Source organism: Pristiophorus japonicus, chromosome 16 (genome assembly GCF_044704955.1).
Source record: "Pristiophorus japonicus isolate sPriJap1 chromosome 16, sPriJap1.hap1, whole genome shotgun sequence".
NCBI lineage: Eukaryota > Metazoa > Chordata > Chondrichthyes > Pristiophoridae > Pristiophorus > Pristiophorus japonicus.
This window is the reverse complement of record NC_091992.1, coordinates 73,988,656-74,218,577: the sequence shown is the minus strand read 5'-3', so window position 1 is coordinate 74,218,577 and position 229,922 is coordinate 73,988,656. Positions and strand designations below refer to the sequence as shown.

The following is a 229,922-nucleotide window of genomic DNA, read 5'->3' as shown; positions in this document are numbered from 1 at the left end:
CCCGTGTGGAATGTATCAATTGTGTATCTGAACCATTTCTTCTGTGAAGACTGTTAACTGATGGATTGGAATCAATTGTAAGTGTTTTTATAATCAATTGTTCCTTGTCCTTTTCATAAACGAGGATGACTTGCTTCCACAAAAGTTCACAGATGTTTCGATGAAGGACCCGATGTTCCAGTCCTGAACTCCAGTTGAGGGGGTGGAAGATGCCTGTGTGAATTTTTTTAAACTTGTGGTGACCTGACCGTTGCACTCCAGCCACCACACGGGCTCGACAGAGCTAGGTCTTGGTCCAGTGGCAAGGCCAAGACGACTGGAGACCTGCTCTGCTGCACAGACCTAGCGCACGCACATATCGCAGTGTGGGCTAGCCTGTACTGCCCCTGGGCCCTCATCTGTCGCACCTCCGCCTTGATCGTCCCACTCCTCTGCACCTGGGCCCTGCCGATGTTCTTGCCCACGCTCCAAAATGGGTGACCAGGGTTTTGATGACATCACCCAGTCGCCCATCTCAAAATTGGCATACTTGGAGCAGTTCGCGCTGGTATTCTAACCCTGATATGATCACTGTTCCCCAAATGCTCCCCACTTCCTCGTTGGCTTGGTCAAGAAAGTTCTCTTGTACACATTTTAGGAATTCCTCTCCCTGTTACTATTCCAGTTTATATTGGGATAATTGAAATCCCCTTTTTACATCATAGGCATTTATTCTTTACTCTAGTGCAATTTGTGTCTCAATCCTCTGCCCTTTGTTTATCCCGTTTCATCCTGGTGCACAACCCCTTGCTGAATTTGTTTGAACTGTCCCCCACAGCACTATTTAACCTTCTCACAAGGACATTAGTCCCAGTTGTTATGGGGCCACAGATCCTTATTACCCCAGAACTGGTCCCAAAGCCAGAGGAAACTGAAATCCTGCACCATTTCTCCGGTCACATTAACCTATCTAATTCTACTATTCCCATCATCTTAATTTCCTCCCAAGCTCCTGACTGCAGGATCTCAACCCTTTTTCCTTCCTATACCATTGGCTCCTAACTTGGGCTATTCTCCCTTCCCCCCATAAAATGTCCTTCATCCTGGCTGGTGCAACCCACCATGCTATGCACAAATTGGTTTCTGCCTTTCCCTTTCGAAGTGACCACACTTCAAAAGCACTTTGTGACATCCTAAGGTTCTGAAAGACATTATATAAATGTTTCAGAAGACATATTCCTGCCAGAATGTTGTGTTATCGCCCAGTTTGCTACACAGGAATTAATTGCAAGCCTTATACAGGGGTTGCCAGTACCTAGTGGATAATCTTATAAATAGCATGGTATTTTCCTTCATTTAGTGTTAGGCAAGCAACCTTTGTATTTAGCAAGGTCGCCAAGAGAAAAATGCAATCGTCTATGTCACTTTCAGCAGAATGATAAATCCCAGAGAAGTACAATTCTAAAGTGCATTTAGAAACAGAAATTTACAGTGCAGAAGGAGGCCATTTCGGCCCATCGTATCTGTGCCGGCCAACAAAAGTGCCACACGGCCCTCGGTCAGCAGCCCCGAAGGTTACATATAAACCTATGAGCAACAAATCAAACTCCGTAATGCTGAGATAGCTGAGCTAAGTGCATGATCCAGAGTCTGCTTCTTCCTGGGATATCCTGTTTGACAAAACCTCAACCAGTTCGTAATCATTGGGGCAACAACAGCATCGGCAACTGGATGTCAGCTTCACTTGCAGAATATTTATTTGATGTTCCAGGTAGATACACCATTTGGCTGCTTTGATTCAGAATCTCAGCCGGTATTTTATGTGCCCTCGTTCAGTAATTCCCACTTCTGCTTTAAGGAGCTGTAAATTCTTCAGAATCTCTGGTCACTTAATCTGAAGAACATTTGATTTGCTGTCCACGAGTACAGATTACAAGACACCATTGCAGGTACAGCACTTTGGGACATTGAGGTCATGAAAAGTGCTGTGAATGCAAGTTTTTCCTTACCTTTCCTCAAATCAAGTTCATTGCCATTCTGCAGCGTTGTCTCTTGCATCTGAGTTACCAAACTAAATATGGTAGTCAAGGTGTAATCTGACCAGAGGTATCATCTCAATCCCCTCAGGCTGCTACTCATTTGGTAATAATTCCACACCCACATTCTGTTCATTAAAAATGAACGAAATAAAAATAACCAGAAGCAGGTTGGACAGAAACATTTAGTTGAAATACTTAAGTCATTGAACCAAATGATCCTCAGAAATGACAGCCCCAGGGATTGTGAAATCAGACAATGATGCACGACCTGTGTCCAAATACACATGGGTGATATCCAGTGACAATCCTGGATATCGGCTGATCAGGGCAATGTTTTTCACCGTCGATAATAAACAGACAACTGTATGGCTGTAGGTGTTAGCAACAAGGCTCAATGTGAGGTGTCTCACCTTCAGTGAAGACTGTACTGAACCCATAGCCTACATATGCCCAATGTATCAGTATAAGTAACTGCACATCCGGATACTGGACACTGAGCACCGAGTAGCCACCTATGCTTTATACAGGGTTTGCATTTCACTGCATTTGAAAATACAGTAGTTTGTAAGAACAATGACAGTACAATACTACAGCAAGTCAAGTGGTTGTGGTTTTCATGTACTTTAATGCAGTATTTTTACAATTTTACACCAGCTCCTGTACTGAGTGCAGTATAAGCATGTGATCCTTTTGCCAGTGGGCCCTTTCCTGACTTATTCAGATGAACACATCCCAATGTCATTAACAAGACACCAAAAGCCCTGCAAGGAGACTGCCTGCACCAATAGCTTCAGTAACACCATGCCGAGAGCCATCGCACGGAACACTGTACAGAATGGAGTTAAGATTCCAATCAAGCTACTGCATTCCTCCAATGAAAGCTGAAAACAAATAGATCTTTTCCTTTGCTTTGTGGAGGATGGGATAACTGCGTAACATTCGCTTGCCTTCTGTTACTGAGCAGGAAGAGGGGCAAAAGCAGTGAATGCCACAGCAATCAACATCCATCAGTTCAGCCCAGGACAACAAATGCAGCAGCTCACAAACATCTTCCTGACCAAGTTATGAGTAGCAGTACACTACAACTCCAGCTTTTTGTCAAAGCCATCCTAGAGAGCCAATGGTCCAAATAGGGATCAATGTAGCATTACTATATCCTTCCTTGGAAGAGACCCCTCAGGGATAAAACTTGCAACATGGGAGCTTGTCAATCTCTAGCAAACTAAATGAGAACCCCAATACTAGCTACATGGCCTCCCCGATATCACCAAGGTGAAAAAAGTCCCTTAAGAGGTAGAGAAACAGCATCGCTGCCGCAGTTGCAATGTCAGGAGGGCTGAATAACACACCAACCTTGCAGTGCTGGACTTAGTCCTTTGGAACTATTCTGGGAAAAGCCTCAAATCTATTGGCAAATACTCATTGTCGCTACTTGGCTACTATGGTCCCTCCCATCAAAGGGAATTTCAGCAACCAAGTGTAGTTAAATCTGATGGCATCAAATCCACACTACTGCAACCCACCTGTGAGAGATTCTGTGGCAGGAATACAAAGGTTGTAGCACCCAAACCAAGGCCCATGGGAAAGCACCATAAAGAACTCATGCAATACAATCCCCATATGTACAGCTAGCTTGGGCAGGAAATACCCACATCACAAAGGAGCAGCACTTCACTGTCTTCAACGATGAATGCCATTCAGCAAGCTAACAGCTAAACATTCAGTTATGAGAACTGCAGCTACCTACTCAATCCAGAATTCAAACTAGCCCCTATCTGCATTATCCCAATGGAAAACCACTTGTTTGCACGAGAACAAAAAGCAACACGCGTGAGTCCATAAACAATTTAATAGATGAATAACTTCCCCCCCTCCCCAAAAAACAGATCAATAACGTGAAAAACAATGCATAAATAGGTACATAGCTGCCAAGCTGTACACTCCAGCTTGATGTACAAAATATCAATGCAATTTACTTGGTGTAAGACTGCATCAATTCCTCCTGAGTTACCAACGGAATGACACAATATTAGGAAGCATTTTTCCCAGTACATTCCTTTCAGTTGACTAGTACAAAATGCTCTAGGAAATAGTCTAATAGAAAACCCAAGTATAATACAAAACAAAAACTTAACTCAAGTGCTCGAGGAGCAATGGGTATTTCCCACTTGCACCTCATGCGAATGACAAGTGGACACGGATCGGTTCCAATTTAACTACAGTTTAGATTTATTTTCCCGATAACAGTAAGGGCTCCCCTCCCAGTTTAACCACCCACCCTATTAAACTTTAGAAAATTGAATAAAAACAGTGAATACCACATATTCCATTTGCACATTTTCACTTCTTAAAAGTCCGTATCCTGACAATTCCATCTGTAAAATCCTGCAATATTAAAAAAAGGTCCTGCTGTCCATTGCTGATAGAACGAGCATGCTCCAATTAAGCTCTTTCGCCACGTATCCTGCGAGCCAGCTGAATATCCTTTGGCATGATGGTTACTCGCTTGGCATGGATGGCGCACAGGTTTGTATCTTCAAAGAGACCGACCAGGTATGCCTCACTAGCCTCCTATTAAACAAAGGCACACATTTCAAAACAGGGGAATGAGCTTCAAATGTAACTTTTGCCTGTGTTGAATTTTTTGACATATTCCTGTAGTGTTAGTTAGTCCTTCACATGCTGAATCTATCAAAGTTATAAGAACATAAGAATTAGGAGTAGGCCATTCAGTAAGCCTGCTCCGCCATTCAATAAGATCATGGCTGATCTTCTACCTCAACTCCACTTTCCTGTCCGATCCCCATATCCCTTAATATTCAAAAATATATCCATCTCTGTCTTGAAGACTGAGCCTCCACAGAACTCTGGGTAGAGAATTTCAAAGATTCATCACCCTCTGAGTGAAACTTCCTCCCTGCATCTACCCTGTCAAGCCCTCAAGAATGGTGTATGTTTCAAATGAAATCACACCTCATTCTTCTAAACTCTAAAAGAAAATATAGGTATGTCTACCCAATCTCTCATTAGGACAATCCCTCCACCCCAGGAATCAGTCTGGTGAACCTTCGTTGCACTCCCTCAATGGCAAGTGTATCCTTCCTTAGGTAAGGAGACCAAAACTGTACACAATACTCCAGATGCCGTCTCACCAGGTCTCTATATAATTGCAATAAGACGTCTTTACTCTTATACTCAAATCCTCTTGTAATAAAGGCCAAAATACAATTTGCTTTCTTAATTGCTTGCTGTACCTGCATGTTAACTTTCAGTGATTCGTGTACAAGGACCCCCAGGTCCCTCTGAACACCAACATTCCCAATCTCTCACCATTTAAAAAATACTGTTTTTCTATTTTTCCTACCTAAGTGGATAACTTCACATTTCTCCGCATTATATTCCAGTTGCCGTGTTTTTGCCCACTCATGTAGCCTGTCTATATCCTCGTTGCATCCTATTCACAACCCGAAAATGACCCGTTTATTCCTACTGTTTTTTGCCTGTTAACCAATCCTTAGTCCGTGCTAGTATATTACCCCCAATCCCATGGGCACTAAATTTGTTTGGGCACTAAATTTGTTTAATAACCTTGTGCGGCACCTTATTGAATGCCTTCTGAAAATCCAAATACCACATCCACTGGTTCCTCCTTACCTATTCTATTTCCCTTTCATAAATCCGTGTTGACTCTGCCCAATCCTATTATTTTCTAAGTGCCCTGTTATCACGTCCTTAATAATTGAGTATAGCATTTTTCCTACTACTGTACACAGTATTTGTAAGTTTAATCTGACCACACCATTGTGGTTTGAACTGTTGATTAGTGTATTATGCTTGGTGAGTGGGGGGGGTGCTTGCCCATCCCATGTAACCTACAATGGCTCCCAGAAACTAATTTAAAATTCTTAAGTATGTATTGACCTTCCCACATGGACTCACCCCTAGCTGGCAACTTTGTTCAGCCCCACAACCTCCCCAAATTCCCAGCTTTTCACCTGGTGCATCCCCCTCCCTCCCCACCCCATTCATCTCACTACTTGTTCCCATGCTTTCAGAAGCCTTGGGATTCACACTCAAATCACTCCACCATAAAACACAGCTCTTTGACCAAGCTTTTGTTTACTCTCCTATTCTATCTTACTTTAATGTCAATTTTCCCTTGTGCCCCTAAAGTGTTTTCTACATAGAGGCATAGACCAGCTGAGCTGAACAGCCTGTTTCTGTGCTGTAAATTCAACATATTTAATTGCAAGTAGCAGATGTTCAGCTCCTATGTAAAAAAGCTATTATTGGTTCAAAATGGATGTAAATTCACTAACGTTTATCTAGCTCACTGCCGTGTAATACTTCCAGTCGTGCTTGCGGAGTAAAAGTCCAGTGTTACAATCTCTGGGTTATTTGAATACTGAGAAGAAAGGATGTACTCGATACAGTGAGACGCGAGCTCCACTTACAGGAGTAACTAGTGACTTTAAAATTAAAATACTCAAGACCATAAAATATTTAACATATGGTACAGTATCAAGTAAAATATGCGGCTCACTGTACAACCCATAAACTAAGTTATTTTGAAGCCACCTGCGCGCAACCCATCGTTGTATTATCACCACGCCTTTACCCTGTGCTGCAGAAGCAATTACACTGAGTGTACCTGTAGTGCACCAATCGCAGCACTCTGGAATCTCAGATCAGTCTTGAAATCTTGTGCAATCTCACGCACCAAACGCTGGAAGGGCAGCTTGCGAATCAACAATTCTGTGGATTTCTGATATCGTCGAATTTCTCTCAGAGCAACAGTACCAGGCCTGAAGGAAAAGCCAAATAGCTAGATTATCAAATCATTCAAACAATAGTGCAATTACAAACGTTCACCTATTTGACCCGTTTCCCATATGACCTGTCCGGTGGTCATGAAAGGCGCTATATAAATACTAGTCTTTCTTTTTATAAAATTCTCCAATTTGATGTCAAAAACTAATCCTGCAGATGCTGGAAACAGCAGCTCAGGCAGCATCTGGAGAGAACAAGGTCAGGGTAATGTTCTAAGTCTTATGACTCTTTATTCAGAAGAATGGTCATAAGCCACGGTACATTAACCCTACCATCCTCTCCATAGATGCTGCCTAACTGCTGAGTGATTCTGACATTGTTTCTTTTGCAGATATCAAACAGATCAGCCTACCTACTGAAATCTTTCAAAGTGCACATTTCATAAAATTGGTGGATAGGACCAAAAATGAAATTATAAGGCTAAGCATGAAAGCAAAATCTCGCTGGATCCTGTCAAGAGGTGAACATGAAATACTGCCATCAGCAAGACCATACAGATGAAGGAAGCAAACGATGTACCTCCAACGCAGACATGCTCCTAAAAACAAGAACATTAACATCCCGCTGAGCCTCGAATAGGAGAAAAGGCAAGCAGCATGCTGCCAAATGGAAAAACAGAATAGCATCTGGTGACAACATATCGCCACCTGAGCCCCAATCTACTTCACATCACCTCAATGGGAAAGCAGCACCAGACAACTAGTGCATTGACTGCAAGGTTGACATTACACCCGTCCCAATACCTGTAGCGATGGGGTTTCTTCACTCCACCAGTAGATGGTGCACTCTTCCTTGCAGCTTTTGTAGCCAGCTGTTTCCTGGGTGCTTTGCCTCCTGTGGACTTACGGGCTGTTTGCTTTGTTCGAGCCATCTTGCCTCAAGCTGGCGGTGGGATAGCAAGAAGCATATTAGCACGGCACATTTCATCATCATTCCTTTGTCAGCATAACAAACAGCAGCAAATAAACAGCCCATGTGGTGAAATAAGAAAAGTCCTGCAGCTAGCGCAGTGGGAAGGCTGGGGAAATAGCAGGAGCAGCAGAGGGGTAGCCCAGGAAGACACAAATGGGAGGCTGAGAGATTGGGGGCCGGGGGACCAAGGAGATTCGGGGGGGGGGGGCACGAGGGAAAGAGATTGGGGGCTGACGACGAGGGAAAGAGATTGGGGAACGAATGACGAGGGAAAGAGATGGGGGGGGGGGGAGGACACGACGAGGGAAAGAGATGGGGGGGGGACACACGACGAGGGAAAGAGATGGGGGGGGGACACACGACGAGGGAACGAGATGGGGGGGGGACACACGACGAGGGAAAGAGATGGGGGGGGGACACACGACGAGGGAAAGAGATGGGGGGGGGACACACGACAAGGGAAAGAGATGGGGGGGGGACACACGACGAGGGAAAGAGATGGGGGGGGGGACACACGACGAGGGAAAGAGATGGGGGGGGGACACACGACGAGGGAAAGAGATGGGGGGGGGACACGACGAGGGAAAGAGATGGGAGGACACGACGAGGGAAAGAGATGGGAGGGGACACGACGAGGGAAAGAGATGGGAGGGGACACGACGAGGGGAAGTGGGAGAGATTGGGGGAGGAGAGATTTGGGATGGGGGGGAGGGTGGAGGCGAGATTTGGGATGGGGGGGGGGGGGGAGGCGAGATTTGGGATGGGGGGGGAGGCGAGATTTGGGATGGGGGGGGGGAGGCGAGATTTGGGATGGGGGGGGGAGGCGAGATTTGGGATGGGGGGGGGAGGCGAGATTTGGGATGGGGGGGGGAGGCGAGATTTGGGATGGGGGGGGGAGGCGAGATTTGGGATGGGGGGGGGGGAGGCGAGATTTGGGATGGGGGGGGAGGCGAGATTTGGGATGGTGGGGGGGGGGGGGGAGGCGAGATTTGGGATGGGGGGGGAGGCGAGATTTGGTATGGGGGGGGAGGCGAGATTTGGTATGGGGGGGGGAGGCGAGATTTGGGATGGGAGGGAGGCGAGATTTGGGATGGGGGGAGGCGAGATTTGGGATGGGAGGGAGGCGAGATTTGGGATGGGGGAGGCGAGATTTGGGATGGGGGGGGAGGCGAGATTTGGGATGGGGGGGGGAGGCGAGATTTGGGATGGGGAAAGAGCGGGCGCGAGGGGGAAGTGCGGGGGCGAATGTGTACGGGGGTGTGAGGCGGTTACTCGGATTGTTGTGTGGGAGAAGCGAACACCCGCTCTCCCGCCCCTCTCGGGGTTGCCGTTAACTTTGTCCTGAGCCCTGCCGGACAAAGGCTCAGTCGTCGTCCCCTCCCCCGCCCGCCATTTTATGCCGAGCTGCCATCCCCACTGCGCTGGTCCCGCGGCACAACTGAAGACCGCGGCTCCATTTTGTGAACCCAAAACCGAGGCGATCGACGGCCGCAACGAACCCGATCGGATCGCAGCCACGGAATTAACGTAACCGGATGAAAATCAATCGCCTACTACACGACCCGCCTACTCAATGGCGGCCTGCGTCCCCGTCGCCCGCCCGCCTCCGGACCGATCCCCGAGGCCGCACTCACCTACTGCCAGTAATCGCTCTCCTCGCTCTCAGCCGCTATACTCCGCGAGCCGCGGCCGATCAGCCTATTTATACCCGCGACGTGTCGGCGCGCTGACGTCTTCTTCGCCCACACCACCTCCCCGGGGGACAAACCCTGCTCTGATTGGTTGCAAATCCCGCTTTTGATTGGTCTTTAAACTCGCACGCCGATAGGTCTATTCTGTCAAAACAGACCAATGAACTGTCCGGGGAAACGGCGCGTTCCGATTGGTTTATTTTCACACACATTTCGATCCTCCGGCTGGCACCAAGGTCGGGCAGTCGGAGCGAGAGCGCAGCGCGCGGAGAGCGGGAATGGAGAGGCGCGTGGCCGAGCTGCCCTCCAGACCAAGGTCTGTCGCATTTAATTGATTGTGGGTGAAGGCAACTCGTTTAGGCTTCAAAACACGTCGCAGGGATAGAAAGATAACAAAAAGCAGCTTGCATTTATTCAGCATTTTAACAAACTGTGAGGGAGGCTCCAATTCACTGACATTGAGTTGCTCTCCCCATAGCCCAGCATCAACCCAACATAATCCCCATGGCCCAACATCACCAATATAATCCCCATAGCCCAGCATCAACCCAATATAATCCCCATAGCCCAGCATCAACCCAATATAATCCCCATGGCCCAACATCACCAATATAATTTACATAGCCCAGCATCAACCCAATATAATCCCCATAGCCCAACATCACCAATATAATTTACATAGCCCAGCATCAACCCAACATAATCCCCATAGCCCAACATCACCAATATAATCCCCATAGCCCAGCATCAACCCAATATAATCCCCATAGCCCAACATCACCAATATAATTTACATAGCCCAGCATCAACCCAATATAATCCCCATAGCCCAGCATCACCAATATAATCCCCATAGCCCAACATCACCAATATAATCCCCATAGCCCAGCATCAACCCAATATAATCCCCATAGCCCAACATCACCAATATAATTTACATTGCCCAGCATCAACCCAATATAATCCCCATAGCCCAGCATCACCAATATAATCCCCATGGCCCAACATCACCAATATAATCCCCATAGCCCAGCATCAACCCAATATAATCCCCATAGCCCAGCATCACCAATATAATCCCCATAGCCCAACATCACCAATATAATCCCCATAGCCCAGCATCACCAATATAATCCCCATGGCCCAACATCACCAATATAATCCCCATAGCCCAGCATCAACCCAATATAATCCCCATAGCCCAGCATCACCAATATAATCCCCATAGCCCATCACCAATATAATCCCCATAGCCCAGCATCACCAATATAATCCCCATGGCCCAACATCACCAATATAATCCCCATAGCCCAGCATCAACCCAATATAATCCCCATAGCCCAGCATCAACCCAATATAATCCCCATAGCCCAGCATCACCAATATAATCCCCATAGCCCAGCATCACCAATATAATCCCCATGGCCCAACATCACCAATATAATCCCCATAGCCCAGCATCAACCCAATATAATCCCCATAGCCCAGCATCACCAATATAATCCCCATAGCCCAACATCACCAATATAATCCCCATAGCCCAGCATCACCAATATAATCCCCATGGCCCAACATCACCAATATAATCCCCATAGCCCAGCATCAACCCAATATAATCCCCATAGCCCAGCATCAACCCAATATAATCCCCATAGCCCAGCATCACCAATATAATCCCCATAGCCCAGCATCACCAATATAATCCCCATGGCCCAACATCACCAATATAATCCCCATAGCCCAGCATCAACCCAATATAATCCCCATAGCCCAGCATCACCAATATAATCCCCATAGCCCAACATCACCAATATAATCCCCATAGCCCAGCATCACCAATATAATCCCCATGGCCCAACATCACCAATATAATCCCCATAGCCCAGCATCAACCCAATATAATCCCCATAGCCCAGCATCACCAATATAATCCCCATAGCCCATCACCAATATAATCCCCATAGCCCAGCATCACCAATATGATCCCCATGGCCCAACATCACCAATATAATTTACATAGCCCAGCATCAACCCAATATAATCCCCATAGCCCAGCATCACAATATAATCCCCATAGCCCAACATCACCAATATAATCCCCATAGCCCAGCATCACCAATATAATCCCCATAGCCCAGCATCAACCCAATATAATCCCCATAGCCCAACATCACCAATATAATTTACATAGCCCAGCATCAACCCAATATAATCCCCATAGCCCAACATCACCAATATAATTTACATAGCCCAGCATCAACCCAATATAATCCCCATAGCCCAGCATCAACCCAATATAATCCCCATGGCCCAACATCACCAATATAATTTACATAGCCCAGCATCAACCCAATATAATCCCCATAGCCCAACATCACCAATATAATTTACATAGCCCAGCATCAACCCAATATAATCCCCATAGCCCATCAACCCAATATAATCCCCATGGCCCATCATCAATATAATTTACATAGCCCAGCATCAACCCAATATAATCCCCATAGCCCAGCATCACCAATATAATCCCCATAGCCCAACATCACCAATATAATTTACATAGCCCAGCATCAACCCAATATAATCCCCATAGCCCAACATCACCAATATAATTTACATAGCCCAGCATCAACCCAATATAATCCCCATAGCCCAACATCACCAATATAATTTACATAGCCCAGCATCAACCCAATATAATCCCCATAGCCCAACATCACCAATATAATTTACATAGCCCAGCATCAACCCAATATAATCCCCATAGCCCAGCATCACCAATATAATCCCCATAGCCCAACATCACCAATATAATCCCCATAGCCCAGCATCAACCCAATATAATCCCCATAGCCCAGCATCAACCCAATATAATTTACATAGCCCAGCATCAACCCAATATAATCCCCATAGCCCAGCATCACCAATATAATCCCCATAGCCCAACATCACCAATATAATCCCCATAGCCCAGCATCAACCCAATATAATCCCCATAGCCCAACATCACCAATATAATTTACATAGCCCAGCATCAACCCAATATAATCCCCATAGCCCAGCATCACCAATATAATCCCCATAGCCCAGCATCACCAATATAATCCCCATAGCCCAGCATCAACCCAATATAATCCCCATAGCCCAGCATCAACCCAATATAATCCCCATAGCCCAACATCACCAATATAATTTACATAGCCCAACATCAACCCAATATAATCCCCATAGCCCAGCATCACCAATATAATCCCCATAGCCCAACATCACCAATATAATCCCCATAGCCCAGCATCAACCCAATATAATCCCCATAGCCCAGCATCAACCCAATATAATCCCCATAGCCCAACATCACCAATATAATTTACAAAGCCCAGCATCAACCCAATATAATCCCCATAGCCCAGCATCACCAATATAATCCCCATAGCCCAACATCACCAATATAATCCCCATAGCCCAGCATCAACCCAATATAATCCCCATAGCCCAACATCACCAATATAATTTACATAGCCCAGCATCACCAATATAATCCCCATAGCCCAACATCACCAATATAATCCCCATAGCCCAGCATCACCAATATAATCCCCATAGCCCAACATCACCAATATAATCCCCATAGCCCAGCATCAACCCAATATAATCCCCATGGCCCAACATCACTAATATAATTTACATAGCCCAGCATCAACCCAATATAATCCCCATAGCCCAGCATCAACCCAATATAATCCCCATGGCCCAACATCATCAATATAATTTACATAGCCCAGCATCAACCCAATATAATCCCCATAGCCCAGCATCAACCCAATATAATCCCCATGGCCCAACATCACCAATATAATTTACATAGCCCAGCATCAACCCAATATAATCCCCATAGCCCAACATCACCAATATAATTTACATAGCCCAGCATCACCAATATAATCCCCATAGCCCAACATCACCAATATAATCCCCATAGCCCAGCATCACCAATATAATCCCCATGGCACAACATCACCAATATAATCCCCATAGCCCAGCATCAACCCAATATAATCCCCATAGCCCAGCATCACCAATATAATTTACATAGCCCAGCATCAACCCAATATAATCCCCATAGCCCAACATCACCAATATAATCCCCATAGCCCAGCATCAACCCAATATAATCCCCATAGCCCAACATCACCAATATAATCTCTATAGCCCAATATCACCAATATAATCCCCATAGCCCAACATCACCAATATAATCCCCATAGCCCAGCATCACCAATATAATCCCCATAGCCCAACATCACAATATAATCCCTATAGCCCAACATCACCAATATAATCCCCATAGTCCAACATCACCAATATAATCCCCATAGCCCAGCATCAACCCAATATAATCCCCATAGCCCAGCATCAACCCAATATAATCCCCATAGCACAGCATCAACCCAAGATAATTCCTATAGCCCAACATCACCAATATAATCCTACTGCCCTCCCCATAACCCAATATCAAGCGAATATAATCTCAATACCCCTCTCTCCCCATAGCCCTGTATCAATCCCAAGCTGATCAATCTGCCCTGCCGTCTCCCCATAGCCTAGTATTGAGCAAATATTTATCCAAACTAATCCCTCTTCCCTGCTCTCTCCCCATAGTCCTGTATCAATCCCAAACTAATCCCTCTGCCCTGCTCTCTCCCCATAGTCCTGTATCAATCCCAAACTAATCCCTCTGCCCTGCTCTCTCCCCATAGTCCTGTATCAATCCCAAACTAATCCCTTTTCCCTGCTCTCTCCCCATAGTCCTGTATCAATCCCAAACTAATCCCTCTGCCCCGCTCTCTCCCCATAGTCCTGTATCAATCCCAAACTAATCCCTCTTCCCTGATCTCTCCCCATAGTCCTGTATCAATCCCAAACTAATCCCTCTGCCCCGCTCTCTCCCCATAGTCCTGTATCAATCCCAAACTAATCCCTCTTCCCTTCTCTCTCCCCATAGTCCTGTATCAATCCCAAACTAATCCCTCTTCCCTGCTCTCTCCCCATAGTCCTGTATCAATCCCAAACTAATCCCTCTGCCCCGCTCTCTCCCCATAGTCCTGTATCAATCCCAAACTAATCCCTCTTCCCTGATCTCTCCCCATAATCCTGTATCAATCCCAAACTAATCCCTCTGCCCTGCTGTCTCCCCATAACCCTGTATCAAGCAAACATTTATCCCATTTCCAATCATACGAACACTAATGGACAGATGAAGACATGCTTCCATTAAGCTGTGCGGCTGCGCAGTGCCTCAGGGAACCCCGCAGCCGGCTTTTCAATGTAAACACCGCGCATGCACAGTATTTTGAATAGTCTGCACAGCCCCTTAAAGGGGCCGGGTAGGGCCAAACAGAATTACAGGGAACATTGGTGAAGACCCTCTGGTCCATCGTGCCTGTCCCACACAATTATGATACCGTGTATATCACAATTTATACATTCCAGCTCACCCGAAACCATGTGATCGCCTGGGAGAGGCAAACAAACTGATTAAAAACATCAGGCCAATTTGGGGGTGGGGGATTTGGGAAATTCCTCTCTGGCCCATCTCGGCGACCAAAACTAGTCCAGGTGGTCACTCTGGCCCTGAGTTCCCTGCAGTACCTACCTTCTGTAAGTGGTGATGTCTGACCCAGCCAGAAACGGGTCCAGCTCTCGCTCGAAGGAATTCAGCCAATCAGCATCCACCGTATGAGACGGCAACCTGTTCCAGAGGCCCAGTGTGCTCTGGGAAAAGAACCACCTCCTGACATCCAGTCTCGATCTGGCCTTACACAACTTCACATTGTGACCCCTGGTCCTGCCTAACCTATTTGACTGGAACAAACTGTCAACTGGAACTCAATCCAGTCCCTTCATCATCTTATAAACAATCAGATCAGCCCTAATCTAGCTTTTCATAGAAATTTTACAGCATGGAAGGAGGCCATTCAGCCCATCGTGTCCGTGCCGACAAAGAGCTATCCAGCCGAATCCCACTTTCCAGCTCTCGGTCCGTAGCCCTGTAGGTTACGGCACTTCAAGTGCACATCCAAGTACTTTTTAAATGTGCTGAGGGTTTCTGCCTCTACCACCCTTTCACTCAGTGAGTTCCAGACCCCCACTCCCCACACCCTTTAATATCCCTCACAGTCTAATCCCACTTTCCCGCTCACACCTCATACCCGGGTCGGTAAGGACTCACCGGTCGGCGTGGAGGAGCTGCCATTTTGTGAATTGCCCTCCTTTATTTTTGGAGCGGTGTATGGGGCCGCCCCGCCCGTTTTCCTGCCGCGTCATGCATGCGCCGACCCCATACCGACAGGCAGCGACCCCCTTTCTGATCCCCGCTGGAAATTGCCCCGTGCAGAATTAGTTTTTCCCAGTGGGAACCTTCTTGTGGCTGGGCGGCGCGGCCGCCCTAAAAGGGGAGGGAGCACTGCCGTGACACCATTTTATTTTAATTATTGTCCGACTGCCAGGTCGGCCTGACATTGGTGGCCACGGGTTCGGCCGGGCCACCAACCGGCAGCGCCGCACCCCCTCTTGGGTACTGGCTCGCTGGGCCAGCCGAAACCCTTTCTGGTGGCCCAGTGTTTGCCACTAAAGTGGCTGCAGATCTCGTCGCAGCCCTCCCCTTTAACTGAAGGGGAAGGACATTGCGCTGACGCGTCATTTGCGCGGAGCCAACGACTCGGAGCGACGGCCGTTCAGACCTGCACGCACTTCCGCCCCGATTCAAAACAAAATTCAAAGAGCCGACTCTCTCTGGATTGTCCGTCCGCCCCATGCATTAGGGCGGACGGAATCCTTAAAAATCGGTAGGTGCACCCCATTTCGGGCGGAGGGCAACTTTGGCAACATGTGGTGTACAAAATCCAGCAAGTTATGCTAAACCCTATATTAAACACTAGTTTGGCCCCAGCTGGAGTATTGTGTCCAATTGTGGGCACCGCACTTTTGGAAGGATGTGAAGGCTTTGGAGAGGGTACAGAAGAGATTTACTAGAATAGTTCCAGGGATGAGGGGATACAGTTATGTGGATAGACCAGAGAAGCTGGGATTGTTCTCCTTGGAGCAGGGAAGGCTAAGAGGAGATTTGATAGAAGTGTTTAAAATCATTAAGGATTTAGACAGAGTAAATAAAGAGGAACTGTTTCCAATGGTTGAAAGGGTCGATAACGAGAGGACACAGATTTAAAAAGAACCAAAGGCGACCTGAGGAAAAACTTTTTCACGGAACGAGTGGTTAGGATTTGGAACGCACGGCTTGATGGGGCGGTGGTCACAGATTCAATAGTAGCCTTCAAAAGGGAATTGGAAAAAACTGCAGGGATATGGGGAAGGAGTGGGGGAGTGGGACTAACTGGATTGCTCTTCAAACGATCCGGTGCAGACTCGATGGGCCGAATGGCCTCCTTCAGTGCTGTATTATTCTATGATTCTATTACCTGCAAATTTAGAGATCGTGCCCCCAACACCTACATCCAGATCGTTAATAAAAAATAGTGAGGAACGGTCCCAACACTGATCCCTGCGGGCCACCACTGGTGAGCAGTCTCCAAACAGTTCCAAATCCATCTATTACTACTCTCTGCCAACGGCCTTGCAGCCAGTTCCCAATCCAGCTCAATATATAATTAGATTTGTAAGACATGACCTCCTTTTTATGAAGCCCTGTTGGGTGTCCCTAATATGTCCCTCTCTATCCAAATAATCATTTGCTGCATTTCTAATGATTCCATCAAGCATCTTTCTTCTTACTGATGTTAAACTGATGGGCCTATAGTTACCTCGGTCCATCTTGTCACCTGTTTTAAAGATGGAGATTACGTTAACCTCCTTCCAGTCTATGGGAACCATCCCAGAGTGCAGTGAGCAATTAAACTTACAGCACGTGTCCCATCTCTCTGAGGACACTTGAGTGGCTATCATCCGGCCAGGCTGCTCGGTCAAATTTCAAGTTCTTTATTCTAGCCTAAACAATATGTTCATCTATATTAATATTACTAGTTTTATTATTAAGGTCATTCAATTCTAGTGGTCGAGCATCACCTTTGAGAGAAGACGGATGCAAAGTACTCATTTAATAGTTCTGCCATACCCAGTGAGGTCTTTGTAATTTCCAGTGGTCTTTGCCTGAACCACAGCCTTTGGCAAAGCATTCCATCCTCCAACAACGCTCTGCAAACAAAGGTTTCTCCTCACCTCTCTCTGAGCGACAGGGTGAATTGGCATCCTGGCCTCATTCCTGGTAACCCATTTAAGGGAAAGGGGTAAGAAACCAAGCGAGACAGCAGGAGGCAGATATAAAAGGTGGGAGGTGGGAAGGAATTACTTCTTCAGGCGGTAGATGGCGGGAAGCAGGGGAAATAGCCAAGGGGCATGAATCGGGGAGGGATATGGGCAGTGATGTGTACCAGTGGGTTATCGGTGGTGTTTGGGGCACTGGTGGAGAAAGGGATCTAAGACACAAGTGGTCTAGTCTGGTGACACATGTTGGGTGCTGGTCAGGAGGGGTGTGGGAGGACGAGGGGCAGGAAGGCATGGTGGAGCAGGGTGAAAGGGCATTGGGGAAAGCCCTTGGGGAGGGAAGGTCGAGGGACAGGGCAGCTGTTTAATTCTCTCCCAGCCTTAGGGTCTTGTTATTTGAAGTGTTTACATTTTAAATAACAGGAGCATCCCCAAGATACATAAAATAATCAAAATGCTGGACTGCGTGCGTAGTGATTATTCCAGCTCGGTAGGTTGGAGAGGACCACGAGGCATGAATTTAAACTGAGCAGGCATAGGAATAGGCTAAATATTTGGCGGTTCTTTTCCCAGAGAGCAGTGAGCGGTTGCAATGTGCTGCGGCTGGTGTGGTGAGTGCTGTCTCTCCCGAAGCCTTCGAGAGAGAGCTGGACCAATTCTTGGCTGGGCAGCGATCACATCGTATAGAAGGTGAGTGGATTAACAGTTAACGTACACACGGCCCTTGTGATCTCCTGGACTGCTCTCAATCGCCCGAGGGGGTCGGAGAGAACTTCTCCAGATTTCCCCCCCCCCCCCCTTTATTGGCCCTGGCTTAATGTTCTCTCTTATTTGCCCCTCCCAGGAGATGACATGGCTGTGGGGGCATGTCTGATCATGGTGCTCCGCCCATCATGAGCTGTGGGGCAGGCTTGATCGAGCAGCTGGTCTTTTCTTGCCCGTCATTTTCATCGGTCATTGACAAGCCCTTAAGGGAATTCCCCTCCCTCTACTTCCCTTCCTCCACTAAAGAATCACATCAAGTTACATCACAGAAAGAGGTCATTCGGACCATCACACCGCTGCTAACGCGCTGACGGAACTTAATCCCTTTTCCAAATTCAGCCCATCCCACCTGTGCTGACCAACTGAAAGATCTATCCCTTTAGTCTCCATTTTCCTTTTCTCAAATATTTATCCACTGCTATTTTAAAAGCCATTACAACAACAACTTGCATTTATATAGTGCCTTTAACGTAAAATGTCCCAAGGCGCTTCGCAGGAGCAGTATCAAATAAAATTGGACACCGAGCCACATAACGAAATAAAGAGGACAAATGGTCAAAGAGGTAGCTTTTAAGGAGCGTCTTAAAGGAGAGAGAGGTGGAGAGGTCTAGGGAGGAAATTCCAGAGCTTAGCCCCAGGCAGCTGAGGGCACAGCCGCCAATGGTGGAGCGATTAAAATAGGGGCTGGGTAAGAAGCCAGAATGGAGGAGCGCGGAGATCTCGGGGGTTGTAGGGCTAGAGGATTCTGCATCATGTTTTCACCATTGCTATAGCACAGGATCTATAGAGTAATGCTCCTTCTACACTGTCCCAGCAAACACTCCCAGGGCAGGTACAGCATGGGGTTAGATACAGAGTAATGCTCCTTCTACATTGTCCCATCAAACACTCGTAGGGCAAGTACACATGGGTTAGATACAGAGTAAAGTTCCTTCTACACTGTTCTAACATACACTCCCAGGGCAGGTACAGAATGGGTTAGGTACAGAGTAAAGTTCCCTCTACACTATCCCATCAAACACTCCCAGGGCAGGTACAGCACGGGTTAGGTACAGAGTAAAACTCCCCCTACACTGTCCCAAGAAGTTGCAGCAGACCAAAACTCAGAAGTACATTCCCTTCTGTTGCAGTGTTACATTTTCCAACCATCCTGTGGCCTGTTTGCTAAACTTAGCAAAAAGGTGGTCATGAGTATAAATCTGTGTTACCCAATCTCTTTTCATGTGTATCATTACAGTTTGAGGACATTCCTCCTATCAATCTGATCAGTTGGAATGGGAGGAGACTCATGTGGAGCAAACACTGGCATTGGCGTGCTGGGCCAAATGGCCTGTTTCTGTGCTATCATTTCGATCTAATTGTAGTCTGGGCTGGAACGAAAAGTCAGTGTCTACCCCACTGCATCATCCAGTTTTCTGCTCCTATTCTAATATATCAGATGGCGAGATTTCATCAGCTGGAAAATAATCGCAAGCTGCTCTTTTGGGTGGAGTGAGAATAAATACAACAGAAAGCACTGAGGTAATGAAAGTGCAAATATTTAATGGCTAAAAATTCAGTTTTACTGAATATTTGTGGTTGGCAAAAGAGAGATTTTAACAGGTATGTGTCTTATTTGAGAAGTAAAATCCTTTTGCAAACATTAATATAAAATCATCCCTAATCACCTGGACAAAACAGGCTGTTGAGGCCTGTCCATTTATCAGCTGCCTTTATAGGGCCAATGTTAAGAATGTAGAGTCCCACTAGGGAGCTCACCCAATGGGAACATCTGTTGAGAAATCATAGTGTATTCCCCACAATTTCCTAATGTGCATTCCTGGTGGGCATGGGCCCCTCGGGGAGCACACATTCATAAGATCGGCCCTTATACATAAATAGAACTCCCACACAATAAGGAGTGTACATTTACAGAGCCTTCTCACAACTCTCAGAATTGTCCCAAAATAGTTCCTATAAAATATTGTGCACAGCAAGATCCCACAGACAGCAATGAGATATAGATCGACTTGCATTTATATAACACCTTTCATGACCCAGGGTGTCCCAAATGCTCTACAGCCAATGAAGCACATTTGAAGTGCAGTCACTGTTGTAATGTAGGAAACGCGGCAGCCAATTTGCGCACAGCAAGCTCCCGCAACCAGATCATCTGTTTTTATGTGTTGGCTGAGGGATAAATATTGAAGACGACACGGGGGAGAACTCCCCTGCTAGTGCTTGGGATTTTTAACATTTCATCCAAAGGATAGCACCTCTGGCCTTCCTCAGCACCACACTGAAGTGGCAGGCTAAGCTATACACTGAAGTCTTCAAGTGTGGTTTGGAGCTCTCAAGGCCAAGTTGGCACTGTGCAAAGTCTGATGCAGGTGGCTGTTGCAAAACAGAAAAGCTGGACACAAACAGAAATCTTGCCTTAAATAAAATGATAAAAACACGCACTAAACATGGTCTGACTGTGGTGTCTCCACCGCTGTACAATTAGTCGCTGTTAAAGACTTTAAAACATCCAAAACATATTTTTAAAACTACCACATGATCTATCAAAAGGGAAGGAGCACTGCTGTGGAATCCACTGAAAGTCCTGAGGTGAAACAAGATGAGTCTGAGAATCAAAGGAATCAAACAGTTCAAGTCAGGTGAAAGTGAGCTTTCTGAAGGGCAAGCATAGCCCGAGGCCCCGGGAACAATCAGAGACTCCCACAGCAGCAGCTGCCTTCAGGAACACGCTACGGCCGAGGGAGGGGAGGGGCACGGCCGAGGGGGGCGGGGGGGGGGGGGGAAGGGGCACGGTCGAGGGGGAGGAGTGGCTCACCCGGCCGAGGGAGGGGAGGGGCTCACCTGGCCGAGGGGGGAGAGGGGCTCACCCGGCCGAGGGGGGGGAGGGGCATGGCCACAGTAGGCGGGCGGGGTTATGTCAATAGTCCACACTTGTGCGTCTGGGTGAAAGAGACGAGACGTCGGAAAGTCCTTTGTTTTTGATTCCAGTGTTGGTGCTTCTCCCTGAGGTTGCGGCAACATTTATGTTTCCATTGACTTTCTTTCCCGTTGCCTTCGTATTTTGATGAATGCCTGAGCATCTCGGTCTCCTTTTCGTGCTTCTAATAACTTCAGTATATTGTCTTCTGCCAATAAAATAAGAGTCAGTGACTAAGTCTTGCACAGTTAAGACATAGTTAAGTTTGATCACAATTGCAGAATGCATTCTTTTTCCTCACAGATTTCGCCCCTCCTTCCCTGAAAGAGCTGACAGCTGCTGGGGCACAGTTTCCTCCAGCCTCACACCAGGTGGCCCTGTTTCATGTGTCATCCTCAACCTGCCCTGGGAGTGTCTGATGGGACAGTGTAGAGGGAGCTTTACTCTGTATCTAACCCGTGCTGTACCTGTCCTGGGAGTGTCTGATGGGACAGTGTAGAGGGAGCTTTACTCTGTATCTAACCCGTGCTGTATCTGCCCTGGAGTGTTTGATGGGACAGTGTAGAGGGAGCTTTACTCTGTATCTAACCCGTGCTGTAACTGTCCTGGGAGTGTCTGATGGGACAGTGTAGAGGGAGCTTTACTCTGTATCTAACCCGTGCTGTACCTGCCCTGGGTGTGTCTGGTGGGACAGTGTAGAGGGAGCTTTACTCTGTATCTAACCCGTGCTGTACCTGCCCTGGGAGTGTCTGATGGGACAGTGTAGAGGGAGCTTTACTCTGTATCTAACCCGTGCTGTACCTGTCCTGGGAGTGTCTGATGGGACAGTGTAGAGGGAGCTTTACTCTGTATCTAACCCGTGCTGTATCTGCCCTGGAGTGTTTGATGGGACAGTGTAGAGGGAGCTTTACTCTGTATCTAACCCGTGCTGTAACTGTCCTGGGAGTGTCTGATGGGACAGTGTAGAGGGAGCTTTACTCTGTATCTAACCCGTGCTGTACCTGCCCTGGGTGTGTCTGGTGGGACAGTGTAGAGGGAGCTTTACTCTGTATCTAACCCGTGCTGTACCTGCCCTGGGAGTGTCTGATGGGACAGTGTAGAGGGAGCTTTACTCTGTATCTAACCCGTGCTGTACCTGCCCTGGGTGTGTCTGGTGGGACAGTGTAGAGGGAGCTTTACTCTGTATCTAACCCGTGCTGTACCTGCCCTGGGAGTGTTTGATGGGACAGTGTAGAGGGAGCTATACTCTGTATCTAACCCGTGCTGTACCTGCCCTGGGAGTGTCTGATGGGACAGTGTAGAGGGAGCTTTACTCTGTATCTAACCCGTGCTGTACCTGTCCTGGGTGTGTCTGGTGGGACAGTGTAGAGGGAGCTTTAATCTGTATCTAACCTGTGCTGAACCTGCCCTGGGAGTGTTTGAAACCAACACTGGGTGCCTAAGCTGTTAAAGTGTTTAATTGCACAACATTGCCATCCCTCACCTTGATGAGCACAGAACTCACACAAAAACATATTGGATGTGGTGGAGGGCACAGGAGGGGCTCTCTTATGATGGAATGGTGCAGCAAGGGTATGTTATTGTGTATGCCCAGAAAATGTGGATGATGAAGAAAGTAGCCGGTTCTTACCTTTTGGTTTGGGATGGCCGAGAGTCAATCGGCTCTGGGGAACCTTGCTGACGTTGAGTGCTTCCTCAGTGCTGTCCAGTCCAGGGATGTCTTGCAGAGAGAAGTATGCCTCCCCTTCCAGATCATCACTGCCCAGTGTATCATGATCAAATACAGTGAGGAGTAGGCAGGCCCCCACACTCCGACATTGCTCCGGAGTAACATTACTGAAGACAAATCACACAAAAATCAATTATTATTCCCGAGAGAAAAATGCAACTTTTCACACGCGACATGTAACGTTTTTAGCTGTAAGCTTTGCAAGTCTAGGATTCTGCAAATGTTCTGATTTAGACCATGAACCGAAAGAATAGCTTGCAACTGCATCAAACTATCTCCACCATGTGCGTGCAATCAAAGGTTCTGTGCTACAGCACTGACAGTCCAATCTCTCACCCACACATCCAGTAAATTGCACCTTTTGTGCAGCCCATCAAATGGGAGCTTGGCCTCTTGGATCTCAGAGGGTTGTAGGGATGGAGAAGGTTACAGAGATAACTTGATTGAGTATTTTGATGAGGTAACAGAGAAGGTGGGTGAGGGCCGTGCAGTTGATGTGTATATGGACTTTCAAAGGCGTTTGATAAAATACCACATACTAAGTTTGTTCACAAAATTGAAGCCCGTGGGATAAAAGGGACAGCAGCAGCATGGATACAAAATTGGCTAAAGGAGAGAACACAGAGTTGTGGTGAACGGCCTCCTTCTGCTCTGTACTATTCTAAATTCTATGATGGGGGCAATTCCATGGAGGGATTTGAAAACGGATGAAAACGGATGAGGTGTTGCCAGACTGGGAGCTAATGTAGGTCAGCGAGCACAGGGGTAATGGGTGAACGGGACTTGGGGTGAGTTAGGATACAGGCAGCAGAGTTTTGGATGAGTTCAAGTTGAAAGGTGTAAGGTGGGAGGCCGGCCAGGAGAGCATTTGAATATTCGAGTCTAGAGGTAACATGATCATCATCATAGGCAGTCCCTCAGAATCGAAGACTTGCTTCCACTCTTAAAATGAGTTCTTAGGTGGCTGTACAGTCCAATATGAGAGCCACAGTCCCTGTCACAGGTGGGACAGACAGTCATTGAGGGAAGGGGTGGGTGGGACAAGTTTGCTGGACGCTCCTTCCGCTGCCTGCGCTTGATTTCTGCATGCTCTCGGCGATGAGACTCGAGGTGCTCAGTGCCCTCCCGGATGCACTTCCTCCACTTAGGGTGGTCTTTGGCCAAGGACTCCAGGTGTCAGTGGAGATCAGGGAGGCTTTGAGGGTGTCCTTGTAATGTTTCCTCTGCCCACCTTTGGCTATTTTGCCGTGAAGTAGTTCCAAGTAGAGTGCTTGCTTTGAGAGTCTCGTGTCTGGCATGCGAACGATGTGGCCTGTCCATTGACGGCGAGATTCAACACCGCCTCCAGTGCAGCCTTCGGCCGCCTTCGGAAAAGAGTGTTTGAAGACCAGGCCCTCAAAACTGCCACCAAGCTCATGGACTACAGGGCTGTAGTAATACCTGCCCTCCTGTATGGCTCAGACACATGGACCATGTACAGTAGACACCTCAAGTCGCTGGAAAAATATCACCAATGATGTCTCTGCAAGATCCTACAAATCCCCAGGAAGGACATACACACCAACATTAGCGTTCTCGACCAGGCCAGCATCCCCAGCATTGAAGAGGTAACAAAGGCATGGATGAGGGACAAGTACTAACATAACTTGTTCTGTACCTGAACTCGAAGACCTCATCGAAGAGCGGGTTGAGATCATTATCCTTGCGTTGAGTTGTTTTGCTATCTGCCAGTGGGAAGATGTGTTTGGGTTCCAGAGTCAGCTGCACAAAAGGATCACTGGTACCTGCACAGGGAGTTACAATGGGAATGAGGAAAGGATTCAGACAGTGTAAAAACACGGGCAACCTATCTCCACAGCCAGAAACCCCACCACCTTTCTTACCATTGGAATCCAGTGGGATGAGGTTCACTGCATTTAGGATTTCAACATGGAGCTGTTTTACTTGATTGTTGTAAAACACTTTTATAGTCACTGCACCGTACTTGGAATTTTCATCAGCAGTCTTTAAAAAAAAAAGAGAAAGAACCATTGGAGGGAAATGAGATAATATAATATTTTAGTTCTTCAAGGTAAGGAATATTGAAGAAGGAAGAAAGAATTTGTATTTACATAGCGCCTTTCAATTCCTCAGGATGACCCAAAGAGCTTTACAACAAATTAATTATTTTTGAATGCAGTCACTGTTATATAGGCAAGCATGGCAGCCAATTTGCGCAAAGCATGGTCCCACAAACAGCAATAGATACAGAGTTACGATCCCTCTACACTGTCTCATGAAACACTCCCAGGGCAGGTACAGCATGGGGTTAGATACAGAGTAAAGCTCCCTCTGCACTGTCCCATCAAACACTCCCAGGGCAGGTACAGCACGGGGTTAGATACAGAGTAAAGATCTCTCTACACTGTCCCATCAAACACTCCCAGGGCAGGTACAGCACGGGGTTAGATACAGAGTAAAGCTCCCTCTGCACTGTCCCATCAAACACTCCCAGGGCAAGTGTTGTGTATCTGTAAAGCATGCACTCCCATGTTCCGCCACAAGGGAGTGCATCCCCTGAAGTCCCAAGGGATCCCAACATCCCTTAGGAGCACTGTATATAAGCCGGCCCCTAAGGCCTGTTCCTCACTCTGCAGTGGCTTAATAAAGACTGAGGTCAATGTTACTTTAAACTCCCTGTATGCATTCTCATCTGTGTTACGAACTCAACAACTGCCGAAGAGTACACGAATCCAACGCAAAGATGCAGCAAACTGTGGGCATCCTGGAGAAGTTCTCGGAGGGTGAGGACTGGGATGCCTAAGTCGAACGGTTAGACCAGTACTTTGTAGCCAACGAGCTGGACGGAGAAGGAAGCGCTGCAAAAAGGAGAGCGATCCTCCTCACGGTCTGCAGGGCACCGACCTACAGCCTCATGAAGAATCTTCTGGCCCCGGTGAAACTCACAGATAAGTCATATGAGGAGCTGTGTACACTGGTTCGGGAGCAGCTTAACCTGAGGGAGAGCGTGCTGATGGCGAGATATCGGTTCTATACGTACCAGCGATCTGAAGGTCAGGAAGTGGCGAGCTACGTCGCCGAGCTAAGGAGACTTGCAGTACAATGAAAGTTTGATGGCTACCTGGAGCAAATGCTCAGAGACTTTTTTGTACTGGGCATTGGCCACGAGACCATCCTACGAATACTTTTGACTAGAGACACCGACCCTCAGTAAGGCCATTGCGATAGCACAGGCGCTTATGTCCACCAGTGATAACACCAAACAAATCTCTCCGCACACAAGTGCGAGTAATGTTCATAAATTAATTGGAACTGTGTTTGCGAGCAGAAATGTACAGGGCAGAAACCACGAGTCTGCAACTGCCAGCAGGCCTTAGGTGACCCAGATGACTCAGAGTCCGCAACAAAGGATGAATGCAAGGCAATTCACACCTTGTTGGCGTTGTGGAGGTTTCCGTTCAGCCTATTCATGCCGCTTCAAAGGGTATGTTTGCAAGAGCTGTGGAACAATGGGGCACCTCCAACGAGCTTGCAGCCAAAACCTGCTAACCACCACGTGGCAGAGGAAGATCGGTCCATGGTGGACTAAAGCAATTTCGAGCCTTAGCGAGAGGAGGCAGCTGCTGAAGAACACGGGTCGCACACATTTGCGACGAAATGTCCACCTACAATGCTAAACGTAAAATTGAATGGCCATGGAACTGGACATTGGCGCTAACCAATCCATCATGAGTAAAAAGATGTTTGAGAGACTGTGGTGCAACAAGGCACTCAGACCAGCCCTGAGCCCCATCCACACGAAACTGAGAACGTACACCAAAGAGCTTATCACTGTCCTGGGCAGCGCCTGTGTCAAGGTCCCCTACGAGGGCACGGTGCACGAACTGCCATTCTGGATTGTCCCAGGCGATGGCCCCACACTGCTTGGAAGGAGCTGGCTGGGCAAAATCCGCTGGAACTGGGATGACCTCCGAGCGCTATCACATGTCGATGAGGCCTCATGTACCCAGGTTCTTAACAAATTTCCTTCCCTTTTTGAGCCAGGACCAATACCCGCTACCTAAGGCAGACGACCTATTTGTGATGCTGGCAGGAGGCAAGACGTTCACCAAGCTCGACTTGACTTCGGCCTACATGACGCAGGAGCTGGAGGAGTCTTCGAAGGGCCTCACCTGCATCAACACGCACAAGGGACTACAACAGATGCCTGTTTTGAATTCAGTCGGCTGCAGCGATCTTCCAGAGAAACACGGAGAGCCTACTCAAGTCAGTACCACACATGGTGCTCTTTCAGGACGACATATTGGTCACGGGTCGGGACACCGCCGAGCATCTACAAAACCTGGAGGAGGTCCTCCAGCGACTGGATCGCGTAGGGCTGTGGCTGAAGAGGTCGAAATGCATCTTCATGGCAACAGAAGTGGAGGTTTTGGGGAGAAAGATCGCGGCGGACAGCATTCGGCCCACAGACGCCAAGACAGAGGCTGTCAGGAACGCGCCCAGGCCACAGAACGTCACGGAGCTGCGGTTGTTCCTGGGACTCCTCAACTATTTTGGTAACTTCCTATTGGGGTTCAGCACCCTTTTAGAGCCCCTACATGTGTTATTACGCAAAGGTGAGAACTGGGTATGGGGAAAAAAACAAGTAATTGCTTTTGAGAAAGCCAGAAACATTTTATGCTCCAACAAGCTGCTTGCATTGTATAACCCGTGTAGAAGACTTGTGCTAGCATGTGACGCGTCGTCGTACGGAGTCGGGTGTGTATTACAACAAGCTAACGTTGCGGGGAAGTTGCAACCTGTCACCTATGCTTCTAGGTGCTCGTCTAAGGCCAAGAGGGCCTACAGCATGATTGAGAAAGAGGCATTAGCGGTGTGTTCGGGGTAAAGAAAATGCATCAGTACCTGTTTGGTCTCAAATTTGAGCTGGAAACCGATCACAGGCCCCTCACATCCCTGTTCGCTGAAAATAATGGGATAAATACTAATGCGTCAGCCCACATACAAAGGTGGGCACTCGCGCTATCAGCGTATAACTATACCATCTGCCACAGGCCAAGCACAGAGAACTGTGCGGATGCTCTCAGTCGGCTACCATTGCCCACCACGGGAGTGGAAATGGCGCAGCCTGCAAACTTGTTGATGGTGGCGCAGCCCGCAGACTTGTTGATGGTCATGGAAGCGTTTGAAAATGATAAATCACCTGTCACGGCCCGCCAGATTAGGACTTGGACCAGCCAAGATCCTCTGCTGTCCCTAGTAAAAAAAACTGTGTACTGCATGGGAGCTGGGCCAGCATCCCCGTTGAAATGCAAGAGCTAATCAAGCCGTTCCAGCGGCGAAAGGACGAGCTGTCCATTCAGGCTGACTGCCTGTTGTGGGGTAACAGCGTAGTGCTATCCAAAAAGGGCAGGGAGACGTTCATCTCTGATCTCCACAGCACACACCCGGGTATAGTAATGATGAAAGTGATAGCCAGATCCGACGTGTGGTGGCCCGGTATCGACTCTGACTGAGAGTCCTGTGTACGGCAATGCAGCGTGTGTGCTCAGTTGAGCAACGCGCCCAGAGAGGCACCACTAAGTTTGTGGTCCTGGCCCTCCAGACCATGGTCGAGGATCCATGTTGACTATGCGGGCCCGTTTCTCGGTAAAATGTTCCTGGTGGTGGTGGATGCTTTTTCAAAATGGATTGAATGTGAAATAATCTCAGGAAGCACTGCCACCGCCACCACTGAAAGCCTGAGGGCCATGTTTGCCACCCACGGCCTGCCTGACATACTGGTCAGTGACAACGGGCCATGTTTCACCAGTGCCGAATTTAAAGAATTCATGACCCGCAATGGGATGAAACATGTCACCTTGGCCCCGTTTAAACCAGCCTCCAATGGGCAGGCAGAGCGGGCAATAAAAACAATCAAACAGAGCCTCAAACGAGTCACAGAAGGCTCACTCCAAACCCGCCTGTCCCGAGTACTGCTCAGCTACCGCACAAGACCCCACTTGCTAACAGGTGTGCCCCGGCTGAGCTACTCATGAAAAGGACACTTAAAACCAGACTCTCGCTGGTTCACCCCAACCTGCATGATCAGGTAGAGTGCGGGCGGCAGCAACAAAGTGTAAACGATGGTCGCGCCACTGTGTCATGGGAAATTGATCTGAATGACCGTGTATGTGCTAAACTATGGACATGGTCCCGAGTGGATCGCGGGCACGGTGATAGCTAAAGAAGGGAGTAGGGTGTTTGTAGTCAAACTAGGCAATGGACAAATTTGCAGAAAGCACCTGGACCAAACGAGGCTGCGGTTCACAGACTGCCCTGAACAACCCACAGCAGACATCACCTTTTTCGAGCCCACAACACACACCCAAAGGATCAACGACACCACGCCCGGACCAGGAAATCGAACCCATCACGCCCAACAGCCCAGCAAGGCCAGGCACACCCAGCAGCCCTGCAGGACCAACAACACGCCAGCCCAGAGAGGGCACAGCCAACACACCAGAACAGACATTTGTACCGAGGCGGTCCACCAGGGAAAGAAAGGCTCCCGACCGCCTCACCTTGTAAATAGTTTTCACTTTGACTTTGTTGGGGGAGTGATGTTGTGTATCTGTAAAGCATGCACTCCCATGTTCCGCCACCAGGGACGCATCCCCTGAAGTCCCAAGGGATCCCAGCATCCCTTGGGAGCACTGTATATAAGCCGGCCCCTAAGGCCTGTTACTCACTCTGGAGTGTCTTAATAAAGACTGAGGTCACTGTTACTTTAACCTCCCTGTGTGCAGTCTCATCTGTGTTAGGAACTCAACAGCAGGTACAGCACGGGGTTAGATACAGAGTAAAGCTCCCTCTACAGTGTCCCATCAAACACTCCCAGGGCAGATACAGCAGGGATTAGATACAGAGTAAAGCTCCCTTTACACTGTCCCATCAATGTGACTGAGCTGCATTATCGGAAGTTTTCTCCCTGCTGCACCATTGTGACCTTTCTATTTCCTCCCCTTCCATCGTCTAACCCCTTTGAATGAGAATCCCAGTTGGTACTAAATGTTTTATTGTGGATCCCTCTCCACTCAGAGCTGGGTTGAGACACCCTAAACTCATTTTATATTGGATCCATTTTGCCAACTGACAGAAGAGTTTGTTGTGTTCAAAAGCAGGATAGTGTGGTGCTCTATTCATAGAATCATATACCACAGAAGGACGCCATTCGGTGCCGGCTCTTTGAAGGAGCTATCCAATTAGTCCTACTCCTCTTTGCTCTTAGCCCTGAAAATGTATCCAATTCTCTTTTGAAAGTTACCATTCTGCAAACCAGTCCCATAAAAATGAATATCTTTGCATGAAGTCAATTTTGATCATTCACAGAGACTGTAAAATGATAGCAGGGATTATGTTCACATCTATTATATCTGCTGGTGTGCTAAATGCAAATGTAATTTGAAAATAAATTGGACAATGCATGCTGCTGCAGGCAAATTGTTCACTGGTAAAGGGTTCAGATTGAGGAGTCACAGGTTAAAAACAATGTCATTCAGACTAAGCGGGGAGTCAGGGACAGTTTTTTCATCCATCAGGTAATAGGGAATGACATTGAAGTGAACATTGTAAATGGAGTCAAGAGACAATTGGATATGTTTATAAAGAAAGGGATATGGCGGGTAAGGTCTGAGAGATATGGTCAGAATGGACTGAAGGATATGGTGAGAAGGGACTGGGATATTGTGAAAACAGACTGAGGGATATGGCGGGAATGGACTGGGATATGGTGGGAAGGAGCTGGGATATGGTGGGAAGGAGCTGGGATATGGTGGGAATGGACTGGGATATGGTGGGAATGGACTGGGATATGGTGGGAAGAGATTGAAGGGGTGTGGTGAAAATAGGCCCAGATTAATCAACTCCGATATGCTTAAATCCCTCCATGAACTGGCACCTCCCTATCTTTATAACCTCTTCCAGCTCAACACCACTCCCCCAAACTCTCCGTTCTCTGACTTTTCCCTCTGGTGCATACCTCCTGCCCTTCGTCTCACCTTGGAACATTTAAGTTGCTATATAAATTGTTGCTGAGATAGATGATTTTATGTCAGTCAATGTCAGGAGATATAAACATATAAATAAATCACAAAGCACATTGCTGGAACCTAGACTAGGAGCTTACATATTCCCTTCAGGTTAATAATAGCATTATGTTTGATTACTAATCCTTTGATATATTTAAAACTATCTTTGCTTTCACCCAGAGTTCATGATACCTCTGCTATATCTGTTGGACTTTCACACCTCAATTAGTATTGGATTAGATGACAGTCTACACTGCAGACCTGTTGTTGTATTTTCTTTGCACAAAACTTCTGGATCAGCAGGTGAGTGCTCGCTGCATTCAGAGTCAAATGAGTTTCAAGAGCCTGAAATAAAAAAGCAGATTTACAATAAAGTGTAGCATCAAGTGAGAAAGCTACATCTACATAGTCAGCAGGCAACCAAATCTGAAAGATCACAAGTTAAAAATGAGAAAGTTAGGAGTAAGAAGGGGAGTCATCACCATAGGCAGTCCCTCGGAATTGAGGAAGGCTTGCTTCCACTCTAAAAGTGAGTTCTCAGGTGGCTGAACAGTCCAATACGGGAATTACAGTCTCTGTCACAGGTGGGACAGACAGTGGTTGAGGGAAGGGGTGGGTGGGGCTGGTTTGTCGCACGCTCCTTCTGCTGCCTGCGCTTGGTTTCTGCATGCTCTTGGCGATGAGACTCGAGGTGCTCAGTGCCCTCCCGGATGCTCTTCCTCCACTTAGGGAGGTCTTTGGCCAGAGACTCCCAGCTGTCGGTGGGGATGTTGCATTTTATCAGGGAGGCTTTGAGGGTGTCCTTGAAATGTTTCCGCTGTTCACCTTTGGCTCATTTGTCGTGAAGGAGTTCAGAGTAGAGCGCTTGCTTTGGGAGTCTTGTGTCAGGCTTGCAGACAATATGGCCCGCCCAACGAAGCTGATCGAGTGTGGTCAGTGCTTCAATGCTAGGGATGTTGGCCTGGTCGAGGACGCTAACGTTGGTGCGTCTGTCCTCCCAGGGGATTTGTAGGAAGGGGCGTATGGGAAGGCTTATTCACCTAGAGTTATAGAGATATGGAATAAGTTACTGGGGAAGGACAAGGGAGAGTAGAAATGGTGTCAAGGAACGATTGAATATGTTTCTGGATAGAGGGGATTAGGGGATCAGGCGAGTGGGGGCGGGGGGAGGTATGGTGAGAAGGGACAGTGATATGGTGTGATGTGATGGATGTGGCAAGTGGGAGTCATCGATATGGTGGGAAGGGAGTCGGGTATAGTGAGTGTGATTGAGGGATACGGTGGGAGCGATTGAGGGGTACGGTGAAATGGTGAAGTGACTGAGGGGTACGGTGAAACGATGGGATTGATTGAGGGCTACGGTGGGGGCGACTGAGGGCTACGGTGGGGGCGACTGAGGGCTACGGTGGGGGCGACTGAGGGCTACGGTGGGGGCGACTGAGGGCTACGGTGGGGGCGACTGAGGGCTACGGTGGGGGCGACTGAGGGCTACGGTGGGGGCGACTGAGGGCTACGGTGGGGGCGACTGAGGGGTATGGGTAGCAGTTGGCTAGGTGCAGTTGATCTTACCTCTGTTCATAAAAAAAACCTCATGTTATTTGAAATGAGACTTTAGACCGAGGCCCTTTCTCAGATGGATGTAAAAGATGCCGTGGCATTATTTGAAGAACCAGTATTGCTAGAACCAGTTTGTTTGATCTTATTTTGATGTTTGTGTGATGTTGCTGTGCGCAGATTGGTTACCGCATTTCCTACATTACAACAGTGACTACACTTCGAAAGTAAATAATTGGCGGTAAAGCGCTTTGGACATCCTGAGGCTACGAAGAGCATGATATAAATGGTTGTAGGGTTGAGAGATTAGAGTTGCATGGGTAGACTGGGGAAGCTGGGGGTGGAGCAGAGAGCACTGGGAGGAGATTTGATGGAAGTGTTTGGGATTTTGAAGGGTTTAAGATAGACTGATTGGAGAGAAGCTTTTTCCAGTGGCTGAGGGGTTGGTGGTCAGGGGCACGGATTTGAGATGATTGGCGGGGGAGCCAGAGGCAACATGAGGAAAAACTTTCTTACGCAATGAGTGGTTAGGATTTGAAAGGGTGGTGGAAACAAATTCAATAGTAGCCTTCAAAAGGGAATTGGATAAACACGTGAAGGAGAAAAAATTGCAGGGATATGGGGAAAGAGCGGGGAGTGGGACTGACTGGGTTGCTCTTCAAAAGAGTCGGCACAGACTCGATGGGCCGAATGGCCTCCTTCTGTGCTCTACTGTTCTATTATTCTATGTGAATGGTTGGACTCAGAAATATAGAAACACAGACATTTACAGCGCAGAAGGAGGCCATTCGGCCCATCGAGTCTGTGCCGGTCGACAAAGAGCCGCACGGCCCTCGGTCAGCAGCCCTAAAGGTTACATATAAACCTCTGAACAATAACGGAAAGGTAAAGAGCATCTAACCCAACCAGTCCGCCCCACACCACTGCAACACCCCTTATTACTAAAAACATCTACACTCCACTCCAACTGGAGCCATGTGATCTCCTGAGAGAACCAAATAAAAACCCAGGCCAATTTAGGGAGAAAAAATCTGGGAAAATTCCTCTCCGACCTATCCAGGCGATCGAAACTAGTCCAGGAGATCACCCTGGCTGTATTCTATTCCCTGCAGTACTTACCATTATATCTACGCCGACCAACATGCTGAAATAGCTGGTTTCAGCTGGAAAGGGAAGGAATGGTACAATTGGTCATAGTGCCCCAGGCCAGGGAAGGGAAATATCAGCCAGGGTGTTTTGCTCCTGATCACTGTCCAGTGACTTCTGCTGGAAAGTGTTGGATATGTATGTAGCCATGATTGAAGTGGGCTGTGGTGCTGCATTTGGTCAAAAAGCCTGTTGACACAGACTGTCGAGGTTCAACATGAAAAATGGCCAGTTGGGCAAGGTGCTAAAGAGTAATCATGTGTGTTTACATACCTATTAATCTGCTTGTCTATATATCTGTCCATATGTATGTGTCTGTGTATATATGTATATGCTTGTGCGTATATCTATATTTATGTATAAATATAGTTGTATCAATGTGTGTTTATGTTTTATGGATCTGGCAAACAAGGGTTGTAAACCTGTGACCTTACCTCAAAGCTGGTGGTCTGTAGTTCATCCAATGACAAACCATTACCCTCAGCATGGAAACAGTGCAGCAGGTGCTGAAACAAAGCAACTCAGACAGCGTCAATAACGGAGTATGGGTCCCTGAGCTGAGATGATACCAGAGTAATGCAGTCCGACACCCCTACCTCCCATCCCCTGAGTCAAATCAACTCCCAAGTGTCGGTTTCCAAGCTTTGGAACATATAACATTCCATTGAAAGCTTGTAAAACAAGTTACTGGTTAATGGTTACATACTCCCAGATAGCCAGCATATTAAAATGGCGCAGATATACCAAGGGAATTGATAGCTGTTCCTGTAGACAACTTGTTCATCGAGATGGTTGCTAGGTAACAAGGCCTGGGAATTGAGCAAATTCCATAATATTTAACAAATGGGGCAAGCTACTTTACATTGCTCATTATTTAGTAAATCAATGGTTAATGCATTAAGCTAAAATGTTGCTTATTTTTCAGAATTGGATTGTTTTAGATCTTTCAATAAAATATTTGAGCTGGATCATCAGGCACTAAGAAAAGATACTGCGCTGAAGCCAGCAGCTTTAGGGTTAAGGAAAGCTCCGGTCGAAGTAACATCATTGAACTTTATAACATTATGGAGGAGGATTTACATAGCTGATCCAGGCAAATTAGGGGGTGAAGGATTCAAATCCCACAGGCCACAAGTTCAAATTAGGAAAGTTAGGAGCAAGAGGGGAAGTTGGAGAATGTTATCACCCAGAGGGTAATAAAGTTGTGGGATGAGTCAGTCACCTTCAGAAACAGGAAAACAATGGGGGAGGAACCTTTTAAAACTACACGAGGTAACTGCAAAATCTCATTCCCAGCAGGGGAGCCTTGCCGACCGGGAGCATGTGTTGGGATTTGGATATTAAGGGAATCAAAGGATACAAGGATAGTGCAGGAAAGTGGAGTTGAGGTAGAAGATCAGCCATGATCTTATTGAATGACAGAGCAGGCTCGAGGGGCTGAATGGTCTACTCCTGCTCCTAATTTTTATGTTCTTATGTTCCCTCCGACCTTTTACAAGGGTAATGTGTTCCGAAGTTCCTGACGTGTGCTCCCAGTGGGCAAGCCTCCCCATCTCAGAAAATTACACCTGTAGTCTTTAAACCCGTGGTGGAATTACTTATGGAATAAAATGCAGCGACATCGCACACCGTCTGTCCCATCTATATGGAGAAGAACTTTCCAGCACCGAACACCGTTCCTCACATTGTGCCTGCTCCAAATCAATCACACAAACTCACCTGCAAAGTGTAGTTTAGTTTTGTATAAAACTCCTGAGAAACACCACCCCGATGTGAAGTTTTGTGGATGACGTCAATTATGTGTGTCCAGAGGAAACCTAGAAGGCTGTGAGAAAAGTGTTAGAAAGTCAGGTGCCATATATGCCTTTCAAATCTTGGATTTGGGCTTGGATCCAACCAGGAATAATAGGTGAGATTGGTTAAGGTAGTTGGAATCTGGATCTCTCTCCCGCAAAAAACTAATGAGGCTAGGTCAATTGAAAATGTCAAAACTGAGATTGTTAGATTTTTAGGGTATTATAGGTTACGGAACTAAGGCGGATGGATGGAGTTGATATACAGATCAGCCATGATCTAATTGAACGGCGGAACAGGCTCGAGAAGCTAAATGGCCTCATGTTCCTAGAGTCCTATGTGAAATGTGCTGGGCAGTCTCATCCATAGAGGCCACAAGGGTGGTTGGTGTGGGAACTAGAACATATACTGGTGTGGGTAGGAGGTGCTCTTCTGAATTAGGACTGAGCAGTGCTGTTTGAGTAGACTAGAGAGGAAAAAGAGGCCACATAATCGATCGAGAAGATAAATTAAATCGACATTGAGAGAAAAAGAGCAAGTAAGGAATAACATCACGTTCAGTGTTCTGATTAATGTTTCTGCCCGTGAGCATGTCATCTCCTACATGCAGTAAAGCCTCGGCCTAGATTGGGGGAGAGCACCAGACAGTCTGGGGCCCTCTTTCCCCCCTCTCCAATCCTCCCAGCACTCAAACCACCTCCATTGACAAGACCTAGACTACTAAAGGAGGGTGAAATTAGCCGATAGCAGCTCACTATCAACAGTAACAACTTGCATTTATATAACATCGTAAATATCCCAAGGCACTTCACGGGAGCGTTAGCAAACAAAATTTGACACTGAGCCACATAACGAGATATTAGAGCAGCTCACCAAAAGCTTGGTCAAAGAGGTATGTTTTAAAGCATCTTAAAGGAGGAGAGAAGGGTTTAGGGAGGGAACGCCAGAGCCGAGGGCCCAGGCAGCTAAAGGCACAGCAATCAATGGTAGGGTGATGGAAATTGGGGATGCGCAAGAGCCCAGAGTTAGAGGAGAGCAGAGATCTCGGAGGGTTGTAGGGCTGGAGGAGTTTGCAGAGATAGGGAGGGGCGAAGCCATGGAAGGATTTGAAAACAAGAATTAGCAGGCACCAAACCCAACCATTAGGACCAGCAGTGAATGCAGACATTAACTAATGGGCCTTCTGATTGAGATTGGAGCTGGGTAATGAGCAGGCACCAATTCCGCCTAATCAATACCTATTGATTACCCTATAAAAACCCAATGAACAGCCTGCCCCCTTCATCCATAATCACCATGTAAGCAAAATGTGCAGTGGCTTCCCAAAATACATATATTTGGGTTGGGTTAGTCAACTGCATGCTGTTTTGACACTAGTTTTCAGCACCCCACACAATTTGTCCGTTCGCTAACATTAATGGATGGTAAATCACACTGGGTGCACGGACCCCTGCTCCTGAAACCCCGATGTGTTAAAGGCAGGTTATTGATGTTTTAGGGTGCGATCAATGTTTCCCATTACTGTGAGACCACTTCCAGGGAACACTGGATGTGACCCTTCACCAGAACTGAAGACTGAGATGAACTGTCACTCTCCAGCTCTATTGAAGTTACATACCTGAGAGAACCAGTATTTTCTCTTTCCGGATACTGATTGACCTGTGTATTTCCAGCACTTTCTGTGTTTATTTCAGATTTGCGAATGGTTAATTTTTACTTTATGATTTACTGAGTGTGTGACTTACCTCTGAAAATTCTCTTGTACCAGGTTGGTATCCATGTATGCAAACTCGGTCTCCAGAAAGCTCATTAAAGGAACAATCATCTAAAGTAATAGAAACAAAAATGTTTAAGTTATCATAACAGTTCGGAGATGGAAGAGATTCACATTTTAAGGCTAATTTACCCTTAAACATGTCAGATATATTTTTCATACTTCCCTCATCCGTCCAGGAGGTAGGATAGTACAGACTAGACAAACGATCAGCCACACTGGGTAACATGGATTGCAAGTTCCAATGTGGTCCTCATAGATGGCATTGCTTTTAACTAACTTGAGATGTGCCAGGTTCTCAGAGTTCTTCCTTCTTTTTGCAATGGAGCCTTATGCACTCCATTAATCTCACTAAAACTGAGTGTCAAAATACAGGCAACTCTCGATTATCCGCACAGATCCAACAGAAAACCATTGTAACGGGATTTAAAATTCTGTTGTGAACAAGTGAAAAGACAGCCCCAAATAATTTGGAAAAATCTCCTTCCAAACACTGTGCTCATTTGTATTTGCTCATTTTCTCTCTCACACACTCTCTCTCACTCACCATAAAAATCACCCTCCTCTGCCCTTGCCTTACTGGTGTGTGTGCGCGCAGCCGCTGTCTCTCGTGGCCGCCGCTGATGTTTGGAACGGGGGTAGTGCCGGCACAGAGTTCCAGGCACAGAACCTGTACATGCAGGAGAGTTGCCTGTAGTAGGCTAGAATAATGGATGAAACTTTCTGTTGGCTGACTGTTGTCTCCTGTCGTTTGCCCATCCATCCTTCTGTACTCCTTTCATAAGAACATAAGAATTAGGAGCAGGAGTAGGGCATTTGGCCCCTCAAGCCTGCTCCATCATTCAACAAGATCATGGCTGATCTTCTACATCAACTCCAGCTTCTCGCACTATCCCCATATCCCTTGGTTCCCAAAAATTTATCGACCTCTGTCTTGAATATACTCAACGACTGAGCATCCACAGCCCTCTGGGGTAGAGGATTCCAAAAATCCACAACCCTTAGAGTGAAGAAATTTCTCCTTACCTCAGTCCCAAATAACCGACCCCTTATTCTGAGACTGTGACCCCGTGTTCTAGATTCCTCAGCCAGGGGAAACATTTTCTCAGAATTAACCCGGTCAAGCCCCTTAAGAATTTTATATGCTTCAATTCGATCACCTCTCATTCTTCTAAACTCGAGAGAATGTAGGCCTAGTCTACTCAATCTCTCCTCATAGGGCAATCTCCTCATCCCAGGAACCAGTCTAGTGAACTTTTGTTATACTCTCTTTAAGGCAAGTATATCTTTCCTTAGGTAAGGAGACCAGAACTGTACAAAGTACACCAGCTGTGGCCTCACCAATGCCCTGTATAATTGTAATAAGACTTCTTTACTCTTATAGTCTAATCCCTTTGTAACAAACATACCATTTGCTTTCCTAATTGCTTGCTGTACCTGCAGGTTAACTTTCTGTGACTCAGGTACAAGGACACCCAGGTCCCTCTGAATGCAAACATTTCCCAGCCTCTCACCATTCAAAAAATATTCTGCTTTTTTGTTTTTCCTGCCAAAGTGGATAACTACGCACTTCCCCACAATGTATTCCATTTGCCATGTTCTTGCCCACTCAGCCAAACTGTCTATATCTCTCTGCAGCCTCTTTGCGTCCTCCTCACAGCTTATTTTTTCCACCTAACTTTGTATCATCAGCAAATTTGGATACGTTACACTCAGTCCCTTCATCTAAGTCATTAATATAGATTATAAATAGCTGAGGCCCCAGCACTGATCCTTGTGGTACCCTGCAAGTTACAGCCTGATAAACCAAAAAAGTCCTGTTTATTCCCACTCTCTGTTTTCTGTCCATTAACCAATCCTCAATCCATGCTAATATATTATCCCCAATCCCATGAGTCCTAATTTTGTGTAATAACCTCTTGTGTGACACCTTATCGAATGCTTTTTGAAAATCCAAATACACTACATCCACTGGTTCCCCCTTATTCATCCTGCTAATTACATCCTCAAAAAACACTAACAGATTTGTCAAACATGATTTCCCTTTCATAAAACCTTGCTGACTCTGCCTAATCATATTACAATTTTTGAAGTATCCTGTTACCACGTCCCTAATAATAGATTCTAGTATTTTGCCGCCTACTGATGTCAGGCTAATTGGCCTAAAGCTCCCTGTTTTTTCTCTTCCTCCTTGCTTAAATAGTGAGGTTATGTTTGCTACCTTCCAATCCTTGGGGACTGTTCCAGAAGCTAGGGAATTCTGGATAATTCATACCAGTGCATCCACTATCTCTGCAGCTACCTCTTTTAAAACCTGAGGATGCAGGTCGTCGGGTCCAGGGGATTTGTCGCCACTTAGTCCCATTAATTTCTCCAGTATGTCTTTACTTATACTGATTTCTTTAAGTTCGTCATTCCCTCTAGACCCTTGGTTCCCCATTATTTCCAGAATGTTTTTGTACCTTCTACCGTGAAGATAGATACAAAGTATTTGTTTAATGTCTCTGCCATGTCCTTATTACCCATTATCATTTCTCCTGTCTCTGCCTCTAATGGGCCCACGTTTACTTTCACTAATTGCTTCCTATTTACATTCCTATAGAAACGTTTACAATCAGTTTTTGTGTCTCTGGCTAATTTATTCTCATATTCTTTTTTCTCTTTCCTTATCAATATTTTGGTCCTCCTTTGCTGAACTCTAAAATCCTCCCAATCCTCAGGCTTACTGCTCTTTTTGGCAACATTATACGCCTCTTCCTTTGATCTAATACTATCTTTAACTTCTCTTGTTAGCCACAGTTGGACCACTTTTCCTGTGAGATTTTTGTGCCTTAAATGAATGTATATTTTTTGTAAATTATGTATTCTTTAAATACTAGCCGTTGCTTGTCTACCATCATACCTTTTAATGTAGTTTCCCAATCTATCTTAGGCAACTCGCCCTCATACCTACATAATTTGCTTTGTTTAGATTTAAGACCCGAGGGGCCAAGTTTCGGCCTGAGTTGCTCCTGTTTTTTTGGCGCAACTGGTTTAGAATGGAGTATCTTAGAAATTGCAATTCTCGGCATTTAGTGTGCTCCAGTTCTAGTCAGTTAGAACAGATTTTTTTTTCAAAAGGGGGTGTGTCCGGCCACTTACGCCCGTTTTGAAAGTTTAGGCAGTGAAAACATACTCCAAACTAACTTAGAATGGAGTAAGTGTAGATTTTTGTATGCTCAGAAAAACCTTGTCTACACTTAGAAAATCAGGCGTAGGTTACAAATCAGGCGTAGGTTACAAATCAGGCGTAGGGAATGGGGGGGTTTAAAAGGGAAGTTTACAAACATTAAACACTTCAGTTTTACAAATAAAGAGCCATCATCAATAATAAATGATAAATACATCAATACATCCACCAAAAAAATTAATCAAAAATAAAAATTTTTTTAAAAAAAATCAAATAAATAAAACATTTTCTACTTACGGACTGCAGCACCGGGAGTCCTCCAACAGCGTGCTGGGACGCCCCCCCCCCCTCCCCTCCCCCAGTGTGTCTCTATCTCTCTGTCTGTCTGTGTGTGTGTCTCTCACTCTCTGTCGGTCAGTGTCTGTGTTTCTGACAGCGAGGGGAGGGGGTGAAGGGGGAAGGAGGGGGGGGGGGCAGGGAGAAGGGAGGGGGAGAGAGAGGGGGAGGGGGGAGGAGAGGGGAGGAGAGGAGAGAGTGGGGAGGGGGGAGAGGGGAGGGAGAGGAGAGGGGAGAGGGGAGAGAAGGGGAGAGGGGAGAGAAGGGGAGAGGGGAGAGAAGGGAGGGGGGGGAGGGAGAGAAGGGAGGGGGGGGAGGGAGAGAAGGGAGGGAGGGGATGGAGGGGGACAAGGGAGGGAGGGGATGGAGGGGGACAAGGGAGGGAGGGAGGGAGGGAGGGAGAGGAAGAAGGGAGAAAGGAGAGGGAGGCTGAACGGGCCGGGCCCAAGACTTCGGGCTGGGCCCGTTTTTAGCACCGGATTTACAGGTAGGTGGCCGGGGTCCGGGGGGGGGGGGGGGGGGCGGTGCGGTGGGGGGTGGTCGGGAGCGCGGGTCAAATCGGGGGGTGGGGGGAGAGCAGAGGTCGGGTGGAGGGTGGGAGAGCGGAGGTCGGGTTGGGGGGGGGGGGGGGGTGGGTGGGGTGGAGCGGAGGTCGGGTCGGGGGAGGGGGCGGGAGAGGAGCGGAGGTCTGGGGGGACGGGGGAGGAGCGGAGGTCGGGGGGAGAAGGTTGGGTCCGGTCCGGGGGGGGGGGGGGGGGGGGGCGGGAGTCGGGTCGGGTCCGGTCAGGAGGAAGCAGGAGCTGGGCGTGGGAGGCAGCCTTATCCACACAACCCCAGTGAGGCCATTCGGTCAGGGTTAGGGGCTGCGTGCTTCGGGCCCCTCCCACACAGTTTTGGGCGCCTGGAGCTACTGCACACGTGCGCCCACTGTAGCGCGCCTGTGCAGAGGTCCTGGCACTGCTTTCAGCGCAGGGACCTGGCTCTGCCCCCCACAGCTCGTGCTGCGCCACGCCAAGCTCCAGAGGACCTGCAGGGAGCCGGAGAATAGGTACGTTTTTTTTAGGCGTACTTTGTGGCGCGAAAAACAGGCGTCCAGGTCGGGGCTGCGCCGTTCTCGGCGCGGCCTGAAACTTGGGCCCCTAGTTTGAGGCTTAACTAAATCACTCTCAAACTCAATATAAAATTCTATCATTTTATGGTAATTCTTCTCTAAAGGCCCCTTTACTACAAGGTTATTAATTAACCCTTTTTCATTACACAATATTAGATCTAAAATAGGTTGTTCCCTAGTTGGTTCCTCAATATACTGATCCAGAAAACAATCTTGTATACATTCCATGAACTCGTCCTCCACATTATTACTGCAAATTAGGTTTGCCCAGTCTATATGTAGATTAAAGTCCCCCATGATTACTGCATTACCCTTGTTACACACACCCTCCATTGTTGCCCTACATTACAACTACTGTTTGGGGGTCTATAAACATCTCCCACCAATGTTTTCTGCCCCTTGCTGTTTCTTTGCTCCACCCAAACTGATTCTACTTCTTGATTTTTCAAGCCAATAGCCTTTGTTTCTACTGTTTTTCTCCCATCCTTTATTATCAGGGCTACCCCACCTGCTTTTCCAATTTACTGTCTCTTCAAAAAGTTAAGTATGCTGGAATATTTAGTTCCCAGCCTTGGTCACTTTGCAACCACGTCTCCGTAATGGCTAATAGATCAAACCTATTCATTTCTATTTGCATTATTAATTCATCGACTTTGTTGCGAATGCTTCGCATATTCAGATATAGTGGGGCCAAAATTCAGCCTCCTGAAAATGCCTCTTACCGCTGGAAAGTGGCGGCCATGTGACAGAGTCAAATGGCCACCACTTGCAAAATTCTCCTAAGTGCTTTTTGCGGCGGTCCCCACTGCTGACCCCTCCTAAGTGCATCATTAAAGCGCGCACCGCCGATCTTCCACACCTCAACCTAACTTCAGGGGGGAAAATCTTCGGGCTGCCGAGCGATGCCCCCGACAGTTTTTTCTGTTGGTGCACCGTGTTCGCTGTGTATGCGACATGACTGTGCGGTGGTCATTCAAGGGGAGGGCGCATTGCTGCAGCCGCCATTTTATTTTTTTTGTCGGACGACTGTCGAGTCAGCCCAACAATTATGCCCCCGGGTTCGGCCAGGCCGCCAACAGGCAGCCTGGCTCCCCCTCTTGGGTGCCAGGCTGCTGGCCCGGCCGAAACCCTCCCTGCTGGCCCAGTGGACCTAACTAAAAGAGTCGCAGAGTTCACAGCGGCTCTCCCCTTTAAGTGAAGAGGAGAGACGTGGTTACGCAGACGCGTCATGACATCATCAGCGCTACACTACACTGATGACTGACAGTGGCAGAGACTCCATCCCGCCTCCACTTCTGCCCCTTTAGTGTGCTCACCGCCGCACTACCACCCCCATTATGACCGACTTCCAGTCTGCTCAAAATAAAATGACAGCTGAATTTTGCAAAAGAGGTCACCTCATCCATAGCTGCGGTGAAAACACATCAATGGGTGCGACCTGTTTCAGGCGGCACTGAATTTCTACCCCAGTGCCTTTAGCTTTGACTTTTTTCTATTTTTCCCTGATGACTCCTTAGACAGTGATGCCCTATGACCTTTGTTACTCTCTCTGTCCCTTCCTGACCCACTCTGCTTCTTTTTATCCAAAACTCTGCTCTGCTCTAGAGTCTTGATATGTCCCTTGCTGCTTTTAAATTTACTCTTTCCTGAATCCTCTCCCCCCCACCCATTCATTAGTTTAAAGCCCTGTCTACTGCCCCAGTTATTCGATTCACCAGGACACTGGTTCCAGCCCGGTTTAAGTGGAGCCTGTCCTAACGCAACAGCTCCCTCTTTCTCGGTACTGATGCCAGTGGCCATGAAGTGAAACCTCCGCTTCCCACACTACTCTTTGAGCCACGCATTTAACCTTCTAATCTGCTTCTCCTTCTGCCAATTGGCGTGTGGCTCAGGTAATAATCCAGGAGATTATTATATTTGAGGTTCTGCTTTTTAATTTGGACCTCAACTTCTCAAACTCGTTCAGTCCTAGTTCTACCTATGTCATTGGTTGCTATGTGGACCACGACAACTGGATCCTCCCCTTCCCACTCCAAGTTCTTCTCCAGCTACAAGGAGATGTATTTAATCTTGGCAACAGACATGCAACACAACCTTTGGTATTCCCTGTCCTGGCTGTAGAGAACAGTATCCTCCTGACTATACCTCACTCCTTCCTTCCTTCCTTTCATCCACCCTTCCTTCTTGCGTCCTTCCCTCCAACCTCCCTCCTTTATTCCTTCCATCCACTCTCCCTCCTTTCCTCTACTTCCTTCCCTCTCTTCCTAATTACGCAAACATGTGCATCCAATTCCAATGAACGAAATCATCTATCTAATAATTAAACTAATCACTTCCATCTGAGCAAGCTGCTAATGCAGGTCAATGAATGAACAGATACCGAGTGCATGGTCCATGTCATCTCCTGGAAAGGGTTTTGATCACCTGAGGGGGTCGGGGAGGAATTTTCCAGAGTATTTTTTCCCTTATCAGCCCTGGATTTTTCTCTTTTTTTTGGCTCCCCCAGGAGATTACGTGGCTATGGTAGGTGAGGAGTGAGGCAGCTTGGGGATGGGAAGAGTCTAGTCAGGAAACTTGGAACATCATAGGTGTGGGGCAGGCTTGATGGACCAGATTGCCCGTCATTTTTGTATGTTCGTAAATTCAATCCAGTGAGTTACTAGGAGCTGCTGGTTGGCTGAGAGATATTGTTGCACGGCAGTGAGACAGCTGATAAAATGGAATAAGGGAATGAAAGGGTTAGGCAGTGACATGGCGAATGTTATGATGAAAGTAAGGGTCACGATTCCCTGTAATAAAGTGTCTTTGTATTCAGCATGACCATGGGGTGTACAGAAGGCAGGAAGTCAACACTACTCAATATCCACCCTCCCACCCATACATAGTTACTGAAATTGGTTTCTTCTTTATTCCAAGGCCAAGATCGCTGACTGTAATCTCGAGATGGAGATCAGATTTAGGAAGTTTAGTCTCATCAAAGTCTGGAGATGAACAATTTTTTTTAGGACGGGACCATTTTACAGGTTCCTGGATCCAAGCAGCCCACATCAACCGCTCTGCCTCACACCACACGACCACAACATTCTGGGGTGCACTGTAGAGCAGGATATCAGTCAGTCAGTCCGGCACCAGGATCAGGCAGGATCTCACGGGCCCCGACAAACAGTGAAGCGGATTGGGAACTATTGGGATTTTGGTAATGGACCAGACCTTCTTAACAATCCAGAGAATGTTAGAAAGACTTTTGAATGCTCTACAAATTCTCCAACAGTTACGACACTCAAATGATATCTTCTCTCTCCACAGATTTCTTTCACAGCAAACAGTTTTAAATGTATTCTATTACATTGGCTTGGAGGTAGGAAGCAAAGGGTGATGGTTGATGGGTGTTTTTGTGACTGGAAGGATGTTTCCAGTGGGGTTCCGCAGGGCTCAGTGCTGGGTCCCTTGCTTTTTGTGGTATATATCAACGATTTAGATTTGAATATAGGGAGTATGATTAAGAAGTTTGCAGACGGCACTAAAATTGGCTGTGTGGTTAATAATGAAGAGGAAAGTCATGGACTGCAGGAGGATATCAATCTACTGGTCAGGTGGGCAGAGCAGTGGCAAATGGAATTTAATTCAGAGAAGTAAGTCTTTCTAACATTCTCTGGATTGTTAAGAAGGGCTGGTCCATTACCAAAATCCCAATAGTGAGGTGAAGCACTTTGGGAGGGCTAATAAGGAAAGGGTATACACATTAAGCGGTAGGCCACTTAATAGTGTAGATGAACAAAGGGACCTTGGAGTGCTTGTCCACAGATCCCTGAAAGTAGCAGGCCAGGTGGATAAGGTGGTTAAGAAGGCATACGGAATGCTTGCCTTTATTGGCCGGGGCATAGAATATAAGAGCAGAGAGGTTATGCTTAAATTGTATAATACTTTGGTTAGGCCACAGCTGGAGTACTGCGTGCAGTTCTGGTCGCCGTATTATAGGAAGGACGTGATTGCACTAGAGAGGGTGCAGAGGAGATTTACGAGGATGCTGTCTGGAATGGAGAATCTTAGTTATGAGGACAGATTGGATAGGCTGGGTTTGTTCTCATTGGAACAAAGGAGTTTGAGAGGAGACCTCATTGAGGTGTACAAAATATTGAGGGGCCTGGACATAGTGGATAATAAGGGTCTATTTCCATTGGTGGAGAGGTCTATTTCGAGGGGGCGTGGTTTTAAGGTGGTTGGTGGAAGATTTAGAGGGGATTTGAGGGGCTGCTTGTTTACGCAGAGGGTTATGGGGATCTGGAACTCGCTGCCTGGAAGAGTGATGGATGCAGAAACCCTCACCACTTTTAAGAGATGGTTGGATGGGCACTTAAAGTGCCGTAACCCGCAGGGTTACGGACCTAGAGCTGGTAAGTGGGATTAGACTGGATGACCTTTTGTTGGACGCCGCAGATATAATGGTAAGTACTGCAGGGAATAGAATATGGCCAGGGTGATCTCCTGGACTAGTTTCGAGCGCCTGGATGGGTCGGAGAGGAATTTTCCTAGATTTTTTCTCCCTAAATTGGCCTGGGTTTTTAAATCTGGTTTTTGCCTCTCCCAGGAGATCACATGGCTCCGTTTGGGGTGGAGTGTAGAATGTTTCAGTATAAGGGATGTTGCAGTTGTGGTGAGGCGGACTGGTTGGGCTGGGTGCTCTTTGCCTTTCCGTCATTGTTCAGAGGTTTATATGTAACCTTCAGGGCTGCTGACCGAGGGCCGTGCGGCTCTTTGTCGGCAGGCACGGACACGATGGACCGGAATGGCCTGCTCCTGCGCTGTAAATTTCTATGTTTCTATTTAATTTACTCATATTTCTCCCTAATATTTTAACACTTTTTTCTCTCCCAGTTCACTCCCCTCTTTTCCCAAAGGCTCTGACTCTCACGGATGGAGGGTTCCATACTCACTGAGCTCGTCTGTGGGCCGAGACAACGAATAGCAGCGGGTTATTCGACTGTGGAACCATCCTTGCCAAGCCTGATCCACATACACTGTCCAGCAGGATTCACTGCATATCAATCAGGTACCTTGATTTCTTTCTTTATTACATAGGGGCATGTAAGTTCATTGTATTTTCCAAGTAAAGAAATAAAGTAAGTGTTGCATTTCTATATTGCCTTTAATGACCACAGGACATCCTAAAGCACTTTACAGCCAATGAAGTACTTTTCAAGTGTAGTGACTGTTTTAATATAGGAAACCCGACAGCCAATTTGTGCACAGCCAGCTCCGACAAACAGTAATGAGATAATAACCAGATAATCTGTTTCAGTATTGTTGGCTGAGGGATAAATATTGGTCAGGACATCGGAGATAACTCCCCAGTTCATTTAAAAATGGTGCTCCGGAATCTACCTGAGAGAGCAGAGTTTCAACTTCTCATTCGAAAGACAGCACCTCCGACAGTGCAGCATTCCCTCTGTACTGCACTGGAGTCACAAGCGTGGAACTTGAACCCACGACCTTCTGACTCAGAGGTGAGAGTGCTACATACTGAGTCACAGCTGACACCTGAACTACAACTCATTGTAAACCAAGAATCAAAACTGGGATCTTCCAGTTTGTTCACTTAGTTTAAAAACTGAGCTATTAGGACGCTACTTTTAAAGACATTCTAGCTCCCTTACAGAGATTTTCCTGGTAAAACAATCCAAGTTTTGGATTTCTGTTACTGTGACGTCTTTGGATGGTGTTAATGATACGGTACTTACATCATCCAATGGAACAGCGTGGCTGGATGTTGACAGGCTGTGTATGTGTTTCTTTATGTCGGCTTGCAGCTGATAAACACAAGACAGGAATAGATTTATATTTTGTAAGTATGTTAATCATTGAATTGTATCAGTCAGAGACCTACAGCCTTTAATAACCTCAGGTTTCACAAATTCCAAATCTCAGGCTAACATGGCGACATTAAAGTAACTGCTACAGCAAGGTAGCTGGGGAACCAATCATAACTAGACCAACCGGACAAACCAGGAACTGTGTCCCAGTAACCAGGCAAACCAGGAACTGTGTCCCAGTAACCGGGCAAACCAAGAACTGTGTCCCAGTAACCGGGCAAACCAGGAACCGTGTCCCAGTAATGGGGCAAACCAGGAACTGCTCAGTTATGAGAGGCATATCAGAGAACATGACCATGACTACTGCCGGTTTGTCATTAAAAACCTAAATGCTTCACCAATGTTCTTCACTGGAGGGAACCTGCCATCTTTATGCGGTTTAGCCTAAACTTGGCTCCACTCCATGGCTGACTCTATGTGCTCTCCTGATGTGGCGTAGCGAGTCTCTCAGTTATACAAACAATCGCCACTCAAGAAGACCTACCACCACCTTCTCCGGGTAATCAGGATTGCTCCAAGAACAAATTAAAAAAAGAGAGCATCTGGTCTTTTTTTTTACTATGGTAAGTACCCTCTCGTTCAATGTACTATTCCCAGTAAGTTCAGCCTCTGGTCATTTATTGTTCAGTAGTTACCTGCTCCTGGCATCAAATGGATCATCACTCAACAACATTCCACTTAATAGCTTCTTAAAGATTAAGGGCCTGAAATTGCTGCCTGGACAAGGTGCTGGGGACAGAAAAACAGGTGCACCTAGATTGTAACCGAATTCAGAGCCATTTTTTAGCTCTAGTTGTTTTCCATTTGGTTGGGTGTGGGGGGAGAGGTCATGGGCAAATGTTCCATCCACCTGCCTCCTGCATTAAAGCAACGTGTCAGGGAGTTCTCGGGACATTCTGGCCTTTATGCGCATAAAAGGCCTCAGTTGAACTCGCGTCTCCTGAGGGTTGGCATGAATCCTGCTGAAAACCCAGATCTTGCCAGGTAATTGATCCCAGAGAGATCGGTTACCTTACTACCACAGTTCTGGCTCCCATTGGAGCATACAGTTCCTCGGAGCCACCTTTTCTTTGAATGAAAGGAAGAAAGACTTGGATTTTTATAGCGCCTTTCATGACCACCGGATGTCCCAAAGCACTTTACAGCCAATGAAGTACTTTTGGAGTGCTAGGAAACGCGGCTGCCAATTTGCGCACAAGCAAGTTTCCACAAACAGGAACGTGATAATGACCAGATAATGTGTCTTTGTTATGTTGAATGAGGGATAAATATTGTCCAGAACACCAGGGATAACTCCCCTGCTCTTCTTCGAAAGAGTGCCATGGGATCTTTTACGTCCACTTGAGAGAGCAGACGGGGCCTTGGTTTAACGTCTCATCCAAAAGACGGCATCTCCGACAATGCAGTGCTCCCTCAGCACTGCCCCTCCGACAGTGCAGCACTCCCTCAGTATTGCACTGGAGTATCAGCCTAGTTTTTTTTTGTGCTCAAGTCCCTGGAGTGGGACTTGAACCCACAACCTTCTGACTCAGAGGCGAGTGTGCTATCCACTGGGCCATGGCTGACTCTATTGGCCTGGGAATGGCCTCTGGGTGCCCCTGGGCTTTTAGCTGTGTGCCGCTCCCCATTCCTGCCAAGCAGAGCAGAGCGAGCACAGTTAATGCGCATACCCCATATGCTGGTGACCCTCGTTCCTGGGATTTGCGACAGTGTCAGCGTCCGTGGCTGCAAGTGGCCAGGAGTCTCACTCCGTTGCTTGTCCAGCGATGAAGCAGGCACCCCAGGATTTCAGACCCCCAAACCTTCCTCTAATGTGTAAAATCTGGTTATATTGAAGTGTCTTCCATACCTTCTGTGCAAGGGTTTGGACCACACCCTGGATCTTCTTGTTGATTGAGCTGTTGACCGTTTCAAGTTGGGTGTGCAGTGTGTTCTGGATCTGGTCCACTGTAATCATATTGGCCGTGTCTTCCTTCAGACCTTGCCAGTCGAGATCTTCCGGCAGGTTGGAAATGACCTCCAGCAGCCGCTTCATGTTATTGAGAACCACACAACATTGCAGTGACCTCACTCCGTTCACATCTGACTAGGGATGAAAATATTGTGAATACAAGTCACTGGATAGTTTCTAGCCATTTCATCAGCCTCCATAAATAAGTTTTTTTAAATTGAGAAACTACGGTAAAGGGCCAAGGCCCACCAAGATTGATACGAGTAAAGAATACGACACGTCGCTTGGTATCACCACCACCAACTCCCCCACCCCGTCACTTCCAGTAGGAGTTGAGTGGGGTTTGAAGCTCTAGGGTTCATTTTCCTCCAAGTCACACACCATTCTTACTTGAACATATATAATCCTGGAATTCCCAATCTAACACCAGCGTGGGACCACGATCACCACATGGACTGCAGCGATTCAAGGAGATAGCCCACCACCACCTTCTCAGGGCAACTAGGGATAGGCAATAAACACCAGCCTTGCCAGCGACGCCCACCTCTGAGAATAAATATTTTTTTTAATGACTTGTGCATCCAATTCTCTCTATCACCAACTACCTGGGCTGGGCATCGATATCCTTCTGTTCATGTGAATTCTTAATAAGGTGCAGATCAGTGTCTACTATTGTCGGCACGAGATGTAAATCTTTTGAATCTTTAATGAAATGCAGATTAGTTTAATCAGGTGTGGATCAGGTGAGTTACGGTCAGCACTCACATCGCTTGAGTTCACTCGATAGCCCTTGACTGACAGCTCCTCCGCCCTCTCTTCAATTAGTCGGCAATACAGTAATGCAATCTTGCACATGTCCTGTAACAGAAAGAGTCCATGAGGATTGGCAGTAGTACAGACACACATACGATCAAACAGAATGTGCATGGCTTCAAAGTTTTTAGAGTGACGGCCACACGGTCTCGAGTTGCTGCTGATCAGATTACCTCCACCTACTGCTGAATGGTCACCTTCTCGCGCTGATATTCATTGGGTATTGAAGAGTGCCATTTGATGGTCACTATTTTGCAGGAGATATTCTATAATGATTGATGGGACAGCGGGGAGGGTGTATTGAATTCATTCTCATCGATGTTCTGCATGAACCACAGGCGTGTTTTTATTTTATCAACAATAACTTTTGATTTAGTTCTTTCTCCTCGAATTTGTTCAAATCTTGTGGCTTCAAAAATCCCTTGGGGGGGGGGGGGATGGAGGGGGGCAGAGGGAGTGCATCTTGGTGTAACCGCCGAGATGTAACCCCCTCCTTGACCTCTGATACTGACCCCCAAGCTAACTTTCTCTAAAGGGCATTGAGGGCACCCACGTCACTGGGGGATACCTGGGGAAGCCACGTTCTGAGCCTGATCTGGGTAGGTGGGGGAACCTGCCATGTGCCCCCTATAAAGAGAAATATGTAGCTCCCTCACCCTTCTTTGTAAGGCAGCCAAGGATACAGAAAACAAATTGCACCTTTCAAAATCTTCAGGGGCCCCTAGACCCTCAGGCGACCCGCTTCCTCCGTAGAGGTGCCCGGCGTATCTGCTTTCAACCACATGTACCACCAAGGATGATCTGGGTCCCTTTGAAGATCACGGTCCTGTGAATTCCGATCTCTCCCTTCCCCATTATGATGATGGCCTTGTTTAGGGTGGGCAGAGCCTCTGCCTCCAGAAGACCATTGGGAAACTGGAGTGCAAGACCAGGACCCAGCTCTTTCAGTCGGCAGTCTAGTTTCCAGCCATTCCGGTAGACATCAGGTTGCAACGGGGAGTACGCTTGAACTGTCACGGATTTTCAACCTCTTCACACCACTGTTATTGGTGACGATAATACAATGTACACTCCTATATCTGACTGCTGTTACACTCACAGATGTGGCACAGTGTATGAAAGAACAAAAGACTTGGGGCCAGAAATTGATGAAAGCCCCCGCCCACCAAAGGACCGCCGAGGTACCGGATGGTTCTTTGGCGGAATATTCATCACCAAGGTCCCTCCACGGTCGGTGGGCGGAAAATGAGGGACTTACGCCACCAATCTGGGTGGCAGCCGGTGGGAGCTCCCATTCTCGGTGGCATCAATTTCGGGCCCCAGTTGGATTTATATTGCGCTTTTCATTACCACCGGACATCTCAAAGTGCTTTACAGCCAATGAAGTACTTTTGGAGCGTAATCACTGTTGTAATGTGGGAAACGTGGCAGCCAACTTGTGCACAGCAAGCTTCCACAAACAGCAATGTGATAATGACCAGATAATCTGTTTTTGTTATGTTGATTGAGGGAGACATATTGGCCAGGACACCGGGGATAACTCCCCTGCTCTTCTTCAAAATAGTGCAATTGGATCTTTTACATCCACCTGAGAGAGGAGATGGGGCCTCGGTTTAATGTCTCATCTGAACAACGGCACCTCAGACAGTGCAGCACTCCCTCAGCACTGCACTGGAGTATCAGCCTAGATTTATGTGCTCAAGTCCCTGGAGTGGGATTTGAACCCACAACCTTCTGACTCAAAGGCAAAAGTGCTACCCACTGAGCCACAGCTGACACTGTCCAATGCCAATGTATGCTGTATAATGCACAGACATGGTAGATTACTTAAACCAAACTCTAACCTCCGAGCCCTGATTTTGTGGTATCAGGAATGTCTTGGGATCCTGCATGCCTGCCCGGTGGGAAATCACCTGAAGGAGAGCACCATGCCCTTGACCAGCAAAGCTCTTGACCATTCGAAGGGAATCGCAGAACCTACAAACTGCTTTAAAAGTTAACATGGGGAATAATTGGAGCCAGCAGTGGATCCGTTGATAAGGATCACGGCCTGCATGTCATCGTGGAGCAGGCGGAGGATGGTGACGAACTTTTGGGGGCATCCGAAACGGAGGAGGACGCTCCATAGACCCTCGCGGTTGACCGTGTCAAAGGCCTTTGTAAGGTCTTGTAAGAAGGCCATGTATAGGGGCTGGCGCTGCTCCCTGCATTTTTCCTGCAGCTGTCGCAATGCAAAAATCATGTCCGTTGTGCCCCGTAGGGGACAAAATCCGCACTGCGACTCGGGGAGGAGCTCCTCAGCCACAGGGAGAAGACGGTTGAGGAGGACTCTAGCGACGACTTTCCCAGTGGCTGATAACAGGGAGATTCCTCTGTAGTTGCTGCAGTCGGACTTGTCCCCTTTATTAAAGCCAGCCAGTAGTCTCACATCGAAGACAGTCAAGCCCAAGATCTTTCTAATGACAGAGAAGAAAGTCTTGCAATGAAAAGCCCAACAATGAGAATAGCGTGTGTACAATGACCCTTATCAGCCATGTCAGAAGACTCGGACTCACCTCGGTAAGCTTGACCATGATGACAAAAGCTTCCTCAGGGTCTGGCCAGCTCAGCTCTGTCCACGTCTGCTTGATCTTGGTGAAGCAGGTTGCAATATCCACAGCAGAGGTACTGTGCTTAGTCTTCTCCCCCATAGCTTCCAACTGTGGAAACAGTACGTGGAGAGGTAAAATTCAAACACAAACTTCTGAAAGGAGTGTACTTCAAAAGTGCATGTTTAATATTATTGTAATGCTGCCTCAGAGCAGGACCTGTATGGTGTGTGATATATGTCTCTGAATTTAGGCCACAGGTTCACAAGGCTGAAACATAAACAATGGGACACCAAAGAACTGCGTCAGATCACAAGGACTGCCTGAGAATCTGTTCACACAAAAGATGAACTCATTAATGTTAGTGCTGGTGTGCTACCAAATGAAGATCAGGCAAAAGAAAATTAAACATTAAAATGTGGACCTGTAAAAGATATTGGTCCCCACTGACAGGTTTCTGCCTATTGAAATTAGGCTCCCAGTTAAGCAACGCCTCGATTTCAAAATTCACATCCTGGTTTACAAATCCCTCCATGGCCTCACCCCTCCCTATCTCTGTAATCGCCTTCATTCTCATAGCCCCCCCTCCACTCCGAGATGTCTGCACTCCTCAAATTCTGCCCTCTTGAGCATCCCTGATTATAATCGCTCAACCATTGGTGGACGTGCCTTCAGCTGCCTGGACGCCAAGCTCTGGAATTCCCTCACTAAACCTCTCTGCCTCTCTACCTCTCTTTCCTCCTTTAAGACGCTCCTTAAAACCTACCTCTGACCAAGCTTTTGGTCACCTGCTGTAATTTCTTATGTGGCTCGGTGTCAAATTTATTTGCTTTGTCTTAAAACACTCCCGTGAAGCGCCTTGGGATGTTTTACCACACTAAAGACGCTATATAAATGCAAGTTGTTGTTGAAATTAATTGATTGAAATATTGTGAGTGGTGCACCCATGATTTCCCAATACATTACACCCATTTCTGGTGACAGCTCTCTTGCTAAAGTAAAACGTGATGAAGAAAATACAACAGTGGAAGTGCTCCAGAAAGTAATCAGTATCCTGCAGAGCCCACATCCTACCAGTGATTGAAGTCTGTAGCCTTGTTTTGTCAGGCAGCATAGAGGAGGTTCTGATGAAAGGTCACCGACCTGAAATGTTAACTCTGTTTTGCCCCGCCATAGAAGAGTGACCTGGACCAACCTTCATTTCAAAGGCTATTTTGTGCATAGACTTTGAAATGAGGGCAGCCAAAGAATAGAGGGATGACATATGTAAGGGAGAAGGGAACAGAGGAATATGGGGGCAAGGTTAGGATAGATAATTAGGCCGGAATTTTGCCAGTGCTCAGAGGGCGGGTTTGGAGGTGGGTCTGTTGTCAAAATATAAAAAATTGACAGCGAGTCAGGATCCTCCATGTCAGTTTCCCAAGTACCAGGTCTGTCTGCGCTTTACAGACCCGTCTCCAAGCAGCAGGCGAGCCAATTGACATAGTTAAGAGCTAGTTAAAAGGTACGTAAAAAGCATTTTACCTTGTACTTACCATTTTTCCAGCTTTTTGACAAGGTTCACGTCAGGTAAGTAGGTTGGGTTTTCAATGACTCTCCATTCCTCTAAATAGATGACAGCTGCAAAAGTGTTATAAAAGCTACCATTTCATAGCTGTTCATTTTCCAATGTTAGAAGCTGGAACCTTCAGGATTTGGAATACACTTTTCAGCTTTAGGAAGGTTGGAAGTGTTTGGAGTAAACTCTCTATCCACTGTTACCTCCTTGGAGCAACCTCTCTCACCATTGACATATCGCTTCTGACATCTCAACTTCAGCTGCCATCTATTCCAGCAGCATCGGTGCCCTTGAAAAAAATCTCATCTTGGTCCTCAGAATCACACCACGATCAGCCCCAACACCAACATCTCCAGGCACACCAGCAGCACCAACAACAACATCAACCTTTTCTGCAATCAACTGATGCTGCACAGGGCATCAGCACCCGATCACATTGCTGCCGTGAAGCATCCCTGTAATACCCAAGTCATTCCTTTCACACTCATCACCATTGTGGGGGGTACCATTATGTCCATAGATTTACAACCCTCTGAGAAGAAATGTCTCCTCATCTCAGTTTTAAATGGGCGGCCCCTTATTCTAAGGCTATGTCCCCTAGTTTTAGTTTCCCCAATGAGTGGGAATATCCTCTCTGCATACACCTTGTCGAGCCCCCTCATTATCTTATCTGTTTCAATAGATCACCGCTCATTCTTCTGAACTCCAATATGTATAGGCCCAAACTACTCAACCCATCCTCATAAGTCAACCCCCTCATCTCCGAAATCAACCTAGTCAACCTTCTCTGAACAGCCTCCAATGCAAGTACATCCCTCCTTAAATACGGAGACCAAAACTGTACACAGTACTCTAGGTGTGGCCTCATCAATACCCTGTACAGTTGTAGCAGGACTTCTCTGCTTTTATACCCTATCCCCCTTGCAATAAAGGCCAACATTCCATTTGCCTCCTGATTACTTGCTGTACCTGCATACTAACTTTTTGTGTTTCATGCACAAGGACCCCCAGGTCTCTATGTACTGCAGCACTTTATAATTTAAATGGAGAAAAATTGCAATTTGCTTTTCTATTATTTCTGCCAAAGTGGATAACATCACACTTTCCCACATTATACTCCATCTGCCGACTTTTTGCCCACTCACTTAGCCTGTCTATATCCCTTTGCAGATTTTGTGTGTCCTCCTCACAATTTGCTTTCCCACCCATCTTTGTATCATCAGCAAACTTGGCTACATTACACTCGGTCCCTTCATCCAAGTCATTAATATAAATTGTAAATTGTTGAGGCCCCAGCACCGATCCCTGCGGCACCCCACTAGTTACTGTTTGCCATCCGGAAAATGACCCATTTATCCCGACTCTCTGTTTTCTGTTAGTTAGCCAATCCTCTATCCATGCTAATATATTACTCCCCAACCCCATCAACTTTTATCTTATGCAGTAACCTTTTATGTGGCACCTTATCGAATGCCTTTGGAAATCCAAATACACCACATCCACTGGTTCCCCCTTATCCACCCTGCTAGTTACATCCCCAAAGAACTCCAGAAAATTTGTCAAACATGATTTCCATCAAATGACATCATCAGACCCCTTTCCTTTTAATTGGATGGGAACCTCGCTGGGGGGGCGCTTAACAAGCCCCATCAACAGAAGATTCTTCTCACAGAACGGGATGGAGCCGGAAGCGGGGTCGCAGTCCGTCACCTACCTGGTCCGCACTGGGCCCGCCTCGGTCGGTGAAATCGCGGCCTTAGAGTGGGAGACCTCTTGTGGAGAATAAACATCAGCAAGACCAGTTGTTCCAAATGGCCTGTTTGTGTGCTGTAGATTCTATATATGTACTTCTATGGGCCAGAGCCCACAAGGAGACTTACCATTCCCATCTCACACAAAGCCCTTATAGCCAGCAAGCACAGCAGACTTGCTTCGCATGTGAGTCAAACTCAGTTCTCAAAGCTGAAAGCTCACTAGCCCACCAGTCCACGATGGTGTACTATCCTCTCCCCATGTTCTTAGTTGTTTTTCTGAAGTAAACAACACTGAGTGATGCTAACTGGATGGTCCCCGCATGCACGCACCCACATACACAAAGCAATAACCAAGTTATTTACTTCAGTGTTGTAATACCTGGTCTTTCTTCACAGCCCGCTGGACCATCTCCACCGTACTGTTGTACACCATCTGTAACCACTTGGGTAAAGGTTCACTGAACCATTTGTGGAAGTCATTCAATGGAAGAGGGCAGTCTCTGAAAAATACAGGGAGTCAACTTTCAACGTGATGTTTATACACAGTGGGCTGAAGCACAGCGATGCCAGAAATAGCAGTTTTGGTCACTAATTGGGAGGTTTGATAGGTTTTGGATGGGATGGTCAATGGACAACTTCACAGTGGTAGAGATGACAGTGACAATCCAGGGACTATTGTCCATGTTGCTAACAGTGCCCCAGAGTAGCTGAGTTTTTTTATTACACATTCTTGGGATGTGGGCATTGCTGGCAAGGCCAGCATGTATTGCCCATCCCAAGTTGCCCTGAAGTGGCTTGCTCGGTCCCTTCAGAGGACAGTTCCACATTGGTGTGAACAGGTAAGAATGGCAGCTTTTCTTCCCTAAACGGATTTTAAGACAATCTGACAACTTCATGGACACTTTCACTGATACTAGCAGATTATTTCCAGATTCATAAATGTCACGGTGGGATTTGAACTCTCGTTCTACTCTCGATTACCAGTCCAGTAACATAACCATTACACTGCTGTATGAACAAAAACAGTGTATCGCCCTTGTACAAGAATGTATTTGAGCACAGTACCTGTGTATTGGCAGCACGTTGTGCAAGTACAGGACAAATGTCAGATGTACACTGTGAGCAAATGCATGTCAATGATGCACTGTCAGTATAGGATAAGTGTGTCAGAGGTATAGTGATGTATATGTGTTGGAAGTACACTGAGTATACATACATTTGTTGGAGGTAGACTACGTGAGCACATGTATATCAGAGGTACACTGCATTAAGAGGAGGAGCATGCCACTTCAAGATACAGCGCGAGCCGTTCTAGGAGGGCGACGGCTTCGAGGAGGGCGACTGGGTGACATCACCAAAATCCAGGTCACCGATTGAAGCGTGGGCAGGAACTTCGGCGTGCCCAGGTACAGCAGAGGTGTGGCGAATGATTGGGGCAGAGGAGCGGAGGGAGATCGGGGCCCACGAGTGACGTATTCAGGACCCAGGAGAGGCGAGAGTTTGGGGCCCAGAAGAGGCGAGAGCCCAGGGGCAGCACGGGCCAGCCCACACTGCGATATGTGTGCGCTCTAGGTCCGTGCAGCAGAGCTGGTCTCCAGTTGTCTTGGTTAACCCTTGCCACTGGACCAAGACCTAGCTCTGTCAAGCCCGTGTGGTGGCTGTTGTGCAACGATCACCACACGTTAAAAAAAATCCACGCACAAGCATCTTCCTCCCTTCAACATGTAGTTCAGGACCTGGAATATCACTTCCTCATCGAAACACCTGTGAACTCATCCCTTTTTGGTGTGGAAGTGGGTCATCCGCGATACGAGGGACCGCCCAAGAAGAAGCATGAGTGCATGTGTATTATCGGCACACTGAATAAATATTTGTTGCTGGTACACTTTTTGTGACTACAGATGTGTTGGAAGTGCACAGTGTGACTACATGTGAATTGGTACATTGCATGAGTACATGTGTACCAGAGGTACACTACATAAATAGATAGATCTGAATTGCTGGAACACCACAGGAGTATATGTGAGTCACTTCTAGTGCCCTTTGTGCGTATACATGTGTCAGGGGTGCATTGCTGTACTTACTCCGATGATAAGTAAATTCGTTGATGCATTAGCTGTTTGAGATTCTGGTAGAGCTGGAACAGACCCTCAATAGTTGCCTTGGACTTGCCACCTCCAATACTTATCACTTGCTCTCGGAGATCCTCAGCAATCTGGAGATAAGCGGATAATATTACAGGACCCATTAAGGTGAGGCACAGCTTAATTTTTTGTGCCAATTCTCTTCCCTTTTGTCCTCTCTTCTCCTGAAGTACTGACTCTTGCTGAGGGTCAATTGTATGGACACAAGCAGCCTCTGAAACGGCCTCTAAAGTGGCCATTGCTCACTAATGAGCTTAGTCAAAATGTCAGCGGTATTAAACCGTGGGTCATAACAGACCGGCCCATTCCCATCTTCACTCAACAGCCACAAATCCAGGATGCAACAGAGAGTGATCAGAAGCGGGCACCCTGTCTGATCTTGTTACTTCTCCCTAGCCCGGGCTCCTGAGGTCAGTAGCTACTCAATTACTGCTTCATCTGAGACCAGCCAACTCAGCTCAGACCTGAACTAAAACTTGAATCCTTCGGTCTGTATGGCTCAGTGCAACACCAGCAGTGTTTTTGTCCGAGGAACAGAAGGAGACCATTCAGCCCCTCAATTAGATCATGGCTGGTCAATATCTCAACTCCATTTACCCACCTTGGTTCTGTATCCCTTAATACACTTACCTACAAAAATCTATCAATCTCACTTTCAAAATTTTCAGTTGAACCCCAGCAGCTTTTTAAGGAGAGTTCCAGATTTCCACGGCCCTTTGAGTGAAGAAGTGCTTCCTGACATTACCACTGAACGGCCTGGCTCTAATTTGAAGGTTAAGCCTCCTTGTTCTGGACTCCTTTACCAGTGGAAATAATTTCTCTCTACCATATTAACTCCTTTAATCATCTTAAACATCTCCCTTTAAGCTTCTATACTCAAGGGGATAGGCACCAGGATGTAGCATTAGAAAAGTAAAACAAGGATTGGGAAAGACTGGGATCAGACTAAGAGAATACAAGAAGGTCTAAGATAGGTTTACAGTGCATGTGTGTAAACGCACGAAGCATTGTAAATAAGGTTGGTGAGCTTATGATGGGGCAATAACTGAGACCTGGCCCATAAAAGGCAGGATTGAGTACTAAATATTCCTGGATATAAGGTGTTCAGGAAAGATAAAGAAAGAAAGGAGGTGGGTGGCAGTATTGAATAAGAAAAATATTACAGTGCTGGAGAGAGAGGAGGTCCTGGAGGGCTCGAGGACAGAATCTATTTGGTTAGAGTTAAGAAACAATAGAGGTGCCATTACACTACTAGGTGTATTCTATAGGCCACCAAGTATTGGGAAGGATATAGAGGAGCAAATTTGCAGGGAAATTACAGAGCGGTGCAAGAACTATATATAGTGATAATGGGGGACTTCAATTATCCTATTATAGACTGGGATAGTAAAAGTGTAAAGGGCAGAGAGGGGGAAGAATTTCTGAAGTGCTCGAGAACTTTCTTGATCACTATGTTTTCGGCCCAATGAGGAAGGAGGCATTGCTGGTTCTGGGAAATGAGGTAGGTCAAGTGGAGCAAGTGTCAGTAGGGGAACATTTAGGGAACAGTGATCATTGTTACATATGTAAAAAGACAGAGCAATCTAGAATAAAAATACTTAACTGGAGGAGGGCCAATTTCAGTGGGTTGAGAATGGATCTGACCTGGGTAAATTGGAATCAAAGATTGGCACAGAAAACTGTAATCGAACAATGGGCAGCCTTCAAAGAGATCGTTCGGGTACAGTCGAGGTACATTCCCACAAGGGGGTAAGTAGGGCAACCAAAATCAGAGCTCCCTGAATGATGAAAGAGATAGAAAATAAGATGAAGCAGAAAAAGGGGGCGTACGACAGATGTGAGGTTGAGAATACAAGTGAGAACCAGGCTGAATATAGAAAGTTCGGTGGGGAAGTGAAAAAGGAATTAAGAGGAGCAAAGAGAGAGTACGAGAATAGATTGGCAGCTAACATAAAAGGGAATCCAAAAGTCTTCTATAGGCATATAAATAATGAACGGGTGGGACTGATTAGGGACCAAAAAGGAGACATACATGGAGGCTGAGGTTATGGCTGGGGTACTAAATGAGTACTCTGCATCTGTCGTTACCAAGGAAGAAGATTCTGCCAAAGTCATAGTGAAAGAGGAGATAGTTGAGATACTGGATGGGATAAAATTTGATAAAAAAAGAGGAGGCACTGGGAAGGCTGGCTGTACTTTAAAGTAGAGGGAGGTAAAGGTGGAAATGGCGGAGGTACTGGCCACAATCTTCCAGTCCTCCTTAGATACAGGGGTGGTACCAGAGGACTGGAGAATTGTAAATGTTACAGCCTTGTTCAAAAAAGAGTGTAAGGATAAACTCAGCAACTACAGGCCAGTCAGTTTAACCTCGGTAGTGGGGAAGACTTTAGAAATGATAATCTGGGACAAAATTAACAGTCACTTGAACAAATCTGGATTAATTAAGGAAAGCCAGCATGGATTTATTAAAGGCAAATCGTGTTTAACTAACTTGATTGAGTTTTTTGATGAGGTAACAGAGAGGATTGATGAGGGCAATGTGGTTGATGTGGTGTACATGGACTTCCAAAAGGCATTTGACAAAGTGCCACATAATGGCAGCAAAGTTGAAGCCCATGGAATAAAAGGGACAGTGGCAGCATGGATATGGAATTGGCTCAGTGACAGGAAACAGAGAGTGAACGGTTGTTTATCAGACTGGAGGAAGGTATACAGTGGTGTTCCCCAGGGGTCGGTTCTGGGACCATTGCATTTCTTGATATATATCTATAATAACTTGAATATGTGTGTACAGGGCAAAATGTCATAGTTTGCAGATGACACAAAACTTGAAAGTATAGTGAACAGTGAGGAGGATAGTGATAGATTTCAACAGGCCACAGACAGGCTGGTGGAATGGACAGACATGTGGCAGATTAAATTTTATACATTTTGGTAGGAAGAACGAGGAGAGGCAATATAAACTAAAGGGTACAATTCTAAAGGGGGTGCGTGAACAGAGAGACCTGGAGGTATATGTGCACAAATCGCTGAAGGTGGCAGGTTGAGGAAACAGTTAAAAAATATACGGGATCCTGGGCTTCATGAATAGAGGTATAGAGTACAAAAGCAAGGAATTTATAATGAACCTGTATAAAACACTGGTTCGGCCCCAACTGGAGTATTGTGTCCAATTCTGGGCACCGCACTTTAGGAAGGATGTGAAGGCCTTAGAGAGGGTGCAGAAAAGATTTACAAGAATGGTTCCAGGGATGAGGAACTTCAGTTATGTGGATAGACTGGAGAAGCTGGGGTTGTTCTCCTTAGAGCAGAGAAGGTTGAGAGGAGATTTGATCGAAGTGTTCAAAATCATGAGGGCAGAGGACAGAGTAGATAGATAGAAACTGTTCCCATTGGGGAAAGGGTCGAGAACCAGAGAACATAGATTTAAGGTGATTGGCAAAAGTACCAAAGGCGACATGAGGAAACACGTTTTTACGCAGCGAGTGGTTATGATCTGGAACGCACTACCTGAGAGGCAGATTCACTCGTGGCTTTCAAAAGGGAATTGGATAAGTACCCGAAGGAAGAAAATGTGCAGGACTACAAGGAAAAGACGGGGGAGTGGGACTAGCTGAAGTGCTCTTGCAGAGAGCCAGCACGGACTCGACAGGCTGAATGGCCTCCTGTGCTGTAACCAATGAGTACAAGCCTAGTCTATTCAACCTGTCCTCATAATTGAACCCTTTAGCTTCAGTATCATTCTGATGCATCTGCGAATCCGTGGACCATTGGGGAACTGGTATCATCGCATACAGGGGATAATGCTACAGAAACACTGGCTCCATTAATAAACAGTACTTAAAAATACTGCAAAATTACTTTAACTGTTTGTTAATGAACTTTGGTGATTGGAAGTTCTACCCTCGTGTTTCTAGCTAAAAATAACTTTTGTAATGAATGTGATGAATCTGAGTTCTGGCACTCCTGGGGAAGTGCCATTCCCTGAGAGCCATGTGCTGGGAAATCATGAGGGTAGCACTGCCCCTGAGCGCTGATTCCCGCTGATCGCTGGATCATAGTCTCACCACTCTTGTGCCCTTACTGAGGAGAAAGGATCGGATCGTTTCAGAAGTAAACTTTTCTGAACCGTCACAGTTCTCTCAGCGCTGAAGGTGACGCGCCATTTAAATTTTGAAATGTAGAAACTCCACAACTAACCCCTCACGTCGTCTGTCTAAGAGAGTCACTGACTCACAATCTTACAGTATGTGTTCACATCTCCTCCAGCAGCACGGACCTGGATGCAGAACCTTAAGACCCCCTTACTACAGTTTAACAGGGTGATACCATTAAACCCAGGTGTCAGCTGTGGCTCAGCGGGTAGCACGCTCGCCTCTGAGTCAGAAGATTTAGAATTCAAGTCGCAGGAATTTAAGCACAAGGTCCAGCTGACACTTCGGTGTACTACTGAGAAGATGCTGGAGTTGCCGTTCTTTGGATGAATCGTTAAACCTCTAAGGTGGGTTTAAAAGATCCCACGGCACTATTGGAAGTCGGATAGGGGAATTCTTCCTGATGTCCTGGACAATATTTATCTCTTAACCAATATTGTTAAAACAGATTATCTGGTCATTGCCATGTTGATGTTTGTGGGAGCTTGCTTTGCACAAATTGGTTGCTACATTTCCTACATTACAACAGTAACTACATTTCAAAAAGTACTTAATTGGCTGTAAAGTTGTTTGAGGTCATGAAAGGCCTAATTATATAAATGTAAGTTCTTTCTGTTTTCCTTTAACATCCGATGCCACCCAAGAGTTGCTCGTCTTCACCTAATTCACTGAATCTTGTCGCAAGAGAAACTTGCGCATGATTTCTGAGAGCATTAAGGGATCAGAGCGGGAATCCCTGACTTTAGGGAGTTCACCCCCGACGAGGTGCAGGCGTGGGGTTCCTCGGGAGACACTCTGGTATAGCAGTGGGAGATGGGGAGGTTGGTGGCACCGTGCCAACACCAGGTTAATGATGCCCTCAGTCACCATGGCATCCCTGTGGAGTAGCATTGAGCTAGAAGCTGCCACTCTCTCTGCCTCCTCGCTACCAAGGAGGTTATGCTCCCCAATTGTTAGCTTTCCTGCAAATCCATCACAGCAACAGAGGGCAGACGAGGAGGAAAGCTCGAGGAACAGCATCTCATCTTTCGTTTAGGCACTTTACAGCCTTCTGGACTCAACATCGAGTTCAACAATTTCACACCATAACCTCTGGCCCTATTTTATTCCCTTTCCTCCCTTTTTTTTTAAAACAAACCCCCCACTTTTATTTTTATTTTTTTCTCTTTCCCAGGGCAGCTGGGATAATTCCACCATTCACTCCCTATCTAGACTCATCTTTTGTTTTCCAACTTGTGCCATTACCATCTCAATTCAGCCCATCATCCCTTTTGTCTCTCTAATCTCTCCTGCCTTCCACCCTATCACAGACCTTCCCTTTTGTTCTTCCCTCCCCTCTCCCTTTCACTGCCTCTTGTACTTCCTTAAGAATCTGTTCCATTTTGAACTTTTGCTAGTTTTGACAAAGGATCACAGACCCGAAACGTTAACTCTGTTTCTCTCTCCACAGATGCTGCCTGACCCGCTGAGATTTCCAGCATTCTCTGTTTTTATTTCAGATTCCAGCCTCTGCGGTATTTTGCTTTTGAATGAATCTGAACTGGGTGATGTAAGAATGTTCATCTGAGCAAATTTAGGAATCATTCTTTCTTATACACAGATTGAGTGGTAAACCCAAAACGGTTCTTTGATGAGTTAAGTGAGGAGTCAAGGATTCATCTACTGCCTTTGATAAATAGTCTTGTTAGGGTACCGATCCCAGTGTTCCCATATTCTCTCATGGCTCCTGAAAAAGACCATTATCACGGATGCAAACGGTCTTATTCACTACCTGGGATGGGTGGGCAGGTGTTGGCTTGACTGAATTCATTCTTACCAATTCCTGGAGCTGCAGGTAGGTGACGTTGAAGAGATTCACTTTCACAATGCTATAAATAGACAGAAAGAACAGTCAGTAGAATTTAAGCATACCTGCGGGGCGGACTGTGGTCACAAGAAAATCCATTTAATTTCTATTCACAATTCCAACTTTTTCTGCCTGGGATTTCTTAGGTTTCATAGAGAGCACTATCGAGTTAATTACATGGGAGCACTATCTGGTTAATTACACGGGAGCACTATCGAGTTAATTAAAGATGAAATAGCAGCGCATTTGGAAAGCAGTGACAGGAACGGTCCAAGTCAGCATGGATTTATGAAAGGGAAATCATGCTTGACAAATCTTCTGGAATTTTTTGAGGATGTAACTAGTAGAGTGGAGAAGGGAGAACCAGTGGATGTGGTGTATTTGGACTTTCAAAAGACGTTTGACAGGTCCCACACAAGAGATTGGTGTGCAACATCAAAGCACATGGTATTGGGGGTAATGTACTGACGTGGATAGAGAATTGGTTGGCAGACAGGAAGCAGAGAGTAGGGATAAACGGGTCCTTTTCAGAATGGCAGGCAGTGACTAGTGGAGTGCCGCAGGGCTCAGTGCTGGAACCCCAGCTCTTTACAATATACATTAACGATTTAGATGAAGGAATTGAGTGTAATATCTCCACTCGGATGACACTAAACTGGGTGGTGGTGTGAGCTGTGAGGAGGACGTTAAGAGGCTGCAGGGTGACTTGGACAGGTTAGGTGAGTGGGCAAATGCATGGCAGATGCAGTATAATGTGGATAAATGTGAGGTTATCCACTTTTGTGGCAAAAACATGAAGGCAGAATATTATCTGAATGGCGGCAGATTAGAAAAAGGGGAGGTGCAACGAGACCTGGGTGTCATGGTACATCAGTCATTGAAGGTTGGCATGCAGGTACAGCAGGCGGTGAAGGCGGCAAATGGCATGTTGGTCTTCATAGCTAGGGGATTTGAGTATAGGAGCAGGGAGGTCTTGCTGCAGCTGTACCAGGACCTTGGTGAGGCCTCACCTGGAATATTGTGTTCAATTTTGGTCTCCTAATCTGAGGAAGGATGTTCTTGCTATTGAGGGAGTACAGCGAAGGTTCACCAGACCGATTCCCAGGATGACGTATGAGGACATACTGGATCGACTGGGCCTGTATTCACTGGAGTTTAGAAGAATGAGAGGGGATCTCATAGAAACATATAAACTTGTGATGGGACTGGACAGGTTAGATGCAGGAAGGATGTTCCCGATGTTGGAGAAGTCCAGAACCAGGGGACATAGTCTAAGGATATGGGTTAGGCCATTTAGAACTGAGATGAGGAGAAACTTCTTCACTCAGAGTTGTTAACCTGTGGAATTCTCTTCTGCAGAGAGTTGTTGATGCCAGTTCGTTAGATATATTCAAGAGGAAGCTGGATATGGCCCTTACGACTTAAGGGATCAAGGGGTATGGAGAGAAAGCAGAGGAAAGGAGTACTGAGGTGAATGATCAGCCATGATCTTATTGAATGGTGGTGCAGGCTCGAAGGGCCGAATGGCCTACTCCTGCACCTATTTTCTATGTTTCTACACAAGAGCACTATCGAGTTAATTACACAGGAGCACTATCGAATGAATTACACGGCAGCACCAACAAGTTAATTTCACGAGAGCACTAACGAGTTAATTACACAAGAGCACTAATAAGTTAACTACACGAGACGGCACTGAGAGCACTAACGAGTTAATTACACGGCAGCACTGAGTTAATTACACAAGAGCACTATCGAGTTAATTACACGGGAGCACTCGAGTTAATTACACGGGAGCACTATCGAGTTAATTACACGGGAGTACTATCGTGTTAATTACATGGGAGTACTATCGTGTTAATCACAGAGCACAAATAAGTTAATTACACGGGAGCACTAACGAGTTAATTACACAAGAGCACTATCGAGTTAATTACATGGGAGCACTAACGAGTTAATTACACGGGAGCACGAACAAGTTAATTACACGAGACGGCACTGAGAGCACTAAAGAGTTAATTACACGAGAGCACAAATGAGTTAATTACACAAGAGCACTATCGAGTTAATTACACGGGAGCACTATTGTGTTAATTACACGGGAGCACTATCAAGTTAATTACACGGGAGCACTATCAAGTTAATTACACGGGAGTACTATCGAGTTAATTACACGGGAGCACTATCGAGTTAATTACATGGGAGCACTAACGAGTTAATTACACGGGAGTACTATCGTGTTAATTACACAAGAGCACTATCGAGTTAATTACATGGGAGCACTAACGAGTTAATTACACGGGAGCACGAACAAGTTAATTACACGACGGCACTGAGAGCACTAAAGAGTTAATTACACGAGAGCACTAATGAGTTAATTACACGGGAGCACTATCGTGTTAATTACACGAGAGCACAAACGAATTAATTACGCGGGAGCACTATCGCGTTAATTATACGGGAGCACTAACGAGTTAATTACATGAGAGCACTATCATGTTAATTACACGAGTTACGCGGGAGCACTAACGAGTTAATTACACAAGAGCACAAATGAGTTAATTACATGAGAGCACTATCATGTTAATTACACGAGTTACACAGGAGCACTAACGAGTTACTTACACGAGAGCACTAATGAGTTAATTACATGAGAACACATCGTGTTAATTACAGGGAGCACTAACGAGTTAATTACACGTGAGCACTAATGAGTTAATTACACTGGATCACTAACGGGTTAATTACACAAGACGGTATTGAGAGCACTAACGAGTTAATTACACGGAAGCACTGACAGTACGTGAGGATTTTTGCTGTAACACTACAGCCCCAATTCTTTACCCAACACTCGCCTCCAGCGAGGGTCCTTGTCAGCGGTGGACCCTCACGGGCCTGCCCTCTCAAGGATAATTGGAGTTAGACAGTGAGGTACTTTATATTCACCCTGTATGATTGTGAGTGCACAGTGTATCGGGCCCTACCCTGTGAAAATCTTCATCCGGTTTTTCCGGTCGTTCGTCAGGTCGTTCGTCAACTGGTTGATGAATATCACCAGGGATTTCACAATCTCTTCTTCAATCTGGGAAGAGAGAAAATAATTAAGTTCAAATTTTGAGTGCAATATACAGAGAACGATCATTCTTGCCACACTTGGATAGAACCAATTTTAGGTGAAAAGAAAGAATACGAGGTGTACATCATCAATGACATACTGGTAAAGATGGAATGTGACGGAGCTACAGACCAAGTCTGCGCTGAGGCAGCTGATCGCAACTGGGATGATGGTATGAGATCATCAATATCAGTGCCCCGGGTTACAAAAACAAAAAAAAAGCAGCCAAAAGGCCTGCTCTCGATCATGATCTAATGATCCCTGCTGGAAAATATGCGTGTGAGGCGTCGTGCACAGTTCAATAGCCTGCTGACACTCACTATTTAGCCTCACACATGAAGAATGGCCATTTGAGTGAGGTGCCAATGGGTAATTGGCATTCAAAGACCCATACCTGAGGTCCAACTCCATCAGGAGAGGAGTGGCGGCATCTGCTGGCTGGGAAGTCTAGAACAAGGGGTCACAGTCTCAGGATACGGGGTAGGAAATTTAGCACCGAGATGAGAAATGTTTTCACTCAGAGGGTGGTGAATCTGTGGAATTCTCTACCACAGAAGGCTGTGGAGGCCAAGTCACTGAATATATTTAAGAGGGAGATAGATAGATTTCTAGAAACAAAAGGCATCAAGGGGTATGGGGAAAAAGTGGGAATATGGTGTTGAGATGGAGGATCAGCCATGATCATATTGAATGGCGGTGCAGACTCGAAGGGCCAAATGGCCTACTCCTGCTCCTATTTTCTATGTTTCATCTGTAGGTTTCATACTGGCACGTGAGTAATCTGACCCATTTCATGTGGGTCCATGTGATCTGACCCATTTCATGTGGGTTTATGCGATCTGAAACACAGGCTTTTGGAAAACTGGCCATTTTCCATTCATTTTGGACTTGGCAATAGCCAGTGACCCTAGGTAGGGAGGAATGTGACAGTCTGTGGGGATCTGAGGAGGTATGAGTTGACACACCATCACAGTAGGAGGGGTGTGACAGTCTCAGGAGGTGTGAGTGTACACACCTGTGACAGTGAGTGGGACTGTCACGAACTCAGAAGGTGTGAGTGTACCATAGAGGGAGCTTTAGTCTGTATTTAACCCCATGCTGTACCTGTCCTGGGAGTGTTTGATGGGACAGTGTAGAGGGAGCTTTACTCTGTATTTAACCCGTGCTGTATCTGCCCTGGGAGTGTTTGATGGGACAGTGTAGAGGGAACTTTACTCTGCATCTACCCTATCCCGTGGCACTATTTCGAAGAAGAGCAGGGGAGATCTCCCTGGTGCCATGGCCAATATTTACCCCTCAATCAACATAACAAACAAACAGATTATCTTGTCATTATCACATTGCTGTTTGTGGGGGCTTGCTGTGCGCAAATTGGCTGCCGCGTTTCCTACATTACAACAGTGACTACACTCCAAAAGTATTTAATTGGCTGTAAAGCGCTTTGAGACATCCGGTGGTCATGAAAGGCGCTTTTCCACCCCAGCACAAAATGTTCAGAAACCACTGTACCTTTACCATGGGCTCCAACAGCTGTTTCTGGGTTTGATACCAGTCAATGGTGCCAGTCTGTAATGGAGAAAGAAGAATATTCACAATGCAATCCTCAGCCCATTCACTACACAATCCAATTTTTAGGCTGTAGCTTTGTACCCACTGGAAAAGATTTTAACAATACCCTGAAGTGAACACTCTTTTTACACTAATAAATGTCACTGTGTCATGATCAAAAGTCAAGTGATTGTCTTTGAGATGAACTATACCTTAATAGCATCAACAAGTCTGTCATGGAGATCAGGAACTGAAGGACAAAGTTTCTGAAAAGCCTTCATTTTACAGATCTGTACCAGCACCCTGTGATAGAAGGACAACATTCAGTGAATGAGATTCAGAGGGGCATAACACAGTAACAGGAACATCAGGCAGCAGACAAGAAATATCATTCCTGTCAGTCTCATTCCTCCCACAACCCATCACACATATACCGTACACAACCTGTTTAATCTCCCACAGCCCATGCACAATCTGTATCATGGACTCTACCTAATGCATTTAATCTATAGAAATACATAGAAGTTACAGTATAGAAACAGACCATTCAGCTCAACTAGTTTGTGTCGGTGTTAATAGTCATAGTCACAGTTACCACAGTGTTCCCTTATCCCTTCAAAGGAAAAGGAGGTGGGTAGCTCTGTTAATAAGGGATGAGATCAGTGCAGAAATGATACTGGCTCAGAAGATCAAGATATCAAATCAGTTTGGTTGGAGATAAGAAATAAGGGAAAGAAGCCACTGGTGGGAGTGGTCAACAGGCCCCCTAACAGTAGCTACACTGTGGGACAGAGTATAAATCAAGAAATAATGGAGGCTTGTAAGAAAGGTACAGCAATAATCATGGGCGATTTTAATCTTCATATTGATTGGACAAATCAGATTGGCTAAGGTAGCCATGAGGAAAAGTTCATAGTGTATGCAGGGTGCTTTCTTGGAACAATACGTTGTGGAATCAACCAGGGAGCAGACTATTTTAGATCTGGTAATGTGTAACGAGTCCGGACTAATTAATGATCTTGTCGTGAAGGATCCTCTTGGGAAGAGTGATCATAGCATGGTAGAATTTCAAATTCAGTTTGAGAAAGCTAGGTCTCAAACTAGTATCCTGAACTTAAATAAAAGTAATTACAAAGGTATGAAGGAAGAGTTGGTTAAAGTGGACGGGGAAAATATATTAAAGGGTAAAAGCAGTGGCAAACATTTAAGGAGATATTTCATAACTCAGCAAAGATATATTCCAGTGAGAAACAAAGGCTGTAAGAGAAGGATGAACCATCCGTGGCTAACTAAGGAAGTAAAGGATGGTATCAAATTGAAATCAAAGGCATATGATGTTACGAAGGACAGTGGAAGACCAGAGGATTGGGAAATTTTTAGAAACCAGCAAAGGACGACTAAAAAAAATGATAAAGACAGAAGATAGCATATGAGAGTAAACTAGCAAGAAATATAGAAACAGACATTAAGAGCTTCTACAGGTATATAAAAAGGAAGCGAGTAGCTAAAGTAAACGTTGGTCCCTTAGAGGATGAGACTGGAGAATTAATAATAGGAAATGGAAATGGCAGAGACTTTGAACAAATATTTTGTATCTGTCTTCACGGTAGAAGACACTAAAAACATCCCAATAATTGCTAATCAAGGAGCTATTGGCAGGCGGGGGGGGGACTTAAAACTATCACCAGAGATAAAGTACTCGGCAAACTAATGGGACTAAAGATGGACAAGTCCCCTGGACCTGATGGCCTACATCTTAGGATCTTAAAAGAAGTGGCTGCAGAGATAGTGGATGCATTGGTGGTAATCTACCAAAATTCCCTGGATTCTGGGGAAGTCCCTGCAGACTGGAAAACCGCAAATGTAACAACCCTATTTAAGAAAGGAGGGAGACAGAAAGCAGGAAACTATAGGCCAATTAGCCTAACATCTGTCATTGGAAAAATGCAGGAGTCCATTATTAAGGAAGTACTAGCATGCCATTTAGAATATCATAATACTGTGAAGCGGAGTCAGCATGGTTTTATGAAAGGGAAATATTCTTTGACAAATTTTCTCAAGTTCTTTGAGGATGTAACGAGCAGGGTGGATAAGGGGGAACTAGTAGATGTCATGTATTTGGATTTCCAGAAAGCTTTCGATAAGGTGCCACATAAAAGATTACTACACAAGATAAGAGCTCACGGGGTTGGGGGTAATATATTAGCGTGGCTAACTAACAAAACAGGGAGTTGGGATAAATGGATCATTTTCAGGTTAGCAAACTATAACTAGTGGGTGTCGCAGGGATCAGTGCTGGGGCCTCAACTATTTACAATTGATATTAATGACTTGGATGAAGGGACCGAGTGTAATATAGCCAAATTTGCTGATGATACAAAGATAGGTGGGAAAGCAAGTTGTGAGGAGGGCACAAAGAATCTACAAAGGGTCTAGATAGGCTCAGTGAGTGGACAATATGGTGGCAGATGTACTATAATGTGGGAAAATGTGAGGTTATCCACTTTGGTCGGAAAAATAACAAAGCAAATTATTTAAATGGGGAAAGATTACAAAATGCTGCAGTACAGAGGGATTTGGGGGTTCTTGTACATGAAACACAAAAGGTTAGCATGCAGGTACAGCAAGTAATCAGGAAGGCAAATGGAATGTTGGCCTTTATTGCAAGGAGAATAGAGTATAAAAGTAGGGAAGTCCTACTACACCTGTACAGGGTGTTGGTAAGACCACACCTGGAGTACTGTGTACAGTTTTGGTGGTCTTATTTAACAAAGGATATACTTGCATTGGAGGCAGTTCAGAGAAGGTTCACGAGATTGATTCCTGAGATTAAGGGGTTGTCATAAGAAGAAAGGTTGAGCAGGTTGGGCCTATTATTGGAGTTTAAAAGAATGAGAGGTGATCTTATTGAAACATATAAAATTCTGAGGGGTATTGACGGGGTAGATGCAGAGATGTTTCCACTCGTGGGGGAATCTAGAACCAGGGGGCATAGTTTCAGAATAAGGGGCCGCCCATTTAAAATGGAAATGAGGAGGAATTTCTTCTCTCAGAGGGTCATGAATTTGTGGAATTCTCTACCCGAGAGAGCAGTGGAGGCTGGGTCATTGAATATATTTAAGGTGGTGGTGGACAGTGTTGTGTATGGAGAAAGAGTCAGACTGAACACTGTGAGCTCAAAGTAAAGTGTGACCGTAGTTTTATTCCAGGTCTCCAGAGTGCCTCTCCAACCTGTGAAGCCTTCTTAAATAGCTGTGCTCCCAAGGGATTATGGGATCTCTTGGGACTCCGGGGAATGAGCCTTCTGGTGGTTGTACAGAATAAATACAAGTCCACATATATAACAACATTCTCCCCCCCACCCCCCAAAGCCAATAGTGTAACTATTTACAATGTGAGTCGATCTGGGGCTCTTCTTGCCCTGGTTGATCGTCTCGGTGTGAAAGCTGGTGTTGTTGAATCATTTGTTGGGCCCTCGCTGGGCTGCTGTGCAGCTGGCCTTGCAGGGCTGCCTAGTGTGTTGGGCCCTGCTGGGCTGCTGTGGATGATGGGTTCTGCTTCGTGGTCAACCGTGGTGTCGGTTGTCACTGGTGTGTGTGTGTTGGGGGATCAAAAAAGGGTCCAAGGTGGGTTGCTCAGGGTAGTCCGTGAATCTGAGTTTGATTTGGTCCAAGTGTTTCCAGTGAATGAGTCCATTTGAAAGTTTGACCCGAAACACCCTGCTCCCCTCTTTGGCCACGACAGTGCCGGGAAGCCACCTGGGACCTTGTCCATAATTTAATACAAATACAGGATCATTGACTTCAATCTCGCGTGACACATTTGCTATCATGGTATGCACTTTGTTGAAGCCGCCTGCCCTCTACCTGTTCATGTAGATGAACTAATGAGGGTGAACTAATGAGAGCCTTGTCTTAAGTGCTCTTTTCATGAGCAGTTCAGCAGGTGGGATCCCAGTGAGTGAGTGTGGTCTCATGCGGTAGCTAAGCAGGACTCGGGATAGGCGAGTCTGCAATGAGACTTCAGTTACCCTCTTCAAGCTCTGCTTGATGGTTTGCACTGCTCTCTCTGCCTGACCATTGGGCGCTGGTTTAAACGGGCCAGATGTGACATGTTCGATCCCGTTACGGGTCATGAATTCTTTGAACTCATGGTAAAACATGGCCCATTGTCGCTCACCAGGACATCGGGTAAGCCGTGTGTGGCAAACATGGCTTGCAGGCTTTCAATGGTGGCAGCGGACGTGCTAACCGACATTATCTCACATTCAATCCACTTGGAGTACGCGTCTACAACTACAAGGAACATTTTACCCAAGAACGGGCCTGCAGTCGACGTGTACCCTAGACCACGGTTTGGAGGGCCAAGACCATAAACTTAGCAGCGCCTCCATGGGTACATTGCTTAATTGCAGCATGTATAACATCTCTGAACACAGAGGACTCCAAGTCCGCATCGATACCGGGCTACCACACGTGGGATCTGGCTATCGCTTTCATCATTACGATGCCTGGGTGGGTACTGTGGAGGTCATTGATGAAGGTATCTCTGCCCTTCTTGGGGACCACTACTCAACTGCCCCACAGAAGGCAGTCTGCCTGTATAGACATTTCATCTTTGCGCCGCTGGAACGGCTTTATCTCTTCCTGCATTTCCACTGGGACACTGGACCAGCTCCCGTGAAGCACGCAACTTTTGACTAGAGATAATAAGGGGTCCTGGCTTGTCTTTGATCTGCCGGGCAATGACGGGTGATTGCTCACTCTCAAATGCTTCCATAACCATGGCTAAATCTGCGGGCTGCGCCATTTCCACCCCCATGGTGGGCAATGGCAGCCTACGGAGAGCTTCGGCGCAGTTTTCTGTGGCGGATGGCGTAGTTGTATGCGGACAACGTGAGCGCCCATCTCTGGATGCGGGCCGATGCGTTGGTATTTATCCCTTTACTCTCGAAAAACAGGAATATAAGTGGCTTATGGTCAGTTTCCAATTCGAATTTTAGCCCAAACAGGTATTGATGCATTTTCTTTACCCCATAGACACACACTAACGCTTCTTTCTCAATCATGCTGTAGGCTCTCTCAGCCTTAGACAGACTCCTGGATGCATAAGCAACTGGTTGCAGTTTCCCAAAATCATTAGCTTGTTGCAATACATACCTGACATCACATGCTAGTACCAAACATTTACATGGATCATACAACACAATCAATTTGTTTGAGCATAACAATTTTCTCACTTTTACAAAAGTATTTTCTTGGCTTTTGCCCCAAATCCATTCGCCCCCTTTTTGTAGTAAGACATGTAGTGGTTGTAGCAAGGTGCTGAGACCCGGTAAGAAGTTACCAAAGTAGTTCAAGAGTCCCAGAAACGACCGCAGCTCCATCACGTTCTGTGGCTCGGTGCGTTCTCGATTGCCTCTGTCTTCGCGTTGGTGGGCCTGATGCCGTCTGCCGCAATCATCCTTCCCAGGAACTCCACTTCAGGTGCCAGGAAAATGCACTTCCAGAGTCGACTAAGAAACTCCTTCAGGTTCTGCAAGTGCTCGACTGTGTTCCGACCTGTGACCAAGATGTTGTCCTGGAAGACCACGGTGTGCGGGACCGACTTCAATAAACTTTCCATGTTTCTCTGGAATATCGCCGCCGCTGATTGGATTCCAAATGCGCATCTGTTATAAACAAAAAGACCTTTGTACATGTTGATGCAGGTGAGGGCCTTCGATGATTCCTCCAATTCCTGCGTCATGTAGGCTGAAGTCAGATCCAGCTTCGTGAATGTCTTTTCTTCCGCCAGCATTGCAAAGAGGTCGTCGGCATTTGGTAGTGGGTATTGGTCCTGCAGGGAGAAATGATTGATAGTTACTTTGTAACGCCACAGATTCTGACGGTGCCATCTCTCTTGAGGACTGGGACAATAGGACTGGCCCACTCGCTGAACTCGATCGGTGAAATTATGTCCTCTCGCTGTAGCCGGTCTAGCTTGGTTTCTACCCTTTCTCTCATCATGTACGGTAGTGCTCTCGCCTTGTGATGGATGGGTCGCGCCCCCGGAATTAGGTGGATCTGCACTTTTGCTCCTTGGAATTTCCCGATGCCTGGTTCGAACAGCGAAGGAAATTTGTTTAAGACCTGGGCACACGAAGTGTCATCAGCGGGCAATAGTGCTCGGACTTCGTCCCAGTCCAGCGTATCTTTCCCAGCCAGCTCCTGCCGAGCAGCGTGGGACCATCGCCCGGTACCACCCAGAGTGGTAGCTTGTGCACCGCTCCATCATAGGAGACCTTTACGATAGTACTGCCGATTACAGGAATCAGTTCTTTAGTGTAAGTTCTTAGTCTCGTGCGAACTGGAGTTAAGACTGGCCTTGAGGCCTTGTTGCACCACAACCTTTCGAAAGTCTTTTTGCCCATGATGGACTGGCTCGCGCCCGTGTCCAGCTCCATTGACACCGGGAGTCCATTTAGTTCAACATTCAGCATTATCGGGGGACAATTCGTGGTGAATGTGTGTAGCCCATGTACCTCTGCCTCTTCCACCTAAGGCTCTGGTTCATAGTGATCCTCCGTGGATCTGTCCTCCTCTGCAACATGGTGGTTTGCAGGTTTAACAGGCTTAGCAGCTTGCCTGCACACTCGTTGGAGGTGTCCCATTGTTCCACAGCCCTTGCAAATGTATCCTTTGAATCAGCATGAATGGAAACAATGATCACCCCCGCAGCGCCAACAAGGTGTTAATGGCCTTGCATTCATCACCCTTGATGGTGGACTCAGACATCTGCAGACGTGTAGCTGCAGGTATGTGTGACCTGCCCTGTACGTTACAATTCGAAAACATCATCACTTTGTTCACAGTACTTGTAGCAGCACTTGTGTGCTGAGAGATTTGCTTAGTATTGTCACTGGTGGCAATGAACGCCTGGGCTATCGCTATGGCCTTACTCAATGTTGGGGTCTCTACAGTCAAAAGCTTGCGAAGTATGGTTTTGTGGCCAATGCCAAGTACGAAAAAGTCTCTGAGCATGTGCTCCAAATGTCCATCAAATTCGCAATGTCCTGCAAGGCCTCTCAGCTTGGCGACATAACTCGCCACTTCCTGGCTTTCAGACCTTTTGTAGGTGTAGAACCGGTACTTCGCCATCAGAACGCTTTCCTTTGGGTTCAAATGCTCTCGGACCAGTGTGCACAAATCGTATGATTTCTCTATGGGTTTCACTGGAGTGAGCAGATTCTTCATGAGGCCACACGTTGGTGCCCCACAGACGGTGAGGAGGATCACTCTACGTTTGGAAGCGCTCTCTTCCCCATCTAGCTCGTTGGCCACGAAGTATTGGTTGAGTCGCTCCACAAAAGTTTCCCAATCATCTCCCTCCAAAAATTTCTCCAGGATGCCCACTGTTCTCTGCATCTTTGGGTTCGTTATCTGTATCTCATCGCCAGTTGTTGTGTATGAAGAAAGAGTCAGACTGAACACTGTAAGCTCAAAGTAAAGTGTGACCTTAGTCTTTTATTGCAGGTCTCCAGAGTGCCTCTCCAACCTGTGACGCCTTCTTAAATACCTGTGCTCCCAAGGGATTATGGGATCCCTTGGTACTCAGAGGAATGAGCCCTCTGGTGGTTATACAGTGTAACTACAAGTCCACATATATAACAGACAGATTTTTGAACGATAAGGGAGTCAGGGGTTATGGGGAGTGGATGGGGTAGTGGAGCTGAGGCCAGGATCAGATTAGCCATGATCTTATTGAATGTCAGAGCAGGCTCGAGAGGCCAAATGGCTGACTCCTGCTTTTATTCCTTATGTTCAACCCTGTTTCCTTCATCCACCTCTCCAATCCAATCTAATCTGGAATATTGGCACAGTTTCTGCCTCAATCATGAGCCCTGCCAGTGGTTCCCACAAGTTTTTTCTGCCCTCTGTTCTAAATCTGACATTTAACCTTGTATTTGTGGTCCCTCGGTCCGGGCCCCTCGACTACTGGAAACAGTCTGCCAGTGTCCCATCCTTTCATCATTTTAAACACTCCGATCATATCACCCTGTAATCTATGTTGTTCCAACAAAACAAGCCCTCATTTTTCAAGTCTTTCTTTGCATTTATGTTTCCTCATACCAGGCAGCATGCTAGTGAATCTGTGCTGTACCCTCTCTATAGCCTCAATATCCTTCCTACAGTGTGGATCCCAACACTGCATACAGCACTCTAACCAAGATCTTATTAAGATTTTATTTGGGCTTATCGTTACCTCTTGGCTTTTATATTGTGTACCTTGTGATAAAACCGAGAACACCATTGGCTTTTATTTACAGCCTTTAATGTCCTGGGAACCTGTACCCAGAAATCCCTCTGCTCTTCACCAGCACCAGCCTACTTCCATTCAGAATATAATTATTGCTTTTGTTACATAAATGTATCTCCTCCCACAGCCCATGTACACATTACCCTATTGTGGATTTATCCACCCATTTAAACTCCTCCCACAGCCTATGTACTCTCTACGAAGGTTCACCAGACTGATTCCTGGGATGGGGGGATTGTCCTATGAGGAGAGATTGAGTAGACTAGGCCTATATTCTCTAGAGTTTAGAAGAATCAGAAGTGATCTCATTGAAACATATACAATTCTTACAGGGATTGACAGGGTAGGTGCAGGGAGGATGTTTCTCCTGGCTGGGGAGTCTAGAACCAGGGGGCACAGTCTCAGAATAAGGGGTCGGCCGTTTAGGACTGAGATGAGGCGAAACTTCTTCACTCAGAGGGTGGTGAATCTTTGGAATTCTCTACCCCAGAGGGCTGTGGATGCTCAGTCGTTGAGTATATTCAAGACAGAGATCGATAGATTTTTGAATATTAAGGGAATTAAAGGATATGGGGATCGGGCGGGAAAGTGGAGTTGAGGTAGAAGATCAGCCATGATCTTACGGAAAGGCGGAGCAGCTCAAGGGGCCGAATGGCCTACTCCTGCTCCTATTTCTTATGTACCTTATCGTGGATTTAATCACCCATTTAATCTCCTCCCACAGCCCCTGTACACTCTGGCATATCCTGATTGCTATTACATTTAATTTCCTGAGAGAACATTCTGTGGAAATACTCCCTGATCTGCAAATGTAATTATGAAAAACTTCACAGCATTGGCCCACCATTGCATCGCCGCTAAACATGGTGTAAATTTTCCAAACCTGCTCCCGCTGCAGAGTTTCACTGGAGAATTGGGCAGAGGTCAGCTCGCTCAATTCAGAAGTCCTGAAAAATCGTGAGCGCATGAATCGGGTGTGCAGTTCCACACACCCCATTGCGGGATCCACATGATCCTCAAACAAGCATCAACATCAGAGTCTTGGGAACATTCACCCCAAAGTGCAGTGTGGGGTCATTTGCTTTCAAAATGATACTTAATGAGGGAACTGCATTAGGATCAATTTCTTTATTCAACCGCAGTCGGGTGGAATCTCTTCAGGAAGTTTTTGGAAGCACCGGGGCAAAAAGGGTCAAACACAACCATTGGCCACTGGTACGCACAGAGCGAGACAACCCAAGGGCACTCGGGGCTCATAAACTAAACACGACAGGAGGCAATGGCACACAAGGAGTTAAACAAACATCCATAGACACCGTGGGGTATGAGTTGGTCTTGGGCAGGTCAATCGCCCCGTTCACAACCTGCCTCCTGATCAGCCCTGATCTTATTGAATGGTGGTGCAGGCTCGAATGGCCTACTCCTGCATCTATTTTCTTTGTTTCTATACCCCCTTTACACCCTGCCCCTTTTGCACCCCACACCTATACACCCTGCCCCCTCTACCACCGATGACCTAATGGGTGAAGACATTATTCAGCCATTTCAGTGCAGAGGCTACTATTACACAGTGTGTGTGTGGGGGGGGGAGGGGGGGCACTGTTACATCGTGTGAGAGGGTACTGTTACACAGTGTGCGAAAGGGGTCACTTGCTGTGTGTGAGGTTTGGTGGGGGGGTCACTGTTATAGAGGACAGCACTAATTATAGAAATGGCTAACCTGAGCAGAGATTGCTGGTGTTCTGCAGACTTGGGGTCAGAGGTTGGAAAGACATCTCTGTACTTCTGGGTGAGGGAGATTCCATAATCCACGAATGACATGAAAGACTCGGCCAATTCATCTTGCTGCGAGAAAAATATAGTCCATGAAATTAATTTAAAGATCTCACCAACATTTGCATGACAATGACAATCAACATGCTCAAAGTTCAGTCCTATTAAGACGTTATACAGATGATATTTTTGTTTGTCAGTAATCTAGCAGTCTCTCCAGTGCCTGTGGCTTCCGCAGTGAGGCAACTTTTTTTTTTTCCCCAATTAAATCTTTTAAGTTTTTTGTGATTTATGTTGTGGTGGCGTGAGCAATGTTTTTTTTCGGAATGTTTTTTTTTCTCCCCAGGTGTCTCTCAGAGCGCTCCCGGCCCGGCTCTTTAGCTTGGGAGTTTCCCAGGCTAGCTCCCAAGGGAGGTGTACAACACCTCCCTTAGCACTGTGCCCCCTGATTCAGGGCCCAGATGCCCAAACTTACTGAAGCACAAACTGTTCCTGGGCGCAAACTTTACCGCCCCGCCGCCATTACTGCCCCAAAATCATCAAAGCCGAAAATCCAGACTAGATCTCTACCCCCCTCAATTTATAGTCTGTGTGTGGCCTTCCTAACCCCTGCCCCGCGGTTTACAGCCCATACATACGGCCTGTTGTTGCAGAGTGACCTGTGCCAGTCCCCACTGGTATTCGATGCTGGTGAGATGTTGGAGCAGACAGATGAAGCTGACTTCCACACATCGGTAGAGCTTGCTGTAGGCCAACCACTTCCTGCAATAAACAATCCAGGACACCAGGGTCAAAATTCAAAGGGCAATGAGCGGTGACAACAAAGGCCTGATACACGCGAGAGCAGAGTACCTGGGAGGAAATACCCAGCCACGTTGGGTAAACACTCAGGATAATGTGTCCTCTGTATAATAAAGAAAAAAGATCTGTATTTATAATGCACCTTTCACACCTTCACAGCCAATGAAAAATTTGTTGAAGTGTAGTCACTGTTGTAATGTATAAACGTGGCAGACAATTTGCACACAGCAAGCTCCCACAAACAGCAATGGGATAATGACCAGATCATCTGTTTTAGTGATGTTGGTTGAGGGATAAATATTGGCCAGAACTCCCCAGCTCTTTGAATAGTGCCGTGGGATATTTTGCATCCATCTGAGGGGTCTCAGTTTAACGTCTCATCCGAAAAACAGCAACTTCTGACTCAGATGTGCGTGCTACCACTCAGCCACAACTGACATCTTAAATAATTGGTGCCACATCAAAATGACCAGAAATATTAGATGGCCTCAAGTGTACAGTCTCCACCCAGTGTAGTACTGAGTCATAATGTAAGTTCCTAGTTTGATCCTCACTCTGTGCTGTGGTAGTTTATCTCAGTCAGGATTCCTGCTTATGATCGCTATCCAGAGACATGACAACCCCTTCCCTCCCCTCCCCAACTGGATGTCTGGTGAGGGCAGCGTCAAGGGATCTGTGCGGTCCCCTTTCTAGCCTCAAACTTGAAGAATTGAGCAAGGTACTCGGGGCCAACCAGCACCCAGGGACCTGTACCTCAGCATGGGATGGGAAGAAAACTAGGCGTCAAACAGATTGCCCTCCCAGTCATGGCCGTGTTTCCACCAGTCCCTACCCTGCTCCCGCCTCCTCCTGTTTTGTAGGAATCACAATACTCACGCCAGATCCTGGTGGAAGGGTGAGAGGTCGTTCTGCGTGGCATGCAGGGATAGTATGGTGGTGGCCGGTATGCTGAGCTCCACCTCCCCCTGGACGGCCTCGGCCTGCAGAGTAACCAGAGAACAGTCACACAGAGCCACTCGCTGCACTGAGTTAAATTCTTAGAAATACGATTAATTTTAATGAAACAAAACGGTTTTATACTCGCAGAGTGTATGGTTTGGAAACGGTACACGTTTTCCAGTTTGGCATCCACTGTTCTCATTGAGCAGCCCCAAATAAGGTTTCCGACAGGCGAGATGGCAGTCGCACCCTGTTCTACCCTGCTCCAACATCAGGCCTTTCATCTCCCCCTCAGGAGAGAACCTGTCCCCACTCCCTCTCCCTCCCCCTGAGCAGTATGAAGATTTGCATTTCCCACTGGTCGGGGCCTGTCGGAGTGAGCTGGGTGCCCTCTTCTAGATAGTTTATTGCTCCAGACCTATAAGTGTGTCATTCTGTGTTGGGTATAGGAAGAATTTGCAGGGTCAATTATGCATGTGAAATGTATAAGGAGAGCTGGGGTTGTGTATGGAGAGGGTATTTAGGGGTATCTGTGAAGATATGGACTGTGTGGATGTGTCTACACACAGAATGACAGACTTTCATCCCATCAACCTGATTGGATTTCCAAAGTTATCAGGGCTTGGAGAATCATCAAATCATAGCATCATCGAAAGGTTGAGAAACATGGGATGTTTTTATTAGAAATGGGGGAAACTTTGCCGTGACATATTTCGAAATGATCAGAGGGATTGGTAAGGTTAGACTGTTCACACTGGCGCAAGGTTCAAACACTCGACAACAATTTAAAAATCAGGAAGTTGGGAGAATTGAGGCACGAATTCAAATGTGTGTGTGGACCTCTGTGGGAGGAACATTTTTCCAATACTGGTACCAGTTTTAATAAATATTTAAACTTTCTGTGGGTGAATTTGGGCCCCGTATTTTGGTCGCAGAATGGTGGCACAGTTTCACAGGGCTACCTCCCACATTGAACGGCACCAGAAGTATGTCTGATGCCATATTGGTTCAGGTGATATACAGGCCCCTCTGGTAGCTGCCTGAAAATGGTGTTGGGTCCTTAAAAATGCTAATGAGCAGCTCAACACATGTTTCACGACCCTGATCCAAAGTTGGTCGGGAATGAGGGGGAGTTGCTCCAAGCTTGCTCCACTCCGCTTTTTTGATTTTCCTGCAGCCTCACCAGCGATCATTCTCTGGGATTGGATTTCCATATTGTTCTCTTACAATAGGAGTGGGAAATGGTGTTTATTTGGGGAGGTCCCGTAAATGAAGTGTAACTAATGAGGAAATTAATCTCAATATATTCATCAAAATCATCATAGGCAGTCCCTCGGAATCAATATATTCACACATAAGATAACCATTAATTCATAGAAATCATGCAGAGTTAAAGTTCTGATTGAAACTCAGTCCCTAGATATTGCTCATTCTGACCAAGAGATCTGTGCCCTAACCCCACCACTCAACCGAGTACAGGGTCCAATATTTAACTGACTTTCCGCATTCCATCTCTCTACCCAATCACACCCACTCTGGTAAACTTTTCCCGACCAAATCACAGGCCCTCTGATAACACCTCGCTAGCCAATCACAGACCCGCTGATAACACCTCGCCAGCCAATCACAGACCCTCTGATAACACCTTGCTAGCCAATCACAGACCCTCTGATAACACCTCGCTAGCCAATCACAGACCCTCTGATAACACCTGCTAGCCAATCACAGACCCTTTGATAACACCTCTGGCCAATCGCAGACCCTCTGATAACACCTCTGGCCAATCGCAGACCCTCTGATAACACCTCTGGCCAATCGCAGACCCTCTGATAACACCTCGCTAGCCCATCACAAACCCTCAGATAACACCTCGTTAGCCAATTACAGACCCTCAGATAACAAACACCTCGCTACCCAAACACACTGGGCTGAATTTTCCATGGTGGTAGCGGGCGTGATCGGTGGTGGGTCAGTGGGAAAGTTGGGTTTTTTGACAGTGGGTCGGGAACCTGCTGTCAACTCGTCCCCACAGGTGCATCTGTCAGCGTGGAGCAGACCCGACCTGCAGCGGCAGGAGACCCAATTTAAATCTTTGAGGTACTTTACAGGCTCTTAAGAGCCTCCCCTCCCCCACTCTGTCCCCTACTTTTTAAATTTCTCTGCATGGTCACAGGATTCACACAGTTTGGGAATCACATCTGTCAACCTGAGGCAGGAGTTCTGGCCATTGCTCCAGCTGATTACTTGCCAGCATGGAAAACAAACCAAAATAAAAAATGTTAATTACACCAGCTAACAGATTGATGGGGATTATGTACTACTTGAAAAGCTACTGGTAAATGTTAATTTTTCACTAGCCATTCTCGGCTGTTGCCTTCCAACTCAACAGTAATTGCAGTGAATTGATCAGCACTATAAAAAATTACATATACCATTTCAATAAATTTTTGTGTTGTTTCTGGTCAGGTTTTTCTCCCAGTATACTGTAATTGTCCAGTGACACGTTAAATCAAGTTATCAACCGTGACAATCTCATTCTCATCACTCATTCCACTGGTTCAATTAGCTTTCGGTCCCTGAATATGACAAATGTAATTTTTCAGTCTGAGACTTTAGGGATAAATTTCTGTAGAGGTTCTCTCACTTGTCCATTGTTAACTTCACCGGAAGAGCTGCCGAAATCCCAGAAATACATTGTAAGCACCACATACACTGTTTGTCAGGGATTCCACAGCTATTCTGCTGAACTTGCATAAGATTGTAATTTACAATTACATTTAAAATCAGCTTAATTTTATGTCCTAACTTACCAACACATCTTTTACTTGTACCAGTTACTGATACAAAAGTCTACAGATTTGTGATTAAAGCACCAATAACTTACCAATTAATGTACTTTTAAATTATGTTCTTGATCGTATTTGTAGATGGAGTCATATTACTTAATGATAATTTTATTTAAATATTTCTTTGTCACCCATATATAACTTTTATTATACGATTGTACAGTAAAGATTCAACACCCACAATGTTAGATTGAACTTAAAATATAATGTGGCCAGGGTCCCTTTAAGGTAAGACATGCCAAGGTAAGGAAAATTCTGGCCACTGTCTCTCATAACACATACTTATCCATCATCTACTGTGTAAGATTTCATCTGTCTTCACAAATCTCCCAAATACAGACCACCTTCTAACCCAACCACACTGCTGCTTTTACCCATCTAGCCATCACGCTTTCATCTTCATATTACCCATCTCCCCATCCCACACTCTCCGATATTACCCATCTCCCCATCCCACACTCTGATATTACCCACCCCCATCGTACACTCTCCGATATTACCCCCCCCCCCCACATCCCACACTCTCCGATATTACCCATCCCCCCATCCCACACTCTCCGATATTACCCCCCCCATCCCACATTCTCTGATATTACCCCCCCCCCATCCCACACGCTCCGATATTACGCATCTACCCATCCCACACGCTCCGATATTCCCACCGACTCCTACTCCCTCCATTACCAGTCACCCACATCTGACCCACAATCCCAAATGTCCGTACCCGCCTCTGCAGCCTATCGAACTGCACAAACTGCTGCAGCAGCTCGCGGTGGATTCGAAACACTGGCTCTCGTTTGCTCAGAGTGGTGTCCCTCTGTGAACGGAAACATAATGTGTAAATCCAGCGCATATCACGCCAATTGTTAAACACCATAGCAAATTGCACACTCAGATTGACCCTCACCCTACATTCGAAACCATTACCTTTGGCCCATTACAATAGAGAGAAAACCCAGAGCAGAAAACAGAGAGGCAGGATAAACGTGTCTTTTTCAGGTTGGCAGGCTGTGACTAGTGGGTTGCCGCAAGGATTAGTGCTGGGGCCTCAGCTATTTACAATCTATATTAATTACCTAGATGAATGCGACTGAGTGTAACGTATCCAAGTTTGCTGACGATACAAAGCTAGGTGGGATAGTAAGCTGTGAGGAGGACACAAAGTGAATGCACGGGGGTATAGATAGACTGAGTGAGTGGGCAGTAAGATAGTGGGCAGAGTATAATGTAGGGAAATGTGAGGTTATTCACTTTGATAGGAATACTTTTTAAATGGTGAGAAACTTTTAAATGTTGGTGTTCAGAGAGATTTGGGTGTCTTTGTGCAAGAAACACAGAAAGCGAGCATGCAGGTACAGCAAGCAATGAGGAAGGAAAATGGCATGTTGCAAGGGGGTTGGAGTATAAGAGTAAGGAAGTCTTGCTACAATTGTACAGGGATTTGGTGAGACCACACCTGGAGTATTGAGCACAGTTTTGGTCTCCTTATCTAAGGAAGGATATACTTGACTTGGAGGTGGTACAACGGAGGTTCACTCGATTGATTCCTGGGATAAGAGATTGTGTAGAATGGGGCGATACTCTCTGGAGTTTTGAAGAATGAGAGGTGATCTCATCGAAACATACAAGATTTTGAAGGGGATTGACAAGGTACATGCTGAGAGGTTGTTTCCCCTGGCTGGAGTGTCTAGAACCAGGGGGCACAGACTCAGGATAAGGGGTCGGCCATTTAAGACCGAGATGAGGAGAAATTTCTTCACTCAGAAGAAATCTTTGGAATCTTTGGAATTCTCTGCCCCAGAGGGCTCTGGATGCTGAGTCTCTGAATATATTCAAGGCTGAGATCGATAGATTTTTGGAGTCTAGGAGAATAAAGGGATATGGAGATCGGGCGGGAAAGTGGAGTTGAGGTCGATGATCAGCCATGATCTTATTGAATGGCAGAGCAGGCTCGAGGGGCCGAAGGGCCTACTCCTGCTCCTATGTCTTATGTTCTTATGAACTTGCTCCAATTAGGTCTAATTCTGGCAGCGGCTTCTTTAGAATTTACCAGAGTGCCTCCTTCTACTCAATAGCACACAGTTTGCATATGACATGGTCTGTGCCATCTGTACCTCTTCATGGATAAGTTTCAGCTGTAGGTGACACTTCCCGCGATCCGGATAAGTCTCAGTACAAGGCTCCAAAGAATACCATTCATCTTCAGGAGTATAGGGCAAGTCCTGCAAAATATACAGTGCAACGTAAGAGAGCACGAAGCAAAGACCATTCTATACATCAAAACCACAACCGCCACGCACTCTGTACACCCTACCCTATCGTGCGCTCTGCCCATAACCCGCGTACATTCTACCCCACTCCAGAAACTCAGGCCCATAATCCAGTGCAAGTGCTGAGGGAGTGCTGCACTGTTGGGAGATGCCGACTTTCAAATGAGACGTTAAAACCGAGGCCCCGTCTGCTCTCAGGTGGATGTGAAAGATCCCATGGTACGATTGGAAGAACAAGGGAGTTCTGATGTCCTGGCCGACATTCAACCCTCAACCAACAGCATCAAAAACAGATTAACTGGTGATCACAGATACAGGTGGTGGAACAGGAACCCTTAATATGTTTCAAGAAGGAACTCGACAGGCTCTCACCAACAAATGGGATTCAGGGTTATTGGAAATGCACCAAGGGGTTACTGTGGATAGAGGCTAGATTCACCAAAGATTTCCTGCCCGAAACTGTTGCTCTCATTTCTCATTGAAAGTCATTTTTCTTTACATATAACACATTCTACACACACTGGCGCCTGCAGTACCCCACTGGCTTAAAAGGCAGCACTCTGTGCATACAACAACAACTTGCATTTATATAGTGCCTTTCACATAGTAACATGTCCCAAGGTGCTTCACAGGAGCGTTATAAAGCAAAATTTGACACCAACCCACATAGAGAGAAATTAGGGCAGATGACCAAAAGCTTGGTCAAATTGGTAGGTTTTAAGGAGCATCATGAAGGAGGAGAGAGAAGTAGAGAGGCGGAAACGTTTAGGAAGAGAATTTCAGAGCTTGGGACCTAGGCAACAGAAGGCACAGCCACCAATGGTTAAGCGATTAAAATCAGGGCTGCTTAAGAGGCCAGAATTAGAAGAGCGCAGATATCTAAGGGGGTTGTGGAGCTGGAGATTAGAGAGATAGACCATGGAGGAATTTGAAAAAAAGGATGAGAATTTTAAAATCGAAGCATTGTTTAACCAGGGGCAAATGTAGGTCAGTAAGCACAGGGGATTTGGTGCAAGTTAGGACAACCGAGTTTTGAATGATCTCAAGTTTACATAGGGTAGAACGTATAGAAAATTAACTTGCCTTAATGGGGCCTATTAAGCCCACCCAGTGTATTACCCGGCCCAATGAGATGGAGCGGGTCTGCTGACGTCATTCATGACGTGTTTTCAGCTGGGATCTTTAAAGGGACCATGGCCACATTAAATTTGAAGTTTAATCTATCATGGTGCTGTCAGTGCACTACAGCATTGGAGCGCTGCAAGTACTGACAATGATTGCACAGAGGCACAGGGCTGCACCCAGGTTGTCCGATAACTCCCTCCATAATCAAAGCACGCAGGGAGGTTCTCTTCCATTCTGATGGGTGGACGAGACCTCCCCAGGAGACCAAGAGAATAGGGTTGCAGATTGCAGAGGAGGTCACCAGCAGGGATGTGGTCAGGAGGACCTGGGTGCAGTGCCACAAACCTTTCAATGATCTCATTAGATCAGGAAACGTTGCTGCAAAGCCACACTCAACCTCATCCTGCTGTGCCTCTCATCACATCCCCATCACTCTGCCTTCCCTACCCTACCCCTGCACATCCTTACTCACATCAAGTTACCTTGCACCTCCACCCATCCCTCTCTCTCTATCTACATTATCAAATCCCCGTCTCACTAGCCACCCCTCACACTCACCCTCATCCCAGTGCAATCATACTAACTAACAGCACACAAAGGTAGCTACTTGGGTGTTTTATCCAATGTTTATGTAAAGTTTCTGTTAATGTGGTGTCAAACATTCAACACTTTGCTTTCTTGTACAAATTTGTGTGCATCTTTGGAAGTGGCTTAGTGAGTTGCAGCAAATGGTGAGACATAACAGTACCCCTCGCAATGATGATGAGTATCCAATGAAGTGAGACTGGAGGGAGACTTTGCTGGAAACACTTGCAGCCTGCAGAATCCGTGCTGGAAATGGATTGAGCAACAGCTGCTGCCTGAGGAAAGTGATCATCTGTCAGGTGGGAGCTTTTACTGTACATTCGATGCTGTCAAGTAATCAGCTGGAACAATGGACACAGAGCTCCCGCCTCAGGTTGACAGACATGATTCCTGAGCTGTGTGAATCCTGTGGCCATGCAGGGCAATTTAAAAAGTAAGTAAAAAAAGGCTCAAGTGCCTGTAAACTATCCGATAATTCGATAATTATCTCAATAGGGCCCTCCGCTGCTGTCGGTTGGTTGGGCTCCGCAATGACAGACGTGCCTGGGGGGGAAGGCACGTGGGCGCGAGAGGTCAGCAGGTTTCCTGACCTGCTGTCAAAAATAACAACTTTTTCACCCAACCCACCACTGATCGCGCCCAATACCACCCCACAAAATTCCAGCCAATGGCTTCGGTCATCCCAATATTTAATTGGAGCAAATTTCTGCACATCCAGAACTGGATGCCGGACAAACAGTCTGACAAATTAGAGACCGTGGAGGGTCGAGGGAAGTGGTGGTGAGGTAGAGCTGGGTGTCATCAGCGTATATGTGGAAACTGACACCGTGTTTTCGGATGATGTCGCCAAGGGGCAACATGTAGATGAGAAATAGGAGGGGGCCAGAGGTAACTATGCCGGGGCGGGAAGAGACGCCATTGCAGGAGATTCTCTGGCTATGATTAGATAGATAAGAATGGAACCAGGTGAGTGTAGTCCCTCCCAGCTGGACGATGGTGGAGAGGCGTTGGAGGAGGATGGAGTGGTCAACCGTGTCAAAGGCTGCAGACAGGTAGAGGAGGATAGTTTATGTTTGTCACAAAGGATGTCATTTGTGCCTTTGATGAGAGCTGTTTCGGTACTGTGGCGGGGCGGAAACCGGATTGGAGTTCTGGGAAAGATGAGCATGGATTTGGGATGAAACGTCCACCTAAATCAAGCTGAAACCCCGTACATGTATGTAAATCTGAGTCCTTTAACGTCACCAGGACCCCAATGGACGATTAACTCCAGTGAGAGTGGCTCTGAAGAAAACCTTCGGGATCCACATGGAAAGTCAGCCTCTGATCACCACCCTCTCCTCCCCCCCCCCCCACCAACCCGGCTACACTTTCCCACACGCGGCACCTTGCTGACATCCCTCCCTCAACCCCGCCATTTAATTTCCAGTCAGCCTCCCCCTGCGACACCCCCTCCATCGCTACTTAACATCTGGTCGGTGAGCAGCGACCTGCATTTTTCCACCCGTTTCGGGTGAGCAACTGGCCGACAAGTATAAATGAGGCTCCTGAGGTACAATGACCCGTCTCTCAAATTGATGCCCTCGGGAGGGGACGGATCCAGCACTTGAAAAACCCCCACCCGCTTGAAACCCACTCACAGTTAAAATCATCCCATAATCATCACTGCCCCAGGATATCACTCCAGGAGTTCCTCAGGGCAGTGTTCTAACCTCAACCATCTTCAGCTGCTTCATCAATGACCTTCCCTCCATCATAAGGTCAGAAGTGGGGATGTTCGCTGATGATTGCACAATGTTCAGCTCCATTCGCAACTCCTCAGATACTGAATAGTCCGTGCCCGCATACAGCAAGGACTGGACAACATTCAGGCTTGAGCTGATAAGTGGCAAGTAACATTCGCGTCACACAAATGCCAGGCAATGACTACCTCCAACAAGCGAGAGTCTAACCACCTCCCCTGGACATTCAACGGCATTACCATCGCCGAATCCCCCACCATCAACATCCTGGGGGTCACCATTGACCAGAAATTTAACTGGACCAGCCCCATAAATACTGTGCCTACATGGACAGGTCAGAGGCTGGGTATTCTGCGGCGAGTGACTCGCCTTCTGACTCCCCAAAGCCTTTCCACCATCTACAAGGCACAAGTCAGGAGTGTGATGGCATACTCTCCACTTGCCTGGATGAGTGCAGCTCCAACAACACTCAAGAAACTCGACACCATCCAGGACAAAGCAGCCCGCTTGATTGGCACCCCATCCACCACCTTCAACATTCACTCCCTCCACCACCGGCGCACCGTGGCTGCAGTGTGTACCATCTACAAGATGCATTGCAGCAACTCGCCAAGGCTTCTTCGGCAGCACCTCCCAAACCCACGACCTCTACCACCTAGAAGGACAAGGGCAGCAGGCGCATGGGAACACCACCACCTCCACGTTCCCCTCCAAGTCACACACCATCCTGACTTGGAAATATATCGCCATTCCTTCATGGTCACTGGATCAAACTCCTCGAACTTCTTCCCTAACAGCACTGTGGGAGCACCTTCACCACACTGACTGCAGCGGTTCAAGAAGGTGGCTCACCACCACCTTCTCAAGGGCAATTAGGGATGGGCAATAAATGCTGGCCTTGCCAGCGACACCCACATCCTGTGAATAAATGAATAAATAAATGTTTTTTAAAAATTGTCTCACCTGCAGTTTAATGACCACATTTCCCAGAAAATCATCCTGGTCATGCTTTCGAGCAGCCTTCTTCACATCTTTGAAAATCCTGCAACGTGAATCGCAGTGGGTATCAGGCAACAAGAATCCATCAGACACCGAGCAGGTGGTTACAGGCACATGAAACACCCCAGATCACGGATATTAGACGCAACATCAGCTCTCAGTCTGAATACTGAAGGCAGATATGGTCGAGCGTGTGATGGATAATAGGAGATCCTCCTTGATGGCAGTAAATGGAGGGTGTGTTGGATTGGAGACAGCTAAAGCAAAGGGGATGTCGGGTTGGAGCTGGGGAATGATGAGCTGGAGATGGATGAGAGCGGTGTGTTGGATTGCGATTGGAGGAATATGGGGAGTGTTGGACTAGAACTGGATCAATATAGGGAATGATGAGTTGGAGAGTTTTGAGTAGATTGAGTAGATTGAGGATAGGTGTAATGTACACACCTGTGAGTATGCTCACATGTTTGTAGAGCTATTGAGACATGCTATGGCGCACTATCTTGCCGTCTGGAGGAGGCGGGGGTCCCTGATGGAGTGCACTCTACGCGGGAGTCCTCCCACTATTTATCGGGGACTTGGCCTGGAGGGTGGTGCACGGAGCAGTCCTGTGCAACAAATTTTTAAGCCGGTTCACGGGCTCCCAGGCCGCCTGCAATTTCTGCGGTCTGGAGGAGTCCGTATTCCATGTTTTTATTGAATGTGCAAGGTTGCAGCCCCTGTTCCATTATTTAAAGGGGCTGCTCCTCAATTTCTGGCTGCACTTCAGTCCCACACTCCTGATCTTTGGGCACCCTGTGCGGAGGGGAGCGGGTAGGTCCGAGGGCCTCCTCGTAGGACTGCTCCTGGGCACGGCCAAGGGTGCCATCAGCCGGTCCAGGCAGCGGGCGGTCGAGGGGGTCGTTCAACCTGACTGCCTGCCTCTCTTCCGCGGTTACATCTGGGCCAGGGTGTCCCTAGAGATGGAGCACGCAGTGTCCACCGGTACGCTCGCGGCCTTCCGCGAGAGGTGGGCGCCGGAGGGACTGGAGTGCATCATCACCCCCGGCAACCAAATTTTAATTTGATTTTACATGTTTTAAAGTTTAATGTGTTTTAATTGCCGGGTTTTTTAGTGTCCCCCTCCCCTTTTATAGGGGGCACTTGTAAAATATATAATTTTAATGCCCCCCCAAAAAATCACAAAAAACCCCCCCCAAAAAAAATATAAAAAAAGAGGACAGTTAAAAGCGTCTGGAGTGTCCCCAAGATCGGGGGGGGCACTTGATCTAATGTTTATTTTGTTCCCCCCCCCCAAAAAGAGTTGTAGAGCTATTGAGACATGCCATGGCGCAGCATCTTGCCGTCTAGAGGAGGTGGGGGCCCCTGATGGAGTGCACTCTACGCGGGAGTCCTCCCACTATTTATTGGGGACTTGGCCTGGAGGATGGTGCACGGAGCAGTCCCGTGCAATAAATTTTTAAGCCAGTTCACGGGCTCCCAGGCTGCCTGCAATTTCTGCGGCCTGGAAGAGTCCGTGTTCCATGTTTTTATTGAATGTACGAGGTTGCAGCCCCTGTTCAACTATTTAAAGGGGCTGCTCCTGAAATTCTGGTTGCACTTCAGTCCCACACTCCTGATCTTTGGGCACCCTGTGCAGAGGGGAGCGGGCAGGTCCGAGTGCTTCTGGGCGCCGGAGGGACTGAAGTGCATCATCACCCCCGGCAACCAAATTTTAATTTGATGTTTTGTCTAAAGTTTAATTTGTTTACTGTGCCGGTTTTAGTGCCCCCTCCCTTTTAGCCAGGGGGCACATGTATAATTTGTGTTTTTACTGCCCTAAAAAAACCAAACGGGGGCACTTGAAAAGTGGTTTGGAGTGTTCCCCCCGCCCACCCCCACACACACAGGGGGCACTTGATTTAATGTTTATTTTGTTCACAACAAAATAGTTGTAGAGCTGTTGAGACACGTCATGGCGCACCATCTTGCTGTCCGAAGGAGGCAGGGGACTCTACGTGGGAGTCCTCCCTTTATTTATTGGGGTCTTGGCCTAGAGGGTGTTGCATGGAGCAGTCCCGTGCAATAAGTTTTTAAGTCGGTTCACAGACTCCCAGGCCGCCTGCAATTTCTGTGGTCTGGAAGAGTCCGTGTTCCATGTTTATATTGAATGTACGAGGTTGCAGCCCCTCTTCCAATATTTGAAGGGGCTGCTCCCCAAATTCTGGTTGCACTTCAGTCCCACACTCCTGATCTTTGGGCACCCTGTGCGGAGGGGAGCGGGTAGGTCCGAGGGCCTCCTCGTAGGACTGCTCCTGGGCCTGGCCAAGGTGGCCATCAACCGGTCCAGGCAGCAGGCAGCTGAGGGGGTCGTTCAGCCCGACTGCCTGCCTCTCTTCCGCGGTTACATCCGAGCCAAGGTGTCCCTGGAGATGGAGCTCGCGGTGTCCACTGGTGCATCATCACCCTCGGCAACCAAATTTTATTTTGATCCCTTAAGGTTCCTTTAAAGTTTTATTTGTTAATTTGTAGGTTCTGTGCCTCTTTAATAAGGGGCACTTGATTTAAAGTTTCTACCAAAATCGTTGTAGAGGTGTTGAGTTGTGAGTGGCTTAGCCAGTCACGTGATGTTCACCAGACTCAATAAAACCCCAGCCAGTTGGGTTCAGGTGGGCAGAGCAGTGGCAAATGGAATTTAATCTGGAGAAGTGTGAGGTAATGCATTTGGGGAGGTCTAACAAGGTAAGGGAATACACATTAAATGATCTGCACTTCTCAGTGTCCTAGGAACAGAGGGATCTTGGAGTGCATGTCCACAGATCCCCGAAAGTAGCAGGCCAGGTAGATAAGATGGTTAAGAAGGCATATGGAATGCTTGCCTTTATTGGCCGAGGCATAGAATACAAGAGCAGGGGGTTATGCTTGAACTGTATAAAACACTAGTTCAGCCACAGCTGGAGTACTGCATACAGTTCTGGTCACCACATTACAGGAAGGACGTGATTGCACTGGAGAGGGTACAGAGGAGATTTACAAGGATGTTGCCGGGAGTGGAGAATCTTAGCTATGAGACCAGATTGGATAGGCTGGGGTTGTTTTCCTTGGAACAGAGGAGGCTGAGGGGCATTGTATAAAATTATGAGGGGCCTAGATATAATGGTTAGAAAGAGTATATTTCCCTTAGCAGTGGGCTCAACAACCAGGGGACATAAATTTAAAGTAATTGGTAGAAGGTTTAGAGGGGATTTGTTCACCAAGAGGGTGGTGGGGGTCTGGAACTCACTGCCTGAAAGGGTGATAGAGGCAGAAACCCTCACCACATTTAAACAGTACTTGGATGTGCGCTTGAAGTGCCGTAACCTACAGGGCTACGGACCAAGAGCTGGAAAGTAAGATTAGGCTGGATAGCTCTTTGTTGGCCGGCACGGACATGATGGCTCCCTTCCGTGCTATAAATTTCTATAATTCGGTGATCATAATTTCAGGATAAGGGATCGGCCATTTAGGACTGAGATGAGGAGAAACTTCTTCACTCAGAGGGTTTAATCTTTGGAATTATCTGCCCCAGAGGGCTGAGGATGCTCAATCGTTGAATAAATTCTCGACTGAGATCGATAGATGTTTGGACGCTCGGAGAATCAAGGGATGTGGTAATAGGGCGGGAAAGTGGAGTTGATGCAGAAGTTCAACCATGATCTTTTTCAATAGCGGAGCAGGCTCGAGGGGCCATATGGCCAACTCCTGCTCCTATTTCTAATGTTCTTTTGAAGTAGGTTTATGAAGTTGCTCTCCAGGTAAAGAGCTTTACCTGCTGGTAGAGCCTTTCCGGACGCACGGAGATAAGTAGGTTTTCTTTAATGGACAGAAGATTTTGCCATCTCCCATTCCTCCTCCCACTGCCCCCCCATTCCTCCTCCAGCCCCCCCCCCCCATTCCTCCTCCAGCACCCCCCCCCCATTCCTCCTCCCATTCCTCCCCCCCCGCCACATTCCTGTGCACTTCTGGAGGTGGGGGGAATGTGTTCAGAGAGAAAACTCACAGATCTACCATAAATAAAAACTGAGAATGCTGGAAACACTCAGCAGGTCAGACAGCATCCTGGAGAGAGAAACAGAGTTAACGTTTCGCGTCAGTGACATTTCAGCAGAACTTGACTGTTAGAGATTTATCAATTTATAAGCAAATATAGAGGTAGGGAAAGTGGAGGAGGGGTGGCGGTTGGGGGCAGAGGACAAAAGGGAAGGTCTGTGATCGGGGGGAGAGCAGGAGTGGTTAAATGACAAAAAGGGATGATGGTGCAAGGCAAAAGGGGGTGGCCATGGACAATAAAGAAACTAAATATGGGTCTGGAGGAGGAGGTGCAAATAGTTACAGCAGAACCATTACTAGCAACTGCTGTCTGATAAAATGGTGGTCACAATCTAGAGTTGTTGAACTCAGTTTTGAGGCAGGAAGTCTGCAACGTGCCTCAACATAAGGTGCATCTACCCTCTTGAGTTGGTGATCAATGAAGTCCTCTTATTTTTATGTGTTTGCTCTTAACTGTGCAGCTAAAATAAAGTTCTGTGCCGCTTCCGTCAGTATTTGTCACCATCACCCGAGGCCCTCAACTCACCACAATTCATGCACAAAGCAATGAGTAACTCCCCTCACCTCTTCAGTCCGTTGATCCCATGGATCTCACCCAGTCGGTGTTTCATGGACTCAACATTATCCAGATCCCTGAAAACAATCAAACGCTTAGGCATAAAAGAATATTTCTGGGAGGCCATTAAAGTAAAATTTACAAGAAGAACTTGCATTTATATAGCACCCTTATTGTACATCATCATTTTATGCCCCCTCACAGAAGCATAACCGGACAAAAATTGAAATATTAGGATGAGCAAAAGCTTGGTCAAAGAGGTGGGATTTAAGGAGCGCCTTAAAGGAGGAGTGGGAGATGGAGAGGCGGACAGGCTTAGGGAGGGAATTTCAGAGCTTAGGCAGCTGTTGGCATAGCTACCGATAGTGAGGCAAACCGGGAATGCGCAAGAGGTCAGAGTTGGAGGAACGCAGAGTACTCAGAGGGTTGTAGGCGGTTACAGAGATAAGGAGGGGCGAGGCCATGGAGAGATTTGAACATGAGGCTGTAGCCAATGTAGGTCAGTGAGCACAGGGGTGCTGGGTGAATGGGTCCTGATAGATGCAGCAGGATTAGGGATTGGCTGATGTTTATAGAGGGTGAAGGGTGGGTGGCTCACCAGGAGAGCATTGGAATAGTCAAATCTGGATGTGACAACTACATGGAGGAGGGTTCCAGCAGCAGATCAGATGAGGCTGGGGCAGAGATGGGTAATGTTACACAGGTGAAAGTGGGCGGCATGAGATGGAGAGGAGCCCACACTATATACATCTATATCAGATAATGTGGGTATCTTACATACTTACTGTTTCACATATTTATGAAGTTTTCTGTGAAATACCTTACCTATTGCTGGGGCTGTATGAATTGCTGGATCTTGAGAGTCAGGATATTCTGTGGATGGGGGCAGGAGTGGTTGGGTGACTCCTCTTCTGGGGCCTTGGGCTGGGTGACTGGAGCCATAGTCCCACCCTCCTACGGAGGCTGTGCTGTATTTAGGAGCGCTGTGTATTAGATCTTCTGAAGGTCTCCGGGAAAGGAACCCATGTCCTGTCCCATCGGCAGGACAGACCCACCAGAGGTGGCGACACAGTGGTAGACATAGAGACATAGAAATTTACAGCGCAGAAGGAGGCCATTTCAGCCCATCATGTCCGCGCGACCGTCAAAGAGCCACTTGGCCCTCGGTCAGCAGCCCTGAAGGTTACATATAAACCTATGAACAATGAACAATGGCAGACAGGTAAAGAGCACCCAGCCCAACCAGTCTGCCTCACACAACAGCAACATCCTCTGCACCGAAACATTCTACACTCCACCCCAACTGGAGCCAAGCGATCTCCTGGGAGAGGCAAAAAAACATATAAAAAACCCAGGCCAATTGGGGAAAAAAATCTGGGAAAATTCCTCTCCGACCCATCCAGATGATCGAAGCTAGTCCAGGAGATCACCCTGGCCGTATTCGATTCCCTGCAGTACTTACCATCGTATCTGCACCAACCAACAAGAGGTTATCCAGTTTAATCTCATTTACCTGCTCTAGGTCCGTAACCCTGCAGGTTAAGGCACTTTAAGTGCCCATCCAAGCACCTTTTAAAAGTGGTGAGGGTTTCTGCATCCACCACCTTTCCAGACAGTGAGTTCCAGATCCCCACAACCCTATGTGTGAAGAAGCCTCCCCCTCAAATCCCCTCTGAACCTTCCACTAACCACCTTAAAACTATGCCCCTCATAATTGACCCCTCCAGCAAGGGAAATAGACCCTTGCTATCCACTATATCCAGGTCCCTCAAAATTTTATACACCTCAATGAGGTATCCTCTCAGCCTCCTCTGTTCCAATGAGAACAAACCCAGCTTATCCAATCTGTCCTCATAGCTAAGAGCTCCTATACAGTCAGGAGGGAGTGGCCCTGGGAGTCCTCAACATTGACTCCAGATCCCATAAAGTGTCATGGTTTCAAGTATGGGCAAGGAAACCTGCTGATTACCACCTACCGCCCTCCCTCAGCTGATAATCAGTACTCCGCTTGGAAGAAGCACTGAGAATAGCAAGGGCACAGAATGTACTCTGGGTGGGGGACTTCAGTGCTCATCGCCAAGACTGGCTCGGTAGCACCGCTACTAACCGAGCTGGCCGAGTCCTGAAGGACATAGCGGCCAGACTGGGCCTGCGGCAGGTGGTGAGAACCAACACGAGGAAAAAACCTACTTCACCTCGTCCTCACCAATCTACCTGTCGCAGATGCATCTGTCCATGACAGCATTGGTAGCAGTGACCACCGCACAGTCGTTGTGGAGAGGAAGTCCCATCTTCACACCGAAGATACCCTCCATCGTACTGTGTAGCACTACCACTGTGCTAAATGGGATAGATACAGAACAGATCCAGCATCTCAAAACTGAGCATCCATGAGGTGCTGTGGGCCATCAGCAGCAGCAGAATTGTATTCCACCACAATCTGTAACCTCATGGATCGGCATATCCCTCACTCTACCATTACCATCAAGCCAGGGGATCAAACCTGGTTCAATAAGCTGTGCAGAAGAGCATGCCAGGAGCAGCACCAGGCGTACCTAAAAATGAGGTGCCAAACTGGGGAAGCTGCAACACAGGACTACATGCATGCTAAACAGTGGGAGCAGCATGCTATAGACAGAGCTAAGCGATCCCACAATTAGCGGATCAGATCAAAGCTCTGCAGTCCTCCCACATCCAGTCTTAAATGGTGGTGGACAATTAAACAATGAATGGGAGGAGGCGGCTCCATGAACATCCCCATCCTCAATGATGGCGGAGCCCAGCACATGAATGCAAAAGACTAGGCTGAAGCATTTACAACCATCTTCAGCCAGAAGTGCAGAGTGGATGACCCATATTGCCATCCTCCAGAGGTCCCCACCATCACGGAAGCCAGTCTTCAGTCAATTCGATTCACTCCACATGATTTCAAGAAACGGCTGAGCACACTGGATACAACAAAGGCTATGGGCCCCAACAACATCCCGGCTGTCGTGCTGAAGACTTGTGCTCCAGAACTAGCTACGCCTCTAGCCAATCTGTTCCAGTACAGCTACAAAAGTAGAATCTACCCAACAATGTTGAAAACTGCCCAGGTATGTCCTGTCCACAAAAAGCAGGACAAATCTAATCCGGCCAATTACTACCCCATCAGTCTACTCTCAATCATCAGAAAAGTGATGGAAGGTTTCGTCGACAGTGCTATCAAGTAGCACTTTCTCACCAATAACTTGCTCACCGATGCTCAGTTTGGGTTCTACCAGGACAACTCGGCTCCAGACCTCATTACAGCCTTGGTGCAAACATGGACAAAAGAGCTGAATTCCAGAGCCGAGGTGAGAGTGAGTGCCCTCGACATCAAGGCAGCATTTGACCTAGTATGGCATCAAGGAGCCCCAGTAAAACTGAAGTCAATGGGAATTAATGGGAAACTCTCCACTGGCTGGAGTCATACCTAGTACAATGGAAGATGGTTGTGGTTGTTGGAGGTCAATCATCTCAGCCCCAACCATCAGCTGCTTCATTAATGACCTTCCCTCCATCATCAGGTCAGAAGTGGGAATGTTCACTGGTGACTTCACAGTGTTCAGTGCCATTCGCAACTCTTCAGATAATGCTCACATACAGCAAGACCTAGATGACATTCAGGCTTGGGCTGATAAGTGGCAAGTAATATTTGCGCCATACTAGTGCCAGGCAATGACTATCTCCATAACCACCACCCCTTGACATTCAACGGAATTACCATTACCGAATCCTCCACCATCAACATGCTGGGGGTCACCATTGACCAGAAACTTAACTGGACCAGCCACATAAATACTGATGCAGGTCAGAGGCTGGGTATTCTGCGGCGAGTGTCTCACCTCCTGACTCCTCAAAGCCTTTCCACCATCTACAAGGCACAGGACAGGAGTGTGATGGAATACTCTCCACTTGCCTGGATGAGTCATCATCATAGGCAGTCCCTCGGTGTCGAGAATGACTTGCTTCCACTCTAAGTGAGTTCTCAGGTGACTGAACAGTCCAATGCGGGACCTACAGTCTCTGTCACAGGTGGGGCAGACAGTGGTTGAAGGAAAAGGTGGGTGGGGAGTCTGGTTTACCGCACGCTCCTTCCGTTGCCTGCACTTGGTTTCTGCTTGTTCTCGCCGATGGGACTTGAGGTGCTCAGCGCCCTCTCGGATGCTCTTCCTCCACTTTGGGCGGTTGTGGGCCAGGTATTCCCAGGAGTCGGTGAGGATGTTGCATTTTATCGAGGAGGTATTGAGGATGTCCTTGAAGCCTTTTCTCTGCCCGCTTGCCGTGTCGAAGCTCCGCGTAGATGCTTGCTTTGGGAGTCTCGTGTCGGGCATGCAGACGATACTGGAGCTGGTCGAGTGTGGTCAATGCTGGGGATGTTGGCCTGAGTGAGAACACTGACATTGATGCATCTATCCTGTCAATAGATTTGCAGGATCTTGCGGAGGCAGCGTTGGTGGTACTTTTTCAGCGTTTTGAGGTGTCTACTGTATATAGTCCACGTCTCTGAGCCATATAGAAGGGAGTGTATCACTACTGCCCCGTAGACCATAAGCTTGGTGCCAGATTTGAGGTCCTTTTCTTCAAACACTCTCTTCCTCAGGCGACCGAAGGCTGCGCTGGCACACTAAGTGCAGCTCCAACAACACCCAAGAAGGCCAACACCATTCAGGACAAAGCAGCCCCTTAACTGGCACCCCATCCACCACCTTCAACATTCACTCCCTCCACCACCGGCGCACCGTGGCTGCAGTGTGTACCATCTACAAGATGCACTGCAGCAAACTGGCAAGGCTTCTTCGACAGCACCTCCCAAACCCACGACCTCTACCACCTAGAAGATGCATGGGAGCCCAAACACCTTCAAGTTCCCCTCCAAGTTACACACCATCCTGACTTGGAAGTACATCAACGTTCCTTCATCGTCGCTGGCTCAAAATCCTGGAACTCCCTCCCTAACAGCACTGTGGGAGCAGCTTCACCACACGGACTGCAGCGGTTCAAGAAGGCGGCTCACCACCATCTTCAAGGGACGGGCAATAAATGCTGGCTTTGCCAGTGACGCCCATATCCCAGGAACTAATTTAAAAAAAACACTTAAATAAGCCCCATGCACTTGGCCTATGTAAATGACCGTTCTAAGGATAATGACTTGTCCAAGGCTCTGTATTAATGTTATTTCTAACTGATGTGCAATTTTGGGCACCCCATTAAAGAAGGACATTACAGCCATAGAGAGTGTGCATTCATCAGGATGATGCCAGGGATTCGAAAATATAGGAAAGACCTGAGATACTGGCACTATTTCCACTGGAGTAGATGGAGTGAATCAGGAAAGATTATTTCCTCTGCTTGGAGAGTCACTGACAAGGGGTGATCAATTTAAAATGGTCACTAAGAAAGTGAGACGAGAAGTTAGAGAAATGTCTTTGTGCATTGAGTTGGAGCACAGAATGGTTTATCACAGGCAGTGGTTGAGGCAGAGGCCATCTTTTAAGAGAAGATTGGATAACTATTTGAAGCAGAGGAAGATACATGGCCTATGGGGAGGGAGCGGGGCAGGGGGATTAGTTTGGGATTGATACAGGGCTATGGGGAGAGAGCGGGGCAGTGGGATTAGTTTGGGATTGATATAGGGCTATGGGACAAGTGTGGGGCAATGGGATTAGTTTTGGATTGATACAGGGCAATGGGGAGAGATCAGGGCTGTGGGATTAGTTTGGGGATTGATACTGGGCTATGGGGAGATTGTAGGGCAGTAGGATGAGTTTGGGATTGATACAGGGCTATGGGGAGAGAACGGGGCAGTGGGATTAGTTTGGGGATTGATACAGGGCTATGGGGAGAGAGCGGGGCAGTGGGATTAGTTTGGGATTGATATAGGGCTATGGGACAAGTGTGGGGCAATGGGATTAGTTTTGGATTGATACAGGGCAATGGGGAGAGATCAGGGCTGTGGGATTAGTTTGGGGATTGATACTGGGCTATGGGGAGATTGTCGGGCAGTAGGATGAGTTTGGGATTGATACAGGGCTATGGGGAGAGAACGGGGCAGTGGGATTAGTTTGGGGATTGATACAGGGCTATGGGGAGAGAGCGGGGCAGTGGGATTAGTTTGGGATTGATACAGGGCTATGGGGAGAGAACGGGGCAGTGGGATTAGTTTGGATTGCAAAGACCTGGCTCAGACACGATGAACTGAATGGCCTTCTCTGCTGGGTCAATGTCATTTCAGCCATATTATCCCCAAGGATCTTCTTCTATTAATGTGCTGTCAACTAGCACAGTGGCTCCAGGATTAGAATACTCACCACATGTCCATGTGCAGTTGGGCATGACGGGAATCCTTGACTCTCCTGCAACATAAAAGCAACAGTTATTATCGGTAGCTCTTGGCAACGAGGCCAGTGACAGAGGATCTTCCGGCCAATCCATGGGGAGCCACATGGCCTGCGTGGTCAGTAAGATGGCTCATGTTGCCGGGTTACAGCAAACATTTTACTGCCACGGACATAGATCTTTTGGCTCTTTGCAAAAGATTTAACTTATCCTCTGTCCTTGCCTCAATAACCCAGAGCCCGGAATGATTCTCTTGTCGTTCTCTGCATTCTTCCCACAGCCGCTGTATCTATCTGATCGATGATGGCAATTGGGACTGCCATCTGGCTCACTTTGCTAAACTCGCGAGGGTCCATCCAGCTTCGAGTCCAAGTCTGCGCTGAGGATTGGAAAACCGCAAATGTAACGCCCCTATTTAAAAAAGGAGGCAGACAAATAGCAGGAAGCTATAGACCAGTTAGCCTAACATCTGTCATTGGGAAAGTGCTGGAGTCCATTATTGAGGAAGCAGTAGTGGGACATTTGGAAAAGCATGATTCAATCAAGCAGGTTTTATGAAAGGGAAATCATGTTTGACAAATTCGCTGGAGTTCTTTGAGGATGTAACGAGCAGGGTGGATAAGGGAGAACCAGTGGATGTGGTGTATTTAGATTTCCAGAAGGCATTCAATAAGGTGCCACATAAAAGGTTACTGCACAAGATAAAAGCTCACGGGATAGGGGGTAATATATTATCATGGATAGAGGATTGGCTAACTAACAGAAAACAGAGTCAGGATAAATGGGTCATTTTCCGGTTGGCAAACAGTGGCTAGTGGGGTGCCACAGGGATCGGTACTGGGTCCTCAACTATTTACAATCTATATTAATGACTTGGATGAAGGGACCGAGTGTAATGTAGCCAAGTTTGCTGATGATAAAAAGATGGGTGGGAGAGCAAACTGTGAGGAGGACACAAAAAATCTGCAGAGGGATATAGACAGGCTAAGTGAGTGGGCAAAAATCTGGCAGATGGAGTATAATGTGGGAAAATGTGAGGTTATCCAGTTTGGCAGTAAAAATAGAAAAGCAAATTATAATTTAAATGGAGAAAAATTGCAAAGTGCTGCAGTACTGAGGGACCTTGGGGTCTGTGCATGAAACACAAAAAGTTAGTATGCAGGTACAGCAAGTAATCAGGAAGGCAAATGGAATGTTGGTCTTTATTGCAAATGGGGCGGAGTATAAAAGCAGAGAAATCCTGCTACAACTGTACAGTGTATTGGTGAGGCCACACCTGGAGTACTGCATACAGTTTTGGTCTCCATATTTAAGGAAGGACATACTTGCATTGGAGTCTGTTCAGAGAAGGTTCACTAGGTTGATTCCAGAGTTGAGGGGGTTGACTTATGAAGGTATGTTGAGTAGGTTGGGCCTGTGCCCATTAGAGTTCAGAAGAATGAGAGATGATCTTATCGAAACATATGAGATAATGAGGAGGCTCGACAAGCTGGATGCAGAGAGGATATTTCCACTCATAGGAGAAACTAAAACTAGGGGACATAGTCTTAGAAGAAGGGGCCTCACATTTAAAACTAAGATGAGGAGGAATTTCTTCTCAGAGGGTTGCAAATCTATGGAATTCTCTGCCCCAGAGAGCTGTGGAGGCAGGGTCATTGAATATATTTAAGGCAGAGATAGACAGATTTTTGAGCGATAAGGGAGTAAAGGGTTCTGGGGAACGGGCAGGGAAGTGGAACTGAGTCCATGATCTTATTGACAACCATGATCTTATATAGAGAGATAAGGAGGAGTGAGGCCATGAAGGGGTGAGACCATGGAGGGATTTGTAAACAAGGATGAGAGAAGGATGCGAGAAGGACGAGAAGACAGAAAAACAGCCACACAAACAACACAGGCCAGAGTGACCCTAATCTCCAAACTCCCATGTGCGACGGCACTGGAGACAGAGTAGAGCAGGCTGCAGCGACAGTCAGGGACAGTATTGACACTTACAGGAGAAAAGTTTCATTCCAAATGGGGTTCAAGGTCTGCTTCTTGACTTCTGTTTTCTGGATTTGATCCTGAGGGATTGAATCTTTCACCACAGCTTTCTGTCGCCTCCTGGGCTGGGGACTGCCCGTTCTCTGGGTCTCCTCTTCCTGGTGTTCTTCAGAGACCATCACCCCCAGCAGACAGTAGGGGTCACTGAAGCCTAGAGAAGAGATTCAACGAGGACACCCGGATTAGAAGGGGTCGAGCGCAACTTGATTCAACATCGATCTACCCCCGCAGTCCCAGCGGCAGGCTCTGTGCGCACTCCTCTATCTCATACACAGGCCCCTCTCACACACCGGGCAGGATACTGGGAAAGGTTCGGCATTTGGCAGGTGGTCTGAAGAGTAAAGCTCACGTAGAATGCTCCCACATTCTACCCTACGTAAAACTAGAGGTGATCTAAAACCCGGCTGCCCCATGTCTTAACTCACACCAAGTCCTGCTCACCCATCACCCCTGTGCTCGCTGACCGACATTGGCTTCCGGTTAAGCAACGCCTCAATTTCAAAATTCTCATCCTTGTTTACAAATCCCTCCATGGCCTCGCCCCTCCCTATCTCTGTAATCTCCTCCAGCCCCACAACCCCCCCTCCCAGAGATGTCTGCACGCCTCTAATTCTGCCCTCCTGAGCATCCCTGATTATAATCGCTCAACCATTGGTGACCGTGCCTTCTGTTTGAGCTCTTGCTATCAGGAACACCAGTCTTTGGGCGTCTGCCTTTGTAGAGATGGACACTTGCACAATGTTGCAGGAATTAAAAACCTGCAGCAGCTTAATGGGGCAGCATGCCAAAAAGTCTAAATTGCAGCAACTTTGGAAACATAGAAACATAGAAACATAGAAAATAGGTGCAGGAGTAGGCCATTTGGCCCTTCGAGCCTGCACCGCCATTCAATAAGATCATGGCTGATCATTCCCTCAGTACCCCTTTCCTGCTTTTTCTCCATACCCCTTGATCCCCTTAGCCGTAAGGGCCATATCTAACTCCCTTTTGAATATATCCAACGAACTGGCATCAACAACTCTCTGCGGCAGGGAATTCCATAGGCCATCAACTCTCTGAGTGAAGAAGTTTCTCCTCATCTCAGTCCTAAATGGCCTACCCCTCATCCTAAGACTATGTCCCCTAGTTCTGGACTTCCCCAACATTGGGAACATTCTTCCCACATCTAACCTGTCTAGTCCCGTCAGAATCTTAAACCTTTCTATGAGATCCCCTCTAATCCTTCTAAACTCCAGTGAATAAACGCCCAGTCGATCCAGTCTCTCCTCATATGACAGTCCCGCCATCCCCGGAATCAGTCTGGTGAACCTTCGCTGCACTCCCTCAATAGCAAGAACGTCCTTCCTCAGATTAGGAGACCAAAACTGTACACAATATTCCAGGTGAGGCCTCACTAAGGCCCTGTACAACTGCAGTAAGACCTCCCTGCTCCTATACTCAAATCCCCTAGCTATGAAGGCCAGCATACCATTTGCCTTCTTCACCGCCTGCTGTACCTGCATGCCCACTTTCAGTGACTGATGAACCATGACAACCAGGTCTCGTTGCACCACCCCTTTTCCTAATCTGCCACCATCCAGATAATATTCTGCCTTCGTGTTTTTGCCCCCAAAATGGATAACCTCACATTTATCCACATTGTACTGCATCTGCCATACATTTGCCCACTCACCTAACCTGTCCAAGTCACCCTGCAGCCTCTTAACGTCCTCCTCACAGCTCACAGCACCACCCAGTTTAGTGTAATCCGCAAACTTGGAGATATTACACTCAATTCCTTCATCTAAATCATTAATGTATATTGTAAAGAGCTGGGGTCACAGCACTGAGTCCTGCGACACTCCACTAGTCACTGCCTGCCATTCTGAAAAGGACCCGTTTATCCCGATTCTCTGCTTCCTGTCTGCCAACCAGTTCTCTATCCACGTCAGTACATTACCCCCAATACCATGCGCTTTGATTTTGCACACCAATCTCTTGTGCTGGACCTTGTCAAAAGCCTTTTGAAAGTCCAAATACACCACATCCACTGGTTCTCCCTTGTCCACTCTGCTAGTTACATCTTCAAAAAATTCCAGAAGATTCGTCAAGCATGATTTCCCTTTCGTAAATCCTTGCTGACTTGGTCCGATCCTGTCACTGCTTCCCAAATGCGTTGCTATTTCATCCTTAATGATTGATTCCAACATTTTCCCCACTACTGATATCAGGCTAACTGGTCTATAATTACCCACTTTCTCTCTCCATCCCTTTTTAAAAAGTGATGTTATATTAGCTACCCTCCAGTCCATAGGAACTGATGCAGAGTTGATAGACTGTTGGAAAATGATCACCAATGCATCCACTATTCCTAGGGCCACTTCCTTAAGCACTCTGGGATGTAGACTATCAGGCCCGGGGATTTATTGGCCTTCAATCCAATCAGTACAGATGTCTGATGGATCCCTCCGTGGCCTTGCTCCTCCCTATCTCGGTAATCTCCTCCAACCCAACAAATCCCCACCCCCGCCGATCCCCGAGATGTCTGTGCTCCTTTAATTCTGCTCACTTGTGCATCCCAGATTATAATCATTCAACCATTGGCGGCCATGCCTTTTGTTGCCTCGGCCCCAAGCTCTGGAACTCCCTGCCTAAACCTCTCCGCCTCTCTTTCCTCCTTTAAGACTCTCCTTAAATCCTACCTTTTTGACCAAGCTTTGGTCACCTGCCCTAATTTCTATTTATGTGGCTCGGTGTCAAGTTTTTTGTTGCATAATACTACTTTGGAGTGTCTTGAGACGTTTCACTACATTAAAGGCGCTATATAAATACAAGTTGTTGTTGTTATTGTTTATCACCCTGTCACAGCAGATTGGCCATCCATTGTAAAACCCGTCCGATTTTAACCCCATTGAAATCCACTCCGCTCCACCAGTGTACTGCCCAGGCAGTGAAGATGAGAACCTCCCCCTTCTCTGTAGCCAACGACCTTCTCTCTCACTACCTTCCTTTTCTCTCTGTATTTTATCAATGCTCCCATGATCGGTACTCCTCTAAATGTTTCTCTCTTGTTTGTCCGAATACAACATCTGGCATGTTGATCCTCATCTCGCGTTGAGATCAAGGGGGTCATTCTTACTTTGGGCGACAGTGTAAAACGGGCTATATCCGATCAGCCGGCCGTTATACATCTCGGCCGAATCTCCTTTCCATTTGGAGACTTGACAGGAGGTCTGGGAGAAGTTATGTGGTTTGAAGCAGAGCACACAGGTCAAGGGTGTAACTCCTCCGCTGTCTGCTCATAGGTCGAAAGGACCTCTTTACAGTGGAGGCTGTTAGAACCCGAGACTCTGCTTGAGCAGATACTAATATCCGTACACAACATGGAAGAAGGTGTGGTGATGGTGGACCATTGCTTGGCTGTGTGAGAACGTGGCAACACAAGTGGTGGTCAGTTACACAGGCCAAAAGCACACCTTTCATTAATGCTGCTAGAGAGGACTTGTAGTTATGAGTGACTTTAACGTGCTTGGAGAATGGTCGCAGGCCACCATGAGGAAGGGATTCTGAGTCCTCAAGGACTGCCCACAGTTCTATCCTTCGAAAGGCCAGTGAGCGTCATGATGAGATGTCCTTGAGTGACATGACTGGAGTAGCACAGGAACATCTGGTTGGCCCTCACTGCCAGCAACAGTTCTGCGGAGGCACACAACCCTTGCACAAGTGTCAGAACGTGCTACTTCTGAAAGCAATCATCATCATCATCATAGTTGAGTTCTCAGGTGACTGAACAGTCCAATACAGGAATTACAGACTCTGTCACAGGTGGGACAGACAGTGGTTGAAGGAAAGGGTGGGTGGGGCGTCTGGTTTGCCGCACACTCCTTCCGCTGCCTGCGCTTGGTTTGTGCATGCTCTCGGCGATGAGACTCGAGGTGCTCAGTGCCCTCCCGGATGCTCTTCCTCCACTTAGAGCGGTCTTTGGCCAGGGACTCCCAGGTGTCGGTGGGGATGTTGCATTTTATCAAGGAGGCTTTGAGGGTGCCCTTGAAACGTTTCCTCTGCCCACCTTGGGCTCACTTGCCATGTAGGAGTTCCGAGTAGAGCACTTGCTTTGGGAGTCTTGTGTCAGGCATGTGGACTATGTGGCCCGCCCAGCGGAGCTGATCAAGTGTGGTCAGTGCTTCGATGCTGGGGACGTTGGCCTGGTCAAGGACGCTAACGTTGGTGCGTCTGTCCTCCCAGAGGATTTGCAGGATCTTGCGGATGAGACTACAGTGACGGCAGCAAAAGAGTCCCTGGCATTGGTGCAGGTGGCTCAGGGTCCGTCACATATCCGGGTCGGGATCACTCGCAGTTTGTCAGCTACTTATACAGCCACTCGGCGGACCTGCCTCTTCAGTTAGGGGAGTAGCGCTCATGAGCGACACGCAAAGGACAAATGCAGGAGTAAAACACACGGGCCTGGAGCTCCCGCTCGATTGCGCGGTTTTCTCTGAGCAATTCGCCTGATATCACTTATTTAAAAACATCGTGCTAGAAGCCGCCCGCTCATACAACTGGCCAGACCTCAACTAATCACTGTTGGGAGTTTCTGCTAATTGCGCTCGTTCACGGGCCTTCAAGGAGCTCCAAAAATTAAGCTTGATCTTTTGGGCGCAAGGACACTAATAGGCACGTTGTGAAAGGGTTTGAATTAATTTTTTTACATTTACTAAGCAACTGACTACTGTACCCCAATCTAACAACAACAACAACAACTTTAATGTAGTAAAATGTCCCAAGGCTCTTCACAGCAGTATTATAAGACGAAAAAAAAAATTCACACCAAGCCACATAAGAAGTAATTAGGGCAGGTGACCAAAAGCTTGGTCAAAGAGGTAGGTTTTATGGGGCATCTTGAAGGAGGAAAGAGAGGTAGAGAGGCAGAGAGGTTTAGACAGGGAGTTCTAGAGCTTGGGGTCCAAGCAACAGAAGGCACGGCCGTTGATGGTTGAGCGATTATAATCAGGGATGCTCAAGAGGGCAGAATTAGAGGAACGCAGACATCTCGGAGAGTTGTGAGGCTGAAGGAGATTACAGAGATAGGGACGAGGCCATGGAGGAATTTGTAAACAAGGATGAGAATTTTGAAATCGAGGCGTTGCTTAACCGGGAGCCAATGTAGGTCAGCGAGCACAGGGGTGATGGGTGAATGGGACTTGCTGCGAGTTGGGACACAGGCTACTATGTTTTGGATGACCTCAAGTTTACATAGGGTAGAATGTGGGAGGCCAGCCAGGAGTGCGTTGGAATAGTCAAGTCTAGAGGTAACAAAGGCATGGATGAGGGTTTCAGCAGCAGATGAGCTGAGGCAAGGGCAAATACAGGCGATGTTATGGAAGTGGAAACAGGCGGTCTTAGTTATGCTGTGGATATGTGGCCGGAAGCTCATTTCAGGGTCAAATATGACAATAACTAGAAAATATTTCTGCCCTGTTACAACTGCACCTTACCGATTTGTGTAACATACCGTATTGCAAACACCAACAGGACAGTTATGATGCATTATCTAATTGATGCACTGAAGATTATAGCAGAGGTCTTGCTGCCTATCACCACCCACACAAAGCGAACAGAAACACTCACCAGTTGCATCTTTGGCCAGAATTCCTTTGGCTTCCTTTACTGTTATCTTCAGGAAGATGGCAGGTGGCTGTGGGAGAGGCACAGCAAGAGAGCAAGAGGAAGGTCAGCATTGTGGTCACAGCAAGGGTAACCCTCAATCTACAATAGGCCATGTCCAACATTATAACACTGTCAGAAACCCCGAAACCCCACACTGGGACGCTCTTCAATGCCTCATGACCGTCACTTTCTCACTCTCTCAATTACCCCACACCTAGCAATGTCATTCCCCCCTCCCAGTGTAACACTCTCACCCCCTGTAACGCCTCCTCCCTGTAACCCCTCCCCCCACTGAACCCCCCACCCCCCCGTAACCCCCCCCCCACTGTACCCCCCCTCCACTGTAACTGTTATACATGCAGACCTTAGATATACTCTCTGTGTAGTCACTGTATAGTTGCATAAGATGGAGACTTGTTTACCTGATGTACTATCAATAAAGTTTACACTATGTATATTCATGCTGGCACCACTAGAGGGTGCAACTGGTGGAGACCGGGGTTCCCTGTCCTGGTGGCAGGGGCTGTATAAAAGGGGAGCCACCATGCGGCTGCCTCACTCTGGAGTTACGAATAAAGGACCAAGGTCACTACAGTTTGAGTACAATACATTGCCTCATGGGGTCATTCATAGGTACATTACAGACCATAACAACTGACGGACTTTCACGTGATTATGGCTACCTTTGGCACACTGAAAGACTTCGCAGAGGGTGATGATTGGGATGTCTTCATGGAAAGGCTCGAGAAATATTTCGTGGCAAACGACCTGGCAGGGGAGACAGACACAGTGGCAGAGAAGCGCAAGGCTATACTGCAGACCAGTTGTGGGCCCGAGGTCTACCGCCTCGTCAGGGACTTGCTGGTATCCACGAAGGCCAAGGATAAGACATACAATGAGCTGTCTGAACTAATTCGCGACCAACTAAAACCAAAAGAGAGCATCCTCACGGCCAGGCACAGATTCTACATTCACCGCAGACCGGAGGGCCAGGAGATTGCAAAATATGCTGCCGACCTCAGGAGACTTGCGGCACCATGTGATTTTGGCATGCATCTCAACGAAGCATTGCGAGACATCTTCATGATACGAATTGGCCACGAGGGCCTCCTTCACAAGCTATTATCTGCCGACACCACAGTCAACCTGCAGAAGGCCATCAGCATCAGTCAGGCGATCATGACCCCGACCTGCAGCACCAAGCAAATTATTCATCCTGTGGACTCAAACCCGGCAAGTACTGTACACAGAATGGTGCCTTTCACAGGCAAGACGAAAGAATGTGGCTCTGCCCAGGCAGAGAGCACAAACCTCAGGGTTCCAGAACTCCGCCGAGGGGTGCTAATCGAGTAGCACCATGCTGGCGTTGCGGAGGAAACCATAGTGCTCACCAATGTCGATTTGCTGATTACGTATGCAAAGCCTGTAACATGAAGGGCCACCTCCAGCGTATGTGTAAAAGAAATACGACTCACCGTCTAGCAGAGGAGTCAGTAAATGACTTTGAATCCAGTGGGGAGGATGATGATTTGGCCAGAGAGGCAGCTCAGCCCCAAGAAGAAGTGTATGGAGTGTATACCTGCACCACCGATTGTCCTCCAGTGAAGATGGAAGTTGAGATAAACGGCGTTCCAGTCTTCATGGAAGTGGACACAGGAGCGAGCCAGTCAGTGATGAGCCAGGATGCCTTTGAGAGGCTATGGAACGAAAAACGACCCGAGCTGGTTCCAGTACAGGAAAAGTTGCGCACTTACAACAAGAAGCTTATCCCAGTCCTTGGTAGTGCAGATGCAAGTGTAATCCATAATGGCGTGGTGCACGAGTTACCTCTGTGGATTGTCGCAGATGATGGTCCAACGCTACTCGGAAGAAGGTGGATGGGGAAGATCCAATGGAAATGGGAAGACCTCTTCACTCCAGCAATCGATGTTCCCCGTGCTCAGAGGCAGAGCAAAACCTCACCTTCGCTTGGGCCAGGCACCAGAGAACAGACCAGCGCAGCACCTGAGGCACAGACCATCCATCACGACTGCGTGGCAATGATCCAACTGGAACGACCTAAAAGTACCTTCCTGGCTCCGGTGGCAGGACTCCTGGGGAGGAAGATTGAATTCACAGGCACTCTTCCAGCTTTTGTGGCAGAATCGCGGGAGAGAAGGATCAAGGCAGTCGACCTCGAGGACAGAGGCAAGATGGTGTCCCTGCTGTAGCGAGGTGCAGCGTGGGTGAAAAAAAAGATGGCCGCAGCAATACCACGAGGTGCAACGCTGAGGGACCAACACGTGGTGTCTAACAAACGATTTGATTTGGGTAAAGCCAGCAGGGTTCTCTTAAAGGAGACGTGCAACCAACTGAACTTAAAGAGACATTGTATGCATGGCAATCAATGTAACGAACCGATTAAGAATGTAAAGAACAAAATGTTGCGAGATGTTGGGAATAGAGTGTCCCCAAAAGTAGCAAGCGAGCGAATTCGGGAGATAAAGGCGCTGATCCTGATACCCTGCCCCAGGTCTATCCCAAGCTGCAGGCACTCGATGGCACTATTCGCCACGGACCTGGAAACGAAAACGGCGCCAATACGTGCAGTCGGCCGCCTTGCCCACCACCTGGGTGGAGACGGTGCAGCCCACAGACCTAGTCGCTATCTCGGCCATGTCCGGGACTGAAAGTTCAGAACCTACGAGTTCCCCAAATGGAACCTGGAACCTGTTGGGAACCTGGAACAGCCAGATTCCCAACACCGTTAGAGAGCAGGCAGAAATTTCTGCAGCCCTCAAAGGAGGACAGGGAGGCCACACACATCTGTGGCTCTGCCCACCAATAGGCAACAGCAAAGGCCTCGAGTCCTGGCAAGGTGAGCGAACCAAGCCCACCCCGCTAGCAGGGGGCGCAGCGTCGCCATCAGACGACTAGGACCCCGTCCGGTTCCTCTAGAACTAGCGTCCTCGAATACCTGTACTGCTACCTCAGTACTGACTATGCCAGAACCATGAATGCAATCTACCCAATCTGTAACGAATGTAAGTCACTGAACCAAGGTGTCACGATACAAACTGTAAAAATGTTTCTTCTTCCTTTCTTTGTATTTGCACAGTGTCTGATCCTGTATGTTAATGTAACGGGCCAGCTGCATGACCCCACAGTGGCGGGGGGGGGAAATGGATGGATGTAACCATGGACACACACATGGATCACACCCAGAACCCTCTGGAACCTCCACTGCATGATCGAACCATCCAAACTGGTAACCACTACCCAACGTTGTGGCAAAAGGACTTGGGGGTTAACAGGGAGAGAGCCAAGTCAAAGCACAGCCAAGGTGCAAGGGCTATTGGCACTTAAGTCTGGGGAGAGCTAAGCCAGAGCACATAGTGCAAAGGTCATTGGCACAAAGGACTTGGGGGAGAGTGATGTTATATATGCAGAATATGTAGTCACCGTATAGTTGCATAAGATGGAAACTTGTTTACCTGATGTACTATCAATAAAGTTTACACTGTGTATATACATGTTGGCACCATTAGAGGGTACAACTGGTGGAGACCGGTGTTTCCTGCCCTGGTGGCAGGGGCTGTATAAAAGGGGAGCCACCATGTGGCTGCCTCACTCTGGAGTTATGAATAAAGGACCAAGGTCACTACAGTTTGAGTACAACACATTGCCTGGTGGAGTCATTCATAGGCACATCACAGACCATAACAGTAACCCCCCCCCCCCCCACTGCCCTCTCCACTGTACCCCCCCCACTATAACCCCCCCCACTTTACCCTCGCCTAACTGTACCTCCCCACTGTACTCCCCCATTTTATCCCCTCCCCACTGTAGCCTTCCCCCACTTTATCCCCTCTGACTGTACCCCCTCCCTCCAATCCCCCTGTGTAAACTCTCGGATATACTCTGCACTCTGACTCTACCAGACTGATATACCATGCAGGTCTCACTATAACCTTCTCTAATCTTCCCTTCCTTGTATTTCGCGCATATCACAAATTTGAATCAAACCCATAAACAAAGCACCAGTTGCCGCTGTTCAGCTCACCTTCAGCTGTCTGACCTGCTCCAGAATTACTTTGTGTTCTGCCTTGTCCATTTGGAAAGCCTCAAAAAAAAAAAGAGATGAGAAAATGTCAAAGAGATTATTGTGGGACCAAAGCTCACTTTGTCAATGTTCATAGTTCAAGAGCCAGAATGAGGCAACAGAAATTATTGTTGTGTTTTCGCACCGATTGTTTGCTCATTAAGGGGCAGAGTTTCATTCTGGAAAATGCAACACTTCAGTGATTGACTTTCTATGGGGGTCTGGAGAGCATAGGTCCCATGGGAGTGCAACATAGGGCTATGAATTAGTCTGGGAACCAGATAGGCTGAATCTTTGGCTTCCCAGGCAGGTTCTGTGGATCCTTGTGAAGGGGCGGAACCTCCAAATAAGGTCAGTGATGTAATAGGAGGCATGGCCGGGTGTGGGGGAGTCCCAGGCGATGGCCACTCCCTCCCACCTCACTGAATTGGCTCTGACTGGCCTGTGTCCTCATCGGTTGTAGGTCAGGGCTCTGAGACAAGAGCCAGCCATGCTCCAGAAAGCTGCTTTGAGGAAAATTCAATGTTTTTAAAAGGGTGCATTTTCACGGCTTATTTGTTGTACATGTATATAATTTATTTGGGGATAAACACTCTTCATAAGAATATAAGAACATAAGAAATAGGAGCAGGAGTCAGACATTTGGCCCCTCGAGCCTGCTCCGCCATTCAATAAGATCATGGTTGATCCGATCATGGACTCAGCTCCACTTCCCTGCCCGCTCCTCATAACCCTTTACTCCCTTATCACTTAAATATATTCAATGACTCAGCCTCCACAGCTCTCTGGGGCAGCGAATTCCACAGATTTACAACCCTCTTAGAAGAAATTCCTCCTCATCTCAGTTTTAAATGGGCGGCCCCTTATTCTGAGACTATGTCCCCTAGTTTTAGTTTCCCCCATGAGTGGAAATATCCTCTCTGCATCCATCTTCTCAAGCCCCCCCATTATCTTATATGTTTCGATAAGATCTCCTCTCATTCTTCTGAGCTCCAATGAGTATAGGTCCAACCTACTCAACCTATCTTCATAAGTCAAAACCCTCATCTCTGGAATCAACCTTGTGCACCTTCTCTGAACAGTCTCCAATGCCTGTATATCCTTCCTTAAATACGGAGATCAAAACTGTACGCGGTACTCCAGGTGTGGCCTCACCAATACCCTGTACAGTTGTAGCAGGACTTCTCTGTTTTTATACTCTATCCCCCTTGCAATAAAGGCCAACATTCCATTTGCCTTCCTGATTACTTGCAGTATCTGCATACTAACTTTTTGTGTTTCATGCACAAGGACCCCCAGGCTCCTCTGTACTGCAACACTTTGCAATTTTTCTCCATTTAAACTATAATTTGCTTTTCTATTTTTACTGCCAAAGTGGATAACCTCACATTTTCCCACATTATATTCCAGCTGCCAGATTTTTGCCCACTCACTTAACCTGTCTATATCCCTTTGCAGATTTTTTGTGTCCTCACAATTTGCTTTCCCACCCATCTTTTTATCATCAGCAAACTTGGCTACATTACACTCAGTCCTTTCATCCAAGTCATGAATATAGATTGTAAATAGTTGAGGAACCAGCACCAATCCCTACGGCACCCCACTAGTCACTGTTTGCCAACCGGAAAATGACCCATTTATTCCGACTGTTTTCTGTTTGTTAGCCAATCCTCTATCCATGCTAATATGTTACCCCCTACCCCATGAATCTTTATCTTGTGCAGTAACCTTTTATGTGGTACCTTATCGAATGTCTTCTGGAAATCCAAATACACCACATCCACTGGTTCCCCCTTATCCACCCTAGTCGTTACATCCTCAAAGAACTCCAGCAAATTTGTCAAACATGATTTCCCTTTCATAAAACCTGCTTGATTGAATCATGCTTTTCCAAATGTCCCACTACTGCTTCCTTAATAATGGACTCCAGCATTTTCCCAACAATAGATGTTAGGCTAACTAGTCTATAGCTTCCTGCTTTCTGTTTGCCTCCTTTTTTAAATAGGGGCGTTACATTTGCGGTTTTCCAATCCGCTGGGACCTCCCCAGAATCCAGGGAATTTTGGTAGATTACAACCAATGCATCCACTATCTCTGCCTTCAGCCTTCAGTTCTCCTTCCAACTGATCGGCATAGAAAGACATCGACGTTAAAACTGGAAATAGGCTATTTGGTCCAACAAGTCCGTGCCGAAGTTTACCCTCCACATCAGCAAATAGTTTGAATCACATCTACCCCCTGTGCACAGGGGGCAGGGGACAGAGTGCGTTCCCTTTACCTTCATCCACCTCTCCAATCTAATCTTGAATGTTGACACAGTTTCTACCTCAACCATTAACCTTGGCAGTGAATTCCACAACCTCCCGACTCTCTGTCCAATGTTCTTATGTCTCTCCTGCCATCTGTTCTAAATAGCTGACGATTAATCTTGTTTCTATGCTTCCTCGTTCTTGACTCCTTAACTACTGGAAACATTTCTTCAAGTCCTTCTTCATATTTATATTTTCTCATACCAGCCGCAAACTACTGAATCTGTGCTGAACCCTCTCTGAACCCTCAATAACCTGCCTATAGTGTGGAGCCCAACACTGCACATAGCACTGAGGTCTCAGTGAGCATAAGGACATAAGAATTAGGAGCAGGAGTTGACCATAGGGCTCCTCGAGCCTGCACCACCATTCAATACGATCATGGCTGATATAAGATCATGGCTGATCTTCGACCTCAACTCCACTTTCCTGCTCAATCTCTATATCCCTTGATTCCTCTAGAGTCCAAAAATCTATTGATCTCAGCCTTGTATATACTCAATGACCCAGTCTCCACAGCCCCAGGGCAGAGAATTCCAAAGATTCACAACCCGCTGAGTGAAAAAATTCCTCCTCATCTCTGTCTTAAATGGCCGAGCCCTTATCCTGAGATTGTGCCCCCTAATTCTAGACTCTCCAGCCAGGGGAAACAACCTCTACGCTGTCAATCCCTCTCAGAATCTTATGTTTCAGTGAGATCATCTCTCATTCTTCTAAACTGCAGAGTGTAGGCCCATTCAACACAATCTCTCATCCCAGGAATCAGTCTGGTAAACCTTTGTTGCACTAAGGCAAATATATCCTTCCTCAGATAAGGAGACCAAAACTGTGCACAGTATTCCAGGTGCGGTCTCACCAGAGTCCTGTACAATTGCAGCAAGACTTCCTTAGTCTTAGAAACATAGAAAATAGGTGCAGGAGTAGGCCATTCGGCCCTTCAAGCCTGCACCACCATTCAATAAGATCATGGCTAATCATTCCCTCAGTACCCCTTTCCTGCTTTCTCTCCATACCCCTTGATCCCTTTAGCCGTAAGGGCCATATCTAACTCCCTCTTGAATATATCCAATGAACTGGCAACAACAACTCTCTGCGGTAGGGAATTCCACAGGTTAACAACTCGCTGAGTGAAGAAGTTTCTCCTCATCTCAGTCCTAAATGACTTACCCCTTATCCTTAGACTGTGTCCCCTGGTTCTGGACTTCCCCAACATCGGGAACATTCTTCCTGCATCTTACCTGTCCAATCCCGTCAGAATCTTATAAGTTTCTATAAGATCCCCTCTCATCGTTCTAAACTCCAGTGAATAAAGGCCCAGTCAATCCAGTCTCTCCTCACACGTCAGTCCAGCCATCCCGGGAATCAGTCTGGTGAACCTTTGCTGCACTCCCTCAATAGCAAGAACATCCTTCTTCAGATTAGGAGACCAAAGCTGAACACAATATTCCAGGTGAGGCCTCACCAAGGCCCTGTACAACTGCAGTAAGACCTACCTGCTCCTATACTCAAAACTCCTAGCTATGAAGGCCAACATACCATTTGCCTTCTTCACCGCCTGCTATACCTGCATGCCAACTTTCAATGACTAATGTAGCAGGTCTCGTTGCACCTCCCCTTTTCCTAATCTGCTGCCATTCCGATAATATTCTGCCTTCATGTTTTTGCCACCAAAGTGGATAACCTCACATTTATCCACATTATACTGCATCTGCCATGCATTTGCCCAATCACCTAACCTGTCCAAGTCACCTTGCAGCTCCTCACAGCTCACACCACCACCCAGTTTAGTGTCATTTGCAAACTTGGAGATATTACACTCAATTCCCTCATCCAAATCATTAATGTATATTGTAAATAGCTGGGGTCCCAGCACTGAGCCCTGCGGCACCCCACTAGTCACTGCCTGCCATTCTGAAATGGACCCGTTTATCCCTACTCTCTGCTTCCTGTCTGCCAACCAGTTCTCTATCCACGTCAGTACATTACCCCCAATACCATGCTCTTTGATTTTGCACACCAATCTCTTGTGTGAGACCTTGTCAAAAGACTTTTGAAAGTCCAAATACACCATATCCACTGGTTCTCCCTTGTCCACTCTACTAGTTACATCCTGAAAAAATTCTGGAAGATTTGTCAAGCATGATTTCCCTTTCATAAATCCATGTTGACTTGGACCGATCCGGTCACTGCTTTCCAAATGCGCTGCTATTTCATCTTTAATAATTGATTCCAACATTTTCCCCACTACTGATGTCAGGCTAACCGGTCTATAATTACCTGTTTTCTCTCTCCCTCCTTTTTTAAAAAGTGGTGTTACATTAGCTACCCTCCAGTCGATAGACTGTTGGAAAATTATCACAATGCATCCACTATTTCTAGGGCCACTTCCTTAAGTACTCTGGGATGCAAACTATCAGGCCCCGGGGATTTATCAGCCTTCAATCCCATCAATTTCCCCAACACAATTTCCCGCCTAATAAGGATATCCTTCAGTTCCCCTTTCTCACTAGACCCTCGGTCCCCTAGTACTTCCGGAAGGTTATTTGTGTCTTCCTTCGTGAAGACAGAACCAAAGTATTTGTTCAATTGGTCTGCCATTTCTTTGTTCCCCATTATTAATTCACCTGAATCTGACTGCAAGGGACCTACGTTTGTCTTCACTAATCTTTTTCTCTTCACATATCTATAGAAGCTTTTGCAGTCAGTTTTTATGTTCCCGGCAAGCTTCCTCTCATACTCTATTTCCCCCCCCCCCCTAATTAAACCCTTTGTCCTGCTCTGCTGAATTCTAAATTTCTCCCAGTCCTCAGGTTTGCTGCTTTTTCTGGCCAATTTATATGCCTCTTCCTTGGATTTAACACTATCCTTAATTTCCCTTGTTAGCCACGGTTGAGCCACCTTCTCCATTTTATTTTTACTCCAGACAGGGATGTACAATTGCTGAAGTTCATCCATGTGATCTTTAAATGTTTGCCATTGCCTATCCACCGTCAACCCTTTAAGTATAATTTGCCAGTCTGTTCTAGCTAATTCACGTCTCATACCATCGAAGTTACCTTTCCTTAAGTTCAGGACCCTAGTCTCTGAATTAACTGTGTCACTCTCCATCTTAATAAAGAATTCTACCATATTATGGTCATTCTTCCCCAAGGGGCCTCGCACAACAAGATTGCTAATTAGTCCTTTCTCATTACACATCACCCAGTCTAGGATGGCCAGCCCTCTAGTTGGTTCCTCGACATATTGGTCCAGAAAACCATCCCTAATACACTCCAAGAAATCCTCCTCCATTGTATTGCTACCAGTTTGGTTAGCCCAATCTATAGGTAGATTGAAGTCGCCCATGATAACTGCAGTACCTTTATTGCATACATCCCTAATTTCTTGTTTGATGCTGTCCCCAACCTCACTACTCCAACCCCCTTGCAATAAAGGACACCATGCCATTTGCCTTCCTAATTGCTTGCTGTACTTGCATGCTCACTTTCTGTGTTTCCTGTACAAGGACACCCAAATCTCTCTGAAAACAAACTTTAATAGTTTCTCACCATTTAAAAGATATTCTGTTTTTCTATTCTTCCTACCAAAGCGAATAACATCACATTTCCCCACATTCTACAGGCTGATTGGTTCTGGCAGCCTTCGGTTGTGCCTTCCAATTGATCTGATTGGCTCTGACAACCTCCAGTGCCCTCCAACTCATCTGATTGGTTCATATTGCCAACCTCCAATCACCGTGAAACAAAAGCTGATATTTCTTGTGAACCTGACGAGCGGACACGGGACTTGTAAACCTAACTGTGGCCCCATTTTCTCCTGCTGTGTGGTTCAGTGAATGCCAGGTGACAGCCGTGACTCAGTGAGTAGCACCCTCGCCTCGGAGTCAGAGTACTGTGGGAGCGCTGCACTGTCGGAGGGGCCGTCTTTAGGATGAGACGCTACACTGCCCTCTCAGGTGGATGTAAAAGATCCCGTGGCACAATTCGAAGAACAGGGGAGTACTCCCTGATGTCCTGGACAATAATTATCCCCAACCAACATCACTAAAACAGATTATCTGGCCATTTATCTCATTGCTGTTTGTGGGAGCTTGCTGTGCGTAAATTGGCTGCCAGGTTTCCTTCAACAATGACTACACTTTAGAAGTACTTTAGAAGCGCTGAGCACCTCGAGTCTCGTTGCCGAGAGCATGCAGAAATCAAGCGCAGGTAGCGGAAAGAGCGTGCGGCAAACCTGTCTCACCCACCCCTTCCTCAACGACTATCTGTCCCACCTGTGACAGGGACTGTGGTTCATCGTATTGGACTGTTCAACCACCTAAGGACTCATTTTTAGAGTGGAAGCAAGTCTTCCTCGATTCCGAAGGGACTGCCTATGATGACTCAATTGACTGTAAAGTGCTTTGGGATGTTTGGAGATCGTGAAAGGTGCTATAGCAATACAAATATTTCTTTTCACCCATTGGATGGATGGGGTATCACACCGTTAATGTATTTGAATAGCTATCTGTTGAGGAAGAGAGATGTGTCGAGTTAGTGTACTCACGTTCTGCAGGTAGTGAAGCAGCTCATTCTGGTCTGCACTGTGGGTCTCTGCGGGTTTACCACTGCGATGAACAAACGTGTACAGGGCTTCTTCATACAACAGGGTCAGCTGCAAGGAACAAAGTTACACTACAGTCAGCCTCTGCACAACTCGTCAGGATGTAACGCAGCAAAGTGTTCACAGGACTTGCCTCTCAGGGCATACCAAGCCCTGGGACTCTGATCTCCACCCAGCTTCTCAGTTCGGGTTGCCAACTCTGGTGAGACATATTCCTGGAGGTGCCATCACGTGACCTCCTGCCACCAATCGCCCCGCCTCTACACTGCTGCCATTGGTCAAGCAACACTCCCATCCTCGATGCACACCGTCTTCTCTCACCCATTGGAAAGCGAACAGACTCTTCATTATTACCTGATTGGATGATTCCTGAAGGTGTCAGTTGTGGCTCAGCTCTGGGTGGGAGGGGCTAGGAATGAGCAGGTGCTGTTGATTACTGCAGGAGTTGGAGTGAGTTTGTAAAAAGTTGGTGGTGGGTTTTTGGGTTGTGGTATTTTTTTTAAATTTTAGGGCCTTTTTGGCCCATAAACACCAGTCAGAGGCTGCTGAGGAGCCTGGAGTGCCGGGCCCCTCAGAGGACAATGCTTCCAGTGTGAATTTAATCAAGGGAGAGAATGTCTTGAGAAGGGAGAATAAAAGGCCCAAAGATTTGGGCCGGACCCCAGGAGGTTTGGAAAAGAAAACACGGTGGTGGTTCACTGCCTGGATAAGGAGATGCGAGCTTGGGATATTATCCAGGCAGTACATGAGGACTGCGGTGAGGAAAGTTGCTTTGCTTGCCGACCAAAGCCGAATGTTGGATTCAAAGTGACAGTCAGTGGCCGAGAGGAGGTGGAAAGACTTTTACTAAGCCTGAAGGTTGGTGAGAAGGACTGGGATGTATCTTTGCTGTGTTCCAAAGAGGTGGTGGTTTCATTCTTAAATCTGCCGGTTTATGTTGAGGATGATGTGCTGATAAAAAAAGTTGGAGTCGTGGGACATTAAACTTTGCTCAATAATAAAGAGGAGATACTATCCTGGAATGCGGGTAGCCGATGGAACCCGTTATGTAACAGTGCGGTTCCCAGAGGGGGTGAAGTCATTACCCTACAGCATGAAATTTGAGACAATGGAAGGAGTGCAGTACTTCCGGGTTCTGCATGTTAACCAGGTGAAGGTTTGCTATTACTGTCTTGGACACAACCATCTAGTAAGAAGCTGTCCAGACTGGTACTGTTATAACTGTGGCAAGTCTGGACACATCGTTCGGAACTGCAAGGCAGAGAGCTGTGTGGTTTGTCACAAAGGCCCCACCCGCTGTGAGTGTGAGGCAGAAGGAAGCTCCTTGAGCAACAAGGGAATGGGAGAAGGAGCAGGAGGTGTGAGTGGAGTTGCCAGAAGAGCGGAGCTGGCGGAGAACACAGCCGCAGAACGGAATGAGGAAAGAGCGCAAGAAAAGGCAGAAAATTGCGGAGCAGAAAACAGGATGGAGATGGTGGAAAGCACATCAAGTATGGTGGAAAAGGACAAAGTCAGTGGAGGACATCACGGGTCAGGGACAGAGTTGAGCCATAAAATGGCTCGCCTTCAGGTGTCTGTGGGGGGAGCAGAGGCGGGTGTGGGGTAAGTGTAAGTACTCCAAAGAGAGACAGGGAGTTGTACATCTTGGGGAACAGGAGGGGGCAAGACCAGGAGAGGGTGCAAGAGGAAGGAGTCTTAAAGGGGCAGCAGACCGGGAGCGGGGAGACAAAGACTCCAAAAGGGAGCAAGATAGGTTGGAGACGCGCCATTGTCCCAGAGAGAGAAGAAATGGGGAGCAAGGGTCAGCGCTGGAGGTGAGGCCGAAGGGAATGGCAATGTTGGAGGAACCAGGTTAGTAGGAGGACTCTCTAAGGGAGATTCTGTATCTGATGGGGAACAGGGACGGGAGATTACAGACGAGCTTGAGAGTGAGGAGTCAGAGGAGGATGGATTCATGGAATTGGGGGGTGGGGAGGCATCATGTGGAAAGGGAAAGGTTAGTGAGGGGCAGAAGGAGGGAGAAGGGGCAGTTCCACGGCCTAAATGTAACGTAAAGAAGAGGCTGAAACTGCAGGGAATATTCAAACAGGAGGTGAAAAAGAGCCGGAGGCTGCAGGAGAAAACAACCATTGCCCAAAAGGTTGGGAAGGAGCATGAGCAGAAGGAAGGGCCAGAGATTTAATGATGATGGGGGGATTATCAGACACATTTCTTTTATTAGGAGCAATGATTACATTGGTCTCGATTAATGTGAATGGACTGAGGGGGGAGAAGAAATTGCAGCTGTTGTTGCACTGACCTGTTGTGTCTGCAAGAAATCTTTTGAGTTGAGGATATTCTAGAAAGGGTTCGGAAGGTTTGGAAGGGAGAAGTGTTTGCAAGTTGCACAAATAATAACCATAGAGGGGTGGCTGTTTTAGTGAGTTCGTCCATAAAAGAGAACATTGCATTGCTGGACAAGGACGCTGTGGGGAGATTTTTACAGCTAAAGGTACAAATGGATGAATTGAATTGTGATCTCTTTAATATCTATGCACTGAATGACCATTGCAATTGTTGTGAGTTTTTTCGGTGGTTATTCACAGAAGTGGCAGAGGCAGAAAACCCTTGTATAGTGGGGAATTTAATGTATTTTTTTCTCAAATGAACGTTTCAGCCCAGGTGACCTTTAAGGATGATAATTCCAGAAAGATGATTATAAAAATGAGGACAAATTTAAATTTGAGAGACTTGGGGAGGGATCGGAACCCCATAAAAAGGGAGTCCTCCAGAAGAGGTTGTGTGAGTGATGTTTTAAGACAGAGCCGAATAGATTTTGTGTTAGTGTGGGATGGGTTAAGTTCTGAGGTGATGGAGATTTATTATAAAAAAGTATTGTTTAGTGACCACTCGGCTTTGGTTCTTAAAATTAGAAACAGCAGAGTTAAGATCGGTCCAGGAGTGTGGATTTTAAACAATCAGTACCTGAAAGAAATTGCTTTTAAAGAAGGGATTTTAAATATAATAAAGAATGCTCGGAAGGAACCTATATTCTTGAAAGAAAAAAGAGTTTGGTGGGACAATTTCAAATATGAGGTAAAAGTTTTTTCGGTACTTTATGGGAAGGAAAGAGCAACAGTTAACTGGCATCAAGAAGAGAATATAAACATAAGGTTTACAGATATCTGTAAAGCAGTTGACGGAGGGGATAAGGGAGCAGAGACTAAGTGGAAGGATTTAAAGGAAGAGTGGGAATTATTGCAAGCTGAAAAATGCAAGGGGGCCATTCTCCATGCAAAGGCTAAAGATGCATTGGAGGGAGAAAGATGCACTTGATATTTTCTAGAGCAAGAGAAGTTGCGATAAAGGTTATCATTAATTGGAGAGTTGAAGGTTGGGGAAAGGATCATTAATGAAAGTGGGGAGATTGTGGAGACAGCTAGTAGCTTTTATCAAGAGTTATATGCAAAAGAAGACATTTCCAATGGCGATGGAGAAGGTTAGTGAAGAGGGTTTAAAGGAGGATGAGATAAGCATGTGTGACAAAGAAGTAGGATTAGCGGAAATAAAAGTAGCAATAAGTGGAATGAAGAGGGGTAAAAGTCCAGGGTCCGATGGATTAAGAGCAGAATTTTAGAAAGAATTTTTAGAGATTTTAAGTCCATTGGTCTTAGTGGTTTTTAAGGAGATTAAAACTGAGGGAACCCTGGCCCCATCTATGAGGAGAGGTATCATAAGCTCAGCTTATAAAAATAAAGGGGATAGAAGGGATCTGAAGGGAGGTAGAAGAAAAAGCAATTACGATCATGTATGAGAAGATTGTGAGGGCAATGCCACAGGATTGGATGGAAGAAATAAATACACAAATCTCCAAAGGAGGTGAAATATGTCCCGCTTTTCCAAGCTTTCTGTTGGAGAAAGGGAAGGAGTTGGTTCAAGTTGACAACTGTAATACTTGAGATTTCTATGGGGTATTTAGAGAATGGAGATTTAAGACCCCTGCTGGTCAGAAGTTTTGGCAGAGTATATACCCACAGCTGGACTTCAACAGGATTTGGAAGGAAGTGTGGGTGAATTTAAAATGTCCAGAATGGATTAAACTGGATTTCAAATTGGCTCATAACCGGATTTTTACCGTGATAGTCTTATGTAAGATTGGGCGAGTAGAGGTGGCAACTTGCCCAGTGTGTGGGACGCGGGATGAGACTCTGTCCCATTTGCTGGTGTTATGTCCGCAGTTAAAGGATTTTAAATACTATGTTCGACAGTTGTGTGAGGACCGAAGAGCAAGAATGGGAATCCCATGGGACTCACTTTTGAGATGGGGATTGCAGGAGAGTCTGCCCGAGTCTAGCGGAGCGGCAATTAATGTAAGGTTCAGTTTGGCGAGATTTGTGATTATGCAAAGAAGGAATGCTCTGTTTTTTAAGGGGAGGAGAATAAACCTAAAAGAGTATTTTAAATATAAACTAAAAGATCATTATAAGACTCTTTGGATGTTTTATTCAGAAAAGAATTTAAAGATAGTATTTTATGATCAATTTGTAAAGTATAATAGAATATTATATGTTACAGTTGACAAATTAAACTTCAGGTTTTGATAATATATGTTGGAGGAACGGCTGTGCAGAAGGGCAGAATGGATTTGTCTGATACAATGGAACGATCACAATGTTCTTAATGTTCAATAAATATTAATAATATATTTAAAAAGTGGGTAGCACTCTTGCCTCTGAGTTGGAAGGTTTTGGGTTCAAATCCCACTCCAGGAACTTGAGCACATAACTCCAGGCTGATATTCCAGTACAGTGCTGAGGGAGTGCTGCACTGTCAGAGGTGCCATCTTTCGGATTAAAACACAATTTTTTAATGCCCCAATGATTTTTCTCCTGAGTTGCTGGCAGCAGTGTCCTGGAGATTAATTACTTCCTGGAGACCCCAGGCCAATCCCGGAGGGTGGGTATCCCTATTCTCAGCGTACAAGCTGCACAGAAACACTCTCAACATAATGATGCAGATGGTTTCTCCTCAATTCTCTACTCTCTCATCCAGTTTATTTTGGGACCCAATCCCTCTCTCCAATACCTTAACAGCTAAATGCACCCATGTGGTACGGTACTGAGCCATATAGACTGGCTGTGCTGTGTTAGCTGAACTCAAGCCCATGATGTACAACTGGGGTCAGTGCCCTAGGCTACGGAGGAGTGAGATGGACGGGGGTGGGGTGGGCGAGGAGGAGGAGGGTTGGGCGGGTGTAGTGTGAGCAGGGGTGGGTTGGGGTGGGGTGGGTGAGTTGTGGGGAGATTGAGGTGGAGTGGAGTGGAGTGGAGTGGAGTGGAGTGGAGTGGAGTGGAGTGGAGTGGAGTGGAGTGGAGTGGAGTGGAGGGCAGAGATGGTAGGGGTTGGGGTGGGGGAGTTGTGGGGGGGTTGAGGTGGGGGTGGGGGGATTGAGGAGGGGTGGGCGGTGCGGGGGTGGGATGGAGTGGAGGGGTGGGTGGGCCGGGGTGAGGTGGGGTGGAGGGGGTGAAGGGGGGGAGGGAAATGGTTCCTGCTCCTTGTCGCCATCTAGTGGCTTCTGTTGGTGTTTGTGTGAACGTACCCCAATAAGACTTAGCGTCCCAGAAATTCAATTATGCCCGAAAGCGGACATGCCGGGGTGGGGAGTTCAGGGCACACATGGGACGTACAGGGAGCAGGGTGGGGCAAGCAGAGGCCATTCCCTTTCCTTCTTACCAGTTAAGTTTTGGTCAATGGTGACCCACAGGATGTTGATGGGGGATTCGGCGATGGTAATGGCGTTTAATGTCGAGGGGCGGTGGTTAGATTCTCGCTTGTTGGAGATAGTCATTGCCTGGCACTTGTGTGTCACGAATGCTACTTGCCACTTATCAGCCCCAGCCTGAATGTTGTCCAGGTCTTGCTGCATGCGGGCACAGACTGCTTCATTATCTGAGGAGTTGCGAATGGAACTGAACACTGTGCAAGCATCAGTGAACATCCCCACTTCTGACCTGATGATGGAGGGAAGGTCATTGATGAAGCAGCTGAAGTTGGTTGAGCCTAGGACACAGCCCTGAGGAACTCCTGCAGCAATGTCCTGGGGCTGGGATGATTGACCTCCAACCACCACAACCATCTTCCTTTGTGCTAGGTATGACTCCAGCCAGTGGAGAGTTTTCCCCCTGATTCCCAGTGACTTCAATTTTACTAGGGCTCCTTGATACCACACTCCGTCAAATGCTGCCTTGATATTCATGGAGCCACCTACTCCCATTGGTTGTTTAATTGTCCACCACCAATCACGACTGGTTGTGGCAGGACTGCAGAGCTTTGATCTGATCCGCTGATTATGGAATCGCTTAGCTCTGTCTATATCCCGCTGCTACCACTGTTTAACTTGTATGTTTACTAAATAGCAGTAGTGTGTGTTTTACTAAGGGTTAGAATTCTGTGGCATTGGTGGGACTAAAAATAAAACGTAATTAATTAAATACATTAAGATGGCAGGACGGGTGATGTGTCAGTGCTGCAACATGTGGGAGGTCCACGGTGGCCACATCTGCGGCAAGTGTCTGCAGCTCGAGGAACTTCGGCTCAGCATTGATGACACTGCGACACATCAGGGAGGGGGAGAGTTACCTGGATACTGTGTTCCAGGGGGTAGTCACACCCTTTAGGTTAACTAACTCAGATTTGGCTAGCGGTCAAGGACAGGAGAGTGTGACTACGAGTCAGGAAGGTATGGGGATCCAGGTGGTAGTGATGGAGGAGCCTTGGCCCTTGCTCTTGTCCAACAGGTTTGAGGCTCTTACTCCCTGTGTGGATGAGAGCAGGGACTGCAGGGAGGATGAGCAAACTGACCACAGCACCGTGGTACAGGGAGCCATTCAAGTGGGGGGAGTAAAAAGAAACATTGTAGTGGTAGGGGACAGTATCATTAGGGGGATAGATACTGTTCTCTGCAGCCGAGAGCGTGAGTCCCGAAGGTTGTGTTGCCTGCCCAATGCCAGGATTAAGGACATCTCAGGGCAGGAGAGGAACTTGGAGTGGGAGGGGGTAGATCCAGTTGTTGTAGTCCACGTGGGTACCAACAACATAGATAGGACAGACAAGAAGGTTCTGCTAATGGATTCTGAGCAGCTAGGAGCTAAATTAAAAAGCAGAACCACAAAGGTAATAATCTCTGGATTTCTACCTGAGCCATGAGCAAATTTACATCGGTTAAATAAGATCAGAGAGCTGAACTCATGGCTCAAAGACTGGTGTGGGAGAAATGGGTTTTGGTTCCTGGGGCACTGGCATCAGTACTGGGCTAAGAGGGAGCTGTTCCATCGGGACGCACTCCACTTGGACCGTGCTGGGACTAGGGTCCTGGCGAACCGAATAACTAGGGCTGCAGAGAGAGCTTTAAACTAATTAGTAGGGAGGGGGGGGGGGGGGGAAGGGAAGGTTCAGGTGAGCAGAAACCTAAAAGCTCAAAGAACAAGGTGAAGGCAATAGAGCAGGGTAGCATTGGGGGAAACGAAAACCAGAGCGTGACAGGAAGGGACAGGATCTATAAACATAAGAGTATCAGAAACTGGGGCCATAGCAGGAGAAAATGGTAAGAAAACACATTTAAAAGCTCTTTATCTGAATGCACATAGCATTCTTAACAAATTAGATGAGCTGTCGGCACAAATAATTACAAATAGATATGATCTGGTAGCCATGACAGAGACGTGGTTGTAAGGTGACCAAGACTGGGAACTAAACATTCAGGGGTACTTGACAATTCGGAAGGACAGGCAGAAAGGAAAAGGAGGTGGGGTAGCTCAGTTGATAAAGGATGGAATCACTGCAATAGTGAGAAATGATGTTGGCTCAAATGATCAGGATGTTGAAACAGTGGGTGGAGATAAGGAATAATAAGGGGAAAATGTTACTGGTGGACATAGTCTATAGGCCCCTGAACAGTAGCAACTCTGTTGGTCAGAGTATAAACCAAGAAATAATGGGGGCTTGTAAAAAGGGAACAGCAATAATCATGGGTGATTTTAACCTCCATATTAATTGGACAAATCAAATTGGTCAGGGAAGCCTTGAGGAAGAGTTCATAGAGTGCATAAGGGACAGGTTCCTTGAACAGAACCAACCAGGGGGCAGACTATTTTAGAGCTGGTCCTGTGTAATGAGACAGGATTAATAAACAATCTCCTAATAAAGGATCCCCTTGGAACGAATGACCATAACATGATTGAATTTCAAATTCAGGAGGAGGACGCGAAAGTTGGATCTCAAACCAGCGTACTAAGCTTAAATAAAGGAGACTACAAAGGTATGAGGGCAGAGTTGGCTAAAGTGGACTGGGAAAATAGATTAGTGTAGGACGATTGATGAACAGTGACGTATATTTAAGAAGATATTTCATAACTCTCAAGAAAAATATATTCCAGTGAGGAGGAAAGGGTGTAAGAGAAAAGATAGCCATCCGTGGCTAACTAAAGAAATAAAGGACGGTATCCAATTAAAAACAAGGGCATACAAAGTGGCCAAAACTAGCGGGAGGACAGAAGACTGGGAAGTTTTTAAAAGCAGCAAAGATGATTTAAAAAAATGATTAAGAAAGGGAAGATAGACTATGAAAGTAAACTAGCACGAAATATAAAAACAGATAGCAAGAGTTTCTACAGGTTTATAAAAAAGAAAAGAGTGGCTAAAGTAAATGTTGGTCCCTTAGAGGACGAGACCGGGGAATTAGTAATGGGGATCATGGAGATGGCAGAAACTCTGAACAAATATTTTGTATCAGTTTTTACAGTAGAGAACACTAACAATATCCCAACAGTGGATAGTCAAGTGGCTATTGGTGGTGAGGAACTTAACACAATCACAATCACTAAGGAGGTGGTACTCAGTAAGATGATGGGACTAAAGGCGGATAAATCCCCTAGACCTGATGGCTTGCATCCTAGGATCTTAAGAGAAGTAGCGGCAGGGATAGTGGATGCATTGGTTGTAATTTACCAAAATTCCCTGGATTCTGGGGAGGTCCCAGCAGATTGGAAAACTGCAACTGTAACACCTCTATTTAAAAAAGGAGGCAGGAAACTATAGATCAGTTAGCCTAACATCTGTGGTTGGGAAAATGTTGCAGTCCATTATTAAAGAAGCAGTAGCAGGACATTTGGAAAAGCATAATTCAGTCAGGCAGAGTTAGCATGGATTTATGAGGGGGAAGTCATGTTTGACACATTTGCTGGAGTTCTTTGAGGATGTAACGAACAGGGTGGATAAAGGGGAACCAGAGGATGTGGTGTATTTGGACTTGCAGAAGGCATTTGACAAGGTGCCACGTAAAAGGTTACTGCACAAGATAAAAGTTCATGGGGTTGGGGGTAATATATTAGCATGGATAGAGGACTGGCTAACTAACAGAAAACAGAGAGTCGGGATAAATGGTTCATTCTCAGGTTGGCAATCAGTAACTAGTGGGGTGCCTAAGGGATCAGTGCTGGGACCCCAACTATTTACAATCTATATTAATGACTTGGAAGAAGGGACTGAGTGTAACGTAGCCAAGTTTGCTAACGATACAAAGATGGGAGGAAAAGCAATGTGTGAGGAGAACACAAAAAACCTGCAAAAGGACATAGACAGGCTAAGTGAGTGGGCAAATATTTGGCAGATGGAGTATAATGTTGGAAAGTGTGAGGTCATGCACTTTGGCAGAAAAACAAATCAAAGAGCAAGTTATTATTTAAATGGAGAAAAATTGCAAAGTGCTGCAGTACAGCGGGACCTGGGGGTACTCGTGCATGAAACACAAAAGGGTAGTATGCAGGTACAGCAAGTGATCAGGAAGGCCAATGGAATCTTGGCCTTTATTGCAAAGGGGATGGAGTATAAAAGCAGGGAAGTCTTGCTATAGTTATATAGGGTATTGATGAGGCCACACCTAGAATATTGCATAAAGTTTTGGTTTCCATATTTAATAAATGATACACTTGCTTTGGAGGCAGTTCAGAGAAGGTTCACTAGGTGATTCCGGAGATGATGGGGTTGACCTTTTGAGGAAAGGTTGAATAGATTGGTCCACTACTCATTGGAATTCAGAAGAATGAGAGGTGATCTTATTGAAACATATAAGATTGAGGGTGCTTGATAAGGTGGATGCAGAGAGGATGTTTCCACTGATAGGGGAGACTAGAACTGGAGGGCATGATCTTAGAATAAGGTGCCACCCATTTAAAACTGAGATGAGGAAGAATTTCTTCTCTCGGAGGGTTGTAAATCTGTGGAATTCGCTGCCTCAGAGAACTGTGGAAGCTGGGTCATTGAATAAATTTAAGACAGAGATAGACAGTTTCTTAACCGATAATGGAATAAGGGGGTTATGGGGAGCGGGCAGGGAAATGGACCTGGGTCCATGATCAGATCAGCCATGATCATATTAAATGGCGGAGTAGGCTCAAGGGGCCGTGTGGCCTACTCCTGCTCTTATTTCTTATGTTCTTATGTAGTCCTGTGTTGCAGCTTCCCCAGGTTGGCACCTCATTTTTAGGTACACCTGGTGCTGCTCTTCTGCACTCCTCATTGAACCAGGGTTGGTCTCCTGGTTTGATGGTAATGGTAGAGTGAGGGATATGCCGGGCCATGAGGTTACAGATTGTGGTGGAATACAATTTTGCTGCTTCTGATGGCCCTCAGCGCCTCATGGATGCCCAGTTTTGAGCTGCTAGATCTGTTCTGAATTTCTCCCATTTAGCACGGTGGTAGTGCCACACAACACAATGAAGGGTGTCCTCAGTGTGAAGACGGGACTTTATTTCCACAAGGACTGTGCGGTGGTCACTGCTACCAATGCTGTCATGGACAGATGCATCTGCGACAGGTAGATTGGTGAGGACGAGGTCAAGTAGGTTTTTCCCTCGTGTTGGTTCTCTCACCACCTGCCACAGGCCCAGTCTGGCAGCTATGTCCTTCAGGACTCGGTCAGCTCGGTCAGTAGTGGTGCTACCGAGCCACTCTTGGTGATGGACATTGAAGTGGCCCCACCCAGAGTACATTCTGTTCACTCAGTGATTCTTCCAAGTAGTGTTCAACATGGAGGAGTACTGATTCATCAGCTGAGGGAGGGCAGTAGGTGGTAATCAGCAGGAGGTTTCCTTGCCCATGTTTAGCCTGATGCCATGAGACTTCTTGGGTTCCGGAGCCAATGTTGAGGACTCCCAGGGCCATTCCCTCCCAAATGTATACCACTGTGCAGCCACCCCTGGTGGGTCTGTCCTGCCGGTGGGACAGGATATACCCAGGGATGGTGATGGAGGAGTCTGGGACATTGGCTGAAGGGTATGATTCTGTGAGTATCATTATGTCAGGCTATTGCGTGACTAGTCTGTGGGACAGCTCTCCCAATTTTGGCACAAGTCCCCAGATGTTAGTGAGGAGGACTTTGCAGGGTCGACTGGGCGGGGTGTGGCTTTGTCGTGTCCGAAGCCGGTGCCGAGGTCGATGCTGAGTTGTCCGTCCAGTTTTATTCTTATTATTGAATTGGACTTCACTTAAACCAGGCTGGGACCAGTATCCTTGCGAATCGAATAACTAGGGCTGTAGATAGGGTTTTAAACTAAATAGTGGGTGTGCGGGGGAGGGATCCGGTGAGCGGAAATTAAAAAGTCAAATAGAAAGGAAAAGGCAAAAGTGCAGGCTGGCGACAGGAGTAATGATAACCAGAGTGTGACAGGAAGGGACAGTGCGTATACAAACACAAGACAAATTTAAAAGCTCTATATCTGAACGCACAAAGCATTTGTAACAAGACAGATGAGTTGACAGCACAAATAGAAATAAATGGGTATGATCTGATTGCCGTTACAGAGACGTGGTTGCAAGGTGACCAAGGCTGGGAATTAAATATTCAGGGGTATTTGCCATTTCGTAAGGATAAGCAGAAAGGAAAAGGAGGTGGGGTAGCTCTGTTAATAAAGGATGAGATCAGTGCAGTAGCAAGAAATGATATTGCCTCAGAAGATCAAGGTGTAGAATCAGTTTCGGTGGAGGTAAGAAGTAATAAGGGGAATAAGTTACTGGTTGGAAGTAGTCTATAGGCCCCCAAACAGTAGCCACACTGTAGGACGGAGTATAAATCAAGAAATAATGGAGGCTTGTAAGAAAGGTACAGCAATAATACAGAAATAGCGGATGCATTGACAGTCATTTTCCAACATACCATTGACTCTGGATCAGTTCCTATCGAGTGGAGGGTAGCCAATGTAACCCCACTTTTTAAAAAAGGAGGGAGAGAGAAAACAGGGAATTATAGACCGGTCAGCCTGACCTCAGTAGTGGGTAAAATGATGGAATCAATTATTAAGGATGTCATAGCAGCGCATTTGGAAAATGGTGACATGACAGGTCCAAGTCAGCATGGATTTGTGAAAGGGCAATCATGCTTGACAAATCTTCTGGAATTTTTTGAGGTTGTTTCCAGTAAAGTGGACAAAGGAGAACCAGTTGATGTGGTATATTTGGACTTTCAGAAGGCTTTCGACAAGGTCCCACACAAGAGATTAATGTGCAAAGTTAAAGCACATGGGATTGGGGGTAGTGTGCTGACGTGGATTGAGAACTGGTTGTCAGACAGGAAGCAAAGAGTAGGAGTAAATGGGTACTTTTCAGAATGGCAGGCAGTGACTAGTGGGGTACCGCAAGGTTCTGTGCTGGGGCCCCAGCTGTTTACATTGTACATTAATGATTTAGACGAGGGGATTAAATGTAGTATCTCCAAATTTGCGGATGACACTAAGTTGGGTGGCAGTGTGAGCTGCGAGGAGGATGCTATGAGGCTGCAGAGCGACTTGGATAGGTTAGGTGAGTGGGCAAATGCATGGCAGATGAAGTATAATGTGGATAAATGTGAGGTTATCCACTTTGGTGGTAAAAACAGAGAGACAGACTATTATCTGAATGGTGACAGATTAGGAAAAGGGAAGGTGCAACGAGACCTGGGTGTCATGGTACATCAGTCATTGAAGGTTGGCATGCAGGTACAGCAGGCGGTTAAGAAAGCAAATGGCATGTTGGCCTTCATAGCGAGGGGATTTGAGTACAGGGGCAGGGAGGTGTTGCTACAGTTGTACAGGGCCTTGGTGAGGCCACACCTGGAGTATTGTATACAGTTTTGGTCTCCTAACTTGAGGAAGGACATTCTTGCTATTGAGGGAGTGCAGCGAAGATTCACCAGACTGATTCCCGGGATGGTGGGACTGACCTATCAAGAAAGACTGGATCAACTGGGCTTGTATTCACTGGAGTTCAGAAGAATGAGAGGGGACCTCATAGAAACGTTTAAAATTCTGACGGGTTTAGACAGGTTAGATGCAGGAAGAATGTTCCCAATGTTGGGGAAGTCCAGAACCAGGGGTCACAGTCTAAGGATAAGGGGTAAGCCATTTGGGACCGAGATGAGGAGAAACTTCTTCACCCAGAGAGTGGTGAACCTGCGGAATTCTCTACCACAGAAAGTAGTTGAGGCCAATTCACTAAATATATTCAAAAGGGAGTTAGATGAAGTCCTTGCTACTCGGGGGATCAAGGGGTATGGCGAGAAAGCAGGAAGGGGGTACTGAAGTTTCATGTTCAACCATGAACTCATTGAATGGCGGTGCAGGTTAGAAGGGCTGAATGGCCTGCTCCTGCACCTATTTTCTATGTTTCTATAATCGTGGGTGATTTTAATCTTCATATTGATTGGACAAATCAAATTGGCAAAGGTAGCCTTGAGGAAGAGTTCATAGAGTGTATTAGGGATGGTTTCTTGGAACAATATGTTGTGGAACGAACCAGGGAGCAGGCTATTCTCGATCTGGTAATGTGTAACGAGTCTGGATTAATTAATCTTGTACTGAAGGATCCTCTTGAGAAGAGTGATCACAGCATGGTAGAATTTAAATTCAGTTTGAGGGGGAGAAAGCTAGGTCTCAAACTAGTGTCCTGAACTTGAATAAAGGTAATTACAAAGGTATGAAGGCAGAGTTGGTTAAAGTGGACTGGGAAAATATATTACAGGGCAAGGCTGTAGAAACGCAGTGGCAAACATTTGAGGAGATATTTCATAACTCTCAGCAAAGGTTTATTCCAGTGAGAAATAAAGATGCTAAGAGAAGGATGAACCATCCGTGGCTAACTAAGGAAGTAAAGGCTGGTATGATGTTGAAAACAAAGGCATACAATGTTGCAAAGGACAGTGGGAGGCCAGAGGATTGGGAAATTTTTAAAAACCAGCAAAGGACGACTAGAAAAATGATTAAGACAGAGAAGATAGCATATGAGAGTAAACTATCAAGAAATATAAAAACAGAGACAGTAAGAGCTTCTCCAGGTATATAAAAAGGAAGCGAGTGGCTAAAGTAAACATTGGTCCCTTAGAGGATGGGACTGGGGAATTAATAATGGGAAACGGGGAAATGGCAGAGACTTTGAACAAATATTTTGTATTGGTCTTCACAGTAGAGGACATTAAAAACATCCCAATAATTGATAATCAAGGGGCTATTAGGAGGGAGGGGGTGGGTGGGGGTGGTTACTTAAAACAATCACTCTCACTGGAGATAAAGTACTAAGCAAACTAATGAGACCCAAGATGGACAAGTCCCCTGGACCTGATGGCATGTATCCTAGGGTCTTAAAACAAGTGACTGCAGAGATAGTGGATGCATTGGTTATAATCTACCAACATTTCCTGGATTCTGGGGTGGTCCCAGCGGATATAACACCCCGATTTAAGAAAGAAGGGAGACAGAAAGCAGGAAACTATGGACCAGTTAGCCTAGCATCTGTCATTGGGAAATGCTGGAGTCTATTATTAAGGAAGTAATAGCAGGACATTTAGAAAATGCAGTCAAGCAGAGTCAGCATGGTTTTATGAACGGGAAATCATGTTTGACAAATTTGCTGGAGTTCTTTGAGAATGTAACGAGCAGGGTGGATAAAGGAGAACCAGTTGATGTTGTATATTTGGATTTCCAGAAAGCATTCAATAAGGTGCCACACAAAAGGTTACTGCACAAGAGCTCACGGGGTTGGGGGTAATATATTAGCATGGATAGAGGATTGGTTAACGAACAGAAAACAGAGAGTCGGGATAAATGGGTCATTTTCAGGTTGGCAAACTGTAATTAGTGGGGTGCTGGGGCCTCAACTATTTACAATTTATAGTAATGACTTGGATGAAGGGACCGAGTGTAATATAGGCAAATTTGCTAATGATACAAAGATAGATGGAAAAGTAAGTTGTGAGGACGCAAAGAATCTACAAGCAAAAAATTGGCAAATGGACTATAATGTGGGAAAATGTGAAGTTATCCACTTTGATAGGAGAAATAAAAAAACAAATTATTATTTAAATGGGGAGCGATTACAAAATGCTGTAGTACAGAGGGATCTGGGGATTCTTGTACATGAACGCAAAAAGTTAGCAGCAGGTACAGCAAGTAATCAGAAAGGCAAATAGAATGTTGGCCTTTATTGCAAGGGGAATGGAGTCTAAAAGTAGGGAAGTTCTGCTCCAACTGTACAGGGTATTGGTGAGACTACACCTGGAGTACTGCGTACAGTTTTGGTCTCCTTACCGTTGGAGCAGGACTTCCCTACTTTTATACTCCATTCCCCTTGCAATAAAGGCCAACGTTCCATTTGCACCAGGTGTTAGTTATCTGTTCCTGAACACCTCGCTGTCATTTATCATCTAGTTGTCTCACTCCTGGGCCACTTACCTCTGCTCCTTTTATGGCCCCGACCTGCCACTGGTGTTCTCACGCGGGTCGGGGTCATGGGGGAGCGGTCCGGGCGCAGCATGCAGCAGAGCTGGTCTGCAGTGGTCTTGAGTAACCCTTGCCACTGGACCAAGACCTATCTCTGTCAAGCCCGTGTGGTGGCTGGTGTGCAATGCACAGGCATCTTCCACCCTTCAGCATGTAGTTCGGGCCCACCTGTGAACTCATCCTTTTTTGGCGTGGAAGCAAGTCATCCTCGTTTCGAGGGACTGCCTATGATGGTGATTTAAGGAAGGATTTACTTGCATTGGAAACAGTTCAGAGAAGGTTCACGAGGTTGATTTCCGAGATGAAGGGCTTTGTCAGTGATCTTATTGAAATGTATAATATTCTGAGGGGACTTGACAGGGTAGATGCAGAGAGGATGTTTCCCATTATGGGGGAATCTAGAATTAGGGGGCATAGTTTCAGAATAAGGAGTCATCCATTTAAAACAGAAATGAGAATCTATGGAATTCTCTGCCCCAGATAGATGTGGAGGTTGGGTCTTTGAATATATTTAAGGTGGAGATAGACAGATTTTTGAACGATAAGGGAGTCAAGGGTTATGGGGAGCAGGCGGGGAAGTGGAGTTGAGGCCGGGATCGGATCAGTCATGATCTTATTGAATGGCGGAGCAGGCTTGAGGGGTCAAGTGGCCTACTCCTGCTCCTATTTCTTATGTTCTTATGTTTGTTGTAGCGGTTTGGTACAAATGAGTGGCTTGATGGGCCATTTCAGAAGGCAGTTAAGAGTCAACCATGTTGCTGTGGGTCTGGATTCACATACGCCAGACCAGGTAAGAAAGGCAGATTTCCTTCCCTAAAGGACATTACCATCAATGGACATGATCACATCCCCATCTCACTAGCCACTCCTTACACTCGCCCTCCTCCTAATCCAATTATACCAACTAACAATACACAAGGGTAGGCACTTGGGTCATTTAGCCAATGTTCATGTAAAGTTCACGTTGATGTGTTGTCAAATGTTGAAATCTTTATTTTCATTACTTTGCGTTGTTGGACAGATTTGTGAGCACCTTTGGAAGTGGCTTAGTGAATTGTAGTGAATGGTGAGACATAATGGTACCCACCCCACAAAGGTGATGAGTGTGAAAGGAATGGCTTGGGCATTACAGGGATGTTTCATGGTGCTGGTGTGGGATGCATCATGTGGCAGCCAGAGTGCACAGCATCAAGTGAAGTAAATATGGCCATGGTGAGGCCATCCATGGCCTCCCGGGCAACAATGTATTCGGGTGCTGATGCCCTGTGTCCTGTGCAGCATCAGGTGATTGCGGAGAAGGTTGGTGATGCTGGTGTTTTTAGTGATATTGATGTTGGGGCTGATTGTGTTGGGATTCTGAGGACCAAGGTGAGATTTTGTCAAAGGCACTGATGCTGCTGGAATAGATGGCAGACAAAATTGAGATGACAGGAGCGATCTGTCAATGATGAGAGAGGTTGCTCCAAGGAGGTGACAGTGAATAGAAAGTTCACTGCAAACACTTCTAAATTGCATACAGCTCAAAAGTGTCTTCCAAATCCTGAAGGTGTCAGCTTCTGGAAGTGAACAGGTTTTATTCCACCTCTGCAGCTGCCAACTGGCCAAAGCAATGGAGAGTCACTGAGAACCTAACTGCACTTACCTGGTGAGTTCTCCAAGGGACAGCAAACCTGTCGAAAGGTTGGTAAAACCGTAAGTGCCTGCTTTTAATCCTCTTAACTAGCATTCAACTACCTTCTAACTATCTTAATTAACTGGCCCACCGCTTGCTGTCGGGTCTGCGATCCACACGCAGTCCTGACAGGTCAGAAACTGACAGAGGCGGGATCAGAGCGGGATCCTGACCCACTGTCAATTTGACAGCGAGCCCGCCTCCAAACCTGCGCTCGCAGGGCTGGGGAGGTTCTGTCCACCATGTCTGTTACCCCCTCAATAGGACGGCACCCACAGTGATTTCCCCCAACACAAACCTTACAGGGGGCAGAGAAGACATCAACCCATCAAACGTAAAGGACAGTGTCCAACCCACTGGGCCCACTCGCTGCCTGTTGTAACTCAGCAACTACTGAAGCACTTTCATCTCTATGATCTGCTGTTTCTTCCGATTTCTTAATTTCGAGTTTCCATTGTGCCATGTGATGAAATCAGTTACAGGAATGGTGACAGGAAATGTCATAACCTCTCCTCTCAGTGTCACTCGCTCTGTCACCAGTACTAGAATGTTCTGTGGCCAATTTCCGGTGAAAATAAAACACTGGAAGTGTGGAATGACCATAATTGGATTTAATTTTGGGAAGTAAGCAGTTTACGGTACCTTTTCTACCCTTCGTTTGAGAAAAGAGGCGTGGTATGCAGAATCGTTCTCCTGCACACACACACAAACATTATATATGAGAGATGAGGCAATTTTGACTTTGGTGCAATAGTGTAAAATGGTGACAGCGAATCGGCAATCTGTTTTTCATCCAATTCTTATCTGTTGACTTCAGGGAAATAAGAATCGGGAGATCTAAAAGGGGCTGCCAATTCACTATCCCTCACTTTATACAAAGTCAAAGTTACCCCCATTGAGAGAGGTGTTTATTTAATGTTCAGTTGGACTTAACAGAAAACACACCGAATGATGGCAGGCTGAAAGGGTCTGGCCTGTTTATACATTAGCTCTGGGCATTACATTTCAGCTGCAAATTAACATAACGTTTAATATTAATAAAGATTTTGTGTGTGCAGCACTCACCATATATATCATTATAATTGTAAAATAATGCTTGTGGAGAATACATTAAAGCAATTGAGGTAATTGGAATGGTGGTTTTGACTGCATGTATATTTGATAAAGTTCTGTGTTATGTTAATTGTAGGGACTGTCTGAGATTGACGTAATCAGAATAAGAAAAAGGACTTGCATTTCTATAGCGCCTTTCACAACCTCAGGATGTTCCAAAGAGCCTTACAGCCAATGGGGTAGATTTTTTGAAGTATAGGCACTGTTGTAATGTAGGAAAGCAGTACTAATAGCAGTATTAATAGCAGTACTAGTAATAATAATACTAGTGCTAATACCAGTAATAATACATGCTAATAGCAGTACTAACACCAGTAATAGTAATACTAATACTAGTGCTAATACTAGTATTAATAGTAATATTAATACATCAAAAAAGTAACCGGACAGTAACATCTGACGCGGCGCTTCGAAGTTTTGTGTTATTTAACAATACAGGACCATGAGTGAGGAGTAAGCATCTAAACGTAGGGGCACCCGAAGGGGGGGGGGGGGGGGAAGAAGAGGGAAGAGGGAAGAGAGAGAGAGAGAGAGAGAGAGAGAGAGAGAGTATGGTAAACAGGATCTGCATCATGTGCCTAATGTCACTTTCCATTAACAGTAAAGGTGTTGGTGCCGTGACAAAACACATGAACACACAGAAACAGCAAGTGTGAGCAGCAGTTTAACACAATAGTTTCACACCTAGAGACTCTCCTGAGGAGACCGGTGTGGTTGCTGCACCGTAGCCCGTGTGCACCGTGCTTTGTGCATCTTCACAGCGTGTTGTCATTTGACTGTGTGACGAAGCTGATGCTAAACTACTTTCTGATTCAAAGTTGGGTCAAATTATTCATTGTGGGAGGACAAAATGTGAAAGCATGTGGAAAATATTTTGTTGCCCTGTTCAGTTTAGCTGCTGTTGCATGATCTGAAACGCAATCAACAACAACAACTTGTATTTATATAGCACCTTTAACGTAGTGAAACATCCCAAGGTGCTTCACAGGAGTATTATCAGTCACAAAATTTGACACCGAGCCACATAAGGAGAAATTAAGGCATTGGTCAAAGAGGAAGGTTTTGAGAAGCGTCTTCAAGGAGGAAAAAGAGATAGAGAGGTTTAGGCACAGCGTTCCAGAGCTTGGGGCCCAGGCAACAGAAGGCACGGCCACCAATGGTTGAGCGATTTATAATCAAGGGTGCCCAAGAGGGCACAATTAGCAGAGCACAGACATCTCTGGGGAGGGGGGGGGTGCGGGCGGGTGGTTGCTTCTGAGACTGGAGGAGATTAGAGAGATAGGGAGGGGTGAGGGCCATGGAGGGATTTGAAAACAAGGATGAGAATTTTGAAATTGAGGCGTTGCTTAACCGGGAGCCAATGTAGGTCAGCGAGCATAGGGGGTGATGGGTGAGCGGGACTTGGTGCGAGTTAGGGTATGGGCAGCCACTAACACCTCGAATAAGTTCAACATTAAAGAGTAACAGCTGGTGATATGCTATTTTCCCATGTCCAGCGATGCTGGAGAGGGGTGCATCATTTTTACATAAAATTACATAGAATGTACCGCACAGAAACATGCCATTCGGCCCAACTGGTCCGTGCCGGTGTTTACTCTCCACACGAGCCTCCTTCCATCCCTACTTCATCTCACCCTATCAGCAGCCTTTGCAAAGACTGAAGATACAGCAGATGTTAGAAACAGAAATTTTGGATGACACTGGCAAAACTTGGCATCCTTTGACTGACAATGAATGAGTCCATTAATTATGGGCAAATTTTTCCATATTTTCCAACTTGCTGTGAGCAAACTGCAATGCCCACGACTCATGGAGGCACGAGTGGGTGAGTTTGGCGATCCAGATATAGAACGAGTTTTTGAGCCTTGCAACGAAGGTGGAGGAACTTCAGGAACGTTTTGAGTCGGTGAAGGAAGAATGCACGATCTTCTGCAGCACATTCCAGTGAGGTGTCTGTCACCCCTATTGTGTTCCTAACACAGGGTGGTTAAAGTAACAGTGACCTCAGTCTTTAATAAGTCACCCCAGAGTGAGGAACAGGCCTTAGGGGCCGTCTTATATACAGTGCTCCCAAGGGATGCTGGGATCCTTTGGGACTTCAGAGGATGAGCTCCCTGGTGGCGGAACATGGGAGTGCATGCTTTACAGATGCACATCACTTCCCTGCCCCCCCAAAGTCAAAGTGAAAACTATTTACAAGGTGAGGCAGTCGGGAGCCTTTCTTTCCCTGGTGGACCACTTCGGTACAAATGTCTGTTCTGGTGTGTTGGCTGTGCCCTCGCTGGGCTGGCTTGTTATTGGCCCTGCAGGGCTGCTAGGTGAGCCTGGCCTTGTTGGGCATGATGGGTTAGATTTCCTGGTCCGGGATGGTGTCGTTGATCCTTTGGGTGTGTGTTGTGGGCTCAAAAAAGGTGGTGTCTGCTGTGGGTTGTTCAATGCAGTCTGTGAACTGCAGCCTCGTTTGGTCCAGGTGCTTTCTACAAATTTGTCCATTGTCTAGTTTGACTACAAACACCCTATTCCCTTCTTTAATTATCACCGTGGCCGCGATCCAATAGGACCATGTCCATAGTTTAGCACATACACAGGGTCATTCAGATCAATTTCCTGTGACACAGTGGCGCGACCATTGTTTACATTTTGTTGCTGCCGCCTGCTCTCTACCTGATCATGCAGGTTGGGGTGAACCAGCGAGAGTCTGGTTTTAAGTGTCCTTTTCATGAGTAGCTCAGCCAGGGGCACCCCTGTGAACGAGTGGGGTCTTGTGCGGTAGCTGAGCAGTACTCGGGACAGACAGGTTTGGAGTGAGCCTTCTGTGACTCGTTTAAGACTCTGATGGTTTGTACTGCCCGCTCTGCCTGCCCATTGGAGGTTGGTTTAAACGGCGCCGAGGTGACATATTTGATCCCATTGTGGGTCATAAATTCTTTAAATTTGGCACTGGTGAAACATGGTCCATTGTCACTGACCAGTATGTCAGGCAGGCCGTGGGTGGCAAACATGGCCCTCAGGCTTTCAATGGTGGCGGTGGCGGTGCTTCCGACATTATTTCACATTCAATCTATTTTGAAAAAGCATCCACCACTACCAGGAACATTTTACCGAGAAACGGGCCCGCATAGTCGACATGGATCCTCGATCATGGTCTGGAGAGCCAGGACCACAAACATAGTGGTGCCTCTCTGGGCACATTGCTCAACTGAGCACATACGCTGCATTGCCGTACACAGAACTCTAAGTCACATGTGGGATCTGGCTATCGCTTTCATTATTACTATACCCGGGTGTGTGCTGTGGAGATGCGAGATGAACGTCTCCCAGCCCTTTTTTGGTAGCACTACGTGGTTACCCCACAACAGGCAGCCTGCCTGAATGGACAGCTCGTCCTTTTGCCGCTGGAATGGCTTGATTGGCTATTGCATTTCAACAGGGATGCTGGCCCAGCTCCCATGCAGTACAGTTTTTTTTTACTAGGGACAGCAGAGGATCTTGGCTGGTCCAAGTCCTGATCTGGCAGGCCGTGACAGGTGATTTATCATTTTCAAACGCTTCCATTACCATCAACAAATTTGCAGGCTGCGCCATTTCCACCCCCGTGGTGGGCAATGGTAGCCGACTGAGAGCATCCGCACAGTTCTCGGTGCCTGGCCTGTGGCGGATGGTATAGTTATACGCTGATAGCGCGAGTGCCCATCTTTGTATGTGGGCTGAGGCATTAGTATTTATCTCCTTGTTTTCAGTGAACAGGGATGTGAGGGGCTTGTGATCGGTTTCCAGCTCAAATTTGAGGCCAAACAGGTACTGATGCATTTTCTTTACCCCGAACACACACGCTAATGCCTCTTTCTCAATCATACTGTCGGCCCTCTCGGCCTTAGACAAGCTCCTGGAAGCATAGGCGACCGGTTGCAACTTCCCCGCAACGTTAGCTTGTTGTAATACACACCCAACTCCGTACGATGACGCGTCACATGCTAGCACAAGTCTTTTACATGGGTTATACAATACAAGCAGCTTGTTGGAGCATAAAATGTTTCTGGCTTTCTCAAAAGCAATTACTTGTTTTTTTCCCCCATACCCAGTTTTCACCTTTGTGCAATAACACATGTAGGGGCTCTAAAAGGATGCTGAACCACAGTAAGAAGTTACCAAAATAGTTGAGTCCCAGGAACAACTGCAGCTCCGTGACGTTCTGTGGCCTGGGCGCATTCCTGATAGCCTCTGTTTTGGTGTCTGTGGGCGGAATGCCGTCCGCCGCGATCTTTCTCCCCAAAAACTCCATTTCTGTTGCCATGAAGACGCATTTCGACCTCTTCAGCCACAGCCCTACGCGATCCAGTCGCTGGAGGACCTCCTCCAGGTTTTGTAGGTGCTTGGCGGTGTCCCGACCTGTGACCAATATGTCGTCCTAAAAGACCACTGTGTGTGGTATTGACTTGAGTAGGCTCTCCATGTTTCTCTGAAAGATCACTGCAGCCGACCGAATTCCAAACGGGCATCTGTTGTAGATGAACAGTCCCTTGTGCGTGTTGATGCAGGTGAGGCCCTTCGAAGACTCCTCCAGCTCCTGCGTCATGTGGGCCGAAGTCAGGTCGAGCTTGGTGAACGTCTTGCCTCCTGCCAGCGTCGCAAATAGGTCATTTGCCTTAGGTAGCGGGTATTGGTCCTGTAGCGAGAAACGATTCATAACTACTTTATAATCACTGCAAATCCTGACCGTGCCATCACTTTTGAGTACTGGAACAATCTGGCTGGCCAACTTGCTGAATTCCACTGGGGAGATGATGCCTTCGCGTTGCAGCCTGTCCAGCTCGATTTCCACTCTCTCCCTCATCATGTGAGGTACCGCTCGCGCCTTGTGGTGAATGGGTCGTGCCTCTGGGACCAAGTGGATCCGCACCTTCACCCCGGAAAAGTTTCCAATGCCTGGCTCAAAAAGGGAAAGAAATTTGTTAAGAACCTGGGGACATGAGGTCACATCGACATGTGATAGCGCTCGGATGTCATCCCAGTTCCAGCGGATTTTGCCCAGCCAGCTCCTTCCAAGCAGTGCAGAGCCATCACCTGAAACAATCCAGAGTGGCAGTTCGTGCACCGTGCCCTCATAGGTGACCTTAACCATAGCACTGCCCAGGACAGTGATAAGCTCTTTGGTGTACATTCTCAGTTTCGTGTAGATGGGGCTCAGGGCTGGTCTGAATGTCTTGTTGCACCACAGTCTTAAACATCTCTTTACTTATGATGGATTGGCTAGCGCCAATGTCCAGTTCCATGGTATAGGTAAGCCATTCAATTTTACGTTTAGCATTATAGGTGGCCATTTTGTCGAAAATGTGTGCACCCTGTGTACTTCAGCATCTGCCTCCTCTCTTTGAGGCTCGAAATTGCTTTGATCCACCATGGACCGATCTTCCTCTGCCACGTGGTGGTTAGCAGGTTTTGCAGAGCTTGCTGCTCATTTGCAAACTCGTTGGAGGTGCCCCATTGTTCCACAGCTCTTGCAAACATACCCTTTGAAGCGGCATGAATAGGCTGAATGGAAGTCTGCACAATGCCAACAAGGTGTGAATTGCCTTGCATTCATCCTTTGTTGGGGACTCTGAGTCATCGGGTCACCTGAGGCCTGCTGGCAGTTGCAGACTCGTGGGTTCTGCCCTGTACATTTCTGCTCGCAAACACAGTTCCAGTTAATTTATGAACATTGCTAGCACTTGTTTGGTGTTATCACTGGTGGACATAAACGCCTGTGCTATCGCAATGCCCTTACTGAGGGTCGGTGTCTCTACAGTCAAAAGTTTTCGTAGGATGGTCTCGTGGCCAATACCCAAGTAGCCATCAAACTCACATTGTCCTGTAAGTCGCCTTAGCTCGGTGACGTAGCTCGCCACTTCCTGACCTTCAGATCACTGGCACGTGTAGAACCACTACCTCGCCAGCAGCACGCTCTTCCTTAAGAAGCTCTCGAACCAGTGTACACAGCTCCTCATATGACTTATCTGTGGGTTTCACCAGAACTAGAAGATTCTTCATGAGGTTGTAGGTTGGTGCCCCGCAGACTGTGAGGAGGACCGCTCTCCTTTTTGCAGCGCTTCCTTCTCCGTCTAGCTCGTTGGCTACAAAGTACTGGTCTAGCCGTTCGACATAAACTTCCCAGTCCTCACCCTCCGAGAACTTCTCCAGAATGCCCACAGTTTGCTGTATCTTTGCGTTGGATTCGTATTCTCGTAGCCACTTATTGTGTTCCTAACACAGATGAGGCTGCACACGGGAAGGTTAAAGTAACAGTGACCTAGGTCTTTAATAAGACACTCCAGAGTGAGGAACGGGCCTTAGAGGCTGGCTTATATACAGTGCTCCCAAGTGATGCTGGGATCCCTTGGGACTTCAGGGGATGAGCTCCCTGGTGGCGGAACATGGGAGTGCATGCTTTATCGATACACAACAACCCCGACCAGAGATTGTGAAATGCTGGAAGGCCATGAAAGCATTCTTCATTTCACAGGGACAAGCTCAGACCCCGTACTGATATGGGACTTCATCACTGACCAATAACATAAGCTGATAAGTGAAGATCATCTAGCTCTTCCTGAATACTAAAGAAGAAAAACTGGCATATATATATAGCGCCTTTCACGAGACATCCCAAAGCGCTTCTGCCAATGAAGTACTTTTGGAGTGTAGTCACTGTTGTAATGTGAGGAAATGAGGCAGATAATTTTTGCACACCAATATGATAAATGACCAGATCATCTGTTTTAGTGATATGATAAATATTGGCCAAGACACCTGGGAGAACTCCCATGCTTTTATGTCCTCTTGAGTGGGCAGACGGGGCCTCGGTTCAATGTCTCATCCAAAAGATGGCATCTCCAACAGTGCAGCACTCCCTCAGCACTGCACTGGGAGTGTCACACAGAATATGTGCTCAAGTCTCTGGATTGGGACTTGAACCAATGGCTCAGAGACGAGAGTGCTATTACTGAGCCACGGCTGACACCTTAATGCCATTTATACTTTGTGTACAACTACATGAATGTTCTTCACACAGCAATGAAAGTGCAGGAAAGTGACACAACTCAGGGCACAAATGTATACGGAGTGATGGAAAATCTGAGAGCCAATTTGAAGAACAAGCAACTTCTTTGGTCTCACAGTGAACCAGATTTTGAAGGTGAAGAGAGAAACATTGACTACTTGAATAAATGGTTCCCCTTTGAGACAAGTCCCTGAAACGCTTCACAATACTTGGTCTGCACACTCAGTTCACATTTGAGGGCCTGATGGACCCTATCGAGGCTCCAAATGTGGCAGACCTGGGTGGAGAAGCATTGTACGATTAATTGTGTGCACTCCGTGAAGTAATGCCAAAGCTCCGGGACACAGAATGAGTGGGTCACAACTAGGCAAACTTCTACTGCAAGTACCAAGCTCTCCGAGAATAGTGGAGCATGTGTTCGCAGTGCCTGGGAGCAATGCTCCAGGGGAAAAGTGATGAAGAATCTATGGATGGTCAGAGAGCAGACCTTGTCAAGGCTGAACAATGTGTGAAAGTCAACTCCAAGAACTCTTGCAGTGGGTTTCATGAATTTAACTTTTGGTAGGCTGATCAAAAAAGTAAAAGCCATGGGATCCAAGGGAGAGTGGCAAATTGGATCCAAAATTGGCTCCGTGGGAGGAAGCAAAGGGTAATGGTTGAGAGGGATTTTTGTAACTGGAAGGCTGTTTCCAGTGGGTCTCCACAGGGCTCAATAGGTCCTTTACTTTTTGTAGTATATATTAATGATTTAGACTTAAATGTAGGGGGCATGATAAAGAAATTTGCAGATGATACAAAAATTGGCCGTGTGGTTGACATTGAGGAGGAAAGCTGCGGACTGCAGGAAGATATCGATGTACTGGTCAGTTGGGCAGAACAGTGGCAAATGGAATTCAATCCGGAAAAGTGTGAGGTAATGCATTTGGGGAGGGGCAGCAAGGCAAGGGAATACACAATAAATGGGAGGATAGTGAGCAGTGTGGAGGAACAGAGGGACCTTGGCGTGTATGTCCACAGATCCTTAAAGATAGCAGGACAGGTCGATAAGGTGGTTAAAATGGCATACGGAATGCTTGCCTTTATTAGCCGAGGCATAGAATACAAGAGCAGGGAAGTTATGCTTGAACTGTACAAAACACTAGTTAGGCCACAGCTGGAGTACTGCGTGCAGTTCTGGTCACCACATTATAGGAAAGATGTGATTGCATTAGAGAGGATGTTGCCAGGACTGGAAAACTTTAGCTATGAGGAAAGATCAGCTAGGCTAGAGTTGTTTTTCGTGGAACAGAGGAGGCAGAGGGGAGATTTAATTGAGGTATTATAAAATTATGAGGGGCCTAGATAGTGGATAGGAAGGACCTATTTCCCTTAGCAGAGGGGTCAACAACCAGGGGACATAGATTTAAAGTCATTGGTAGAAGGATTAGAGGGGAGATGAGGAAACATTTCTTCACACAGAGGATGGTGGGGGTCTGGAACTCACGGCCTGAAAGGGTGGTAGAGGCAGAAACCCTCACCACATTTAAAAAATACTTGGACGTGCACCTGAAGTGCTGTAACCTGCAGGGCTACGGACCCAGAGCTGGAAAGTGGGATTAGGCTGGGTAACTCTTGGTCGGCCAGCACGGACACGATGGGCCAAATGGCCTCCTGTGTTGTAATTTTTCTATGATTCTATGAAGAAAGGACCACTTGAAGCAGCAACGAACAACAAAAACCTTTAAAAGGAATGCTCCAACCATGACTGCAGTTTAGGAGGCAGGAATAAGAAGTCTATGGTTTAGCATTATGTTTGTTAAGTCGTGTATTTATCCTCTCAACCCCTATTATGGAATGTTCTATCCTGCATATCCCTACTTTAGCAAACCAAAAGGTGGCAACCCAGAGCAGACCACGAGCCCTGCACTGAGTCAGTGAGTAACTGAATGTAGCTAATACACTGAGTACATGGCTTTCCTGTCCGGCTTACATGTACCAGATACATGCACACACTCGCATGTAAACATCCAGACGTGTACAGACATACATACTACGCATGCTTTTACCTCAGCCTTTGTTAACTGAGCAGGTCTGGTCTCTCCTCTCGGGGCTTGTGGCTCCATCTGTGGAATAACATTACACAAATAGGTCAGATCAATATCAAATCAATACCTGATGTTCCCAAGAGAACATGGGCAATTATGGAAGGGCTTTCCACAGCAGCGTATTGGCCCAAAGAAAGCTTAATAAAGTTGCTTAATTGGGCCCCAAGCACTTGCCTGGGCTCAAGCATTTGCCTGGGCCTTGAGCTTCTAGGTACAGCTAATTAATTGCAGAACTATGATGAGATGGTTGAAAGCCATACTCCATATTCAGAGTCCAAGAACCTAAAATATTGAATGATCTAATCCATTTGATCGTGTTTCATTTTTTGTTTAAATAGGGAGATCCTGGTGAAGGGCCGAGACCCAGAGTGCAGGACATCGGCAAGGCTGAAACGAGCAGGAGAGCTGATGAGGCAAAGCAGGAAGTAGTTCTGAGGTGACACCAGGTTTGTGTTTGATTGTAGGAGGAAGGAAATGCTAAACAATGTGAGGAGTCCCGCAGGGTTGAGATCCTGGGAAAGAGTGAGATCCTGGGAAGGGGGCGGTGCGGTGAGTCTAGATTTGAACAATCTAGACAGCAGAGTGTGTAGGACAAGGGATTTGGAACTTCGAGGGTAGAAAAGGTGTCCAGTTTGGAAAAAAGGAGCACTGGGTAAATACTGGAAAAGTCACAATTTAATCATTGTGTCTGAGATGTGAGTGGCCAGGGCCAAGCCAGCAAGTATTGTCGGTCCCTAGTTGTCCTGAGAAGGTGGTGATGGGCCTTCTCCTTCAACCGCTGCTGTCCATGTGTTGATGGTCCTTCCACAAGGGTGGGAGATAAGGAATTCTCCAATAGTGACCCAGTGATGAACAGATAACGCTATATATCCAAGGTGTGTGACTTGGAGGGGAGCTTGGAGTTCATGGTTGCCCCCAGGGCATTTCTGCTCTTGTTCTTCCTGGAGATAGAGGTCACAGGGGAAGAAGGTGCTGCAGTAACCTCGGTGAATTGCTGCAATGCCTCCTGGTAACGGTACATACTACGGCCACGGCATAGGTAGTGAAGAGTTATATTACTCCAGCATATACTTTAACACAACACACATTGGGTGGATTTTCGACTTCCCTCTGCTCCGTTTCTCCCCCCGGAGCAACGGCAATGGCGGCGGTGAGGCGTTATGGGCGGGCGGTCAGCCTCCAGCGATCCTCGGGTCCGGTTTAACGGCGGCGCGGAGCAGCACCGCCCGGAAGAGCTGCGCGCAGTGTGCAACGCCCCTGGTTGTGACATCGGCGCGAGTTTTGACTCCCACCTGACCCATCCACCCTGCAGCGCGGCCCACAGTGACCGTCTGGGAAATCGGGTGGTCCAACGCTACCGACAGCGAAGAGGTGAGTAACGGACTCCTGAGGTAAGTGCGATTGTTTTTTCTCAATTTATTTTGCGATTTGTGTTGTGATGGCATGGGCAATGTTTTGGGAATGTTTTTGTGGCTTTTTTTAGGGTTTTACGGTCCCCCCCCCCCCCCCGAGACATCTCTTGGAGCGCTCCCACCATTACCGCCCAAAAAATATCAAAGCCAAAAATCCAGCCCTTGGTAACAATATCCCAACACAGCCCATACAGTAATAATATTCCAACCACTTCCATAATAAGAGTAACAGATAGCCTCAGTGACCTGGCTAGGGAAGCGAACACCAGCCAGGGCTCCAGCAGTGGGTCACTATGACCGAGAGAAGCCATTCGGCCCATCTAGCTACTCCTTCTGTATTCACCAACACTTGAGGGACGGCTAGACCCCAGGGCAGAGCTCTCGCCAGTAAGGCTCATCGTTTACATTCGTACATAGATCATACCCCTCCCCCCCCCCCAACCCCCAACCTTTTTAGAGGCATCTGAAGAATTACCTGTGAGGGGAGGGAGATTATTGTACTGAGAAACATTTAATTTCTTTTTCTCAAACATCCAATTAGTTCAACAAACTTGTGGTGATCACTACAATTAATTTTACTTCACTTTTCTACTCCATAATTATATTTTATTTATCTTTTTGTCATTGTTGAAGTAAAAGACAATAAATGGCCCTGACTTTTCTCACTTTAACACCTTTAAAACAGGTGTTATGCCTGCTGCTAGTCTCTGGAAGGAGACACATGGAACTTTCCTGGGTATACTCATTTCCATATCTATTGGTGGAACTTTCCTGGGTATACTCATTTCACTATCTATTGGTGGAAGCACTGGTGTAAAACTGCCAGTAACTTAACCTGCGGGAAACTGCTATGCAGCATTGAGGAACATAGGAACATAAGAACATAAGAATTAGGAACAGGAGTAGGCCCTCGAGCCTGCTCCGCCATTCAACAAGATCATGGTTGATCTGGCTGTGGACTCGGTTCCATTTACCCGCCCGCTCCCCGTAACCCTTAATTCCCTTATTGGTTAAAAATCTATCTGTGATTTGAATACATTCAATGAGCTAGCCTCAACTGCTTCCTTGGGCAGAGAATTCCACAGATTCACAACCCTCTGGGAGAAGAAATTCCTTCTCAACTCGGTTTTAAATTGAGGCTGTGCCCCCTATTTCTAGTCTCCCCGACCAGTGGAAACAACCTCTCTGCCTCTATCTTGTCTATCCCTTTCATTATTTTAAATGTTTCTATAAGATCACCCCTCATCCTTCTGAACTCCAACGAGTAAAGACCCAGTCTACTCAATCTATCATCATTAGGTAACCCCCTCATCTCCGGAATCAGCCTAGTGAATCGTCTCTGTACCCCCTCCAAAGCTAGTATATCCTTCCTTAAGAAAGGTGACCAAAACTGCATGCAGTTCTCCAGGTGCGGCCTCACCAATACCCTATACAGTTGCAGCAGGACCTCCCTGCTTTTGTACTCCATCCCTCTCGCAATGAAGGCCAACATTCCGTTCGCCTTCCTGATTACTTGCTGCACCTACAAACTAACTTTTTGGGATTCATGCACAAGGACCCCCAGGTCCCTCTGCACTGCAGAATGTTGTAATTTCTCCCCATTCAAATAATATTCCCTTCTACTGTTTTTTTTCCAAGGTGGATGACCTCACATTTTCCGACATTGTATTCAATCTGCCAAACCTTAGCCCATTCGCTTAACCTATCTAAGTCTCTTTGCAGCCTCTCTGTGTCCTCTACACAACCCGCTTTCCCACTAACATAGAAACAGGAGGAGGCCGTTTAGTCCTTCGAGCCTGTTCTGCCATTCAATGTCATCATCATCATAGGCGGTCCCTCGAATCGAGGATGACTTGCTTCCTCGCCAAAAAGGGATGAGTTCACAGGTGTTTCAATGAAGGACCTAATATTCCAGGTTCTGAACTACATCCTGAAGGGTGGAAGATGCCTGTGTGTGGATTTTTTTTAACGTGTGGTGGCCGTTGCACACCAGCCACCACACGGGCTTGACAGAGCTAGGTCTTGGTCCAGTGGCAAGGATTAACCAAGACGACTGGAGACCAGCTCTGCTGCACTCCCTGACCTGCGAGAGACCATTCAATGAGATCTTCGCTGATCTGCGACCTAACTCCATATCCTTTGCACTTAATCCCTTAATACCTTTACTTAAGAAAAATCTATCAATCTTAGATTTAAAATTAGCAATTGACCCAGCATCAACTGCCATTTGCGGAAGAGAGTTTTAAACTTCTACCACCCTTTGTGTGTAAAAGTGTTTCTTGGTTTCACCAGACTATGCCCCCTCGTCCTAGACTCCCCAATCAGCATAAATAGTTTCTCTCTATCTACTCTGTCTGTTCCCCTTAATATATTGAAAGCTTCGATCAAATCATCCCTTAACCTTCTAAATTCCAGGGACTACAACCCTACTTTGTGTAATCACAAAATTCAGTCAGATTTGTCAGGCATGACCTGCCTTTCACAAATCCACACTGACTCTCTCTGATTAGCTGAACATTTTTTAAGGTGTTCAGTCAGCCTATCCTTAATTATAGACACGAGTAATTTCCCGACAACGGATGCGAGGCGAACTGAACTGTTCAGCCTCTTCAACAAAACTCTGGAGGTCAAACTGGGGAACACTACTATTTCTTTTCTCTCTCACAGATTACTTCACTGCATGTATTACCACTGTTTTCATTGCACTTGGACAGAATTATGAATATTCAAGTATGACCTGTGCCCCGAGGATAGGAAGGCCTGGCACCGATCCCGAGGAGAGGAGCACACAGCTTCACCCATTCAGGACACGTTGGTGTTCTGGATGTACTTGGTGTATGCCTTTTTCTTTAGATTCAATGTTATGCTCACCTCTTTTATTTATCCATGATGTCTCATTCTAGACTAGTTTGTACTTATTTTTTAAGTGGAATATATTCCTCCTATCGATCTCTCCTTTAAATATTGCCTACATGTCAGCCGTGGCTCAGTGGATAGCCCACTCGCCTCTGGGTTAGAAGGTTGTGGGTTCAAGTCCCACTCCAGGAACTTGAGCACATAAATCTAGGCTGACACTCCAGTGCAGTACTGAGGGAGTGCAGTACTGAGGGAGTGCTGCACTGTCAGAGGTGTTGTCTTTTGGATGAGATGATAAACTGAGGCCCCGTGTGCCCCCTCAGGTGGATGTAAAAGATCCCATGGCACTATTTCGAAGAAGAGCAGGGGAGTTATCCCTGGTGTCCTGTCCAATATTTATTCCTCAATCAACATAACAAAAACAGATGATCTGGTCGTTATCACATTGCTGTTTGTGGGAGCTTGCTGTGCGCAAATTGGCTGCCACGTTTCCCGCATTACAACAGTGACTACACTCCAAAAGTACTTCATTGGCTGTAAAGCGCTTTGAGACGTCCGGTGGTCATGAAAGGCGTTATATAAATGCAAGTTTTTCTTTTACTTTAGATCTAACTCTGTCAATATTTTCCCTCTACTTTATCTTCTTTAGCTCCACCCTCATTCCATCATCATTGGCTTTTTTCCAATCTATTACTGTGGTCTTTGTACTATCTATCTCTATCAATCATTATCTTAAACCTTATATCTTGGTCACTACTCCCTAGATGTTCTTTCACACACACTTCTCTCATCTGTTCCGGTTCATTTCTCAGTACGAGGTTGGGTACTTTACACACTGAGTTAGAACACAGTTTTGTATACACTTTAAAAACTCCACCTCCTTCTGTCCTTTCACTTTTTCCCTCTGCCACTTTATTTGTGAGTAACTGAAATCCCCCATGCTTATGATTCTGTATTTTTTACTAATTTCATATATTTTCCTAAATAGTTCTCCCTCCACTAAACTGATTAAAGTAAAACTTGGGGATCACTTTTATCTGTACTGTAGAATATTTGATATACTGGATGAGGCCCACCAATAACTCTCTTCTCTCCAGATGGTACAACTTAAGCTTTGCTAATCTTAAACCCGAAAGAATCTTCTATCGACAGTTCTCAAATTGGACAAGGTTTATTGTGGGAAAGTTCCCAATGGCTCAGTTGGTGAAGGAAGCCAGTGACTGGACCACACAGACAGGAAGGTCCCAGGTTGAATCTGCGTTGAGTCAACAGACCTCAGTGGTTTGGGGGGCTAGAACTGGCCTCATTGTGGGCTCCCGCTCCTGATCATTGAGGGCTCCCGCTCCTGATCATTGAGGGCTCCCGCTCCTAAGTGTTGCTCGGTGACCCTTGGGCTGTCTCCTTAATTCTTCATCTGTCTGCTGCCCCACAATGACACATCTATAGACCCGTGGTCAGTTTCCATGCATACACCCAGCTCTCCTTCTCAACCACTTCCCTCGACCCTAAAGCCATTTGTCATAGAATTACCAGAATTTCCTCCAACTGGATATTGAGAAGTCCAAAACAGTCATTTTCGGCTCCTGTTAAAAGCTATGTTTCCTTTGCACAGACTCTCTTTCCCCCTCCCAGACTCCTTGATCTAGCTGAACCAGACTGGTATGCAACCTGACAACCTGTTCAACCCAGAGCTGAACATGATACCGTACATCCTCTCTATAACCAACACCTTCACAGGATCACCCACCTCCACCATCACTGAACTTCTTTGTCCACACTCCTGTCACCTCTACACTTAGTTTCTGCAATGCCCTACTTTCCTTCCTTCCAACCTCTGCACCCCCCCCCCACTTATGAACTCCAACTTTTCCAAATGTCAATTGCCTGTATCCTGTCCTGTGCTAAGACCCACTCACTTATCACTCCATCCTCCCCGACATGCACCAGCTGCCTTTCCGTCAACGTATCTAATTGAAGATCCTCATCTAAAATTCCCTCCACATTCTTGCCTCCTGTGCCCTGCGATCCTCTGACTGCAGCTTTCTGTGTATCCTTCCTTTCACATCACTATTGGTATCAGAACCATCAGATTCCTCATCCTGCTCTCTGGGATTTCCTCCCAAAACTGCGCCAACTTTTGGAATCTTCTTTAAAGACCATCATCTCTTCAACCAAGTGGTTTCTCACTCCTCCTAACTCCCCTTGCAGGTCATCACTGATACATATCTTAACTCCATCTGCCTGCCTTGGTTCCATAACCCTTAATACCCTTACCTAACACACATTTATCAATCTCAGTTTTAACATTTTCAATTGACCCCCTGGCCTCAAAGTTTTTTGGAAGCGAATCCATGCTGGCTGTCTCTGATCAGCTCATTTGTCCAAATGCTCAGTCACTCTGTCCCTAATTACAGATTCTAGGAACTTCTCCACAACAGACGTTAGACTAATAGGCCGATTATTTCCTAACTTATTTCTCCCACCCTTCTTAAATAGTGGAGTGACATTCGCAACTTTCCAATCCAAGGGGTCAATTCCTGACCTGAATCAAGAGAGCTTTGGATGATCATGACTAAAGCATCTACAATTTCCTCATCTACTTCCTTTAATAACCTGGGGGTGGAAACCATTGGGTGCTGGAGATTTGTCTATCTTCAGTCCCATTATTTTCTCAATTACTATTTTTTAAACTTATATTGAATCTAGTTACTTCCTTCCCTTATTTATTTATTTTCCTTGTATCTATGCTGCTTTATCCTGTTCCTCCACTGTGAAGACCGATACTCAGTAAATATTTAGCGAGACTGCCATTTCCTGATTTTCAATTACAAGATCACCTGCGTCTGTCTTTAAGCAACCCCACATTACTCTGAGCCACCCTTTCCTTTAATATATTTTGTGAAAACTTTTAATGTTGCCCTTGATATCCCTCAAGTTTTTCTCCTTCCCTTTTGACAGCTCTTGCCACTTTCTTTGTATCCCTCTGCTGATCCATATCTCCTCCGGTCCGCGGGACAGCGCCTGTTCTTTGTATCAGCCCTTTCTTTTAGCTTGATACTATCTCTCTCTTCTCTTGTTGGCCAAGGTTGTATAATTACACACACACAGCTCTTGCCCGTTCTGGGTGTGTACAGGACTTGTATTTTACCAAACACTTCATTGAACATCTCTCATTGTTGATCCTTAGATTTATCCATTAACAGCTCTGCCCCCATATCGTGGTCAATTTTTGCCTCATTCCTCCAAAGTGAGCCTTACCTAAATTCAAAACCTTGGTTCATGACTCACCCATCTCGCTCTCAAACTCAATACTGAATTCAATCATGTTCTGGTCACTGTTAGCTGGGTATTCCCTTGCCGTTAGATTGTTGACTAATTCAGGATCATTACTCATCACTGTATCTAAGATGGCCTGTTCTCTAGTTGTTTCAAGAACAGTCAACTGTGGCTCATGAGTCAGAAGGTCAGAAGTGGGTTCAAGTCCCACTCCAGGAACTTGACACAGAAATCAAGGCTGACACTCCAGTGCACTACTGAGGGAGCGCCGCACTGTCAGAGGGGCAGCGCTGAGGGAGCGCCGCACTGTCAGAGGTGCCATCTTTCGGATGAGATGTTAAACCGAGACCCCGTCTGCTCTCTCAGTAGGACGTAAAATATTCAATGGCACTATTTTGAAGAAGAGCAGGGGAGTTATCCCCAGTGTCCTGGCCAATTTTCCTTTTCTTAGGCAGTCCCTCGGATTTGAAGATTACTTGAGTCCACACTAAAAATGAGTTCTCAGGTGACTGATATGTCCAATGCAGGACCTACAGTCTCTGTCATAGGTGTGGCAGACGGTGGTTGGAGGGACGGGTGTGTGGAGTGCTTGGGTTGTTGTGCGCTCCTTCCGCTGTTTGCGCTTGGCTTCCGCGTGCTCCCGGCAAAGAGACTCAAGGTTTTCGGCACCTTCCCAGATGCTTCTCCTCCAATTTGGGCAGTCTTCAGCCAGGGATTCCCAGGTGTCGGTGGGGATGTTGCACTCTTTCAAGGAGGCTTTGAGGGTGTCTTTGAAGCGTTTCCTCTGCCCACCTGGGGTTCGCTTGCCGTGTCGGAGCTCTGAGTAGAGTGCTTGTTTCTGGAATCTCATATCGGGCATGCGGACGAAGTGGCCCATCCATCGGAGCTGATTGAGCGTGGTCAACGCTTCGATGATGGGGATGTTGGCCTGAGATAGAACGCTGACGTTGGTGCGCCTATCCTGCCAATGGATTTGCAGGATCTTACGGAGGCAGCGTTGGTGCTACTTCTCCAGTGCTTTGAGGTGCCTGTTGTACATGGTCCATGTCTCTGAAGCATATAGGAGGGCGGATATCACTACTGCCCTGTAGACCATAAGCTTGGTGCCGGGTTTGAGGTCCTGGTCTTCAAACGCTCTCTTCCTCAGGTGATCGAAGGCTGCACTGGCACACTGAAGACAGTGTTGGACGTCATCATCAATGTCTGCTCTTGTTGACAGTAGGCTCCCGAGGTATGGAAAATTGCCAATATTTATCCTTCAACCAACATAACAAAAAAAACATTATTTGGTCCAGTAGAGTGGACAAGGGAGAAGCAGTTGATGTGGTATATTTGGACTTTCAGAAGGCGTTCGACAAGGTCCCACACAAGAGATTGATGTGCAAAGTTAGAGCACATGGGATTGGGGGTAGTGTGCTGACATGGATTGAGAACTGGTTGTCAGACAGGAAGCAAAGAGTAGGAGTAAATGGGTACTTTTCAGAATGGCAGGCAGTGACTAGTGGGGTACCGCAAGGTTCTGTGCTGGGGCCCCAGCTGTTTACACTGTACATTAATGATTTAGATGAGGGGATTAAATGTAGTATCTCCAAATTTGCGGATGACACTAAGTTGGGTGGCAGTGTGAGCTGCGAGGAGGATGCTGTGAGGCTGCAGAGCGACTTGGATAGGTTAGGTGAGTGGGCAAATGCATGGCAGATGACGTATAATGTGGATAAATGAGGTTATCCACTTTGGTGGTAAAAACAGAGAGACAGACTATTATCTGAATGGTGACAGATTAGGAAAAGGGGAGGTGCAAAGAGACCTGGGTGTCATGGTACATCAGTCATTGAAGGTTGGCATGCAGGTACAGCAGGCGGTTAAGAAAGCAAATGGCATGTTGGCCTTCATAGCAAGGGGATTTGAGTACAGGGGCAGGGAGGTGTTGCTACAGTTGTACAGGGCATTGGTGAGGCCACACCTGGAGTATTGTGTACAGTTTTGGTCTCCTAACCTGAGGAAGGACATTCTTGCTATTGAGGGAGTGCAGCGAAGGTTCACCAGACTGATTCCCGGGATGGCGGGACTGACCTATCAAGAAAGACTGGATCAACTGGGCTTGTATTCACTCGAGTTCAGAAGAATGAGAGGGGACCTCATAGAAACGTTTAAAATTCTGATGGGTTTAGACAGGTTAGATGCAGGAAGAATGTTCCCAATGTTGGGGAAGTCCAGAACCAGAGGTCACAGTCTAAGGATCAGGGGTAAGCCATTTAGGACCGAGATGCGGAGGAACTTCTTCACCCAGAGAGTGGTGAACCTGTGGAATTCTCTACCACAGAAAGTTGTTGAGGCCAATTCACTAAATATATTCAAAAAGGAGTTAGATGAGGTCCTTACTACTAGGGGGGTCAAGGGGTATGGCGAGAAAGCAGGAATGGGGTACTGAAGTTGAATGTTCAGCCATGAACTCATTGAATGGCGGTGCAGGCTAGAAGGGCCGAATGGCCTACTCCTGCACCTATTTTCTATGTTTCTATGTTTCTATTATCACATTGCTATTTGTGGGAGCTTGCTGTGCTTAAATTGGCTGCCGCGTTTCCCACATTATAACAGTGACTACACTCTAAAAATAGTTCATTGACTGTAAAGCGCTTTGAGACATCCGGTAGTCGAGAAAGGCACTATATAAATGCAAGTCTTTCTTTCTAACATATTCTTCCAGGAAACTGTCCCAAATACACAAGAGATTTGCTGCCTCTCCCAGCCAACGTGAAAATTAAAGTCTCCCATTATAACTACCCTGTTTTTGCAACAAGCTCCTCTGATCTACGCATTTATGTATATTGCAACTTTATCACTTATATCTGGAGGTCTATAAACAACTCCCACCAAAGTCTTGCATTCTTTTCTATTCCTTAATTCTACCCAAAGCTCTACTGCCTGCTCAGCCTGACTGCTATCCCATCTTTCTAATCGTGTGTTTTAGTATTCCTTATCAACATTGCTATTCCTCCTCATTTTCCAATCTCCCTGTCCTTTCTAAAGGTCTTTATAACCCAGAATATTTACCTCTCAGTCATAGTCCACTTGTAGCCCAGTCAGTGATGGCCAATACATCAAAACCTCTAAGCTGAATTTGCTCTTCTAATTCACTTGTTTTATTCCAGTAGTGTATAGAGCTTTTAATTTGGGCAGCAGACCCTATCCTGCCCTTATGCCCCGATGTTTTTCTCACACGTTTTAACTGATTACAATTCTTATTTTTACCGCTTCTGTTGTATTTTGATCAGTTATTTTGTTATTATTTCCTATCTTTTTTTCTGAACCTGAGGTATTTATATTACCTTTAAGACTATTGAAGATCTGGACTTCACTCTCGTCCCTCTTTCTTATCTTTAGGCCACTTTCACTTTTATTTTATTTTTATTTCTACCTAAGCCCTCCCCCCTCCTTTGTTGGTTTAAAGTCCTTTCTGCCGCCCCAGTTATCCTCTCCGCTAGGATCTGGGTGTCAGCCTGGTTCCGATGCAGCCCCTCCCAGCAGTACAGCTCCTGATGCCGGTGTCTCATGAAATGGAACCCCTCTTTCCCACACCAATCCTGGTGGGAGAGAAGGATGTTTCTGTAGTTCATAAGATGGCTGCAAATAGGTATTGACTGCCACAGACAGGTTAGTATATGGAGACCACGCTCTGCTGTCAGTTGTTATACAAAAGGGTCTTGTTCCATGAGTTAGAGACTTTATACACTGCTGCTCAAGGCCCAACTGAGGCACAGTGCTTTTCAGCTACCTTCTGCAATGTATTTGCTTCATGGGTTCTTTGCTTAAGAATTCATAGCAACACATTGCTATTAAGAACTAGTTGGTTTATTAACAAAAGGTTTAACAATCACACTACACATTACCAGTTCATCCACCAGGCTCACAACCACCTGCCTCATCGTGGATCCCCCAAACCCAACTGGCTGGGGTTTTATTGAGTCTTGTGACTATCACGTGACTGGCTAAGCCAGTCCCAACTCAACAGCTCTACAACTCTTTTAGGGTAAACAAAATTAAACATTAAATCAAGTGTCCCTCAGGACACTCCAGACACTGCCCTCTTTTTTTTTTGTGATTTTTTTTTGGGGGGCATTAAAATCATATAATTTACAAGTGCCCCCTATAAAAGGGGAGGGGGACACTAAAACCCGGCAATTAAAACAAATTAAACTTTAAAACAAATAAAATCAAATTAAAATTTGGTTGCCAGGGGTGATAATGCACTTCAGTCCCTCCGGCGCCCACCTCTCACAGAAGGCCGCGAGCGTACCGGTGGACACCGCGTGCTCCATCTCCAGGGACATCCTGGCCCGGATGTAGGCGCGGAAGAGAGGCAGGCAGTCAGGCTGAACGACCCCCTCGACCGCCCGCTGCCTGGACCGGCTGATAGCCCCCTTGGCCGTGCCCAGGAGCAGTCCTACGAGGAGGCCCTCGGACCTACCCGCTCCCCTCCGCACAGGGTGCCCAAAGATCAGGAGTGTGGGACTGAAGTGCAACCAGAATTTCAGGAGCAGCCCCTTTAAATAGTGGAACAGGGGCTGCAACCTTGCACATTCAGTAAGAACATGGAACACTGACTCTTCCAGACCGCAGAAATTGCAGGCGGCCTGGAAGCCCGTGAACCGGCTTAAAAATTTATTGCACGGGACTGCTCCGTGCACCACCCTCCAGGCCAAGTCCCCGATAAATAATGGGAGGACTCCCGTGTAGAGTGCACTCCATCGGGGACCCCCGCCTCCTCCGGATGGCAAGATGGTATGCCATGGCGTGTCTGGACGGCAGACGAAGATGGCAAAGTTGAGAGTGTGCAGGAGCAGCCCGTACAGGAAACCCCTCCGCGCGGAACTGAAAGGTTTGGAGGGGATTTCCCCAAGGCAGCTCAAGTTGTGAGGCACCGGCTCCCGAGGGAGGTTCCGGGGTTTGGTGCCGATGAGGAATTCCGTCTGGACGGGGGTGAATTCGGACGGGATCTCCCCACGTGCTTGAGCCTCCTCGACACACCTAACGGAGTCAGGGCCCAGCGCTGTTTTTAGCGACTCAATAGCTCTACACACCTGTGAGCATACTGACAGGTGCATACATTACACTTTCCTGTATTGGGGGAATATAAAATATATTGACACTGCTCGACCTCTGGGTTTACACTGCTCGACCCCCAGGGATGAGCTTGTTTCCAATGGCCTGCAGCATATTTCCCTCCCGCTCCCCTTGAAATGTCACCAAAACCTTTCAGTCAGCTTCCTTCCATTGTTGTTATTATCTCAGTTACTAAGACCCTTGACAACAGTTAGACATTTAAATTACACTTTTCTCCCCAATTCATAGGCAGGTGTTGGCCTTCAGCCCATCTATGGTGGCCTGACCAAAGGGGTGATTTTGTATCTTTACCTCCTCTACCACTAGCTGCATTTGCTCATGAGCAATAATCAACAGGAGGCAGAACACACCTTGTTGAGGAGGAAAATTTGAATCATTCTAACCAATTTCTGATTGGGTGCCAGGGAATTAAGGGTTACGGGGAGCGGGCGGGTAAGTGGAGCTGAGTCCACGGCCAGATCAGCAATGATCTTGTTGAATGGCGGAGCAGGCTCGAGGGGCTAGATGGCCTACTCCTGTTCCTAATTCTTATGTTCTTATGTTCTCTGGGCACCATCGCTGCTGCTTCTCAGGAATTCCTGGGATAGGACATCCCTGTCCTCACCGCCCGTCCATCAGTATATCCTCCTCACCCCCACCCTATCGGTTTCAAAAGGTGAGCAACTGAGCGCTCTCTCTTTGCCGATGAATCTCATTCTTCCCAAATTGCTAGTATTGTCTGCTCTGTAGTCTAACAGCAAATTGCTGTCCATAAAACACTTCAATACAACGCACATTATGGCTCCTTCGCCATCTGAGATCCTATAAAGAAGCTCCTATCCTCTCTCTTAAAGCCAGTGTTACAGACTACACCCTGTGTTTGTTTTGATAGCCATCTCTCATTTTGCTCAAGAAACTCACAAAGCTGGATTAGGAACAGAAGGAGGCCATTCAGCCCCTTGAGCCTGTTCTAACATTCAGTGGGATCCCGGCTGATCTGTACCCCAGCTCCATTTACCTGCCTCGGTTCCGTATCCCTTAATATCCGTACCCAACGAAAATCGATTGATCTCGGCATTAAAGACATTCCTAGCAGCTCTTTATACACAATGTACCTGGTTAGTGGTCACTCGTTATACCGAGTGATGTTAAACTCCAGACACGAACACTCAGTGGTACAGGCCTACCTTCTTCTCCCAAGTCATGAGGTACCACAACAACAACCGAAAGAGAGACCTGCTTCAATTCATGGGCTGGGAGTGACGTTCGATCACACAGCAGCTCAGAGTCAAAAAACCAACCGACACATCTCTCACACGAGCAACACCCAAGAGAAAGTCAATCAGCTTGTTTATTAGAGCCAGCGCAATGCAAGATCGTTGGTATTTTGCAACTTACTCTGAAGAGCTTGCGTCCGTCAGATGCATACAACAAAAGGAATGGGTTATTCTCCGAATCTACTACAGCCCAGCGAGATTGTCAAACTGATACCTACGTTGTTCTGCTCCTGCAATGGGGGATCATCTGCCGATGGAAAAAGCATGATTCATTTTAGTAAGTGGCAAACGGGCCCCTTGAAGTTGAGGGCTGCAGGCGGCTAGTCGAGCTCTCCAGCTTGTGACATACGTTCCAACATCAGAGGAAACCGCAAGCTTATCTTTGCCTAACCGTTCAACTGCACAGGAAATGTCAGCTGTCCCGCTCCCCCTCACCCAGCGACACAGCAAACACACCACACGCTGGGCCCCAGTCACGCAGCAAGACTAACATTACTTCCTGCTGCTTATCGTACTTACTGGAAAATAATTTTACCCTCATTTCTTTACTCGTTGACACAATGCCCCACCCACCATCCCCCACCTTGTTCCTGCTCTCCAGACTCTCACTGGGGTACAGTTTTCTGGGTGCCAACTGCCACCTACTCCTGTGCCCACGTGGAAATCCGGCATGTAGGAGTCTAGACCAGCACCGTTAACAGGCTATTCCCCCATGTGTGCATCGCTGTCAGCAGACTATTCAACCATGGCGAGCATCGCCGCCTGTTGCCACCCAATGTCCCTCAGGGGTAGTTGATAGCGAGCAGGAGCAGGGAGCTGGGCTCATTCTTTTCCTTTCCTTTGCCTAGTGGTATTGAGGCCAGTTATAGTACTCCAGCCACTGCCCAGGGTAGAGGAGCTAACATGGCCCACACCAGGAATTGGACCTCTGACATCAGCCACCTCAGCTCAGTCCTGAGTCAAGCTCTATGACTGCTGGCAACTTTGTCCTGCTCTCAAGGTCTTTCCACTAAATTTATACCGCCCACATCATTTTCTTCATTGTAATTGTCTTGGGACTAATATATAATGTACCAATATACCAATCCCCAATACCCGGTCGGTGTACCAATCTCCAATACCCGGTCGGTGTACCAATCCCCAATGTACCAATCCCAATCCCCAATGTACCAATCCTCAATGTACCAATCCCAATCCCCAATACCCGGTGTACCAATCCCCAATACCTGGTGTACCAATCCCAACACCTGATGTACCAATCCCCAATCATCATCATCATAGGCAGTCCCTCAGAATCGAGGAAGACTTGCTTCCACTCTAAAAGTGAGTTCTCAGGTGGCTGAACAGTCCAATACGGGAATTACAGTCTCTATCACAGGTGGGACAGACAGTGGTTGAGGGAAAGGGTGGATGGGGAGTCTGGTTTGCCGCACGCTCCTTCCACTGCCTGCGCTTGATTTCTGCATGCTCTTGCGATGGGACTCGAGGTGCTCAGTGTCCTCCCGGATGCACTTCCTCCACTTAGGGCGGTCTGGGCCAGGGTCTCCCAGGTGCCGGTGGGGATGTTGCACTTTATCAAGGAGGCTGTCATGTATGCAACCATAATGTAACACCAGTGTATTACTGTATACACACAACCTAGATGCACACCTTGACCACAAGGGGTGAACTTGTGGGAGACACTCCTTACCTGATCTCCCAGGTATATAAAGGGAGGTCCCACGCAGGGTCATCACTTGTGGAGTGCTGTGAATAGAGTTGAGGTCACAGAGTGACCTTGTTCCCAGAATGTGCCTCGTGTGGTTTCATGCTGTAGAGTAAGGACTACACATTAGCAACGAGGAACGGGAACTCACGACCCACGAGAATGGCCACCGGTAGTGCAGAGGAACGGCACTCTGTTGGGAAAGACTGGGACGATTTTGTCGAGAGGCTTCAGCAAAGCTTCATTATGAAAGAATGGCTGGGGGATGCAGCAGCCGACAAGCGACGGGCTCATCTCCTGACCAGCTGCGGACCAAAGACTTACGTGCTCATGAAGGATATACTGGCACCTGAAAAGCCGTTGGACAAAACCTTTTGAAGAACTTGGCAAACTGATTGGGGAGCACCTCAAACCGGCGAGTAGCATACATGTGGCCCGACAAAGATTCTACACCCACCGACGTCGTGAAGGACAGAGCATACCGGATTTCGTAGTGGACCTCCGGCGTTTGGCCAGCCTCTAAGTTCACAGACGCCTGCAGGGGGGAGATGCTAAGGGACTTCTTTATCGAGGGCATTGGTCATGCGGGAATTTTCCGCAAATTAATTGAGACCAAGGACTTGACCTTGGAAGCGGCAGCGTTGTTAGCTCAAACTTTCATGGCGGGGAAGAGACAAAAATAATATACGTGCGCAATTCTGCCTCTAACGTGGCGATGGGTCAGGGAGTCAACATCATCAATGCGACTCAGAGCCCCGCAGGCTGGCAGGGGCAGTCCAACAGTCCTCAGGCAGCAATAGACCCCAGAGTAGGACTCCAACAGAGACAATGGCAGGCTGAATGGACATTCACGCCATCACAGCGGACAATGCGGCCCGGGATGGGGCCATTGACACGCACTAATAGGGTACTTAAGAGCAGTCAAAGGGACAGTCAGCGCGAAATGCCTGGCCATAGTCCCTTTGTCCCCAACAATGGAAACTTTAACTCATGCTGAAGGTGTGGGGGAAAATACTCAGCCAGATCTTGCAGATTTCAACAGTTTGTCTGCAGAAACTGCAATCTCAGTGGCCATTTAGCTCGAATGTGCAGGAAGCCTGCAACCAGACTAATATGAGGTGGAGGGACCAGAAGAGGCAGGATGACTTTTGGGGCAAATCGATGGACGCTGAGGTTCAGCGGGTCCATGTGGCGAATATTCACAGTTCATACACCAAAACGCCACCAATGATGATGAGGATTTTATTAAACGGCATCCCAGTATGCATGGAGCTGGACACTGGGGCCAGCCAGTCACTCATGGGCATTCAGTAATTTGAGAAGCTATGGCCACTTAAAGCTAGTAGACCCAAATTAGCACGTATTGAGACACAATTACGGACTTACACTAAATAAATCATTCTGGTGCTAGGCAATGCAATATTGGCTGTCACACACAACGGGTTAGTGAATCGGCTGCCGCTCTGGATTGTCCCGAGCAATTATCCCGTGCTGTTGGGGAGGAGCTGGTTAGCCGAGATGAACTAGAAATGGGGGGATGTTCACGCAATGTCATCTATGGAGCGAAGTTCGTGCTCACAAGTACTACAACAATTCGATTCACTATTCCAACCTGGCGTCGGGACTTTCAAAGGCACCAGAGTAGTAATACACATCACCCCGGACGCCAGGCCAGTGCACCACAAAGCCAGAGCGGTGCCGTATGTGATGTGGGAAAAGATCGAGAGCGAATTGGACCGGCTGTTGAGAGAGGGCATCATCTCGCCTGTTGAATTCAGTGACTGGACGAGCCCCATCGTTCCCGTCCTAAAAGCGGATGGCTCTGTCAGGATCTGTGGCGACTACAAGGCCACCATCAATCGGGTGTCCCTACAAGATCAATACCCGCTCCCAAGAGCGGAGGACCTTTTCGCCATGCTGGCAGGCGGCAAGCAAGTTGGACCTCATTTCAGCCTATATGACCCAACTGGCCGAAAATCTAAACTACTGACCACCATCACCACGCACAAGGGACTGTTCGGTTATAACAGGTACCCATTTGGCATTCGATCAGCGGCCACGATATTTCAACAAAACATGGAAAGCCTGCTTAAATCCATTCCTGGAACGATCGTATTCCAGGACGACATCCTCATCACGGGTCGAGACACCGAGGAACACCTCCACAACCTGAGGAAGTGCTATGCCGACTGGACCGGGTAGGCCTGCGACTCAAGACGTCTAAATGTGTGTTTTTAGCTCCTGAGGTTGCGTTTCTGGGCAGGAGGGTTGCTGCAGATGGGATTCGGCCCACCGAATCCAAAACAGAGGCGATTCGACGAGCACCTAGGCCCTGCAACACATCGGAGTTGCGTTCATTTCTGGGACTGTTGAACTATTTCGGGAACTTTCTGCCGAACTTGAGCACGTTGTTGGAGCCGCTACACGTGCTCCTGCGCAAGGGTTGCGATTGGTTTTGAGGGGACTGTCAGGAACGGGCTTTTGATCGGGCGCGAAACCTACTTTGTTCAAACAAGTTGTTGACCCTGTACGACCCCTTAAAAAAAAAAAAAAATAGGTTCTGACATGTGATGCATCGTCCTGTGGGGTTGGGTGCGTGTTGCAGCAGGGCAATGCTGAGGGTCAACTACAACCTGTGGCTTATGCTTCTAGGTCGCTCTCAAGCAGAACGGGGATATGGGATGGTCGAGAAAGAAGCGCTCGCATGTGTCTATGGTGTAAAAAAAATGCATCAGTAGCTCTTTGGTAGGAAGTTTGAATTAGAGACGGACCACAAGCCATTAACATCCCTGTTGTCAGACAGCAAGGCTATCAATGCCAATGCATCAGCTCGCATACAGCGATGGGCTCTCACGCTGGCTGCTTATGATTACTCCATCCGGCACCGGCCCGGCACTGAAAATTGCGCTGACGCGCACAGCAGGCTTCCACTGGCCACCACGGAGGGTGCAGTGGAGCAAAGCACTGAGATGGTCATTGCTGTCGATGCCTTTGACAGTGCAGGCTCCCCCATCACAGCCCGCCATATCAAAATCTGGACAGAGATCCCCTCCTATCCCTGATTAAGAAATGTGCCCTGACTGGGGATTGGGTGCCCGCACACGGAGCATGCCCTGAGGAGGTCAGACCGTTCCACAGATGGATGGATGAGCTCTCCATCCAAGCCGACTGCCTACTATAGTTATGCCCCAGAAGGGCAGGGAGGCATTCATCAGGGAACTCCACAGCATTGTGCTGATGAAGGCCATTGCCCGGTCACACATTTAGTGGCCTGGAATTGATTCAGACCTGGAACACTGTGTTCGCAGGTGCACAACGTGTGCCCAGCTGGGTAATGCCCCCAGGGAGGCCCCACTCAGCCCTTGGCCCACCATTCATGTTGACTACGCGGGCCTGTTCATGGGAAAGATGTTCCTTATTGTGGTAGATGCGTACTCGAAATGGATCGAGTGCATCATTCTGAATTCATGCACGTCATCCACCACCGTGGAAAGCCTACGTGCGATCTTTGCAACCCATGGCTTGCCGGACATCCTGGTTAGTGATAATGGCCCATGCTTCAAAAACTACGAATTCCAGGAGTTTATGCAGGGCAATGGCATCAATGGCCAGGCAGAAAGTGCGATCCAAATCATTAAGCAAGGTATGCTCGGGATTCAAGGATCCTCCCTACAATGCCGCCTATCGCGCCTTCTGCTGGCCTATAGATCCCGACCGCACTCGCTCACGGGAGTCCCGCCCGCAGAGCTACTTATGAAACGGGCACTCAAAACCCGGTTGGCCCTCATTCACCCAGTCCTAATCGACATAGTTGAGGGCAAGCGCAAGTCACAAAACGAGTACCATGACCGCAATTCGAGGGGAAGATGAAATAAATGATCCTGTATTCGTTCTGAATCACGCCATGGGGCCCAAATGGCTTGAGGATACTGTAATTGACAAAGAAGGGAATAGGGTCCTCGTGGTAAAACTCAACAATGGTCAGATATGCCGTGAGCATCTGGACCAAGTAAAAAAAAAAAGGTTCAGCATGGACACGGAGGAACCTGAAGAAGACCATGAGATGGAGATCACAACACCACCAGTGAACGAGCAACAAGAGCAATCAGAAGAATGAACAGTCCCTGCGGTCAGCCTGGACAGGCCGGAATCACCACAGGTGACAGACACTCACGTCAGTGTCCAAAAACCAGAGCCCCAACTGCGGTGCTCCACGAGGGAGCGTAGACCACCTGAAAAACTAAACCTATGATCCTCAAGACTTTTGGGGGGGGGGGGGGAGAGGGTGATGTCATGTATGTAACCACAATGTAACACCACTGTATTACTGTATACACGCAACCTAGATGCACACCTTGACCACAGGGGGTGAACTTGTGGGAGACACTCCTTACCTGATCTCCCAGGTATATAAAGGGAGGTCCCACGCAGGGTCATCACTTGTGGAGTGCTGTGAATAAAGAGTTGCGGTCACAGAGTGAGCTTGTCCCCAGAATGTGCCTTGTGTGGTTTCATGCTGTAGAGTAAGGACTTTACAGAGGCTTTGAGGGTGTCCTTGAAACGTTTTCTCTGCCCACCTGGGGCTTGCCTGCTGTGTCGGAGTCCCCAATACCTGATGTACTGATGCTCAATACCTGGTGTTTTTTTGGTGGGTGATTTTAATTTTCCTGGCATTCAGTGGCACGATGGTTTACCTGCTGTTCTGGTGGAAAGCGCAGCTGAAAGATTTGTTGAAAATGTACAAGACAGTTTCCTGACTCAACATGTTACTGAAGTAACCAGTGGTGATCCTATATTGGATCTGGTGTTTAGTAATGAGCCTGACCTCGTATCAGGCCTCCATGTGGGGGAACATCTGAGCAACAGTGATCACAACATTATACGGTTTCAATTGGCTGATAGAACTAAAGGTACTGAGAACCTGCAACTCGAACAGATTTCAGAAAGGCAAACCTCACCAAAATGGCTGATGATATGGAACGGATAAATTGGCTAACCCTACTGGGTGCCGACAAGGCCTATGTAGAATACAAATGTTTTTCTTTTAAGAACAAGATAAAAAATGTGAGACAAATCAATTAAGAAAAAGCCAAGGTGGTTGGCTGGTCATGTATAAAGACAAATAAGATGAAAACAGAAATGTTTCTATAAATTGTCCTGTCTTCATACTGAGGACACCCTCCATCGTGCTGTATGGTACTACCACCGTGCTAAATGGGATGGATTCGGAACTGATCCAGCAGCTCACAACTGGGCATCTGTGGGCCATCAGCAGCAGCAGAATTGTATTCCACCACAATCTGTAGCCTCATGGCCCGCCATACCACTCACTCTACCATTACCATAAAGTCAGAGGACCAACCCATGTTCAGTGAGGAGTGCAGAAGAGCATGTCAGGAGCAGCACCAGGTATATGTACAACCAACGGATCAGATCAAAGCTCTGCAGTCCTGCCACATCCAGTCATGAATGGTGGTGGACAATTAAACAACTAACGGGAGGAGGAGGCTCCATGAACATCCCCATCCTCAATGATGGCAGAGCCCAGCACGCGAATGGAAAAGACATGGCTGAATCGTTTGCCACCATCATCAACCAGAAATGCCGAGTGGATGATCCATATCGGCCTCCTCCTGAGGTCCTCACCATCACAGAAGCCAGTCTTCAGCCAATTCGATTCACTCCACGTAATATCAAGAAACAGCTGAGAGCACAGGATACAGCAAAGGCTATGGGCCCCGACAACATCCTGGCTGTTGTGCTGAAGACTTTTGCTCCAGAACTAGCCGCATGTCAGGCCAAGCTGTTCCAGTACAGCTACAACACTGGCATCTATCCGACTGCCCAGGTCCTGTCCTGTCCACAAAAAGCAGGACAAATCCAATCTGGCCAATTATCAATTATCATTACCTGTTTCCCTTAGCAAGAGGGGTCAACAACCAGGGGGCATAGATTTAAAGTAATTAGTAGGAGGTTTAGAGGGGATTTGAAGGGAAATTTCTTCACCCAGAGGGTGGTGGGGGTCTGGAACTCACTGCCTGAAAGGGTGGTAGAGGCAGAAACCCTCACCACATTTAAAATGTACTTGGATATGCGCCTAAAGTGCCGTAACCTGCAGGACTATGGACCAAGAGCTGGAAAATAGGATTAGGCTGAATAGGTTTTTTGGCCGGCATGGACACGATGAGCCGAAATGGCCTCCTTCCGTGCTGTAAATTTCTATAATTCTATGAGCTCCTCTATTAATTCTAATCAAATAGATTCCGTCTTTGAACCCTCAAGCACATCATCCCCTTCCAGTGCTGTAACGATCTCTTTGATCAATACTGCCATCCCCTCTCCTTTTTTCCTTGCCTAACTTTCCTGAATACATTGTAGCCAAGAATATTGAGTGCGCATTCTTCTCCTTCTTATTAGGTCTCTGTATCATAATCCCACATGGCTACTTGTGCCTGCAGCTCACCAACCTCATTTAGCACACTCTGTGCATTTACATACATGCACTCCAAACTCATCATTGTCTGCCTTGCATTTTCCCCCCATCTGATCCCTCATGTTTTTGAACTACTCTTTATTCTAATGCTGTTTGTCTCTTGTGGTCCTCTGTGCACCTTTAAGCTCCTCTCTATTGCTTCATCGCAGTGCTCCCCCGCCCCCAGACAAATTAGTTAAACCCTTCCCCTCAGCATGAGTTAACCTCCCAGTGAGGGCATTGGTCCCAGCTCTGATGAGGTGCAACCCATCCAGCTTGTACAGGTCCTCTCAGTCCCAGAACTGCTCCCAACACACCAAGGATCTGAAGCCTTGTGCCATTTCTCCATCATCATCAGAGGCCGTCCCTCAAAACGAGGATGACTTGCTTCCATGCCAAAAAAGGATAAGTTCACAGGTGTTCCAATGAAGGACCAAAAAATTCCAGGTCCTGAACTACATCCTGAAGGGTGGAAGATGCCTGTGCGTGGGTTTTTTTAACGCGTGGTAGCCGTTGCACACCATCCACCAAAAAATGGCGCCATTTCTCCAGCCACGCGTTGGCCTATCTTACCCTACTGTTCCTATGCTCACTAGCGTGTGGCACTTTTAGTAATCCAGAGATTTCTATTTTTGAGGTCCTGCTCTTTAACTTTCTCCTTAGCTCCTGAATCTCTGACCATAGGACCTCAAACCTTTTCCTACCTATGTCATTGGTTCCAACATGGACCATGACTTCTGGCTGTTTCCCTTCCCCTCCACAGAATGTTCTGCATCCGTTCCATGTCATCCTTTACCCTGGCACCAGGTAGACAACACCCTGTCCTCCTCCCTCTCTCTCAGGCTCAGCAATCCCCATTGACTAGCAACCTAGAGGCCCGGACAAGTAATCCAGAGAATGTTTAAATCCCACCATGCCAGTTTGAGAAGCTGAATTCAGTTAAAAGAATCTGGAAATACAAAGCTGTTCTCAGTAAAAGTGATATGCGGTTGTCGGATTGTTGTAAAAACCCAACTGGTTTCACTTATATCCTTTAGAGAAGGTCATTCTGCCCTCTTGAGCATCCTAATTATAATCGCTCAACCATTGATAGCTGTGCCTTCTGTTGCCTAGGCCCCAAGCTCTGGAACTTCCTCCCTAAACCTCTCTACCTCTCTTTTCTCCTTCAAAACACTCCTTAAAACCCACCTCTTTGACCAAGCTTTTGGTCACCTGCACTCATTTCTCCTTATGAGGCTCGGTGTCAAATTTTTTTCCGTCTCGTGATACTCCTGTGAAGCACCTCGGGACGTTTCACTACATTAAAGGTGCTATATAAATACAAGTTGTTGTTGTAATCTGCCGTCCTTACCCAGTCTGGCCTATATGTGACTCCAGACCCACACCAATGTGGTTGACTCTTAACTGCTTTTTGAAGTGGCCTAGCGAGCTCAATTATATCAAACTCCTACAAAATATAACAAGAATAAAAAAATCAGACGGGCCAAGCTCTCTGGGAGCTCCAAGAAGGCACATTACCATCTTTTCAGGACAATCTTATTGGTGGGTCGGAGTATTTGTACTTGTCACTTTGCTTCTTGGTTCCAGGGAGGGCAGGGAGTTATCCCTCCACCACCACTACCCAACATAGATTCTCTGGTCCTTCGTCCCATTTGCTGCTTGTGGGACCTTTCTGTGCCTAAATTGGCTGCGGCAATTGCTTTTATTACAACAGCAACTGCAATTCAAAATATTTCACTGTCTGCAAAGTGTTTGAGATGTATTTTGAGATTGATAAGTACAAGTCTTTTTTTAAAATCTTTTAAAGGACAAATTGAGGGAAAAGATCATAAAATGGCAGATTTTCTTCTGAGAACTCCAAGACTCCTAGCAGAGCACCACCGTGGTAGAAAAGAGTGCGAGAGCTGAGTTAGGACGATGCAGCGATGCCAAGCATGGGGCTTAAAGGGCCAAAGATTGCAGGTGGAATCGAATATTGAGGGGCGTGGGAGTTCCACAATTTTGAGATACTGAGAAAGATTGAGTTAGACCAGTCTTGTCCAATACATAAGTCACCTGTGGCAAATTGCATTTCTGATTAGTAAATAAAACATGAATAATAGATACTGCCGTTGTGCCTGTGATCGCAATACTCATCCACACAGGGAATGCTTGTGAATGTTAATCTTTTTGTGCATTTGTTGGTAAAATGGTGAGACGAGTGTACAAGTGTTTTTTGATTGTTGCGAGTGCTTTACTCTCTTGGTTACTGAATGGTGGCAGATGTTTAAGTAAACATACCCGTGTGAAGTTCATTTACCTGTATTGTGTGTGTGTGTGTGTGTAAGTTAAGTGCTAAAGTTAGTGCATGTGACTTAAACAATGTTGCCGTAACCTCCCCTGTGGCTGGTCAGTGATTTCTATTGGACAACACTGAGTAACAGGAGCAGGTAGTGTGCCCTGATACCAATCCAGTAATGTGGAGAAAGAGCACATGGAGAGAGCAACAAATTTAAAGTAATATTGATATTAAAAATCAAGAGGGAAGGTGGTGAGAGATGGGGCTGGTGAGAGAGGGAGGTTGTGAGAGAGGGTTTGATGGTGGAGATTGATGGATCTTGTAGATGGTACACACTGCAGCCATGGTGCGCTGGTGGTGGAGGGAGTGAATGTTACTTGCCACTTATCAGCCCAAGCCTGAATGTTGTCCAAGTCTTGCTGCATGCGGGCACAAACTGTTTCATTATCTATGGGGTTGCGAATGGAACTGAACACTGCAATCATCAGTGAACATCTCCACTTGTGACCTTATGATGGAGGGAAGGTCATTGATGAAGCAGCTGAAGATGGTTGGGCCCGGGACACTGCCCTGAAGAATTCCTGCAATTCTGAGGCTGAGATGATTGGCCTCCAACCACCACAACCATTTTCCTTTGTGCTAGGAATGACTCCAGCCAGTGGAGAGTTTTCCCCCAATTCCCACTGACTTCAGTTTTACTAGGCCTCCTTGATGCTACACTTGATGGCGAGGGCAGTCACTTTCACCTGACCTCTGGAATTCTGCTCTTTTGTCCATGTTTGGACCAAGAATGTAATGAGGTCTGGAGTCGAGTGGCCCTGGCAGAACCCAAACTGGGCATAGGTGAACAGGTTATTCGTGAGTAAGTGCTGCTTGATAGCACTGTCAATTACACCTTCCATCACTTTGTTGATGATTGAGAGTAGACTGATGAGGCGATAATTGGCCGGATTGGATTTGTCCTGCTTTTTGTGGACAGGACATACCTGGGCAGTTTTCCACATTGTCGTGTAGATGCCAGTGTTGTAGCTGTACTAGAACAGCTTGGCTAGAGGTGTGGCTAGTTCTGGAGCACAAGTCTTCAACACCACAGCCAAGATGTTGTCGGGGCCCATAGCCTTTGCTGTATCCAGTGCGCTCAGCTAATGTAACCCCACTTTTTAAAAAAGGAGGGAGAGAAAACTGAATTATAGACCGGTTAGCCTGACATCGGTAGTGGGGAAAATGTTGGAATCAATTATTAAAGATGGAATAGCAGCGTATTTGGGAAGCAGTGACAGGATCGGTCCAAGTCAGCATGGATTTATGAAAGGAAAATCATGCTTGACAAACCTTCTTGAATTTTTTGAGGATGTACCTAATGGAGTGGACAAGGGAGAACCAGTGGATGTGGTGTATTTGGACTTTCAAAAGGCTTTTGACAAGGTCCCACACAAGAGATTGGTATGCAAAATTAAAGCACATGGTATTGGGAATAATGTATTGACATGGATAGAGAATTGGTTGGCAGACAGCAAGCAAAGAATAGGAATAAACGGGTCCTTTTCAGAATGGCAGGCAGTGACTAGTGGAGTACCGCAAGGTTCAGTTCTGGGACCCCAGCTATTTACAATATATATTAATGATTTAGATGAAGGAATTGAATGTAATATCTCCAAGTTTGCAGATGACACTAAGCTGGGTGGCAGTGTGAGCTGTGAGGAGGATGCTAAGAGGCTGTAGGGTGACTTGGACAGGTTAGGTGAGTGGGCCAATGCATGGCAGATGCAGTATAATGTAGATAAATGTGAGGTTATCCACTTTGTTGGCAAAAACAGGAAGGCAGAATATTATTTGAATTGTGACAGATTAGGAAAAGAGGAGGTGCAACGAGACCTGAGTGTCATGGTACATCGGTCATTGAAAGTTGGCATGCAGGTACAGCAGGCAGTGAAAAAGGCAAATGGCATGTTGGCCTTCATAGCGAGAGGAATTGAGTATAGGAGCAGGGAGGTCTTACTGCAGTTGTACAGGGCCTTGGTGAGGCCACACCTTAAATATTGTGTACAATTTTGGTCTCCTAATCTGAGGAAGGACATTCTTGCTATTGAGGAAGTGCAGTGAAGGTTCACCAGACTGATTCCCGGGATGGCAGGACTGACATGAAGAAAGACTGGATCGACTAAGCTTATATTCATTGGAATTTAGAAGAATGAGAGGGGATCTGATAGAAACATTTAAAATTCTAAAGAGACGGGACAGGTTAGATGCAGAAAGAATGTTCCCGATATTGAGGAAGTCCAGAACCAGAGGTCACAGTCTAAAGATAAGAGGTAAGCCATTTAGGACCGAGATGAGGAGAAACTCCTTCACTCAGAGAATTGTGAACCTGTGGAATTCTCTACCACAGAAAGTTGTTGAGGCCAGTTCGTTAGATATATTCAAAAGGGAGTTAGATGTGGCCCTTGCAGCTAAAGGGATCAAGGGGTAGGGAGAGAAAGCAGGAAAGGGGTACTGAAGTTGATCACATTGAATGGTGGTGCAGGCTCGAAGGGCCGAATGAACTACGCCTGCACCTATTTTCTATGTTTCTATGTTCATTGATATCATGTGGAGTAAAGTGAATCGAATTGGCTGAAGACTGGCTTCTGTGATGGTGGGGACCTCAGGAGGAGGCCGATATGGTTCATTCAATTGGCACTTCTGGCTGAAGATGTTTGCTTCAGCCTTGTCTTTTTCACTCGTGTGCTGGGCTCCGCCATCATTGTGGATGGGGATATTCATGGACCCCCCTCCCGTTAGTTAGTTGTCCACCACCATTCATGACTGGATATGGCAGGACTGCAGAGCTTTGATCTGATCTGTAGGTTGTGGGATCGCTTAGCTCTGTCTATAGCATGCTGCTTTCACTGTTTAGAATGCATGTAGTCCTGTGTTGCAGCTTCCCCAGGTTGGCACCTCAGTTTTAGGTATGCCTGGTGCTGCTCCTGGCATGCTCTTTTGCACTCCTCATTGAACCAGGTTTGGTCCCCTGGCTTGATGGTAATGGTAGAGTGAGGGATATGCTGGGCCATGAGGTTACAGATTGTGGTGGAATACAATTCTGTTGCTAATGTCCCTCAGCGCCTCATGGATGTCCAGTTTTGAGCTGCTAGATCTGTTCTGAATCTATCCCATTTAGCATGCTGGTAGTGCCACACAACACTACCAGCATAGGAATAAACGGGTCCTTTTCAGAATGGCAGGCAGTGACTAGTGGGGTACCACAAGGTTCAGTGCTGGGACCCCAGCTATTTACAATATACATTAATGATTTGGACGAAGGAACTGAATGTAATATCTCCAAGTTTGCAGATGACACTAAGCAGTGTGAGCTGTGAGGAGGATGATAAGAGGCTGCAGGGTGACTTGGACAGGTTCGGTGAGTGGGCAAATGCATGGCAGATGCAGTATAATGTGGATAAATGTGAGGTTATCCACTTTGGTGGTAAAAACAGGAAGGTAGAATATTATCTGAATGGTGACAGATTAGGAAAAGGGGAGGTGCAACAAGACCTGGGTGTCAGGGGTACATCGGTCATTGAAAGTTGGCATGCAGGTACAGCAGGTGGTGAAGAAGGCAAATGGTAGGTTAGCCTTCATAGCGAGAGGATTTGAGTATAGGAGCAGGGAGTTATACAAGGCCTTGATGAGGCCACACCTTGAATATTGTGCACAGTTTTGGTCTCCTAATCTAAGGAAGGACATTCTTGCTATTGAGGGAATGCAGCGAAGGTTCACCAGACTGACTCCTGGGATGGCAGGACTGACATATGAAGAAAGACTGGATCGACTAGACTTATATTCACTGGAATTTAGAAGAATGAGAGGGGATCTCATAGAAACATATAAAATTCTGATGGGATTCGACAGGTTAGATGCAGGAAGAATGTTCCCGATGCTGGGGAAGTCCAGAACCAGGGGTCACAGTGTAAGGATAATGGGTAAGCCATTTAGAACCGAGATGAGGAGAAACTTCTTCGTTCAGAGAGTTGTGAACCTGTGGAATTCTCTATCACAGAACGTTGTTGAGGCCAGTTCGTTAGATATATTCAAAAGGGAGTTAGATGTGGCCCTTACGGCTAAAGGGATCAAGGGGTAAGGAGAGAAAGCAGGAATGAGATACTGAAGTTGCATAGAAACATAGAAAATAGGTGCAGGAGTAGGCCATTCGGCCCTTCTAGCCTGCACCGCCATTCAATGAGTTCATGGCTGAACATACAACTTCAGTACCCCCTTTGTTCCCCGTTATGACTTCCCCTGATTCTGACTGCAGGGGACCTACGTTTGTCTTTACTAACCTTTTTCTCTTTACATATCTATAGAAACTTTTGCAATCCGTCTTAATGTTCCCTGCAAGCTTCTTCTCGTACTCCATTTTCCCTGCCCTAATCAAACCCTTTGTCCTCCTCTGCTGAGTTCTAAATTTCTCCCAGTCCCTGGGTTCGCTGCTATTTCTGGCCAATTTGTATGCTACTTCCTTGGCTTTAATACTATCCCTGATGTCCCTTGATAGCCACGGTTGAGCCACCTTCCCTTTTTTATTTTTACGCCAGACAGGAATGTACAATTGTTGTAGTTCATCCATGCGGTCTCTAAATGTCTGCCATTGCCCATCCACAGTCAACCCCTTAAGTATCATTCACCAATCTATCCTAGCCAATTCACGCCTCATACCTTCAAAGTTACCCTTCTTTAAGTTCTGGACCATGGTCTCTGAATTAACTGTTTCATTCTCCATCCTAATGCAGAATTCCACCATATTATGGTCACTCTTCCCCAAGGGGCCTCGCACAACGAGATTGCTAATTAATCCTCTCTCATTACACAACACCCAGTCTAAGATGGCCTCCCCCCATGATCATGATTAGCCATGATCATATTGAATGGTTTGCAGGCTCGAAGGGCCGAATGGCCTACTCCTGCACTTATTTTCTATGTTTCTATGTTTAACATGAGGGAGGATGTCCTCAGTGTGAAGACGGGACGTTGTCTCCACAAGGACTGTGCGGTGATCACTGCTACCAATGCTGTCATGGACAGATGAACCTGCGACAGGTAGATTGATGAGGACGAAGTCAAGTAGGTTTTTCCGTCGTGTTTTCTCTCTCCACCTGCCGTAGGCCCAGCTGAGGAGCTATGTCCCTCAGGACTCGGCCAGCTCGGTCAGTAGTGGTGCTACCGAGCGACTCTTGGTTATGGATATTGAAGTCCCCCACCCAGAGTACATTCTGTGCCCTCGCTACCCTCAGTGCTTCTTCCAAATGCTCAACATGGAAGAGTACTTGACTCATCGGCTGAGGGAGGGTGGTAGATGGTAGTTAGCAGGAGGTTTCCTTGCCTATGCTGGACCTGAAGCCATGAGAATTCATGGGGTCCGGGCTCGATATTGAGGACTCCCGGGGCCGCTCGCTCCCGACTGTATACCACTGTGCCACCACCTCTGGTAGGTCTGCCCTGCCCGTGGGACAGGACTTACCCAGGGATGGTGATGGAGGAGTCTGGGACGTTGGCTGAAAGGAATGGTTCTGTGAGTATGACTATGTCAGGCTGTTGCTTGACTAGTCTGTGGGACAGCTCTCCCAATGTCGGCACAAGTCCCCAGATGTTGTTGAGGAGGACTTTGTCGAGGAGGACTGGGCTGGGTGTGCCGTTGTTGTGTCCGAAGCCGGTGCTGAGGTCGATACCGGGTCGCAGTTTATTCTTATTTTTTGTAGCAGTTTGTTATAACTGTGTCTCGCTGGGCCATTTCAGAGGGCAGTTAAGAGTCAACCACATTGCTGTGGGTCTGGAGTCACATATAAGCCAGACCGGGTAAGGGCAGCAGATTTCCTTCCCTAAAGGACATTAGTGAACCAGATGAGTTTTTCGGCAATCCGGTAGTTACATGGTCACCATTATCCATACTAGCTTTTTATTCCAGATTTTTTTAATTAACTGAATTTAAATTCCCACGCTGAACGCATGTCTCCGGATCCTCTGGTTACTACTCCAGGAACATAACCACTGTGCTACCGTACTCTCACTTTATGGAGAGTTAAGAGTTGTTGAGAGGAAATGCGTTTGGTACAAAAGAAGAAAATTGAGCTTCTTGGAAGCAGGTTTAGTATCAGAAATTTAGCATGTGGGACTTGATTAAAGCACAGCACCAATTACCATTCTCAGGCAGTTCAATGGAAAGTTAATCTCTCTTCATTGTGAAGCCCCTTAGCCCACCCCATGTACATGCCGTTAGAACTCAGGCACACGCACTGAAGGAAAGCTTATCGAATGGGAGCTCAACAGGGGTGATTGGAGCTGGCAAGACCGAATGTCAATAAAGGAAGGACTAAAGGTTGAGACATCAGAGCTGAGAACTATTAGTTAATCACATGGGAGACATGCAGAAACTGTATCCAATGAGCAGAAAGAAATAACTTTGCCTTTATCTCATTGAAGGGCAAGGAGACGGAGATGCAGAGATTCAACCTTAGTCCTGTGAGAGGACTGGAGATTGGGAGGCTAGGATCAGAAGGAAGCTGATGAACTTAGAATGGAATTATTAGTCAGGGTTGGATGATGGAGCAGATCATGGGTTACGAATGTATCAAAGGGGCATGAAAATGGCACTAAAACAGACCAAGTATCATCACAGACTTGATGAGCTGAAGGGCTCCTTTCTGTGGTGTGAGGATTCTCCTTTGGAATACAAGCCTGGAAACATCTGGGTGATAATGTAATATGCTCATATTAAACTTCCCTCTCCACTATTTTAACAGAGGGAAGATAACCTGTAGAATGGATCACCTGACTTCATCATCATAGGCAGTCCCTCGGAGTCGAGGATGACTTGATTCCACACTAAAAATGAGTTCTCAGGTGACTGAAGAGTGTGATACGGGAATTGTGGTCTCTGTCACAGTGGGGCAGATAGCGGTTGAAGGAAAGGGTGGGTGGGGGAGTTGGTTTGCCGCACGCTCCTTCCGCTATCGACGCTTGGCTTCAGCTTGCTTTCAGCAAAGAGACTCGATGTGTTCAGCACCCTCCCGGATGCTTTTCCTCCACTTTTGGCAGACTTGGGCCAGGGATTCCCAGGTGTCAGTGGGGATGTTGCACTTTATCAAGGAAGCTTTGAGGGTGTCCTTGAAACGTTTTCTCTGCCCAATTGGGGCTCGCTTGCAGTATAGGAGTTCCGAGTAGAGCGTTTGTTTTGGGAGTCTTGTGACAGGTATGCAGATGATGTGGCCCACCCAGCGGAACTGATCGAGCGTGATCAATGCTTCGATGGTGGGGATGTTGGCCTGATTTAAGAACACTGACGTTGGTGCGCCTATCCTGCCAGTGGATTTGCAGAATCTTGCGGAGGCAACGTTGGTGGTATTTCTCCAGTGTTTTGAGATGCCTGCCATACATAGTCCATGTCTCTGAGCCATATAGGAGGGCAGGTATCACCACTGCTCTGTAGACCATGAGCTTGGTGCCAGATTTGAGGTCCTGGTCTTCAAACACTCTCTTCCTCAGGCGACCGAAGGCTGCACTGGCACACCGAAGGCGGTGTTGGATCTCGTCGTTGACGTCCACCCTTGCTGATAGTAGGCTGGCGAGGTATTGAAAGTGGTCCACGTTGTCCAAGGCTGCGGTGTGGATTTTGATAACCGGGATGCTGTGTGGCGGGGTCAGGTTGGTGGAGGACCTTTGTCTTACGGATATTTAATGTAAGGCCCATTCTCTCGTACGCCTCGGTGAAGGTATTGACGATGGCTTGGAGTTCGGCCTCCGAGTGTGCACAGACGCAAGCGTCTTCTGCGTACTCTAATTCAATGACAGAGGATGGGATGACCTTGGATCTGGCCTGGATGCGGCGGAAAATGAACAGATTCCCGCTTGTCCTGTAAATTAGCTCCACTCCAGCGGGGAGCTTGCTGAGGGTGAGATGGAGCATTGCAGCAAGGAAGATCGAGAAGAGTGTTGGTGCAATGACACAGCCCTGCTTGACCCCGGTCCGAACGTGGATTGGGTTTGTGGTGGATCCGTTGATCAGAATCACAGCTTGCATGTCATCGTGGAGCAGGCGGAAGATGGTGACAAACTTTTGACGGCAGCTGAATCTGAGGAGGACGCTCCATAATCCCTCACTGTTGAGAGTGTTGAAGGTTTTGTGAGGTCAAAGGAGGCCACGTACAAGGGTTGGTGCTGTTCCCTGCATTTCTCTTGTATCTGCCACGCCGTGAAGATCATGTCCGTTGTACCCTTTAGTGGGTGGAATCCGCATTGCGACTCTGGGAGGAGCTTGTCAGCCACGGGGAATAGACGATTCAAGAGGATTCTTGCGATGACGTTCCCGGTGGTTGACAGCAGGGAGATTCCTCTGTAATTACCGCAGTCGGACTTGTCACCTTTCTTGAAGCTGGTCGCGATTAAAGCGTCTGAGATCTCCTGGCATGATCTCCTCCTTCCAGATAAGAGAGATGAGGTCATAGATCCGCGTCAGTAGTGCTTCTCCGCCATGTTTTAGTGCTTTGGCGGGGATTCCATCTGCTCCTGAGGCAGTTGTCGGATGGCCTTTTCAACCTCGTGCCTGGCTGGGGTTGTGCTGGAGATGGTGGCGGGTAGCATGCTGTGGGATGGAGTCGAGGACACTCATGTCGAAGACAGAGTTTTGGTTAAGGAGATCCTTGAATTGCTCCTTCCATTGGGCATTGACTGCCTCTCTGTCCTTGATGAGCACCTCTGTTCTTGGCCAGTTGTGGGGTAGGGCCTTAGGTGCTTGGACTGTAGGTGGTCTTGACTGCGCTGAAGAATCCACGCATGTCGTGATTGTCGGCTAGCTGCTGGATTTCTTGAGCTTTCTCCACCCACCATCTGTTCTTTAGGTCACGGGTTTTCTGTTGGACCTCAGCCTTCAGACGTCTGTAGAGCTGCTTTCTTACCCGAGTTGTGTTGCTGTTTCCAGTCCAAGAATGCTTTGCACTTACAGCATATTAGCTCCTGGGTCTCCTGAGCGTTCTAGTCGAACCAGTCTTGGTGTTTCCTCGTCGAGTGATCAAGCATCTCTTCGCAGGTGCTAATTATGGAAGCCTTGAGGGCAGACCAGGCACTGTGGACACTGTGTCTCTGGGTCACTGGGAGTCGTCAGGTTGGCAGTGAGGCGCTGGCTGAAATAGGGGTTTCTTGGCGGGTACTTTGATGCTCCGACATTGATTTTCCTGCGGCATTGTTTCTGTTGCCGTCACTGTTTTGGGGCAATGTTGATGGTGGTGATAGAGCGAATTAGGCGGTGGTCCGTCCAGCAGTCATCAGGTCCTGTCATGGTGCGCGTGATGCGCACGTCTTTGCGGTCCTTCGCTCGGACGATGACATAGTCAAGCAGATGCCAGTGCTTGGAGTGAGGGTGTTGCCATGAGGCTTTATATTTGTCCTTCTGACGGAACAGGGTATTAGTTATGATGAAGCCGTGTTGTAAGCATTTTGTCAGGAGGAGAGTGCCATTGGAGTTGTCTTTCCCTACCCACTCTCTGCCGATCACACCTCCCCAGAGGTCAGTGTCCTTTCTGACTCTGCCGTTGAAGTCACCAAGGAGGATCAGCTTGTCACCCGATGGGACTCGGGACAGGGATTGTTTGAGGCTGGAGTAGAATTTCTCTTTGGTCTCGTCTGCAGCTTTCAGTGTTGGGGCGTACGTGCTGAAAACCGTAGCACACTGGTTCCGGGATAGGGTGAGCCGAAGGGTCATGAGACGTTCGTTTATCCCACAGCGGGAGTCTGAGAGACGGCCCAGTAGCTCGTTTTTTATGGCGAAGCCAAACCCATGGAAGCGGCGTTCTGCTTCTGGTTTACCTCTCCAGAAGGTGTAGCCACTGCCTTGTTCTTTGAGCTGGCCTTCCCCTGCCCGCCGGGTCTCACTTAGGGCGGCAATATCTATGTCAAAGTGTCTTGAGTTCCCGGGCAACGATAGCAGTGCGGCGTTCCAGTCTGTTGCTGTTGGAGTTGTCCATGAGGGTCCTGACGTTCCAAGTCCCAAACTTCATCTTAAAGTGTGGAAGATGCCTGTGCATAAATTCTTAACGTGGTGGCCGTTGCACACCAGCTACCATACGGGCTTGACAGAGCAAGGTCTTGGTCCAGTGGCGTGGGGATCCAAGACGATTGGAGACCAGGCTCTGCTGTATGGGCCTAGTTCATACACAGACGCATACTTCTTGCTGTCCTCCTTTCCACAGGAACTTGCTCCTTGAGATTCACAGTGTAGTCCTCACGCCACCTCGCTGTTGGCCTATGCTCTTCCTTTCTTCTGCCACTCCTTGGCCTCAACCTCTACTCTGTGTCCCGACCTCCTCTCTTCCCGCTCTAGGCCCCGATTCTCCGACATCTCCTGGGCCCGACCTCCGACCCCTCCTCCTGGCACCGACCTCTCTGCTGGGCTCGACCTCGCTTCACGACACTCCACCAACTCGCTCCCTGGACTGCGGTGACATCGATGTAGTCACCTTCTGTCCCTGTGGTGGCTGGCTGCTCCTCCTGCTCCTATGTTTCCACCCAGGTCAGGCTGACTTAAACCAGGGATGAGGTGGGGTTTGAATCGAGCGCATTGTAACCATACAATATCACCGCTCACTAACCCCTGGCCTGTACAGTGCTCCATCGAACAAGGACAAGACTTCTGATGTACCAACCCTGGGGGTAGAATACACTGCACTGGCCCATTGCCCAAAGTGGCTGGGTTTGAGTTTGAAGGAACAGAATGGGGGTGAATTTCTTCACCTGATGCTATAAATCCATCACAATGACGATGATGGAGCGTGAAACAGCCTGGGGCAAATTCAACCCCCCCCCCCACATGTGAGGCTGTGCCAGCCAGACTCAACAGGGTCCTGATTACAGGCATTTCAGTCAACTCAACGTCATTCCACTTACATTTTATTGCAACCTAGAATATCACATTCTCATAAATACTGTACAATTCACACAATCATATTGTGCTGTCACCTGCCAGACCAGTGAGGGACACTCCCTCTGCGGTAGGGATACATTGTGCGAGGGGCGTGAAGGTAAGGGAGACAAGCCGTTCACTTTGACAATCGCTGGATCAGCCTCTAACTGCCTCCTTCCTTTTGTCTGTCACTGTGCTGTGCTGAGCAGGCCATTCTGTGTAATATCTAAAGTACCCCTTTGCTGGGATATGGATAGTTAGTAGTGTTTGTCATTCAGTAAGGGTTTTGCGAGGCTGGGCGATTGGGGCAGAGGAAGTGAACATGCAAAGTGTGAGACATAACATGGTAAAAATTCACCGATTATAGGCCTCGGACCCAATTACCATTTTATGTGGGAGCTGCTAGCGTCTGTGGTACCTCCGTGAACAACTCGCCCATCTCACGATGAGTGTCTGGCTGGCAGCGACACGATTGCGATGCTTGCAGAGTCGGAGGGGAACACTCCTGCTTGACAGGAAGGTGTTTTGTGCAACAATTACCGCACGTTATACTGGCGGTCGTTGAAGAATCGACACCTGCCCCGTGCATCACTGTCCGATCTCAGGCCTTAGGTTTCTTAAATATGTAAACAAGGGGCTTGTCACCTGGACCAACCCGGTGCCCAATCAAACGTTTCTTTGGGCACAGGACATTGGACTCCGAAATCAGGACTTGTTAAGCCGATTTTCACCTGCATGTGAGAGGCCCAAGGTTGAATCTCTGACAAAGAATGATACAGCACCGCAGGAGGCCATTCGGCCCATCGAGCCTGTGCTTGCACTATGAAAGAGCGATCCCATTAGTTCCACTCCCCTGCTCTTTCTCCACAGCCCCGCAAATGTTTTCCCTTCAAGTATTTATCCAACTCCCTGTTGAAAGTTACTATTGAATCTGCTTCCGCCGCCCTTTCAGGCAGCGCGTTCCAGATCGCAACAACTCGCTGCGTAAACCTGCTGGTTCTTTTGCCAATTACTTCAATCTGTGTCCTCTGGTTACTGACCATTCTGCCACTGGAAACAATTTCTCCCTATCTGCTCTATCAAACCCCTCCAAAAAACCCTTGGACCTCTCAACCTTCTCTGCTCGAAGGACAATAATCCCACCTTCTCCAGTCTCTCCACATAACTGAAGTCCCTCATCCCTGGTACCATTCGAGTAAATCTCCTCTGCACCGTCTCCAAGGCCTTTACATCTGCAAGTAACTTTGGGAGAGTCGGACCAAGGAAATGCCAGCAGCGAACCAGCATAATGGGCCGAAGGGCCTGCGTTGATGCTGTAAGGTGATTAACCGAGCAGAGAGTTTCTTGCTGACCAGGGCTTGTGGGCTGAAACATTGTGGAGACCTTGAAGCTAAATTATGCATCAAAAAGGATGTTCTGTGGGAGTTTCCTGCTGAAGATCGAGGAAGATACTCCAGGGCGGACCCCACAGCGGTAATTGTACCAGCCCGCACCGCCAGAGGGGGCTTCACACGCAGGAGGTGCATCTTGGAACTCTGGGCTCGCCTTGCGCAGAAATCCAGGAGAGGTGCACAAGCCAATTTCCAATTTGCAGGGCTGGTGCGGGGCCTCACCCCAACTGGAGAATTAACCCTTTACTGTCTCCATGTCCGACAGTCGCAATGCTGCAGAGGAAACTAAATTTGGTGCAAGTGGTGGCCTGTCCTCACCTAGCGGTCAAGGGTCAGACTTGCACTGACCCACCTGCAGCCAATCTCCTGCTTTCCGCCGAGCCAAGGTGTGGGCAACAGCTCTGGACACAGCGCCCCCTGGAGGGTGACACGTTGGACACCGCCCCCTGGAGAGTGGCCCACGGAGAGCTGGAAACAGCGAACAGCGCCCCTTAGAGGGAGACCGGATGGACACAGCGCCCCCTGGAGGGTGCCATGCGGAGGGTTGGTCACTGCGTTTTATGTTGCCGTGCGCTGTCTCCAGTGGTCCAGCACTCTGCGGATCTCCCTGTAGGGGGCCCTGTGTCCATTCCCCCACAACAGGGGTCAGCATGTGCGGTCAGCCACCGAGGACCCTGGGAGCTGTCCCATGGCCTCACTTTCTCATATCAAAATAGGGACAACATTTAACAGCAATGTTAACTCTGTTTCTCTCTCCACAGATGCTGCCTGACCTTCAAAAGGTATTTCAGTGCCTGTGAAGCGCTTGGGGACGTCCTGCGGTTGTGAAAGGCGCTTTAGAAATGCAAATTCTTCTTTTACTGTGGCGAATGAGCTTTCACTACAACATACCCAAGGGCCAGGAAGGTCATCAGGGGACAGAGTGAGTGACCTGGAGATAAACAAACAGGACAAGGCCTTACTGAAGATTCTAAGCAGTTCGTGAAAACGTGAACCCTGAAATTGGGCTCTTTCAAAATGAGTGTACGAGCGGGTGATATGTTCATTTGCTGTTATCCCAATAGAGCATAAAAACATAAGAAATAGGAGCAGGAGTCGGCCATTCGGCCCCTCGAACCTGCTCCGCCATTCACTGAGATCATGGCTGATCTTCTACCTCAACTCCACTTTCCTGCACTATCCCCATATCCCTCGATTCCCTTAATATCCAAAAATCTATCGATCACTGTCTTGAATATACTCAACGACTCAGCATCCACAGCCCACTGGGGTAGAGAATGCCAAAGATTCACCACCCTCTGAGTGAAGAAATTCCGCCTCATTTCAGTCCTAAATGGCCAACCCCTTATTCGGAGACTGTGACCCCTGGTTCTAGACTCCCCAGCCAGAGGAAACATCCTCCCTGCATCGACCCTGTCAAGCCCTGTACGAATTTTGTATGTTTCAATAAGATCACCTCTCATTCTTTCAAACTCTAGGGAATATAGGCCTAGTCTGCTCCAAGCAGCCAAGCCATTTTAATTAAATAGATGGCATCCCTGGTAAAATGTGAATGTCGACAGTTGGAGGCTGATATTCGAAGCAGTTGTTTGGTTTCGATAGGATGACGAAGCTGAGGATCTGAATGTTTGCCGGCGAGGATAACTTGAAATCCTGACAGAATGGGGGTGGGGAATCAGCGGAGCAGTCTGTGGAGGCTCGAGGACACATCTTCAAGTGGCCCTGGGGCAGAGTTTTTATGCGGTAAGGCGGGTTATCTGGGGGTTTCCAACGCTTGCTCCCGAGGCGTAAAGCTCAGTGTCGGGAGCGGTCAAACCAATATTTACCCCTTGCCGGATTCCACGCTGAGGGTAAATCTATCGTCGTCTGCGTCTCCTGAAGTAACTTTGCTTCCTGTCAGCCATTCGCTTCGCTCGGTTACCATCAGCCAAGGGAGGGTTGCTGGATTAATGTCTGCCCGGGGGGAGGGAAGGGGGAAGGCATGGTAAGGGGGGGGGGGGGGGGGTTGGGGTATGTGAGGCAGGTGAGGGGGGGCCGTCGGATGTGGGGGGGCGAGTGAGGGGTGGAGTGGAGCGGGTGAGAGGAGGGAGTGGGGCTGGGGTGGTGTGGACAAGCGTGCTACTCTGCGGAGTGGTGCCAAGGTGTTGTGGCGAGATGACCAAGTCCAGATGCCATGTGCCGGTTTCCTCCTGCGGGCGGGGAATGCACGATTACAGGTCGCCCGCCGGCTGATGAGATGGGTCAGGAGCAGGGGGGGGGGGGGGAGGGGCGAGGAACGCTGGGGAGCTGTGCAGTGTGGTTACTGGCTCCAGTCGCTGGGGGGCGGGGGACCCGCACTGCGTGGCTCCTCACCCCGCGGCCCTTGGTTCTCAGTGCGAGGCGTGTACGGAGGGGGTTGGTCCTGTTCGGGAGCAGAGAGAAGAGAATCAGCAACATCACAAACACATGTGGAAACAGTAAGAGCCCGGGGGGGGTGGGGGGGGGAAGCGGTATAGGAGACAGGCCCCAATTATAATCCCCTCCTCCTCCCCCCAGCCAGGTGGAAACTGACCTGGTTGTTATCTCGCCATGTCCCAATCTTAACCCGCCCTGTACACAACTCCCTCCGTCAGGGGGCCCTGTACACAACACCCTCCAGGGTCTTGCACCCTTTACTGCACTTTAATCATACCCAAAGTGTTTCCCCTGGCTGATCATTCTGCGTAGTGAAAATTGCAGATTTCAGCTTTCACAAGAAATACCAAATTGTAGAACTCTTCCCAAACACACTGACAATGTTGCTCAACGCAGTGAGCTGGCCCCCATTTCCCCTCACCTACACACTGCGGGCTCAGACAAACCTCCGTTCCTACTCAGAAGGTACAGCCTGTCATTTCTGCACTTACTGCGGATGAATCCCATGCAGGGACTGGGAAATGGTTTAAAAACGTTTTAAAATGCTAGTGATGGATTGCACACTGACCTTAGACACTGGTCTTTCACCTCTCCAGCCAAGACCATTGGGATCAAGGCCTGATTTGGAGGGTGGCTGCGAGGGTCCCATATGGCATGTGTTTATCCCACACCAGAGAACTGCCCTTAACTTAGCACCAAATCACACTCCAACAGGCCACCGTTTGCTGGTATGGGAAGTGAGAAAATGTTTGAATGGGGGAGCTGGAGGTTAGGAACAAGGCACATTAATGGGACAGTGTAGAGGGAGCTTTACTCTGTACCTGCCCTGGGAGTGTTTGATGGGACAGTGTAGAGGGAGCTTTACTCTGTATCTAACCCGTGCTGTACCAACAGAATAATGGGATAACTAGAGATAGTTTGGCCAAGTCAAAAATTTGTTATGCAAAATAGCACTTTCGAAATTCTGGCAATAAAAAGTTTAAGTAATCGGAAGAGCCATTCCATCCTCTCATTGTGTTGAAGTTTTTCCAGGTTAGAAATTGAGCACAGAGCTAATGGCAAAAGCAACTGACGAAAGGGGAGGAGGAATTAGCCCAGAAAAAGTGAGAGACTGAGAGAGAGGGCGTGAGAGAATGAGTGCGAGTGTGAGACAAAGCGACTCGAAGATTTAATCAGGAGGCGGCAGAATGTATGCACTTTATAAAAAGTACCAGACAATCTAATGATTGACAAATGGCAACGCACTCGTTGCAGAATCCACAAGCAAGGGCACAATTCAATTGACAGCCAGAAGTTCGGACTGAATCTTTCTAAACAACAGCCGAGGTGCGCCAGGGAGAAACCCAGCAATTTGGGACTGGGACCCTTCAACAGCCAGCCATGGTTGGGAGTGGCTTTGGCCCACCGCAAGTTTGGAGAGACACGGTCTGGGGTACCTAGCAGACCCAAGGCATCAGGCTCCTATTTCGCTTAAGAGACTAAAGGAAATTTCTGCTTTCACACCTCCCTCAGGTGAGTAACTTTGACCCACACAAGATGTGTGAATCTCTGGTTCTGGGCATCTAGATCACCTTCAACATTCACTCCCTCTACCACCGGCGCACTGTGGCTGCAGTGTGCACCATCTACAAGATGCACTGCAGCAACTCCCAAACCCGTGACCTCTACCATCTAGAAGGACAAGGGCAGCAGGAGCATGGGAACACCACCACCTCCACGTTCCCCTCCAAATCACACACCATCCGGACTTGGAAATATATCACCATTCCTTCATCGTCGCTGGGTCGAAATCCTGGAACTCCCTCCCCAACAGCACTGTGGGAGCACCTTCACCACAGGGACTGCAGCGGTTCAAGAAGGTGGCAGTGAAGGGGCAATTAGGGATGGGCAATAAGTGCTGGCCTTGCCAGTGATGCCCAAGAAGGAAAAAAAAAAACAGTCCCATTGGTTATACCATCATGGAAAAGGCTTCATCTGGAAAAAAATCTGGAATGTCAGACCAGCCAGCAAAAACCTTGGATGTGGAGCCACCATGCAAATTATTTCAGAGAAGAAAAATAAAGTTCACCCGTGGATGTTTACACAATTATAGGTGGAGCGAGAAATTAAAGCAGCCATCAGTTGACGGTTACGAAGCAAGGTGACCATGTCTGAACTCCTCTTAGCCCCGACATGTCAGCCATGGCTTAGTGGGTAGCCCTCTCTACTCCAAGTCAGAAGGTTGTGGGTTCAAGTCGCACACCAGGGACTGGAGAACATAAATATAAAAGCAAAACATTGCGGATGCTGGAATCTGAAATAAAAACAAAATGATAGAAATACTCAGCAGGTCAGGCAGCATCTGTGGAGAGAGAAACAGAGTTAACGTTTCGGGTCAATGACCCTTCATCAGAACTGGGTTCTGGGTTTGACCTGAAACATTAACTCTGTTTCTCTCTCCACAGATGCTGCCTGACCTGCTGAGTATTTCTATCATTTTCTGTTTTTACTCAAGAACATAATCTAGGCTGACACACCAGTGCAGTGCAGAGGGAGTGCTGCATTGTCAGAGGTGGTGTGTTTCAGATTAGATGTTAAACCGAGGCCCTGTCTGCTCTCTCAGGATCGTAAAAGATCCCATAGCACTATTTCAAAGCAGAGCAGGGGAGTTATTGACCTGGTGTCCTGGCCAATATTTACCCCTCAACCAACACCCAAAAACAGATTACAAAAGCAAAACACTGCAGAGGCTGGAATCTGAAATAAAAACAGAAAATGCTGCAAATCTCAGCGGGTCAGGCAGCATTTGTGGAGAAGGCAGCATCTGTGGAGAGAGAAAAACAGAGTTAACGTTTCAGGTCGATGACTCTTCGTCAGAACTCTAAAAAGCAGATTATCCGCTCATTATCACATTGCTGTGTGTGGGAGCGTGCTGTGCGCAAATTGGCTGCTGCATTTCCTACATTACAACAGTGACTACACTTTAACAAGTAATTAAGTGGCTGTAAAGCATTTTGGCATATCCTGAGGTTGTGAAAGGTGCTATATAAATGCAAGTTCTTCTCTCTTTCCATTCTGGACTGGCAGGATAAGAGTTCAAGGGACAGTGATGGAGTGAAAGATTGGAATAGTGATTCCATAGATAGGAATTATAGTCACGAAGAGCACAAGTCCCTGGCAAAGGAGGAGGCAGCTTCCACACCAACGGCCTGATGAGCTAAAGATAGCCAGGATATGGGAGAAAGAGTGAAGAGAAAGAAAGACTTGGGTTTATACAGCACCTTTCATGACCACCGGACGTCTCAAAGTGCTTTACAGCCAATTAAGTACTTTGAGTGTAGTCACTGTTGTAATGTGGGAAACACGGCAGCCGATTTGCACACAGCAAGCTCCCACAAACAGCAATGTGATAATGACCCAGATAATCTGTTTTAGTGATATCGATTGAGGGATAAACATTGGCCCCAGGACACCGGGGATAACTCCCCTGCTCTTCTTCAAAATAGTGCCATGGGATCTTTTACATCTACTTGAGGGAGCAGATGGGGCCTCGGTTTAACATCTCATCCGAAACACGGCACCTCTGACAGTGCAGCACTCCCTCAGCACTGCCCTGGAGCGTCAGCCTAGATTTCTGTGCTCAAGTTCCTGGAGCGGGACTTGAACCCACTACCTTCTGACTCAGAGGCGAAAGTGCTGCCCACTGAGCCACAGCTGACACAAAGTTAGAAGGCATGCAACAAATCCAGAGGACTGAGGGGCTCACCAACATGAGCAGACTGTCCGGGAGACAACAGCATTCTCCCCAAACACCTTCCTTAACCAAAATACCAAAGCTCGACTCGATCCAAGCCCCCAGCTCAGACAGAGGCCAGCTAAAAGATGACCAATAACTGGGGAAGAGGGATTTGAGCAACAAGAAAGGAGAATGAAGTGATTGGTGCTCATTACATTTACAGAAGAGATCCCATTATTTTTTGACCAATTGAAAATTTATACTCCGTTATTGTGCAGGTCCAATTATGTTTCTAACACAGGCTTTAGGTATTTGTACAGCGTGGGCAGGTACAGCAGGAGAGGCGGCAAGCAGCAGAGGAGTGGCGAGAGATTGTAGTGTGATGTGATCGGGGCCTAGGGAAGGCACGAGTTCGGGGCCCAGAAGAGGCAAGGGCCCAGGGGCAGCCTGGGCCCAGCCCACACTGCGATATGTGTGCGCAGTAGGTCCGTGCAGCAGAGCTGGTCTCCAGTTGTCTTGGTTAACCCTTGCCACTGGACCAAGACCTAGCTCTGTCAAGCCCGTGTGGTGGCTGGTGTGCAATAGTCACCACACGTTAAAAAAATCCACGCACAGCCATCTTCCACCCTTCAACATGTAGTTCAGGATCTGGGATATTAGGTCCTTCATTGAAACACCTGTGAACTCATCCCTTTTTGGCATGGAAGCAAGTCATCCTCAATACGAGGGACCACCTAAGAGAGATCCATACAGCCGGAATTATGGGCACTGATTGAGTATTCAACTGTTGCATCAGCAGCTGGGAGAAAATCTGGAATAATGTCAGACCAGTCAGGAGAACCTTGGATCCCACCAACAATTCTTGTGAGGCAAGACATTTCCAGAAATGAAAACTGGATTGGGAATTCCTTGATGACAAGAGGATTAACCCAATGACACACGGCACTTTAAGGAGACCACCCTCATACCTTTGAATTGCAGGATAGCTAGATGGAGTACAGAAACACTGCTTTTTGACACAATCAGAAGTCAAAAGGAATCACAGGTTAATGGCAATGTTCAAAATCTGATCAACAAGGATTTCATCAATTCTAGGGAAAATGGTTGATGACAAGAATCGCTGACAAGAATTAAAGAGAGAAAGAAGCTCTTTATAGCTACAGGAATGGAGTGGGTTTGTTTTAATGTTTAAATACGCTGGGTGGTGGACACCCATTACTGCAGCAAGATTGATGTACAGACAGTTTAAAAACTGATTAGTTGTGCAGTGTGGGGAAGTATGGGAAATAAAATTCACCTGTTTTTGGAATTAACTGTTTTAATAAGTAAAGTTTTTTTAATAAATAGCTGCAAGTTCCAATGTCAGGCCTCAACTGTGCAACAAAGTTGGTGATTTAGTGGAGATAAAATTAACCAGGTGGTCACATTTTATATTCAGTAGTGGACTGAATGTCCAAGGGAGCCATCACACCACAGATACCAGAACTGCCTTCACATGGCCTGGTTAGACTTGTCCAGTACAGCCATATTAAAAAGTTTTAATGTGTAGAGAGCGGCAGAGGAGAATCCACGCTCCCTAAACATTTAAACTGGTGTCAACCTTGGCTCAGTGGATAGCACTCTCACCCGAGTCAGAAGGTTGTGGGTTCAAGCCCCACTCCAGAGACTTGAGCCCATAATCCAGGCTGACACTCCAGTGCAGTGCTGAGGGAGAGCTGCACTGTCAGAGGTGCAGTCTTTCAGATGAGACTTTAATCCAAGGCCCCGTCTGCCCTTTCAGATGAACATAAAAAATCCGAAGACACTATTTCAAAGAAGAGTGGGGCAGTTCTCCCCAGTGTCCTGGCCAATATTTATCCCTCAATCAACATCACAAAAACAGATGATCTGGTCATTATCACATTGCTGATTGTGGGAGCTTGCTGTGCTGCATTTCAGTGATTACACTCAAAAATTGGTTGGCTGTAAATCGCTTTCAGAAGACCGGTGGTCATGAAAGGCGCTATATAAATGCAAGTCTTTTTATATTAGGTGTGTTGACAAAGTGCCTGCAGCTGCTCGGGGCACGTTGTAGACCAGGTTTCACTGGATCTGCGCTCCGTGCGGAGAAAGAGAATCCCCCTCCCAGGGTCACTCCACTACTCTGGCGGGTCAGCCCTTAAATTCCCAATTTACACTTGGTCACCGAGTATATGAAATCATGTCGCACCAATGCTAAACTGGGAGTGAGAAAGCACTCAGAGAATCCCACAGCAAGATTAGAGCAAGGGACAGCGAGATCGGAGGCTGATGAAAAGAGCGCCCGAGAGTGGGGAGCAATGCTGAAGAATGGTTGAGCTGGTTGGGCCTATACTCATTGGAGTTTAGAAGAATGAGATATGATCTTATTGAAGACCTTATACAAGATTCTGAGGGGGCTCGACAGGGTAGATGCAGAGAGAATGTTTCCCCTCATGGGGGAAATGTAGAACTAGGGGACAGAGTTTCAAAATAAGGGGTCGCCCATCTCAGAGGGTGGTGAATCTTTGGAATTCTCTACCCCAGAGAGCTTATGGAGGGTGGATCATTGAATATATTGAAGATAGAGACAGATTTTTGAACGATAAGGGACACGCACACACAATGTCAGACTTGTGCACTGCAATAAAATGGGAATGTTGTTGTCGTCTTCTTAGGCAGTCCCTCGTATCGAGGATGACTTGCTTCCGACACCAAAAAAGGATGAGTTCACAGGTGTTTCAATGAAGGACCTATTATTCCAGATCCCAAACTACATGTTGAAGGGTGGAAGATGCCTGTGCGTGGATTTTTTTTTTTTTTTTTTAAAAACGTGGGGTGACCGGTGCACACCAGCCACCACATAGGCTTGACAGAGCTAGGTCTTGGTCCAGTGGCAAGGGTTAACCAGGACAACTGGAGACCTGCTCTGCTGCACAGACCTAGTGCGCACACACATCACAGTGTGGGCTGGCTCGTGCTGCCCCTGGGCCCTCGGCTCAGCTGGGCCCTGATCACGTCCCTCTGCAATTTCTCACCGCTCCTTCGCCCCGATCTGCATCACCCACGTCAAAATATCCTTGATCGGAAAGTCTAGGCCTATATCTGAGCTGGCCTTGTTTTATTATCTTTCCAGCTCCACCAAAAAGGGTTTATTGCTAATAGTCTCACCAAAGGGGTTAATTTTTTCCCTTTGTGATTTTAGCATTCAGACAAGGTCAGATCCCAACTGGAGCACTGCATTCAGCTTTGAGCAAGGCAGCTCAGGAAGGATATATTGGCCTTAGAGGGGGTGCAGCACGGATTCACCAGAATGATACCGGGGCTAAAAGGGTTAAATAAACTTGGCTTATATTCCCTTGAGTTTAGAAGGTCGAAGGGTAATCTGATCAAGGCTTTTAAAATACAAGAAAGGAATTTGATAGGGTCAATGCAGAGAAATTATTTCCTCTGGTGGGGAATTCAGAACAAGAGGGCATGACCTTAAAATTAGAGCCAGGCTGTTCAAGGACGAAACCAGGAAGCACTTGTTCCACACAAAGGGTAGTGGCAATCTGGAACTATCTCCCAAAAGTCTCTAGATGCTGGGGTTCAGTTGGAAATTGAGATAGAGATCAACAGATTTTGTTGGGTAAGGGCATCAAAGGATATGGAGCAAGGACAGGTAAGTGAAGTGGAGGTACAGACCAGCCATGATCTAACTGAAAGGCAGAATAGGCTCGAGGGACTGAACGACCTCCTCCTGTTATGTTCCGACATACAGGAGCCGCTCCTCCTTTGGCACTCGGCCTTGAGGAGAAACTAGGAAGTAGACGGCTGTGAGACTGAAGGCATCATGCGGTGCCGAGACCTATTGTCTAAGTTATTGATGGGTGGTTGACGCTATCTGGCTACGGTTGCCATACATCGAACAGTTTTGACACTCCAGGACATTGCCATGTGACAAAGGGGTCTATGTAACCAAATTGGCCTTCGATTGGTTACCTGACCCGAAATGGATTCCTAGTAGCTAGGAGGCAGTCTGTGCTAAATTAAGACAAGTGACGGAAGGTGCTGACTGATGGACCTAGTCCATTCAGCCTGCTACACAACCAACTATTGTGCCCAAGTTACAGGTGACTGCTTCCAGACTAGAGGCCCACCATAGGGTCACTGAACGGCCTGTGATTCGGGGTGTCGGACATGACACGGTTAACGTGAAAGCCAGCTAAGACGGAGATTTGGGAAGCCTGCAATTAAATTCGCACTATGGTTGCGACGACTGATGTGCTGCTGATCGTCAAGAACCAATTTACATTTACTGCAATTGCCAAAACCTACCGCTGTGCATGGGCTTTACACCCACCCAAGGCAGCAGACGGGGCCCCAGTTCAACATCCCATCTGAGTTACAGCACCTTGAACAGTGCAGCGCTCAATCAGTAATTTCCTGGAATGTCAGCTGCTGTATCTCCCCTGGGAGGAGGACTAACATTATTGACAAGGAACACCATTGCTGCATTAGCAAGAGGGGATTTCGGGAAGGCTGAACAAGCAGTAGAAAAGTCATGGGTGGAATTGAGGAATAGAAAAGGATGCAAGACTTCGGTGGGAGTTGTCTACAGACCTCCAGATAGCAGTGATAAAGTAGAGGAATACATAAATGCAGAGATCAGAGGAGCTTGTTTCAAAAGACAGAGTAGATACAACAAGGGACTTTAACTTTCATAGACTGGGGGAAGCAAAACAGAATCCCAAAAGCAGCAAATTTCAAGAGAAATCTCTTGAACAATCTGTGAACTAAAAGCAAACAGTCCACTTAGACACAGTGATGAGTAAATGATGAGACTGAATTAGTCAACTATCTAACGGTAAGGGAACACCGAGCTAACAGTGACCAGAACATGAAAGGGTTTGCTTCCAGAGGGAGAAGGATGAGTCATAACCCAAAGTTTTAAATTTAGGTCAAGCTGGCTCAGGAATTGACCACAACAGACTGGGCAGAGCGCTTTACGGATAACGGAGGGAGGTGTTCATAAACGCATTTGGTAAAATACAAGTCCTGTACATAGCCCTAAAGGGAAGAGAAATCCACTTGTGTAATTAAACAACCTTGGTCTATGAAGAATGGTTGAGCAGGTTGGGCCTATACTCATTTAGAAGAATGAGAGGTGAAACGTATAAGATTCTGAGGGGGCTTGACAGGGTAGATGCAGAGAGGATGTTTCCCCTCGTTGTGGGGGAATCTAGAACTAGGGGGCATAGTTTCAGAATAAGGGATCACCCATTTAAAACAGATGAGGAGGAATTTCTTCTCAGAGGGTGGTGAATCTGTGGAATTCTCTGTCCCAGAGAGAGCTGTGGAGGCTGGGTTATTGAATATATTTAAGGCGGAGATAGACAGATTTTTGAGCGATAAGGGAATAAGGGGTTATGGGGGGTGGGCAGGGAAGTGGAGTTGAGGCCATGAGCAGATCAGCCATGATCTTATTGAATGGCGGAGCAGGCTCAAGGGGATGTATGGCCTACTCCTATTTCGTATTTTCAACAAGAGAATGAGAGATTGTATAAAACTAAAAGAAAGCGCTTATACAAAGACAAAGAACAGGAGAGATCCCACAGATTGGGGGAGATATGGAGCAGCAGAGGAATTCAGAGAGATAGATTTCTAGACACAAAAGGCATCAAGGGGCATGGGGAAAAAGCGGGAATATGGTGTTGAGGTAGAGGATCAGCCATGATCATACTGAATGGCGGTGCAGGCTCAAAGGGCCAAATGGCCTACTACTGCTCCTGTTTTCTATGTTTGTTTCTAAAGTGGCAAAAGCTGCCAAAAGGAGAAGGAGAAAAAACTAGCGAGGGATATCAAGGGCAACAGTAAAGGTTTTTACAAATATATTACAAGAATGAGGGTGGCTAAGAGTAATGTGGGTCGCTTAAAGACTCACTTAAAGCTCTACCAACTGAGCTATCTAGGCTCATCAAATAAAACTCCAAGTTTTTCTTTTTAACTCCTGACATCAATAGTAGGGAAAATGCTAGAATCGATTATCGAGGGTGTGGTAACAGGCCACTTAGAAAATAATGATAGGATTGGTCAGAGTCAGCATGGATTTATGAAAGGGAAATCATGTTGAGATTTTTGAGGTTATAACTAGCAGAATAGATAAGGGGGATGTGGTGTATTTGGATTTTCAGAAGGCAGTCGATAAAGTGCCACATAAAAGGATTATTAAACAAAATTAGGGCTCATGGGATTGGGGGCAATATACCAGCATAGATTGAGGATTGGTCAACGGAGAGAAAACAGAGAGCAGGAATAAACAGGTCACTTTCGGGTTGGCAGACTGTAACTAGCAGGGTGCCACAGGGATCAGTGCTGGGGCCTCAATTATACACAATCTATATCAATGATTTAGATGAGGGGACCAAATGTAATACAGGTACAGCGTCATGAATCCAGAAGCCTCAGGACCAAGGCCGTTCCGGATTCTGTTTATTTCGGAACGTCTTTCCGACCCCAAATCCTGAAACGCCTGGGCCAAGGTGTTGATTTCTGGATTCTTTTACCTCAATCTGGTTCAGCAAAATTACCGAAACGAATACCGTTTGTGCTTTAAACAAAGCAAGCTTTTATTTAAAAAGCAAATCCCGATCGGGGACCTTATCAGACAGAAGGAATGTAACTCTGATAGAACGCACCCACTTCCTACGGACAAAGTGACATTACATTGTAAAGGGACAACGGTTATACATTTTCGGCAAAAGATAACAAGATAGGGCTAGAGTGACATCCTAGTTCTTTTGATCCCTCTTTCCCTTTGTCCACTCATAAGTCGACCCAAGTATAGTCTGATTTTAAACAAAGACCTTCTGTTAATGTTTCAGGTTAATAACATGATTTAATAAGACCTTGAGGTTTTTCTGCAAGCTGTGGGTTTTGTTTCAATATGTGTTAGTGTTGTAACATTTCGCAGTCTCGAGTCTGAGATGTCATGGCTATTCCTCCATGAATTCTTTGTTAGCTTATACTGTCCCTATACAATTCCCACGTTCTCAACTTCAATGTCTCTATACATTTTTAAACATTCACAAAGGTAGGTAGGTAGGTAGGTAGAGATGGTGGGGTGGGGGGGGGGGGGCATTTGCCCGAGGCAGAGGTCCGAGGCGGGGGTGAGGTCTCCTTGATAGCAAGTAAAACCCGAAGATTCAAAAGTTACACTGAATTCCCTTTTTACTCTCACTGGGCATATATTAAAAAAAAACTTCCAAGAGTGACATTCGGTTGTAAGTGCTGGGGGAGGTCCTTTCTCTCTCGTTTCGTACTCTTCAATTACCCTTCTGAAAGTTGTCATCCCAGTCCCCACCTCCCATCAATGCCAAGACCATCGAGGTCTGTGGCCTGCGCTAACACCTTCTGGGAATCTTACAGCCAACTCCTTCAACCCCAAATCTCCAACATGTCCAGTTCGTGAGCTGTGTCCCCACCTTGGCTCATGGTTTACTCCGTCCACTCCTCAAATCGTCCCACTGGAAGCTCTGAGCCGTATCTACAGAAACTCCCCATGTCCCTGAAGCGGTCAGCCTCCTAGCCTGCACATTCCTATAAAACTCCAAAGAGCAGCTCCCTCTAGGTTTGATACGCTTCATTCATATTCCCTTCTACAAACTCGCCACTCTCAGGTTCCACTCTGGTTTCCCCACCGTTACGGTCAGTAGCCCGAGCTGTCCCGGGCTCCGCCCTCAGACGGTGACCTCTGCGGTTCAGCACCCCGCCGTTAGCCTGTGACCTCCACAGTTCAGCACCCCACCGTTAGCCTCGGGTCCCTGGGATGCAGCAGTCTGACCTGGGAAGCCCAGGGTCCTGCCCTTTTGACTGCAGCGCTTTCCACCCCACCCTGGGGCTTTGACCTCCGTGACAGTGGCGCACTCAATGCCAGTGCCCGGAGTGAGCCCAAGCTCGGATTTCCCCCTCCCACAGGCGGGTCGGAGGGTATACAATCCCCTGGGCTCAAGGCCATTCTCCACTCCCTGGGGAAGCCGCATGCTGACGCTCCCTGGACCCCGTCCGAGATGGGGGCACAGTCGGCAGTGGTCCGAGGCAGGGGTTCCGGATTCCGGACGACCCCACCACAGATCAGTGTCCAGATTTGACACTGTCCCTGCATATCCAAGTTTGCTGATGATGCATTCCCACCTAGTTTTGTAAGTTGTGAGGAGGCTTCAAGGGAATATAGACAGGTTAAATGAGTAGGCAAGAACATAAGAAATAGGAGCAGTAGGCCACCTGGTCCCTCGAGCCTGCTCCGCCGTTTAATACGATCATGGATCAGCTCCACTTTCCTGCCCGCTCCCCATAACCCTTTACTCCCTTAAATCGCTCAAAATTCTGTCCATCCCCGCCTAAATATATTCAATGACCCAGCCTCCACTACTCTCTGGGGTAGAGAATTCCATAGATTTACAACCCTCCGAGAAGAAATTTCTCCTCATCAGTTTTAAATGGGCGGCCCCTTATTCCAAGACTACGTCCCCTAGTTTTAGTTTCCTCTATGAGTGGAAATATCCTCTCTGCATCCACCTTGTCGATCCCCCTCATTATCTTATAGGTTTCGATAAGATCACCTCTCATTCTTCTGAACTTCAATGAGTATAGGCCCAACCTACCTTCACAAGTCAACCCACTCATCTCCAGAATCAACCTAGTGGACCTTCTCTGAACAGCCTCCAATGCAAGTATATCCCTCCTTAAATACAGAGACCAAAACTGTATGCAGTACTCTAGGTGTGGCCTCACCAATACCCTGTACAGTTGTAGCAGGACTTCTCTGCTTTTATACCCTATCCCCCTTGCAATAAAGGCCAACATTCCATTTGCCTGCCTGATTACTTGCTGTACCTGCATACTAACTTTTTGTGTTTCAAGCACAAGGACCCCAAGTCCCTCTGTACTGCAGCACTTTGCAATTTAAATGGAGAAAAATTGCAATTTGTTTTTCTATTTTTTTCTGCCAATGTGGATAACCTCACACTTTCCCACATTATACTCCATCTGCCAAATTTTTGCCCACTCACTTAGCCTGTCTATCCATTTGCAGATTTTGTGTCCTCCTCACAATTTGCTTTCCCACCCATCCTTGTATCATCAGCAAACTTGGCTACATTACACTCGGTCCCTTCATCCAAGTCATTGATATAGATTGTAAATAATTGAGGACCCAGCACTGATCCCTGCGGCACCCCATTAGTCACTGTTTGCCAACCGGAGAATGACCCATTTATCCCGACTCTCTGTTTTCTGTTAGTTAGCCAATTCTCTATCCATGCTAATATATTACTCCCAACCCTTTGAGCTTTTATCTTGTGCAGTAACCTTTTATGTGGCACCTTATCAAATGCCTTCTGGAAATCCAAATACATACACCACATCCACTGGTTCCCCCTTATCCACCCTGCTCGTTACATGCTCAAAGAACACCAGCAAATTTGTCACAGGGTAAAGAGGAGATTTATGAGGATGTTGCCGGGAGTGGAGAATCTTAGCTACGAGGACATATTGAATAGGCTGAATTAGTTTTCCTTGGAACAGAGGAGGCTGTGGGGAGACCTCATGTAGCTGTATAAATGATGAGGGGCCTAGATATAGTGGATAGAAAAGGCCTATTTCCCTTAGCAGAGGGGTCAACAATTTAAAGTAATTGTTAGAAGGTTTAAGAGGGGATTTGAGGGGACATTTCTTCACCCAGAGGGTGGTGGGGGTCTGGAACTCACTGCCTGAAAGGGTGGTAGAGGCAGAAACCCTCACCACATTTGAAAAGTACTTGGATGTGCACCTGAAGTGCTATAACCTGCAGGGCTACGGACCTAGAGCTGGGAAGTGGGATTAGGCTGGATAGCCTCTTGTTGGCCAGCATGGACACGATGGGCCGAAATGGCCTCCTTCCGTGCTGTAAACTTGTATGATTCTAAGTTTCTTCACTCAGCGGGTGGTGAAACTTTGGAATTCTGTACCCCAGTGGACTGTGGAGGCTCAGTCGTTGAGAATATTCAAGACAGATTTTTGGATATTAAGGGAATCGAGGGATTATGGGAATAGTGCAGTTGAGGTAGAAGATCAGCCACGATCTTATTGAATGGCGGAGCAGGCTCAAGGCCGACTTCTGCTTCTATTTCTTATGTTCGTAAGACAACAGGGGATATTGTAATTGGAAATCAGGAAACGGCAGACTTCCGAAATATTTACTTTGCATCGGTCTTCACAGTAGAGGAACAGGATAAAGTACCAGAATCTTAACTAGATTCCAATACAAGTGCTTTTTTAAATTGGTGATGGACAAACTAATGTTCAAGATAGACAATTATCCACCCCATCGTATTAAAGGAAATAGTTAAGGAAATTGTTGGTGATCTTCGAAAACTCTCAATTGTCCCCTTGGTTTGGAAAACTGCCAATGTCACTCCATTATTTAAGAATAGTAGTAAATAAACTGGGAAATTACAGGTCTGAGTCTAATCTCAGTTGTGGGGAAGTTATTAGAATACTGTATGTTATTACATGGAGGTGGTACTCAGCAAGATAATGGGACTAAAAGGCAGATAAATCCTCTGGACCCAATGGCTTGCATCCTAGGGTCTTGAGAAGTAGCGGCAGGGATAGTGGATGTATTGGTTGTAATTTACAAAAATTCCCTGGATTCTGGGGAGGTCCCAGCAGATTGGAAAACTGCAAATGTAACTCCCCTATTTAAAAAAGGAGGCAGACAAAAAGCAGGAAACTATAGACCAGTTAGCCTAATGTGTGTTTGGGAAAATGTTGGAGTCCATTATTAAAGAAGCAGTAGCAGGACATTTGGAAAAGTAAAATTCAGTCAGGCAGACACAAATTTGCTGGAGTTCTTTGAAGATGTAACAAACAGGATGGATAAAGGGGAACCAGTGGATGTGGTGTATTTGGACTTCCAAATGGCATTTGACAAGGTGCCACATAAAAGGTTACTGCACAAGATAAAAGTTCACAGGGTTGGGGGCAATATATTAGCATGGATAGAGGATTGGCTAACTAACAGAAAACAGAGAGTCGGGATAAATGGTTCATTCTCTGGTTGGCAACCAGTAACTAGTGGGGTGCCGCAGGGATCAGTGCTGGGACCCCAACTATTTACAATCTATATTAACGACTTGGAAGAAGGGACTGAGTGTAACTTAGCCAAGTTTGCTAATGATACAAAGATGGGAGGAAAAGCAATTTGTGAGGAGGACACAAAAAACCTGCAAAAGGACATAAAAAGGCCAAGTGAGTGGGCAAAAATTTGGCAGATGGAGTATAATGTTGGAAAGTGTGAGGTCATGCACTTTGGCAGAAAATAAATCAAAGAGCAAATCAAATGGAGAAAGATGGCAAAGTGCTGCAGTACAGTGGGACCTGGGGGTACTTGTTCATGAAATACAAAAGGATAGTATGCAGGGACAGCAAGTGATCAGGAAGGCCAATGGTATCTTGGCCTTTATTGCAAAGGGGATGGAGTATAAAAGCAGGGCAGTCTTGCTACAACTATACAAGATATTGGTGAGGCCACACCTGGAATACTGCGTGCAGTTTTGGTTTCCATATTTACGAAAGGATATATTGCTTTGCAGGCAGTTCAGAGAAGGTTCACTAGGTTGATTCCGGGGATGAGGGGGTCGACTTATGAGGAAAGGTTGTGTAGGCTGAGCCTCTACTCACTGGAATTCAGATGAGAAGTGATCTTATCAAAACGTATAAGATTATGAATGGGCTTGACAGGGTGGATGCAGAGAGGATGTTTCCACTGATGGGGGAGACTAGAACTAGAGGGCATGATCTTAGAATAAGGGGTCGCCCATTTAAAACAGATGAGGAGAAATGTCTTCTCTCGGAGGGTTGTTAATCTGTGGAATTTGCTGCCTCAGAGAGCTGTGGAAGCTGGGACATTGAATATATTTAAGACAGAAATAGCCATGATCTTATTAAATGGCAGAGCAGACTCGAGGGGCTGTATGGCCTACTCCTGATCCTATTTCTTATGTTCTTATTAACGAGAGCGTGAATGAGTATTTGGACAAAATGAACTGATCAGGAGAAAGCCAGCATTGATTTGTAATGGGAAAGTCAGATCTAATGAACCAAGTTGAATTTTTTGAGGAGGTAACCAACAGGGTAGATAAGAGTGTGATGTTATTTAATGGCCTTCTCCTGTTCCTACGTGAGTGTTTGATGGGACTGTGCAGAGGGAGTTTTATTATTTGACCCTGAGCGGAACTCTCGACCACATAACTGCCCAATCACCAAGATTTCCACCTCCATAACATCACCTGTCTCCACCCCTGCCTCAGCTCATACTTTGCTGAATCCCCCAATCATGCCTTTGTTACCTTGAGACTTGACTATTCCAATGCTTTCCTGGTCGATCTCCCATAAACCTCAGCTCATCCAAAACTTGGCTACCCGTATCGTAACTCACACATAGTCCTGCTCACCCCTGTGCTCGCTGACCTACATTGACTCCCGGTCCAGCAACCTCACCCCTCCCTATCTCGAATCTCCTCCAGCCCACCCTACTACCACCTCCCCCCCACCCCCTGCCCAGAGATATCTGCGCTCCTGCACAGCCCTGATTGTAATCACCCCACCATTGGCTGGCGGCCGTGCCTTTAGCTGCCTAGGCCCAAAGCTCTGGAATTCCCTCCCTAAACCTTACTGCCACTCATCAAAACATAATAAATAGGAACAGGAGTAGGCCATATGGCTCATTGAACCTGCTCCACCATACAAGATCATGACTGATCTCCAACCTCAATTCCACATTCCCAACAATCCCCATATCTCTTGATTCCCTTAGTGCCCAAAAATCTAATCGATTTCAATCTTGAATATACTCATCGACTGAGCATCCACAGCCCTTTGACGGTAGATTATTTCAAAGAGTCACGATCCCGAGTGAAGAAATTTCTCCTCATCTCAGTCCTAAATGGCCAATTGAGACCATGACCCCTAGCTGTAGACTCTCCAGCCAGGTTGAACAGCCTCTCTGCAACTGCCCTGTGAAGTCCTCCAAGAATTTTATACTTTTCTATACCTCTCTCCTCCTTTAAGGCACTCCTTCAACCAACCTCTTGACCAAACTATTGTCCTAATATCTCCTTATGTGGCTTGATGTCAAATTATGTTTGATAACGCTCCTGTGAAGCACCTTGGGACATTTTACTACACTAAAAGGTGCTATATAAATGCAAGTTGATGTTGTATCTAACTCGTGCTGCACCTGCCCTGGGAGTGTTTGATGGGACAGTGTAGAGGGAGCTTTATTCTGTATCTAACCAGTGCTGTACCTACCCTGACAACACTGGAGGACACTGGGTGCCTGAAGTGAAAAAAAAAGTCTTCCATTCCCTCCAACATGAACATTCCAGCAGGGTCACTGGATAATGATGAGCAAAACATTAACACGGTCAATTAAAAATGCTTGGCATCAGAGGGAGACACATTGCTCCCCTTGCCACTTCTTACCATGGGTGCAGACATACTGTGAGGGATTGACTGACTCCTGTAAGTACTTCCAGCCCCTTCTGCAGCCTTTGCCTCAGCTGAAAAGAAATAGCAAGGAGTTACCACACATGTGCCAATGGTGCAACTTCCAAAGAGTACAGCAACTGCTTCCTACAGCAACACCCAGACACCTACAACATTCCCCCATCACAGAGTCCAAATAATCTTCACCCACCCCTCAATATTCTCCCTACCTCTCCCGAGGGCATTGACTCCAGTCAGGATATGGTTCCACAGGCACAGGGAGCCCGCCTCCTCACACAGACAGCAGTAAAGGCCACTCTTCCTATGTCAAGACCCATATAGTGAGCGTACCTGGCTGGTATTCCCTGTCCCTAGGGGACATAGTTTCAGAATAAGGGGTTGCTCATTTAAAAATCAGAAATGAGGAGGAATTTCTTCTCCGAGGGTCGTGAATCTTTGGAATTCTCTACCCCAGAGAGCTGTGGAAGCTGGGTCATTGAATATATTTAAAGCAGAGATAGACTGATTTTTGAACTATAAAGGGAGTCGAGGGTTATGGGAAGTGGGCAGGGAAGTGGAGTTGAGGCCACAATCTTATTGAATGGCGGAGCAGACTCGAAGGGCCAAATGGCCCACTCCTGCTCCTATTTCTTGTGTTCTTATGTCCCTAACCCCAGGAGGCGGATTGTAGTCTCCCTGCCGAGATTTTCTAACTCCACACAGAACAGGGATCAAACCTGGGATTTTCTGCTTTGTACGGTAGGTGCCAGCGGTGGCTCAGTGGGTAGCACACTTGACTCGGAGCCAGAAGGTTGTGGGTTCCCAATCCAGGGACTTGAGCATGTAATCTAGGCCGACACTCCAGTGCAGTGCTGAGGGAGCGCTGCACTGTCTGAGGTGCCATCTTTCAGATAAGACGTTAAAGTGAGGCCCCGTCTGCTCTGTTGCGGGTGTACATGATGCCATGACACTATCCAACAAAGAGCAAGGGGAGCCCTCCCTGGCATCCTGGCCATTATTTAACCCTCAATCAACATCACTAAGAGAGCGATCATCTGGTCATTTATCTCATAACTGTTGATGGGATCTTGTGGTGTGAAAATTGGCTGGCATGTTTCCTACATTACAACAGTGCCTGCTCTTAGTTGTCTAGCATCCTCCATTCAACAGAGGGCCCTGTGCTGGACCCAGGGTGGAATGGGCTCCAGGAGTGCGTTCATTCAGTTCGCAGCCCCACCTTAACATTTGAGAATCACAAGGGCTTACTGACCTGCTGGAGTCCGTGGGAGTAGTGCATCAGCTCCTGGAAGAGTCATGGGTCCTGGGTAAGGTGGCGGAGGCATATAGTTCATTGTACCGTCCATGGGAGGAGGTCCTGGGTAAAATCCAACTGTGGGGATGAGAGCAATGGGTGTAAGCAATGTGTCAAACAGATACAAAAGGACACAAACCTCAGGATTGATCCCTGGTCTCAGCTGGAGTGGCAATAGAGAGAATTGGCCTCAGTACCTTGGGGCTATTGGTTACTACGTCTGACCGCTAGCCAGCGGCTCCTGCTGGGCTTTGTACACGTAGACCCATCGAATCAGGGACATGGTCAGCAGCGGCTGTGATGCACCCCATGGTCCAATACCCTGATGCTCGACAATTAAGCTCACAAAAGAATGGCCGGTTCATGAGGAAAACCAGCCCCCATGAATCTGTAACCCAACAAGAAAAAGGAGGGGGGAAGAGAACAAAAAAAAACTAAAACTAAAACTAAAACAATTGGTGGAGACCAAGAATTTTCACTGTCACGGATACTTTGGCCAAGTGACCATTCTCTGTGGAGAATGTTGGTCGGCTATTCAACTATGGTGGGCCGAGCCCAGTTTTGTCCACACACGTGGATTGAGGAGTTAGCTAATAATTACTGGTGGGAATCTGGCCGACTTCCACTCTCTTCCCAAGGGACCAGAGGCCTGTTGTACAAATTAATGGGGAGGGGGAGAATGGGCAAAACTGTAAAGAAAGGCAACAACTTCCAGAGGCAAAATAACTCAGCGTAAACTAGGCCAGATGGGGGGGGGGGGTTGGGGAAAAGGGGGTTAAGTGAGGTGTTCCCGGTGTTTGCGGGTGGAGGGGAGAGGGGGGGCCGGTATTCATGCGATGGGGGTTGGTGGTTGCTGTTGGGACATCTTGGGAGAGATAAGGGCTAATAATCGAATTTCCTTCTATCTTAGAGCAGCAGGCTTTCCAATATGAAGATAGCAGCAGGGGGCCAGAGTGGAGAGCATGGCTTACCTACTGCCAAGTACTATGTGCAAGGAAACAAGTGACAGTAGTGATTTAAACCATGGGTGATTAAAGCATAACTTTTGTGGCTAGTACAATAAATATACGCAGAGGGATCCATTAACTATAGTTTAGAGGGGATGTGTAGGAAGATAAGCTGTTAAATAAAATTAATCCTCAAAAAGATTCAGGATATGTCAGCAAGTCTTGTTTGAGGGAGGTATTTTACTCTATGCAAATAGATTGTTTTCAAAGGATTCAGGAACAGATAAGTCGTGGGCAATTATCTGTGACATGTACCTTTGATGTAAGCAAACTAAGGCATAAAAAAAAGAGCACGGTTTTCAATAGTTATTTGGAGAGCTCAATAGATGGAGAAACCGAAGGCCACTCGATGTACAGTATAGATCAATCACCTGTGCTGACTAAGCTCATGGTCTACAGGATTGTAGTGATACCTGCCCTCCTGTATGGCTCAGAGACGTGGACCAAATGCAGTAGACACCTTAAATCGCTGGAGAAATACCAACGAATTCTCCGCTATATCCTGAAAATCTCCTGGGAGGACAGACGCACCAACGTTAGCGTCCTCAACCAGGCCAACATCTCCAGCATCGAAACACTGACCACACTCGACCAGCTCTGCTGGGCGGGCCACATTGTTCGCATGCCTGACATGAGACTTCCAAAGCAAGCGCTCTACTCGGAACTCCTACACGGCAAGCGAACCCCAGGTGGGCAGAGGAAACATTTCAAGGACACCCTCAAAGCCTCCCTGATAAAATGCAACATCCCCACCGACACCTGGGAGTCCCTGGCCAAAGACCGCCCAAAGTGGAGGAAGAGCAGCCGGGAGGGCGCTGAGCACCTCGAGTCTCGTCGCCGAGAGCATGCAGAAACCAAACGCAATCAGCAGAAAGAGCATGCGGCAAAACTGTCCCACCCAACCTTTCCCTCAACCACTGTCTGTCCCACCTGTGACAGAGACTGTAATTCCCGTATTGGTTGGACTGTAGTCACCTGAGAACACATTTTGAGAGTGGAAGCAAGTCTTCCTCGATTTCGAGGGACTGCCGATGATGATGATGATGATGATGATGGATATGAATAATGTTGGTTCCATATACAGCACCATCAGGTGTCTCGTGCTAACTCGAAGCGTGTTGTGGACTAGAGAAGGATGGGTGAATAAGAGTTGAACCAGTAGCTGCACCAGCGGAAGTGCCAGAGCCTGACGTGAAGCACACAGAGTCTCCCCTGGCCGGTGACAGATAGATTATCAGCACAACACAACCTTCCTAAAGGAGGCTGTGAACTCACCTGGAGGCAGGGGTGGGTAAGCAAAGATTGCAGCCTGTGGTGGGGGGTACACGGGGGCCCCCATAGGCGGTACCATTCCACAGGCACTGTTTGGCACACAGGTGTAGCCGTAAACTCCTGCTGGGACTTCACCCCGAGAGGCTGGGAGAGAATAGAGAGGGTTTAGTAAACACATGCACCCCTCAATTAGACTGAAGGTCGATTCGGAACATAATGTGGTAAGGGACTGCACAAACACAGCACCAAGGCATAGGAATTCCATCACCAGACCTCACAATAACCACCTCCCCTACAGACACCTTCAAATCTTTCAAAAAGGTCAGGACAATGTAACATTGTGAAATAGTCCAGCTTTAATTTATCTGATCACGAGGCAGTGTCACCCAGTGACAGACCTGTACTGTACCCCAGTGTTATACAGTGACAGACCTGTATCCACCAGTACTGTACCCCAGTGTTATACAGTGACAGACCTGTACCCACCCATACTGTACCCCAAGATGAGATCTTGAGTTGCCCCTTATTTCATTTGGTTGTAACCCAAGGGTGGGAGGCAGTACAATATTCACTGGTCAATTGTTGGGGTAAGAGGGGATCGAAAGCGTCCATCACTAATGATCAATGTAAAGTGCACTCTCAGCTGATAAAGTCGGTCCTTGAGTGTCCATGAAATGGGCCATATCATTAACAGCCGACTAGGAATGGATCAGTTGGCCCCAGACTAATGTCTCAGACCAGCAAATCTGACCACATTGCTCAACGGAGGAGCCGGTTTATGGCCTTGGCTCCCAGCACACAGACCACTGTGCCGGACAGGGCAGAACCTCCTGGCTCGTCAGCAACCTTGAACTAAAATCTATAAATCCCCTTTTTTTCCCCCAATGCCCCCGCTATAAAATGAACCAGATCATAGACTTTGAGCCCAAACTGCCTCCTAGTGCAGTGATCCCAGGGGATAATTCCCTCAAGAACAAACTTGCATTTCTATAGCGCCTTTCACAACCCCTGGATACCCCAACGCGTTTTACAGCCAATGAATTGTCATCATGGTGTAATGTAGGAAACACGGCAGCCAATTTGCACACAGCAAGGTCCCACAAACAGCAATGTGATAAATGATCAGATAATCTGTTTTAGTGATGTCGGTTAAGGAATAAATATTGGCCAGGACACCGGGGATAACTCCCCTGTTCTTTGAAATAGTGCCGTGGAATTATTTATGTTCACCCGAGAGGGTGGACGATGCCTCGGTTTAACGCCTCATCCGAAAGACGGCACCTCTGACTGGAGTGTCAGCCTAGATTATGGGCTCAAATCTTTGGAGTCGAACTTGAACCTACAACCTTCTGACGGGGTCAAGAGTGCTGCCACTGAGCCACAGTTAACACATTAAAAGGAACTGTGAGCTGAAGTATAAAGGGTAGTCCTTCCCCACGGTTTGCATCACCAAGCATCTGGACTGATGCCCCTCCCTCCCAACAGGAACCATTGCCCAGCAAAAAAAGTCAGCAGCTATAGGAATAAGGGGACAAAATATGAAGGCGGAAAGGCATGGTGAAGGGAGAGTGAGGCTGGACTGTAATGTTTAAAAGAGGTGGCTACAGAAATAATGCACGCATTGATTATAATCTACCAAAATTCCCTGGATTCTGGAGAAGTCCCAGCAGACTGGCAAACACAAATGTAACACCCCTATTTAAAGAAAGGAGGGAGACAGAAAGCAGGAAACTATAGACCAGTTATCCTAACATCGGTCATTGGGAAAATGCTGAAGTCCATCATTAAGGAAGTAGTAGCAGGCCATTTTGAGAATCATAATGCAGTCAGGCAGAGTCAGCATGGTTTTATGACAGGGAAATCATGTTTGACAAATTTGCTCGAGTTCTTTAAGGATGTAACAAGCAGGGTGGATAAAGGGGAACCAGTAGATGGCGTGTATTTGGATTTCCAGAAGGCATTCGATAAAGTGCATAAAAGGTTACTGCACAAGATATGAGCTCACAGGGTTGGGGGTAATATATTAGCGTGGACAGAGGATTGGCTAACTAACAGAAAGCCAGGATAAATGGGTCATTTTCAGGTTGGCAAACTAACTCGTGGGGTGCCACAGGGATCAGTGCTGGGGCCTCAACTATTTACAATCTAATTTAATGACTTGGATGAAGGGATAGAGTGTAATGTAGCCAAATTTGCTGATGATACAAGGATAGGTGGGAAAGCAAGTTGTGAGGAGGACGCAAAGAATCTACAAAGGGATATAGATAGGCTCAGTGAGTGGGCAAACATTTGGCAGATGCAGTATAATGTGGGAAAATGTGAGGTTATCCACTGTGGTAGAAAACATAAAAAAGCTAATTATTATTTAAATGGAGAGATATTACAAAATGCTGCAGTACAGAGGGATCTGAGGGTCCTTGCACATGAAACAGAAAAAGTTAGTAAGCAGGTACAGCAAGTAATTAGGAAGGCAAATAGAATGTTAGCCTTTATTGCAAGGGGGATGGAGTATAAAAGTAGGGAAGTCCTGCTTATTTAAGAAGGGATATACTTGCATTGGAGGCTGTTCAGAGAAGCTTCACGAGGTTGATGCCCGAGATGAAGGGGTTGTCATATGAAGAAAGGTTGAGCAAGTTGGACCGATGCTCATTGGAGTTTAGAAGACTTAGAGGTGATTTTATTGAAACATACAAGATTCTGAGGGGTCTTGACAGGGTAGATGCAGAGAGGATGTTTCCCCTCTTGGGGGAATCTAGAACTACGGGGTATAGTTTCAGAATAAGGGGCCTCCCATTTAAAAACAGAAATGAGGAGGAATTTCTTCTCTCAGGAGGGTCATGAATTTTTGGAATTCTCTACCTCAGGTCTGTGGAGGCTGCGTCAGTGAGTATATTTAAGGTGGAGATAGATTTTTGAAAGATAAGGGAGTCAAGGGTTATGGGGAGCAGGTGGGGAAGTGGAGTTGAGGCCAGGATCAGATCAGCCATGATCGTATTGAATGGCGGAGCAGGCTCGAGGGGCCAAATGGCCTACTTCTACTCCTGCTCCTTATATGGTCATGAGGGACAGAGTGGAACCCTGCAGAGTGAGTGAATGAAGCCATACCCTGCGATGCTGTCCGTAACATCAGTTGTCCAAATTCAATGGCTCCTCCGTTGTTGAAGGTAAGTTTAAATGTGGCAGAACCTTCCCATCCCCCTGTGGGAGAGAAAGTGGGTTAGAATGGAGTGGAAAAACAGGAATTCATTGCAGCCACTCGGATTCCCTCAGACTACAAATCCTGAGCAAACTCTCTGCCTTTTTAAACGTTTACTCTCTCCCGACCCAGAAAAGAAAAACATTTTAGGGGCAGGAAAGGCCAATGGTCTAACAAACCGATCGTTATTTCAGAGATAATCTCACCCCCACCATACCCCTCAACTCCTCTCCAATTATCTGGATTCCATTTATACTGTCTGTTCAATGTCTCTCTAACTTATTACGTGACTCAATAAAAAGGTTCCCCCGACTTTGTTGGGATTTGAACCCACACCAAAGTTTTGACAATTCTCTTCAATTTTAGCCTCTGACAACAGGATGAGACTGAATCCCGACTAGAACTCTCACCCAATAATAGCGAGTGGTTACGGTTGTGTATACACACACTTCCTTCCACTGCTGCACACTATTCGCCGAGGGATTTACCGGCCAATGAGCTGTGTGACAGGCCACAATGTGAACACTCCACGGCCACAGCCATCTATACACCAGCTGATAGCCCCAGACAGAGGGGGGGGTTTGACGGGCTCCCGCGGCCCATACGATGAGGTTGGGACCACCCACACCCAAGGATCCTGCAGGATGTCAACCCAGAATTCCGAGCCGGAGCTCGGGACTCCACTCGCCGAGATTGTCTGGAGCAGGGATCGAACCCTGCAACTTCTGACTCAGAGGTAGGAAATCTTCACTACCCACCACAGAGCCAAAGGCTCACTCCTCTAAACAGGGAGGTAACCAACAGCGAGATCAGTAACAAATCGCAGAGGCTTTGCCCCCCATTCGCCAGGATACTTCTGCAGCAATTGCTCAACTACTCCATCAGCTCTGCCTTTGATGCCCTGGTCCCCAGCAAAATCCACACTCCACCCACCCCCCCCATCCACACTCCCTGAAGTCCAAGAGGTGCACAGAGTAGAGCAAGGCCCGATAGCACATCATGTGGTCTAGCCAGGTGGCACAACTGGCTCAGATGAACCACATCAAGAGTATTCAAGCCTCACTGTCAACTGCACTCAATGTTCCAGGTTCATCCTGCAGAGGACCAAAACTCTCCTTAAAATCGCTCCCCTACCCCTCACCTCCAGCAACAATTGTGAGGAACTCGTGGATGTCTTTGTCACCGAGGATGAGACCATCCATTCAGCTGCTTCCTGCCAAGCCAACCCTCCCTCACACACAAAGCTTTCCATTGCCCCAGCTCTGAACTGCCAACTTTCTCTCCAGTCTCCCCTCTGGTTCTCTCCGAGCTCATTTTGCCCATCCAACACACTTCCTGCTCCCTTGAATCCATTCCCATTAAACTAGCTGGCATTAGAAATGACACCCTTTCCTCAGATTCTGTCTCCCTTTCAAAACTGCCATCATCCGCTCCTCAATAAATGTCGTTGAACAAGTGATCACCTCCCAAATCCATGCCCACCTTTCCCACAACTCTATGCTTGAACCATGGGCCACAGCTCACACTGCGACGTGCACGCGCACTAGGTCCGTGCAGCAGAGCAGGTCTCCAGTCGTCTTGGTTAACTCTTGCCACTGGATCAAGACCTAGCTCTGTCAAGCCCGTGTGGTGGCTGGTGTGCAACAGTCACCCCACGTTTAAAAAAAAAATCGACGCACAGGCATCTTCCACCCTTCAGTATGTAGTTCAGGACCTGGAATATTAGCTCCTTCATTGGAACATGTGAACTTATCCTTTTTTGGCATGGAAGCAAGTCATCCTCGCATCGAGGAACTGACTATGATGATATGATGATGCTTGAATCTCTCCAAAACAGGTTTATTCCCGTACCACAGCATCAGAACAGCCCTACACAATATCACAAATCAGATCCTATGTGACGGTGACCATGCCAAGCTATCCCTCCTCATCCTTCTTGACCTGTCTGCAGCCGTTGACATCGTGCACGGCACTAACCTCCAACACCTCTCCTCCATTGGCCAGCAGAGTGGACGTGCCCTCACCTGCTTCCATTCCTATTTATCCAGAGAATCTCCTGCAATGGCATCTCCTCTCGCTCCCACATTGTTACCTTTGGAATCCCCAAGAATCTATTCCCCCCCCCCCCCCCTCTCCTCCTCCTCACATGCTGCCCCTTGGTAACATCATCTAACGGCAGGTAGACAGGTTCCAGGTGTACGTTAATGACATCCAGCTCTACCTCACCAACTCTCGACCCCTCCACTGCCTCTGTGTGGTTAATCTGTTGGTCCGACAGCATATTAACTCAGCACTGGATCCAGAGAGCGCGCTAACCCAGCACTGGATGCAGAGAGCGTGTGCAGCATGCTAACCCAGCACTGGATCCAGAGAGTGCAGCATGCTAACCCAGCACTGGATCGAGAGAGTGCATCATGCCAACCCAGCACTGGATCCAGAGAGTGCAGCATGCTAACCCAGCACTGGATCCAGAGAGTGCAGCATGCCAACCCAGCACTGGATGCAGAGAGTGCAGCATGCTAACCCAGCACTGGATGCAGTTCCTCTCCCAATAAAGCAATGGAGATCAGCCGTTGATCAATACTCATTTCTCCCACTGCTTGTTGTAAATAAACGAGCTGAAGGATTTCAGAAATATATCCCATGATACACGCAGGAGGACTACTGGAATGTTCCCTTTACTCCTACATACCACTTGGCTCAGCAGTGATGGTTCCTTTGATGTAGTTTGCCCCGAGCACTGGCTGCTTGATCTCACAGCCCTTCATCAAATAAAATGGCATTGTGAAATTTTCCAGAGCCTCTCTGCTGTCTTTTGCCACAAAGGCTACCTGAAAAAAAAACAGATACAGAAGAGCACCGTGACATAGGATACAGGAAGGCCAACAAATTCATTCAGTTATATCAGTACAGGTCTGTTACTGCTGGGGGCAGAGCCACTGTATATGTATTACTGCTGGGTGTCCCTGTGCAACACTGGGGTGCAGTACTGGTGGGTACAGGTCTGTCACTGTATAACACTGGGGTACAGTACTGGTGGGTACAGGTATGTCACTGTATAACACTGGGGTACAGTACTGGTGGGTACAGGTCTGTCACTAACACTGGGGTACAGAATGGTTTCCCCCATCCCCACAACCAATCCTCAAGGTACAGGATGTTATTGCTGGGGAATAGGTTACCCAACGTTAGTATCAAGTACTCCCAGGGCAGGTACAGCACAGGTTAGATACAGAGTAAAGCTCCCTCTTCACTGTCCCATCAAACACCCCCAGGGCAGGTACAGCACGGGGTAGATACAGAGTAAAGCTCCCTCTGCACTGTTCCATCAAACACTCCCAAACTAGGGGCAGGTTTGTGTTGTAGGACACTTGCCCACCAGTGACTATGTTGGGACTGCCCAATCTGATTTGATACTGACCCCTTACAGCCAAAGGACAGGAGAGACACTCCCCATCAATCTGGGCTGGGTCTCAATCCTGGTACGCCAGGGAAAGGCTCTGGTCTATTGTACACTGACAGGTGACGTATTCGAAAATAAAAAGCCTGTGTGTTTATTTAATGTAGGAATGGAAAGGAGCGGAGCTCAGTATCTCACAGATGCAGGAGGTGGCGGTGTCACTTACTTGGTAAGGCATCAGGTAAACGGTTCCCTTCCTGGAGCCTTTGAAAGCCTCCAAGGCGTTGTCCACGTCACTGAACGACAGCTCCACGTGATCGTAAAACATCAGCACGCTGCGAGCACAGGAAATCAGAGGGGTAACATCACACTCACACAGGGGCACCTACCCCTCGGACAGCCCCATGGCCCGATCAGGCAGGACTGTCACTAATGAGGTTATTAGGGACGGCTTCACACACTCACTTCTCCACAACCTGATCCAGCCCGACCTCCCAGACAGGTGAGCGCCCACAGGCTATTTGACAGGAGGGCAATATAGCAGAGCCTGCTCTCCACACATGTACTTTCTGGCAGAGGTCACTGGATAACAATCAGGAATGACTGAGGGGTGTAGAGCAAGGGGGCAGATATAAGATTAAATGGAAGAGATTTGGGGCAGAGGGTTGTGAGGCTGTGGAATGTAGTACTGGAGTCAGTGACCAGGTCAACATTTCAGAATAGGTTAGATAGACAATTTAAGGAAAGGGGGATAAAGAGATAGGGGAACAGGGTGGCAGATGGGATTAGGACTACTGCTCACGTGGAGAATAAAGGATAGCACAGACTGGTTGGGCCGAACGGCTGGTTTTTTTAAATGGGGCACATTCTATATCAGAGTGCAACCGTGGCTCAGTGTGTGGCACACTTGCATTGGAGTCACAAGGGTTCCAGCCCCAATCCAGAGACTTGGAACACAGTAGGTACTGTCTTTCAGATCAAGGTCCGGTCTGCCCTCTTGGGGGGTGAGGGGGGAAAAATGTAAAAGTTCCCATGACACTATTTCGAAGAAGAGCAAGGGAGTTCTCCCCAGTGTTCTGACCAATATTTATCAACCAACTTCACTAAAACAGCTTATCTGATCGTATTTCATTGCTGTTTGAGAGAGTTTGCTGTGCACAAATTGGCTGCTGCATTTCTTACATTGCAACAGTGACTACACTCCAAAAGTACTTCATTGGCTGTGAAGTGCTTTGAGACGTCCGGTGGTCATGAAAGGTGCTATATAAAATGAAAGTCTTTCTTTTTACTTCATTGGCTGTAAAGTGCTTTGGGATGCTCAGAGGTCATGAAAGACGCTATATAAATGAAAGTTCTTTGTCTTTTCTTTAATTCAATGCAGGAAGAAGAGCAAGAGAACAAGCTAATTTAGCCACTGCCCAGCCCAGCCCCAGAGGACTATTATAGCACCCTTGGGAATCGAGCCAGGCACAAGCGCAGTGCTGCCCTCTACTGGGACCTTGAGGGAATTTTATGGTTTGACTTCTAAAGAAAAAGATTTGGATTTATATAGCGCCTTTCACGACCATTGGACGTCCCAAAGTGCTTTACAGCCAATGAAGTACTTTTGGAATGTAGTCACTGTTGTATTGTGGGAAATGGGCAGCCAATTTGTGCACAGCAAGCTCAAAAAAAATTGCATGGTGATAATGACCAGATAATCTGTTTTTGTGTTATGTTGATTGAGGGATAAATATTGGCCAGGACACCAGGGATAACTCCCCTGATCTTTTTCAAAATATAGTGCCATGGGATCTTTTACATCCACTGGAGAGCAGACGGGACCTCAGTTTAACGTCTCAACCGAAAGACCACACCTCTGCCGGTGCAGCACTCCCTCAGCACTGCACTGGAGTGTCAGCCTAGATTTATGTGCTCAAGTTCTTGGAGTGGGACTTGAACCCACAACCTTCTAATGCATTTGCTGGTAATGAAAATTGAGTCTACCCTTTAAATAACTATCAATGGTTGCACATCACAAGACACAGAAATGGGGTGGGGAAACAGACATCCTGTTTAAAATTAGGACACTTGATTTACGATTGAGAAACTTCAGCCTGTTGAAAAGCCTTCAGCTGTGTGGGGCTTTGGGGGGCGGTCAAGCTATTTGTAAGATGGTACAACTTATCAGCATTAACCAGTCTCCCAGCCAAGTCTATGCTGTGCAACTGGTTCAGGTAAATACTGTTGCTGCAGTGGACAAGTTGAAGACATTCAAAGTCTGTATTTAGTCATAATGGCACAGAAGGAGTCCATGCCAACTCTCTGGAGCAATGCAGTCAGTCCTATTGCCCCACTCTATCCCCGTAGCCCTGCAAGTTTATTTCCCTCAAGTGTCTATCCAATTTCCTTTTGAAATCATTGATAGTCTCCACTTCCACCACCCTCGTCGGCAGCGAGTTCCAGGTTATTACCACTTGCTGCGTAAAAAAGTTCCTCTTCACATCCCCCTGTATCACTTGCCCAAAACCTTAAATCTGTGTCCCCTAGTCGTTGCACCAACAGCTTTTCTTTCTCTATCTTATCTAACCCGGTCATAATTGTGCACACCTCTATCAAATCTCCCCTCAACCTCCTTCAAAAAAGGAGCATAACCCCAGCTTCGCCAACCTAACCTTGTGGCTAAAATCCCTCATCCCTGGAACCATTTTGGCAAATCTCCTCTGCACCCTCTCAAGGACCTTCATATCCTTCCTAAAGTCAGGTGGTCTAACCGGAGCTTGATAAAAGGTTCAGCATAACGTCCCTGCTTCCCATATGCTTTACTAATATATCTCTCTCTCTCTCTCTCTCTCTATGTCCTGCCACCTTCAAATATCGATGCACATGAACCCTCAGGTCCCTCTGTCCCTGCACACTCTTTAGAACTGTGCCATTAAGTCTATATTACCTCTCCCCTTCCCTTCTGCCAAAATGCATCACCTCACTTTCTCTCTTAAATTTCATCTGCCACTTGTCTGACCATTCTGCCAGCCTATCTATGTACTGTTCCAGTCAATTGGTATCATCCTCACTGTTTGCCACACCTCCAAGTTTGGTATCATCAGCAAATTTTACTCTGTATCCCAATATCCAAGTAATTTATATACATCAAAAAAGCAGGAGGTCAGAGCACTGACCCCTGGGGACCACTGTCCCCCACCCTCTGGTCTGAAACACAATCATTCACCATGACTCACTGTTTTTGGTCCTTAAACCAATTTCTTAACCAAGTTGACACAGACCCTCTTACTCCATTAGCCTCAATTTTGTTAACCAGCCTTTAATTTAGAAAAATATATACAAAATATTAAACTCCCTGGTGTGTGCATTTAGTTTTGGCCACTCGAGCTTGTTCCACCATTCAATTAGACCGTGGCTGATCGGTATCTCAACTCCATCTACCTGCCTCTGCTCCACATCCCTCTGTACCCTTACCGAACAAAAAAATATTGATCTCAAAAATGTCCACTGACCCAGCATTAATCACACTGCAAGGCACTGCTGCATAGAGCTTGGAGGAATGTAGAACAGAATAAAACTCAAGAATTTTCTTCAGCATTTCACTAAACTGAGCGGCTCCAAGCGAAGATAGAGACGGACGGTGGGTTCAAACCTGTCCCGAGTACCGGAAACCAAGCTACAGACTGTGGATGGAATTGGACAGATTTGAACCCACCGCCCATATGGATATTCCACAGCAAGCAGCATTACTCCCCGGGGGCCTGGATTGGCTCTCAGGCCAGCTTAAAGTGAACACGAGGGATACGAGATTAAATAAAGGTTATAGGGAGAGATGAGGTAAGCTGGAAAGGAGCATAAACATTGGCATGGACCTGTTTCTGCACTGTATATTCTATGTAATAATTATAATATAACTAATTATATAATGAATACATCGGAATAATCAGTATAACAACAACTTGTATTTATATAGCACCTTTAACGTAGTAAAACATCCCAAGGCACTTCGCAGGAGTATTACAAGATAAAAATTTGACACCGAGTCGCACAAGTAGAAATTAGCGCAGATAACCAAAAGCTTGTCCAAGAGGTAGGTTTTAAGGAGCGTCTTGAAGGAGGAACGAGGGGTAGAGAGGTTTAGGCAGGGAGCTCCAGAATAAAAACAGAAAATGCTGGAAATTTCAGCAGGTCAGGCAGCATCTGTGGAGAGGAAGCAGAGTTAACGTTTCAGGTCGATGACCCTTAGTCAGAACTTCCAGAGCTTGGGGCCCAGGCAACAGAAAGCACGGCCACTGATGGTTGAGTGACTATAATCAGAGATGCTCAGGAGGGTAGAATTAGAGCAGCGCAGACATCTCGAGGGGTTGTGGTGCTGGAGGAGAATACAGAGATAGGGAGGGGCGAGGCCATGGAGGGATTTGAAAACAAGGATGAGAATTTTGAAATTGAGGCGTTGCTGAACCGGAAGCTAATATTAGGTCAGCAAGCACAGGGGTGATGGGAGAGTATAAATATTATTAATATGTATAATTGAATATAATTTAATGAAACAGAAAAACAAGGCTTATGACAAAAGTAAGGTTCAGAATACAGTAGAGAATTAAGCTGAATATGGAAAGTGCAGAGGAGATCTTAAAAAGGGAGTAAGAGGGGCAAAGAGAGAGTACGAGAATAGATTAGTGGTTAAAAGGAATCTAAAAGTCTTTTATAAACATATAAATAGTTAAAAGGTTATTCAAAAAGGGCAGGTGGGACTAAAAAGGAGATCTTCTTGTGGAGGCAGAGGGCACAGCGGAGGTACTAAATGAGTACTTTGCACCTGTCTTCACCAGAGAAGAGGATGCTGCCAGTGTACCTGTGCCAGAGGAGACAGGAGCAATATCTGCCACGATAACAATAAAGAGGGCTGGGATTTTGCGATCAGCAGCCTTCGCCATTCACCTCACCAACAGCTTCCCACAAAGTTTTTGCGGGCTTGTGAGTGAAGACTTGCTCTAATCAGACGTCTGATTCAGCACGGCAGCTTTTACAGGGCATCTGTGAGCTGGTCAAGCAAAAGTGAGGCTCTTTAACCAATCAGATTGAAGAATCCTCACATTCACAGAGTTCAGAGTTCAAAGTAGGAAGTATAAATTAGATTTAAATCATGTACAGAAACTGGAATAAAGATTTGGAAAGACAAGATGGAATTAAGAGGGAGATATAAAAGAGAGACAGAAATGTAAAAAAAAATTAATTATTTTTTAAAATCTCCAATGCTAATTAACTTGAGGGAATCAGACACCAGATCTGTAAAATTAAATTTTCAGGGCCAGAGAAGTCATTTTGGCAGTAATTATCAATTACCACACTATTAAAAATTCACTTACACCTGAATTCACCAGCCCTAACTTTTTTATGGCATCTTTAGTGGGGAACTAGTGGCCAAGTACCCCAAGTTCATGCCACTGAATGTCCTTCAATGCCAAGTCTGTCAGTCACAGTGCACCCTGTGGAAGAGCAGAATCTCTTATGTCAGCAACTTCTGGATTTCTGCATTTAAATGTGCATGTCCGATTTACTCCAGCATAATGGCGAGCTAGATTAGCCTCACCATTATTAATGCATAATCCAGGCCAAGATACTTAAAAGGCTGGCAGTACTCAAAAGTAGAAAAGTCACCCAGTCCAGATGGGAGGCATCCTCGGTTTCTGTGGGAAGCAAGTGCAGAAATTGCAGAGGCTCTGGCCACAATCTTCCAATCCTCAAATATGGGGGTGGTACCAGAGGACTGGAGAATTGCAAATGTTACAATCCTATTCCAGAAAGGGAGAGGGGTAAACCCAGCATCATAATCATCATCATAGGCTCTCAGAATCAAGGAAGACTTGCTTCCACTCTTAGCATGAGTTTTTAGGTGGCTGAACAGGCCAATACGAGAACCACAGTCTCGGTCACAGGTCGGACAGATAGTCATTGAAGGAAAGAATGGGCAGGGAGCCTGGTTTGCCGCACGCTCCTTCTGCTGCCTGCGACTACAGGCTAGTCAGCAGAATTAGAGACAATAATACGGTTCTAAATTAATTGGCATTTGTAAAGGCATGGGCTAATAAATGAAAGTCAGCACGGATTTGATAAGTTCTACCACAGAATAGACTTGTTAGCAAAATGAAAGCCCATGGGATTAAAGGGACATTGGCTTTGTAGATATGAAATTGGCTAAGGGACAGAAAACAGGAAGAGATATATCTAGGGGTGTATGCACACAAATCTTTGAAGGTGGCAGGGCAAGTTGAGAAGGCTGTTAAAAAGCATATGGGATCCTTGGATTTATTAATAGAGGAATAGAGTACAAAAACAAGGAAGTTATCCTAAACCTTTATAAATCATCCAGCTGGGAGCATTGTGGCCAGTTCAGGACACCACATTTTAGGAAGGACAAGGGCTTGGAGAGGGCAAGAGGAGATTTACCAGAATGGTACTAGGGATGAGGGACTTCAGTTACGTGGATAGACTGGGGTCGTTCTCCTTGCAGCAGAGAAGGTCGAGAGATTTGATTATAGGTGGTGTTCAAAATCACAAATGGTTGCAATAAGAGTAACGGAGGAGAAATGGTGGCAGGAGGGCACAGGTTTAAGATGATTGGCAAAAGACTCAGGAGGATGAAACATTATAAAAAAAACACAGCAAGTTGTTGTGAGCGGGAACACAATGTCAGAAAGGGCAGTGGGAGCAGATTCAATAGTAACTCTCAAAAGGGAACTGGATAAATACTGGAAGGGGAAAATATGCAGGGTTATGGCGAAAGAGCCAGGGAGTGGGATAAATGGAATCGCTGCAGCAAAGGGCAAGCATGGGCTCGATGGGCTGAATGGCCTCATTCTGTGCTGCATTATACATTGTCACTGATAAATATAATTAACAGCAATAAATATAAATAAACAAATAAAGCTAATACATATAAAAGTAATCTAAATAGCAAACATAATGAATAAATAGAAATGATTGACAGACAGGCCGGCCGGCCGGCCGGCCGGCCGGCCGGGCCTAGGTGACTGGCTGCAGCCTGAGGCCGGGCCCGAGCCCGGACCCGGGCCCAGCCCGAGGCCCAGACTCGGCAAGCCCTCTCTCTCTCCCCGCCACTCCCCGGTACCTGTGGTTGCCAGGCACCCCCGGCCTGTTGAGCGCCATCTCTCCGGCCGACTGATGGCGAGCAGCGTCTGCAAAGCGGCTTTACAGCGCCCCGCCCCTTTTAAAGGGACAGCCGCCTCGACACGCCTTAAAGATGCCGCTGGTCCCGCTCCTTAAAGGGACACCGACTGGCCCCGGCCCCAGCTCACTGGCCGCAGCAATGGAAGAAAGACATATAAACCAGAGAAATGCTGGAAATCTCAGCGGGTCAGGCAGCATCTGTGGAGAGAGAAACACAGAGTTAACGTTTCGGGTCGGTGACCCTTGTCAGAACGTTGTGACGAAGTGTCATCGACCCGAAACGTTAACTCTTTCTCCACAGATGCTGCCTGACCCGTTGAGATTTCCAGCATTTTCTGTTTTTATTTTAGATTCCAGCATCCGCAAAATGTTGCTTTTGCATTGAAAAACTTGGATTTATATAGCGCCTTTCGCGATCACTGGACGTCTCAAATCGCTTTACAGCCAATTAAATACTTTTGGAGTGTAGTCACTGTTGTAATGTGGGAAACGCGCCAACCAATTTGCACACACAAGGAAGCTCCCACAAACAGCAATGTAATAATGACCAGATAATCTGTTTTAGTGATGTTGATTGAGGGATAAATATTGGCCAGGACACCGGGGATAACTCCCCTGCTCTTCTTCGAAATAGTGTCGTGGGATCTTTTACATCCACCTGAGAGAGCAGACGGGGCCTCGGTTTAACGGCTCATCCGAAAGATGGCTCCTCCGACAGTGCAGCACTTCCTCAGCATTGCACTGGAGTGTCAGCCTGGATTATTGTGCTCAAGCTCCTGGAGTGGGCCTTGAATCCACAACCTTCTGACTCCGAGGTGAGAGTGCCACCCACTGAGCCACGGCTGACACTTGCCCCACACCGCAACACTGCTCACATTCACCGTAAAGGAACCACAACCCTTCGATGGCCAAATATAAAATGTATAAAAGTCTCAAGGGGGTCATCATCAAGTTTACACCTTGAGAAGCAACAAGAGTTAAAAGGCTTAGCTGTTTTGACATTTTATGCTCATCAAAAAGAGATATTAGTGATGACGAAGTGGAGTTTCAAATCCAGGTATCTAGTGTTCCATCAAACACTCCCAGGGCAGGTACAGCACATGGTTAGATACGGAGTAAAGCTCCCTCTACACTGTCCCATCAAACACTCCCAGGGCAGATACAGCACGGGTTAGATACAGAGTAAAGCTCCCTCTACACTGTCCCATCAAACACTCCCAGGTCAGGTACAGCACGGGGTTAGATACAGAGTAAAGCTCCCTCTACACTGTCCCATCAAACACTCCCAGGTCAGGTACAGCACGGGGTTAGATACAGAGTAAAGCTCCCTCTACCCCTCTACCCCATTGGAACATTATCCCTATTCCCACAACAGCCATCCTGTGGCCTGTCTGAGCATGATTAACCATTTGACACCATGGACCAAGAACCAGCAGGAATTGAAATGTGGCCTCCAAACTCCTCACTAGGACTTTTAACACGTATCCAGGTGCTTCAGGTCTTGGAGCAGCCCCCACCCCCCACCCCACCCACACCTCCCCGACGATTCACAGTGGGAAGAATTCCACGGTTCATTTTGAAGAGCTGGGGTTAGGGCAGAAGAGGAAAGTATGAATAGCAGATCCTTCTGCCCTCTAAGATGTTAGTTATGTTTTATTCATTGTTGGGCTGTGGATGTCGCTGGCAAGGCCAATACTTATTGCACTGAGAAGGTGGCATAGTGATTGATAAAAGGGTTTTTCACCACTCCAGAGGACAGTTAAGAGTCAACCACATTGGCGCGAGACTGGAGTTGGGCCAGACTGGGCAAGGATGACAGGCTTCCTTCCCTAAAGAACATTCATGAACCAGTTGAATTTTTATGACAATCCGAAAGCTTCATGGTCACTTTTACTGACAACCAGCTTTGTATTTCCTGACATTTCAAACTGAATTCCAATTCTCAACCTGCCGTGGTGGGATTTGAACTCCACATTCTCTTACATATTAGCCCAGGCCTCTGTATTACTAGTCTATATTACTGGGGCACTACAATTTGCTCTATGTTGAGTGAGCAAATTTATTTACACCCGTTTTGGTTTCTTCCTGGCATGAGTTGGTTTGGTGAATCAAATTTTGGTGAAACGAATGTTGTCAAATTTATCTGGTTTAGAAACATAGAAAATAGGTGCAGGAGTAGGCCATTCGGCCCTTCGAGCCTGCACCGCCATTCAATAAGATCATGGCTGATCATCACCTCAGTACCCCTTTCCTGCTTTCTCTCCATACCCCTTGCTCCCCTTAACCATAAGGGCCATATCTAACTCCCTCTTGAAAATGTCTTATAACACTGCTGTGAAGCACCTCGGGACGTTTTACTACATTAAAGGCACTATATAAAGTTGTTGTTGTTGAATTAGGAGCTAACCGATCACTTCCCACAACTTTGCAGCAAGGAAATTGGTGAATGATCTGTATTTGTAGCATCATTTTGACTTAATTCTTGACAAGAGAATGTCTGGGTGAAGAGGGGACAGACTTATTTAAGTAAATCTAAACTTATTTAAGGGCAAAACCCTTTCAAACATTCATAAAACCTGGGCATTCCCCAGCACCTCACCTGGCTGAAACAGCAAAGCAAACCGAAAGGGCCCAAGTTTGAGCCCCAACTTCTGCTGACAAGAGCTGATCTCAGCCAGGGAATGATAGAGATGTTTACAATTGGTCCCTAACCCAGAGAGGGAAATCAACCAGGCATTCCACTCCTGATTACTGGAATAGTGCCATGTCAGGTCTGACTGTGGCGGCCCCTATGGTCAAACAGCCCGCCAGCACCCACTGTCTGGCTAACAGAGGAAGAGTTACTACTTGGTTGAGGTGGCAAGAGAGGAAAAACTTGCAAAAAAAAATGGTCAACTGCAAATAAAAATTTCCAGACCCTTACAGGTTCGACACTTCACAGAATCACAGAAATTTACGGCACAGAAGGAGGCCATTCGACCCATTGTGTCTGTGCCACTTGCAGCTGTTTTTTAAAAATATCCTTTACTGCAACACGTATCAATCCCAAGTTAGTGATGATCTCGGATCACAACACAAATGAATGGAGATTAAAACACACATTCTACTCGCCCCTGCCGGGCTGCAGACTGACATTCTACACCAGCCATGTTCGAAGGGCTGACCCCCACCACAACCAACATCAACACAAGGCAATATACTGGGTATGTAATCCAGAATTAGTTCTGGTCATACACCAAGTATTGCACTGTATCTCCCCCTCCATAATTGGGCTTTTTATGCACAAGCCCAAAGACTTGTATTTATATAGCACCTTTCACAATCTCAGGACATCCCAAACAGCAAATTAAGTGAAGTGTAGTCACTATTGTAATGTAGGAAACATGGCAGCTAATTTGAACACAGTAAGGTCTCTCAAACAGCAATGTGATAATGACCAGAAGTTACCCCACCCTCCCTGCGCAAAAGTAATGCTTGTTGATCCCCAGTGTTAGACCAAAGTGACAAACCTCAGAACTCTTCAGCTTGAAAGAGGACCTCAGAGTACAAGCAGAATAGAAAAGGTGAAGCCAGTGCATTACTTGCAGCTGAAATTGGATAAGGAAACCTTAGATATCAATTGGTAATGGACAGAAAGGGATATAAGTCAGCAAGCGATCCTGCTTCTACTGAGTGATGTGTCAGGTGATCAGCTGTGATGACCCTGGTCATCTCAAAGCCTCCCTGATAAAATGCAACATCCCTACCAACACCTGGGAATCCCCAGCCAAAGACCGCCCCAAGTGGAGGAAGAGCATCCGGGAGGGCGCTGAGCACCTCGAATCTCATCGCTGAGAGCATGCAGAAATCAAGCGCAGGCAGCGGAAGGAGCGGGTGGCAAACCAGTCCCACCCACCCTTTCCTTCAACCACTGTCTGTCTCACCGGCGAGAGACTGTAATCCCCGTATTGGACTGTTCAGTCACCTGAGAACTCACTTTTAGAGTGGAAGATAGTCTTCCTCGATTTCGAGGGACTGCCTATGATGATGATGATGATGGTCATCACACTTCTGATCACCACATTACAGGAAGGATGTGATTGCACTGGAGAGGGTACGGAGGAGATTTACAAGAATGTTGCTTGGACTGGAGAATGTTAGCTATGAGGAAAGATTGGATAGGCTGGGTTTGTTTTAGAAACATAGAAAATAGTTGCAGGAGTAGGCCATTCAGCCCTTCGATCCTGCAACACCATTCAATATGATCATGGCTGATCATTTTTGCAACTTCATTACCCCATTTCTGCTTTCTCTCCATACCCCTTGATCCCTTTAGCCATAAGGGCCACATCGAACTCCCTTTTGAATGTATCTAACGAACTGGCCTCAACAACTTTCTGCGGTAGAGAATTCCACAGGTTCACCACTCTCTGGGTGAAGTTTCTCCTCATCTCGGTCCTAAGTGGCTTACCCCTTAGCCTTAGACTGTGACCCCTGTTCTGAACTTCCTCAACATCGGGAACATTCTTCCTGCATCTAACCTGTCCAATCCCGTCAGAATTTTATGTTTCTATGAGATCCCCTCTCATTCTTCTAAATTCCAGTGAATATAAGCCTAGTCGATCCAGTCTTTCTTCCTATGTCAGTCCTGCCATCCCAGGAATCAGTCTGGTGAACCTTCGCTGCACTCCCTCAATAGCAAGAATATCCTTCCTCAGATTAGACGACCAAAACTGTACACAATATTCAAGGTGTGGCCTCACTAAGCCCCTGTACAACTGCAATAAGACCTCTCTGCTCCTATACTCAAATCCTCTCACTATGAAGGCCAACATGCCATTTGCCTTCTTCACCGCCTGCTGTACCTGCATGCCAACTTTCAATGACTGATGTACCATGACACCCAGGTCTCGTTGTACCTCCCCTTTTCCTAATCTGTCACCATTCATAGAAACATAGACATAGAAAATAGGTGCAGGAGCAGGCCATTCGGCCCTTCGAGCCTGCACCGCCATTCAATGAGTTCATGGCTGAACATGCAACTTCAGTACCCCATTCCTGCTTTCCCGCCATACCCCTTGATCCCCCTAGTAGTAAGGACTACATCTAACTCCTTTTTGAATATATTTAGTGAATTGGCCTCAACAACTTTCTGTGGTAGAGAATTCCACAGGTTCATCACTCTCTGGGTGAAGAAGTTTCTCCTCATCTCGGTCCTAAATGGCTTACCCCTTATCCTTAGACGGTGACCCCTGGTTCTGGACTTCCCCAACATTGGGAACATTCTTCCTGCATCTAACCTGTCTAAACCCATCAGAATTTTAAATGTTTCTATGAGATCCCCTCTCATTCTTCTGAACTCCAGTGAATACAAGCCCAGTTGATCCAGTCTTTTTTGATAGGTCAGTCCCGCCATCCCGGAAAACAGTCTGGTGAACCTTCGCTGCACTCCCTCAATAGCAAGAATGTCCTTCCTCAAGTTAGGAGACCAAAACTGTACACAATACTCCAGGTGTGGCCTCACCAAGGCCCTGTACAACTGTAGTAACACCTCCCTGCCCCTGTACTCAAATTCCCTTGCTATGAAGGCCAACATGCCATTTGATTTCTTAACCGCCTGCTGTACCTGCATGCCAACCTTCAATGACTGATGTACCATGATACCCAGGTCTCGTTGCACCTCCCCTTTTCCTAATTTGTCACCAGATAATAGTCTGTCTCTCTGTTTTTACCACCAAAGTGGATAACCTCACATTTATCCACATTATACTCCATCTGCCATGCATTTGCCCACTCACCTAACCTATCCAGTCACTCTGCAGCCTCATCGCATCCTCCTTGCAGCTCACACTGCCACCCAACTTAGTGTCATCCGCAAATTTGGAGATACTACATTTAATCCCCTCGTCTAAATCATTAATGTACAATATAAACAGCTGGGGCCCCAGCACAGAACCTTGCGGTACCACACTAGTCACTGCCTGCCATTCTGAAAAGTACCCATTTACTCCTACTCTTTGCTTCCTGTCTGCCAACCAGTTCTCAATCCACGTCAGCACACTACCCCCAACACCATGTGCTTTAACTTTGCACATTAATCTCTTGTGTGGGACCTTGTCGAAAGCCTTCTGAAAGTCCAAATACACCACATCAACTGGTTCTCCCTTGTACACTCTATTCCAGAAGATTTGTCAAGCATTATTTCCCTTTCACAAATCCATGCTGACTTGGACCTATCGTGTCACCTCTTTCCAAATGCGCTGCTATGACATCCTTAATAATTGATTCCATCATTTTACCCACTACCGATGTCAGGCTGACTGGTCTATAATTCTGTTTTCTCTCTCCCTTTTTTAAAAAGTGGGGTTACATTGGCTACCCTCCACTCCATAGGAACTGATCCAGAGTCTATGGAATGTTGGAAAATGACTTTCAATGCATCCGCTATTTCCAAGGCCACCTCAAGTACTCTGGAATGCAGACCATCAGGCCCTGGGGATTTATCGGCCTTCAATCCCATCAATTTCCCCAACACAATTTCCCGACTAATAAGGATTTCCCTCAGTTCCTCCTCCTTACTAGATCCTCCAACCCCTTTTATATCCGGAAGGTTGTTTGTGTCCTCCTTAGTGAATACCGAACCAAAGTACTTGTTCAATTGGTCCGCCATTTCTTTGTTCCGTTATGACTTCCCCTGATTCTGACTGCAGGGGACCTACGTTTGTCTTTACTAACCTTTTTCTCTTTACATATCTATAGAAGCGTTTGCAGTCCGTTTTAATGTTCCCTGCAAGCTTCCTCTCGTACTCTATTTTCCCTGCCCTAATCAAACTCTTTGTCCTCCTCTGCTGAGTTCTAAATTTCTCCCAGTCCCTGGGTTCGTTGCTATTTCTGGCCAATTTGTATGCCACTTCCTTGGCTTTAATACTATCCTTGATAGCCACCTTCCCTTTTTTATTTTTACGCCAGACAGGTAATTCAGGTAATATTCTGCCTTCCTGTTTTTGCCACCAAAGTGGATAACCTCACATTTATCTACATTATTCTGCATCTGTCATGCATTTGCCCACTCACCTAACCTGTCCAAGTCACCCTGCAGCCTCTTAGCTTCCTCCTCACAGCTCACACTGCCACTCAGTTTAGTGTCATCTGCAAACTTGGAGATATTACATTCAATTCCTTCGTCTAAATCATTAATGTATATTGTAAATAGCTGGGGTCCCAGAACTGAACCTTGCGGTACCCCACTAGTCACTGCCTGCCATTCTGAAAAGGACCTGTTCATTCCTACTCTTTGCTTCCTGTCTGCCAACCAGTTCTCTATCCACGTCAATACATTACCATCAATACCATGTGCTTTAATTTTGAACACCAATCTCTTGTATGGGACCTTGTCAAGAGCCTTTTGAAAGTCCAAATACACATCCACTGGTTCTCCCTTGTCCACTCTACTAGTTACATCCTCAAAAAATTCGAGAAGATTTGTCAAGCATGATTTCCCTTTCATAAATCCATGCTGACTTGGACCGATCCTGTCACTGCTTTCCAATTGCGGTGCTATTACAGCTTTAATAATTGATTCCAACATTTTCCCCACTACTGATGTCAGGCTCCCTGTTTTCTCTCTCCCTCCTTTTTTAAAAAGTGGGGTTTCATAAGCTACCCTCCAATCTATAGGAACTGATTCAGAATCTATAAGAGTTTTGGAAAATGACCACCAATGCATCCACTATTTCTAGGGCCACTTCCTTAAGTACTCTGGGATGTAGACTATCAGGCCCTGGGGATTTATCGGCCTTCAGTTCCATCTATTTCCCCAACACAATTTCCTGACTAAAGTATTTCCTTCAGTTCCTCCTTCTCGCTAAGACGCTTTGGAACAGAGGAGGCTGAGGGGAGATCTTATTGAGGTATATAAAATTATGAGGGGCCTAGAGTGAATAGGAAAGACCTATTTCCCTTAGCAGAGAAATCAACAACTATGGGCATAGACTTAAAGTAATTGGTAGGAGATTTAAAGGGGATATGAGGGGAAATTTCTTCACCCAGAGGGTGGTGGGGGTCTGGAACTCACTGCCTGAAAGGTTGGTAGAGGCAGAAACCCACACCAC

General features: G+C 47.0%; 3 protein-coding genes and 2 long non-coding RNA genes across 12 annotated transcripts; 2 read left to right on the top strand and 3 right to left on the bottom strand.

Moving 5' to 3' along the window:
* Nucleotides 1–2,623: 2,623 nt before the first annotated feature.
* On the bottom strand, nucleotides 2,624–15,836 carry LOC139226590 (histone H3.3A). Of its 3 annotated transcripts, none has more exons than XM_070857446.1 (4): nucleotides 15,681–15,836; nucleotides 7,592–7,730; nucleotides 6,670–6,823; nucleotides 2,624–4,589 (listed from the first exon to the last, which is right to left on the bottom strand). In XM_070857446.1, exons 2-4 carry the CDS (start codon nucleotides 7,717–7,719, stop codon nucleotides 4,461–4,463), a joined length of 411 nt encoding a protein of 136 aa, XP_070713547.1. In that variant the 5' UTR covers nucleotides 7,720–7,730; nucleotides 15,681–15,836; the 3' UTR covers nucleotides 2,624–4,460. The 3 variants fall into 3 exon arrangements, with proteins under 3 accessions (XP_070713547.1, XP_070713548.1, XP_070713546.1); XM_070857447.1 differs by lacking the exon at nucleotides 15,681–15,836 and adding an exon at nucleotides 15,105–15,190; XM_070857445.1 differs by lacking the exon at nucleotides 15,681–15,836 and adding an exon at nucleotides 9,395–9,493.
* Nucleotides 9,678–172,228, top strand: LOC139226593 (uncharacterized). Its single transcript, XR_011587292.1, has 4 exons — nucleotides 9,678–9,767; nucleotides 46,968–47,142; nucleotides 148,499–148,606; nucleotides 172,069–172,228. It is a non-coding gene; the product is annotated as an uncharacterized lncRNA (long non-coding RNA).
* Nucleotides 16,218–31,505, top strand: LOC139226592 (uncharacterized). The gene is made up of 3 exons (XR_011587291.1): nucleotides 16,218–16,296; nucleotides 18,302–18,418; nucleotides 31,389–31,505. It is a non-coding gene; the product is annotated as an uncharacterized lncRNA (long non-coding RNA).
* Nucleotides 20,030–162,538, bottom strand: unc13d (unc-13 homolog D (C. elegans)). 5 transcript variants are annotated; one of them, XM_070857437.1, is made up of 32 exons: nucleotides 162,303–162,533; nucleotides 148,122–148,178; nucleotides 120,417–120,524; nucleotides 113,524–113,583; nucleotides 109,443–109,509; nucleotides 103,788–103,986; nucleotides 101,765–101,809; nucleotides 95,441–95,509; nucleotides 90,776–90,854; nucleotides 86,205–86,312; nucleotides 84,815–84,907; nucleotides 81,182–81,285; nucleotides 80,143–80,266; nucleotides 79,452–79,576; nucleotides 69,646–69,736; nucleotides 69,395–69,451; nucleotides 67,755–67,852; nucleotides 64,741–64,792; nucleotides 58,711–58,841; nucleotides 57,006–57,126; nucleotides 53,282–53,425; nucleotides 50,679–50,771; nucleotides 49,812–50,048; nucleotides 47,831–47,899; nucleotides 37,448–37,527; nucleotides 35,628–35,733; nucleotides 34,343–34,414; nucleotides 31,470–31,553; nucleotides 25,023–25,143; nucleotides 24,797–24,923; nucleotides 23,041–23,246; nucleotides 20,030–21,618 (listed from the first exon to the last, which is right to left on the bottom strand). In XM_070857437.1, exons 1-32 carry the CDS (start codon nucleotides 162,348–162,350, stop codon nucleotides 21,515–21,517), a joined length of 3,279 nt encoding a protein of 1,092 aa, XP_070713538.1. In that variant the 5' UTR covers nucleotides 162,351–162,533; the 3' UTR covers nucleotides 20,030–21,514. The 5 variants fall into 5 exon arrangements, with proteins under 5 accessions (XP_070713538.1, XP_070713539.1, XP_070713540.1 ...); XM_070857438.1 differs by lacking the exon at nucleotides 162,303–162,533 and adding an exon at nucleotides 162,206–162,265; XM_070857439.1 differs by lacking the exon at nucleotides 162,303–162,533 and adding an exon at nucleotides 161,923–162,011.
* An 11,212-nt stretch (nucleotides 172,229–183,440) lies between the features above and the next one.
* Nucleotides 183,441–221,858, bottom strand: LOC139226585 (WW domain-binding protein 2-like). Of its 2 annotated transcripts, none has more exons than XM_070857435.1 (8): nucleotides 221,774–221,858; nucleotides 214,886–214,994; nucleotides 213,952–214,090; nucleotides 211,169–211,261; nucleotides 208,067–208,207; nucleotides 205,743–205,862; nucleotides 204,470–204,546; nucleotides 183,441–187,258 (listed from the first exon to the last, which is right to left on the bottom strand). In XM_070857435.1, exons 1-8 carry the CDS (start codon nucleotides 221,809–221,811, stop codon nucleotides 187,157–187,159), a joined length of 819 nt encoding a protein of 272 aa, XP_070713536.1. In that variant the 5' UTR covers nucleotides 221,812–221,858; the 3' UTR covers nucleotides 183,441–187,156. The 2 variants fall into 2 exon arrangements, with proteins under 2 accessions (XP_070713536.1, XP_070713537.1); XM_070857436.1 differs by lacking the exon at nucleotides 221,774–221,858 and adding an exon at nucleotides 218,618–218,815.
* Between the last annotated feature and the right edge of the window lie 8,064 nt (nucleotides 221,859–229,922).

Bases quoted from the DNA above. Each gene is read 5' to 3' on its own strand.
- LOC139226590 (XM_070857446.1), bottom strand. From the start codon at position 7,719: ATGGCTCGAACAAAGCAAACAGCCCGTAAGTCCACAGGAGGCAAAGCA. The intron at 6,824-7,591 runs GTATTGGGACGG...CTTTTCCTTCAG, and splicing joins AAGAAACCCCATCGCTACAG to GCCTGGTACTGTTGCTCTGA. The intron at 4,590-6,669 runs GTACACTCAGTG...TTTGTTTAATAG, and splicing joins CTGCGATTGGTGCACTACAG to GAGGCTAGTGAGGCATACCT.
- unc13d (XM_070857437.1), bottom strand. From the start codon at position 162,350: ATGCTTTTTCCATCGGCAGATGATCCCCCATTGCAGGAGCAGAACAAC. The intron at 148,179-162,302 runs GTAGGTATCAGT...GTTATTCCACAG, and splicing joins CATTGCAGGAGCAGAACAAC to ATGGAGCCACAAGCCCCGAG. The intron at 47,900-49,811 runs GTATGGAAGACA...TGTGTTTATCAG, and splicing joins TCCAAACCCTTGCACAGAAG to CTGCAAGCCGACATAAAGAA.
- LOC139226585 (XM_070857435.1), bottom strand. From the start codon at position 221,811: ATGGCGCTCAACAGGCCGGGGGTGCCTGGCAACCACAG. The intron at 204,547-205,742 runs GTCAGTAAGCCC...ATTTCTTTTCAG, and splicing joins ACTCCCACGGACTCCAGCAG to CTGAGGCAAAGGCTGCAGAA. The intron at 187,259-204,469 runs GTAAGAAGTGGC...GCTCCCGAACAG, and splicing joins ACAGTATGTCTGCACCCATG to GACCAACCCCCTCCGTACAC.